The following is a 280319-nucleotide window of genomic DNA, read 5'->3' as shown; positions in this document are numbered from 1 at the left end:
ATAGACAGTATCGTGATCACGTCAAGGTCAGACAACATACAATACGAATACGATTTACATGCCCTCTCTCTTTTGTTACAATTGCATGCTCTTTTAAGGTACATGGAATGGGAGAAAAACAAAAACTAAACGAAATAGCTGTGAGTCTGACATGCTAGTTATTTCTCAGGAAATCCAATAATAGCAGTAATCATAAAATAACATTGGCATAGAATGTAACAGTGATGTCATGTACAGCAAACACACAGTACCCACGTAAATCCACATGGATTAACTACAAAAGGAGGAAAATATGGTTGGGGACATCAAGCATGAAGATAATAATGTGATATACTCGGTGTCTACAGAAAAAAAGAAAAGAAAAGAAACATCAGTTACTTTGCATGTAGAATTCGTGGGATTGTTACCATTTTGTTATGTGGGGAGTTGTTGTCCAGCAACCTGAAAAAGACTCACACAGTTGCATGTCAATAATGTGAAGCTCCATAGATATATATTTCAAAAATTAAGAGCAAACGGAAGCAAGTAACCTGTGGCCCCTATATTTTCATTAACATCAAATATCATGTTTCAACACATACACCCAAAAATAAAAGAAGAAAAGATATGATAAAAGGAAAGAAAATCCCCAGAGGCCAAGAAACAAAATAATAATAAAAAAAAATGCTCCATAAACAATAAACAATCAATACAAAAATGGTGATAGCAAAATGTAACTATTGAACTTACTTGGGTCAACTTCATCACCTCCCAGGTGAACAAACTTGAATTTAAAGATCTTACTGAAATCTGAACGTGAAAAAAGTAATCGTGTTAACCATTCATCCTTTCATTTTTGTTTTTCACCCAAATTAAGCTAACTTGCAAATTTATATATATTTTCTTAGTCTTCTGACATGACAACTTATTGATATCAAACCACACTGTTCCAAATTGAAAGTACAGGCATTACCTGAAAGAATCCCATCTATCACTTTGAATGTAAACTCATTGCTGACATCAAGTGGCTGCTGACAGTCTTTTGATGGCCATAGAGAAGGATAGCCATGCCCCCTAATTACAGGGGAAAAATATCCATTGAAGTCATTCGGAGATCATAGTTTGTGATACCATTCTATCATAATGGCCATATTGCAAAGAAATGGAAAACGTCAAATATTTTTATTGTTTTTGTGAGTTTGCATCTTTTGGCAACAAGGGAAACCTACAGAACCCGCCTTGCCATAGGTTTTTAAAATACAAAGTCACAAATTCATGACAATCTAAACTATGCACCGAAGTCTGAGTTAGCCATAAAGGCTTGCCCATTTGTGGTCCCATAGAAGTACAATCCTAGGAAAGGAACTCTGAAAATGGTTCCGCGCTGCAGCATTTTGCATCAAATGGCTACCCCCAGGCCTCGTATCTACAATGCCTTGGTCACCAACCTAGACTTTCACCAGATATCACTAAACAATAGCCCTTAATCCTTCTCATGTTTGGCCCTGAAAACCATTAGCATTCATCACTTCTGCAGAAAGTTCACTGAGGCTAACTGCAATAGATCCATGAGCTACAAACAACCTTTTGGTTTGCCAGCATTAATCATAAAATAACATCTTTATAACCTCAAAACTTTTGAAAACAAGCAGTTTTATTGGATACAAGTTGGCAGGGTGTTATAAGTACCCAACTCTATTGTTTGAGAGGAAGAACATCTAATAGGGAAATCATACAGGTCAACAGAAAGACACATCATCATCAAGTCAAGTGACCAGAAAGATACATCATCATCAAGTCAAGTGACCAATGGCAGCTTCTCATATTCACTTTTTGGGGTTAAAAGTTTGCATCCTGATCTCATAGATACATGCACAGTAATTTTTGAAAGGAATATAACTGAGACAACAGAGAAAACCACCATACGAGAATGTTACTATTACCATGAGAGAGCATGTCCAGGAACATCAAGTTCAGCTAATACATTAATTCCTCTCCTTTGAGCATAACTGCAAATTTTTTTCTTGACATATTAGAGATGATAAAACTACATAGACAATAAGTTTGTAGAAGGTGAAGACAGCAGAATCACTTGCCTCACAATTTCAGCAGCATCAGAAAATGTGTACCGCTCTGAAACTGAATAAGCCCCATCCCACAGATGTGGATATGAAGGTATCTCCAAAGGGAAAGATTGGGTATCTACAATGTGCCAGTGCAACACATTCTGCATATGCAACAGAATAAAATCATAAAAGGCCAATGACGGGTTTTGTTTTTCAATTGTTTTATTGACCTGCTAACACCTTCTGCAAGGAAAATCCACTTCTCGCCGACTAATTCTGTTAATACAACAGCTATCTGAGTCTTACAACAGGCTAGATGATTAATACCACAGCTATCTGAGTTCTTACAACAGGCTAGATGATAAAAATCAACGTAAGGTCAGTGTGAAACAACATTACATCTTGTTACAAAGTAAACCGTATCAGCAAACTGCTAATTACAGTAAATTGTTGTGTTAACAACATTTTCTGTTCAAAAAGGATTTAAGCGACAGTTGCCAAATTTCTGTCTCATTTCATGTTGGATAGGTTTCCTGGTGCAAGTTCCAAGGATTAAACACTGACGCACAAATTACTATTTCCTATCCTTTTTATGGATGCAAGATTTCCCAAACTTCATTGCTGTCCCTCTAGAGGAAGAAGCTAATTCAGGCAAACTAAATCCTAGCAAATGGTTATGAACAGAAATAGGGATGATACTCCTCAACAAATGCGATCATGAAAACCTCTTATACCTTTAATGCTAAAAGCAAAATACAACTGATTATTTTCCAGCAAACATTAGAACAAATATGTATTTATTTCACCTAATATTCTAAAAGATTCTCAACTATAGATTAGTTAACTATGCATCACATACCAATTTTGCATAGGCCATGGAATCAATTACTTTCTTAATCATTGGCACTGGCTGATAGTGTCTTGATGTATCTGCACAAATTCCACTTGTAAGTCAGACAAGCACATTATAATTTGAAAATACAGAGTGGATTTGAGATATAAAAACAGAATCGACCAAACAATTGGACATCAAGCTTTTCAAGTGGCCCAATGTCAGCTTGGGATAGCCCTCCAGACCCATTTCACAAGAAGTAAACTTTCTTCCCATTAAAACCTTCAGTCGTAATTGCCAACCTTATCAAACCAGAAGCTAGTGCATGGAATAAAGCCCTCAGCAGGGGCTTTGAAATACATATACATCAAAAGTAAACTAAACATATTACAGAAAAGGACTGCAGAAAACAACTCACCAATCAAGAGCCCTCGATAAGAGAATCTTGGTTGATCAATGATAGTCCACGGGACCATGTGAACTTCAATCAGTCTACTTGTAAAATTAAAATGACACAATTGGCTGAATGTCTACAAAATTTAATGTCATGTAAACTTAGACAATTTTGAACTTGGTAGGAATATCAAAAGAGATACAATTTCATGTCTTAAGGATTAGTATAAAACCTGAAGCCCATGTAACGCCCCATAAACAGTCTGCGCCTGTAATGTTGCCAAACAGAATTTGAATTGATCAAACAATTTACATGAATCAAAGCTTACTGATGTAGACCACATTCAGCATTGACCATTAAATGTATCAATTTGGTGCCTCGACAGAACATGAGTTCATAAATTATGAAAAAAACAACCATGCTTCAGCAAGGTCCCACTCCATCATTGATTATAATCATGATAGTGGAAGATTTTATAAAACATGATTTAATGTTATTGGTTCTCTACAATGCATGATTGACCCGTCTCGTAAGCAAATACTAGGTTTCAGTTCACTAATCTAGATAGGACATCGAATAATTCCTTTGAGACTCCTTCCCCTCGTCCAAAAGATTGAGACTGGAAACATTTGTCAATGCGATGGCTATATGGCACATCCAAATATGTCAAAGCTAAATTTCAACATAAATATATGAAAACTATTTTAGGAAATGTCAGACAAAATCCAGCAGCATTTTCTTTCAAGTCTTACTATTTGAACATCTTCCTTGAGAAAGATACTTATTACAATTGAGTTGGACAGGTGTAAGTTGTTAAACAAAATTGCTAAAAAGATAAAAGGTAGTGGTTGCGCACCCACCTCAAGATGGACGTAATCCGGCATCTCTGGTGAAGGAACCAGCAGTTTGTATGACTCGGCAACACCATATTGTAACTGTAAAAGCACACCACAATACAGGAAGAAGGAGCATTTGTTTAATCTAAATTAAAGGAAGGAGCTATCCAGATTTCATCTAAAATGCCAAAAAAAAAAAAAGAGCCATGATTGTTGTTTAAATAAAACTTAATGATAGCTGCTGCTCATACTTGATTACTTCCTAATAATTGCTGTATTTAGTGAAAAATAAGTTAAAACAAAAGGATTATCAAATTGCACATCACTTTGTATTTCAAGATCGGGAAAAAAAAAACAACTTTTTAAAAAAAGTTGTCAGCGGTGATAATGAAACTTTTTATACAAGTGGAAAGAAAAAGGGGAAAATGACTTCTTCTTAGCCTAGCTCAGAAGAATCACATTCCCAGACTTTTAAACATTAATCTTTAGGCCCGTGTGAATGAACTGATCAGCTAATAATCAGAAAAGAAAAGAAAAGGCTCTGACTGGAAAGATAATTGATAACCAATGACTCCATACCTGGTCATCTGGTGAGAAAATAAGAACATGAATTCCTTTAATGATGAGAGACTTGTCTACGCTGGAAAGATCACCATCAACAACATGAGCAACTTTCACTACATCAAGCATTCTTGTAAAGCCATCCTTCAAAATCTCAGAGCCATCACTGTACTTGCTCCCATCAGTAACTAGCTGAAAATCTTGACTCATGTAAACCCTCCTGTGCCCTCTACTCACCCACTTCGGCATTGGCCATACATTCAACCCACTCACATTCTTTGCCACAGTAACCCCAAGAAACAAAAACACCACCACTAACCAAGCACTTCTCAACCCCATCTCTATCTTTCCAACAAAATAGAAAAGGAAAGGAAAGAGACCCAAGAAACAGAATCAAGATTGAAGTTCAGATATATAGACACACACTACATGCATTTGTATCAGTGTATGGTCTATATTCAACTCCTGGCGCTATAGAAAGACAAGAAAAAACAGAGAATCTTGGGAGGTGAAGAGAAGGGGACAAGAGGGTTGTGGTGGGCTATAAAATTCAAGATAATGGGATTGACAGAGAAGTTGTTTTATGTTTCCTTTTTGTTACATTCTCAGTCTGAAGTTAGTGATTGTTTTGGCGTGAGAAGCACTGAGGTGGGCTTTCCTTCTTTCTTTATTCTCTCTCCCACCCTATCCTGTTGTTGTCTTAAGAAGATTATAATAGCAAATCCAAAATCTAATCTGAATCTACTTTTGTTTTCAAAGTCGAATCAAATCTGCCGGTCCAAGCAGTAACGGAAGGTATCCATTGTTTGGTAACTTTGGTTAATAATGAATGCCTGTGAATGTACATTGACATATTCATAGGTTTAACCGTTTAGTCTTTAGCATGTGTTTTGAACTCTAAAAAGAGGTGGGTTTTGAACTCAATTCCTCCTTCCTTCTCATACTTACCGCTACTTTTTACACGTGGGTGCAAAAAAAAAAAATACAGCGTCTTGAATTTTATAGTAGCTATATGATTTTAAAATTTCAATCTGGTCGACCAGCAAACTTAAAAATTGATTAGTAATGTAGTAGGTGGTTATTTTTTTATAATATTATTTATTTTAAAATATATTAAATAATTTTTTTTATTTTTAATATTAGTGTATCGATATAATATGAAAATATTAAGATATATTAATTTAAAATAAAAAAAACATTTTCAAAAATATTTTTAAAAATACAAAAACAAATACACTCTTTGAAAAATCATCTTCTTTCTAACCTTTTCTACTTCTACCTTGTTTGTTTTTGTTGCAAAAATATTATTTTTTTAAAAAATAAATTTTATTTACCTGGTTTTTTTATCATTTTAATATGCTAATGTTAAAAATAAATTTAAAAAAATATTTTGATGTATTTTTAAATTTAAAATACTTCAAAAAAATAATTATCATTGCGATATTAAATGTGTTTTTCATCTATAGAACAGTGGTGATTAGATAATAATTTTTAAAAAAATAAAGCTTAAGATGTTACTATTTGCAGTTTTACCATTATTTATTGCAAAATAACATGCTAGTTTATTTTTTAAAAAAATCATTTTATTAGATAATTATAGCTATAACATTAAATGTGCTGAGATTCACATGACACCATTTGAAGAAAAAAATCTTTGCAATAAATATCGTGTCATTTAGTAGGCAAAATCCTAATATAAATTGTAGATTTCCCTGCTATTCTTATTCTTGAAGTTCAAAATTCAATCTTCTCCGTTAATATTAGTGAGCGTTTGAAAACATAATTATACATATATTTATAAAAACAATTTAATTTTAAACACGACTCTTAGAGCCCGTTTGGCATTGCTGCCATATTTTGTAAAAATTCAAAAAATTTTTTTTTTTTTTTTTTGTTAAAATTGAGTGATGGTTGTACTTTCTGGATCGTTTTGATGTGCTGATGTCAAAAATGATTTTTAAAAAATAAAAAAACATCATTTGCATGCTTTTCGGCACGAAAAGCTATTTGAAAAGCAACCGCTACCAAACACGCTCTTAATATATATGTGTGTGTATATATATATATGTTAACTTTAGTTAAAAAAATAAAAATATCTTTTTTTATGATATTTTTAATGTGTGCAAGTACAACCCTACATAGTATTGTTTTTCTTTTATTTTATTAGATAAATTTTATGAGATTATCAATTTCTATTACAAATTGATTTTAATAAATATAAAAATAGCAAGGTAAATGACCTGTGTTGTGCTTTAAAATGCCTTAATCCATATTCATCTCTCTATTTTTTTTAGTTTTGTTTTTATTTACCATTAATTTTTTATCGAGTTATCCCGGTCTTATTATTTGGGACGTATGTTAACTCAGCTTTGCCTAGGAAAATATTTCTTTTCATTTATTTTTTTATTGTTAAATTAATCAAAATTTAATTAAGTTTCTCTAAATTTCTTAAAACATAACCATCTCTTAATTATTATTTTTTTAGAATAAAATAAATTATTTCAGCGTGTGGATTCTAGTGTTTCACTGGTCTAAAACATGTCTGGTATTGTGATGATGATTGTTTTTTTAAATATTTTTTACTTGAAAATATATATAAATAATTTTTTTATTTTATAAAAATATTTTTAACATTAGCACATCAAAATAATCTAAAAAATAATTCTTTTTAAAAAAATATTTTTAAAATAAAAAAATAAACAGACTTATATTCTCCGTATCTCTCAAGTGGTGGCAACGAGATAATATCGCAGTGCATTTTAATATTCTCCGTACCTGTCAAGTGGCAATAAGATAAAACCTCCCGCCATTTTTCGTGCGCCACTTAGTTTTGGACCCATCTTTAATGCGGACCCTCCGGTTCGTTAGATGTCAAGATTTCAACACGAATGTCACCGGATGCCGGCTAAGCAAGCACCAATGCACCACCTACTCTTTTCCTTTTTTTATTTTGTTTTTTCCCTAGCGAATCATTATATTACTCCGGAAAAGATTGTACCCGAGTAATTATGATTTCAACTACGAGACGCGTAGACGTAAAATTATACGAGGTTCTTGTATTTGATTTATAATTTTTAAACGAACTAACTCTACAGTGAAATGTTTTAATTATTTTCTGCTCATGATCCTTGTTGTTAGATTTAATAGCTAAAACATAATAATTTTTTTTAAAAAAACCAATAAGGATATCTGCCCAGCCTCCTTAGAGTCTGTTTGGGGCTGCGTTTCTACCTGTGTTTAGTAAAATTTTGAATTTTTTTTTTGTTAAAATTGAGTGCGGTTTGTATTTTTTGGATCGTTTTGATGTGCTGATATCAAAAATAATTTTTAAAAAATAAAAAAATATCATTGGCATGTATTTCAACACGAAAAGCTATTGGAAAAGCAACCGATACCACATTGCCAAACACGCTTTTAATCTACAGAGAAAATTTGAACCCTACTCCCTACTTTGGTACGTTTTTCGGTGTATTTATAGTTTATATGAATCTAATAATTGTTTGAAGACGTAACTATCCATTGCCATATTAATTTAATCATTTTTTTTATTTAATTTGAAAATATAGCATCCGCTAGGAATGGTTTTGCAACTCCAACCAGTATTCTTTTTCGTTCACACTTTATAACCCATATTGAATGGGACAGAACAGGTAGTATTTGATAGAAAAAATCAAAATTAATATAATAAGATATATATTATTAAAAATTTTATTCATTTAAAATAAAAATTTTATTTTATTTTATATTTAAATACTAAATAAAAAATAAAATTTTTTTCACAGGGTCCACACCTTTGTTTGCCTCCTCCTAGTTCCACCTCTGATGTTGATGTTTTTGTACGATAAATTGTGGTGTTATTCCAAAAAAAATCATGAGATTTGGTTGAAGTAATAACATTCACTTTATATTTTTTTAACTAAGAGGGTGTTTGAGAATGTGATAGCGATTGCTTTTCAAATAGTTTTTCGTGCCGAAAAGCATACCAATAATGTTTTTTTATTTTTTAAAAATCATTTTTGATATCAGCACATCAAAACGATTCAAAACGTACAAACCACACTTAATTTTTTAAAAAACAGATTTGACCGCAATGACAAACGGGCACTAAATTATCAAAGCAACTAGAAAATTAGGATTCGTTTAACTGTATATGTAAATCGTGAACAAGATTAATATACTTGTTTAGTTATTTTATAAAATCTTGTGTCGTGGTTGAATTGGTTCACGTGGGGTGCTGATTATAAGAAGTTAAGTTTGGGTTATGTGAAACACATATTATTATATTTTATTCGACAATCCACCTTTCCCTTGTTAATTTTTTTTTAAAAAGAAGTTACAGATGTCCGCCCCTTATGTTAAAAATTGGGATAGGCACGAAAGCCTATCTTAGACCACACACCTGGCTATTTGTGATAGATCTAGCCTACCCACCTGACTTTTTTTGCTGGCTTTTATATATATATATATTGGTTTTTTTATTTTTTTATCTAATATTATTTTTTTATTTAGTAAATTAATTTTTATACTTTATATTATATAATTAAATAAAAATTAATCTAACCTAATGCAGTTTAAGTGCGTGTTAGGGAGTATGATTGCTGTTATTTTTTCAGAGTGCTTTTCATTCAAAAAAAGCATGTCAATATTTTATTTTTATTTTTTAAAAATTATTTTTAAAATTAGTATATCAAAATGATTTGGAAACATCAAAAAACATACTAATTCAAAGTAAAAAAAATTAAAATTTGTGAAAAATATTTTTCTACCACAATACCAAACGGGGTCTAAATATAGAATTGTAGATTTGATAGATTGACAACAATAAACATAAAAAAAAAAAAAATTATCCTCTGAGTTTTTTCATTAAATTTGGCTAATGAAAAAGATAATGCAGAAACAATTCTCAATTATTTAATTTAAAATGCAGGTTAAATAAAGAATAGTGGGTTTAACTATTCTACCAGTATAATGAAAACGCTGAAAAGTCTTCCACAATCACCAAGTGGGCTGCCTGCACTTATCTCAGCTTTTCACCAAGTGGGCTGGGCTGGGCTTCCGGTTTGATTAGCGAAGGAAGGATCATAGTATGAAGTTACACACTTATCTCAGCTTTTCAACAAGTGGGCTGGGCTTCCGGTTTGATTAGCCAAGGAAGGTTCATGGTATTAGGTTACAAGGGTAATATAGATTAGAAATACAGGGCCTCTGCAGGGCCTTGTGTGATCGCGGCATTGGGTTTTTCCAGAGACGTGGAAATATTTAACATGTGTACACTCACACCTAACTTTGCCTACAAATTGGATGATCGTTGACCAATCACACGTATGGAAATTTATTATCAATAACAAGGCATATCGTTTTCAGATTTTCTCAGCCTGCATAGTCGTCGTCCTTGCATCGTATTATTGGTTCTCCCTGTCCTATCCCTGACACCACCCACGCCGTCCCATTGGCCGGCCCCACCACCATTATTGTCTCCCAGAATGATTTTGGGGATCCACTTCTTATTTTCCCATTTTCAAGTTCAATCCGTTTTTCTTGTTTCCTTTCTCGATATTCTTGTTTGTTTGGCGAAGAGACGGGTCCAATCTATGTCTGGACAATTTAGTCTCGATGCACGGAGAAAATATGGACTGATTGAGATACTTCGATGAATTATTAGTTAGTATCTTGTTTTTAAAAGTATTTTTTATTTAAAAATATATTAAAATAATTTTTTTAAAAAAAACTAATATAAATACATAAATAAAAAAAACTAATCTAAAGTAATAAAAAATCAAATTTTGCTAAAAATTCCACAAAAAGCACATTTGTTTTAGCTTTTAAAATCACATGTACTAGATCAACAATTGTTTCCATATAGCAGACGTTTCGTTTAAAAAATAGATAAAAAGCTGATTATGTAAAAACCTGTTGAGGAAGTTTAAACTGAAGTTCTTCTATTTAATTCAAGCTATAGTTAGTTACTGCTATATTCACCTGCGTTTAGTAATGGGTTAATATCAGTTTTTAAAAAATATATAGAATGTTTTAAACACTTTGGTGGTCAACCCATGAGCACTGAATCTTGCTGCTATACTAGATCCAGAAAAATAATAAATAAATAAAAAGTAATTATATATTTTAGTTGTCACGAAAAGAAAAAAAAAACAAAAATAATTAATTATAAACAGCAATCCAACCATGATATATCTACATATGTCATATCATATTATAAAAAAAAATATGCACATCTATCTAGATGGTGGATGACCAGAATTAAACCATCCAAAGATACCTCGTGCATCTCATTTTTTAAATAGTGATGTGGAATACATGCTGGAATGTATGGAGTACGTGCCAACAATTTTTTTTAAAAAAAACAACATCCCTACAGTTCTCTTAATTACATGCTTTATTTATATAAATTTCAGAGTATAATCTTTAATGAATCTGTGTCTAAAACAACAATAAAAATCCTACACCATTTAATTTTCTTTTTAATTGCTATAGGGTCTTTGCATTCATAGAGTTTTGAAAATGTTCAACTTGATCATTCAAGTCACATTTTCAAGGCAGTAAAGCAGGAAATTAGCATTGACAGTGACAAGAAAGAAAGAAAGAAAGAGATGTTGTTTTTTTGGGGCGTCCTCTCACAAAACACCATTTATTATAAAGTGCTGTTTTTTTTGTTTCCTGCGTTTGTTTTTCTAATGAAATTTATGTTTATTTATTTATTTTATTTTACTTGTTAGCATCTAGTTTATTATAGATTGAGTTTTGTGGTTTTTTATTTTTATTATAAGTTAACCTGATTGGCTTTGTAATTTTTTTTAATTAATATTTTTTATAATTTTATCATTCAATACATGATTAATTATGAATTATGCCTCCTGATTTGATTTGATTTTTTTATTAGATTATCATGTTTCATGATCTTAAGTCACAAGTCATCAGGTTTAATCGAATTGCTTTATTGTGTCACCCTTTTTTTATATTGATTTATTTTTAATTTCATTGTCCAACAATAGTTTGATTAAGAATTGTGTTTTGTAAATTTATTTTGATTTACTTTATATGAAAATATCTCGGTCTCGTAACCCAAGTCGCGATTTTAACAGGATAACCTGGGTTGTTTTTTTAGTTTGATTTCTACGAGGTCATCATGATCTCATGCCCCGAGTTATAAGTTTAGCAGATTAACTAAAATTATTTTTTATGTTTTTTCTAAATGATTTTTCATAACTTTATTGTTCAATATTAAGTTGACTGGGAACTAATCTTAGTAAATTATCTTGATTTATTTTTTATCAGGTTATTCTAATATTATGATTTAGATTGTGTATTCAAAATGTTACGCTAGGTTGACTCGTGTCATTTTTTCCAATTGAATTTTTTTAAAACTTTTACTATTCAACACTAGGTTGAATGAAACTTAAATTTTATAATTTATTTTAATTTGCTATCATAATCTTATAATTCAGGCTCTAAATTTAACATATCAACCCAAGTTGACATGAATTAATTGTTATTTTTTTAATATATATTTTTTAAAGTGTTTTCTTGAATTTTGTCTCGAGCAAAATTATCTATTATTGGTCTTTCAAATTGTGTTTTAACTCATTAAATTAACCGAGTCATGTTTTTCAACACCTTTATAATTATTTTTTAACTAAAAAACATTAATACTAATTGCATATTTAGAAAGCATTTGAAAACGCGAGCCAACCCGGGTTTTTAAAAAAATCAATTTTTATGTATTTTGAATTATTTTGATGTGATGATCTCAAAAATAATTTTTTAAAAAATAAAAATTATTATTTTAATAATTTTTAAAATAAAAAATACTTTAAAAAATAATTATAATTACAATTCTAAATAGACTTTATTCTCATGTAAAAAAAAAAAAAATCAGACCCAAAACATTGCGCTACCCAACTCTCCAATACCACATTACTCTCTTTGATTCTTTTGAATTTTAACTCATATGAAATTTGCTAGCTGGTTTTCATCGTTTGTTTAAAATTTTCATGTAAAATATTTTTTATTTAAAATTATATTAATTTTTTTAGATATTTTTATTTTTATTTTTGATATCATAAAATCAAAGCCCTATAAAATACTAAAAAAATATAAAATTAATACTTTCTTAAACAAAAATATTTTTTAAAAGTACTAAAAAGAGAAAAGAAAAATAAGATCTCCCCCCCTGTTTTTAAACAGATTCAGAATCAACCTGACCTCAGCCGAATTGACCGGCGAAGAACACCTCACCGTTAAGGGGAAAAAACCAAAAAACAAGGAAAACATAACCGCTACACCACTCGACTACTGGCTCTTCCCAAAAACTGTTTGCAAATGTGCTAGGAACAGTGTTTTTTTTTAAAATTATTTCTTCAAAAAACAGTATAAAAAACAATAACTACAACAGTTGCCGAACACCATCTCACAGCGTCGTGCCACAGTCCGCATCACAACGCTTGATCGTGAATTTGTGACCACCTCACGGTCCGTTCTTCGCGTCCCCTATCTCTTTTTTCGGTGTCTTAAAATCTTAAAATCCCAACAGCATCCTCACCTCGATTCCTCTCCCTATATTCTCTCTTCTCTCGTTTCAGTTATAACTTACAAGCAACCAACAGCAGCACCAGTATCACTTTAAAAAATAAAAATGGACGACGGTTTTTTCTCCCTTCACTCTGCATCTCCTCGAACCAACAGCGATGATGCTTCTTCGTCCTCACCTCCGCTCCGAACACCAAAGATCTTCGACCGTTACTTCTCCTCCTCCTCACCATCCTCCTCCTCCTCCGACGATGATCTACAGCCATCCAATCCCAATCCCTCCCTGGAAGCCTCCACTAAACGCCTGGATTACATGATCCAGTTCCTCGACCGAAAACTCTCCAATAACAACAGTAATAATAGCTCTAACAACAACGAAAGTGTTTCCCACAGACACAAAACTCCGGCTTTACCAGAATTCATTGGCAAAGGAGGGGGAACCGGAATTTTCCGTATCCCAGTTCGATCCGCGGTTCACCCAGACCGTCCACCCAGTCTTGAAATTCGGCCACATCCGTTGAGAGAATCTCAAACCGGTCGGTTTTTGAGAACGATTGTAACTACCGAGACGCAACTATGGGGTGGGAGAGAAAACGGCGCCGTTCAGGTCTGGGAATTGAAGGAGATGTACGGCGGGAGTGATGAAACGGCGCCGTTCAAGGAGTCTGTGGCGTTGAATTCGGGTTCGGGCGTTACGTGTTTGGTTGGTGATGAAGGGAGTCGAGTTGTTTGGAGTGGACATAGAGATGGTAGAATTCGGTGTTGGAAAATGGATACGGGTCCAGGGTTGGATCGAAGTCGTGTCAAGGAGGTCTTGTCTTGGATGGCACATCGCGGGCCAGTCATGACCATGATCTTGACTTGTTATGGTCGGTCAGTTCTCACTGGTTTAAAACGATGGATTAATGTTTTAGTTATTGTTGTATTTTGATTGAATTTTGTTTTGTGTTTTGATTCCAGGGGATTTATGGTCGGGATCAGAAGGGGGGGTTATTAAGATGTGGCCCTGGGAAGATCTGGAAAAGGCCTTTTCATTTACCGCAGAAGAGAGGCATATGGCTGCACTGTCAGTGGAGAGGTCATATATTGATATAAGGAACCAAGTGACCATGAATGGATTCAGCAATGTATTGAATTCCGACGTTAGATACTTGCTTTCTGATAATTCCAGGGCTAAAGTCTGGAGTGCTGGGTTCCAGTCGTTCGCATTGTGGTATGTGTTTATTTGACTTTATTTTTGCTTGATAAGTAGCTAGAAGTATCTAATTATGATTTTTTTTTAAAGTTTGCTCTCTTATTGGTCTTACGGTAGTTTAGAAACTTCACTACAATGGTATGGTTTTTAAAATGTAGAATATGATTTGAAACTGGTTTTAGAAGTTCTAGTCAAATACATAATGTCTTAAAAATAACATGGTTTGACACTTGTATACTCGAAAAATATTAACATTTGATCCGTAGAAAAAAACAAAGAGTGAAAAATAAAAATATTCTGGTACGCATCATATTTTGACCAATGTTTATCTTGATATGGTCCCTTTTTTCCAATATTAGAACTATAGCTAGAAAATTTCCGTCTGTGTTTATTAACAAGAAACTTGCGGATCCTAGGGCTTGTGCATTATCTCATGGCATAGTATTGGTGTCACACCCCTCTCCTAATTACTTTGGCAATGCATCTTAGTTAGTATCTTTAATTGTATTCACTTTAGAATTGTGCTTCTAGTTAGCGAAGTAAACCAACCTCTCTAATTGCTTCTTATTGTTACCTAAACAATTAAATTTCCCAAACAAACATGTATTTATAAGCATGCACACCCTGATGTCCAGTAAACAAACTTAAATGAAATCTTGTTGTCTTGCTGTCCAGTAAATAAACTAATATGACATCTTGTTGTCCTGTCTTGATCTTTCACTTATATTTTACATCTTCATATGTAGCATATAGGTGGCCACAATTTCATGTAAAGAAAGCTTTACTCTTTTCACATATCATGTGCAGTTATATCAACACAATATTTGGGCTAAAACATAGCTTTTACTTTAAAAGATCACATCATACTTCGATCTTTCACAATCATACTCTTATTTAGCAACTGTCATATGAAGTTTCCATTGAAAACTAAGGTTATACATTTATATTCTGAAAATCCAGCAAACATTTAAACAAATTCTTCATGCATAAAAGCATCTCAAAACAATAGGATTTATACGTACTTGTCAATTTAATCACTCACCTTAAGCCTTAGCCCATTTCCCCTTACTTTCTTTCCTTTCCTTTTATAACCTCACAATCTATCTTTGGTTTGTTTCCTAACAATTCTATCGAATCTAAGCCCTAATACTTCACAATTTGTTCTTGGAATTTATGGTTTGGTAGTGTTAGTTTGTAGGATAGTGTTTAGCTCTCTCTTAGGTTCAAGAAATGGAAGAAAAAGATGTAGTTAGTTCTGAAAATTTTGAAGGAAAGCACATCTCTACCTTCCTTTCGACACCTCATAAGCATGGCATGCCAAAACTTGTCCTCTTTCACCTACTTAATCATGCAAAACTTATTCTACTTCACCTAGTTAAGTTAGTAATTGCATTTTGAACCTTCTTTTCTTTAGTTCTTTGACTTTTGTCCCCTAATTTTCTCTAATCTTACATTATTCTAAAGAAACCATCAATTACAGTCACATGCAAATTTTGGGGTGTTACAATTGGAACGTCGTCAGCCCATTTGGCATCTTGTTCTCTATGTTCATGTTGGCTGTATGCAGTGTGAATGAAGAATGGCCTTGAGAGTAGCCAAATAGAATACAAATCTGAGGTGTTTCTACCAATGATAGAATTCAGAGAGTAAGCTGAAATGATGTCGACTTTCTCAGTTCTCTGTGGAGACAGAGCTAGTATGAAGGGTTTCTTTTTGCTGTATAGCCAGGACCTTGTTCAGCTACCAAACTGAAACCCTACAGCAATCCTGAAATAATACATTCTCCTCGAATCCTTCTTCCTATCTGGAGTGGGATTTTGCATTTAGCTATTTTGTCGTAAAACTTCAAATTGCATGGTTATCTGTTGACAAACTAGAATTGCTACATATACTTCCAGAGGTGGGCATTGCTTGTCTTCTTTAAGTTCCAACTAATGATTCTTCAATCTTATTTTTGAATGTAACTTTGTCATTTCCATGGTGTTTGCATTCCTATGCGAATAGAAGTGACAAATCAGTTTACTTTAACAACTTAACGAAACTTCAATACCAAATAAGTGACTAGTTTCAGTGGTTGCTAGGTGTTGAGAATAGGATACCATGCAAGGGAGGCATGGTGTCTTCTCAGTAAAGGCAGCTAAAAGGCAGACAGAGAAGAGGCACACCAAATGTATTATTTTGACTCTTTTCTCATGATTCTGTTTCCTGATTTAGTAGGAACTGATGGTTTCACCCAGTCTTCATTGTGTTTTGGGGATCTTTTCTTTTTAGTTACTTTGGGTAGCACCGATTTAGTTGGATATGGGGACCTATGTCAGTTTCTTCCTTTGTTTATTTATTGTTGGGTTGGAGAGGAGTTGGATATTTTATTTTTCATTAAGATTTCTTATATTTTACTAATTACGATTGAATTATGGGGAGACATCTATTTTGCAGGGATGCACACACTAGGGAGTTGCTGAAAATGTTCAATATAGATGGTCAGATTGAAAGACTGGACATGTTGTCAGGACAAGACTTAACCTTTGAAGATGATACCAAGATGAAAATTGTTGCTGGTTCAAAGAAAGAGAAAATGCAAACTTCATTCGGTTTCTTTCAGCGTTCACGTAATGCTATAATGGGAGCAGCTGATGCTGTTCGTCGAGTTGCTGTAAAAGGTGGATTTGGAGATGATAATAGGAGAACGGAAGCTTTAATTATAACAACAGATGGAATGATTTGGACTGGGTGTGCAAATGGCTCGCTTGTGCAATGGGATGGAAATGGCAATCGTTTGCAACATTTCCAATATCAACCTGTTGCTGTTCAGTGCTTGTGTACATTTGGTTTGCAAATATGGGTTGGTTATGCAAGTGGCATTGTTCAGGTGTTAGACCTTGAGGGTAATCTGCTTGGAGGATGGGTGGCTCACAGCAGTCAAGTAATAAAAATGGCTGTTGGGGGTGGCTGTGTTTTCACCCTGGCTAATCATGGCAGTATACGTGGATGGAATGTCATGTCTCCAGGACCCCTTGACGGCATACTGCGTTCAGAGTTAGCTGGAAAAGAATTTTTGTATACAAGGATAGAGAATTTAAAAATATTGGCTGGTACATGGAATGTAGCACAAGGAAGAGCTTCGCAAGACTCACTTGTGTCCTGGTTAGGTTCTGCTGCTGGGGATGTTGGCATTGTTGTTGTTGGGTTGCAAGAAGTTGAGATGGGTGCTGGTGTTCTTGCAATGTCTGCAGCTAAGGAAACTGTAAGACATCTCCATTATTAAACTTGGCTAGTATGTTATTAAAGAGTTTTTGTTTGCATGGCCCTCAAAAGTTTTTTTCTGTGCGCCACTGAAGGGACTTTGTCTCTCCTAATCAATTTACAGAAATGACATTGAGAACTCTACTAGCTTGGTCAAGTTTTTTTGCTTTTTTGTTTTGTTTCAAGATATAATAAAACAGCTGTTGCAGGTGATATAATGATGGTGTTAAGTTGTTTTTATGGGTTGACTTTGAAAAAGTTAATAATTTTAGTCTCAGCTTTAACAATAGGTGGAAACTTTGGAAAAGTACATGATGGAATGAATAAAATGCATTAATATGCTGGTTGGGCAATGAATACAATGCATGACAGATGTTCACTGTGAACACGCTTTAGGATAGGGCAATGTGGGGTGATTTGCTAGGCAGCCATCACAATGAAAGTTGTCTATGATGTTTTTGATAAGCTGGTTGTAAATGACCTTTCCTCAAATAAATGAAAGCAAGGATAATTGGAATGAAACAATGCTGTTAAACTTCTTGTCTCAACATTCTCTTTTATGATTATGCTTATATTATAATTACCCTTGCTTTTCTTCTCTCACCAATTTTGCTGTCTCATGCTATTTGTTTTTTCCTTTCAACTGCAGGTTGGACTGGAGGGCAGTTCTGCTGGGCAGTGGTGGCTGGATATGATTGGCAAAACATTGGATGAAGGGTCAACATTTGAACGTGCTGGTTCTAGGCAGCTAGCAGGCTTGCTGATTGCCATGTGGTCAGTATCTATGGATTATGATAAAAATATGAAATTAGGCCTTTAGTGTTTATCATCAATGGATGTTTGTATGGCTGGATAAAATTGATAATTTCATTGTTATAAATCATATTTCAAGTGAGTTCATCATGTTAGATCGGCATATCTGCATGTATAAAAGAAATGTGCTCACTAGAAGGCCAGCATTATAAAATTGGAATATGAGCCCTTTACATTTTTCCTTTTTATGTTTACCCTTTTATTTCTTTGGTTGTGGTGAAGGGTGTATGCAGTGAGGCTGCTTAATTTGGTCCTGAAATGGAATCCACATAATAACTTGATTCAATTTAATTGTGATGTCAGCCCTCTGTAACTTTATGTTCAGTTCTAGCTTAGGCATGTGCAACTTTTCTATTAAATCTCATTCGTCTGAGCCCTTGATGGCTATCTTGGTTCTGATAATTGAATAATTGTATGGCAGGGTTAGAAATAATCTTAAAGGTCATGTTGGGGATGTTGATGCTGCTGCAGTTCCATGTGGCTTTGGGCGTGCAATTGGTAATAAGGTATGCCTTTCCATGTTTTGTTTTCTACCAACTCTGCCCGTGCATTATTTTTAGGAACTGTGTTTGTCTTTGCCTGATTAAAGTTATCTGTTTAAATCTTAATAATTAAATTAAATACAACTTAATGTATAATTAGAAGTTTTAGTGGATCAACCTCCACTTACATTATTTTATTTTATCTCTTATCATTTTCAAAAAGAAATTGTTTGTAAGAATCACAAAACATCTACATTGTAAAAAAGAATTCATGAATACAAAGAAAAATGTAACCTCCTTTCTTATAATAATGTAAATGCACCCCACTTAATTTAAAAAATATAAGTACTCGTTAGTATAAGAAAATAAATGTGTCAAAGAAACAAATCCCATGTGACAAAATAGAAGTAATAAATAGAAGTTAGATCTTTCTCTAATCAACGTGATTATAAACCATTGGAATACTCCAGAAAAAGCTTGTTTTCTTCGATGACCACGGGACCTGCGAAACTGCAATGGATGACTATTAACATTGACAAGGAACGTTATCTGTGAATGAGCTGGACATGTAGAGATAAACCATCACATTATTCAAGGAAGAAATTTCGATATATATAGCTACTAGCACTGCTGCTGAGGTTTTATAGTTTATAGGTTCTCTGTTAATACGGAATTAATGGCAGCATAACAGGCAACAACTACACAATAGTGGAAATTACTCTGCTTCCCGTTCTCCGTGTGTTCTATTACCATATCCCATGCCCAAATGATTGTTTATTCTTTCTGTGGAGCAATTACAGTTTTGCCTGTTCTGCCCGTGCATTATTTTCAGGAACTGTGTTTGTCTTTGCCTGATTAAAGTTACCTGTTTAAAGGGAAAAAAAAATTATTTTTTCACTTATCAATTGAATATCTTGGATTCAAGTTGTAACTACCTCACAAATCTTTTCTTTACACTGCTTTGCTTTTTATTACATGCCTTCTCGAACTATTCTTTTTATTGGTGTGGCTAATTGTTGACTGTGCAGGGTGCTGTTGGTTTGAGGATTAGGGTATATGATCGGGTAATGTGCTTCATTAATTGTCACTTTGCAGCACATTTAGAAGCGGTCAATCGTCGCAATGCTGATTTTGACCATGTATATCGAACAATGACCTTTGTCCGACCATCTAACTTCTTCAATGCTGCAACCGGTATGGTGTCATACCTGTTCTTGTCTTGCTCGATTGTCTGCTATTTGTTTATAGAACTGGCTTGCCATTGCTCCTTTCTTTTGCAGCTGGCACTTCATCTGCAGTCCAAATTCTTGGTGGTGCAAACGTATGTATATGCATCTAATGAGGAGCAGCTATGTTGACTTTATGTTGCGTTCTATATATGTTTTCATTTACTTGGCATGCACGTTTAGGTTATGGGTGGTCACTCTCCAGAAGGAATACCCGAGTTATCAGAGGCAGACATGGTCATATTTCTTGGTGATTTTAATTATCGGCTTGATGGTATATCTTATGATGAAGCAAGGGATTTTGTGTCTCAGAGAAGCTTTGATTGGCTTAGAGAAAAGGACCAACTCCGAACAGAAATGGGAGTTGGAAAAGTGTTCCAAGGAATGCGTGAAGCAGTTATTAGATTTCCTCCCACATACAAGTTTGAAAAGCACCAACCTGGTTTAGCAGGTATGCTTACTGTACATTACGGAGATTTCTGCCTCACTTGGATTATTGAGGCAGGAATTGGTTGCTAATTGATCCCTTTTGGATGTTTTGTTAAGTATATGATATGTGTAGGTAACCATGAGTAATAAATCAGATTGAGAACCCCCTGGGAGAGAGGGGGAGTATCAATAGGCTACAGTATCTTTTTCCAGCTTTTATGTTATGGATAGTCAGAAGTTTTATTACTTTTAACTGCTGCAACTACCTGCAGGGTATGATTCAGGTGAAAAGAAGCGCATCCCTGCTTGGTGTGACAGGGTACTATATCGTGATAGCCGGTCAGCTCATGTATCTGAATGCTGCTTAGACTGTCCTGTTGTTTCTTTGATATCTCAGTAAGTTTTCTTAGTAAGGTTTTCTGATGTGTACAGGGAATAAAGATATACCTGCTAAAAGATAAATTTGTGTTGATTAACTAAGACTCATCCTTTGCCTAGACAATGTCTGCATTTACCTGAGCATTAGCTAGTTTGTCCACTTGCATCATAGGGAATAATATCACTTTAGGGATAAGTTCATGCCCGGCCGCGTGCGCCCACACACACATGTCTATAACTTGCTATCTATTGTATAGGTACGATGCTTGCATGGATGTAACCGACAGTGATCACAAGCCTGTTCGTTGCATATTCAGTGTTGATATTGCACGAGTTGATGAGTCAGTGAGGAGACAAGAGTTTGGAGACATTATGAAATCAAATGAGGAAATTAGATACATAATTGATGAACTAAGCAAGATTCCAGAAACTATTGTCAGCACAAACAACATAATCCTTCCAAACCAGGATACAACAATTTTGCGTATCACAAATAAATGTGGGGAAAATGATGCTTTGTTCGAAATTATTTGTGAAGGCCAGTCTATAATTGATGAGAATGGACAAGCATCAGATCATCATCCAAGAGGTTCCTATGGCTTTCCGCAATGGCTTGAGGTAAGTTCCCTGCATCACAGAAAAATATACTCTGATAACCTTAATTGTTCCTTTGACCCATTATTTGGGCCATTTTGCTGGATACCAGATCATATTGATCTTGATCTTTCAAAAAAAATATGGGAGACTGTAAAAATGTCCGACTCATTTATGAACAACAGAGCCTTGACCCCAAAGTAATTGGGATCGGCTGAATGGATTCCTTTGTACCATTCCGTGCTATCATGAACCAAACCTGCGAATGAGTCTCTAAATGAGGAGCTTGTCCTCCTCAACATTGAATTTGAGTCTAACTTGTTTATAATGGACTGGTTATTGAACAGTGCCAGTGAAAATAAGGGGTGGTGCGGTAAAGATAAATCCAATTGCTTGTACACACAGAACTAATGACCATTCGATTTCACTTGATAAACACGCCCTTATATACCTATTATAGGTGATCAAGAGTACCGCTTTGAGCATTTCAAAATTTGTGCAATTTGAATCAGGTCACTCCAGCAGCTGGTATAATTAAACCAGGCCATATTGCCGAGGTGTCAATTCATCTTGAAGATTTCCCCACTTTAGAAGTTTTTCTTGATGGTGTCCCTCAAAATTCATGGTGTGAAGACACCAGAGACAAGGAAGCTATATTGGTGGTGAAAGTTCGTGGAACTTGCAACACAAATGAGACAAGAAACCACCGGATACGTGTGCGCCACTGCTGTTCATCACAAACAGCACAACTTGACCCAAGACCCAATGGTTCGGAGCAAGTCCAAGGAAATCTTCTTCACCGGGCTGATTACCAACGTCTTAGCAGTTCCTATGATGTGGTCAGACACCTGCGTAACTTGCAGAGTCCATAAATGGAAATCATTTACAGTTGTTGAATGGCAAAGCACCGACGAGTTGTTCTCCCTTCTCCATTCTTTACAATCATCTTCGTGTAAATAACACAAGCCTTCTTGCTTTCATTGCTTTTAGAAGTTGAGTGCTTGTGAATAGTTTTTCTTTCAGGTTGATCCAATGCTGATTTTTTGTATGTCTTCAGTTTTTGAGGCGAGTCTGAATATATGCATTTTTCTTCGTTTTAATTTAGTTCTCAATTGAAAAAGATCAATATGAGGCATCGTTCTTGAATAAATGATGCGTGGATCAATTTCAATGGGCCTGTAGTTTTACTTCTTGCAAAGGTAAAAGGGCTGGAGCTCCATATAATAATAAAACACCCATCTTGCTATTGGATTGATCTTTGATCACATGCAGGGAGAACCATCTCTTCTAAAAACCACATAGAAAATAAGTTTTATTTATTTATTTTTCCCCAGTTGACGCCACGGCAAGCCACACATCGCATGCACAGCGGCACAACCTTGCTTAATTACATTTTAAAGCTCTAAGTAACCTTGTACCCAAGACGATAAGCATATTTGATGAGTTCATCGAGCTCATCCTTGTCTACAACCCCATCGTGGTTGGCATCGGCATGGTGCAGCCCACGGTAGGCTCTAAAGGCAGGGATCAAGGCACCCAGACGACCGAAGGCTTGCTTTAGCTCTTTCTTGCTGAGAAGACCGTCCTTATTGATATCGCACTCCATGAAAATTGCCCTCAACTGCTCTTCAGTTAGCCGAGAAACAGGTAGCCCGTGTGGTGTCTTGTTCATGACTTGAACACCCATGGTCCCGATGGAATAATAAGAGATTCGCTTAATTTGAACGTAAGAGATGTTTTCACGCTACGATTGTTGCAAGTTAGTTTGAAAGCAAGGCATATATATATATATATATATATATATATGGCTCGAGTAATCAATCAATCAGTTCAATAGTGCAGTCCATATACACACCGACTTATCTCCATGCAATATTCCATATAAAAAATGCTCTGCTTTACGGATATGTTCTGATCTTTGCTTATCTTTGATCCTTTTATTTTGGACCACAGATACACTTCTATATATTTCCCTATTCCTGTTCATGTCTAAACCTATGGGAGAGATGCAAGCTTAAGACCTACAATTAGTTAATTAGAGGAGATTAGTGAAGACGAGTCCGAAGCTTTGAACTCAGCTAATGAGGACGTTAAGGTTATTGAAAGCAAAGGTCCCGGCGTAAGAAAATTGTAATGAGTTTCAAAATAAATAAAAAAAAAACCATAGAGATCATACATAATTCTTAAAGATATAAAAAACATACTTTATAAGAAATAAGTCTTAAAGAAGTTAAGGTTATTGAAAGCCTTTCCATCACCTCAGGCCTGCCACCAGAAACACAAGCTTCTATGAGAGAAATGGAGAGGAGAGGGGAGAAAGACGCACGTTTCCATTCAGGAAATGTTATTGCAGGTTATTGACCTTGTTTAAAACCCGCTCGACAACCCACCCCCCTTCTTTTCCACGAGTTGTCGTCAAAGCATCCACCTCCATAAAACAAAATGAATCACTAGCAAAGTACAACAAACTTAATGGATCTCAGATTACCCAGAAGAGCACATGCAATGTTCAGAACGCCTCATCAGCCAGAAAACCCACTGTGAGTACTTTAAAGGTCATTAAATTTGAATCTCACAAATTAAAGTCAAATAGATCAAAGAGGAAAGAACAATACAAACATGGAGTACTTTGGAATTTCCAATGCACACAAAATTCAGAGTTCACTAGAGTAAGGAAAATGCCAAATATTTCAGTCTTCTATCTTTCCAGTACAGATATCCATCATATCAAATTAATTAACTGGAAACTAATGAATACAAAGACAGGGGAGCCACAAACCTCATCAAAGAAGATTGTGCATGGCAAGCATATAATAAAGGATTTAGTAGTAAAAGTTTGGAGCTAAAAGATTTATTTTTTATGTGGTTTCAGATTTGAACCCTATAATTGCTAATATGATAGTTACTGAAAGTTTACATGGTCGTTAACTTTAAGATTTATTGGATTAGTTAAGACGCGCGCAAGCTGACCGAATATCTATTTTAATAAAAAAAAAAATGCATGACAAGCATGTTCTTGCACGACAGAACAATGTCCAAACTGCCAGTTCAGTTTCTCCAACATGCTTATTCAGAAGTTCAGGACCCTAACAAATCATGGCACTGGTCATTGTTAATGCTTCCATTGCTTTTACAAGCTGAGCGCTTGTAAATAATTTTTTCTTTCAGTTTGATCCAATGCCAATTCTTGTATGTCTTCAGTTCTTAGGCGAGTCTGAATGCTGAATAGAACTTACAATTTCTAGGGACTGATTTGTCAATTTATAAATGTACGGAAAAATGAATTTTCAATTTATTCATTTTCCCCCCTAAGATATATGGTCTTTTTTGGCTCAACAGTAATGGTGGGCATTATCCATTGGAAGAACACTCTGAATGTTCTTATAACCTTCTTAGTTTAGATGTGGAAACATCTTTGAATGGATCGGAAGAATGGAGTATTTTCAGTGTGCAAAAAAACTAGTTTAAAAATACAATTGGTTGTAATTAGAAAAACAAGGGCCGAAGAACACTTTTATTGCTTTTAATTCATCTAGCATGTTTTTTTTCCCCAAATGATGCCACGGCAAACCACACACTTATATGCAATCACATGCACAGCGGCACATCCTTAATTACATTTTAAAGCTCTAAGCAACCTTATACCCAAGTTGATAAGCATATTTGATGAGATCATCCAACTCATCCTTGTCTACAACCCCATCTTGGGTGACATCTGCTTGTGTGATTTATGTTTCTTGACGTCAAACCCCATGGTCCCGATGGAATAATAACAGATTAGCTTAATTTGAACGTAAGAGATGTTTTCACGCTACAATTCTTGGAACACACACACACACACACACACACACGAGTAATCAATCAATTCAATACCCTTTGCGTTATTTTTGACCGAATTTTCTCTCTTTTTTCTTGAACTTACATTTGCCACAGATTTGCCACCGAATCTTGCAAGTGCTGCGGTCACTTTAAATTGAAAAGAGGGAATAGAATTTGCTTGAATGAATTGTATTCTTGATCACATCACATATTTATATAAAAGCACTTATAGTTATTTAGATAGATAAGGAATCAATTATTCATCCTATAGAATTAGTTTTACAGTAGAAAACAAGTTATCTATTTCTAATAGGATTCTTATTCTTAACACTTCCCTTCAAGTTGGAGAGTGGATATCCTGCACTCCCAACTTGTAAACCATAGGAGCAAAAATTTCTTTCCCCAAGGACTTGATAAAGATACCTGACAATTGATGCTCAGAGTTTACATGTCTTGTTATTACAAAACCGTCTTGGAGCTTAAATATAGTGGCAATCGATCTCGATATGTTTAGTGCGCTCATGAAAGACTGGGTTGGCTGCAATATGCAGTGAGGAGACAAGAGTTTGGAGACATGATGAAATCAAATGAGGAAATTAGATACATAATTGATGAACTAAGCAAGATTCCAGAAACTATTGTCAGCACAAACAACATAATCCTTCCAAACCAGGATACAACAATTTTGCGTATCCCAAATAAATGTGGGGAAAATGATGCTTTGTTCGAAATTATTTGTGAAGGCCAGTCTATAATTGATGAGAATGGACAAGCATCAGATCATCATCCAAGAGGTTCCTATGGCTTTCCGCAATGGCTTGAGGTAAGTTCCCTGCATCACAGAAAAATATACTCTGATAACCTTAATTGTTCCTTTGACCCATTATTTGGGCCATTTTGCTGGATACCAGATCATATTGATCTTGATCTTTCAAAAAAAATATGGGAGACTGTAAAAATGTCCGACTCATTTATGAACAACAGAGCCTTGACCCCAAAGTAATTGGGATCGGCTGAATGGATTCCTTTGTACCATTCCGTGCTATCATGAACCAAACCTGCGAATGAGTCTCAAATGAGGAGCTTGTCCTCCTCAACATTGAATTTGAGTCTAACTTGTTTATAATGGACTGGTTATTGAACAGTGCCAGTGAAAATAAGGGGTGGTGCGGTAAAGATAAATCCAATTGCTTGCACACACAGCACTAATGACCATTTGATTTCACTTGATAAGCACGCCCTTATACACACCTATTATAGTTGATCAAGAGTACCGCTTTGTGCAATTCAAAATTTGTGCAATTTGAATCAGGTCACTCCAGCAGCTGGTATAATTAAACCAGGCCATATTGCCGAGGTGTCAATTCATCTTGAAGATTTCCCCACTTTAGAAGTTTTTCTTGATGGTGCCCCTCAAAATTCATGGTGTGAAGACACCAGAGACAAGGAAGCTATATTGGTGGTGAAAGTTCGTGGAACTTGCAACACAAATGAGACAAGAAACCACCGGATACGTGTGCGCCACTGCTGTTCATCGCAAACAGCACAACTTGACCCAGGACCGAATGGCTCGGACCAAGTCCAAGGAAATCTTCTTCACCGGGCTGATTACCAACATCTTAGCAGTTCCTATGATGTGGTCAGCCACCTGCGTAACTTGCGGAGTCCATAAATGGAAATCATTTACAGTTGTTGAATGGCAAAGCACCGACGAGTTGTTCTCCCTTCTCCATTCTTTACAATCATCTTCGTGTAAATAACACAAGCCTTCTTGCTTTCATTGCTTTTACAAGTTGAGCGCTTGTAAATAGTTTTTCTTTCAGGTTGATCCAATGCTGATTTTTTGTATGTCTTCAGTTTTTGAGGCGAGTCTGAATATATGCATTTTTCTTCGTTTTAATTTAGTTCTCAATTGAAAAAGATCAATATGAGGCATCGTTCTTGAATAAATGATGCGTGGATCAATTTCAATGGGCCTGTAGTTTTACTTCTTGCAAAGGTAAAAGGGCTGGAGCTCCATATAATAATAAAACACCCATCTTGCTATTGGATTGATCTTTGATCACATGCAGGGAGAACCATCTCTTCTAAAAACCACATAGAAAATAAGTTTTATTTATTTATTTTTCCCCAGTTGACGCCACGGCAAGCCACACATCGCATGCACAGCGGCACAACCTTGCTTAATTACATTTTAAAGCTCTAAGTAACCTTGTACCCAAGACGATAAGCATATTTGATGAGTTCATCGAGCTCATCCTTGTCTACAACCCCATCGTGGTTGGCATCGGCATGGTGCAGCCCACGGTAGGCTCTAAAGGCAGGGATCAAGGCACCCAGACGACCGAAGGCTTGCTTTAGCTCTTTCTTGCTGAGAAGACCGTCCTTATTGATATCGGACTCCATGAAAATTGCCCTCAACTGCTCTTCAGTTAGCCGAGAAACAGGTAGCCCGTGTGGTGTCTTGTTCATGACTTGAACACCCATGGTCCCGATGGAATAATAAGAGATTAGCTTAATTTGAACGTAAGAGATGTTTTCACGCTACGATTGTTGCAAGTTAGTTTGAAAGCAAGGCATATATATATATATGGCTCGAGTAATCAATCAATCAGTTCAATAGTGCAGTCCATATACACACCGACTTATCTCCATGCAATATTCCATATAAAAAATGCTCTGCTTTACGGATATGTTCTGATCTTTGCTTATCTTTGATCCTTTTATTTTGGACCAGAGATACACTTCTATATATTTCCCTATTCCTGTTCATGTCTAAACCTATGGGAGAGATGCAAGCTTAAGACCTACAATTAGTTAATTAGAGGACATAAGTGAAGACGAGTCCGAAGCTTTGAACTCAGGCAATGAGGAGGTTAAGGTTATTGAAAGCAAAGGTCCCGGCGTAAGAAAATTGTAATGAGTTTCAAAATAAAAAAAATCAAATAAAAACCATAGAGATCATACATAATTCTTAAAGATATAAAAAAACATACTTTATAAGAAATAAGTCTTAAAGAAGTTAAGGTTATTGAAGCCTTTCCATCACCTCAGGCCTGCCACCAGAAAACACAAGCTTCAATGAGAGAAATGGAGAGGAGAGGGAGAAAGACGCATGTTTCCATTCAGGAAATGTTATTGCAGGTTATTGACCTTGTTTAAAAAGCCGCTCGACAACCCACCCCCCTTCTTTTCCACGAGTTGTCGTCAAAGCATCCACCTCCATAAAACAAAATGAATCACTTGCAAAGTACAACAAACTTAATGGATCTCAGATTACCCAGAAGAACACATGCAATGTTCAGAACGCCTTATCAGCCAGAAAACCCACTGTGAGTACTTTAGAGGTCATTAAATTTGAATCTCACAAATTAAAGTCAAATAGATCAAAGAGGAAAGAACAATACAAACATGGAGTACTTTGGAATTTCCAATGTACACAAAATTCAGGGTTCACTAGAGTAAGGAAAATGCCAAATATTTCAGTCTTCTATCTTTCCAGTATAGATATCCATCATATCAAATTAAATAACTGGAAACTAATGAATACAAAGACAGGGGAGCCACAAACCTCATCAAAGAAGATTGTGCATGGCAAGCATATAATAAATGATTCTGTAGTAAGAGTTTGGAGTCAAAAGATTTATTTTTCATGTGGTTTCAAGTTCGAACTCTGTAATTGCTAATATAATAGTCACTGAAGATTTACATGGTCGTTAACTTTAAAATCTATGGGATTAGTCAAGATGCACGCGAGCTGACCCGAACATCTATATTAATAAAAAATAAAAATACATGACAAGCATGTTCTTGCACGACAGAGCAATGTCCGAACTGCCAGTTCACTTTCTCCAACATGCTTAATCAGAAGTTCAGGACCCTAACAAATCATGGCACTGGTCATTGTTAATGCTTCCATTGCTTTTACAAGCTGAGCGCTTGTAAATAATTTTTTCTTTCAGTTTGATCCAATGCCAATTCTTGTATGTCTTCAGTTCTTAGGCGAGTCTGAATGCTGAATAGAACTTACAATTTCTAGGGACTGATTTGTCAATTTATAAATGTACGGGAAAAATGAATTTTCAATTTATTCATTTCCCCCCCTAAGATATATGGTCTTTTTTGGCTCAACAGTAATGGTGGGCATTATCCATTGGAAGAACACTCTGAATGTTCTTATAACCTTCTTAGTTTAGATGTGGAAACATCTTTGAATGGATTGGAAGAATGGAGTATTTTCAGTGTGCAAAAAAACTAGTTTAAAAATACAATTGGTTGTAATTAGAAAAACAAGGGCCGAAGAACACTTTTATTGCTTTTAATTCATCTAGCATGTTTTGAATATTTGAGAGAAATAATTACTTAATTAACAAAAACACTTTTTTTTAAAAGTCAAATATTCTTGTACATTTCATAATTTTATATAAGCAAAGAGATATTTATCTGTTAAATTGCATGGAGAGGAAACGAATCGATGAATATTTGCATTTTTCTTCTTCTTAATTTAGTTCTTAATTGAAAAAATCAATACGAGGCATCATTTTTTAAAATAATTTAACTTTATTACAATTCCAAACAATGAAAACCATTTTTTCTAACGAAAACTATCTCTTTAAATAATTTAAAATATTATTTTAATGTATCTTTAAGCAACAAGTAATTTAAACTATATCTGCTATTACAATCTTCAATAACTTCATCACATGCAGGGAAAACCATCTCTTCTAAGAAAAAGACAAGAAAATAAGTTTTTATTTTCCTAAATGATGCCACGGCAAACCACACACTAATAAGCAATCACATGCACAGCGGCACATCCTTAATTACATTTTAAAGCTCTAAGCAGCCTTGTACCCAAATTGATAAGCATATTTGATGAGATCATCCAACTCATCCTTGTCTACAACCCCATCTTGGGTGACATCTGCTTGTGTGATTTATGTTTCTTGACGTCAAACCCCATGGTCCCGATGGAATAATAACAGATTAGCTTAATTTGAACGTAAGAGATGTTTTCACGCTACAATTCTTGGAACACACACACACACACACACACACACACACACACACACACGAGTAATCAATCAATTCAATACCCTTTGCGTTATTTTTGACCGAATTTTCTCTCTTTTTTCTTGAACTTACATTTGCCACAGATTTGCCACCGAATCTTGCAAGTGCTGCGGTCACTTTAAATTGAAAAGAGGGAATAGAATTTGCTGGCATGAATTGTATTCTTGATCACATCACATATTTATACAAAAGCACTTATAGTTATTCAGATAGATAAGGAATCAATTACTGTCCTGCAGTTTATCATCCTAAAGAATTAGTTTTACAGTAGAAAACCTAAAGTATATAAGTTATCTATTTCTAATAGGATTCTTATTCTTAACACTTCCCTTCAAGTTGGAGAGTGGATATCCTGCACTCCCAACTTGTAGATCATAGGAACAAAAGTTTCTTTCCCCAAGGGCTTGGTAAAGATGTCTGCCAATTGATGCTCAGAGTTTACATGTCTTGTTATTACAGAACCGTCTTGGACCTTAAATATAGTGGCAATCCATCTCGATATGTCTAGTGCGCTCATGAAAGACTGGGTTGGTTGCAATATGCAGTGCAACCTTATTATCACAATATAATAAAGCTGGTTCATGATGCAAAAGTCCTAAACCCTCAAAAGGCATCGGGGCCATGTCAACACACAACATGCTCCTGTCATCGCACGATAATTTGCTTTTGCAGAGGAGAGTGAAACAGTTTTATGTCATTTTGATCTCCAAGATGTTAATGAAGGGACAAGGAACACGCAGTACCCTGTTGTAGATCTCTTAGTTAATGGGCAACCTGCCTAATCTGAGTCAGAATAGGCCCTTAGTTTGAAATCAGAGCACGCTCAGAAATTGCTCAGGTCTCCTTGTTCCTGCACTAAAATTGCCAGTTTTCTACTGTTGCTGTGTCGAACTGCCATAGCAGCGCTGCTACCAAAACAATCACCAGTAAGCGTTGAGCTTAGGAGACGTTGTTTCTCTTGTTGTGAGATTGAGGAGTATGCTTAATGAATTGAAGGGAGGGGATTCATCAGCAAGATCTGTCCGCGAGTGGCAATGTAAGAATCATTCAATCCCATTAAAAATTGCATCAATTTTTGTTGTTCTTGATGTGTTTCCTGTATTGTGTCATTATAGGAAGATAGTTCATCCCACATCCCTTTCAATTTCGTGTAAAATGTAGAGACTGAGAGTTGTTCTTGCCAGAGGCAAGCAATGTCTCGCTGAATTTCAAAGATATGTGAGGTGCATTGCTTTAGGAGAATCGTTCATGAAGATTTTCCCATACTTCATGGGCGGTTGAGTAATAGATGACACTGTCTGAGATTTCTGGGCTAAGAGTGTTGATAATCCAGGAATGAATCATATTGTTGCACAGAGACCATGTTGCATATTCTTCATGATTAATTTTTTCGGAGGGAGCTTTGATTGAGCCATTGACAAACCCTAATTTATTCTTGGAATTTAAGGCCAGAGTCATAGCTCTTTTCCAAGTAGAATAATTGTCTCAATTTAATGGTTTTGAAATCATGATTAATCCTGGATGATCGGAATGATGAGTGAAATAGGGACTTGAGATATTTGTTTTTAAAGAATCCATAAAAGACAATGGAAAGGAAAGTGCGAAAAAATAGATGCCAAGGTTTGTGGATTTAGGATCTCAGCCTTAGCGTTGATAGCATGTAAATTGAAAAGAGAGAATAGAATTTGCTGGAAGGAATTGTATTATTAATCACATCACATACTTATACAAAAGCACTTACAGTTATTCCAATAGATTAGTAATCAATTACTGCCCTGCAGTTTATCATCCTATAGAATCAGTTTTACAGCAGGAAACCTAAAGTATTCATGTTATCTATTTCTAATAGGAATCTTATTCTTAACAGTCTCAAGTCAAGATCTAAAGCTCGGTACTCTTTCTCCCCGTCCATCACGCGCGCTGCCACCAAACATTCACCATAGCCAATTAACGTCGTCACCGCCACTTCCTCCATGAATATTTTGATAGTTTGTTCATTTCCCTTTATCCCGTCTTTATTTGTTATTGAAAATTGATGTATCTCTAAGTCTCTACGGAAAGAGATCAATTGGCACTGTTCTTGAATAAATGATGCATAACCGATGGGGCTGTAGTGCGCCCAGGTTCAAGTTAATTATTCTATTCGAAGAAAGAAGAGGAAGTCCCCTTTCTTCTTCTAAAAAACACTAGAAAACAAGATTTCTTCTTCTTCTTTTTACTTTTGATAATCCCATTTTATATTTTTATGGATTGAGAAAAATAATCTTATTCCATATCTTTTGCTGAACAACAAGGTTTCCTCCGGCCCCTTCCGAGTCAGGAGACTAATTCTCGGCGTGGCTTGTTGACGCGATATATATCTTGATTTAATAACAAGTAGAATTATGTAGAATTATTTTTCATGCTAGAAAACAATAACAATTAGCTTACAAAAACTATATAGAACAACGTTTGTCATAGACACATCTCTTAGAGAAGTTCGATTGCTTCCACAGATATGCTGGTGACGATTGGGTGATCCGAAAAATCCTTTTGTCCAGTGAGGAGTTCGAGAAGTTCTGAGGAGGGCATACTAAATCAGTTAAACCACATACCCATGTATGCTGAGAACGTCCTAGATAGGGTTATGATAAATTGAATGCGGATGGCAGCTGCCTTGGAAATCCTGGTAACGTTAATGGCTCTTGGCTGGTGGGGTTTTCGGGCTTCTCTGGTGGTGGTTCAAATCTCTCAGGGGAGCTGCAAGCTATTAGACATGGGTTGCAACCCGCTTGGGATAGAGGCTGCAGAAACAGACTTGGTAAATCTGTAGCTTTAAACGTGTTAGCGGTGTCTCAATTGTTGGCGGCGCTCTTGATGCTAAAGGATCATCCTTGCGGGGTTGCAAAGCCAAAGGCAACAATTGTCCTGCTGGAGCTACGGTGTTATCTAATTGTTGCTTAATTTATTATCCAGTGATGTAGTTACTTAGGATCTGCTCCATGTTACTTAGGATCTGCAAGAATTCGAGACCTTGTTTTTCAAAATTCTTAAATCCATCCTTGTGTCCGTAGCCAGCTATGCTTCCACGTAATAGCTTTGTTAAGTTGTCAATGATTTGATTTCCAGACTATATGGCTTCACAACATCTTGATTTGTTGAAATATTAAGAATCTGTTTTTGTTTTTTTTTTCCCTTGTTGTTTATGATATTCAAGTTGTGGGTTCATTGAACTACTTTCTTGGAATGAAATATATCAATGCAGTTCGGGTATCTTCATTTTACATAAAAAATATATAATTGATATTTTCAATAAATTCAAGCTAGAATAATACCAAAAAATAAAAAAGTAGCAACTTTGCTGGCACAAGATGAGAATATTTCAAAAAAGAATGGTGAGAAACTTGAGGAACCCTCTGCATAGAAGCTTGGTAGGTAGCTTGCTATACTTGACATTAACCAGACCTGACTTGATGTTTCCAGCTGATTTGCTTTTAAAATTCACGAGTTCTCTTAGCAATGTTCATATAGAAGTTAAACTAGACCTAACTTAATGTTTCTAGCTGATTTGCTTTCAAGATTCAAAGGTTCTCTTAACAATGTTCATATAGAAGTTGCTAACAGGGTGCTGAAGTATGTCAAAGATACAATAAATTTTGGCATTTAGTATTTAAAGACAAAAAGAGTTAAACTGGATGACTATGCTGATATTGATTGGGCATGAAGTGTTGATGATATAAACAACACTTCAAGTTATATATTTACAATTGGTTCAAACACCAATTGCTGGAATGCAAGAAGTTGTGGCACAATCTACTGTAGATGCTAAGTATATCTCCTTAGCAGCTACTGCAAATCAAACAATATGGTTAAATAAATTGCTTGTTGATTTAAGCTAATAACAAAGCTTACCAACTAGGCTTTACTGTGACAACAAGTTAGCCATTGCCATTGCTCAAAATCTAGCTCAACATGGTAGGAACCAAGCACATCAATGTAAAATTTCACTCCATAAGAGAAGCTGAAAAGAATTTACTTGTCAAGTTGCATTACTGTTCAACCGTTGTACAACTTCTTGATATAATGATTAAGGCACTTCCTAAATTGACATTGTAATTTCTAAGGATGAAACTTGGTTTGTCCAAAAAAACCAAAAAATTGCTTTAAAAACCAAACTCAACCCGAAACAAAAAAAAAAACAATCTAAGCTCAGATTTATTTTTTCATGAACTTTTAAGGTATAAAAATATCTAATATGAAGTATGAACTACTTGCATCAAATGAAATAATTTGATACAAAAATCATTTTATTGGTGGCCTAAATCGGTGCCAATGATAAGTTTCTCTCTCTACTGCTAGAATCCATCAACCCCTCTATTTCTCCTCTCTCAATCAGGGAAAAAAAAAATAAATCTATGTACTAAAATGAAATTGGAACAATTTCGAGCTACCACAATTGTATAATTTGCATGATTGTTTAAGTTGGAGGATCAAAGTGAATATTTTTAAAACTTATGGCATGTCATCTATGTTTGCCTTGTTTTTTCATTTCGGTACCCCCTCTACCACTCCCACCTTTTTATAAAAATTTGAAATCAATTACTTCTTAAATAGCTCCTTGTCTAAAAACAAAATTTGAGGATCAAACTAGAAACAAAAAAACAAAATTTTACATAGTAACAAATATACCGTTAAAATCCCACGCGTTTTGATATACGAGTAATATAATAAATGATGCGTGGATCAATTTCAATGGGCCTGTAGTTTACTTCTTGCAAAGGTAAAAGGGCTGGAGCTCCATGTGAAGCTAGTTGGCAGCTTCTAGCTAGAAGAAACTAGAAGCTAGCTGGCACCAATTGGTGCCAACTAAGTCAAAGATTGTAGGCACCGAATTGGTGCCAGCCAATTAAATCAATATTGTAGGCACCAATTCGGTGCTACAAGATGACTAAGGCAAGGAAGCTTGCCTATAAATAGGCAGTGCATCCTTGCCTTATGCACAACATCACAAGAGAGAATTAAGAGAGAGCAAGAGGAGAGTGAGAGAGGGAAAATAATCCCACAAAATTGTGAGGTATTTGTGAGAGAGTAAGTGAGGTGTTTCTCCTAATAATAGAGAGATTCTTAGTTGTTCTCCTATTATTTGAGAGAGGTTGTAATTCCCACATTACTTAGTAAAATCCTTCTATACTTGCCCGTGGACGTAGCCTAATTGGGTGAACCACGTAAATTCTTGTGTGTCTCATTTTTCATTTTTGCCTTTTGTCTTGTCGGGTTTGCATGTCAGTATCCTAACAGTGGTATCAGAGCCTTCTTGGTTGGTGTTGTTAACACACAAAAGTTAGTCGTGTATACGGTTACTATTCACGTCTACGGCATTATTCACCTATACGGCACTATTCATCCATACGGTACTGTTCACTTACGTTACTGTTGGCGTATATAGAAAGTCAGTGCGGTGATTAAATACAGTCTAGGAAGTTCTGTCTAAGGAGATTGGGTTTTAAGCGGGACCGTTTGTGACCCCTCCAATCTTTCCTGGGAACTTACTTAGTGAAGTATTATTCACACGATACTATTTCTATATACGTTACAGATCTGTGAAACGGTGATAGCTGAATAGATCTCGGTGAATACAATGGCAGCAAAGTACGAGATTGAGAGGTTCAAGGGGAGTAATTTCTCACTGTGGAAAATGAGAATCAAGGCAATCTTGAGGAAAGACAATTGCTTGGCAGCAATTGGGGATCGGCCCGCGGAGATCACTGATAATGCAAAATGGAATGAGATGGATGGCAATGCTATTGCTAACATACATTTAGCATTAGCTGATGAAGTATTATCAAGTGTGGCGGAGAAGAAAACAGCTAAGGAGATATGGGAGACTCTAACAAAGTTATACGAGTCCAAGTCTTTGCACACTAAGATTTTCTTAAAGCGGAGACTTTATACCCTTCGAATGGCAGAAACCACGCGGTGACTGACCACATCAACACAATAAGAACTCTATTTTCACAACTCACTACGTTGGGTCAGCAAATAGAGGAAAATGAACGTGCAGAGCTTCTACTTCAAAGTTTTCCTGATTCGTATGATCAGCTCATTATCAACTTGACCAATAATATCCTCTCAGACTATTTAGTCTTCGATGATGTTGCAGCCGCTATCTTGGAAGAAGAAAATAGGCGCAAAAACAAAGGAGACAGAAACAGTTCAAACCAAGCAGAGGCATTATTGGTGTCAAGAGGAAGATCAACGGAGCGTGGCTCCAGTGGGAGTCAAAGGCAGGGGAGGTCTAAATCAAGAAGTAAGAAGGCTATGAAATGCTACAACTGTGGCAGAAAAGGGCACTTCAAAAAGGATTGTTGGTTTAAAAAGGGTATAGAGAATACTGCAGAGTCATCAAGACCTCAAGGATGTGTTGCAAGCACCTCAGAAGATGGAGAGATTTTATATAGTGAAGCAGCAACAAGCTCTACAGATAGAGAAGAGCTCACTGAGGTCTGGCTTATGGATTCAGGAGCAACATGGCATATGACCCCTAGACGAGATTGGTTCCATACATATGAACCTATCTCTGGAGGTACAGTGTTCATGGGTGATAATCATGCTGTAGAGATTTCTGGCATTGGCCATCAAATTGAAGATGTATGATGGCTTAATTCGTACTATTTCAGGAGTGCGACATGTGAAAGACTTGAAGAAGAATCTTTTGTCTGTAGGACAATTTGATAGTCTTGGCTGTAAGATCCGAACAGACAATGGAATCATGAAAATTGTCAAAGGCGCGCTGGTGGTTTTAAAGGCAAGAAAGACAGTTGCTAACATGTTTGTATTAATGGGAGAAACGCATCATGGGGCAGAAGCATCAATCGCATCAGCTAGTCCTGCAGAAGAGAAGACGATGATGTGGCATCAAAAACTAGGCCACATGTCAGAGAAAGGTTTAAAGGTTCTCTCTGATAAGAAGTTACTCCCTGGGCTTACAAAGGTTACTTTACCCTTTTGTGAGCACTGTGTTACAAGCAAACAACATAGGTTGAAGTTTGGCACGTCAACAACTAAGAGCAAATGCATCTTAGACCTGATTCACTCTGATGTTTGGCAAGCACCGGTTGTATCCTTGGGAGGAGCAAGATACTTTGTATCATTCATAGATGACTTCTCCAAGAGATGTTGGGTGTATCCGATTAGAAGGAAGGCAGATGTGTTCGCAGTTTTTAAAACCTTCAAAGCGCGGGTAGAACTTGAATCTGAAAAGAAGATCAAGTGTTTGAGGACTGACAATGGAGGAGAATATACCAGTGATGAATTTGATAACTTCTGTCAACATGAAGGTATCAAAAGGCAGTTCACAACGGCATACACTCCACAACAAAATGGAGTGGCAGAGCGGATGAACATAACTCTATTGGAAAGAACAAGAGCAATGTTGAAGGCTGCAGGTCTAGAAAAGTCATTCTGGGCAGAAGCAGTCAATACCGCCTGTTATGTAATAAATCGATCTCTGTCTACTGCAATTGAGTTGAAGACACCGATGGAGATGTGGACTGGAAAGCCAGCTGATTATTCTCGATTGCATATATTTGGAAGTCCTGTGTACGTGATGTACAATACTCAAGAGGGTCAGCAAGCTGGATTCAAAATCCAGAAAAATGTGTATTCTTGGGGGTATGCTGATGGAGTGAAGGGGTATCGCTGTGGGATCCCACTGCCCACAAGGTAGTCATCAGCAGAGATGTCATATTTGCAGAAGATAAAATGCAAATGGAAGAAAATAATAGCATTTTAAAGGAGACTACAGAAGTCCAGATGGAAAATACTCAGAATCATACTTCTTCTGAAGCTGTACCAGAGCATGAAGAACAAGAACAAATAGAGTCTGAAACTCTTGAAGTTCGACGGTCAACTCGTGAAAGAAGACCACCGGCTTGGCACTCAGAATATGTTACTGAGAGCAACATTGCATACTGTTTTCTAACAGAGGATGGAGAGCCATCAACTTTTCATGAGGCTATCAAAAGCACAGATGTATCTATGTGGATGACAGCAATGCAAGAGGAGATTGAAGCTCTGCACAAGAATAACACGTGGGATCTTGTTCCGCTACCACAAGGAAGAAAGGCCATTGGCAACAAATGGGTTTACAAGATCAAGCGTGATGGCAATGATCAAGTGGAGCGGTATCGTGCAAGATTGGTGGTGAAAGGATATGCTCAGAAAGAAGGAATAGACTTTAATGAGATATTTTCTCCGGTGGTACGACTTACTACAATCAGAGTAGTCTTGGCAATGTGTGCTATATTTGATCTTCACTTAGAGCAGTTAGATGTGAAAACTGCATTTCTTCATGGAGAACTTGAAGAAGAAATTTATATGCTCCAACCAGAGGGTTTTGCTGAAACAGGCAAGGAGAACTTGGTTTGCAGGTTGAACAAATCTCTATATGGTCTCAAACAGGCGCCGAGGTGTTGGTACAAGAGATTTGATTCCTTCATAATTAGCCTTGGGTACAACAGACTCAGTTCAGACCATTGTACGTATTACAAGAGGTTTGAAGAAAATGATGTTTTCATCATTCTGTTGTTGTACGTGGATGACATGTTGGTAATAGGCCCCAACAAAGATCGAGTCCAAGAATTGAAGGCACAGTTGGCTAGGGAGTTTGATATGAAGGACTTGGGACCAGCAAACAAGATTCTAGGGATGCAAATTCACCGAGACAGAAGTAAGAGGAAGATTTGGCTTTCTCAGAAGAATTATTTAAAGAAGATCTTGCGACGCTTCAACATGCAAGATTGTAAGCCAATTTCCACTCCACTTCCTGTTAACTTCAAATTATCCTCAAGTATGTCTCCTAGCAATGAAGCAGAGAGGATGGAGATGTCTCGAGTACCGTATGCATCAGCAGTGGGAAGTTTAATGTTTGCCATGATATGTACAAGACCAGACATTGCACAAGCAGTGGGAGCAGCTAGTCGATACATGGCAAATCCTGGTAAAGAGCATTGGAATACTATTAAGAGGATCTTGAGATACATCAAGGGTACCTCAGATGCCGCATTATGTTATGGAGGATCAGAATTTACTGTCAGAGGTTATGTTGATTCAGATTTTGCTGGTGACCTTGAGAAAAGAAAATCCACTACAGGCTATGTGTTCATAATTGCAGGAGGAGCTGTGAGCTGGGTCTCTAAACTTCAGACTGTTGTAGCATTATCCACAACAGAAGCTGAGTATATGGCAGCTACACAGGCTTGTAAAGAAGCAATATGGCTGAAGAAACTTATGGAGGAGCTTGGGCACAAACAAGAGAGGATTCTTTTGTATTGTGATAGTCAGAGTGCCTTGCATATTGCAAGGAATCCAGCGTTTCATTCAAGAACAAAACATATAGATGTTCAGTATCACTTTGTTCGCGAAGTGGTGGAAGATGGAAGCGTGGATTTTCAGAAGGTTCACACAAAGGAAAACCCAGCAGATGCTTTGACCAAACCAGTCAACACTGATAAGTATATATGGTGCAGATCCTCTTGTGGCCTAGCAGACACGTAAGCAGCATGACGATGGCAAGTATTGACAGGATAGAAGAGTCACAGATGATCATGTGTGAAGACTTGATTAAATCATCAAAGTCTTCAAGTGGGAGAATGTGAAGCTAGTTGGCAGCTTCTAGCTAGAAGAAACTAGAAGCTAGCTGGCACCAATTGGTGCCAACTAAGTCAAAGATTGTAGGCACCGAATTGGTGCCAGCCAATTAAATCAATATTGTAGGCACCAATTCGGTGCTACAAGATGACTAAGGCAAGGAAGCTTGCCTATAAATAGGCAGTGCATCCTTGCCTTATGCACAACATCACAAGAGAGAATTAAGAGAGAGCAAGAGGAGAGTGAGAGAGGGAAAATAATCCCACAAAATTGTGAGGTATTTGTGAGAGAGTAAGTGAGGTGTTTCTCCTAATAATAGAGAGATTCTTAGTTGTTCTCCTATTATTTGAGAGAGGTTGTAATTCCCACATTACTTAGTAAAATCCTTCTATACTTGCCCGTGGACGTAGCCTAATTGGGTGAACCACGTAAATTCTTGTGTGTCTCATTTTTTATTTTTGCCTTTTGTCTTGTCGGGTTTGCATGCCAGTATCCTAACACTCCATACAGTAATAAAAACCCATCCTGCTATTGGATTGATCTTTGATCACATACAGGGAGAACCATCTCTTCGAAAAAAGACAAGAAAATAAGTTTTACTTACTTATTTTTTCCCAATTGACGCCACGGCAAACCACACATCGCATGCACAGCGGCACAACCTTGCTTAATTACATTTTAAAGCTCTAAGTAACCTTGTACCCAAGACGATTAGCATATTTGATGAGTTCATCGAGCTCGTCCTTGTCTACAACCCCATCGTGGTTGGCATCGGCATGGTGCAGCCCACGGTAGGCTCTAAAGGCAGGGATCAAGGCAACCAGACGACCGAAGGCTTGCTTTAGCTCTTTCTTGCTGAGAAGACCGTCCTTGTTGATATCGGACTCCATGAAAATTGCCCTCAACTGCTCTTCAGTTACAGGTAGCCCGTGTGGTGTCTTGTTCATGACATCAAACCCCATGGTCCCGATAGAATAATAAGAGATTAGCTTAATTTGAACTCCTTGCATCATAGGGAAATAATATCACTTTAGGGAAAAGTACATGCCTGGCCGCGTTCGCCCACGCACTCGTATCTATAACTTGCTATCTATTGTATAGGTACGATGCTTGCATGGATGTAGCTGACAGTGATCACAAGCCTGTTCGTTGCATATTCAGTGTTGATATTGCACGAGTTGATGAGTCAGTGAGGAGACAAGAGTTTGGAGACATTATGAAATCAAATGAGGAAATTAGATACATAATTGATGAACTAAGCAAGATTCCAGAAACTATTGTCAGCACAAACAACATAATCCTTCCAAACCAGGATACAACAATTTTGCGTATCACAAATAAACGTGGGGAAAATGATGCTTTGTTCGAAATTATTTGAGAAGGTCAGTCTATAATTGATGAGAATGGACAAGCATCAGATCATCATCCAAGAGGTTCCTATGGCTTTCCGCAATGGCTTGAGGTAAGTTCCCTGCTTCACAGAAAAATATACTCTAATAACCTTAATTGTTCCTTTGACCCATTATTTGGGCCATTTTGCTGGATACCAGATCATATTGATCTTGATCTTAAAAAAAAAAATATGGGACTGTAAAAATGTCCGACCCTTTTATGAACAACAGAGCCTTGACCCCAAACTAATTGGGATCGGCTGGATGGATTCCTTTGTACCATTCCGTGCTATCATAAACCAAACCTGCCTATGAGGCTCAAAAGAGGAGCTTGTCCTCCTCAACATTGAATTTGAGTCTAACTTGTTTATAATGGACTGGTATTGAACAGTGCCAGTAAAAATAAGGGGTGGTGCGGTAAAGATAAATCCAATTGCTTGCACACACAGCAGTAATGACCATTTGATTTCACTTGATAAGCACGCCCTTATACACACCTATTATAGTTGATCAAGAGTACCGCTTTGTGCATTTCAAAATTTGTGCAATTTGAATCAGGTCACTCCAGCAGCTGGTATAATTAAACCAGGCCATATTGCCGAGGTGTCAATTCATCTTGAAGATTTCCCCACTTTAGAAGTTTTTCTTGATGGTGTCCCTCAAAATTCATGGTGTGAAGACACCAGAGACAAGGAAGCTATATTGGTGGTGAAAGTGCGTGGAACTTGCAACACAAATGAGACAAGAAACCACCGGATACGTGTGCGCCACTGCTGTTCATCGCAAACAGCACAACTTGACCCAGGACCGAATGGCTCGGACCAAGTCCAAGGAAATCTTCTTCACCGGGCTGATTACCAACATCTTAGCAGCTCCTATGATGTGGTCAGCCACCTGCGTAACTTGCGGAGTCCATAAATGGAAATCATTTACAGTTGTTGAATGGCAAAGCACCGACGAGTTGTTCTCCCTTCTCCATTCTTTACAATCATCTTCGTGTAAATAACACAAGCCTTCTTGCTTTCATTGCTTTTACAAGTTGAGCGCTTGTAAATAGTTTTTTCTTTCAGCTTGATCCAATGCTTATTTTTTGTATGTCTTCAGTTTTTGAGGCGAGTCTGTATATATGCATTTTTCTTCGTTTTAATTTAGTTCTGAACTAATTACATGCCCCGCGCGATGCTGCGGGTCAATTATTTTTTGTATTTAAAAAAAGTCAATATCTGAAAGTATTAGATTTTTTTGCAAAGTTTATACTTAAGAGTCTCAGGTTTGGTTGCAACACCTGATTCAAGAGTAATATTTATAATATTAATAATAACATTAAACTTGGGTTAACCTTAGCATAAAAGTGTTTGGACTGCAATACCATACCTAATAGCATTGGACATGGGTATGGCTGCAAGGTCGTGTCACAAAAGTGTGATAATTAAATAGATTAGTTAAAAAAAAACAAAGAAAAAAAACCAACAGGAAAAAAAGAACTAATAAAAAAAAGAAAAAAAATATGAATTAATTGGGTTAACCCTTCAAACCAGGTTAACCCGTCATACCTTGAATTCGCATCGTGAAAGTTTGATAATTAAAAAGAAAAAAAAACAAATTAATGGGTTAGCCCAGAATTAACTGGGCTAACTCGTCAAAATCAGGTTAACCTGTCAAACCCATAATTCGTGTCATTAAAGTTTGATAACTAAATAGAAAAAAATTTAACATTAATAATTTAAATTAAACAAAAAAATTAATTAAAAAAAAAAGCATCAACCTTTGCATTGTGGACTGCACTGTGCAATCCACTGTCAAAGGCATAAAAACAAAAAGAAAAACTAAAGGTATTAGCCGAGAACTACTTAGAAAAAAAATTTAATAGTAATAAACTAAATTAATTAAGAAAAAAAATAAAAGAAAAAAAACTCTAAGAAGAAGAAAAAAACTAAATAAAAAGAAATTTAACATTAACAAAATAAACTAAACAAAAAAAGTAATAAAAAAGAAAAAAAAAAAGTAATAAAAAATTTCAGGTTAACTCGTCAAACCAAGTTAACTCGTTAAACCTGGGATCCGTGTCATGAATGTCTGGTAACTAAATAACAAAAAAAGTGAACATTAATAAACTGAACTAAACAAAAAAAAAATTAATTAAAAACAAAAAATCAAAAAACAATTCCGGGTTAATTCGTCAAACCATGTTAATCCGTTAAACACAGGATCTGTGTCATGAAAATCTGATAATTAAATAAAAAAAATTAACATTAACAAACTAAATTAAACAAAAAATTTATGAAAAAAAAAAATTAACGGGTCAACCCAGAATTAACTGGGTTCACCCGTGAAATTAGGTTAACCCGTGAAATTCGGGATATGTGTCATGAAAGTCTAATAAATAAATAGAAAGAAATTTAGCATTAACAAATTAAACTAAACAAAAAATTAATTAAAAAGAATAAAAGATAAAAAAAAAAATATTATAGGTTAACTTGTCAAATCAGGTTAACCCATTAAATTCGAAAAACATGTCATGAAAATCTGATAACTAAATAAGAAAATTTAACATTAATAAACTAAATTAAACAAAAAAATTTTGTTAAAAGAAAAAAAAAAAACAAAGAAAGAAGCAAAAAAAATCCAAAAGACATAAAAAAAAAATAATACAACTTAAAAAAAAAAAACCCACCTAAAAATTTTGTTAAAAGGAAAAAAAAAAACAAAGAAAGAAGTAAAAAAAATTCCTAAATAAAAATAAAAAAAAAAAAAAAAAAAAAAAAAAACTTAAAGCATCAGTGTTAAAGGAGTCAGTGTTTACTGTGGATTGCACGTTACAATCCACAGTAAAACAAAATTTTAGCGATTGTAAAAGATTGAAAAAACTCCTTTTAGCTATTGTTATAATTGAAAAAGATCAATATGAGGCACCGTTCTTGAATAAATGATGCGTGGATCAATTTCAATGGGCCTGTAGTTTTACTTCTTGCAAAGGTAAAAGGGCTGGAGCTCCATATAATAATAAAACACCCATCCTGCTATTGGATTGATCTTTGATCACATACAGGGAGAACCATCTCTTCTAAAAAACACAGAAAATAAGTTTTATTTATTTATTTTTCCCCAGTTGACGCCACGGCAAGCCACACATCGCATGCACAGCGGCACAGCTTTGCTTAATTACATTTTAAAGCTCTAAGTAACCTTGTACCCAAGACGATAAGCATATTTGATGAGTTCATCGAGCTCGTCCTTGTCTACAACCCCATCGTGGTTGGCATCGGCATGGTGCAGCCCACGGTGGGCTCTAAAGGCAGGGATAAAGGCACCCAGACGACCGAAGGCTTGCTTTAGCTCTTTCTTGCTGAGAAGACCGTCCTTATTGACATCGGACTCCATGAAAATTGCCCTCAACCGCTCTTCAGTTACAGGTAGCTCGCGTGGTGTGATGTTCTTGACTTGAAACCCCATGGTCCCGATGGAATAATAAGAGATTAGCTTAATTTGAACGTAAGAGATGTTTTCACGCTACGATTGTTGCAAGTTAGTTTGAAAGCAAGGCATGTATATATATATATATATATGGCTCGAGTAATCAATCAATCAGTTCAATAGTGCAGTCCATATACACACCGACTTATCTCCATGCAATATTCCATATACAAAATGCTCTGCTTTATGGATATGTTCTGATCTTTGCTTATCTTTGATCGTTTTATTTTGGACCACAGATACACTTCTATATATTTCCCTATTCCTGTTCATGTCTAAACCTATGAGAGAGATGCAAGCTTAAGACCTACAATTAGTTAATTAGAGGACATAAGTGAAGACGAGTCCGAAGCTTTGAACTCAGCTAATGAGGAAGGTAAGGTTATTGAAAGCAAAGGTCCCGGCGTAAGAAAATTGTAATGAGTTTCAAAATAAAAAAAAATCAAATAAAAACCATAGAGATCATACATGATTCTTAAAGATATAAAAAACATACTTTATAAGAAATAAGTCTTAAAGAAGTTAAGGTTATTGAAAGCCTTTCCATCACCTCAGGCCTGCCACCAGAAACACAAGCTTCTATGAGAGAAATGGAGAGGAGAGGGGAGAAAGACGCATGTTTCCATTCAGGAAATGTTATTGCAGGTTATTGACCTTGTTTAAAACCCGCTCGACAACCCACCCCCCTTCTTTTCCACGAGTTGTCGTCAAAGCATCCACCTCCATAAAACAAAATGAATCACTTGCAAAGTACAACAAACTTAATGGATCTCAGATTACCCAGAAGAGCACATGCAATGTTCAGAACGCCTCATCAGCCAGAAAACCCACTGTGAGTACTTTAAAGGTCATTAAATTTGAATCTCACAAATTAAAGTCAAATAGATCAAAGAGGAAAGAACAATACAAACATGGAGTACTTTGGAATTTCCAATGTACACAAAATTCAGTTTTCTATCTTTCCAGTACAGATATCCATCATATCAAATTAAATAACTGGAAACTAATGAATACAAAGACAGGGGAGCCACAAACCTCATCAAAGAAGATTGTGCATGGCAAGCATATAATAAATCATTCAGTAATAAGAGTTTGGAGCCAAAAAATTTATTTTCCATATAGTTTCAGATTTGAACTCTGTAATTGCTAATATGATAGATACTAGAGGTTTACATGGTCGTTAACTTCAAGATCCATGGGATTAAATTAATAAAAATAAAAAAAATACATTTGCACGACAGAACAATGTCCGAACTGCCAGTTCAGTTTCTCCAACATGCTTATTCAGAAGTTCAGGACCTAACAAATCATGGCACTGGTCATTGTTAATGCTTCCATTGCTTTTACAAGCTGAGCGCTTGTAAATAATTTTTTCTTTCAGTTTGATCCAATGCCAATTTTGTATGTCTTCAGTTCTTAGGCGAGTCTGAATGCTGAATAGAACTTACAATTTCTAGGGACTGATTTGTCAATTTATAAATGTACGGAAAAATGAATTTTCAATTTATTCATTTCCCCCCCTAAGATATATGGTCTTTTTTGGCTCAACAGTAATGGTGGGCATTATCCATTGGAAGAACACTTTGAATGTTCTTATAACCTTCTTAGTTTAGATGTGGAAACATCTTTGAATGGATCGGAAGAATGGAGTATTTTCAGTGTGCAAAAAAACTAGTTTAAAAATACAATTGGTTGTAATTAGAAAAACAAGGGCCGAAGAACACTTTTATTGCTTTTAATTCATCTAGCATGTTTTTTTTCCCCAAATGATGCCACGGCAAACCACACATTTATATGCAATCACATGCACAGCGGCACATCCTTAATTACATTTTAAAGCTCTAAGCAACCTTGTACCCAAGTTGATAAGCATATTTGATGAGATCATCCAACTCATCCTTGTCTACAACCCCATCTTGGGTGACATCTGCTTGTGTGATTTATGTTTCTTGACGTCAAACCCCATGGCCCCGATGGAATAACAACAGATTAGCTTAATTTGAACGTAAGAGATGTTTTCACGCTACAATTCTTGGAACACACACACACACACACACGAGTAATCAATCAATTCAATACCCTTTGCGTTATTTTTGACCGAATTTTCTCTCTTTTTTCTTGAACTTACATTTGCCACAGATTTGCCACCGAATCTTGCAAGTGCTGCGGTCACTGTAAATTGAAAAGAGAGAATCGAATTTGCTGGAATGAATTGTATTCTTGATCACATCACATATTTGTACAAAAGCACTTACAGTCATTCCAATAGATAAGGAATCAATAAATATCTTGCAGTTTATCATCCTATAGAATCAGTTTTACAATAGAAAACCAAAAGTATACAAGTTATCTATTTCTAATAGGATTCTTATTCTTAACACTTCGCTTCAAGTTGGAAAGTGGATATCCTGCACCTCCCAACTTGTAGACCATAGGAACAAAAGTTTCTTTTCCCAAGGGCTTGGTAAAGATGTCTGTCAATTGATGCTCAGAGTTTACATGTCTTGTTATTACAAAACCGTCTTGGACCTTAAATATAGTAGCAATCCATCTCGATATGTCTAGTGCGCTCATGAAAGACTGGGTTGGCTGCAATATGCAATGCACCCTTATTATCACAATATAATAAAGCTGGTTCATGATGCAAAAGTCCTAAATCCCTCAAAAGTCATCAGAGCCATGTCAACTCACAACATGCTCCTGTCATCGCACGATACTTTGCTTCTGCTGAGGAGAGTGAAACAGTTTTATGTCGTTTTGATCTTCAAGATATCATTGAAGGGACAAGAAACACGCAGTACCCTGTGGTAGATCTCTTAGTTAATGGGCAGCCTGCCAATCTGAGTCAGAATGGGCCCTCAGTTTGAAATCAGAGTGAGCTCAGAAATCACTCAGGTCTCCCTGTTCTTGCACTAAAATTGCCAATTTTTCTACTGTTGCTATGTCGAACTGCCATGGTGGTGCTACTACCAGAACAATCACTAGTAAGCGTTGAGCTTAGGAGACGTTGTTTCTCTTCTTGTGAGATTGAGGAGTATGCTTGACTAATTGAAGGGAGGGGATTCATCAGCAAGATCTGTCCGCGAATGGCACTGTAAGAATCATTCAATCCCATTAAAAATTGCATCAATTTTTGTTGTTTTTGTTGTGTTCCTTGTATTGTGTCGTTATAGGAAGATAGTTCATCCCATAGCCCTTTCAATTTTGTGTAATATGTAGAGACTGAGAGTTGTTCTTGTCGAAGGCAAGTAATGTCTCGCTGAATTTCAAAATATGTGAGGTGCATTGCTTTAGGAGAATTGTTCATTAAGATCTTTCCATACTTCATGGGCGGTTGAATAGTAGATGACACTGCTTGAGATTTATGGGGTAAGAGTGTTGATAATCCAGGAATGAATCATATCGTTGCACCAAGACCATGCTGCATATTCTTCATGATTAATTGCTTCTGAGGGAGCTTTGATTGAGCCATTGACAAACCCTAATTTATTCTTGAAATTTAAGGCCAGAGTCATGGCTCTTTTCCAAGTAGAATAATTGTCTTCATTTAATGGTTTTGAAATCAGGTTTAATCCTAGATGATCGGAATGATGAGTGAAATAGGAACTCGAGATATTTGTTTTTGAAGAATCCATAAAAGACAATGGAAAGGAAAGTGTGAAAGAAAAGATGCCAAGGTTTGTGGATTTGGGATCTCAGCCTTAGCTTTGATACCATGTAAATTGAAAAAAGAGAATAGAATTTGCCGGAAGGAATTGTATTATTAATCACATCACATACTTATACAAAAGCACTTATAGTTATTCTAATAGATTAGGAATCAATTACTGTGCTGCAGTTTATCATCTTATAGAATCAGTTTTACAGCAGGAAACCTAAAGTATACATCTTATCTATTTCTAATAGGAATCTTATTCTTAACAGTCTCAAGTCAAGATCTAAAGCTCAGTACTCTTCCTCCCTGTCCACCGCGCGCGCTGCCACCAAACATTCACCATAGGCAGGGGCGGAGCCAGGGGGTGGCAAGCAGGGGCCCGGGCCCCTACAAAACATTTTAAAATTTCCTATTATTTAATACTTTTAATTTAAATAAATAAAATTTTTAATAATATATATTATTATATTAATTTTGGCCTTCCATGTAAAATACACCTCGCTCCACCCGTGACCATAGCCAATTAACGTCGTCACCGCCACTTCCTCCATGAATATTTTGATAGTTTGTTCATTTCCCTCTATCCCGTCTTTATTTGTTAGTGAAAATTGATGTATCTCTAAGTCTCTACGGAAAGAGATCAATTGGCACTGTTCTTGAATAAATGATGCATAACCGATGGGGCTGTAGTGCGCCCAGGTTCAAGTTAATTATTCTATTCGAAGAAAGAAGAGAAAGTCCCCTTTCTTCTTCTCAAAAACACTAGAAAACAAGATTTCTTCTTCTTCTTTTTACTTTTGATAATCCCATTTTATATTTTTATGGATTGAGAAAAATAATCTTATTCCATATCTTTTTCTGAACAACAAGGTTTCCTCCGGCCCCTTCCGAGTCAGGAGACTAATTTCTGGCATGGCTTGTTGGCGCAACGTATATATTGATTTAATAACAAGTAAAGTTATGTAGAATTATTTTTCATGCTATAAAACAATAACAATTAGCTTACAAAAACTATATAGAACAACGTATATATCGATTGCTTCCACAGATATGCTGGTGACGATTGCGTGATCCGAAAAATCATTTTGTCCAGTGAGGAGTTCGAGAAGTTCTGAGGAGGGCAAACTAAATCAGTTAAACCACATACCCATGTATGCTTAGAAAGTCCTAGATAGGGTTATGATAAATTGAATGTGGATGGCAGCTGCCTTGGAAATCCTGGTAACGTTAATGGCTCTTGGCTGGTGGGGTTTTCGGGCTTCTCTGGTGGTGGTTCAAATCTCTCAGGGGAGCTGCAAGCTATTAGACATGGGTTGCAACCCGCTTGGGATATAGGCTGCAGAAACAGACTCGGTAACTCTGTAGCTTTAAACGTGTCAGCGGTGTCTCAATTGTTGGCGGCGCTCTTGATGCTAAAGGATCATCCTTGCGGGGTTGCAAAGCCAAAGGCAACAATTGTCCTGCTGGAGCTACGGTGCTATGTAATTGTTGCTTAATTTAATATCCAGTGATGTAGTGACTTAGGATCTGCTCCCTGAACAGGTCAATCTTAATCCGGATTTGATAGCTGCTCGAAATGAACCAGGAAATTGGGTTAGACAAGTCCAAACGCCATAGATCCCAAAAGATGAAGGAAATTCTGAATCATCACAGGCCATAGGGTCCACTTAGCACCATCAGATGGTCCAAATTTCGGGCGGACTATCCATCTCCAGTGATCAACCCACATAAATATCCATTAGCAACATGCTTATTAATAATTAATTTCTTCTTCTTGCAAGCGTGGAAAAGATTTGTATAATAAAACACTTTACTTGTTTATTGCAAGAATTCGAGACTTTGTTTTTCAAAATTCTTAAATCCATCCTTGTGTCCGTAGCCAGCTATGCTTCCACGTAATAGCTTTGTTAAGTTGTCAATGATTTGATTTCCAGACTATATGGCTTCACAACATCTTGATTTGTTGAAATATTAAGAATCTGTTTTTGTTTTTTTTTTTTCCTTGTTGTTTATGATATTCAAGTTGGGGGTTCAAGGAACTACTTTCTTGGGATGGAAATATATTAATGTAGTTCGGGTATCTTCATTTCATATAAAATATATAATTGATATTTTCAATAAATTCAGGCTAGAATCATGCAAAAAAAAAATAGCAACTTTGCTTGCACAAGATGAGAAGATTTTAAAAAAAAAATGATGAGAAACTTAAGGAACCCTATGCATAGAAGCTTGGTAGATAGCCTATTATACTTATATTAACCAGACCTGACTTGATGTTTCCGGCTGATTTGCTTTCAAGATTCACAAGTTCTCTTAGCAATGTTCATATAGAAGTTGCTAACATGATGCTCAAGTATATCAGAGGTACAATAAATCTTGGCAACTAGTATTTAAAGACAAAAGAAGTTAAACTAGACAGCTATACTGATAGTGACTGGGCAAGAAGTGTTGATGATATGAACAACACTTCAGGTTATATATTTACAATTGGTTTAGACTCCTTTTGCCGGAATGCAATAAAGCAAGAAGTTGTGGCACAATATATTGTAGATGCTAAGTATATCTTCTTAGCAGCTGCTGCAAATCAAGCAATATGGTTAAATAAATTGCTTGCTAATTTAGGCTAATAACAAAGCTTGCCAACTAGGCTTTACTGTGACAACAAATCAACCATTGCCATTGCTCAAAATCTTGCTCAACATGGTAGGACCAAGCACATCAATGCAAAATTTCACTCCATAAGAAAAGCTGAAAAGAATTTACTTGTCTAGTTGCATTACAGTTCAACCGTTGTACAACTTTTTGATATAATGATTAAGGCACTTCCTAAATCAACGTTGTAATTTCTAAGGATGAAACTTGGTTTGTACAAAAAAACCTAAAAAACTGCTTTAAAAACCGAACTTAACCCAAAACAAAAAACCAATCTAAGCTCAAATTTATTTTTTCATTAACTTTTAAGGTATAAAAATATCTAATATGAACTACTTGCATCAAATGAAATAATTTGATACAAAAATTCTTCTTTTGGTGGCTTAAATCGGTGCCACTGATAAGTTTCTCTCTTTACTGTTGGAATTCAGCAACACCTCTCTTTCTCCTCTCTCAATAAGGGAAAAAAAACAAAAATAAACCTTTGTACTAAAATGGAATTGGAACAATTTTGAGGGACCACAATTGTATGATTTGCATGATTGTTTAAGTTGGAGGACCAAAGTAAATATTTTTGAAACTTATGGCACGTCATCTATGTTTGTCGTGTTTTTTCATTTCAGCCCTCCTTTACCAGTCCCACCTTTTCATAAGAATTTGAAATCAATTGCTTCTTAAATAGGTCTTGATTGTCTACAAACAAAATTTGAGGATCAAACTAGAAAATAAAAACAATTTTACATAATAGCAAATATACCGTTAAAATCCCACATGTTTTGATATATAAGTAATAAATGATGCGCCGATCAATTTCAATGGGCCTGTAGTTTACTTCTTGCAAAGGTAAAAAGGCTGGAGCTCCAGATAACAATAAAATACCCATCCTGGTATTGGATTGATCTTTGATCACATACAGGGAGAACCATCTCTTCGAAAAAAGACACAGAATAAGTTTTATTTATTTATATTTTTCCCAGTTGACGCCACGGCAAGCCACATATCGCATGCACAGCGGCACAACCTTGTTTAATTACATTTTAAAGCTCTAAGTAACCTTGTACCCAAGACGATAAGCATATTTGATGAGTTCATCGAGCTCGTCCTTGTCTACAACCCCATCGTGGTTGGCATCGGCATGGTGCAGCACACAGTAGGCTCTAAAGGCAGGGATCAAGGCACCCAGACGACCGAAGGCTTGCTTTAGCTCTTTCTTGCTGAGAACACCGTCCTTGTTGATATCGGACTCCATGAAAATTGACCTCAACTGCTCGTCAGTTAGCCGAGAAACAGGTAGTTTAGGGCCTTGTAGCTCGCGTGGTGTCTTGTCCTTGGCTTGAAACCCCATGGTCCCGATGGAATAATAAGAGATTAGCGTAATTTGAACGTAAGAGATGTTTTCACGCTACGATTGTTGCAAGTTAGTTTGAAAGCAAGGCTTATATATATATATAGCTCGAGTAATCAATCAATCAGTTCAATAGTGCAGTCCATATACACACCGACTTATCTCCATGCAATATTCCATATACAAAATGCTCTGTTTTACGGATATGTTCTGATCTTTGCTTATCTTTGATCCTTTTATTTTGGACCACAGATACACTTCTATATATTTCCCTATTCCTGTTCATGTCTAAACCTATGGGAGAGATGCAAGCTTAAGACCTACAATTAGTTAATTAGAGGACATAAGTGAAGACGAGTCCGAAGCTTTGAACTCAGCTAATGAGGAAGCTAAGGTTATTGAAAGCAAAGGTCCCGGCGTAAGAAAATTGTAATGAGTTTCAAAATAAAAAAAAATCAAATAAAAACCATAGAGATCATACATAATTCTTAAAGATATAAAAAACATACTTTATAAGAAATAAGTCTTAAAGAAGTTAAGGTTATTGAAAGCCTTTCCATCACCTCAGGCCTGCCACCAGAAACACAAGCTTCCATGAGAGAAATGGAGAGCAGAGGGGAGAAAGACGCATGTTTCCATTCAGGAAATGTTATTGCAGGCTGTTGACCTTGTTTAAAACCCGCTCGACAACCCACCCCCCTTCTTTTCCACGAGTTGTCGTCAAAGCATCCACCTCCATAAAACAAAATGAATCATTTGCGAAGTACAACAAACTTAATGGATCTCAGATTACCCAGAAGAACACATGCAATGTTCAGAACGCCTCATCAGCCAGAAAACCCACTGTGAGTACTTTAGAGTCATTAAATTTGAATCTCACAAATTAAAGTCAAATAGATCAATGAGGAAAGAACAATACAAACATGGAGTACTTTGGAATTTCCAATGTACACAAAATTCAGAGTTCACTAGAAGGAAAATGCCAAATATTTCAGTCTTCTATCTTTCCAGTATAGATATCAAATTAAATAACTGGAAACTGATGAATACAAAGACAGGAGAGCCAAAAACCTCATCTAAGAAGATTGTGCATGCGAAACATGTAATAAGTGATCCAGTGATAAGAATTTAAAATTAAAAAATTTGTTTTCCATGTGATTTCAGGTTCGAGTCATATAGTTGCAAATATGATAGTCATTAAAGGTTTACATGGTTGTTAACTTTAGAACATGTAAGATTAATTAAGATACACGCAAGTTAGCCCTAACATCTATATAAATAAATAAAAAATTTACATGACAAGCATGTTGCACGACAGAACAATGTCTGAACTGCCGGTTGACTTTCTCCAACATGCTTATTCAGAAGTTCAGGACCCTAACAAATCATGGCACTGGTCATCGTTAATGCTTCCATTGCTTTTACAAGCTGAGCTCTTGTAAATAATTTTTTCTTTCAGTTTGATCCAATGCCAATTTTGTATGTCTTCAGTTCTTAGGCGAGTCTGAATGCTGAATAGAACTTACAATTTCTAGGGACTGATTTGTCAATTTATAAATGTACAGAAAAATGATTTTGCAATTTATTCGTTTTTTTCTAAGATATATGGTCTTTTTTGGCTCAACAGTAATGGTGGGCATTATCCATTGGAAGAACACTCTGAATGTTCTTATAACATTCTTAGTTTAGATGTGGAAACATCTTTGAATGGATTGGAAGAATGGAGTATTTTCAGTGTGCAAAAAAACTAGTTTAAAATACAATTGGTTGTAATTAGAAAAACAAGGGCCGAAGAACACTTTTATTGCTTTTAATTCATCTAGCATGTTTTGAATATTTGAGAGCAATAATTACTTAATTAACAAAAACACTTTTTTTTTTAAGTCAAATATTCTTGTACATTTCATAATTTTATACAAGCATAGAGATATTTATCTGTTAAATTGCATGGAGAGGAAACGAATCTATGAATCCAACTCATCCTTGTCTACAACCCCATCTTGGGTGACATCTGCTTGTGTGATTTATGTTTCTTGACATCAAACCCCATGGTCCCGATGGAATAATAACAGATTAGCTCAATTTGAACGTAAGAGATGTTTTCACGCCACAATTCTTGGAATACACACACACTCACGAGTAATCAATCAATTCAATACCCTTTGCGTTATTTTTGACCGAATTTTCTCTCTTTTTTCTTGAACTTACATTTGCCACAGATTTGCCACCGAATCTTGCAAGTGCTGTGGTCATTGTAAATTGAAAAGAGAGAATAGAATTTGCTGGAATGAATTGTATTCTTGATCACATCACATATTTATACAAAAGCACTTACAATCATTCCAATAGATAAGGAATCAATTACTGTCTTGCAGTTTATCATCCTATAGAAACAATTTTACAGTAGAAAACCAAAAGTATACAGGTTATCTATTTCTAATAGGATTCTTATTCTTAACACTTCCCTTCAAGTTGGAGAGTGAATTTCCTGCACTCCCAACTTGTAGACCATAGGAACAAAAGTTTCTTTCCCCAAGGGATTGGTAAAGATGTCTGTCAATTAATGCTTAGAGTTTACATGTTTTGTTATTACAAAACCGTCTAGGACCTTATCTCTAATATAGTGGCAATCCATCTTAATATGTCTAGTGCGCTTATGAAAGACTAGGTTGGCTGCAATATGCAGTGTAGCCTTATTATCAAAATATAATAAAGCTGGTTCGTGATGCAAAAGTCTTAAATCCTTCAAAAGGCATCGAAGCCATGTCAACTCACAACATGCTCCTGTTATCGCATGATACTCTGCTTTTGCAGAGGAGAGTGAAACAATTTTATGTCATTTTGATCTCCACGATATCAATGAAGGGACAAGGAACACACAGTACCCTGTGGTAGATCTCCTAGTTAATGGGCAGCTTGCCCAATCTGAGTTAGAATAAGCCCTCAGTTTGAAATCAGAGTGCGCTAAAAAATCGCTCAGGTCTCCCTGTTCCTGCAACTAAAATTGCCAGTTTTTCTATTGTTACTGTGTCGAACTGCCATGACGGCGCTACTACCAGAACAATCACCAGTAAGCGTTGAGCTTAGAAGACATTGTTTCTCTTCTTGTGAGATTGAGGAGAATGCTTGATGAATTGAAGGGAGGGGATTCATCAACAAGATATGTCCGCGAATGGCACTATAAGAATCATTCAATCCCATTAAAAATTGCATCAATTTTTGTTGTTCTTGTTGTGTTCCCTGTATTGTGTTATTATAGGAAGATAGTTCATCCCACAACCCTTTTAATTTCGTGTAATATGTAGAGACTGAGAGTTGTTCTTGCCGGAGGCAAGCAATGTCTCGCTGAATTTCAGAGATGTGAGGTGCATTGCTTTGGGATCGAGAATCGTTCATGAAGATCTTCCCATACTTTATGGGCGGTTGAGTAGTAGATGACATTGTCTGAGATTTTTAGGCTAAGAGTGTTGATAATCCAAGAATGAATCATATCGTTGCACCGAGACCATGCTGCATATTTTTCATGATTAATTTTTTCCGAGGGAGCTTTGATTGAGCCATTGACAAACCCTAATTTATTCTTGGAATTTAAGGCCAAAGTCATGGCTCTTTTCCAAGTAGAATAATTATCTTTATTTAATGGTTTTGAAATCAGGATTAATCCTGGATGATCGGAATGATGAGTGAAATAGGAACTTGAGATATTTGTCTTTGAAGAATCCATAAAAGACAATGGAAAGGAAAGAGCGATCCATGTAAATTGAAAAGAGAGAATAGAATTTGCTGAATGAATTGTATTATTAATCACATCACATACTTGTACAAAAGCACTTACAGTTATTCCAATAGATTAGGAATCAATTACTGTCCTGCAATTTATCATCCTATAGAATCAGTTTTACAGTGGAAACTAAAGTATACATGTTATCTATTTCTAATAGGAATCTTATTCTTAACAGTCTCAAGTCAAGATCTAAAGCTCAGTACTCTTTCTCCCCGTCCACCGCGCGCGCTGCCCCCAAACATTCACCATAGCCAATTAACGTCGTCACCGCCACTTCCTCCATGAATATTTTGATAGTTTGTTCATTTCCCTCTATCCCGTCTTTATTTGTTAGTGAAAATTGAGGTATCTCTAAGTCTCTACGGAAAGAGATCAATTGGCACTGTTCTTGAATAAATGATGCATAACCGATGGGGCTGTAGTGCGCCCAGGTTCAAGTTATTTATTCTATTCGAAGAAAGAAGAGGAAGTCCAATTTCTTCTTCTAAAAAACACTAGAAAACAAGATTTCTTCTTCTTCTTTTTACTTTTGATAATCCCATTTTATATTTTTATGGATTGAGAAAAATAATCTTATTCCATATCTTTTGCTGAACAACAAGGTTTCCTCCGGCCCCTTCCGAGTCAGGAGACTAATTCTTGGCGTGGCTTGTTGGCGCAACGTACATATTGATTTAATAACAAGTAAAATTATGTAGAATTATTTTTCATGCTATAAAACAATAACAATTAGCTTACAAAAACTATATAGAACAACGTTTGTCATAGACACATCTCTTAGAGAAGTTTGATTGCTTCCACAGATATGCTGGTGACGATTGGGTGATCCGAAAAATCATTTTGTCCAGTGAGGAGTTCGAGAAGTTCTGAGGAGGGCAAACTAAATCAGTTAAACCACATACCCATGTATGCTGAGAACGTCCTAGATAGGGTTATGATAAATTGAATGTGGATGGCAGCTGCCTTGGAAATCCTGGTAACGTTAATGGCTCTTGGCTGGTGTGGTTTTCGGGGTTCTCTGGTGTTGGTTCAAATCTCTCAGGGGAGCTGCAAGCTATTAGACATGGGTTGCAACCCGCTTTGGATAGAGGCTGCAGAAACAGACTCTGTAACTCTGTAGCTTTAAACGTGTTAGCGGTGTCTCAAATTTCGGGCGGACTATCCATCTCCAGTGATCGACCCACATAAATATCCATTAGCAACATACTTATTAATAATTAATTTCTTCTTTTTGCAAGCGTGGAAAAGATTTGTATAATAAAACACTTTACTTGTTTATTGCAAGAATTCGAGACCTTGTTTTTCAAAATTCTTAAATCCATCCTTGTGTCCGTAGCCAGCTATGCTTCCACGTAATAGCTTTGTTAAGTTGTCAATGATTTGATTTCCAGACTATATATGGCTTCACAACATCTTGATTTGTTGAACTATTAAGAATCTGTTTTTTTTTTTTTTTCCTTGTTGTTTATGATATTCAGGTTGTGGGTTCAATGAACTACTTTCTTGGGATGGAAATATCTCAATGCGGTTCGGGTATCTTCATTTCACATAGAAAATATATAATTAATATTTTCAATAAATTCAAGCTAGAATCATACAAAAAAAAAAGTAGCAACTTTGCTGGCATAAAATAAGAAGATTTCAAAAAAGAATGATGAGAAGCTTGGTAAGTAACCTACTATACTTGATATTAATCAGGCCTGACTTGATGTTTCTAGCTAATTTGCTTTCAAGATTCACGAGTTCTCTTAGCAATGTTCATATAGAAGTTAAACTAGACAGCTATGCTAATAGTGATTGGGCAAAAAGTATTAATGATATGAACAACACTTCAGGTTATATATTTACAATTGGTTCAGACATCATTTGCTAGAATACAAGAAAGCAAGAAGTTGTGGCACAATCTACCATAAATGCTAAATATATCTCCTTAGCAGCTGTTGCAAATCAAGCAATATGGTTAAATAAATTGCTTGTTGATTTAGGCTAATAGCAAAGCTCACCAATTACGTTTTACTGTGACAACGAATCAAGCATTGTCATTGCTCAAAATCTGGCTCAACGTAGTAGGACCAAGCACATCAATGCAAAATTTCACTCCATAAGAGAAGCTGAAAAGAATTTACTTGTCAAGTTGCATTACTGTTCAATTGTTTTACAACTTCTTGATATAATTATTAAGGCACTTCCTAAATCAACGTTGTAATTTCTAAGGATGAAACTTGGTTTGTCAAAAAAAAACCTAAAAATACTGCTTTAAAAAACCGAACTCAACCCGAAATAAAAAATCAATCTAAGCTCAGATTTATTTTTTCACGAACTTTTAAGGTATAAAAATATCTAATATGAACTACTTGCATCAAATGAAATAATTTGATACAAAAATTCTTTTTTTGGTGGCCTAAATTGGTGTCAATGATAAGTTTCTCTCTCTACTGCTGAAATCTAGCAACCCCTCTCTTTCTCCTCTCTCAATTAGGGGAAAAAAAAACAAAAAAAAAAACTCTGTACTAAAATGGAATTGGAACAATTTCGAGGGATCACAATTTTATAATTTGCATGATTGTTTAAGTTGGAGAACCAAAGTGAATGTTTTTAAAACTTATGGCATGTCATCTATGTTTGTCATGTTTTTTCATTTTATCCCCCCTCTACCAATCCCATCTTTTCATAAGAATTTGAAATCAATTGTTTCTTAAATAGGTCTTAATTGTCTAAAAACAAAATTTGAGGATTAAACTAGAAAAAAAAAAAATTACATAGTAATAAATATACCGTTAAAATCCCACGCGTTTTGATATATAAGTGATAAATGATGCGTGGATCAATCTCAATGGGCCTGTAGTTTACTTCTTGCAAAGGTAAAAGGGCTGGAGCTCCATATAATAATAAAATACCCATCCTGCTATTGGATTGATCTTTGATCACATCACATACAGGGAGAACCGTCTCTTCGAAAAAAGACACAGAAAATAAGTTTTATTTATTTATATTTTCCCCAGTTGACGCCACGGCAAGCCACATATCGCATGCACAGCGGCACAACCTTGCGTAATTACATTTTAAAGCTCTAAGTAACCTTGTACCCAAGACGATAAGCATATTTGATGAGATCATCGAGCTCGTCCTTGTCTACAACCCCATCGTGGTTGGCATCGGCATGGTGCAGCCCACGGTAGGCTCTAAAGGCAGGGATCAAGGCACCCAGACGACCGAAAGCTTGCTTTAGCTCTTTCTTGCTGAGAACACCGTCCTTGTTGATATCGGACTCCATGAAAATTGCCCTCAACTGCTCTTCAGTTTGCCGAGAAACAGGTAGTTTAGGCTGGTGTGGTTTATAGTCCTTGACATTAACCCCCATGGTCCCGATGGAATAATAAGAGGTTAGCTTAATTTGAACGTAAGAGATGTTTTCACGCTACGATTGTTGCTAGTTTGAAAGCAAGTCTTATATATATATATATATGGCTCGAGCCTCGAGTAATCAATCAATCAGTTCAATAGTGCAGTCCATACACACACCGACTTATCTCCATGCAATATTCCATATAAAAAATGCTCTGCTTTACGGATATGTTCTGATCTTTGCTTATCTTTGATCCTTTTTTTTTGGACCAAATATACACTTCTGTATTACTTTAAGGATTGTTGGCACCAGATTGCTCAAGAGGATTATCGAATACTAAGGAAGCACTTGTAACTTGGGATTTGATTCCTTGACCAGGTTAATCTGAAGCTGGGTTTGATAACTGTGGTGATAGATAGTTGCTGCTGATACCCCAAATATAGATGGAATCCATATCCAAAAATCTACATGTTTTGTGATTGTGAATTCTTCGATTAAGACGGCGGATGATTGTATCTGAACTTGTGGATTGAACGGGTTGTATGTGGTCTGTGGGTATGTTGTGTTTTAGTATTCAAAGCTTAGGGAAGGGAGCTGGAAGAGCCATGAGTGCAGAATGTGACAGTTACGGTGGATAATTCTTGTCAATACTCCGGGAAATTGGGTTGGACAAGTCCAAACGCCATAGAGCCTAGGAAAATGGGTTAGACAAGTCCGAATCATTAGTTGATCCAAATATCGAGTGGACTATATATCCATCTCCGGTGAGTAACCCACATAAATATTCATTAGCAGCATGCTCATTGATAATTAATTTCTTCGATTTGTACAATAAAACATGCTTCGACATAATAGCTTTGTTACATTGTCAATTATTTGATTTACATACTATCTGGATTCGCAACATCTTGATCAGTTTTGTTGAAATGTTGAGAATATGTTTTTGTTTTTTTTCCTTATATATTCAGCCTGCGGGCCGGTTCAATTGATGGAGATGTTGAGAGAAGAAGATCACTTTGCTTGTTTTTGACAAAGCACTATGAACTGGATTGGTTATAGATTTTTTCATCAAATATCACATTGGGAGATATGATTCACCGACTGCATCTCACAACGTTAGTTTATGTTTCCTCAGACTATCAGATGACGTTACGAGAAGATTTAGGGTTAAACAAAAGATATAGAATTAATTCATTGTTTAGGTGTTCTTGAGCATCTCGTGGCTGTAGTTTAGTGGTAAGAATTCCACGTTGTGGCCGTGGAGACCTGGGCTCGAATCCCAGCAGCCACATTCGGCTCAATATCGAGCTTTTCAAGGCTGTTGTTAATTTGGACCGTGTGAATTAATTTTTATATAATTAGTGGAGTAACGAAAATTAATTTTTTCAAAAGAAAGAAAATTAAATAGAATAGATAAAAAAATTTAAGTGGATGAAATTAAAAAATACATTTTATAATTTATTTTATATAAAATAGATAATAATCAAAATAATAAACATTCTATATAAAAATGTTAAAAGATAATAAAATTTAAAAAAATTATAATTTTCACGTAAGCGGTAATTACTTCTGATATGGTCATTTCCCTCAATGCTCGATCGAAAGTCTAAAACCCCTCGACGAACGTCATGGGATGGCCTTAATTGCTTGCTTAATTGGCAATCATTCACGCCTTCATGATGTGCCTTTTTCAGTTAATAACGGTCCGTCTCTGTTCGCGCTATAAAAAATGACCCTTCGTCTTTTACAGCAATACTCCATTATACTTTGGTTGCTGAAACAAACTAGACCCTTTTCAGCAAAATGCCAATTGAATATGGCTATTAATTAATTAGCAGACTCCTCCAAATTAATTTCATCCATGCTTTTTAATTCTTTTATATATATATATATATATATATATAGATACGTCTATTAAGTTTCTGAATACCAATACACCAAAAATTATAAAAAAAAAAATATATTTGAGAGTTTCTGATACCTCATTAGACAAATCTAGAGTTGGTTAGGAATTTATTATCTAAAAATCTGATTTTTTTTTATATTAAATAATTGTTTAAAATCTAAGTTATTGTAAATAAGATTATTAAACTTTTTAGAAAAAGAGTGGTTCACATAGAATTAACAGCAAAAGTAAAAAAAAATAAATTTCCGAGGCAAATCATAGTTATTCCAAATAAGATTTTAAAAAATGTAAATTACCGATGTGATTAAGGGTAGTAATTGATCTGTATTTTAATCACATGATTGTTTTTTTTAAAAAAAAAAAAAGTTATCTGCATAGCAAACAACAGTTAAAAAAAATATAGCTAGGCAAGTCATAGTTATAATATATGATTAAAATACAAACCAATTAAGATATTTATGATAAAATCAAATATGTTGATTATACTATTAAAATTGAATATTTATATTTTTTAAAACTTGTATTGGATATTTGTCAATTGACTTTCATGTTAAAAAACCACTTAGATCCATTGGATTTTATATTTTTAGGTGGACCAATCAAGTTGCAAACTTGGTTAGTGCATGAAGTCCATAGTTTTAAGTCAATATTTTAAATAAATATCATACATTACAAGTAATTGACATATTTATTAATTATGAACAACATGTCATTCATATTTTTCATTATAAATTTTTATCTCATTGATAAATAACATGTCTTAACAAATTTTTATCTTTGAAATATCTAGTTAAATATTAACTACCTAATTGAATCCAGTCTAAATTTCATTTTTTTTTTCTTTTCTTTTCTTTTCTTTTCTTTACATAATGTATTAGTTGATATATTCGTTAATTGTATTTTAAAAAACTAAAAAAAATCATTGGCTTATTAAGTTATCCACGGAGCCATGAAAAAAATCAATAAAAAATATAAACAAATCCATTATTTATTTTGTATCTTAAGTAACTCCCAATATAACAATAAAAGTAAGACTTGTAGGCATATCAACTCATCAATTTTTCATTAAAATAGTATTAGAAAAAACACTTGTTATTTGTTGATTATTAGAAGTTGGTAAGTGATACTCTCCAATTATATATTTCATAAATAATCTTGATATTCATACCACTATTTAATGAATATATTATTATTTTTTAGTAAATATACATTTATATACTTAATAATGATATTATCGATAAATAAACAATTCAATTGATTAAAAAATAATTTAATACATTTAATTTTGAAAATTGAAAAATAAAGAGGCAGGCCGCCAACCATTGACGAGGGAAAAAATAGATTACACAAAAGGAAAGAGAAAAGGATTTGTAGTTTATTTATAAAAACAATTGACCCGCAACAAACAGCTGAAGTGTAGTCAACGCCACATCTCCAATACCAGAACGTACAGGACCAAGTAATAAAAATTCTTGTGGACTAATAGTTGTTTAATAATCAATATCATAATCAAGTGATAAAATAAAATAAAATAATTAACTTTATTAGAAAAATGTCAAGTTCCTGTCCTAGTCAGATAATGTTGGTTGATGGTGTCTAATTAAAAATATTTTTACCTGTTCTTGTGTTTTAAAATTAAATTTTTTAAAAAATTAATATATTTTTTAATATTTTCAAATCATTTTAATATATTAATGTAAAAAATAATATTATAAAAATTAAAAAATATTATTTTAATGTATTTTTGAGTGAAAAACATTTTAAAAAGCAACCGCAACCACACTTCTAAACAGACAATTACTATTATTTATTTTTTAATAAAAATTGTGTTTTATAATTTCTTGAGATTTTATTTTTTATTTGAAATTAGTTTTTTTTATTTTTTAAATTATTCTAATATACTGGTATTAAAAATAATTTTTAAAAAATAAAAAATATTATTTTTATATATTTTCAAATAAAAAACATTTTTAACAAAATTATTACCATACCCTCAAACACTACTCAACCATCTTAACAAATTTCCATTTCCATGAAATAAAAGGGCTCCTCCAGTTTAATCTGTACTTGTGTTAATTTTATTTTCCTTAATTTGTCTTCTCACGTATGGAGATTATCCTTTATTTTTATTTATACTAACAAAAATATTTTCATAAAACTCAAACCAAGCATAATTTATTTTAAAAATAAATAAATACGAACAAAAAATGAATTTAAACACAATATGATAATTCTTTTTTGTAACAAATTAGATAAAGCTTAAATTAATCAACGTAAAAATATGTGTTAGAAGCAAGGGTGAGCAAAAAAAACTAAAAAATCCAATTAAATTGAAAAAATTGAAAACAAATAACAAAAAATCGATTAAATTTTTTTAAAAAAATAACCGGTTTGTTTCGGTTTTATAAGTCTTAAAATCGAACCAAATCCAAACCGAAAAAAATTGAGCCAAATCAAAAAAACCAAGCCAAACAAATTTTTATCTTAAAAAACCAAATCAAACTAAAATTGGTTAGTTTGAAATCGTTTCAGTTTTTTTTAAAAAAAAAATAGTTTGGTTAATTTTTTTTATAAAAAAAATTGAATTGAAAATAATCATCTTTATCTCTAGTATGAAGGTTAAATTGAAAAATCAACTTAAAATAAAAATGATAAATTGAGAGCAAGTAAGAAGAGATTGGATCTAAAATATAAGAATAAATAAGGCTAATCTTATTATATTTGTGTATAAAAAACCTTGGCAAATTAAAGCTTTACGATTCCCTTGCAAAAATATAGATCCCGTGGTAAAAATAATTTATGAATCTCATCTCCGTGTCTTACAATTCAAACACACTAAGTAATTAAATTAATATTTTTATTTTTAATATAAAGTATCAAAAATAATAAAAAAATTAAATTATTTTAAAAAACGCGGCAATTAAATGCCATCGGGTTCTTATTGGTATGACTATGAAAAGGTTGGCCCAAGAGTCAACCTGTGCTCAGCGTGAACCCAGCAACGAAAATTGTAGTGAGATTAATGAATGTGAAAATGAAACGAATGGCTTAACTGAAGGAGAAAAACTCAGGGAACACAAAAATTGCCTGATCAGAGGGAGTTCACAGCTTCTCATTAACACAGGCCATTGTTTTTGCGTGACTTAGAGGAGAGATCATATGACCAACCCATCATGCAAGCAAGCAATCAACAAAAGAAACTGTGGTTGTGTTATGTTATTTATATTTTATGTTCTCTTTCCAAGTCAAACAGTCAATTCATTACCAGTAGTTTCCACAGACCACACTTTTTTTTCTTTTCTTTTCCTTTTTTTTTTCTTTAATTCTTAAACGACAGTTGCTGAGTGTCATTGGGTTGCTGAGAAAAGTTGGAAAGCAAGAAAGACTTGCGCACAAGAGAAAGTCTTCCATGAAGGAAAAACAGGGTGTTTCCTGCCACTTTCTTTTGTTCAAATCAACTCAGTCCAACCCCTTCTCTACGTTTTAAGTGCAATAATAGTGCCCCTTCTCTTCATTTATATTCTCATTTTTCTTGCATTTCTGTTGCAGTATGGTGACTACTTGTATGCTTCACACTTCCATTTCGTTGTCGTCGTCGTCGTCGTCATCTGGGTATGTCTCAAATCTTGTTTTCCTTCAGTGCGTCGCTGGGATAAATGAATTTGGGGTTTTAGTTGGGTTTGTTTAAGATTTGAGGTTGTTTATTTATGACTTGTTTTTTTTTTTTTTTTTTGAAGTTCCATATTGTTCTGGTGGATTACGAGTTGAACTGGATTATTTATTTATTTATTTATTTTGATTTAAGAATTTGACTCTCTTTCTTGGGTTTATGCAGATAAGGTTTAACTCTTGTGGATCGAGTGTTTTCTTTGGTGGTCCAATATAGTGAAAACCCTTCTCTTTGTAGATTTTCTTTTTGGATTTTAGATAGAAAGTTTGCGGATTTGTTCTTGTTGTTCTTTTCCTTGCTAATGGCATTGAGTGAGAAAAATCCTATGGTTGCTGCCCATATTTTGGTTTGGATGGTTTTGGTGTTGCTGAGCAGTAGAATAACTTTGATTGATGCTACTGCTACTGATATAGAGTGCTTGAAATCCATCAAAGACTCTCTTGTGGACCCTTATAACTACTTGAACACTACATGGGATTTCAACAACAATACTGAAGGCTTCTTATGTAGATTTATGGGTGTTGAATGCTGGCACCCAGATGAGAACAGAGTTCTAAACATCCGCCTTTCAGACTTGAGTCTTAAAGGCCAGTTCCCCCTCGGAATCCAGAAGTGCACAAGCTTGACTGGCTTGGATCTTTCGCGCAACAAGCTATTTGGATCTATCCCTGCGAATATATCAAAGTTGCTTCCGTATGTTACAAACCTTGATCTCTCATTCAACAATTTTTCGGGTGGAATTCCACTTAATCTTGCAAATTGTAGTTTCTTGAACGATCTCAAACTTGACAACAACCGGCTAACAGGCAACATCGCACCGGAATTTGGTCTGCTTGATCGGATCAAGATATTTAGTGTTACGAACAATCTTCTATCAGGGCCGATACCCACATTTTTCCATGGTAACATCTCTGTTGATAGCTATGCAAATAATCTGGACCTCTGTGGAAAGCTATTGAAACTCTGTCCAGGTGTCCAGAGGAAATCCCATGTTGGAGTAATTGCTGCAGCAGCCGCTGGTGGGATAACATTTACATCAATTATCTGTGGTATCTTTCTGTACTATTTGTCTCGGGGAGTAGCTAAGAGGAAGGCAGATGATCCTGAAGGTAACAGATGGGCAAAGAGCATTAAGGGAACCAAAGGCATCAAGGCAAGTTATCTAACTCATCTTGTTTATTGGGTACAATGTATTTTGGCTGGCATAGGAATTGAATTTCTGTTCTTTTTTCTGGTTATGTTAACTTATCGATGATATCATTTTTTATTTGACACAACAAAATATCTAACAGCAAGCTTTCTGTTATCAATAGGTTTCAATGTTTGAGAAGTCGGTTTCAAAAATGAGATTGTGTGATCTCATGAAGGCAACTAACGACTTCAGCAATAACAACATCATTGGAGCAGGAAGAACAGGACCATTGTACAAGGCAGTGTTGTCAGAAGGTTGCTTCCTTATGGTGAAGAGATTGCAAGACTCTCAGCGTTTGGAGAAAGAGTTTGTATCTGAGATGAATACACTGGGGAATGTAAAACACCGTAATTTAGTCCCACTGCTGGGTTTTTGTGTGGCAAAGAAGGAGAGATTTTTGGTGTATAAATTCATGGAAAATGGGACCCTTTATGATAAACTGCATCCACTGGAGCCGGAGATCAGGAACATGGATTGGCCCCTAAGGCTCAAAATTGCAATTGGAACAGCTAGAGGTTTGGCATGGCTTCATCATAACTGCAATCCACGAATTCTCCACAGGAACATAAGCTCCAAGTGCATACTCTTGGATGGCGATTTTGATCCGAAGTTATCTGATTTTGGCCTTGCTAGACTCATGAACCCAATCGACACACATTTGAGCACTTTTGTCAATGGGGAGTTTGGGGACTTGGGTTATGTTGCTCCTGAATATCTACGGACCCTTGTTGCAACACCAAAGGGGGATGTTTATAGCTTTGGTGTGGTTCTCCTGGAGTTAATTACTGGTGAAAAACCCACTCATGTTGCTAATGCCCCTGAAAGCTTCAAGGGAAGTTTAGTGGAGTGGATCAAACAACTGTCAGATGGTCCTCTTCTTCATACTGCCATTGACAAACATTTGCCTGGAAATGGTTACGATCATGAACTCAACCAATTTCTTAAAGTTGCTTGCAACTGTGTAGTTGAGAATGCAAAGGAGAGACCAACAATGTTTGAGGTTCATCAGCTCCTCAGGGCTATTGGGGAGAGATATCATTTCACAACTGACGATGATATTATGTTGCCATCTGATACAGGTGACACTGCTTTCCCAGATGAACTAATCGTTGCCACCGAAGTAACAAAGGGAGTTGAATGAAGAACAGAGGTGTTGAGCTTGACAGATAAGAGTTTGAGGCCATAGATTCGCACCCGCCCAAATATATTTTATGTTGTAGCTTTAATTATATAGCATAGTGTGAGTTTTGTTTCTATATTTATAGCATTTGAAGCATCTGCAATGGCTGAAACGCCAGCTGTATGTATTCTGCTCTCCTATTATCATAAATGTGGGGAGTTTGTCTGTAAGCCTTCCGGTTTCCCTTTTTTCTCTCCTTAAAAGTGACGTGACAGAAGCGCAACTACATTGCAACGGTAATTTCAAGAAACCACGTATCGTTGCCTGGCACGGACCAAAAAATGCAGAATAAGTAGATCCTTGTCGCCGTGAAGAAGAGTAATATCATCCTCTGCATCTGTATCGAGCTTGCAAAGATAATTTATCTTGACTTTGACTCAAACTGAAATATGAGATTTGAAAAACAATGAGATGACAACTGAATTTATAAGCAGTATGATAGCCTGATAATAGGAGATCAGACTGATTACAGAAAATCATTTCAACACAGAAATTATTGAAAGGGTCAAAGCAAGGGTGAAAGGGGAACGAAGACAAAATTGAAAGCAATGTCCTAAACTGTCATCGTCACATTTTCTACGGAGCCTCATCATGGAGGCAAAACTTCAAACCTCCTTGAAAGTATCTTATCGGCGGGACAAATTGACCATGTCTCATCCAACTGGGGCTTCTTCTTAAGCAAACCTTTCGATAAGAGAATTGAATATCAGAGGACCTGGAATCATTCTCTTCTTCAAATTCATCCCATGGACACTTGGATGACTGGCAATATTAGACGACTCCCAACCCGTTTCGTTGACCAAAAAAAATCCATAGATTTTATTTTTCAGATAAACTCATTAACGAGGGGGTCTGTCTTTGAAAGCTGCAAGAATCTCACTTGTAGCGCACCCCGACCTCTTATACAGTTTCAGCTTCCTTTCTCATGTAGATTGGATCAACATAATCCTAATCAACAGTGCTGTGACAAAACGAGTCTTCAAAGGAACAAAACCCTTTTCTTTTACTTCTGCAGGACCACCCGTCTGTTTTAACGTATACGGTTTGAGGCATGAGCACCAAAATAATATTTGATTCAGGCAGTCCGTAATCTAGCAAATCCTTGATGTTAGGTTCCGCAGTATATTGAAGATTCCTGTATAAAAAATGGGACCCCGCTTAAGAGCAGCGATGGTTGCAAATCTCTAATGAAGTTGTCATTAGGAATTATATGCTTCTGTAAGCTTCTGATTAACATATGAGGATTCTTATAAACACAGCGGCAAGATCGCACCTTTAGAGTAGAAAAACTGGAACTTGGGCACAAGATTCGCATCAGGAGTGCACGAAAGTATTCCTGGCCGTCTTCTGACGTTTTTTAGTATCTGGGTTTGACAAAACCCACGGGACTCGAACAAATTGAAGAAAAAGTCAGGTTTAAGGTCATCAAAATGGAGATATTTAGAAGCTGATTTTAAGATTTTAAGATGGTGTGCTCCATCCTTGGTCACTTGAGTTCAAAACTCAAACCAGGTGATGACGTCTCTTCAACACCCTAATCCCAAGAGCGGGAAACCTGTTTTTCACCGAAACACAGAGATGAATCAATTAATCACGCTGCTTGTGATATATAATTACAGCACTTGAGGTTGAGGGATCTGCATTCATCCTTGATCAGTGCGCGCGTTAACGGCCCCTTTTATCGCCCTTTTTAGACTTCTTTATATTAAACACAATTATACATGAAAGGTTCCCCTCAAGGAGGGAGGGGATTGGGGGTGGATTACTTCTCTTGGAATTTACAGTTGCCTCTTGGACATATAGCTTAACGTCGTATAGATAAAAAGTGACATGAAGATGAATAGCATTCTCCAGCTGTTATGGTTTTGTATTTAGCACGCACAACTATGCATTTGCCCTCTGTATACGCCTATTCCCTATTTGTCCCCTTTTTTTAGTATGTCATCATTTTTCTATCTGTAATTGTTAATCGAATCGTGGCAAGAAAATGCGGAGGCACTAAATAGTAATTACTAATTCAAGTGTTGACAGGACACTCCTCTTAACTCACTGGTACAAAGGGTCCACAGTATGATTGGACGATGAACAAGAACACTGATGTTGCCCGTTCCTCTAGCTAAAGCACCATCTCTACCTGAACCCGACATGCTGTTGATCCGCAATTCAACAGCCCCAGAGTGTGGGAAACTTCGGTTTCCTGTCTGGAAAAAGGGCATTGGAAAAGGAAACCACATAGCAGAGCGGGAAAAGAACCGTAGTTGAGATAATCTAGAGTTGATAAGAAGATATTAACTATTAAAGAGTCTTGACTCTTAAAAGTTACAATGGAAGAGGAAATCCACGTAGGTACGTGGAATCCACGCCTGACTCTCGCACCAATGCTACTCTCCCGGTCCGTGCCACCTTCAAGAAAGATGGAAACAAGATAAGAAAACTGTTATGGCCAATAGTTTTATGAACGAAACTGAATTCTGGCAAGCAGTTAAATTCTATTACTAATGTCTTCAAATCCGAAACAATTGCAGAGTAAACCACCATCAATGATAGAAGTCATCTTTGCTCAAAACATTCCTTAGACACCTTAGTTGCTACCAGGTTGAATTAATGGTAACTTACACAGATCGAAAACATTTAGTGTAAACAATTATGAAGAGGCCATATGGAACTACCATATTGATCATGAAAAAGTCTATGAGTTTCAGTTACTTGAGAAATTAACCAAGTCCTGCACCGTTCAGGCAAAAACATTTAAAGCTAAGAATCAGAAGACAGACCTCACAAATCCCATATGGCTCCAATATTCTCTGCAGTGCAACCATCTTATTAAAATCACCTGTAAGCTGCAATAGATTCAAATGGCTAGAGCATTAGTAACAAGAAGGACAAATAACATGAAATGGAGAAAACCCATTAAGAGAGGGTAACACTGTCATAGAAATAAATGTGGAGCTCCTGAATAGCGTGCAATTACCAGCATCCTAATGCAACACTCTAACTTGATTTTAATGCAAAAAGAAATGATCTCACAGTTTCTAGATTATTTTTTTGCAAAGTGCAAGTAACCATAGTAATGTGGCATATCAAGTTGGTAGTTGATTGATTTTAGCAGATTGTGCAAAGTGCAAGCAACCAGAGTAATGTGGCATATCAAGTTGATAGTTGGTTCATTTTAGCAGATTGTTCAAGTAATCTTGGCATCCCCAGTTCACACTCCTTCAGATCTCTTTAGCTATAACTACAAAAGGTTGAAACGAATAGCCAGCCAAGTAAAACTCTAAATAAACAGCATTGAAGATTTGATTTAGGGGATTGCAGTGCTGCAGGGAGACTCAGTAACAATATTGTGCAAAAACTTCCCAAATACTCAAATCCAGGAAGCCAAGAACGACAATCTTTTTCAATGTTCCAGAGATCTTACATTTTTTTTATGGCAAGGAACCCTGACCCAGCAATTCAGACAAGAAGCAGGTAAACCCTACATAACTATTTAGCCAGCTCAGCCTCTGTACCCCAAACCACAAGGTAGTCTAAGTCTCCATGGAAATAAGTAGATTTTCAAAAAGAAAATAAAAATTCTCATGCAAAGGTACCTCAATTTGCTAAAATACTAGAATGAAGTAAAATGGTATGCGAGGGTGCTATACCCTGACACTTGCAAGTTAAGACAATTACATAAACCCCAAACACGAGTCCAGTTAAATTTCTGCTGTGCCATCTTTATCCTTTCAGGTGCCACACATCCACCAATTCCACTACCTTCATCAAAAGACCTTAAGTGACCAACCAACTGATATTTCAGTTTGCCCACCAAACCTTGTCTAAAATATGTTTGTCAAACATTCCACACAAAAACCAAAAGTACAAATAAGTTGAGATGCTCCGAAGGTACTTGTGATCTACATCAACCTAGATTGATGCAGACTCTACTTGTGTATATAATTTTTTAAAACTAGACAACAGGTAGGAGCTGCCAAATCCTATCCTGATATGGCTAATGATCGTTACAGTAAGTTCAAAATTTTTCTTGAAGAAAGACAGCACTCTTGCAATACCTCAATGGGAAGAAATTACCTCGAGAGTAATTGTGTGATCAGAGACATCAACAGCTTTGGCCCGAAATATTCTAGCAATATCAAGGACATCCCTCCTAGCAGCACTATTTGCAGCTATCTTAATCAGCATTAATTCTCGTTCTGCAAATGGTGAGTGAGTGATATCCCGAACCTGAACAAAACATCACCTTCTTTGTCATCCATTTCGTAATTTAGACAGAATTCATTCAAAAGATAACAAAAAGTATTGCAAGAACAGATCATTACTTCAAAGTTTGACAATCAGAAAAGGTCATTGTTCAACAATGTAAGGACTTTTTTACTGAATCTGGAAAAGATAAGAAAAAACAGATTTTCTACTGGGCTCCTAATTTTTTACTAAATTTAGCAAATGTCTCTATGGAGGTGAGAGGGAAATTATATTATTGCGAAATAATTACACTAACAGTAGGTGTTAACAGCGTAAAAACTTTGTTCTTCAAGATTATGAAATTCTTTAAAAAAAGATTTATTGAAGTGAACTAATTTTTTGAACAAAAAAAAGATTCTTCCTGACACCATCGCGTCCTTTTAAATATATGATACAGCTACTTTAGACACTAAATCTAGTTATTTAAGTCCTCAACATGTATAACCTAATACTATTTCATATATAAGAGTGAAATGCATATGGCTCCCATGTTAACAAACACGTTCTGCAGAAATACTTGTTGCCAAGTAACACAATAGCACTTCCAACTTCCACGTGATTTCAAGGCCACTCAGTGTTCATTTTCATTTCTTTACCATTTTACGGAGACCATGTAGTTGCTGAATGAGAAGCCTGAGAGTAGGATTTTTTATCACATGTAAAGTTGACCACCCCTTACCTCATGTAGATCTATTAACTTGTGAAGTTGCTGAACCAACTTGCCAATTGACTCGTCTGTTCCAGGGATAACAGTAGTAATGCGAGAAAGTCCCTCTTCTTCAGCAGGCCCCACAGCAAGACTCTGAGAGGTTGAAGTTGAAACAAATAGGAAACGCATCATAAATAATCAAAATTAGGATGACCAGACTGATAAATGCTGACCATACTTACCTGAATGTTATAGCCTCTTCGAGATATAACCCCAGTGACAATGTTGAGTACTCCGGGACAGTTATTCACAAGCATAGATAAAGTGTGTGACCTAAGTCCATTTGACTGAAACATTGAATCAGATAAACTAACAAAATTCAGCAAATATGAGATGAAAGGTCTACTAGAATGTAGTTATCATAAGCCATCTTCACCAATTATCATGCATAAATTATACCACTGTTCTGAAAACAAGTTACCAATCAAGAAGGGCAATAAATTTCTCATTTTAAATGTCAAATCAAGTTGACATCAGCACCTTTATCCAGCGATGCAGAAAATGGATCAACCAGAAGAAAAGCACTTTAACTGTTTACTATGATAAGAAATTGAAAATAAAGGTATAAGGTAAAAAAAATCCGAATCCAAATTATGTTCAGTGTCAAGATGACCTTTTTAAAATTTTGCATCAAGTGTGAACTAATATGTTGGACTTCATCATCATCGCTTAAGTTATCCATATACGTCACAATTCTTAGTGACAAATTTCAGTTTAACAATTAAGAAAAAAACTTCATTTTGAGAGGCAAATAAGTGTGTAGTCTTACATCTTCATCGTAAAGAACACCCCAATGAGCATCAAGAACTGGATTCATCAAGAAGTCATCATAAGGCTCCACAGGATAGACATCACCCTTCAATTAAAGAGAAAAAAAATAGACTAATAAACAGATATTCAGTCTGGCATACTAATGATCCAATAAGAAAATCGCAACATACAGAAACCAATGGAGGAATGCAGGAAAAATGTCATGCAGATATTCTCTCCATTTAAATAGAAAGTATTGGTTTGGAAACTCTATATGCATAACATTTCATTGCAAAGACAAAAGTGTGTCAGTTATGGTGCCAAAAGAAGGGCCGGCACTACCTCGTTTGCTTTGAAAGTATGAGAAAGCCAAAAACAATAAAACCACTTAAAATCTTGCTCATCAGAAAGCTCACAAACTTAAAAATAACTTACTATATCATTTATCCAAACAGTGGCCACCAAACATACATGTGAGCATCATCATAGTCATTTAAAAAGCAATCCAAAGAACCTTCTCAGAACACAAGTAGGTGCAGTCTGAACAGAGTAGATTAAAAGTTCACGCTGTCTTCAAGCAATATGTAATCATGAACAAGTTCAGTGGGATCTAGTGATATCAGTTATCACTTGTTTGAAAGTTAGGAAACCATTAAATAAATAATTGTCTTCAGATTAACAACATACTTACCATCCTGAGCCTAGCATGCTCTAACATGAAATATTGTCTGATAACAACTTCCACGTTCTTACATCAAAAAAAATTGTTTTGGGTCCAGTAACATATTATTAACAGCCCAAAAACAGCAGTAATGGCTTATTGTTGGACAAACAAAATTTCGCTCTGCACTATATGTCAAAGACGATAATAGAAAGGTAAAGCACCATATGAATATCTATCCTGGTTGCTGGAATTAAGAAGTTACACCTTTGAGGATGAAGAGTTGCTGCCATTAAGTGATAGGTTTGCATTCCCTGCAACAGTTTTAGTAGAATTCCTGGCAAGAGCTACCCCAGATGGAACCCTCTCAAGATCAGGATACGAAGCTGCAGAAAAATTCCAAAATGGAGCAGTCTCACCCATTCTTTCCCGTCTCAAAGCAATCTGGAAATAGAATGAAATTCAAACTTCAGTGCACACAACATCATACACAACAAAAGCATCTGAGATAATTGATGTGAAACTTAAATCTTTATTTTGTGAACGCGTGAAAAAACCTTGCACACAATTACACGGGGTAAATATATTTTTTAGAACAGAACTCTGAAGATTGAAGATGCTTAGAGACAATTTCGGATTTGAATTTATGCAGGAAAGAGAGAAAGAGACCATGCATGTGCTCAGTCAAACACACAAAGATAAGAGACATTCAACCTTTCCAGTTCTTGCAAGTTCTTTAATTCCAAACTTGCTTAGGTTCCTTTGAATAGCAGCCATCTTCCCAGGGTCACCGGTGACCTAAGACAAGAAGATAATATAACAATCAGAGTCCTAAAAACATAAACTAGAGTACATTTCACGTAAAAATTAGCTTTCCCTCAGAGAAGCCACATAAAGGAATTGTTATGTGATTTGCATTCCATTTATTTGACAGCAACCAGTCAAACCACAATCTTCTCTGGCTAAGAACAGGTTGCAAAATTACATGGAACAGCACTACAAGCTACATAGGTTTGGACTCCGGAGTAGCTATAGAGCAGCACAACGTTTTTCTTAGCTGTGAATTGTTTCTATCCATGATCTTTAAAATTCTGTGCACAGAATGCATGTCACACGAAGTTTTCATAACAGTGAATTGTTTCTAACCATGATCTTCTAAATTTCTTTATCTGTTACAGAGAGTTTTTGAAAAATTTACCAGTGCCCGTCCAAAGTGCTAGAATTTTATATCAGACAGATTTTTCAAATTAGATATGATGGGATTGAAATCCCCATCAACGCCTTAACAAATTTACCTTGTGTGGATGCCTAAACATCTAGGTATATAGCATGACCAGCACCAACTCTAATCACTAGTTTAAGTCAACATTAAGCATCATAGCTGTGGGATATAAAACAAAGAAAAAAGTTGCAGAAAGAATAACAAGCATCTGATCAAGATCACCTCAATAGTAAGTGAATTCTCTGAGATATCAACAATTTTTGCTCTGAAAATGTCCACTAACCACATGACCTGAAGTTTGAAGCAAATAAAAAGAGATCAGCAACTTGAATGTACAATGACTGATAATATGTGAACTGTAACACAATGGAGGACTAGATGCTTCAGAGAGTACTCGTTAGTTCAATAACTTAGCTTGCTTACATTGGAGTGATCATCAAAGAAATAATACATCAAACAGAGTTTGCATAATCTACAATTTTTAGTCTAAAACTAAATACCACATTATTACCTCGGCACGAGTACTTGGATCTGCATTGAATTTTATGAGCATCAATTCACGTTCTACTTGTGGTTCCCTGGAGATATCATCCACCTGATGAATCCAAATGAATTACCATGCGAGTTAAGGGGGGAAAGGTAGAAAATGTCTGTAAGGGCAGACTGAATGCAGGGGCTTAAGCACGCAATTCTTTGGGTTTCTGTTCATGTATTCCTTGTAAAGAAAAGATATTTAGAATCAAGTACGATGGGTCTGTACCTTAATGACATTCACGAGCTTGTTAAGCTGTTCTACAACTTGCCGCAAAACTTTTTCAGTTCCACAGACAACTATGGTAAAGAGAGCCTTATCCTTGTTCAAACCAACAGCAAGGGATTCAATGTTGTAACCTCTTCTAGCAAAGACCCCAGCAATCCGGTTTATTATTCCACTTTCATCACCTACAAACACTGAAATCGTGTGCCGTCGCAACCTGAAAAGTCAAAAGAAAGCAATAGACTTATTAAATTCATGATTAAGATTCCATTTTGAGTTATCTAACCAAGATTGTTATAATAGCTGCCAAGCCATTAAGCTCCAATTTTTTTCGATTGAAAAGAATGAGGAACTGAATTGGACTGCTGTGGAGGTATTTCTGACCAGCCAAAACACGCAAATCAAATTCCAATAAAAAAAATACAATAGCAGCCAAGCAATAATGAACAACATAAAGCACTAAAAACAATAAGAAGATTAATATTGATTACATTCCCATTTTCAACCATACGGACAACATGAACCCATTAGATCCAACAAATGAAGCGACAAAACAAGGGGAAAACAACAACCTTTTCAATACTAAATGAAACCCAACTTAAAACATCTTTATATAACCACCGTAACACGTACATAGACCCCCCCCAAAAAAAAAAAAAATTATCTTGACATTAATGAGCGAAACAAGGGCAAAACAAAAGAGAAAGGCAAAAATTGAAAGAGCAAAAAAATGGAGCTTGATAAAAGAGAGAGACTGACTTGGAGCGAGTCACAGTAGGCACAGAATCAGCAACAGACACTGCACTTCCATTGTCTTTGCTAATGGAACAGGAGACCTTAACAGCATTGTTACTCTTCCAAACAGAGGGCCTTAAAAAATGTACAAAACCAGAGCTTTTCCTTGAAAACCCACCAACAAAATCCAGTTTGGAACAAGGGGTTCGAGTTGTAATGCGAGTAGAGCACTGTGGGACAGAAGCCGCCATGACTGGTTGCACTCACTGTAGGCGGCTAGTTTCAGGACAGAAAGATATGTTAATAAAGGAAGATGGCTAGAGTGCACTAGTGTTCAAGAGCTACTGCAGTAGAGAGAGAATGGTCATAGCACGCGGTCCCTTTTCTTTGTACTCATCCGTGAATGATAAAACAGCCTTGGGTAAGGAGCCGCTACTTCTTTATTAAATTATTAGATATTCAAGTGTGATACGGAATGTATTAATTATTATGTTTAACAAAAAATCATTCTTCAAACAATTAGTGTTTAAGAAAATGCAGAGTTAATTATAATATAGTTCTTGTAGTTTATAAAATTAATTAATCTGATAGCACAGTGCTGTTGGTCAAGAACATCGTCAGAGATTATCAAAGTCTATTTAATTTTCAACAAAAAAGTCTTTTTTAAATTTAAATCAAGATTTATCCAAAAATATAATTTTATTCTCAATTAAAAAAACAAAAAATTATAGCAACTCTTGCAAGATAACAAAAAAAAAAAAATTACAGAGACTGTGTTGGAGTTTGTAGACATTTTTAAAAACCTGTTTTATATTCACAATGTCATTAAATACTTTTACCATATTTTTTTATTGTATAAATATTATAAAATAAAAAAGGATTTTTGTAATATTAATACATCTATCAAACCTTAAAATTTCAGAATGTCGGTAACAATTTCGTGAGAAAGTTATTGTGATTTTTTTCGTAATTTTTTTTTTTTTAAATAAAAAAAAGACAACGTCAAATGTAAAATGGACCTTTTTTTATTATTAATTAAATAAATTACATATTTTTTGGAAATTATTACTCCCAAGTCCCACATCATACATAATCCCCCTTTAATTAATTAAATCATCGCCAAGATCTTGGACCCCTCTGAATCCCTAATCCAACGGTTCAGTCCAGTCTAGAACATCCCATCAGACACTAATCGAACGAATAGACAACAAATGGGCTCTCACACGGTAATATACCCGAATATCTTTCCATTGGTCAAAGAAAGACAAGCGCCCCCGAGCCCAAGCAGCATTCACTGCTCCTTCCTTCCTTCTTGCTCGCTCGCGAACTGACTCGGCCTCCACTTTCTCTTGCCACTCCATTTTCTCAGATTTTCAGGGTAATTGTCAAACCATCTCCTCCTCTTTCTAACTCTATTATGATTATTAATCAAATCCTCATGATCAATTGCCTGATCATCGTCAAATTCTGTTGTCATTAATCACTTATGAGCTTGTTTAAGTGCGTGCCTTGCTCGTATGAATTGAAACATTGAGTTGTTGCTAGGTTTCTTTAATCTCAACTGTTTTTCTTGCTTAATTTCATGCTTTATAAACCAAATAATTGTTATGATTTATTTATTTATTTTTATTGTTTCCTGAGCTAATTTGTTGGAGAAAGTAAGTGATATGTGATTAGGTTTTAATTATTTTTTTATTTTTTATTTTTAACTAGTATTAATATTAATATTGTGAACTACAGGCTGTCTAAGTCAGGTGGTGTATCAGATATGTTACTGTTTGTTTATGCTTAGAGACTGAAATTTGTTTTAATAACAATGGCTTCGAGAGCAATCTTGCGGAGAAAGGGATCCCTCTTTGATTCATTGAGCGAACCGAATTACTTGATTCGGGTTTTTTCGAGTTTCAAGTATGGGCGAGGACTGCCTCAATTAAATGACTCGCAAGAATCGAGATGGGTTACTAGTCATCCTTTTGCAAATACTGATAGTAGAATTGAAGGTGGTTTGTCATCAGCAGCAGGGTTTCTTAGGCGTAATTCTTTTGGTTTAGGTCATGGAATTAGAAATGGAGATTTTGTTTCTTCCTTGGGGATTGGGTGTTATTCACAGTCTTTACGTTATGCTTCAATAGCAACTGCTGGTAAACCTGAATATGGGCATGGTAACGATAGAAATGAACAGCAGGCTACCAAACAGGTGAAGGAAGCTTCGCCGGAGGAGTGTGATGAAGCTGTTGAAGATTTGACTGAGGTTAAAGCCAAGGCTAAGGCTAAGCAGGTGCGAGAGTCCCAAAAGAGTGCTAAAACAGCAATGCAGAAAATATGGGCTAAGCTTTTGGGTATTGGCCCTGCTTTGAGAGCCATTGCTTCTATGAGCAGGTTAAAAGTTATGCTTCTCGTTTCTTTTTACACTAAGTTGTCGATTGCTTATTGACACCCTATTCTTTATTTAGGGAAGACTGGGCTAAGAAGCTCCATCATTGGAAGGATGAATTTAAGTCTACATTGCAGCACTATTGGTTGGGTACAAAACTACTTTGGGCTGATGTTAGGATTGGTTCGAGGTTACTGGTGAAACTCGCCAATGGGAAGGGTCTTTCAAGAAGGGAAAGACAACAACTAACACGCACTACTGCCGACATATTTAGGCTGGTCCCTTTCGCTGTGTTCATCATAGTTCCATTCATGGAGTTTTTGCTGCCAGTATTCTTAAAACTATTTCCAAACATGTTGCCATCAACCTTCCAGGACAGGATGAAGGAACAGGTAGAGATACGCTTTTTGAGCTTTTTGGTTCCATTGGTCACTGTATCAAATGGTTTTGTAGGGAAAGAGTCGGTGGTCCTACCTTAATACTTGTTCAAATAAATTAACTGTCCACCTTTAGTTTTTAAACCATTTAAGTACAATGTTTGACTTGTAGGAGGCATTAAAAAGAAAACTAAATGCAAGAATTGAATACGCAAAGTTTCTTCAAGACACGGTGAAAGAAATGGCAAAAGAAGTCCAGAACTCTCGAAGTGGAGAAGCAAAGCAGACAGCAGAAGATCTTGATGAGTTTATGAACAAGGTTTTTTTTTTCTCTGTCCTCCTCCAAGCAAGAGAAAGACATCTACTTTATGTGCTACTCTTGCATGGCAAACTAATGTCTGTTGTCATTCTGCCATCCAAACAGGTTAGAACAGGTTCCCGTGTTTCCAATGAAGAAATTTTAGGCTTTGCCAAGTTATTCAATGATGAGCTTACTTTGGATAACATTAGCAGGTCCTCATCTCTGTTGTCACAGAACTATTTCTGAAAGTATCCTGTCCTTTCTTTTTTAAAGACTTCCTTGATTTAACAATGTACTGCTTTGGTTGTTATATGCAGGCCTCGGTTAGTAAACATGTGTAAGTATATGGGTATCAGCCCATATGGAACAGATGCGTATCTACGTTATATGCTTCGGAGAAGACTGCAAGAGTAGGATATCTCTTGTTATTTTATTTTTATTGGTATTTTTAGGAAAGCTGTTCTTTTTCACAATTATTGTGTGAAGACTTATGGTGTGACCTGCGAAGAATGTTGGGTTTTTCCTGATTAGCCAGTTCATAGCTTAATGGGTTTGTTATTTCCTAATTGATTTAGAAATTCACTGATTATATATAATGATTTGAAAAAACTGTTGAAGCATGTCCATCAGATCTGACTTTCAATGCCTATGAAATGGATACATACATGTTAAAATCTTTAAAATATTTTGCAGACAAGTTGGTGCCCATTTGAGCACTCGAAACTTCCCAAAATGAGGGGACAAGAACTTTCATGAAACTCTGAATCATTGATTAAATTCTTGCTTCATAAAACTTTTTAAGTTGTTGAATCTGGCAGGATCAAGAGTGATGATAAGATGATTCAAGCTGAGGGTGTGGAGTCCCTTTCTGAAGCTGAACTCCGTCAAGCATGTAGAGAGCGAGGCTTGCTTGGATTGCTTTCTGTGGAGGAAATGCGGCAACAGGTTTGTCAAAAATTGATATTTTGTAGCTTTTACGTATGTGGAAGAAGAACTTCTGTGATGATGGTGTACACTTGAGAAAAGAAAAATGTCAAAATTCATAATTACATGCACCCTGGACCATGCTTATGCTTTCAGTGTCAGTTGTATATAACTAAGTAAAAGATTTGAGCCTAGCTAGTTTCCGTGCAATTAATGTGCCACAGTACTGTTGTAAACAAGGAAAAGATTTCATCATACCTATTTCTTTAAGGTTTTCAATAAGAACTGAAGCATTTGGTATTTATTTAAGTATTAATTGGCATCACCTTTCTTCTTTGTTTAATTCACCCACCTGGCTATGAAAACTCAGATGTCATCCAATGACCTGAAGTTAAGTTCCTGGTATACATGATAAATAAAAACTGTTACGATTTTTTCCCCTGAATATGCTTTTCACCACTTTCTAAAGTAGATAATTATCTCTCTCTGCAGTTGCATGATTGGCTGGATTTGTCTCTCAATCGCTCTGTCCCGTCCTCTCTGTTGATATTGTCTAGGTAACTTAATGCTTTATATTTTTTCATACTTATCTCAAGAAGCATGGTTGCAATCTAAAATTTTATCATCCTTACTCTCTACAGAGCCTTCTCTATTTCTGGAAAAGTTAGGCCTGAGGAAGCTGTCCAGGCTACACTCTCATCTCTTCCTGACGAGGTTGTGGATACTGTTGGAGTTACAGCCCTGCCATCTGAAGATTCAGTTTCAGAAAGGAGAAGAAAGTTGGAGTACCTGGAAATGCAAGAAGAACTGATCAAGGTTGATTATTTGTTCTGCACTTGCTCTCACATTTACTGTTGGAGTTACAGCCCTTTCCGAATGATTTTTCTGCAGTCCGATAAAATTCTACACATACATGCATCATATGTGTGCTTCATATATGTGTGCACATGAGAGCTATGCTGATAGATTTCATTTCCTATTAGTTTTATTTTGTTGTATTCTTTAATGCTTCTTTGTCATGATTTCCACTCTGTTTCTTTTTTCTTTTCACCCCTAAAGCTTCTGTTGTGCCCTCTATACCTTTTTTTCTATGTTTAGCTTAGATTTATAAGATACAGTGTTTGAATATCATATCTCACTACACGTTCTAAAGGGAAGGGATTTCTGAGACAGCTCCACCCATCAGTAATGTTGCATGTAATGTCTGCTTTCAAATAAAAAATTGCGTACCTTAGCTGCCAGATCAAGGCTATTACTGTTGCACTAGGCGATGACCCTGTTCACTGTATTCTTTGGAACACATTGATCTTAATTTGATTGTCTTGAGCATCTATTCTGGCTGTGCAGGTCATATAGTAGCCTTATGTTACTAGATTTATTGTGCTTTGTTTATATGCTTTGCTTTTTTCTAGTTGTTCTAAATAAACTAATTATACAGGAGGAGGAGGAGGAGGAGGAGGAGGAGCAGGCCAAGATGAAGGAATCTGTTGGTAGTCAAAAGGATGTGGCTTTGGAAGAGATGAGTATTCCAACAGCTAGAGATGCACGAGAACAGGCGAAAGCAAAAACATTGGAGAAACATGAGCAGCTTTGTGAACTCAGCCGTGCATTGGCTGTATTAGCTTCTGCATCTGTAAGGACCAGGATTGTTTGTTTTCTGTTATACATTTTTATGTCATATAATTTACTGTCTACTTTCTTCACTGATTCTTTTTCCAGTCTGTGAGCAGGGAGCGTGAAGAGTTCCTGCGCCTTGTCAAAAAGGAGGTAGGAACAACTAACTTATTCCTTATTTGTGATCCTATACATCTGATTTTGAGGGCCTAAAAGAGAATGACAACACTTTTCTCTATTCCTTTTGACAATCTGGATGTTACATGACTCACTAATATGGTGGAATCTCCCTGTTCTTGTTTTTTTCCTTTTTAACCTCGTCATCACATGAGCTTTTTGGTGATTTTTTCCTGTTTATCTGCTGTATGATGTCAGTGTTCTTCTATATGACATTCACCTTTATGTTCCTGGCATCATCTGCACATTTAATTTATGTGTTCTGAACCTTGCAACAATATGTTGTATACGACATTCATATTTATGTTCCTGGCATTATCTGCATATTTAATTTATTTGTTTTGAACCTTGTGAGAATTTGTAGGGGTATGGTTCAAACCTCCTAGATTGCCCAGGCAGTGCAACCTCTATCCATTTTAGACAGGCTGGAAATATACTGCATTAGTTCCTTTTCAGGATAAGATTCTTGTTCCTGGGAGATTAAACCGGCAACGCTGTTAAAAAAGTGCTCTTTTTTTCTGTTTGTTTTTTTTTCTTCTGTTGATTGATGGTCTTAGTGGAAGCTGTTTGCCAAGGGTAAATTTCTTTGTATGCATTCTCGCCAGAGGTAAATATTGGTTTGGATTTGATAGAATAGAGCTCTCATCAGTTTATACGAGACTTCGTATATGTTAAGCGAGTATCTGACCCTTTTAGTAAACTTTGATAAATCAATTATTTGGGGATCTCCATCTAGGGCATTCTCATGATGAAGAGCTACACTGTTGGAGTTTGTAGATTTGGGCTTTGGTAAGCTGCGTTTCCTCTACCTCACTCATCTGTTATGTCCATTTCCAGATAGACTTGTATAACAATATGGTGGATAAAGAAGGCACCGAAGGTGAGGAAGAAGCTAAGAAGGCATACAAAGCTGCCAGAGAGCAGAGTGATCATGCTGCTGAGACAGCTATCTCTGACAAAATTTCTTCAGCCCTGATCAATAGAGTAAGCTAATTTGAAGAATGTTCTGTTCTGTTAGCATCTTTCTCCTTTTTTATTTACTTTTGAAGTCTTCTTCTTGTAGAATACTAATGCATACTCTTTGAGGTTCTGGACTGGAATGTAACTCGGATGTTGTAACTTAGATGTTGCTTTGATGTGCACACATTTCAGGTAGATGCCATGCTCCAAAAGCTTGAAAAGGAAATTGATGATGTTGATGCCAAAATTGGAGATCGATGGCGCCTGCTTGATAGGTTTGTTTTTTTGTTAACTTGGAAACTATGGGGGTTGTGGTGGTTTTTACGTTGTCACTCTGGAAATTGCATAGTATTATCTATTGCACATGGAAATTTCTTCAGATGTAGCCTAAAGAACTTGTTTCCTGAATATCAGCTAGATATCTGCAATTGCAGATGTCCAGAAACATCAAGGCTAGTGATGTACATTTCACTAAACGACTAAAAGTCCACTGAATATTGTGAATCTGTCAAAAGCTCATTATGAAGTCTTAATGCCCCCAAAAGAAAAGAGGCATATTTGTCATTTTGATATCCTGGGTGGTAAACAAAACAACAATCAAAATATTTTGCTATTGTAAACGACTAAATATGTGACACTGCTTACTTGTTCACTCAATATGTGAAGATTGTCTCAGTGACTTAAACTGAGCAAGATGATAAGGGAGCAAACAGCATTTGTGATAGTTTGGAATTAATCTGGCAATTTTGTGGCTCAATTTGAAAACCTCAGGTTTTTCAGTTGAAGTAGTCAAAAAATAATTCTTGGAACGTTATTACTGGTTTGTAGCAATAGATTTTATTTGATGTTCATGTTTCTATAAGCTTGATATATATTATCTGAATTTTCTGGTATCCCAGCCACTGTTAGGAAATGATGCTGCTTCTACTGTCCCTGCAAGATAATTAACATTTACATGCTTCACTGAATTATTCGGCAAACCTTGTTCTTTTAGCTCATTTTGTCTTCTTGCATCCAGAGTTTGCTTGCAGTAAAACTGCAATTCTCCATCGCAAGCTTAAAAGAAAAAAAAAAAAGTGCCTTAGCTCAGTAACTTTGGTCTGAACTCTGTAGTGGCTTTTAAGGATTACAATGCGTCTATTTATCCAACAAATCTTTCGTTTTGATGTCAGGGATTATGATGGGAAAGTGACTCCTGAGGAGGTTGCATCTGCTGCTATGTACCTCAAGGATCACCTGGGAAAGGAGGGGATCCAAGAGCTCATAAGCAATCTTTCCAAAGACAGAGGTTAGCGATGAATTCCATCATTTCTCATTGAATCTCTTGCTATCATCTTCGCTGGATGAATAGTGTTTAGATGATTCGATTGCAGTGTTATGTACTGATCACGTGAATATGCAATTTTGGTTTGGTTATCGCATGTTATTTGTTGGGGGTTGTTTTTTATGCAGCATCCAACATGTAGATGGAAAATCAATCCCTTCACCCCCCCCCCAAAAAAAAAAAAATATATATATATATATATATATATATATTCGTCATACCTTTTAACTCCGAGTATGATTTACTATTTTCTGTATTTTCCTTGCAACAGAAGGAAAGATTCTTGTGGAAGATATCGTCAGATTAGGCAGTGAAATGAAAGATGCTGATGCAGCAGCGGAGGAAGGAAAATCATAGAAAACATGAACCAAAATGCCCCCACCCCCTGTTTCTTTTTTTGTTTCCCTGCTGAACTTCATCTTCTGGTTGCGTAGCTGTCCTATTTGTCATCGGGAATGTATTCCGTTTTGTCTAGACACTGAGGACGACACCGGCCTCAGTATCCATGACACGTTGAGAGTAATTAAACTGAAGGAAAGGGAAGGAAAATGAAAGATCCTTTGTGGGTTATTAAAATGCATATACCAATCAGATCTTCAGAATGGCATCCGTGAAAGAAAACCAAATATGTATACACATCTCATAGTAATAATACAATTACCATTTTGTTTCGCTCCGTAGTCGAACAATGGTAGCAGCAGCGGACATGACATGTATAATATATCGCGGATAGCCATCCTCATCTCCTTGACATGTGCTTTTTTAATTGTTAGAATTTTATTTAATCTTCTTGCACGGCTGCCTGCTGTAGAGGAGAGCCCATAGATTAAAACAACCAAACGGCAGTACCACGGGCCGCTGATCTACCTAAATATTATCTTGCTTTCTTGTGTTTACTGGGGACGCGGTTTACCTTGTGTCCTAAAAATTTTTAAAATAAATTATTTAAAATTAATATATTTTAAGTGTTTTTAAATTGTTTTTATGTATTGATATTACAAATAATTTTTTAAAAAAATAAAAAAATATATTATTTTAATGTATTTGTAAATAAAAATTATTTTAAACTGCTTATTATAATTTTAAATATACCCTTATTTCAAGTAATGCTGACAGTTGAGAACCGGTGACCTGTTCCAGGGTTTTCATGTACAGATCCCATCGATCTCTGTTTCGCTTTTGTTTTCCAAGGGACCAAGAATTGCCTTCTGCAGCTCCGGTCGCCGGTCTCCGGTTGGGACTCGAAATATGTTATGAGTCTGACTAGCACTAAATATTGCACCTGTCTACTGAAAAAAGTACACTCCGATCCGATCCGCCCCTGAGTCTGACTAGCAGCACCTGTCTACTGAAAAAACCAACTACACCGGAATCCATTTAACAGAAGTCCAATGCGGGATTTTTAAAAAAACAACTAGTCCTTTACTATGATAAAGTTCTCCAGCGGCATGCGGGCCGGGAGAATTTTTATCAACATCAAGAACCATATTAATGTAATATTAATATTTAAAAAAAAAAAAAAAAATGATAATGGAAAGAGACTGCACAATGTTGTGGAGCAGTGACCCAGAAATCAATTAAAAACACAAAACATCATAAATTAAGTATTTCATGCTTTCTCTGATTAATTTAACTCAATTAAAAAATAAATTTTATTTTAAAAAGCAAGATTCAACGAAGTCCAGGAGAAAAAACTGTGTTAACCTTATTACTTTCAAAATCATAAAAAATATTAAAAAATAATAATAAAATATTGATGGATGAAACAATAAAAAGAAAAATAAAAAAAGAGGCGATGATTGTTATTTTTTAAAAAATATATATAAATATCATGGGAAGCAAATAAAAAAAATATTGGTAGATGAAATCACAAAAAAAAAAAAGCTTTTGAAAAATTATGGGGAAAAGCAAGTTTGGGTGAACTTTATAAACCCATATTAAACTTTTAAACTTGAAATTCGTTAAATTATCAATCTGGATTCAATCTAGAAGCTCGGTATCTTAAGAATTAATTGTTGGGAAATGAAATCAGCTAATTTAATTTAAAAACAAAAATCCTTTAGAAAAGCTAAATTTGACATTAAAAAAAAAAAAGCAACCCATGTTATTTTCAAAACGATTAAAAAAAACACATTAAAAGTGAATAAAAAAATAAAAAAAGTTGGAGAATGAAAAAAATCTTTAAAATAGAAAAAAAAAAACAAGGAAACCCGTGTCATTTTTGTAAATAAGAATTATTTTCTTAAATCCACAACCTATTAAATTCTAGATCAAACTAAACTATGAAGCTAAACACTATGACAGTTAAGTATTGAAGGGTAAAATAAAAAAAGATCTTGCAAGGTAAAAAAATAGCAATGATAGAAGAAAATAACTAGATTTGATGGGGGGGCCTAAAGAAGGTTGAAATGTAAAAAATAAAAATTCAAAAACCATATGAATAAAATAAAAATAGTAATTAAAAGAATGAAAACCGAACTTGACAAATAAAAAAAATCTATCATGGATGAAAAAAAAATCATTAATTTCATAAATTATTTTCGATAAAAATAGGAACATTGATTAAATTTCAAGGACAGCAAACTTGGGGATTTTATATTTTAAAGGTCAACATGAAAATTGAGTAGATGGAAAGGGGGAAAAAAACACACGTGTCAATGCGATAACAATCAAGCAACATGCATTGCTTAAATGTAAAGGGGGTACCAAGACGCTTTGATTGCCGCCCTATAAACAAGGTTTTGACTATGAAGCAACGCCGCATATACTTTTTGAACCCGACAAACACTATCCACTTGCTATCAAAACCCAACAAACTTGCCAAACTTAAATTTCAAGAGCAACTTCCAACTGGTTCTTTCAGAGAACTTAGGAGGCATCGTCGTGCACTTCGGAAACTCCACCCACATCTTGTATTGCCTTTTGAATGTTGATCACCGTAAACAATCGACTATGAAGAGCCAGCTAAATAAACAGCCGGGTTCAAGCTCTCGCCGTCACCTTGATAAGCTTACTGATGGAGTCAGGCTCAAGACAGTAGAACTATAGCCCTTCTACACAAATTATTGTACAAGTATTGGTGTAATATATTAAGAATTTTTTTAGCATTATTTTTCAATAAAATCTAGCATTTGTCTTGTATTTCTTTCATTGGAAAATTGGTATATTACCATATTTAAAAATATAAAATTTTTAAAAACCATATAAAATAAAAGAAATAGTAATCAAAAGAATGAGAATCAAACATAATAAATAAATAAAAAATTATCATGGATGAAATTGAAAAAATCATCAATTTCATAAATTATTCTAGATAAAAAAAATTACAATAAAAAGAACATTGATTAAATTTCAAGGACAATAAACCTTAAGGGTTGATTTTATATTTTTAAAGGTTAACATAAAAATCGGGCAAGAGGGGGAAGGGGGGGGCCACATGTGCCAAATTGACAACAATCAAGCTATATGTGTTGCTTGCATGTAAAGGGTATGCGAAGATGCTTCAATTGTCGCTCTATAAGCGATGTTTTGACAACCGGAGAATACCACACAATACACGTGCTCTTTAAGCCCGACAAATACTATTTACTTGCTTTCAATTTACTATCAGAACCTAAGAAACTTTCAACTGGATATGTCTTTCCTCGGGCCGGGCGGCTGGGTTCTACTTCCATGCATCTTCATCTCGTTAAGGGTAACGATGGAGTTCCTTTAACGATGCATCCTCGCTTCTACCCTCATCTTTGCAAGCATTTATTTTTGTAATTTTTAAACTTACAAAAATATTAAAATTTAATATATTGTTACTCTAAAATGTTATTAGTTCATGTGATAGTAATAATTTACAGCTATACACCTTTATTCGGATACGAGATAACAATGATGCAACACTTTCTGCGCTTATTGATTGCTTATGTGATTTTTTTGGGTAAAAACAAAATCTATAATTTATCTATAGAACAAATGCAATTAAAAAATATACATGTGTGGAATTAGACCTGTTGCGATGTAATCTTTTTTTTTTATTAAAAAAATTAAAATAATAATTAAAATTATTTTTTTAGTATTTTTTATTGTTTTAATGTATTGTTATCAAAAATAAATTTTAAAAAATAAAAAATATTATTTAAAAAAAAAACAATATTCACAGCATTTATGAATATGAGAAAAATCAAAACATCCCATGTTTATTAAAATCATGATAAAAATAGAAATTGGTGAAAATAAAAAATCAGACACGTTAATGTATACGTGCATAGACTCTCATTATCAGCGGAGCGTGAAGTTGCTAACAGCAACCAATATTTAACCGGTGTAATCACTTTCACCAGCGCCGCCATGTTGCCACCAACTAAAATCTACCGTTCATCGCCATCTTCATCACCATTCATGGCTTCACCATCACACAATCTTAACGAGGGTTTTGGAGTTTATAGCTTCTAATATAAGTTTTATAAATGTGTTTCACTTTAAAAAAAATTATCAAATTATGTTAGTTTTAATTTTCAAATTAATATCAATAATAAAAATAAAAATCTAAAAAAAATCATTGTAGTATATTTATTAAATAAAAAAATTATTTTTAAAATGTATCATTCATTGCATTATGAAATATTTTTATTGTAATTAGTATGATGATCACCGTCTTATAATTGTTGTCGTGATTATCAATTTAATATTTATTAATACTATTGTCATTGCAATAATCATCATTACACGGTGATTAGATAAAATGACAATAAATCTTTAATGTTTAAATGATTTTAAGTTTGAATTTTATCATTTTATTTTTTAATTAATTTTTAAAAAATAAAAAAAAAAAAGGTAATATAAGTTATTACAAGTTTAAACTTTTATTCAACCAAACATGTTGGTAAAATTTTAATTGAATGATTATTTCAGTCAGGGATAATTAAAACTTGGAAAGATCAATATAAAACAAAATAAAAATTGTTTTAATAAAAACAAATAATTTGAATTAACTTAGTGACTCATGAGTCGGACATAATAACTCGATAATCTGTGACTTTCTAGACAAGCACAGAGAAAGAGATGCAGCCCCCAAACACACATTGGTTCTTCATGGTGGTTGCTTGCTTGCTCACACGAATGCATAGCCTAATCAGTAGCCAATCGTGCACACATTATCTTATTAAACTCATATAAATTAATGATTCGAATCTTAGATTTTTTTTAACTTGTTTAAAAATGACGTGTTACTTGAATATTATTTTTTATATTATAAAAAATATAACCAGGTCTGGCTTGTTTACACCGTAAGCTACTTATCCAGTACTTTATAATTAAAACAATATTTTTTTTTAATGTTTGACATCCAAGCAAGATAAATAAATCAATCTTGAGAAACACTACACACTCAAGAAAAACACTTTCAATATATATACATATATAAATAATATTTTAATGTAATTAAATAGTAAATCTTTTCACGCAATGAAAGTCACGAACAATGCCGTTATTTGTTGGAGCCAGATGACGTTTGTTTTTAGTTATAAAAAATGTGATTAATATGTTTAGTGTACGTGTATATAATTTATCCAGGGATGAAGATGTGGTCATTGCATTGAGTTGAGTGTTGGTGTAGTTTATAAATAAATAAAATAAAGTATTTATTCTATATTGAAAAAAAAATGTTTTTTTTTAGATGTTTATAAATATATGTTTTTTATTGTATAATAAGTTAAGTGAAAGCCACGGTAAATAGACTTCTTAATGAGATTTCTGATACTATTATATGAATATTTATAATATTAAAAGATGATATTCAACACTTTAATTCTTGTAATTAATTTTGATATTTTATGATTATTGGAATAAAAGTGAATAGTAATAATTAATTTTGATTTTTTTAATTCGTTTTTTTGAATTAATATTTTTAATTCTCATAATTAATTTCAACATTTGTTACTGTTATAATAAAATTAAATAACAATTATTTGGTTTAGTTTAAAATATAGTTATTTACTTAACAATCATATACTTCCATTAACACTTCATGATATTAAAATACATGATGTTTTAGTGAAATGTTTTTCAAGACTAGTAAAAACTAATTAATACATATAGAACATTTATACAGAAAAAAAAATATTTTTCTTTCATTTATCTTATATTCTTATTTTTTTAGAAGGATTCTGAAGTGTTATTTTTACGTGAAACAAATAAATACCTTAAAGATAATATTTTTAAGCTTATAAATGAACTCTTTATTTTTTTTATTTTAAACAATTTCTCTAACATTAAGTGTACCTGAATGCAACTTCGTAAATAACCAAAGAATAAACTTTTAAATTGATATGTTATTTACATGTGAAAAAAGGTTTTTAAGTAAGTAAACATGTGTTCAAGGTTTTCACTACTAGAAAACTGGACAACGCCATCTAATATTAATGCAGTATTAAGAGAATTTTTTTTATTTAATTAACGTGAATGTTCCAAATTAGCTTGTATATGTCTTGACTTAATCTTACAAATTTTAAAATTAATAACTATATAAAGCTTTAGTGTTAAAAGAGGAAATCTTGTTAGTATTAGAAGGTGCCAATGAATTACTGTTGTCAAAACTTTCTCATCATAGTTTTTATCTCGTCTGCAATTTTTTATATTGACATAATATTCTATTAGATTTTTTTTTAATCCATGATTTATGAGCCGGCAATTGCTCACAATAAACCCATAAACATGACAAACAAAATCTCATGAATTTGAAAAACCAGCAAAGATCCAAGACTTATTATTAACCTTTCATCTAAACAATGCTAAATAAATCATGTAGATGTGCGAGTTTTCATAGTTTGAATATTTAAATACTGGTATATTTTCTCTTATGGCTGGATGATCCAATTACTAAAAAAAAACAATAAACATAATTTAAAAATGTGTTTAGTATTGTAGTAGCTTTTGTGGTTGTGATTTGAAAAAAATTGTTTTATAAAAAATACTTTTAGTTGAGTTTGGTTTGATATTTATACATGTTTTGTTAAAACTGTGGTTGAAATTAAAATTGAACAAAAAATAGTTTATAGTGTGTTCGGTTAAGAATGCTTTTTAAATTGAGGTTATAAAATAATTAAAAATATATATATGTATATTAATATTGATGATTTTTAATTTAAATATTGTAAATTTAACTATTGTTATTACATCATGAGATAAATAATACTTTATATAAAATATTTTTTATTATTTCATTAAACTATTTACAATTCCATCACGTATGAAATCATCTGAGAATGATTACAGTTTTTTTGGTTTCTTAAACGCGCAACAACATCATGTAAAATATCATTAGAAATAAAATTGAGATTGCGATCAAATTCTGCAAATGCTGCGTCATCAAGCGATCTCCTTCTAATTTTTGTAGTGTGTATTGAATAATATTAAACATTAGTTTTTCAAATAAAACACAATTAAAAATAAAAATAATGATTTTTATTTTTATTTTATTAGGTCAGATCCGGTTTAGTGCATTTAGCCTTGGACCAGACTCAATTTAGCCAGAACAATGGAGATTGTCCATGACAGAGGAGAGGAAAACGAGGTTGTTGTTGCTTGGCGGCAACCTTTTCCAACTTTTGTTAAACCACAAGTTTGGCCACAAGCATTGATGGATCTTGCCAAAATAAAAGTGGGTTTGAAACATAACCATACATAAAAAAAACTGCAGCTTGCTTTAACCTCGGGTGCAGCAGCATTACTAAACGACACCCAAAACTTAACATCAAACACAAGTTTGGTTATTTGATTAAAAAATAATTATAGTTAACCTGCCAACTTTCAAAACATCATCCATTAACCACTTTAACTATCACCAATACACCAATATTATAACCACAATGATAACCATTGCCACTTCACCACTACCATAATCATCACACCACCACCATTATTATTTTTATCAGTATAATCTTCATTTTATCAATATACCATTATAGCTCTCATACACCTCTATCATCAAAATAATAATCCTCATCCCATTGCCGCAACCATTAGTTATTGTCACCGTCCAACCACTTTCGTCACCAATAAACATATTATAGTCACTATCAATATCACCATTGCCATGACAACTATCATTTAAACTATTGATACTATTACTTATCATAATCACTGCTACAAATATTATCATCATAATAACCATTATTATTTTTTCTATCATAAACACCATGAATTTTAATATCTTGATATTGTCAATAAACAACGACATCGATTGATACTTTAATTGTTATAATTTATTTATCAATTCTTAAACTCAAGCCATTTAATTTGAGTTGTCACTTTAATTATTATTAATCCCGCCATTAATTTTTCTTGAATTTCCATCTTGACCATAAAATATCTCGTATCCATTAAATTATCTATTATTTTTTAATTTTTAATACATATGAATTACATGATCACATTTAAATTCATGAACTGACAAATTAAATACACTCCTCAATTCACAAACAAATTCTAAAATACAAATCATACACTAACACAACAAAACCATCACTTTAAAAAACAAAACACTTAAACATACAAGAAAAATACAAAAACCATAAACAGAATTCAATAAACTAACTCTAAACACAAATGAGTGAATTTACTTATTTGGAGGGGTGAAGCTCGATATGAAATGGAACCAAGCTTGCACCGACGGTGGCGAGCTGAGTTCTCGGATTTTAGAGGTTTAAATTGAAATGAGCTGTCAAAATCTCAAATAAATAGGGTTAGGGCTTGAATTGAAATCAAGTAAGAAGAATAAATGTGGTTGAAGAGAGGAGTTTCGAGTTTTAAAACCACCGATCAAGTTTTCCTTGAAAATTTAACATGTTATCAATGCCAGCATTCCTTTTTATTCCTTTGCTGTTTTCAACAGAAATTACTGATGAGAACTTTCCATCCTAATTTCCACGGGTAAACAACAACAAAATATTTCTTGTTTGAACTTTTATTGGTTTTTTTTTTAAAAAAAAATTATAGCATTGTTTTGTTATTATAATAAATGCAAGGTTGATTTTGATGAAGAAAAAATTGGAATATTAATCATGTAATTAAATGAGTGAATGCACGTGGAAGATTTTCTAACTGACTTTTAAAATTATAGTGGACGCAAGCATGATTTCCTTGAAAAAGAAATGCTGTCAAGGTAGATAAACCAAACAAATAGCAATAAATAGAAGCTTGCATTATAATATAGAACTGAAATCCAACCAAGCGTGAAGGGTTTATTGATTTGAAAGTAACAATAAATAAACTCTAATTAGTAAAGCAAGTTAAATGACACAAGCAAATATTGTCTACCGCGAACAGGATGCTGAAATCTTTCAAATATCACATGCAGTGACAGTTTTTTTTCATGTTAAATATTTATTAAAATACCCAAATTAACTTGACATCAACATAAAAAATCACGATGAAAAAAATAAAATACCTCTAAAAAATAGCTTTGTTAATTTAGAAACGAGGTAATTAAACAATTTAACTTTAATAAAAAAACAAGAAAGATATGAAAGACCCTGCCTGGGCTTAAACCGCCCTTTTTTGTTTCGGGATATATTTAAGTAGTTTAATTGTTATAGAAAATTGAAAAAACCAATCTACTCCAAAACAATTTGAAAATAACATTGATTCATGGTAAAAAAATCATCATGCCTTTAAATCCTATCTCGATGTCTGTTTTTTTAGCCAAGGGAATTTTGTCAGAATACTACTCTAGTGAATAATATTTATTAACCAGTAATGTATCAGAGGTCGGATAAAAAAAAAATTAACATAAAAAATTATTCAAGCATTGCAAGTGTTTTTTCTAGTAAAAAAAAACAATGTGAGGAGTACTGATTGATCTAAAAGGTTCAAAAACAATTTAGATAATTGATAAAAACATAATTTGATTAAAAATAAATATTTAAGATAATGTTTTTTTATATAAATATTAAAATAATAACATATTGAATTGATTAAAGTTAACCCGAACTAACCTGTTAACGCGCATGCTGAGTCATGAGACAATGATAACTCTACTAAAAATAAATCATAACAAATTACAAAAACCAATTCACAGTAAACCAGATGCTGCATTATGAAACTGAAAAAAAATATCCATTATAAAAAATGAAAAAAAATAATGACTCGAGTAAACTTGAGTTAATTTGTCAAACTAGTATCCCGGGTCAAAAGACTAAGACAATAAAAAAAAACAAGTTAAAATAAATTACGAAGATCATTTCCTAATAAATCTAATGCTAAAAGATAAAACAAAAAAAAAAAAAACAAGTAAAAAAGGGTACAAAAAACAACTTGAGTCAACTCGAACTAATTTGCCAAACTTTTAACCCGAATCATGAGATAAAGATAATCTCATAAAAAGTAAAAAAAAAAAAAAATCACGAGCCTAATTTATAATTAATTAATTTTTTTTTAAAATTAACTAGAAAAATATAATAAAAACTCGAGTAAATCGGACTAAACTGTTAAACTTACAATTCAAGTTATAAGATTAAGATAATTTTATAAACAATAAATTAAAAAATATGAAGTGTAATTCATAATAAATTTTACATGGAATAATAAAATTAATATTGATTATAAAAACCTATGTCAAGGTAAAAAAAGAAAATATTACTATAATGAATAATATTTTATAAAAAGATTTACAACAAAACACTCCTTCTTGGTTTTTTTTTAATGTTAATTTGTTAATTGTTAATGTAGGTAGATAGTTTTCTTAAAAATAATGTCTGGTAAATATTTTCAAGGGGTATTTTAGAGTGAGTTTTAACATGTTTTTTTTTTGTTAAAAATTTATATTTTTTTCTTTAAATTTATTTTTTTAGTGTTTATAAATTATGATGATATTAAAAAAAAATAAAAAAATAAAAAAATATTATTTTAATATTTTTTCTATAAAAAACCATTTTAAAAAATAAGTTTTATAACCTTTTCAAATACTCTGCATTGGAAGGAAGGCGCCATGAAAGCAAAAAAGAAGAGCGGTAACAATTAGATCTGGAGCCCCCTGATCAAACATTCAAAAACCACTTTGCAAATCGGACGGCTGAAAACGCTCGATCAAAGCCTAACCACAGCTGGGAGCACCCAATCAACAAGGAGCGCAAGAAAAGTAAACAAACACACGAGCCACTCAACAACGTTAACAAATTAAAATAAATGATAAATAATAATAATAATAGTAATCTAAAAATCTAAAAAATACAAGAGTAAAGAGTAAGAGCCCTTTATTTTACTTTACTCCTCTCAAAAAGATTTTATTTTCCTACATCTCTCCCTCTCAGTTTTTTAGATTTTCTCTCTTCTCGATCCTTGACTCGACGTTTCTCAACTCGCTTAAACTCAGTCTCTCTTCACGTCAACTTCCCCTCCAAACCAATTACACCTCGAAGACGTTGTCGATTCGGCGAAGCTAGGGTTTCGGGTTCTTTTGCAATTTTTTGAAGCTTCTGATTGGTGAATCGTTCGAATTTCGTGGACATGGAGCTGTTTTGTTGTGTTTGGGAGTTTCTGAGATCGTGTGGTAGCTAGAAAGTCGAATTAGGGTTTCTGTTTTTGGATGCAAAATTGGGGGTTTTGTTTTGCTAACCGTGTTCAATTTCATGGCGCAAGTATAAATTTAGGGTTTTAGGGGTCATTCTGGTATTGAAGTTAGGGTTCTGGTCGTTTATTATACTAAGTTTCTAAATCCGAAGTGTTCTTATTCACTTTGATTGCTGGGGCGTATAATCGATAATTGAAAGTTCAGAGCTTTCTGTGAAGAATTTAGAGGGAACGAAGTGCTGTATTGAAAATTAGGGTTTCTGTTGTAAATTAAGCAAATTCGTGGGCTTTGAAATGCTTTGGTTTGGTTTAGAAGTTAAATTGGGCAGTGGATAAGATAGTATTGAAGATTTAGGGTGTAGACTGTTGTATGAGAACTGAAGTGGGTGGAGTTTAATAACTCGGAGGTAAGAAATGTTTTATTCACAGTTTATTTTGGCCAAGAAAGGGCCTTTGGGTACAATTTGGATAGCTGCTCATCTGGAGAGGAAGCTTCGGAAGAATCAGGTCGCTGATACTGATATTGGTGTCTCTGTAGGTTAGTTTTTATCCTCCTTTGTACAATATTTACTTTGAATTTGTTTGATTTCTTTTCGAGAAAGAAATGATACCACGACGCTCTAATGACTGATGAAGTGGAACACCACTGTTCCATGGGGCTCGTTGTTTTGCTATATTTAATTTCCTTCTGGGATGTATCTGCTTTTTTTTGGGGACAGTTGGAGCATATGGTGATATTTTGAGTTACCTGTATCTACGAGTAAAATGAAAATGACGTTATCTCTCATTTACCAAAGTTTTCTTTAGTTGTTGTAGCAGTAATAATTTTATTTATTCAGATTATTCGTGATCTGGTCATCTGTCTTATTAGGTTATTAGTCGATCTCCTGCCGTCTTTATATTTCTATCGCTTTGTGACCATTGACATTAAATTGCAATTATTGCTAGAGCTGGCTTTGCCTTTTGTTTTTTGTTTTACTAACTAGTTAAGCAAGATGTTTTTTGGCACACCACCTCTTGAACACTTGTAATATGCTTTAAGGAAACCAAAACCTTCCAATCTACTTGCTATCTAAAAGCAGAAATTAATGAAGGAAAATGTAGTATTATTTCTGTCCTAGTTCCATTGCACTGCTTAAAAATTCTTCTGACTGAGAAAGGGACCATACTCCACTTCAATTACTATTATTGCTCTTCATTCAAATCAATCAAAATAGAGTACGAGGAAGAAAACTCCAAAGCTAGCTCTTTTTTCATGGATACAACTTTGTGTTGCCAGCTTTCCAAAAGAAACCAAACCAAAACCACCATGAACAAAAGCAGAAATTTTAGCCTGAAGCCTCATTGCCACATTTCCAATGAATCAACAATAACATGTTCCTCTTCTTGAAAATAGTACATAATTGATTTGATTTATCATCGTTGATATACATGGAAACGTAAACATTACTAAAACGATCTCCCCCGTGGTAATTATGATCCATGGGAAGTAAAATAGGGGTGCTAGAAATGAAACGGATTTGCTAACAAGCTGTTATGAGCCAATGGGATCCTTCTTTATCTTCGTTATCAGTGAAAATTGTCTTTTTTGTTCAATTCCTATTACATTGAGCATAATTTGGATAGGGTAACTCATTTGGAAAATAAGAATGGTGTTTGATGTACAGGAACCAGCATGGTTAGTTCTTTCTTTGATCTGGGATGATTGTTAATTGTTGGGCCTTTTGTATTCAAATAGAAAGTGCTGCAGTAATTTATGCCGATTGAATAAATGTATCAATTCTATAGTATTAGAGAATTATATGAACCTGCAAGCATTGAGTATATTTTAATCCTAGGCTAGTGGTAGATGCGTGTCCAAAGTTAAGTTATGCCCATCTGTTACAAGTAAACATTGAAATTCAGAGCAGTTATATGAGTTGGAGCATTTGTGTAGTCTTTGATGCAGTTTGTATTTATTGTCCGTTGATTGTCTCATATATGGCACATTGATGCTTAGTTGTTCATTATCTTCAAAGAATTATCATCTTTGGTTCCTCTGGCCTTAGTTTAAATATAAACTTTGATATTTCCTGCTTTCTATCTTCCTTCATTCCATGTTCATGCTTATCTTCTGGTAGCATCATAGTCGGAGATTCATTTCAGTGGATTTGATAAATTTCAATTTGGCTGCTCACTGCTTCCTGTTTTTTTGATTATTCACTCTTTCTTGGCTCATGTATCTTCTGTTTTTGAGCAGATTCAATTCTTTTTCCTGACGTACCAATTGCACTGAGATTGTCTAGTCATCTTCTGCTTGGTGTGGTGAGGATATATTCTAGAAAGGTGAGTTACCTTTTTGATGATTGCAGTGAGGCTTTGCTCAAGGTAAAGCAAGCTTTCCGCTCCACTGCTGTTGATTTACCACCAGAAGAATCAACTGCCCCATATCACTCCATCACCTTGCCAGAGACTTTTGATCTTGATGATTTTGAGCTTCCAGACAATGATATTTTTCAAGGGTTAGTTCCAAAACATCCGAATAATGTTGATTACTGAAGCTAATCTGTTGTAGATCATGGTTTACTTTTGTAGTTCAAAAGAGCTCCAGATACATGCTGCTCTGGCGAAGATCTGGAGTTGATTTTTTTGCTTGTGGGTTCATTCTTAAAAGGGTCCAACCATTATATGCACTGGTCTTTATCCATTAATTGTTAGATGCCTGACAATCTAAGTTTTTCAAGTTACTGCATGGCCTGTTCTGCTGGATTAATTATATGGCTTGATTTTTTTTTTTGGTACTTGTATGGTAATGTATCGCTGCAAACTTCTGATGATTGTAGAATATTCAGGAGAATTTCAAAGTGTTCATTTTACCTGTCTATTGATTGAATATAGGTCTGAATCATAATATGTTAATTTCCTGCTAGGAACCTATGATGCCTTTTTATCTGGATATTGACACAGCACTTTCTTGCAGCAACTATGTTGATCATCACATTAGTACAAGGGAGCAGATTACCCTCCAAGACACAATGGATGGTGTTGTCTACTCCACATCACAATTTGGATTGGATGGTTAGTGTATGCCTTTGCAAGTCATGGGAATATTGCATTTAATTTTATAGAGATGGCTACGCACTTAATGGATTTCTGATATATTTTGGGGTTGCTTTCAGAGCGGTTTGGTGATGGTGACACATCTCATGTTGATTTGGACCTTGAAGAGGTGATTTTCTTCTGCTTGCGTCTATATATCTTTGCAAGATGGGTTGGAATCTACATTGAATTGCAATTTGGTCAATATGGTTTTATAGTTTTACTGGTATTTAGTGATAGTAGATATGTTCAACCTTATTTTTAAAGTAGGAACCCTCATATGTGCCACATGCATGGATGCGCCACTCTGCATCTATGCATGAGATTTTCTCAATACCTCCTACCATCCATTTTTTTTTTATGGTGTTGGATAAATCTGTTTCATACTCCACTAGCTCGCTTTATTGTATTATGTGATTTCTAAATTTTCTTTCATGGGTTGCTTATAAACAGGACCTGTTCCTAGACAAGGTTGCAGCTCCAAGGTCTGATGAAGTTTCAGAGTATGGATTTCTACAACTTTGCTATCTGATTCCTTTTCAAACCTTTCATGTGATTTTGTGTTCATTTGTTCACATACTTTCAAACTCCAATTTGTTTTATTCATTTTTTGGATGGCGGGGAGATACTATTTGAAAGACAGCCTTGTGCTTGTCCCATAGATAGATGTTTTTTCAGATTGCACAGTTACCAAATGCTAATATTTTGAGTGTTATATTAATAAATGCAAATTAGAATTCATTTTCAAGTATGTGATTGAGCATAGTTCCTATTCATATTATTTATACATGGACTATGTTCTGTTATCTTTGGTCAAGTCTTTTTGCCCAATAGTAATATGTCATTATAGCTGCAGTTAATTTGGTGAGAGCACAATGCATATAAATGGAGATACTAATAAATTGCTCTGTTGCAGGATGAGTGTATCATTTGTGTGCTTTAGTTTGCATAGACACCCCTCAAGGCAAACTGTCACAGATAGGATACTAACCTTTTATCTAAGCATATTGCTGAATTTAGTGTTTGTAGTCTAGAGTATAAGCATATGATGTTGTGGTTTTGATGAGGTTTTCATGGTTGCATTTGGTTAAGATAGAGGAAATAGATAGCTTGCATGTAATGTATGCCTCCATAATAAATAGTCCATCACAAGGCTATTATTATTATTGTGGTTAATTAGTGATTGTTGATTCATGGAATCATTTACAATATGCAAAGTTTGAAAATTCAAGTTCATAGAATATGTGTGGATAGTTAACCTGGTGATTGATTCATAATGTCAACCCCCTTTTTGCAGGCTGAGTCTTCAGATGTCTGCTGAGCCATTGGAACCAAAAGTAGAGGAAGATCATGACATGATTGGAACTGCAGAAGCCATGCCAGTGAATGGTACTAGAAACAAGGTTGATATGGAAATCCGAAATATGTTCTCTTACCTCTAGTAGTCACTTATTCCCTTCACCCAATACTTTTTTTCCTCTTAATTTGGTCCATTGATTTTTGATAATGTAATTTGTTGAATTTATCATTTTTCTTGGAAGTGGGAGGATAATTTTAGCTGATGAAAATGGGTTACCCTTGTGAGCAGATGGGAAGTCAAGCTTCAAATTCTGAATCTCTGGACTATGCTCAGGCTCCTTCCACTCCTGGGTTAGTAGAAGAGCCAAACTTGTCCAGTGTTCAGGATGGTCTAGCCTGTGATGATCATTTAAAATCAGAAGATAACAATTTGACCGATGGCATAGAGAGCACTGGAAATGCTTCCAGTAAGCCAAATCATCACAGGGATGACACAATGAATTTGTCTTTGGGCAATCATTTAAACTGTGATACTGTTGTGTGCATACCTGCTGAGGAGAATGGCTGCCTTTCTGGTGATTTGGAAATCAATCAGGCAGAGGCACCAGGAGTGTTACTATCTACCACAGTGAATATAGATTGTTTAGCAGCAGATGGGACGGTTTGTGCATTAGATGGATCAGACAATGTAGAAGTGATAAATAACGTTGTCTGTAATGGTGAGGTAACTGTGCCCTCTGTCAATAAAATCAATGGGGAGTGCAGAGAATCCACAGGAGTCAGGTTACATGAACCAGATAATCTTGAAATTGCTAATGCTGTGGAAGACTTGAGCTCACTTGGAAAAGCTGTAGATGCGAATACTGGTTGTCCATTGGAATTGGCTGGTGCCCCAGAGGGTGATGCTCAGGCTCACCAAGGGCCAGAGGATCCTGATTCTTTGAGCAAAGATGTTGATGGAGAAAAGACACGCAATTGCATGGGCGTGCTCCGTGCATGCAATTCCTACACGAGTGGACCTGAAACACATGGTCTTGCACCATGTTCATTGGAGATGTCCATCGGGGAGGAAGCATGCCATGCTTCTGGAATTTCCACTAAGGTGCAAGGTTTGTTCTACAAGCTATATGAATGAACTTTGAGTAAATTGTTGTGCAAGGTGTTGTTTGAATCTTCTGCACTTGTTACAAGCTATACTTTTTAATGTTTAATGGATCTCTTACCCTTGCAGGTGAAAAATGCCATGTGACTGATGTTATACAATCAGTGGAAAATCAGATATCTGAACTCAATTTACCTGGAGAAATTCAAGCAGATGGTGGGAAGCAAGACGAGCAACCAGACATTACGTTCCCTAGTGATAATCAGTTGGAGAACTTGAATAGTTCCTTGACTTCTGAATTGCCTACACCTGAAAAGTTGCTTTCTGTACCTCAAGGGCTTCTTGATAAGCCAAATGATTTGCTGGTTGAGTCAACTCCAGTTGAAGAAATTGTAGATGGGGGTGACAGAAGCAGTGCTGGAACCAACATTACTGGAAAAAAGCGTAGTTTTACAGAAAGTTCACTAACTGTGCAGAGTTTAAATTCAGTTGACTCTTTTGGTGTCTCTAGATCAAAGAGAACCGTGGATTCCATTCCTGATGATGATGACTTGCTATCTTCTATATTAGGTATATGGTTCTTGATGCCTCTTAGAATGCCATGCTGTGACATGACTCATGAGTTTTATATATATAACAAGAAAAAAGGTTAATTGGACTTGCTTTGAGAAAAGGTGACTTTTATAAATGTGGGTATGTTTGACCTTGCATATTGTTGTTTCAGTTGGAAGAAGATCTTCAGTTCTGAAAGTGAAAACTACTCCACCTGCACCTGAAGTAGCATCCATGAAACGTGCCCGGTCTGCATCTCGTCCTAGTGCCATGAAGAGGAAGGTGCTTATGGATGATTCAATGGTCTTGCTTGGCGAGTATGACTTTTTTTTTCATCGTATTCTTGTTTTCATAAGTTACCTGTTGTCAACAGCTATTTGTAGTAGTAAATATCTATACTTGGTTTAAGAGTCTGGCAGTTAAGCAAGCCTCTCTTGCATGTTAAACTATTGAACTGATAAAATAGGAAAATTCTGCTAGCTATTGTCCTTTACAAGCCCTTTCCCCCATCCTTGTTGACCCATAAAATTTATACACTTAAATTAAGTATGTTGCTGCTGCTGTTTCTTGAAAGAGTCTCTTCTATCTACATGTTGCATAAGCTCATTGTCTTTGCAGTTCAATGATCCCTTTAGCTTTGTTGAACAACTCTGACTCCCTTTGATATAGTTGCATGAAGATAGGTTACCCAGTAGGTTTAATATAGCTTTGTGCTTTTTGTCTACTGGGCTTCAGTGACAGTATATGCTATAATTTGTTTTGAGAAATGGTGCTTGGTGGTTCAGTCTTTCAGCACCCAAGTATTTTTCTGACCCTCACTTGCATAATCAATCAGTTTAAGAATATAAATTTCAATCATGCACTAAATATATGGGTGTCCTAGAATTCTTATCATCTGTTAAATACTGCTGATGGTTTTCCATTTCCCCCCTGTCAAGTACCATACGCCAACAGTTAACTAATACTGAAGACATACGTCGCATACGAAAGAAAGCTCCATGCACACGCACTGAGATTTTAATGATTCAGAGACAATCCTTAGATGAAGACATTTTCAGTGAACCAGTATTGACTGGTGAGTGCATTTTGCAAAATCTTCAGCATGCTTGGTTGCTGTAATTTATTTATTTGTTTAAATTGTAATGATTTGTTCTGTCTGATTATGTCCTGGCTTTAGTTATAACAATAAATGTGACTCTCTCATTAATTTTGAGAGCTCTTATAGTCCCACAGTACACAATTTAGGAACATCTTTTCAAGTTGTACCAATCAAAGTTGAATAACCATGACATCCCCTCTATATATTTTCAACAGAAGAATGTTACAACAGATCTAGTTGTATTTCATGAGTGGTATGATTGCCCCCCCCCTTTTTTTTGTCTTTCAGCTTGTGCCATGAGTTTCACTTGATTCACTCCCAGATTGTGAATATGCAGGCTAAATTTCGGTTGGCATGAATTTTTTTAATAACCTTTGGTTTTCTTGCCTGTCTTTAAATCATGCATACTTCATTTGATTTTATTGTTATTCATGCAACCAAATTTCACTTGCTTATGAAGATACAAGCTGATTAAATTTTGGTCTTTCAGGTATGTCGGCAGAGCTGACATGTTTGCACAGTGAAACATTTGATTTGAGCAGAATAGAGATAGATGACAATGATGATAACAATGCTTCTGTAGTGGCAAAGGATTCTAGTAGACCAGCTGTTGCTCAAGTTAATGAATTGGAAGCAAGCACTGAACCTGTTATTTGCAGAAAAGATGTTGATGGACAACCTGCTGAGAATCTCATTTGGACCGAGACACAAGGGCAAATGAGTGCTATTGTCGATGTTTCTGATTACAGATCTTCAGAACATGGAATATTGGGGGAAATAACTGAAATGGAAGTTGATCAAGGGAATGTGGAAGTTACAGATGCTGAAAACCACTCTGCTATTCTGCATTTTGATGGATCACACACTGAACTGATTTCTGGAGATGCTGGTGACATGGTGGATGGGTTGGCTCTCATGGATGGCTTTACTGGCACAGATGGTTCTCTGCAGATGGATACTTCAATTCTGCCATCGGATATGATGGATGCTCAAGTATTTGGGGAGGTTGATTTAAGGGATGTGAGTGATGGAAAAACACTCGATGACATTGAAGTTTTAAAACATCATAAACAAAATATTGTTGCAGTTGAAACTGAATCAAGGGAATGGGAACTTTTGTTGGAAGAAAGCAAAGCTGGCGCACCAGCAGAAATCAGAGTAGATTTTCAGGCTGATGGTTCTGCACTTGCTGATGATGCAGACACATTGCTTGCAAATATATCTTCAGAGATTGGTGGATGCATTAACCTCACTTCTGTAAATGTTGACCGAACTCAGGATGATGTTGAAAATGACAAGCTAGGGGATGGTAATGAAGATGGGGGCCTAGCCATGAGCTCAGGGCATGTTGACAAGGACCGAGATTCCAATCATCTATGTAATGAAGAATTAATGATGAACCCTACATTTCCTGTAGGATCTGATACGGACTACAAAAATGCTTCTCTAAATGGTGGAGATTATTTTGTTTCTCGAGAAGCTGATCCACAGAGAATTGTGGATGCTGAAATAACTTATGCTGACCACCCTGCTGTAAGTTAAACTCCTGATATCATTTTTGTTCTGATTTTCTCTTGTAAGGCATCTTTATTAGAAATCATTTCTGTCATCTAGGTGCTTTTTACGTTTTTCTTTTTTCATATCTTTTTTTTTCCTTTTTTTCTTGTGCCTGCTTTTGTAACTGTAAAACATGATTTGGCATCTAGGTGTGTCTAAATTTGTACCTTTTTTTGCACACTTAGTTTTTCCCTTTCTGAACAATATTAGGGAACACAGTCTATTCTGTTGTCAATGAACTTGATATGTTTTTTATCTGGTGGAAATTTGTCTAGCTGTTTCTGATTCTTTTTTTTTTTTTTTTTAATTTTTCAATAAGAGATGTTTAGCAGTTAGCAAACAGAGAAGTCACAAAGTATGGCGCACAAGTAAGAAGCCATGTGTAATAGCCTGGCATGCTTTAATTTTTTGCCTTCCTTTAAATGTGTCGCAATTTGCTTCAAAAGCCAATTTGTATTTGGCATCACTTTGTCCTAGCATGGAATTATTATATGGTTATGGAGTCTCATATTATTATTGGATGAGTAGAATCTCTTGTAAATAATTCCAGCATTGGCTAAATAGATTGTCTGATGGTGCAGGATCTTCAAGATGTTGCATTTGCAAATGATACAGGTGAGCTTCTCTTTCATATTTTAATGAAGTATTTGCAAACCTAGATAATTGCGTTTCTTTCTTATAATGTTTCTTTCATCATGAACAGTCATATATATAGTAAACACTTGAACATGTTTGGTGCTAGACATTCTTTTGTAGTGTAAAATATCTAAAGCTTAATGTTGAAGAAATCTCTGCCTCATTTTTTAGTTTGGTAAATTATCAGCAAACATCATTTATGTAGGGATATTAAATTTCAAATTTAGTTGCAAAGAGCCATTCTCGACAGTGATGCAGGCATGGAGAAAATGCAAAAAAAAAAAAAAAAAAAAAAAAAAAAAAAATCAAAATGGGAATTCAGAATTATGATTTAGATTTGATATGGAGCTTATTTGGTTCATTACAGTGTTTTAGGTCCTAACAGAATAATAGTTTTATTTTTATCCAAGCCAATTAACTGCTGATTCTTTGTTTCTATAGTTTCATAATTCGTTGATATTTTCTGCATCCATCAACTTTGCTTGAAATAGGCTATAGCAGGTGTTTAGGTATCTTTTTTGGGTTTTGCGATTCAATAGTCTCTTTGGCCTTCCTGTGTTAGTCAATGGCATGGATATTTTTTGGCTTAGGACAGTGAACTGATTTTCTTTGTGAAGAATTCTCTTCTGCTTGTATGTGCTATTTGGTGGAGTTTCTGTTTTTAATGGTGGTTTGCCCATTTTCTTTTCAGAATTTTTGAATGTAGATGATGATGAGGTGGGTGGAAATGATGATGATGGCATACCAGGTCCTGAAGATGCTCGCCTTCTTGACAATAGTGGATGGTCTTCCCGCACCAGGTGTGTGGATCATGTGGGCTGGGTTTATGCTGGATGATATGGAAACAGAGTTTTGTCTGTGTGTGCATGTGTGTGTATCTGTTTGTTGGTGTGCATTCATATAGGATCTAGGACAAGGATTTCCATTGGCATGCTGGGCGTGCATACTTTCCTGTTGTGCATGGTATTTGAGATCATGCCTAGATATTATGCGGTCAAAATGAGGTATATGATATCTGCCTGATTAATGTGTTGAAATTTTGCCCTCCCCTTTCGTTTTTGGCACTTCATCTGTGGGCCTGTAGGGTAGTGTAAAGCAGTATACTGTAGCTGAGATTGCCTTATCTTTCAATCTCTATCCAAAGCGGTTCTTTTTACCCCAAAGCTTCTCTGGGTTGCTTTACAGAGTGGTGTTGGTTTTTAGCAAGTTTTGGTATATGAGTGGCATATTTGAGGAAACACGATGGCATTGCAAACTTGGGATGTTAGTTGAAAGCTTTGAATTATTTGCATTGTCATCTCTGCTATGATAATTATCACTTAATAGTGTACAATTTAATACTATCTTCACTTCCCTCCACTATAAAGAGTGAACAAACTATTTATTGGTTGTAGAGTTGTCAAGATATCGCAAGATGTTCCCTGGTTATGATGATCAGGATCATTATGAGCTTTAGACAATGTTCTCCCTTTTAATCCTTGTAATTTTACATTAAAAATACTGGCTGTGGAGATTCTTTGTTTTCATCTTCAATGCATTTTTAAATATGTTTGGTGCATTTCTAATTAAAAATTAGGTTGAATGATTACTGATAAATTGTGGATATACTCTCTTTTGCAGAGCTGTTGCCAAGTACCTTCAGACTATATTTGATAATGAAGGTGGAAATGGAAGGAAGGTCATTTCAGTGGACAACCTTCTGGCTGGTAAAACTCGGAAGGAGGCATCAAGAATGTTCTTTGAAACTTTGGTATGTGTTGCACACTTGGGTTGTGGTGAACACCATATTGTGTTTTGAAGATCTGTTAAGGACATAAATATTTCTTTCAAGTTGAAAAATAGGTGTTGAATGGGTTTGAAGGGGATTTGCATAATTTTGATGTGGCAAGGACTTGTTAGTATAGACAGGGGGCAAGCAGTTCGTTTTAAATTTTGACAGTGGCAACATAATATGGAGATCAGAGCTGTGCAAGGACCAAGACATTTTAATACAGGGTGCTTGTTTGAATATTGGAAAGATTTATTGAGAAATAAAACAGTGATGAAGAATATGCTAAAATGTATTGGATGATATTCTAGTTATCCATCTATTGTTTGCAACTTGTTTGTGTGGCGGTGGACCCTCCCTCTTCACTTCGATGATTATTGATGATGTTAATCTTTTCCCTTTTGCAGGTTCTTAAAACAAGGGATTTCATCCATGTAGACCAGTTAAAGCCCTTTGACAGCATCAATGTAAAGCCACGAGCAAAGCTCATGAAATCAGACTTCTGATCTCGGGTAGGAAAGGCAGAAACAGTTGATAAAATCAATTTAGGTCTAGTTCAGCTCGTGCTGAATGAGCTGGGGATTTTCTTTTTTCTTTTTCCCTTTTCGTCATATTTATTCCTTACTCTAAATTATTTCCTCCGATATTTAGTTGGTGTAACTGATAGTTTAACGACGCAGTAGAGTTGCATATGTTACAGTATCAGGTGTAACATTCGTAATGTGGATCATGTGTGTAAATATGTGTAACATATTAACATTTGCAATTGAAGATGCTAATTTATTTGTTTGCCTGTACAATAACTGTGCTATTTGCATTGGTCTCAGGTAGACTCGAGTGTCAGTTACTAAAGATGTCACTGCCATTTTAATTTAGTAGAAGCAATAATGGCAAGTTAATCTTTTGGTTGTGATCGGCCATAGTCGTTAGTGCTTGAAGAATTCTTCGTTGCCGCCATTGGGAATCATTAGATTGTGTTTTCCTTGATTCATTCGTGGCCCATGCAAATAACTCTGCGACCGCTTCTTCCATGGATCTTCAGTTGAATCAGTCCGTTTTCATCAAGTAAAGGACCAAGTTACTTCCATTCATTTTTCATGTAAAATAATTACCACTTCGTGGATCATCAATTTTTGGTCAAACGAACATCAAAATCATACACTACGCAGAAAATAGGACGATAGTAGTGTGAGTTTAATGGGGGCTCTTTGCCGGAAGGCTATATAGAAAAATTGTTTGGAGTGAAGCTTGGCGGAAGGAGGGATGGCGTGAATTTGAAAGGTAAGAAGGGCAAAGGAAAGATGAATCATCATCCATCTAATTGTTTGGCTAACAAGGGAAGAGAAGAACGACAATTACCTCCAATCCTTTCGAGTCCATGCTCTTACTGCCACACAAAAGATATGTCCAATCCCTTCTCGTCCATCTTTCCCAGTCCCTTCTGACAAATAGACTAACATTGTACAACTGGATGAACATTCGAGGTGTAAACTAAAGCGGGTACATATTAATGGAGATACCCAGGAGGTGCTTATAAATAAATAAAGTTCAACTTCGCCTCACATGATACAAGGAAATTTAAACCGACACTCTTTTAATTTCTGATCCAAAGCCAGTAACTAGAATCACTACATTGCACTGCACCACCAAACCACCAACATATGGAGCTGCTGCTCTCACGATTGTTTTGATTATGCACCATCTGCAAGAGTCCTCTTGGATGTGCTGATGTACAGAACTGCATCAAAGGAGTTCAAATATGGTCATCATCGAGCAGCCCTTCTAGACAGGCAAGAAATTACAATGTAAAGATATTTTAAGTTGGTACCATTATTTCCTCGTATGAAAGCATCACCATATTTGTTTTTCAGTTGGCCATTTACATATTCTTCTGTTTGTTCCATTGCTATGTTCATGTACCCATCAAGACAAGCTAAAATACCTGCACAAATAAAATGCTGGTGACAATAAGCATAACATTGGATAAAAAGAGAGAGATCAGAGCGTGCTCCATAAAGTGGGGGAGATCAAGCTGAAGCTCCAGTAATATCATAGCACTTTGACATCTGATTATTTGACTTATCATACCATGAATGTCATGGAAATTCTGGACAGCCTTGAAAAGGTTTATAGGCTAACGAGTCATTGTGTTTTCTCATACTCTTCCCATTTCTGGACAGCCTTGACGAGTAACAAGGAAATTTCACTGGTCTTACCCATGCGCACTAAGCAGGAAGTATTTATTTATACAAAAAAGCTCCTTGTAATTAATCCTTCCCTCATCAAGGCTGTGACATGACTTTAAAGAAAAACTGTTTGTCTGCTAGTAGACATTTTTGGTTCACAGATACGTTGCAGTGATGGGCAACGCCCACTGGTTCATTCTGCATTCAGATGTATATCTATTGCGCGACATTAAGCATATTAGAACCCGGACAGCATAACCCATGTCCCTAGAACGGGTTAAATTTCAATATTAAAAACACCTTGATTTCCAGTGCACAACCTTCATTAAAATGTGAAAGAAAAAACCCATTTATAGGAAAGTAAGAAGGTTATACTTTAGCTATATTTAGATAAATCCATCATCTCACCATGTTGTGGATGAAACCAGCAGAAAGGCATAAGAAAGAAAAATTTACAGATCAGGTTTATATAGAACACAACTAGAATATGCTACATAGAAAGAGAAAGTGACCTCTATAATCAACTCCAGAATTGAGCTTAACCACAACAGGCCGCCCACGAATTGATTTGAGAAAATCAGCAGGTGTTTTTGTGGTTGCCGAACCCTTCTCTCCTCCAGTTGACATTTTCTTTTTCCTGCATTTACACATCATGGGCAATAACGAAAGAATCATACATTTGACTTTAAAATCTTAAAAAAAACAAAAAAAAAATCTGAAGAATAATATCCTCAACACAATCCCAATTTGCCAAAAACATGGGAAACATAGAAGAAGACGACGACTTGAAATCCCTTTTGCGCTTGTAAAAGCAGGTAGTTACAGTTCCAAGTAGTCAGATTTGAAAAAAATGGACATGAATCGTAACTACAAACTACCTCCTGTAAGTTCTATAGTCGAATACTAAAATTAAAAAAATATAATAAAATGTTAGCATGTTAGTGTTTTTGAAGTAACAAGGAATTACCCGCAAAATAAAACTAAAAGACAACCCTAATTTGATAGCTGAAAAAGATTGAAGAATTAATAATTGGAGCTTTTTTATTTTTTATTTTACCTGAGTTGCCAAACAAAGACGATCTTCTGTTTTGGGATTAGGGTTTTAGGTAGGGGAGGAGGGACGTGAACCTGGGCTTCGAAAGAGCATATACAAATAATGGAGAAATAATGACGTGGCTACTTCACTTCGGCTTATGGCTTGCGCGTGTCTGTCACGTGAAAGCTCCTCGTCTGGTTATTTATGGAGTCCTTCTTTTCCAATAATTTCCAGACAAATACAATATTAATGAATTCTTCGACTACAAAATACAAATGAACCGAGCTCGTCCTAACTCCTAATGTTGAAATAAAATGAATTTTTATAAGTCTACGGTTAAAGCTTGTTATATGAATCATGAGCTAGTTTAATTAAGCTCGTAAATTAGGTTTTAAGCAAAACTTATTTAAAAACTTTAGGGGTGATTATTTTTTATTCGGTTTAGTTTTTATAAAAAACAATAATTAAATCAATTTTTTTTTTTTAAACTGAACCTTGTTCAAACTGACCGGTTTCAGTTCGGTTCGTTTTTTTAGAAAAAAACTAGTTTGACTCAGTTTTTTTCTGTTTTTTTTGTTTGGGTTCAGTTCGGTTTGATTTTTTCGGTTTCAAGCTTATAAAACCGAACCGAACTGGTTTTTTTTTTTTAAATTTCAATCGGTTTAAATGGTTATTTTTATGATTCGGTTTTTTCGTTATTTTTTTTTCTAATTTTCTCTGTTTAATCGATTTTTCAGTTTTTTTACTCACCTTTAAAAAGCTTGCAAACAAACTAGTTTATAAAGCTTAAAAAAATTTGGAAGAGTGAATAATTTGTATAAGATTTCATTAATTATATAAACTAATTTAACATGCAATAAAAAAATTTCTTATGAAATAAAATTTAATTAATAGGAAATTTATGTGTGTGATAGATAAAAGTTCAAAGATGTAATATATTTTGTTTAAAAATCCGTGAGATACATTGTATTTATAGAACTTTTTATTATATTGCAATTGTATAAGATTTTTATAAATATATTAAATTGAAGCCTAATTCATATATATATATATATATATTTTTGTTATATTTTGTTAACCTGAACAAATAGTTATAATCTCAGTGCTTGTTTTTGTATTTAAAATTATTTTTAAATATATTTTATTTAAAATTATTAAATTAATATATTTTTAGTGTTTTTCAATTATTTTATTTTAATGTACTAATATCAAAAAATAAAAAAAATAATTTTAAAAAATATTTTACATCACAATACTTAATATAAAAATCACGAAACATTGCTACCTGTTAACTAACTGCAGGAAAGAGCAAAGAGACCTAACCACGACCATTTAACCATAATACAAGTGATGCATTTTCAGACATAAAACAAGCACATATATAAGAAGTCCCTTCTTCGTGGAGACAATGCTCGACTAACCAGAATTATATCTGGCTAGCTAGCCAATAATTAAATAATCATGTTTAGCAGCTCAGCTCAGGCTGGCTTAAGCATGAGGAGTTTATTTTTGCCTAGCGGTATAACACTCAATAATCACGCGTTAATTATTAGTGTGTGTGTGTGTATTAGCTTGAGTGTGAAAGAGAAAATAGTACCGTTAACCGAGCCGGTTTTTGACCTAAGAAATTGCAAGGAGAACTACCATCCAAGCTGAAACTCGAGGCGTCTAGCTGCTGCTTTCTCATCTTCTATTTTGTTCGAACTAGCTAGGTTCTGCCACTGCTCGCAGGCGACCACCAACCCTATCTGCCTCACTTGCTTCTCCTGAATAAGGATATCATCAGCAGCAGCAATATGTTAAGCTTTGCATGATTTAAGAAACATAAAAGTGATGACATATAAATTGTAATTGATCCTTTCCTCTTAACAAGTTCGTCTTCTCACCTGCTGAGGCAGTTCAATTTCCTATGATGAGCAAGAACTTTGCTTCACGATATTAAATAAGAGTAAAAGTAGCCAGTGTCCAGCAACTTTAATGCAATAATTAAGCAGTTTCACCTTCTACTATTTCCTTGAAAGACAAAAAAAAAAAAAAAAATTCTCGTTTGAATAGCTAGCAACCCTTTCAAAGCTTAGTGGGGAAAGAAGTGATTACAGGTAAGAAAAGTTCATCCTAATACTTTGGAAATTAATTGGGCTTGCAAAACTTCTAATGAAACCTAATGGCGACAAATTTAGTACTTGAGTGGTACAGACTGACACACTAGCTTCATTTATGTAAACTAACACTGTTTTGAATACCATGCACAGCCAGTTCGAGAACACTTTGGATAATACAAAAGAACGCAATACCCTATATATACAGATGAAAAGACGATGAATGAATAGTGTAAATAAAAAGTTACTTATCTAGAAGATAAAACGCTTGGTTCAAGCAGAAAACAATTTGCATCGAACCTTGTACTTGCTTCGGTATATGGAAACAGCTGCTGCATGGGCCAAGTTCTGGGGGTGCGAAGCCGAATAAGGTTCCGTCGATGAGGTGTTCATGTCTTCCAGGTGCAAAAATCCCAGTGTCACGACCATGATTGCTGTTTGGAGTCTTTAAGTGTAATTCAATGCTTAACTCTATCACTAAAACTTGCAAAGCAAGTGTCTGCATAGAATGCAAAATATTTTCTGCGTGTTTTGTGAAGAAAAGGGACACTTGTGGATCAATAGTGAAAATTCCAAGTAAACTCTTCCAAAATTGACACATTAATCCACACTCGCAACAAAAAAGAATTTAACACTGAAGTCACATAAATAATGCAAACACAATTCACATAACAGGTACTGCACAAACATAATTCACATCTAAACAGGCAGCTGCTATTTGCCAGATTTCCTGATCAACGAGGAGCAACAATCTCTTAAAGGCACAATCTCAGAGATATATACCATGTAGAAAATGAATAGGTTCCAAGCTTAAGTTCCAAGGAGTTAAAATGGCCTCTTTTACAAAGCGTCACTCTTCAAAATCTCAATTCCTTGGAAAGGGATATCTCACTGTTGGATCACAAGGTAATGGAATAATCTCATCTTTTTAGTAGTTTGGGTACCTCAGGATATTCAAAAGATTTGTTTTTCTCATGTCCGGGGTAGCCTAGAGAATTTCTTCCTTCTGTTCTTTTGTTTCTTCCTATACATCTTTTGTTATTTGGGCCATGTTTGTTTTTTAAAAAGTAGTTTTCGAGAAATTATTTTTCAAACTTTTCTGTATTTATTTGTCATTAGAAAAGTTGGTCAACGGAAAACACTTTCTAGTCAACGAAAAACACTTTCCGGTTTACAAAAAACACTTTCTAGTCAAAGAAAAATTTGACTTGGTTTTCAGGAAAGTGTTTTCTTTTTAGTTGTGTTTGTTTTCCGGAAAGTGGTTTCCGAAAAATCACTTTCCAAACTTTCTTGTGTTTGTTTGCCAGTACGAAAGTTGGTAAATGGAAAACACTTTCCAGTAAAAGGAAAATTTGGCTTGGTTTTCAGGAAAGTGTTTTCCTGAAAAATTTTAGGGGAAAACACTTTTCGGAAATTGTGAAAAATTTAGAAATGTCATTATTTGTTGATTATATCAAATTTGATCCTCAAACTTTTGATTGCTATATATATTTTGTTTTGAATATTTTATTTTTCAATTTTATCTCTTAAAATTTTATTTTTATATTAACTTTGGTCCTTATTTTTATAATTGTTATTTGCTTGTTCCTTATTATATTTTTATTGAAATTTTTTTTTCTATCAAATTTGATCCTCATTCTTTTGATTGTTACTTATTTTATTTGAAATAATTTATGAAATGTTGATTATTATTATTTTAATTTCTTCATCTTTCATTTTATTTTTAATTTTTTAGATTTGATCTCTATTATTTTAATTATTAATTATTTTATTTGAGATAATTCATGAAATTATATTTTTTTTCAATTTCATTCTCATTCAACTTTTTAATTTATAAGATTTGTTTCTTATTATTTTAATAAACTTGAGAAAAAATAAAATATTAATAAATTATTTTCCAACTCATTTTCCATTACACTACCAAACATCAAAAAATACTTTATCAGAATTTATTTTTCCTGAAATTCACTTTCCAAAACAAAACTATTTTCCAGCGAATAAATGGAGCCTTGGTAACCTTCTCATTTCATGTTATTTTTTACTAACTTCTCCATTACATGTACTGTTCTCTTCTTCTCCCTCTCTCTGCCCCCGCCGTTTTCCCAGCGAGAAACGACAATCATTGATCTGAATATTGCTCATGCTTAAATCACATAAAGCCTTGAAAAATGCAATTTGTATAGCCTCCTCTTAGGTTCAGCATATGGGATACTTTTGTTCAAAGCAAAAATTAAGTGTGGAGACCCAAAAAGAACAATGCATGAAACTAAGTTAAGCAACTTTTGAAAAATGATTTTAATGTTGAGCAAGTAGTAGACTTGTATCCTTCACAAGCAGGGAATTCCTATACTCCCTTCTCAGAGACAAGCTATAATGAGGATTAATCAAGCTTCTATGGCTCTGTAATCATTTACAAATCCTCAAAACCAAGAATTACAACCTGAATTCACATCGCGCTTTTCTGCCACTCTTTTTGCCTCTCTTTCCAAGATAATCAGCCATCTGTATCCTAGATATCAACTTCTATTTCGAAAAAAAATTAACATCAGGAACACATGATTAGTGTAACCGTAGCATCAGAGGTAAGTCAGCCAGCTTCAAGTTCAGCACCAAACTGCTCTAAGCGAGCAGCATCCTCATCAGGATCCCGGACCGAAGCATGATTAATTAGCCCATCATCCTCACTAGCATCTATCTGTCTTCCGCCAAACCTAAATGGCAAAAAGAAGAATCATAACAGAAAGAAAATTATAAAATTTAAATGACTTCGGAAGGACTGGTGAGGAATGCCGAAGAACTAATCCAAAAAAGATTTCAACTGATGCTACATTTTTGGGTTGATTGATCTGCACCTTATTTCTGAGAGAATCTCTCATGGGTCTCTTTTCAATTCACAATGTGACAATCATTGGTACTGTATAATATTTGGAGATACGGCAATTTGCACTTCCCAGCCATATTTCCAAGCAAACAAAAAGCACTGAACTCTAGTATCCAACACGGCGTAGCACAATGGTTGTACAACATGCAATTAATATAAATTCTAAAGATATCCACTATGCATGTTTAAGCATGAACAAACTAGCATGATTTAAGTAAGAGATCCACAATCTCCATTTCTCCCTAACCAACCATCAGATGTAGTCCTCTATTCATTTTAGATCATGCAAATCAAATTTCAAAAAGTTTGACATTGAATGTGTTCGGCTCCATATCGTGACAAATTGTTCATAATTGTGTTGCATGAATTTTCAATATCAAAAACTTGTACACAAAGCACCTGAAATTTATCATTTATGATACATTTATTTATCACATCAGATCTGACAGTTTATTGAAAATCACATCATAGTAGATATCTTCACATGTATGTATAAATTTAATTATCTACTATTTTGCTGCTGATATTTTTAGTCTGCTACTGCTTATCCAAAAGTAAAAATGAGTAATCATCATGCCTCAGCTTGTTACTGTGCCAGTCAATTTCTATAAAGTAAAGTGATTCTCACTCATGTCCAACTGAGTCAAACGAGGTCACTACTAATTAACACATCAGAACTCACCATCGTCCATTCATCAATTCTATGCACCTTCGAGCATCATTTCTGTCCTTAAATCTCACTAAAACAACACCGTGTGGATTATTCTCACAGACCTGCAAGCAGCGACATAAAAGAGTGTGAGAAGGTGGGGAGAAATTAAAATGAGCTGAAAGTAGATTAAAATCTAGTCCACAGCAGCTTGGCAATGGAACTCAAAAGTGGCTATCAGTGCATGAATAAAGAAATACAACAAGAATGAAGAGAATTTTCAACCTTTGTCCTTAGAATTGCATGGAGGCAGTAGGAAACCAAAAAAATCAAACAAAAGAAATATAATGACTTCTGAACTTCTTGTTTTCCATGATACCTAAGTATTTCTTTGAGAATGAACGGATGAAAACAGTTTTCAGTTCATGTTTGAAAATTCAGGCTGGTCCACTTAGTGAAGACAAGTACAATTTTCAATGCCCAGGAGTTCTTAAAAGGTCGGAAAAATAAGTGTTGGAGAATAAAGGACTACCAAGAACAAATGCAATTAGATGAAATGAACTAAATCTGTACCATTACATGTAAAATGCAAAATTTACCAGCTAGCACTAAACACAAACCAGTGCAAAGTTTCTATTGCATGAATAGTTTGTTTAGTATGATTTGTAACAGGTTATGTAGTAGAAATACACAAGCTTGGCTGAAAAAATTTCAGATACCTTGATGGAATCTATTGGACCAAGCTTCACACATTCCTCTCTAACATCTACCTCGAGTTCTGAACCTAAGCTTTCATCAGCCTGTAATAAGAAATTCAAATATGGCATGGTACAAAAATCAGTAACTCCATATTCAAAAACAGAATGTAGCAATCCTACCTAAGGATATTAGCCATTAAAAACAAAAAAAATGAGATGGCATATTTTATTTTGAGAAAAAAGTAACATTTATAAATATTCTAATGATGATAAACATTTGCAATAAGAAGCTGAAAAGCAGATGCTGAAAACAAGAGCCTGTGCTTTTCCTCAATGAGTATGAAAATTTTGGTTACTGCATTTCAATGCCCCATGATAGTACATTCTCTTTAAAATTTCAACCCTTGCACTATTGCATAGTCATCATACTGACCAAATCAAAATGGTAACCTCTACAGATAACCAAAAGTGGGAGAATTACATTAAGCGCCCAGATAAAAACACCCTTAACAAAATAAACTACTAAAATAGAGAAAAGAAATGCAACATAAACAGATCAACAATGGTGGATATGGAAACAGGTCAAATTGTTTACCATATCTCTGCAAAATCTCAAAGAAACACATTTGCTCTCTTAACAACTTTTTGTGCACACAGAAAAACTTAAATACAACAAATGGATAAGAGAGTAAAAGTTCAACACGGAGTAGTAGGGGAAAGGATAACTTGCTTTTTCTTGTGCCCTATTTTCTCAACAAATGATAGCAGTTTGTCTGTCAAATGTTGGACAGATGCTGATAAAAGTCATTTAAACCAACAGCACTTCCAGAGGAAGTCCCATCCAACCATAGATGGTTCCAAACTCACCCTCATTTCAGAAAGAGTGAACAAGTGGCGAAGAACTACAGTAGCTGGAATTGACACCTTGGCATCATCACGGCCACCTGTGGGATACAAGCACATGAAGTCAGCCATATGCAAGGCATCACTTGTAAAAGCAACTGCAAAGGAACTCGAAATAAATACGTCAAGAAAAAACTAGTTACATCTCATGGAACAAAATTGAAACATTGAAAATAAAAGTACGGCATGTAATTTTCAACCCTTCAACTGCATTGTATCCCCACTCAAACCTGGTTCAAGATTTACCCTACTAGTTTTTTTCAACTGTAACTCTAAAAAATGGAAAATTTTGTATTCACGTGTAAAAGGGATAAACCACATAATTCCTCATCAATTTTAACAAGCCAGAGAAAGATTGCTGGAGTTGACCTTCTCACAATCAAAGTAGTTAGTTAAAGGAATGGTTTAAATCATGGATATTGTGGCGATGTCATAAAATGTAGGAGTATATATATTTTATTTCAGAAAAGACAGGGATAGATAAAAGTAAGTTCACTTGGAACCTTTAAATGCATATTTACTGAACTAAATTCAATGCCTCAGATTGAAGAACCTACCCCAACCAAGGATCCTGTCCTCAACCTTTTTCAGCTTCCTTTTCTTCTTGCTGTCAATTTGTTTGGATATAAATCTGTCCCCTGCATTTATCATGAATAAGACTCAGTTATCCTTAAGACATAGAGATATCATTCATATACTGATTTATATGCAAACAACAATAAAAGAAATCCTCAGTATTGCAATCTGAAAATTTGAAACATCATGATTCACACTTGTTACCTCTCTGTTCAAATTTGGCTTGGCTGACTGACATAGGAATTGTGCCCCCAGGACGCAATGGTGTCCCATCCAAAATTTGCACAGCCAAATCTACAGAGGGTTCCTACCATGCAAAATTTGCATATACTCAGAGATAAGAATCTTAACTGTTTCACATTTCAAGTACAGCAACACAGTAAAGCAATTACCTTCAAATATGTAACTAAAGCATCTCCCTTTACTCTTCTTGTCTCCTTGTCAACATAAATCTTCACTCGGGGCTTTTTTGTTTCAGGATCCTACAAAATTCATAACTTGGTTTCTTAGATGTGCAGTTCAAAATGACAAATTGCCTAGGATTAAATATATGTTCCACACATCATGAGACTGGGAAGCAAATGCATGCACACAAAGACATCCATAAAAAAATTCCTGTTTCACCTTCTGATATAATGCATGAAGAATGAAATTGAAAAACTAACAGAGCGAGGTCCATTAAACAGTAATGTAGCCTAGCCTAGAAGATTAATTTTGAGATCATATTGGAACATAAATGTCAACAAACAAGTGCGACTTTAGGACACAACGAGACATAAAACCTCAACTAAGTCCAGAATAATGCATGGGATATGGACCCTCCAAGAAGACCTGAAAATTTATACGCAACCATGCATGCACAGCATCAGCTCCTCAGTCAGCAAAACAGAGTAGTTCTGCAACAAAAACAGTATTCTCCACCCTCTTAATGTGAAAACTTTACATGTACCATATGCACAAATCTTCTTTAATTTTATCATAGCACAACAATAACAAAGGCAAAGCTTTTACTTTATCATAAGATTGTAAAATAAATGGCCATATATAGTCTAACTTTGTGGAGATGACTTCACCTTACACTTTAAAAGTCCTTTAAGAATATACCAAATGAGTTAATCTTCTGTTGAATTCTCTTCTTTATACTTTTTTCCATCTCAAGTACATGCATGTAGCACATGATTACTGAATTATTAAATTCAATCATACAGGATGATAGCTGAATTGCTAAACATACTCTGTTACATTAACCAACAAGTTCGTAAGCATTTTTTTAACTGCACAACATCTAATGAGTATTTGACAATATTCTTTTCTGGTGCTACGCCTGGCCTAGGTCACAAAAAGTATCATAGGAAAAAGGCGACTTGAAACCTCAACCATGAGTAGATTAAGAAAACATGTACAGTAAATCAATGCAAATTATACCTCCTTAATTATCCCACATTTGGAAAATACCTCTACCACCTGCAATGTTTTTATAAAATTAGCTTCTAGCTAAGATAAAACAATAACCAAGATAAGACAGCATCTGACTTACTTCTTCAGCAGTGACATCATCAGGCAACCCAGTTACATAAACGTGTGTATTGACTTTCAATTCAAACCAACTATCAGGAGCCTTATTGGGTTCCTGCAAAATACATAAAAATCAAGGAGTTAAGCACGGCCAAAAAACACAATCCAAACTAAAAGAAAAACAACAAATACCCCAATACCCCATCATGCAAGTGGTACCTTAATTCTTATACATTTAATTTATAGTACAATCTATTTTTATGGTCTAAAAATCCATGAAACTGTTTGATAATGATGACGACGACAGTCATCAGGCTACAATGGTACTGTTAGTTGTGCTTAAAACCCAACTTGCATGAACAAAGTAACTAGAAAAGAGGCAAGACTCCATCTTCAATGGTTGTACTAGGAAGATACCTTTTTATCAGTTTGCTCATCCTTCTTGTCCACTTGCTTGTCATGCAATTTCCTCTTGTTATTATGCTGTGATCCTACCACTTCATCAGTAACATTGAATTCTTTCTTCAAAGTGGCATCAGAAGCGTTTGCATTTAGAAACACCTCCTCTTGTTCATGGAAAGTCATCTCTTCTACTCCAAACTGCCCACTTACACTTGAAGGATTATCCTAGAAAATCAGTTGATTATGAACAAAAGGTTGTAATCATCATTTTCAATCACATCAGTAAGAAGATTATAGTTGGCCAGATAAAACAATGGTCAAAAGCTGGAGAAACGAGAAGCAGCATCAACTTTTCAATGCATCAATATGAAAAAAAAAATTCGGCTATTTTGGTGTCACAGGAGAGGCAAGAAAACCATAAGAAAATATCCTCAAAATAAAGAAGCATGATAGCACTAAGCAATCAAGCAAATTAGCAATCGAAATTTCAGAAGATATCTGACTCGGAATGATCACAGAAATGATCATTGGAGATTGCCTTTTCCAAGTCCAGGAAGCACTGTTCACATGATACAACATTAACTTTCTTATGATGCAGAAATTCAGGATGGCAATGAGTGATAATTTTTGTGACGTTCATGAAAATCTATTGAAAAGATTATCCTGGCTTCATATAATGGGCCACTGAACGGTATGCTTTCTTCCTAGGAATCCTCTGTGTCCAATTGCTTGCACAGCCCTAATAATCATCACTAGAACCTAAAATCTGTCTCTCTTCAGATACAGAAACCCAATTTGTCCTACAATTGCCCTGCACGGGAAATCCAATACAGTTTTAGGCCACTCATCAAGCCCAGAACCCAAGAATTCACCAATGCTGCACTTGATTAGTATCCCAATATCAACAATCAGAATATAAACCATCTCAAGGAGCTTCAGATAGAGTATGAGATAACTCCCTCCATAAACACTAACAATGAGAAATCATCAATGCAAATGGCACAACCCAAAATTATCCCTCTCCGATTCATAACCCTCCTCGATCTTAATCAAAATTGACCAGACGTACAAATATACATGTGGAGGTATATATGTTTAGACATGCATGGATATGAATTTTTTTTAAAAAAAAATAACAAGGTTGAGATAAAAAATGAAGATAAACCCTCCAAAAGCCACAAAATGACAACCAACCTGAGGAACCCAGGCTCTTAGGCTTCCATCCCACTTGTATGTAGTCCCATCATCATCTGTGAATTCATCCTCGCCATCTGGTGGTGATAGAACCCTGTCAGGATCGTCTATGCCAAGATCATCTCCAGTGTTGCCAGAAAGAGATCCATTTTTCAGCCTTTCTGCCTCAGCCTCAGCCTCTTCTACCTCCCTTTTCCATTTCTCAAACTCATCCTCATCAGTGTTGGGTGACACTGCAAACAGATCATAGCATAAGACAGCTTCCACGAGCAAGATGATAAAAGAAGGGGGAAGAAGATCTTCACCTAAAGTAGAATGCTTGGCTTTCCGTTCATTGCTAGAATGAGATTCATTTCTCAGTCCAACAAATTCCAATTCAGCCTCTCTGGCCTCCTGCAACTTCTCCACCTCCTTATCATTGCAAGCAAGTGCTGCATGAAACATCAGAGGTTACAAGCCCTCATTCAGAAGATGGAAATGATAAATATACTTATGAACACACATGCAAGGGCATATGAAGTGTGCAATGATACATAGACAGTACAGAAAAGAAAAGAAAAGGAGATTCTTCACCTGCTGTGGAAGAATCAGATCCCTGTTGAGATATTCCTGACGTGAACTCAGGGAATGAGGACAGTGGCTGCCATTCACTTCTTCCTTCAGACCATACCAGTGTACTTTCTACAAGATACCCATTCAGGAAGTGCTCTGTCCAGGCGAAGCAAATAAGCAAAGGATATGGTTCAATACCTCATTAGACCAATTGAACATGTTACAGATGGAACGATTGTCCTGAAACCTTGCTATTGATTACTGATGTTACTGGAATTCCAGAAAGCAGAGAAAGAAAATTCTCCAGTAAATGAAAGCTCCCATAAAAGAAACATCGACACATAAGAAACCAAAAAACTAACAACACAATAAAAGCAAGCACCCTTTTTTCTCTTTATAGTCCTTTTCACTCACCAAAACAATTCAAACATGCACTTTTTTTTTTTAAAGTAAAGGCACAAGGTTTCAAGACAATCATTCCGTATTTTGAAACCTAAATAACTTAAAAACAGCATCCGATCAAACTCACCACTTAGCTCAGAAAACGTATAAGGTCCAACCTGTTGTTGATCTTCTCCTAGAATAAACCATCCAACTTCCGCAACCCTGTTGTAGCTGCCATCATGGCCGTTTCCTGCACCTGCGCGATAAAAAGAACATTGCAAATTATAATAGAACCCATCATCGTCAACACTCTTCAAAACCATAAAACAATCAAAATCATAGCCTACGAATTAAAACCCATTATAAATAAACACAATTGCACACACAAAAATAAATAAAGTTGCAAAATTTTTGTTTCTGAACTATCCTAAAAAAAAGAAAAGAAAAAGGGCAGCCCATGGAAAGGAACGACCAGTAGATATTTACAAGAAGTAAAAAAACCACAACAGATATTTACAAATAGTTCAAATTCGTATCATGTAATTAAAAGTAAAAAAGAAAATTGTTTCTCTCAATAAATATGATAACATTAAAAAACAAAATTGCAAGAGATGTTATTATATTTAAATAGCCAGTGTCGGTACTGACCAGAGTATGGCTGCTGCTGCTGGGTTTGGTGATCCATGGCAAAATCCTTCATAGACGACACCGTTTTCTTTTTACAGTGCGCTGCTGGTATATTGGAGACGACGGAGAAACTACTAGACGGGACAGGGCATCAGATGGAAGAAGGTGAAAAAGAACCGATTGTTTGGATGTGACTGTTGTTCTGTCTGACTTTAAGGATAAGGGTGGCCCTTGGATTGAAATACACTGAGTTGGTGTTTGGGAATGTAATAATGGTGGTTTTAAAAAATTATTTTTAATATAAATACATAAAAATATTTAAAATAACAAAATACGGTTTTAATAGCGCAGAGCGAAATTAATAGATTCGGGGTTAGTTATTTGCAGCCTATTTGCAAATTGCACCCGCTAGTTGTACCGTCTTACTAAAGTAGTCCTAGAATTCATATTATTAATAGATTCGGGGTTACTTATTTGCAGCCTATTTGCAAACTGCACCCCGCTAGTTGTACTGTGTTACTAAAGTAGTCCTACAATTCATATTATTAATAGATTCGGGGTTAGTTATTTGTAGCCTATTTGCAAACTGCACCCCGCTAGTTGTACAGTGTTACTAAAGTAGTCCTGCAACTCATACTATTTCCTTATTTGACAATCCATATTCCTTTAGAAAGTATCTAGTGTTTTCCCACGCGATGCCGGCTGGTAGCTTTAATGTTTTTTAATTATTTTTTTAATTAGTTGTGTTTCGCTCGCTGGAAAAACAATTCTTGAAATTCCTGTCATCTAAAATATAAACAATTCTTCAAAAATTCATTTTTCTTATTCTTGCCCTATAAACATCTAAAATATATCCTATAACACTTATTGTATCCATTTTAACTTAAAAACACCCTTCCACTATTCTAAAAGTCTAAAATTAAATTTCTGATGCCCAGTTTTTTTTCTAGCAGGATGAAAAACTAAAGCCATTTTCATGTAACCCTTCTATTTAGAAGAACCTTATTGATATCAAGATATGCATTTTTCATAATCAAAACGCTTCATCGATCTTTGCTCAAATTTGGCAGTGAGGTTGTATCTGCGTTTTGCCTAAATTTAAAATTTTTTTTTTTTTGCTAAAATTGAGTTTGGTTTGTACTTTTTGAATCGTTTTTATGTGCTGATGTCAAAAATGATTTTTAAAAAATAAAAAAACATCATTGGTATATATTTTGGCACGAAAAGCTATTTGAAAAGCAACCGCTATCACACTACTAAACACGCTCTAAAACATTAAATTTTAAAACTTCAAAGATGAGATAATGCAAAGGTTGAAACTTTAGAGAGCAAATTGAAGTTTTAAGAATGGAATTTATTTTTTTTGTTTTGGTCTTTTTTAAAAATATAATTGAAATTTGATATTTAACTGGATGCTAGGATTTTCTCTTGCACTCCACTCCGTATGCACAAGAGTATACTTTTGTCTCGAGATTGGGAGGCCAAGGTAGAAAGACCAACTCTGCAAGACTGGTTAGCAAACTTTTGTTTATCTCAAAACCCTCTTAAAGAAGATTGGATTGTCAATAATCATCATGTGGGTTTATATACTATTTTGTATTATTATCTGAATCAGGTTTGTTATACCTTCTTTAATTAATTTATTTATTTTAGTATTTATGCAGATTCCTTACTTTTCAACACTTATCATTAAATTAAAATTAAAAGAAAAATTAAATCATTAAATTGATCAATATATCAAAACAATAAAAAACACATATAAAATTAAAATAAAACAATTCATTTTTTAAAATACAATATCACTAAAAAAACAAAAAAACTATAAATATAATAAACTCCATCACCAGACAAGATGCTTATTGGTGCCATTAGATTGATGGATCCCGAATTCCCGATATGTAAACCCACAATCTAATTATTGCAAGTTTTGGCATATCATCACAAATCAAATTAATCATTAACAATATTGCAACCAAAAAAAAAAAAGAAAAATTAACAATATTTAATTGACTGTATGATCTATGAAAATCAAATTCATCGCGCGCGAAAAAACAGAGTCCATTGGAAGGTAAACTCAGGCTTCATGCCAGATTTCCCTTTCCCTTAATATTTTTACTTATTAAAACAAACGTTTTGTACTCTAAAATAAAATAAAAAATTTTAATTGGATCAATTCAGAATTCATAATTTTGACCCGATGAACCTTCAAGTTGGTTTTGATTCATAGTATTTTTTTAAAAAACTACATAGGATCTCATGATGAAGAATTATTTGGGAACATGCTACAAATTATATTTTTAAAAATTTTAAATTTTTTTATTTAAAATAAATATTTATTATATTTTCAAATCATTTTAATATATTAATATTAAAAATATATTTTTTAAAAAATAATAATATATATATTTTTAATATAATTCTAAACAAAAAAAATATATTTTAAACCACCTCGCTTATCCTATTATGAAACACGGTCTTCATGCATTACAGCTGCTGAAAGCAAAACAACCCGCTACTAGGTGGGGTCCTTCGGTTCCCATGTAACGGTCACATTTCCAAATATGACCGTTACACACATAAACCCCTCCCTATATTAATCAACTCTCTCCCTCAATCATACCCAAACAGATCTTCATTATCTCCCACTCTTTTCCCTCTCAGATCAATAGATCTCTCAGAATTTCCTGCAAAAAACCACCTGAAAATAATCAAACATCAAAAGGGGATCGCCAATTCCGATAACAGAATCATCAAATGGGTGCCAGCATCACTCTAGGCAGCGCCAATTCTTCAGTGTCTCAATCCCATTACCATACTCACAAGGTTTTCTTGTTCTGCAACTACATCCTACTAGGTGCAGCCTCCAGTTGCATCTTCTTAACCCTTTCGCTTCGCTTAGTCCCCTCAGTGTGTGGCTTCTTTCTCATTCTCCTTCATGTCTTAACCATTGTTGGTGCAGTTTCAGGCTGTGCTGCAGCCTCATCAGGGACTAATAAGTGGTACGCTGCACATATGGTGGCCACAGTGCTGACAGCCATATTTCAAGGGTCAGTGTCGGTTTTGATTTTTACAAGAACTGGGGGTTTCCTAGGGAACCTGAAGTCATATGTGAGGGAAGAAGATGGCGAGGTGATATTGAAGCTTGCTGGTGGGTTGTGTGTGGTGATCTTTTGCCTGGAGTGGGTTGTGCTTACTCTTGCATTTTTCTTGAAGTATTATGCTTACGTGGAAGGTGATGCTAATGATGGTGGCAATATTGCTATGAGGAGGAGTGCTAAGGTGCAGCAAGACGAGGACCTGAAGGATTGGCCATGGCCTTTCCAAGTATAATCAATCTGGGTTTGCTGGATTGTTTTCATGGTCATGTTTATGTCCTTGTGGTGCTTCTGCCACAATTCTTTATTTGAATTCAATTATAAGTATCAACTTTTTTGATATAGTGTGATTGTTTTTTGTATGGAATCATGGATTGATATATAAAATGGATTGTGCTTAAATTCATGTATTTTGTACTAATGATTTACTAATAAAAAATCATTTGATTTCATCCAATCTCCATGTCCCCGGGAGTTCTCTTTCTTTCAAGTTCTGTTGTTATTTTTAAGAGAATATCTCTCATTTTCTAAATTCTCATATAGTCGGATCATTCAAGGAGTTGGCTATCTTGATGAGCAAGAGTGAAAAAAACAAAAAGCTTACTCGATCCAGAATCCATCTTTACAAGGTCTCGTCCTGCTAATAATAACACACTATTAAGGAATTAGAAAAACTCATGTAAGCTCGTGCACTCAAGAAGAATTCTACGGATTAAAAAACAAAGCGGTTCACCTCATACACAAAAGATTTTTAAAACTAAAGAAATGTCAACAGTTTCTCGAGCTTACACTCGATATTCCAGGTTGAAAATGGCAAAAAAAAAAAAAAAGTAGGAAACTAGGTCTTTCCGTTGAACCAGTGCAACCAGTGCAAGAAAACATGTATCTACACCGCACAGCAAAACCAACATATCTCCTCACACAGAGAGGATCCATCAAAACATGTATTGCTTGTCTTAATCAATGAGATGACAGGGTGGTAGCAGAGACTAGTTCTGTGATGAACTCAGAGCTTCAATTCTCTACCAAAAACCCAGCTGAACGGTGCAGTGGATGATGCATCCTTGACCCTACCCTGAGCTCGCTCCTCCAGCCTTCTAATCCTTGGAGGCAACCCGCATACAAAATCCTGTGCTCTACGTCCCTCACCAGAAAGACGTGTCAACTTCTCTACTTTCCATCGTCCTACAAGAAATTCCAGAATATCGGCATAATCCTTGGCAGTGTAGACCCCAATCCGCTGGGCAACAGCCGAGTAGTTTTCAAAAAGGTTATCATCCTGACCATCAAACATCAAGTGAGCCGGCATTGAGATTTTTTTCCTCATCATGTCAGCAAATGCCAAGATGGTGGCATCTGGATCAATCTCAAAGAGCTTCTCCACAATCTTGGTGTATGCAGTTTCATGGCGTTTCTCATCTGCAGCAATGATGCCACATATCTGTGCCAGTTTCATATCCCCATGCTCCTTAGCTAGTCTAGCCGTGTTCCCATGTGAGATGAATGTAGCACGCTCTTGAAATGAAGTGTATATGAAACCAAGGTAGGGGTTATTTTCTGTTTTAGGATCCTGCAAAGCACAAATATCCATTCTCTTAATAAAAAATAGGCGCTGGTAGACAAAATAACATAGATGAGAAGGTCAACAATAACGCAATATAATAGCGATGCAGACAATCATGTCCTTCAAGAAATTGGTATTGACAAAAGCTGGTGAAGCCTAGCAAGAGATTTAACCAATCTAATTACTGTCATTCCACAAAAGTACCTATTGCGCATATGGCTAACTATCCTAGCTGAGACATGCAAGCAAACAACAGTATTTATCATCCAACTGTTGCAAGATCTAACCTAAATGCCATTTAATTTGATATCCATATCAGCTAAAACAATAAATCCAAAGATGTTGAGTAATCCAGGCATCCACACCCCTACAAATAGTAACCAAACTCAATTTACAGAGTCTGGACAACCAAACAAATTCTTGATATCATCAAGATTACAGTGGTGTATGGATTGTTTCCAGTGACTGGGCAAGTATGGAAAACTACAATACGGTCCAGTTGCAATATAAAAATTCTTGGTTATTTGAGAGAGAAACTTGAAAGAAAATGAAACACAAACTATTAAGATTTTATGATCCCCTCCCCATCCTCCTTTCAAAAGAAAAGGATGCAGGGGGGAATTTGGGTTCACAAGGTAAGTGGATTTGTCAAAATAAAATCTACGTGGTGATTTATTATAGAAATTCAGATTCTAGTAGAAATTTGAGGTAGTCCACTCTCTCTCTGGTGCTGGTGTGGCTGTGGGGATGGGGGGTTGTGCAAACTGTATCAGAATTCACAGTGCCAGATAAACAAGGAAGAAATCTCACCATTCCTGACCCGATAAGATACTGAATTGTTTTCTCAATAGGCTTCATGTCTACTCTTCCAGAGAGGTAAAGATACTTGTTGAGAAGGTCACCGTGTCTATTTTCTTCAGCTGTCCATGCCCTTGTCCAAATTGCCCAAGGAGTAAGGCTTGCACCAGTCTCGTCCCTAATACCACCATCAAGGGTGTTAATCATTGTCTGGTAAGTTGGGAGGGCTTCTTCAGTAATCATATCTCCAACCAGCACAACAAAATAATCATCAGGAAGTTCCCTTGCTCTTTCCCTCAATTCCTTAACTTGCTCATAAAATCCTTCTGACTCAGGTTCTGGAAGAAAATCTTGTGGCTGCCAACATTTCTCAACAGGTTTTAGGAGCGTCAAGAGGTTATCCTCTGCCCAGTTTTCCATGGATTTGAAAATCTCCTTCTTTTGTGGAGGCATGGAATGGGTTACTTGAACAGGTACCTCTTGTGGAGGAAAATAGGGCTTCTTTAGGTTCTGAACCTCTCTACAATCAGTAAAAGTAAAGTTACAAATAAAGCGAAAACTAACACGGTGGATAATATTAACCATCCTCTGTAATGATACGCAGACAACGTGAGATCACTCCAACTGTTTCTTTAGATGACATGAAAAAATTTGACATAGGTACAAGTATCCAACTTTTACATCCTGAGGTAACCCCACACTTAGTTGCATAAGAATTGGGTAGCGGTGTAAATTCTGGCACTGTGCATATATATGGAAAGATGCAAATTCTAAGTGACTAACATCAATTTTTCATTCTCTTATTATTTCTATTATTAATGATGCATGAGGCCAACTGACAAATCATGCTTTAAAGAGCAGTGCTGCAAATGGTTATTCATGTTCAACAGCAGGATCGAGGATTAAATAATTGCGAGTGTATCTCTCACTCATTTATAACTATTTCCACATTTTTATGGCATACTTTCACATGCTATCTTCATGATATTCAAAAAAAAAAAAAAAAAAGGAGCTGAGAATGTCTACATCTATATCTATCACTTTTGAAAGAAAACCAGGCTAATTGAGAAGCATACCAGTTACATTCAACATCTTAGGCTCTGTTTTTCACGTAAAATGACTTGTTTCTCCTAGAAAACATGTTCTTTTCAATGTTTGGCCATGTCAAAATTATTTGAAAATAAATGTTTGATATTTTTTTTTTATGAGAAAAGGTGCTAAATAGGAAAAGACAAGAATTAATAACTTGTGGGGTCCATGATTTAGAGAAAAAGATAGTCTCATAAAATATTTTCATCTCTTGAGAACCATAAGTTGTTTTCCATTGTCTTAGGTCGTGCTCCTTTAGCTGTGAAATATTTCCATTGACCGTGTTTTCTTAGGTGAGCCAAACATGGAAAAAAGAGGGAAATGTTTTACAAGAGCATATTTTACATGGAAAAAAGAGAGACTGAATTGCACATTGCAATACAGGGCATTCTTCAAAATTTATGATGTCCGGTGAACCCCTTTAAATTATAGGTGTACGCAAGCAACAATATCTATGACATTGGCAAGTGACAAATCTTCTCTTCAAGGCTGGGAAAGAAATTCAAATAATTTTTAAAGGAATAGCCTCCAGAGGAAAACGATGAAAGCATCTCACGCGCGCGTGTGTGTTGTGTGTGGTGGTGCATTTTATTGGTAAGGTTTTAAGGAAAAAGGACCAAACTTAACCAACCACCGCAATATAGAGAGACAATTGAAGTCAACAATCCAACCAAATCTGTGGAAGTGTAACACAAACAACAACCTAAACACATAATGCATGATAACCATATTCAATCGAAGAAACAGGGGGAACAAATATTAAACGAGAGAAGTTCAAATTCCATGTCAGGAACCCTAACAGTCTTCATATATAATCCTTTGCACAAAATAAACCAACACAGAAAATGAAGGATTTAAACATGCATCCATGCAAATTATATTACGAGCTTATGCAGAATATGGTGGAAACTGAAAGGTCAAATCCGATAGAAGCATTTATTTTTATTTGATTCAGTTATTCCTTTCTATTTGATTCGAGGGTGTACTTCAACAATTTTTTTTTTTTTTTTAAAAAATTTTTGACCTGATAAACGAAAAGTTTGGCCAAAATAACCAAATTATGCTTTTAATGTTTTCTTATCAATACAGACCACACGAGTACCAGATAAACTAGAAAACCGAAGCATTATATTTTCATACTATTTAATGCAGCTAAACCAAAGCGTCCACTATGAAAATTGCAGCACTTTATCTGACCCAGCTTCAATGGTTTCTAGCATTCAATAGCATGGAACAGCTTGAGACAGGGATACAGTCATTCGTTTCCCATCGAGAAGGAAAAGAGAATTATAAAAATCAAAATGGCATGATTCTTCATGAACAGTAATTGAATCAATCTCAACACTTATAAACTATGTATGAAAACACAATTACAAAACACAAATGTAGTACTGAGGAGAAAGAAACAGCAAGCCAGTACCACCAACGAGGAGAAAAATCGGACAGACATTGAAACCAGTCAACCAACTGACCTAGTTCCAAAGGAACAAGTTAAACCCTCAAAATCAGACCTAACTCTCAACAAAGGGACACCATGAAATTAAATAATGTACGTATAATCAAAACTATTAAGGACAAACAGAAAGCCCCACATGCAGCTAGCACGGCACATAGAAGACCCTTTAGAATATTATCATATGCTATATTAAATAATAGTGAAAATGATATTAACTATACATAATGTCAGATTTTTTTTTAAAAAAAAATCCCAGATATAAACCAATATTTTTCTTCTTACATGTCTAACTGAGCTTGAATACTTGAGAAACTGTTTTACAAAATGAGAGAATCACAGCATGCACTTAAAATAAAGGCAAGGAGGAAGTGTATAATAAAATCAACAAAGATTCGTACCCACCTCAAAAAAGCATTAACTATTAACAAAAGCTAAAATACAACGTGAATTTACAATGCACATCTCTAGTGTGTTCTTTTCCTTTTCTTTTTCTAATATTTTAACATTTTGTTTATTATAAATATAACTTCATAATAATTTATTATTACGTAGTTATCAGAAAAAGTATATATAATAAAATCAACAAAGATTCGTACCCGCCTCAAAAAAGCATTAATTATTAACAAAAGCTAAAATACAACGTGAATTTACAATGCACATCTCTAATGTGTTCTTTTCCTTTTCTTTTTCTAATATTTTAACATTTTGTTTGTTATAAATTTAACTTCATAATAATTTATTATTACGTAGTTATCAGAAAGAAGTATATAATAAAATCTGATTTTATTATATTGAATTGAGTTTTTTTAATTTTATTATTAAATTTATTAAAAATTATATTTTATAATTTATTTATATAAAGTTAAATTCTAATTTCATGATTTTATTTGCAAGTTTAACCGGAGTTAAATTAAATTTTTTTATTTATATTTTGAAATTATTTTATTCTCCCTATCTAGATAAATAATGTATAAAATTATTATTTTATTTTATTTATTTTTACGTTTTAAAAATATTTTAAAAAATTTTATTTTTTTTTATTTACTTTAAATTAATATCTTTAAAATTTTAATATGCTGCTATTAAAAGTAATTTTAAATATTAAAAAAATATTATTTAATATATTTTTAAATAAAAAATATTTTTAAAAATAATTATAATTATACTCTCAAACATACTCATGTTTAATTTTTTTTTACACGACTTTTTTACGTTAAAAAAAAATTTCCGCACCGCAGGCTAACTTTATAGACTTATATTAAAAATAAAAGCCCCACACTGATGCGTGTATTCAATAATAAACCAACCTCTTAAAATGAAAGGCTATAAATTTTTAGGAGAAATTTGACAAATAAATTCCAAGAACCATGTTTTGATGAAACATACATGCAAAATCTTGAGTTACAGCAGCATGATTTATAAAATTATTTTTTTTAAAAAATGAAAGAATCCACCGATTTTGAATACGTCAAAGAGAGATAAACATAAATTAACTGCAAAGACAAAACCAAACTCAAACAACTTTACACAAAAGGACAGAAAGAGCACATTTTCCAACACTAGGATCCAAAAACCGATGAAAATTACAGGAATCAAAATTCGAGATTAAAACAATATCAAGCTCATTTCTAATAATAATAATAATAAAAAAGAAATCTATCTTTGATTAACCAACGCAGCGCGAACTAAAGAGAGCCCAGATCAAACCAATAAAAAAACGGCCATTTCCGATCACACCATTGGCAAAGAAAGAGAACCCAGGATTCATTTAACAAATGCAATGACAATGGAAAGAAGAAGAAGAGGAAGACGAAGCAGAGAGAGAAGATAGAGAGGCTCACTTGGTGGAAATGGAATTCAAAGTAGAGGCCATGAGAACTCTATGAGATCTAACGGAGCGAGGCTGAGAAGGAAGGTTGTGGATTGATGGGAACGTTATTTGGTTCAGCTTCAAAGCCATTTTCTTTCGCTTTTCCCTTTCAAAACACACACACACGAGAAAAAAAAAACACAGTATAACGAGAGAGAGTTGTCGTGCAGTCGTGGTTGTAGTTTCTGTTACGATTTCCACTTTCCAGTGTCATTTTATGGAACAAGATTGATCTCTTTTAACACGAAACTCAATATGATAATGGGCCTATTTTCATACTCTTTGAGATGCTCCAGTAGAACACCTGGCTCCGTGTGCTGGACACGTTCGGCATCTTTTTGCGGGCTAGGGCGGGTTCTTGTACGCACCATTCAAGCCCGACTTTAAGAGTTGTGTTTTGTTAGGTCTTAATTTCGTTCTATTTTTTTTTTCCTCATTGATATCTATTGATATTTGTAATAAATTATCTGATAGGTGATTAAGAGTGTATTTGGCATTGCGGTAGCTGTTGTGGTTGTGTTTTGAAAAAAGTTGTTTTATAAAAAATACTTTTAATTGAGGTTGATTTGAAAAAATAGGTGTTTGGTTAAAACTGTGGTTAAAATTGAGGTTGAATAAAAAGTAGTTTAATGTGTTTGGTTAAGAATGTTTTTAAAAATTGAGGTTATAAAATAATTTTAAGAAATATATATTAATATTGATGGTTTTAAATTTAAATATTGTAAATTTAATTACTCCTATTACATCATGGAATAAATAATATTTTATATAAAATATTTTTTATTATTCCATTAAACTATATATAATTTCATTACGTACAAAATTCATCCGATAAGAACTACAGTTTTCATAATTTTTTGAGCGTGTAATAAAATTAGATAAAATATTATCAGATATAAAATTGATATTATAGTGCGAGTGAATTTAATTCACTCTATACTACTTTTTTGAGAAAAAAAATATTGTTCACATCACAGTGCGAATGAATTTAATTCACTCTAAACTAGTTTTTTTTTAAAAAAAATTTAATAAAATTAATACACTGCAAAAATAAAAAATAAAAAATAAAAAATAAAAATAAAATGGACGAACAGTTCAAGTGAATTGCACTGTTCACGTGAACAGTGCAATTCACTTGCACTGCATTATATTTTAATGTGAACAGTGTACCGTGTACACTGTTTACGCTAATTGCACTGTTCAATGAACAGTGCAATTAGCTGCACAGTGCATGAAAAGCATGAAATTTTAGCTTTTCATTTCCTGCGTTTTTGACGCAAAATTTGTGTGGACTCCATACACAGTAAATCACGCTTTTTTGTTACCAAACGGCTGCTGACTGCGTTTTCAATAAAACGCAGCCGCAGCCGCAGAGCCAAACGGGCTCTAAGTGATAAAAATTTGAGATTAAATTTTTTTTTTATTTCAGGTTCAACCGTTTAAGCTCTGTGATTACTAATATTAATGGTCACTAGAAGTTTATCTGGTCATTAATTTTAAAACTTGTGAAAATTAATCGAGGTATAAACAAGCTGACTCGAACACCTTACGTTAATCTAATAAAAAAAAAAAGTAAATATAATAATGTGGTATAATATATTATTTTTTACCAAACTTTTGACTCACTTAATTATAGAAATAATTAAAAATCATACAGTTTGAAATAATGTGGTATAATATATTATTTTTTACCAAACTTTTGACTCACTTATTTATATTATTTGTAATATTTGAACTACAGTTTGAAATTAAAAATCATACAAAACCAAACCCTATGGTTTATGCAAATTGATTTAAGTTTTTTTATTACCTTTTTACTCAGAAAAATCATAAATTTATCTCATTACAAATTAATATTCTTAAATTAAAAAATATTATAAAATTGAATCAATATTTTGCCAAAAGCTGAACATTTTTATTTTAACTAATCTTTGTTTATATATATAAAAAAACCTTTTGAATTAAAAAAAAAAATTCTCGTAATCGGTGACCTTTTGTATGATTGGAACCGATGCAACAGTAGATAGCAATGATAAATGCTTTTATGTTATGTTAATAAAACTTGTAGTGTCTGGTATTATATTCACGATTGTTTAAGTTAAAATACATTGAAAAAAACTAAAAAATTAAAAAATCAATAATTTATAAAAATCAATTTTTAAGAAAAATATTACCACGCCACAGTAACAACCACTCTTTAGAGATAACCGAGGATCCCAAATATAAACTTGGCTTTCAAAGAACTTTTAGAACTTCGGAAAAATCTTATCACTTTCTCTACTGACACGCAGAGAAAGAAAGCCCGGGAACATCTTTCAAGGTTCAAAGTTTCAAACACCAGCCTACTAACGGTCCTCTGCAAACCCTTTCATAGCACTCGCTACTCAGTCTTGTCTGGTTTCCAGAGAACGATTGTTTCACGTCAGTATTTTAACCTAATTAAAAATTCATCAAGGTATTGGTTTGCTGAAAGTTTATATCGCCTTCGATTCAACCTTATGATTTAAAACAGAAACTTCACTAATGTTGAGTTTCTTAAGATAATTTATAATTACATGCCTCAGAATATGGCCAAAAAGATGGGAAATTTTAGATAAGGAAAAACTGAGAGGCTAAAGATGATCCGGAAGAGAATGTTATGGATGGCTGTATGTGCAAAGATGTTGGCTCTCAGCAACAGAACCATGTTTCGGCATAGGCGGTGAGGACTCGTTAGGATTCGTGCTTTTACCAGCAGGAGGCAGGCACCTCTTGGAGAAAAATGTAGAAATGTTATGCTTCATTCCTCTGCTCTTTTCTGCTCATTTCAAAGGAGGAGGTGGGGGTGGTTTAGCAATACATTGTTCTAGAACATGATTAACTAGTTGATGATGTGAACGAATACATACCTGGCGAGCTTCTAATGCCAAAACCATCCAAAACTTCTTTCTTGACCTGCATTATAAAAGCAGTAATTAGAACCTCGACTCAACTTTCTAGGGAGGCTGGATGCATAGGTTCTTTCCTCAGTTAATTACTACTACTTTTATTGGATGATCTATTAAATCCAACCTTGCCCAGTAGTTATAACCTTGTAAATCTTGCACATGAAAGTTCTATAATTTCTAGGAATTTCAAACCCTTGACTTGTTCTCCCATTACCGTAAAAACAAGAGCTATTCTAAATGCACAAGCTTTCAGCAGTTTTGACTTGAAACCTAAATTTAAGGGCATCATGAACCCACCAAACTAAAAGGAACCAACTAAAGCCAAAACAGGTATGAATTTATTGATCAGATGAACCAAAATGAATTGGGTTTATGCTGAACTAAGGTCATCTTAAACAAGCAAGGATTTATCCACCAAAAAAATAAACATACTAAAATATTTATGTAAATAATTTCATTAATCAAACAGCTTTTATCAATCATCAAAACTTCATTGGTTAGACTTGAATATTTCCTTAACATGTAAATCCTCAATATGGGAATGATAAAATTTCAGAAAGCCACTAACCTGCCAACGATTATCCACAAAATCTGATATCTCACGAACTTTGTTTCTTAATTGCAACTTTGAGACAGTGGGGAATTTCTGTTGCAGTGATTCAACCACTTTATTCATACTTTGCGAGCATGACTGAATAACAGACACCTGAAAATTCATCGAGATTACAGCGAGCAACAAATCATGGGCTGCAGTCGTAACATAATCTACGGCAAACTATAAACATGCCAGGATTCTCATTAGTGCATGCTGCCAGTAAAACATGTCAAATGCACAACTTACAACTATAGGCATATCCGAGTCTTGTAAAGTTATCACAGTTGGGATGCGTGTAGCACTGGCCTTTGCATTTAACAAGCAAGCATCTTGATTTTCAGATGATACATCCAAGAACATCTCCATTTGTGGTCCTCCAGGGAATGCTCGCATGCTAAGTGCTTGCAAACACATTTTTTCCACTTTAGAAATGTCACCCAGGTCATCAGCCACTAACATCGCATCCTTCTCATGCATTATATTCAATACAATCATGGGATGATTTTTCCGAAGGGCATTATCAGTTAAACTGTTCAGACATTTCTGCTGTTTCAGCAACATACAGAACTCCTCGCTCTCCAAGTCTTGCTTGCAACTAGGCGAGCTTCTGGAATCCTCGACTGAAGGATCAGCATCCATTCTGTGAGGTTGTACTCCCTGCATTTACAGGGCAATTAAAGTTTTTAAAATAAACATTTTGATTGGTTATAATGAAAGTTTATTGTTTTTGGTTCTCCAAGCAGCTTCTAGATGTGTTGAGACATGTTTTACTTGCTTTGAAAACCTCAAAACTACATAGCAAGGACACAGATAGTTATGCACGGGTCAGTGCCATAAATGCAAAGTAGCATTAAATGCACTTAAGGAGAGGGAAGGAATTGTTAATATTGACCATTAAACATCCAGTATAATGGGTCATTTACGCATTTATGGATTTGTGGGCCATCAATCCCAGATCTGATGGGAGCACCAGAGGCAGTCCAGAGAAAGGAATGCATATCTCAGTTATTTTCTTTGTTGTCACCAACTCAGACTTACAAATGCATCCGACAACTATAAGACAAGTACAGCAAGGTCTAACTCCAGAATTGCCCCGGGAACTCATCTATTACCTCATTTTCTGAGAGATACCCATCAGGTACAAAAAAACCATCTTCACTCTCTTCTTCATCATCAACTTTTGAATATTCTTCCTCTAAACTTTCTTCTCCATCATCCTTATCACAATCCGAGAGGCTTTCACCAGGATCCTCCTATAGAACAACAACAACATCAGAACATCATAGTTTCAGTTCCAGTTTTTATTTGAGAATAGAAAACTTAGTACCTCTTCCCATTCTTCATCACTGTCAACATCATAATCTAAGTCTGGATCCCTCCTTAATGGATGGCGTGGTCCAACAGCATGACTGAAGAGGTGAAATTACAGCCAATTAACATACAACCAAATGCAGCCCAAGTCACCCAGAAATACATCAAGGGTGAGGATTGACAAGAAAATGACACTAAACCTACAATTTTACATTAACTAGTGAATTAGCACGAGTTCATGATTGGTATGGACCTAAACCTTGCAGACAAGACTAAGAAGCCAGAAAAAACACAAACATAGCATTGAATTCCCAACTCTCACACTAAGCACACTTAAATATCAGTCTTAATAGCGCAGATGCACTTAAGCAGAAAGGTAGAGCCTAGGCACAAATAGCAAAGCATGAATATACCCAAACAAGGTAAACAAGCAGTTTAAAATGCAAGATCTAACTTCAAGAACTCTACAAGATGCGGACAAGAAGACCTGAAGAAAAAATAAAATAGCTATTGCTTTAGGCAATTAGCTCAAAGGTTAGAGCAGTTGCTAATGACAAGGCACCAGATATAGGGTATGTGGTTTTTACTGGAAAATGGGAGGGGTGGGGGGCAGAGCCTTTAGCATCTGGAGCTTCCAAAAACATCATGCTTTACACCCTTAAACTTCAATTCATCAAACAAGATTCCTTTTTCTTTAAAAGATAAACCATTTTTCCCTTGAATCTTTAAACTTAAGCACATTAAGGCATTTTGTACAGCAATGAGCAGTGCTATAATAAACATATCAAACATTAGGAGCGGAAATTAATGTGTTTATTCCACTCACAAACACTGGAATTGCTGAATTAACCGATGATGAACTACATCTTGACAAGTAAAAATGAATAATTACAAAGAAAAACTTTCTAGAAAACTAAGCATAATGGCCTAAACATAAATGCCAGAGAAGACACATTAAATAATGCAATTATGTCAGCATTTCCAGTTGAAATTACTACTCTCCCTAAACCCATCTGCCTCTTTATTGAGGCCTAACATGAATGCCAGAGAAGACACGTTAAATAATGTAATTATGTCAGCATTTCCAGTAGAAATTACTACACTCCCTAAACCCATCTGCCTCTTTATTAAGTAGCATTATACAATCCTAGGAAAGAGAGGTTACCTTGTCTTAGGCCAGATACCATAAAAAGCAGGTCTATGGCTCTTATCAAACTGCAACAATTGCTTCCTCCGATTACATTTTCTAACAATTATGCACGATATGTCATCAGAAGTTTGATCTCCCCATCCACTATCGAGCTTCTCTACAGTTGAATCATCATCATGAGTTGGGTCCCTGATAGCAGTTAGCTTAAGCTCCTTAAACAGTCCAGTCTTAGGCTTCCTACGGATACTCCAATGCTGTTCTCCATTGGAACGGATAGAGCAACCCAAATGATACCAGGAAGACAAGTGTGACCTGCAAAATGAATAAGTGAGACCAGTCATCACATAATCATCTGGCCAGGAAGGTTAAGTCACTGTAGGCAAAAAGACAAGGAGGTGAAGGGGACAGACTGGGGAATGCAAAACCTACTTGAGAATGTCATCACTTGTAATGTTATCATTTAACAAAGGAGCACAGTCCATTAACTGAGTAACTGCTTCATCCATCCTTTTACTCTTTTTGCTTGAGGAATCAGAAGTGGTTGCTATAGTTAAATTCTGGTCATTCTGACATGGGGAACTACTTTTGCTTCTTTTTAGAAAGCGTTCCATCATTGAAGCTTGCTTCTGTACAGCAACTCGCCTTTTCAACTCAGCTTCTTCCTTCTCCTTGCGCCGCTGTTCCTTCTCAACTTCCTCTTGCTGCCTTTTCAGTTGTCTCTTCATTTCAAACTCTTCCCTTTCACGACGCCGTTCATCTTTTTCTGCCTCCTCCTGCAGTCGTTTTTGCTCTTTTTCCTGAAACAAATTAAATGAATAATATAAATACAACAAACTGCAAAAATGTTTCAAAGCTTAGCAAAAAAAAATGCTCAAGCATAACTTAATGACCCAAGCAACATTGTTCCTGTTGCTCCAGAGGCAGAGAAAGCATACAGTAGCAGTTTGTACAGGGAAAAAAAAAAGAGAGGAGAGAGAGAGGCTTGAACATACAGTTTGTCTCTTTTCCTTTTGAAATTCAAGGTCCATCCTTTTTTTCTCCTTTTCCTCTTCTCGTTTATTTTTCTCCAATTGCTTGATGATCAATTTTTCTTCTCTTTTTACTTGCTTTTCAGCCCTGCAATGACATTTCAATATTTAATAAAAAGAAAAATATTATTTAAAGTGCAGACAAAATAGAGTCTGTTACTATACATACATCTCTGTTCCATTCTTCTGTAACATGCCATCTACTAACAAACGAATGTCTGCCTCTCTTAAAACTTTGCCAAGCTTCCCTGATGATTTTTTTAAATCACTTTTGTAATTTTCATCAGTCTCTGACTTCTGTAATGCAGTTATCATCGCTGAAAAATGAGCCAAGAGTCAGTAATGACATTATAACCTCAAGAAAGTACATAGCTTTATATCATCACTGAAATGAACCATCCAGTACAGTTGATAGGCAGCATGTCCAACAGCAATTTTCACTTATCATTCAATTCTGCATGCTTATTTTTTAACTCTGGTAACAAAGACAATAGATGAGAAAAGCAATATCTGTTCAGACTCCAGGAGCACTAAAGCACATTTGTTTCATCCAGCTAGACCTTATCTACACTAAAGATAATCGCAGATTCATAAAACTCAAAGTATGGCAGCAGTCCAAGCATTTTTAGTCACAGCTATTGCACAGAGAAATGGAAGCATTATCCATTGACCCAGCTCTAAATAGGTCATTCTGTTAGACATGTACAGTTAAACCAACAAAAAGTTCAATTATCAATCAAGTGATGGAAAAGAATAAACCGGATGCCTCTCATGCTTTTACAGTTAATTACAAACAAACTCAAAGCAGCTACAAAAACTTAATTATACATATATTACCAAAAACAGCAGTAATCCTCTCATGGATCTTTGCTCGGCACGTGCGCCTGATTTTCAATGCACCACGGACAGATTTCGGCATTAGCTTTAAATCTCGTGTCTACAAACAACATGCACACGAATCAAATGGCTAAGCACGAGTAACGAGATAAAGCACAAGCAATAAACACATGAATTGCTAAAATGGACACAAAATAATCAAGATCTTTTTTAGAAAATTAAACGCGCCCATAGACGAAAAACAAAAGGAAAATAAAACGAAAAAAAATACCTCCCAGCACCAAAGACAACTTTGGGTCTCATCCTCCAAAACATCAGCATCTACATTAGGCACACCATATGTTATTCTTTGACCAACAAACAACACAGCACTTTTCACCACTGCAACAGTCAAATTCCCACTCTTTTTCACTAACTTCCCATGTATTTCCTCTACCAGTTTCGAAAACGACATGTCACTCTCTTCCATTAACAGACCCACCATCCCATTCACATTGATACACTCACTTCCACCCAAATCTACACCAAACCCAAAACCCATTTTCTGATTCATCGTTTCTTTGTAATACCCAAATAGCCCTTCCATTTCTCTCTTCAATTCCTCAATCTGGACTTCTTTCTGCTCACCTGTTAAGTTCACGAGTTGCTGTTGTTGTGTTGGTGTTAAAGTTGCTCGCTTCCTCTTCAGGGTCTTCTTTGGTTGATCTTGGCCGCTCGGTTTTGACTCATCTTCACAGTCGATTGCCATCTTGACCACTTCCGCCATTGCCTTCACTCAAATCGAAACCCTAATTTAACAGAAAAGGGGTTTTTTTTTACTCGGAAGAAAGGAAAATACAGCGGTGCTTGCTTGTGATCTGTGGTTTTCTTCTTTGATGTGCTTCTCGGACAACGAGCCTCGATTAGATATCTCTCTCTTTTTATCTCTTTTGGCTATTTTGTTTCTCTCTCTTGTTTTTTTTTCTCTCGGATTTTGATTTTTTTATTCATTTATGTTAAAGTAAATGGAGATCCATGAGTGAAAAATCATGTTTTTTCCCGCCAATGGAAACAGCAGTTTGTATTTTTGGCTCCAAAAAAAGGCCAAGCAGAAAGTAAGGCTCCATTTGGCGCCTCTCTTTTCGGATTTGCCGGGTGGCTTTGTAAGAAAAGGCCCAGTCAGGTCTATGAGCCCAGATCTTTAAAATACTTGTCCTGTGAGGCTTGAGCCCAAATCAAATCTGCAGCTCACCTTAATTTAATTCTTTATTTTTGGACAGCCTCGGGCCTCATTTTAAACCTTTCTATAAAGTGAATTGAAGAGAAAAGCTAAAACATAAATATTATAAAGTTTCTTTTATTGGTGATTGTTTTAAAATTTTTTTTTATTTAAAAATATATTAAAATAATTTTTTTATTTTTTTAATTATTTTTTATATCAGCACATCAAAATAATATAAAAATATATTTTTAGTAAAAACAAAATTTAAAATTTAAAGGAACGACCGTATTCACAAACATCTTTTAAATATATACATGTTTACCGTGGTTTATAAAGTAAATTGATAGTTTTATTTTTAAAAACAATAACTATAAACTGTTTTTTAAGAGATAAAATATTTTTTTATTCATGTGTATCATTTTAGAGTTATTGTGGGGCAATTCAATCTTTTTACCAAATTTTTTTTTTTACAGTAAAATAATTCTCTTTTAAAATAAATAATCATTATGTCGTTGTCTAGGTTCTTTTTCAGCTCTTCGTATATAATTTTGTTTTGATATGGTATAGTGACTATATGACTCTTTATTCAATTTTATCAAAAGATTGGGTTGAGAGATTAAATCATTGTTTTTAAAAGGGTTTTTTTTTTTTAATGATTTTTGTGTCACACGGGCAACATGGTGTTTTTTTTTAAAGAAAAAAAAAATTGCTAATAAGTGTATCGAACTACGGTGGTAAATAATATTTACCCCACCACGCCATTCGATTTATCTCGATCTTCAATGCATTGTTGATATCTTTTCTCTCACCCTCTCTCTCTTTCTTTATTGAGATCAATGTTCTTTATTGAGATAGATTTGCAGACAAAAACTTAATTTAAACACCTTTAGGATGGCCATAGATTCGTTAATAGAAAAGGATGGAAATACATGGTCTCAATTAAGATAATAAAACTGCATGTAACCTCTCTTTCCCTCTTGTTCTAATAATTATTAGTGAATTCGTATAAAACTCGCTCGCCCTGAAGATCATCCGCACGGAAATCGCTTTTTTCGTAATCCCAGAAGAAATTCTTGAAGACATGATGGCAACGGCGTTTGGATCGATATCATTATGGTCAAGAACATGTCCTCTTTCATGCACAGCGATAGATTCCGGGTCCACCTGATTAGGTCCTGAATCCTCACTCCAGTTTTCATCTGCATCGAAAGGAGCCCTGCATTCCTAGTTGGCGGGGTAGCATGAGCAAAGGTCCGTCGAGGACCATCAAGGGGGTTATGTATACATCATCGTTATGGTCTCCACGACGGAATCCAATTACAATATCTGCCGGAGAGCTGCCCGTTACTACCTGGATCAAGAAAATTTGGTGGGAAGCTAAAATTAACAACAAATAAGGAACACAGAAAAAATTATGTTGGGCATTGAGAACACGTTAACAGATCCAACCCAATGATATACTTGTAGACCCAAAAGCTATTAAGCTGAACACCAACCTTTACTCATGACTCGGGGCATGATATGTGAAGTTCATGAATGTTTTGATGTCTCTGAACAATTTTTCCATCGCGCTTATAAACTATAACCAGAGGACTTGCCTCGCCACTCATAGTCTTTTAGAAGCTCGTCTGTTAAGGTGCTGTTATTTGATGAGGTGGGCTTAGTATCTTAATTAGGAAGCAGCCGAGGTTCGAACAATTTTCTACCACACAGAATGTGTTTGATGTGTTTTTCTTGTCGAAAGCAAGGCTTTTTATAGCTGGGGTGTTTGATGAAATGGGACCAAGTTGAACTGAAAGATCTCCATCTTGCATGGGAGCTGAAATTGATATCCTGCTTGAAAATTCTTCTCAATCAATTGGGTTGTGCTGCGATCAGAGGCAACGCTACACTTATTTCTCTATTATCGACTTTTCTGGACTCTATCAAGGACATTCTTTTGATCACTGCTACCGGAAAACTGGTTCATTTAGGTCTGGAGTTTAATTTCTTCCAAGAATATATAGACGTTCACTGCAAAGTCTTTAGTTTACTCTATGCGGTTCACTCCGTTTCTTAACAAATTTGCCATCGTATTTTGGCCCTCTCGGAGTCTTGACAGGATTAATTGATCTTCTTGTCACTATGTATAATTTTGTATCTGAAAAATCAAAATGTCCAAAGGTTTCCTTTCCTCCTAATCTGATGAATGATTATAGACCAAGATGTAAAAGAAATTAACAGCGGGTACTGTAAATAGCCAATAAGTGTTGAAGCAAGTATTGAAGTCAAATGTATCGAAATTCCATTTTTTTTTGGAAAAGAAGAGGAAATAGTGGATGTACAAGGGAAAAAGAAAACAGATAGTGAAGTAGGGAATCAAGCCGCATGCAGCAACAATTCGTAGTTTCATACATGTAAGGATGAGATGGCAATTTAAGGACAGGGGGGGCTATCTTCCGAATGCAGTCGATATCTTAGGTCTCATTTTGAAAGTTAAAAAAAAAAAAAAGAATCACTTACAACAACAATAATATCATATTTTATTGATACCTTGAGGTGATTAGGTGTTTTTTGCTACAAGTAGGCAGGAATATAATAGGGGAAGCTAGATGATAGGACTGTATCCGCAGCAATACCATATTTATGGACTTGTTTTCAGTGCTTTTCCAAGGTGGGAATATTTAAAGGGATATCTTCCTGTTATCGCCTCCTACCACCGGAGCCACTCTCCCTCTGGCAGTTGAAATAAACAGCAGCCACCGGCGATCCAAGATTGTAGACCTCAGCAAAGTCTCTGGTGTTGAAGTTCTGGCGCCACCCAGGGGCATACACAGTTTGCCTGCCCAGTTGCCGAAACAAGACGAAAACAAACCGATGAATCCCCATCGTCGGCCTCGGGCTCTCATAGCACACAGTTTCATGGCCTTCGCAAAATGTCGATATAATTGTTAGTTCTGATGCAAACAAGCAAGAACATGTCTAAAAAATCAAGATTTCTCTGTCATGCATGAGGTGTTTCAGGACCAGCGTATGCATGTGTGGAGGTTTTATCATTTTCCTAATTCACAAAGACAGTTCACCAATCAGAACACATAATTGATATGGCCACGTTAAAACAACAAAAAGCAAGCAAATTATTTTATTCCCTCAAACGTCATATCTCGTAGAGTAGTAGTGGGAATATATTACCTTTCGAGATTGAGAGCACTCTCATCATTTGAGTCTTTAAAAAAATCATAAAAAATATTTTTCATTAATATATCACTTTATATATATATATATATATATATATTATATATATATATATATAAATGGCATGCTTAATTCTTGTTTAACCCGTTAGTACATAAAAGTTAAACTAAAAAGCACCCCGTTGATTAAAAAAAAAACATCTCATGGGATGGTGTTGATAAGATAAAAGAGACCGGAGAAAAGGAATATCTTTTCAATTCCCCTCCTTGATTGCCTATTATCGAATCCCAAGTTTCTTAAATTGGATTTTTCAATTCCAAGTTGCTAAAAAAACAACCAATAAACCCCACAACAAAAATTAATTATTATTGGAAATTTCTTGCACTATAGAAATCTAGCGGCTGTCTAAGACTTTTTTTATACTGTTAATGGAAATTATTTGAGATTTGATTACTCAAAAACTATATTACAGAAATGATTTTTTTTCCTTTCAAATGCTGTTTTTTTATTATTATTATTTAAACGCTATTTAGAAATTAATTTTTTTGCACGTATAGCTAAAAACAACGACATAAAACGGCTTTGGTGGAGAAGAACCCCTGGACAGCTAAATTTCGATCCAATCATATGCCAGCAAAACAGCCATGATTGATTTTTTCCTATAATCAGAATATCCACTGAAATAGAATCATGACGAGAAATCATATTTCGAAGGATAACGCTGTCCCGGCAACCAATATATATATATGCTTTATAAATAAAACCAGAGCATCACATAAATATATGTAACCCAGAGGTTGTATACTAGATAGCTTCTTTGAATAAAAGAGGTTCGAGTCTCAATAACTCAATTTCACTCTACTTATTATTATATCATAGGAATTCAAGGGTTATATGACGGGAAAAAAACAAACAAACAAACTAGCATAATTCCTAGACTAAGTAGGAATGTAGACAAGTATACAAGTAACATTACAAGGTTCCTAAATCCTAATGGAATTCTTGAGTCTTTTAAGAAAATATTAATGTAAATATACTCACCAAAGCTTGCCCCCGTTGTTGCTGGAATATCAGTCACCAACCTGCGAGTTCATGTGACAGGAAATTCATATCAGCTGAAGCTCAAATAAACAGAGCATATTCGACTTGTGGTATCATGCATTGGATATATATGCAAGACAAGGTTTTGTTTCTACTTTCTATTATATTTGTTTTCTACACACGACAATATATAACTAACTAAACTGGGCTGATCATCAGTTTGGACAATTAGAATTTCGTTCAATATCGATCACACTACTTGCATATTATATTATATGGAGTAGAAAATTGTGTGGACCCCTCATTGTTTATGATGTTTAATTTGTTTTGTCATGATATTTCTAATAATGTGATGATGTTGTTATTGAAGTTTTGATTTGATTTTAATTTTTTATTTTTTTAACTAAATATTTGATAGAGTGATTTTATGATTTAAAAGAGTCATAATAACACTTACAACTCTTGAATTATAGACGTAGTATGTAACTCATTAAACTACAAATTATCTTATTTTACTAACTATTATTTTATATAAAAGAAATTTACTATGCTAGAATCTCAAAAAGAAAGTCTGGATATGGGTACCCAATATCATCGTACGTGACTAAATGTACGATCTGCTCCCTGTTTGGTTGACCCACTGAGCAATAAAGGAATGAAAAAAACAAAGAAATGATAGAGAGAGAGAACAACGAAAGGAACATGCTGCCAATCAGACGAGAAAACAGAAACAGAGAGGATCATAGAAACTCTTCCCTTGCTTTCACAGTACGTACTGTACTTAGTGACCAATCCAGACCAACAATTCTACCAGCTGTGATTAATGTAGATAGATTGTAGATAATTAATTAATTATATATATATATAGAGAGAGAGAGAGCCACGTAAATCTACGTACATATGCAGTTATTAGTTTTTATAGAGCACTCAACTCAGTAGTTTAACTCATAATTAAAAAGTAAGTATAGCAATAATTAAAGCCTATTATTGATCTTTTAACCCTGCATATATCACATATTTACGCTAGATCCATCATAACTCCAAGATTGAAATAGAGTGTTGAGAGAGAGAGGAGGCATTTTGCCAATATTAATTTACCAATGCAAATATTCTCTGAGGCTGGGGTCACTTGGGCTGGGTGCATCGGGGTCCACCATAACCTGCGATGGAAGTGACATTCACTTTGTAAGATTGTCAACTAATCTAGAGAATAAAAACATGCACGTTTGGCTGCAGTAAATACTGCACTCAATGAAGTCACCGGAAAACATAAGAAATAGATAAACGGAAGAGTGCTACTCAGAGGAGGAGGAGGAGGAGGAGGCTGCAGAGACGTACCAGAGTGTAGAAGGTCCTTAGATCTTCCCCGCCAATATCAACCCTAGGCTGGTTGGCAACCTGAGAGGGTTTGAGCTCGCAACCATTGTTGACCTCTCTGGAGTTGTAGGTGACCCTGAGGGGGATAGACTTTGTGAAGGGGTCCAGCACGTCCCCTATAACACGGCCAACGCTCAGAGGATCTCTATCCCTCGACATTTTTTCACAGTAAATCCACTCGTAAGCAGGTAGTCTCTGAGTCGTGCAAATGAATGTAGATTAATTAATTTCTTATGGAAGAAGATACGTCGGGTATTTATAGCATCAATTTTTCACTGCTCTGCTATGAACAGAATATACCTTGCTTTATTTTTTTCTTTTATTTTGTCGATTCCTAAATCATGTTTTGGTGATATATCTTCGTCCCGTATTAGCTCAAACACCATTGCATTCGGATAGTCCGAATGGAATAAAATAAGTGGCGCGCGGCAAACCTTTTTATTTTTTTTTTAAATTAAAAAAACCCATTTAATTTCTTCTTTCACTTTGTTTTGAAAGGGCCAGATTCATTTATCCTCTTACCCTCCTCTTGGTTCCTAGGACGGTTAAAGCAAGATTGGAATTCCAAGATGACCATTATACATACAGTTGTAAACATATCCAACATCTATACAATATAACCAGTCAGATCATGGAATATATCATTGTCTCGGAATATTTACGAAAAAAAAGTTTTTTTTGATAAATTATAATAAGAGTAAGATTAAATATTTTTACACTTGATAATATCCTAACACCGTAAATTAATAGTACTACACTAATGCCCGTTTTATATATACACACACACACACACATGTTAAGTGAATAAAAATTATATCTTCATTTTTTTAAAAAAAAAAAACATCATTGAGAGTCTTTAATAGCTCAATAAATATATTTTAAAAAGGTGGGAGTTTTGAGCTCACTCAGTTGAAGTCAAACTACTATATATCTTAGAGGAAACAAGTCATTAATTGAGGTTTGGTATGATTATATATAATTTATATGAACTTGAATCTTGCAGATTCATAAGCATGATTAATAAAGTGCTGTTTGGTACGATTATATATAATTTTTGTGTTATATGAGCAGAGAAGAAAGAAATGAAAAGTGTTTAATTTGCCCAGCTGTGCATGTGTTATATATATACATAAAAACTATTATAAATTTATATATAAAATTAAGAAAAAATGGTTTTCAATTTTCAGTTTTTTATTTCTATTTGCAAGATATTACATTTCTATTTTATTATATTGCTGGGGTTGCGAAATATAACTAAAATTATATAATTCAAAGTTTTAGGACTTAGAACGTGAAATTTCTCAAACTTTAACCTTATGGCGGAACCACATACGAACCAGTCACAAACCATGTCTTGTCGTGGTCACTTTGGTCTTTGTTTATTTGATAATGCAATTCTATTTTATTATATTTTTTTAATAAAAAAAATAAGATTTAGTTATATATACACACGAAACCTCACTCGTCTGATTACACTTTCTTTTTCATACAAGAACCCAATCTCACCTAAAAAATTATAGACCGTTCAAAATAACACAGAAAATTATATGAAATACCTCAGTTTTTCAGTGACAGAGAAACATTTTCGTTTGCCTTTTGAAATTTCTCTTGACATCGATCTAAGTTAGCAATTCGCCTAAATCAATGCCCTCCAAATCCATCCTCATTGTAAAAAATATCATCCAGACTTGAAAGTTTAAATTATTGTCTGATTAAAGTTCAAAAAATAGGTTTATATAAACTCTAATAAGTACTAATCAGATTATTTAAACTTAAAATTTGTATAAATTCATCATTATTATGCCAACAAAATCTAATTTAACTAGAAGAACGAGAGTGGTAACATCTTAACTCATAATTCAACGTTAAATAATTATTTTAATTTAAAAATTTAAATTATTGGGTGATGCTCTAAAAACTGTTTTGTATTTATTTTTAAAATTGCCATCAATTGCTTCCTAAATAACACGCATGATATCGTCACAGCACCTCGCAGCACGAACAAAAATCACAATCCACAAGTGGTTACACCAAAATAGAAACCTTCCAATTGATCATGAATTATTGGGTCAAATTGCTAAAGTTTTATTGGCCAAGAGGGATATTCCAGAAACAAGGACTAATTGAATATATAATTAATGACATCACCACAAATGAGCTCGCTTGTTTGGGAATCGGTAAATCTCGCATGGCCGATACCGGCCACTGGTCATCATAGTGGTGCGGTGGCCAGTATGATTCCCAACCGTTATACTATTTTATTTAATGGTATTTTTCTCTGTTAAGAAAAAAAAACTAGTTGAGGAGCATCTGGATAGTTTATTTTTCTATTAAATATATATTCGGTATTGTGATGTAAATTTTTTGTTTATATTTATCGACAAAACCAGTCAATCTTTGTTAAGCGAGAGATTTGTTATATTTATCGACATATCCATAGTAGTAATTAAACAGTAAACGGTAAAGCGATGATGTGATGTCTAATTTTGGAATCAGATCGGGTTCTGATTCTAGATGAACAGATAAAAAGAGTTTAGTCTTTCTTTGCTTTTCAAAAAAGAAAAAAACCTTTCTTTGCTTTCACCAAGTGATGATACGCTAGCTCCTTCTTCAGGCACGACTACATCAGAAACAGAGCAGAGGCGGTGAAGTAGCTGTCAAGTCTTCTCGAGGATTGCATCATACACAGGAACCTGTACGATGCCGGCACCTCCCCCAAAAACGTATTGTATCTGTTCAAATCTCGCATGAAAGAGATTCTCCGCAATCCATATCGTTCCAAATAATTTGAGAGTCCTTTTCTCTGTTCAGCAGCAGAAAGAGGAAAAGAAAGAGAGAGTTCCCATCGTCACGATCCGGGATCGGGATTTTTCTTTCGAGGAGTGTCGAGTTCAAACTATACAGAAGGACGGGAACGGGAACCTAGAGCTTGAATGATGTAACTTTTCTTTCTTAATCTGCCGAGCTGTTGATATCAGTCCTCTGTCAATGTTGACTGGATGGTTTTCCATATCCCCATTCTTTGAATTTGGGTGTTCCGCAATCGCCATCCTTCTAATCCAAGAAGACGAATTGTTTTCGCTTATTTAAAATCTTTTTCTTTTTTCCGGACAAATTCAATTCAATCAGAAAATGTTTGTCTCTTGAGCGAGCAGAGACGCAGGATTCAATTTGGCTGCAAGGGTCCAGAATGATTTGTTTTCTTTCTTTTTGTTTTTTTTTAAACCTGCATGATTTGTTTGCATCAGAAGACCTAATTTATGAGAGCTCGAAAGAAACAAGATGCTGGCGCTCGCGATAAAGAGAGACGTGACTCGCTCGCTCGAAAATGAAACAGCCGAGGACAGTTGACTCGACCTCCCTCGGATGTTTCAGGCCACAGCACCCAGGGCGGAGGGACCCAGTCATAAAGCATGGGCCCAGTCTTCGGAAATCAATAGGTGAATTTGATTGGCTGCTTTTTCTTTGTCAACTTTCACTCGGTTTTTCCTCCTTGATGGGAAACAAGGATACGATTATGATGCGGACTGGCAAAGAACTATCCTAAAATGGAAATAAATTTGTTTGGCCGGCGATTCATGCAGGTCACTACTTCCCATCTCACTAAAGTAGCCACGAACTTTCTCTACCATCTTCTTCCCCACCTTTCGCCAAACACGTTAGCTCCACGCAATCATGAAAATTCTAAATGGTTAGATCAGCCTCATCAGCTATCTTTTTCCATGGCTACCTTTCATAATAATTAAGCTAAAATTCATTTCTTAGAACATCTTAAAATGGCGGAAACAAGCAGCAGCTGGAAACTTCCCGTTACTAGCTTTTAAAGTGTGTTGGGAAATGTAATTGTAATCGTATTTTTAAAAAAATTAATTTTTTTTAAATATTTTAAATCGTTTTAATAAACTGATCTCAAAAATAATTTTTTAAAAATAAAAAAATATCATTTTAATTTATTTCAACATGAAAAACACTTTAAAAAATAACTACATTCCCAATCAGACTCTAATAGCCAGGTGTAAAAAGGTCTTTTCCTTTCTTATTATTTTTTTTTTATAAATGAAAAGCAGGTATAAGAAAGTCTTTTCATCCTTTCTTTTCTTACAATCTTCCTTTTCTCACAAATGTAAATGAAAGGATGAAAAGACTTTTTTACACCCGGTTTAGGAGGGAAAATGCCCGTGGAAAAGACTTCTTGGAGTTTCTATGGGATATTGTAACAATGTGCAAATTTAGAAGAAAAGTTTGTGACAATATAAAAAGAAAAATTAAAGGAGAACGATGGAGAAAATTTGTCTACTCGTTATCTTAGTTAGCAATATAATTTAGGGATGCTATACTACTAGTTATTTTTGAAAATATTATATATATATATATATATATATATATATATTAAAACAATATATTTTTTAATTATTTTTAAAATATATTTTTAATATTGTAACATCAAAACGATCAAAATACGTAAAATAAATTATTTTTAAACAAAAAAATTCAAATTTTATTGAGACTTGCACCGCAACCCAGACACTCTTAATTAGAGGAGTATTTTGTAATTTTTCAAAAACAAAAAAGAAATCCTGATCTATATTTGGTAGAGGACTCGAGCAAGATTGTCAAAAACATATTTTTGACACGCTGCAAAAAATACAATGTAAACTAGGATTGTAAAATCGTTAAATTATAAAATCGTAAGTAATTTTTTTTTTCATTTATAATTCAAACACATTAGAATACATAGTTTAATTAAAAATTTATGCATAGTTTAAGTAACTTAAAAACACAATATAATTATTCATGTACATAGATTTTCATCCCATGAAAAGAATATGGGGATGCAGAGACCTTAATGGTCAAAGACTCAAAATGAAAGAAATTTAAGAATGGCATGTTATAATGTATACAACTGTACATTTTCATCATACAAAAACAGACTAACAGAGTAGCCAAATTGTTGACTTAGCACAGTTTCTCTCTATCCCACATTTTCGTCCAGCTAGCACAACAATTAACACAATTATCCAAGTATTTTACAATTAAAAAGTCTTGTACAATGAAACTAAAATTGATAGTAAAAAGAAGGTAGATTTTGCTATTTTTCCCACTTTTTGTCATCAACCAAACGGAGAAATAAAACTAAGAAAAACAATATTTTCTTAACCCTTGTGTACATTTTCCATAATTTATCAGCGACCAGATAAAGAAATAACATGGAAATAATCCAGACTTTATAAGCCCATCTACAAAAATTTCAGTTCCAAGAAATACAACATTAAAGAAACCATTTTGAAACCAGAGTTGAATACCCGAAAAAAAAACAAAATGATAACAACAAAACGAAGCAAAAAAGAATAATATTTGCATGTAATTGAGGTCCATGAATCAGATTAGAATTAAGAAAAGCACCTGTAAGCGAAGTGGGCAGATCTCAAAGACTTTGTTTGTTGAAATCACAGATGGGTCTCCCTCTATCTTCCTTTTTCTTTCTACAGAGGACTTCATAACAAAAGGGATTAAGATGGGGGAATTGTAAGATGAGGAAATTGAAAAGCATAGATGTTTTCTTGAATGAAAAGGAGAAGTTAAAGGAGAGAAAAAGAGTTGATGAAATCACAGATGGGTCTCCCTCTATCTTCTTTTTTCTTTCTACAGAATACTACAAAACAAAAGGGATTAAGATGGGGAAATTGTAAGATGAGGAAATTGAAAAGCATAGATGTTTTCTTGAATGAAAAAGAGAAGTTAAAGGAGAGAATACGAGTGAAGAAGACAGCTAGTAAATCACCAGAATGAAATTAGTCATAGAAACAAGACAAGGAAATCACACTTAATGATTTCACTTTCACATCCAAGAAAATGTAAACTCGGTATTACAATCGCGAATTTACCGATTTTCAACTCATGATTTCATTCAGTTTTATCAGTTTTGGAGTTTTAAAGCGATTTCCACGATAACACGATAAGTATATGTTAATTTTACAAATTAACTCGTAATTTTAACGACCATGGCCTGGCCTGGAGAGGGGATGGGGGAGTAAGTGAAGAGTTGATTAAATTCTTAACCCCATTTCTTATTGTTTGGTGCCAAAAGAGAAAGCGTATTGATTATTATGGAGAATAATATATAACTGTAAAAGGTGGGGTAAAACATTGCCACTTGAAATTAGAGTAAACCCCCCTTAAAATTTTGGATGCTGCTCCCACCCTAACAGCGTGACGCCATACTCCACTTTTACCAAAATTTATTATTTACACTTTAATATTAAACTTATACAATGTTTTTATCTCTTTTTTCTAGCAACTGATCATAATTTAGTTCATCTTAGATGATATTATGATTATAATATATTAGGATCTACTGTTGGCTATAATTTTTTTTTTTCGAATTCCACCAAGCATGCTTGATATTTTATCTTTCAATATTTGTTGCAGTAATCTTAATACTTCATTTTCAAATCCTATTTTCATAACGTATTCCTTTCAAACTTTTTTCTTATATCAAAGGTAGAAACACGCTGGTAATCCCCAAAAATTACAAAATTAACAATCCAACACACAATCTGAATCTTTTCAAAACATCCCCTAAAATCTTGTAACAACTACTAAGAAAATTAGCAATTCGAAGCTCATACCCTTTTTTTCGTCTGAACAGAGAAGAAATAAATTCAGACCCTCTTTTTATCGATTATCTTTTTAACTACAACCCGATTTTGTAATTCAAACTCAACTCTCCCTCCTCATGTTTCTCTTTGATTTTAAATCATATGAAAATGAAAAATACTTACTATTAATAGTTAAGTTAGGTGTACAGAAATACTTGGGTACTCAGATTACTGTTGATAAAAAAATACCTGGTCCGGAGACCGCAACTTGAAGCTTGGACGGAGACCGCGACTTGAAGCTTTGATGGTGGTGGCTGAAGGGCGTTGGGCGGTGCTTGGGGGTGCTTGGTAGCTGATGGGCGTCGGGCGGTGCCTGGGGGTGCTTGGTGGCTGATGACGAGGATTGTGGAGCGGGAGGTGAATTAGAAGAAGGACGGGAGGAGGCGGTGTGTTTTGCTTTTGTACTGGGCAAGTTAATTAGTTTGAAGTGTTGTAATATCTATATTTTATAAATATCTGTAGTTTAGTCCCTATACTTAGTCATAGGTCAAACTAAATCCCTGTAAATTCGTTCTTCATTGAGAATTGAATAATGATTTTTTATAAGCGTACAGAAAACCGAATAGCCGAATTTTTAATTTGGCTTGATGAAGAAAATAGAAATTTAATTCAAAAAAAGAAGTAATAATTCAATTTCAACTTGGCTTGTTTTTTCTATCAGTCATGAGTACGGTCCACTCCTATCCTAAATTAATGTGTCCATTGATATCCACAATAAAAACAGGGCGATGAAGAAATGAGAACGGATATCTATATATTAAAGAACTCTAAAACGTGTGGGGAAAGTACTGTAGTTTCCTCATGTCTTTTAATTATACTTGTATATATAATAATAATTATTATTATAATTATATTATTATATTATAATATATATTATTTTTTGTTCTCATTTTTTTTTCCTGTATTTGTTTTGGTTTTTTATGCCTTTGTGGGTTTTTTTTGGCTTCTTTCTTAAATTTTTTTCCTTTTATTTTTTTTGTTTAATTTAGTTTGTTAATTGATCCCGAGTTTGACGGGTTAACCTGGTTTGACGGGCTAACTGGATATTTTTTTTTTTTTTTGTTTTTTCCTTTTTAATTATTTTTTTTCATTTAGTTTAGTTTGTTAATGTTAAATTTCTTTCTATTTAATTATCAGACTTTCATGACACGTATTCCAAGCTTGACAAGTTAACCCAGTTAATTATGGGTTAACCCGTCAATTTTTTTTTCTATTTAGTTATTAAACTTTTATGACGCGAATCTAATGTTTGACGGGTTATCCTGGTTTGAAAGGTTAATAAGAACTCTAAAACGTGTAGCTTTTTCACTGTAGCTAAAGCTTCTTTTTTTTTTTTTTTTTCTATGACATTTTTTTTTTGGTTTTTTTTATAGCAGTTTTTCCTTTTTTTTTTCTTTTTCTTTTTTTTTTAATGTTTTTTTCACTATAGCAGCTTTTTTTTCTTTTTTTTTTATATATTTTTTTTAACACGTGGGTTTTTCACTGTAGCAGCTTTTTTTTTCCTCGCTTTTGTTTCTTCTGTTTTTTACATATAATGTATAACTATGCACATAGTAAAACACTTGACTTTTTTTTTCCATTTTGCCCATGGTTTTTTGTTTTGCTTTTTTCTTTGTGTTTTTTTTTCTTTTCATGAATTTTTTTTGTTTAATTTAGTTTGTTAATGTGAAAAAAAAATTTAAATTTAGTTATCATACTTTTATTACACGAATCTCGATTATTTTTATATATTAAGCTGGTTGAGAACTTAGCTTTGTAGTTTTTTTTTTTAAAAAAAAAAAAAACACTATGGATTACTATAGTGTTTCCCTTATATGATTTTTGTTTGGCTGCAGTGTTTTCCCCACATGTTTATTTTTTAAATTATCTTTGTTAAATTTATTTTTTTAATATTGAGTTGGTTGAGAATTTAGCTTTAGCTTTAGCTTTCCCCACGTTTTTTCATTATAATTATTATTATATTGTATTATATTATATGACTTTTTTTTCTTTTTTTTTTCTTTTTAATTTTTTTAATGAATTTTTTTTGTTTGATTTAATTTGTTAATGTTAATTTTTTTTATTTAGTTATCATATTTTCATGATACGAATCTCGGGTTTGATGGATGAACCTGATTTGACGAGTTATTTTTTTCATTTGGTTTAGTTTGTTAAAGTTAATTTTCTTTCTGTTTAATTATCAGAATTTCATGACACGTATCCTGGACTTGATGGGTTAACTTGGTTTGATGGGTTAACTCGGTTAATTCTAGGTAAACCCGTCATTTTTTTTTCCTATTTAGTTATCAAACTTTCATAACGCAAGTCCTAGGTTTTACGAGGTAACCTGGTTTAAAGGGTTAACCCAATTAATTCAATTTTTTTTTCTTTTTCTTCATTAGTTTTTTCCTTTCTGTTGATTTTTTTTCTTTGTTTTTTTAATTAATCTATTTAATTATCATACTTTATGACACGACCTTATAGCCAGATCCACATCCAATATTTTTGGGTCCGGTGTTACAGTCAGGCTCACCTTAAACTTGGGTCATGCAAGTTTAATTTTATTATTAATATTATAAATATCACTCTTAGGTCAGGCGTTGCAGCCAAGCCCAAAATTCTTGGGTACGTATAACTTTGCAGAAAAACCCAAGATTTTTTAAATTTTTATTTTTTTAAATATTTTTTATATAAAAAAAATTACCTGGGCATCGCGCGGGTATCAAAGCTAGTAGCCGATGAAAACGCGTGAATTAAAAGGCTAAAAAGCTTCAAATGTAAGCTTCACAGTGATGCAAATCAAGGGAAAAAGATATTTTTTTAATAATTTATATTATCTAGTCCATCATAATTAAAGATGATACAAAAATAATTATATTATTTTATATATTATTATCAAACACAACTATATATATATTTTTTACAATTTTAAAATATCTAAGTTTGTTTTTATTTTTAAATAAAATAAGCAACTTTCATTTCAATAAACATCACTTTTTCATAATTCTTGAAGTGAAAACTAATATACTTTTGACATGGTCTTATAAATTCGTTGTAAAACAGTTAGCGGCTGAATTTTAAAATATTCCTTTGATATTTTAAGATATTTTATTTTAAAACGAGATTATAAAAGTTGGAAAAATACAGGGGCCAAGACCCTTCTTAAAAACAAAGACATGGCAAGCTTGTCGTGTCCTCTTTTTTTTTGCCCAACAACTCCTCTCATGCGGTCCTCAACTAGACTACCCGTTAGTAAAACATAAATAAAACGGTGCGTATAACAGAAAACACATCTGCATTTTACAATTGGGTCACAACAGGGGAAAAACAAGCAACATCGCTGAGGAGCAAGTTATTTTTAAAAAAAATTTAAATTTAAATTTTATTTATTTTATTATTTTAAATTAATAATTTTTCAATACATTAATTTCAAAAATAATTTTAAAAACAATAAAAAAATATTATTTTAATACATTTATAAATAAAAAATATTTTATAAAATAATCACAACTAAAAAATTAAAATTTTATAATATTAATAAAAACATCACAAATAATATTTTTATATCATTTATATCCGCGCGGCATTGCTCTGTCAGCTCTTCTTCTCGAATTGAGACCTAGATAGTTTCAGGAAAAACTAACGAGCTCACTTCGGCTATGGTGGGTTCCCTTAACCAAGCCACCGTCTATGAGTCTCTTGCTCCTCGAGACTGGTGCCTTATCCCATGAGGACACAAGAGACACCCTTGAGCAGAAACTGGATGTTTCTTGCTCATTATCAGGCTTTCCCCAGCTGAAATAAAATTGGATTGACGCTCCGCGAGAAGGGCCTCCCATTCTCTAGCCTGAAAGATGAAATCATCAAGCACAGATGAAGCTTGCAAGTTTTGAAAACTGCGAAGCAGCTAGTGAGATACATCCAGAACAAGAAAAAGTTATGAAGTCTTCGAGAAAAAGCAGACATCCGCTTGACCTCAATACACCTCCGTGGCAACCTCTCCCTTTCCTGGTAGTTTCGCACATACCTGCAAGACAATCTTAGAAATGGGAAAAAGCAAGCATCCAGTCCCACTGTCAAAAACCATGTGCTTCAGTTCAGCAACGTGTCTCTGCTTCTTCTAACATCAGAGCACAGCTACTTGATCGGTTGCTTGGGCCATTTAAAGAAAAAAATTATACAGCAACAATGAGGCGTTTAACTGATTCGTCTGATAATATCGTCAAGACATTGCAAGGGACATGCATGTTCCAAAGCTGACTGGCCCAATAGAGCTTCAAAACTGACATGATTTCCTCTATGGAGCCTAGATGGGAAAACCCAAATCAAGATTTATCTGCTCTGGGACTTGCTACTTTCTTACCAGAAAAAAAGATTCCTTGTCTACAATCATTTACAGTTCATCATTAGAAATGTATTGCTCAATTCTGGAACACGAAAGTTATCGTGCATTCCGTGTTATCAAAATAGAAAGAGGACTAAAACAACGTAGCAGAAAGTTTATTGCAGCAATTTCGTCACATGACATTGCTGGGCAGCACTGTGTTTCAGGAGCACAAAACCTCTGTTTTTTTTTTTATTATATCTGGAGGGAATTTTTTTTATTGCACTCTGCCAAACATCAACAAAAGAGCACACTTGCATACAACAGGGGAAGGGAGGGATGGGGCAGAGGACAATACTCGACCATTTCTCTTTTTTTAAAAAATAATCACATTAATAGCTCATTGGACAAGGTCAACAGTACGAATGAAGTGTTTGGAAACACGGTTCAACCTACATTCCTATAAAGTTTGAAAGTTTTTTTATTAAAATTAAGTGCGGTTTATATTTTTTAAATCGTTTTGATATTCTGATGTCAAAAATAATTTTTAAAAAATGAAAAAATATCATTGATATATATTTTGACACAAAAAATTATTTAAAAAGCAACCACTACTAAACTGACACGCAAGAGACAGCATCATCACCCGTCTGCATCCGCCGCTTCTTTTTTCACCTACAATTTCATTAAAAAAGACAATACACGCAACTTGAGCATAGCAATCTTTTCAATTGTCTTATAAAAAGGTACGAAAAGGGATCTTATTGTGCCTGAAGATTGAAAAGATTAAAATACAGAACTATCCATTTAAGCATGCTGATTAACTTCAAGACAACCTAAAGCAACGGTTGTTAACCACTGTTTCCAATAGCTTAACAGCAAAATCTTTTAAAGTTTGGGACTTTTTAACAGGGAACATAAACTAGAAATGACAGGACAGGACATTATCTTAACGTAGGACCATTATTTGTGCATCCCTGAAATCTGCACATGATGTCGAATATGCAGTGGCATCATTTTATGGGGCTACCAGTAGCAGAAGCACAGTTCCAGGTGCTATAAGCAAGTTTCAAATTCTATTATTGCTTCTGGTGCTAATATTTTCACACTTGGAATGCATGCAACAGCTAGTTATTTCATTGCTAGAAAAAAAAACATATATCCCCAAACCCGTAGAGTAATGCCATTAATTACACCTTCAGTTCAGAGAGCTTAACTTTTTATACAAAGATTCCTAATCTTCAGACTGTCTTCTTTGTCTAAGCTCTCTCTCTTTCATACGCCCTCCTCTTATGCATAGAGTCAAGAGGAATCCCTAATGGATCCATACAAATTTCGGGGTTCTTCACAGAGAAATCGAAACCTAACCTGAGATAATTGAAATTAGACCCTAATCGAACGGAAGAAGTCGTGAAAATGACCATCAGTGCGTCTCTAAACACACTTTCTTTTATGTTGTCGTAACTCTGATGGCCATAATGTGGAAGGCAAGGCAACATTAATCTTCAAAGCCCTGCTTACTGTATACCGATCATGATCACCAAACTAGATATCCTTTACTGTTCTTATAATCTGACAAGAAGATGGATTTTCTTTCAGTTTCTTGGTTTGGAAAAACCAAAGAAGAATTCTGGATCGTGACCTTGAGGTCTTGGAGGAGAGGAGGGGTTTCTTGGCGTTGGTTTTCCATTATCAATTTGGTTTGGTTTTTGTTAGAGATTGTGCCATGTATATACAGCATACAGGGGTGGTATGAAGTACTGCTGATATTGAGCAGGGATTGCTCCCCATGATCAACCAATGGGACATTACCGGCTATTAAATATATACGAGGAAGTTGTTGGTGCTCAAATCAGATATACTCGAAATTATCTTATATTTAACACCTTAGTTTGGATTAGGAATGAATCGATCAAGTCTCGAGTCATTTTTGTCGATAAGAATGGGTTTAATAAAAATCAAGCATATTATTCGAGACAGAGACAGAGACAGAGACAGAGACAGAGACACGCTAGCTTAAAGTATACTTTTCATCAATGCTTAACAGCTAGAAATGCGGCTTTGATTCAAACAGTTAACCCATCAATTTCCTCAAAATAGACATGCCAGGCCAGTTGGGTTTCTATATCATTAACTTAAATGTCTTCTTCTTCTTCTTCTACGAGTGATGAATGGATTTTCCATTTTAGTGATCAAAAGGAACTAAAGCAGGAGGCAAAGAGTAGTTGCCACGAATATTTACTATAACCCTTAATAGCTATACAATTCGTGGCCAAGTAAATTACATAGACACAGAAAGATATCAAGAGCTTTGAAAGAAAAAGTTATATTATGATGAAAGAGATGGTGATATTTTGTTAGTTAATCACAGCAATTTCTCTGAATAAACTTTCCTGAAACTATGCCATCAATTGTCTTACTGCTTGAGGTTTAGGCTTTCTGGGGATATTCTAGAGATGAAAGGGTTACGTAAATAATTATATAGGTAGCCTCAAATTTACCATTAAATAAATCTTTGTATCAATTTTATGTCTAAGCTTTCAGAAATTCTCAGTTAAGGATCTTAATCCTCATTTCCATCCAAATCATACTTTTTTTTTGGCTTAGAAATGACATCATCTTGTAGAAAGATTAAAATTTTATGCTAAGTGACTATTAACAAAAGTGCTTGTTGAAAAATCAATTTGTTGTAGTAAAATTGATACAAAAATAGTTTGTATGCAAATTCAAGATTATGTTTTTACATGAATTCTCTAGCACACTCTTCTTCAAGTAAGTTTTCGTGCATGTACGCTGTGACCCATTCTTGATTGTGTTCATAAACTACATAAACCATCATCATATTCATAATAAATAAAATGATCTCAACAACTGTTGAGATTTGCAAATGATCACGTTTTCTATCTAACAAGTGTTCGTAATCTTTGTTTGTCGTCTCTGCCCCTGAATCTCCCCTACAGAGAATTTTATGCTTGTCATATCATCAGGTAATTGAGTAGAGAACATAAATGAACAGCGAATTTTAGCTCAGCAATTCATACAAATCTATGGATCATATTATTGATATGAATGATGCAACATCAACAACTCAATTAGAGGAAATACAAATTTGTTGCTCCTCAAAACTTCTTCAAATCTCAATCAGATATACTAATGACATCTCCAATCACATCACCAGCATTTCTTGAATTGCAAAGATTGCTAAACCTAAATTTTGACGCATCAAACAGAATTTATCATCGCAGAAGAACATGTATTATGTACATCCAACACCTGCAAACAGAAATGATAAAATGTCAAGAAAAGAAACCAAGAATCATTTGTCTATGAGAAAATCCATTCACAGCTTCATATTTTGAGGACTTGTTCTGGTTATTAAATGGGTCTCAACTGTCAACAAGTTTTTGCATGCAAATGACAGGCAGCAGCATGTTGAAAACTGGAAGACAACAAGTTGACCACCTTGTCTATCACTTGATCTGCCTATGTCGCTCAGTGTTTGCAAAGGCGGCTTTGTTTAAAACTCAAAATCCATGCAACCATTTCAACTGGAAGTCAATTGATGTCAACTGATATTTGGTCAACGGACAGTTCATTATCACTGTCCATCGACCAATCGTTGGTTCACACAAAGTGATGCAAATGAACCTGAAAAGAAAATGCATTTTAACCAAAAATATTGTAGAAAATGCCCTTTGCAGATGAGCTTAAAGGACTCCAAGAAGGCAAATTTAAACTGTTAATTGAAATAGAAACTAAACCTTGCGATTAAATATGTCTTAGGGATCCTGAACAAACACCAACTCGGTTTTATTTAAGTAAATTGGATTGACGTGTAGCAACTACCTATTTCCTGTCTAGTTCCGAAGTTTTACTAAAGCCGGCTCGAAGTGTATGATTACAAACACACTAGCACTTGAAAGCAATGTGTCCGCTGGGGCACGTGCTTTTGGAAAATGCCAAGTAAACGAGTGGAGGTTAGCAAATAGTACATTAAATCATGACCTTTTCATAAGGTGAAAAGCTGTTTGATAATGAGAAATGGTGCGCGCGGTTCCAGGTTTCAGAGGGGCTTACAAGTATAGCGACACGAAGCTTGAGACAATTTTTAAGCTTCCAGGACCAAATTCCACAAGAATATCAATGATCACACAAAACTCAATTATCCAGCTGCTAGAGTCATCACTCAAAGCAAACTTGCTCACTAAAAGGACAGAAGAGTGACAAATCATTTTCCTCAAACAGGTGTGATATGTAGGAGATCTATGATTCTTGAACCAATATATTGATTTTGGTATTGAAAAAAATACAAATTAAACAGGGATATTTATAGAACTGCAAAGAACTCTAGTATAAATGCGTACCTTTAGTATGCACGAGGAATTCTCTTCCAAGGCATATGTCCAGTGATCCAAGCTCCTCCCAGTTAGTGATATCACCAGCTTTTCTCTCATCAATAACTTTAAAGCATACACATCGAGATTCTGGATAGAAATCAAGAGCCTTGGAAAATTTTATACTCAGTGTGATCTTCAGATACATTTTCCTTTAGTGCAGCTCTTCTTTTGGTTTGGATTTGGCGGACAAACTCTGTCACTACCACATGCAATTTAGAAGCAAGCTTACTTGGTGAAGAGAAACTGAGACCTTCCTTTTTCAAGGCTCTTGCTACCTGTCTTTCAGCCTTTTGAAAATGCATTGAGCAGAGGGAGGAGACAGTTGATATCAGAACTGGTTTCTGGCAAAGGACAGGCCTTCCTTGTGCACTGAACATCCAGGAGTACAGGAAGGACAATAAAATAGTCAAGCATGCTATAGAAAAAGCACTATTCGCAATGAAGAAAAATTAGCAGTAAGCCACAGGTAATGACAACATCATACGTTCATGCTCACTTTCATGGTATATGAATTTAAATGACAGCAAAAGCAGAAATTATGGTTTTCACTAGCTTATATAGATTCCCATGCTCATGAAATAAAGTCTAAACTGCTGTGCCCGCAGGAGATCACAAAAGGATCCTGTACGACAAAAAGTTTCAATTTTCAATCAAGAGCTCAAAACTAATGAGATTAAAAAAAAGCAACTCAAACATTTTTCTCGTGGCTTAACCAATAGCATATACATTTAGATAGAGTTTAGTGTGTATATATATATATATATATATATATATATATTTTTTTTTTTTGGTAACCCGGGGTGTCCAGGCCAGCTTACGCGCACCACGACTATTCCTCGGGCCCACTGAACATCCTGCAAGCCCAGTAGGCAGGTAAGGCACCGCGGGGGTGACATGCTGGTACTCTTGAGGATCGAACCCAGGACCTTCGCAAATACAAGCTTTGCTGTTGACCAATGGGCTAGACCCTCAAGTGTGAGTTTAGTATATATTGATTGTACTGGACATTACTAGACTGAACAGTACTAGACAAATAACTACTGCATTTGGTGTGTTTTGAATTGTACTATATAATTTATCTTATATTATATTTGATAGATACAAGACAAAACTCGACTAAAATGAGGTTTGGACCAGTTTAAGCTTTTCAAAAAAGAGAGAGAAAGGAATAATACGATTTGACTCAATAAAAAAACTCAAGTTAAACTGTAACCCGATCAACCCAAAACAAAACATAAATAAAAAATCCATTGATATCCCCGCCCCGAGTTTTAACATTGTATTATAAATTATTTTTATCCTTGCGTTGAATCGAGTTAATGGTTAACCGACCCATGACCTGAGCCTGGTTGATCAGGCCTAGCCTTGAGTCGGATTTTAAAATAGCAATAATCATTTTTATTCTAATGTTAAATCGGGTTAATGATCAACTCGAGTCTGGTTTCAGGGCGACCATCGAGTCAAGTTTCAAAACTACAATATTAATCATTTTTATCCTTATATTGACTTGAAACAATGATCAACGTGAACCAGGCTTGGTCCCAGGTCAACTCTCCAGTTAGATTTTAAAATTATGATAATAATTATTTTTATCTTTACATTAACTCGGATCAACTATATACAGCAAAATATAGTTTATTTCAAATAACCACCAAAAACCCTAGAAGATGAGCAAGACACCAAGTGGTTCGGTCTCACTGAAATTCCTCTTAAACACTGAGAAACAAGGAAAAGTACAAAAGCCATTGGATCAGAAATCAAATAAAAAAAAGTTCTTTCTCTCCGCTTCCAGCGTACTTCATTGAACAAAGGTAACACAGACGAACACAATGGATAGCGATGCAAAACATGCAGGCTACGCAAAAAAACATTCCAAGATAACACACACACACAATCATAGAACTATTTTTCTTGTCGTTCTTATTTCTCCACAAAGCTTGCATTCTTTTCTCATCCTTAACATTCCAAGTAACCAAGCATAAGGCTCAAAACATAATATGAAGCAAACAACATGTGTGCAGGTGTTGAAAAAAACAAGCATCCAAAGAAAAAGGAAATTGAAACTGATCAAACCCTTGAAGCTAAACTTGATATCTTATTCTCTAAAGCCAAAATCCTATTCAAACTAACACATTATCAACCAGTACAAATTCCACAATCTTTCCGGAAAATCTTAATACACAACCTAGTAAACAACTTAAATTAACCCAAATACAACAAATCATCACACAACAACAATCCGGAAGAAATTCAAAAAAAAAAAAAACATACCTTTTAATATCAAAGGTACAACCTTTATAAAGCTTTTGTCTAGAATTCAACAAAATATGTGTATTAAAAAACCTCGTTAAAGCCATTGCTTTCGCGTTAAACCCAGCAGCCAAGCACTTCCTTAACCCTCCCTCCCCTCTCTCCTCGTCCTCTGCTTCACCGCCGCCATCTCTGATCCCTAATTTCGCATTCAATTCAAAAATCTCTTTATCATTGTTAAAATCTCTCTTTCTTTTCTTATTTTTCTCATCTTCTTTATATGGGCTTTTCCCATACTTCCAGCAATACTCTTTGTGTTTGACTTTGAGCTCTTCCATTAAGGTCCAGTAATGGGTTCTGTAGATCTGGGCCAGTTGTTTGTAGCGGCGAGATCGCCAAGTTACGAGTTCTAGGTGAGTCAGATATGTGGAGGATGAGAGAGCCGAGTCTTCGGCTGCGCCGTCGATTGTTATGGGATCGGGAGGTTGTGGCGGGGGTGGTGAAGGAGGGTTGGCCATGGGAGAGTTGGAGAGAGCGAGCGAGTTGGATTTGAGGGGGGTTTTGGGTCTGCACTTCAGACGACTAGTAGTGTGCGGGTGTTGGTTACCTTTTCATTTTTCTATGCTTTACTGTTTATGATCTAACTGTTAAAGCAATGACCAATAATGTTCTTGCTCATGGCATTGCTCTGGGAGATGCATTAGCGTCTTTAAATTAGGATGCCGTTTCATTTACATGGGGAGACCAAGTCCTGTGCGTTCATGGTGTTATCTGGTGCAAGTTTGCTTTGCTTGCGATTGGGGATGGAATAAGAAATCCCTTCTCCTTTCCTTGTTTAAGACTATTTTTTGGATTGCTGGTTGCAGGTTCTCACAGATTGAGGTGCTGCACTTTAAGTGATATTTATATTTCTGCCTTTTTGGGTTGTATCAGGAATTTATTATCAGTAAATCCATTTTCAAAAATGATTGTTATGTGAATTCCATTCCACATTCTCTGAGAATCGAATGGAGCCATTGGATCTAAATATACTTAAAAAAAAATTAATTTGAAAAGTTGAATAAAACTCTCATTAAAAAAAAAAGAAAAGAAAAGAAAAGGAGAGACACCTTTCGCCGCAAATTAGATGATGAACAAAGTCCATTCACCCAAACTCTCAGGTCATCCTGACCCCAAACGCACATGCTGACACACGCAACCATCCAAAACGTTAACGGCCACAAACTAAACACCCTTCACTCGAACATTTTAATAAATTTTTTTCCAAAACAAAAGGGGAAAATAAAAGAATAAAAAGTGACAAAGATGCTAAGCAGGACAGTTGTTTCAGTGTCTGCTGTTTCTTCAACATCTCCGTCCCGATTTCTGTGCAAAGTGAACCCAACAATCCCAAGATTCTTGGGTCTGAAAAAACTCCCCCACAACTTCACAAACTGTACCACATGGAACAAAGACTTGAACTTGAATAGAAAGTGTAGTACAAGAATGGACAATTTCACGACCAAAGCATCAGCAGCAGCCCAGCCTTTAATAAACGCAGATGAGCTCATTGGGTCTGTTGAGACTTTCATCTTTGATTGTGACGGTCTGTGTTTCTCGCTCGCTTTTAAGTTTCTTGTCAATTCATTTCTCAGAATAAAAAAAGAGAAAAAGAGTTTTTTTTTCTTTTCATGTAATAATGAAGGGGTGAGTAATTTGCAGGAGTTATATGGAAAGGAGATAAATTGATTGATGGAGTCCCTCAAACTCTTGATATGCTCCGCTCAAGAGTTTGTATTTAATTTGTGTTATAGTGCCTCTTTTTTTCCTTTTACTGTGATGTCAGTGTTTACTTTCTTATGTAAAATTGTGGGTTTTTCTTTGTTGGATTTCAGGGGAAGAGACTAGTTTTTGTTACAAACAACTCAACAAAGTCTAGGAAACAATATGGTAAAAAGTTCGAGTCACTTGGTCTTGATGTCAGTGAGGTTAGTAAGTCACAACCCCTTCTTTTCCATTCTTTTGTTTTGATTCACTAACAACTGCTTTGAATCTATCCAATTGTTTCAGGAAGAGATTTTTGCATCTTCTTTTGCCGCTGCAGCCTATTTGAAGTCAATTGATTTCCCAAAAGATAAAAAGGCAAGTAACAACCTTTTCTATTTCTTGCAATGGGGTTTTGTTATTTTTGTGTGGTTATGGTTGTGGAGATTATGAGATGTGGTAGCTGATAATGAATTGATATCCGTGCATGACTTTTAGGTTTATGTGGTTGGTGAGGATGGCATCTTGAAGGAGCTTGAGCTTGCTGGATTTCAGTATCTTGGTGGGCCAGTATGTATGAGTTCCAATTTGCATTATATTTCATTTCATCTTCTATATATGCTTTGAAATCTTCAGCTTTTAGTAATGCTAGAAATTTCCACGAGTTATTCAATACTGTGCAACGTGCAATGACCTTTACTTGCAATAATTTCTGTTCCTGCTAATGCCATTTTCTAGCTTGTTGGTTGGTTAGCAGTAGCATTTGTGATGAATATGTTATTTCTATTTTGTATTGTTCACTTATACAGGAAGATGGTGGAAAAAAGATAGAGCTGAAGCCTGGGTTTCTGATGGAGCACGATAAAGATGTAAACTTCTATTCCTTTTTCTTTCCCTTTCGATAGGGTATATCCTGACAGGCAACTTGAGTAGACATCTTTAGGTTGTGCTTTGTTTTATAGTTGCAATTGAGGAGCAAAAGGTAGCATGCTTTTCCCAAAATTTAGGCATAGTAAAGATGTTTCTTCATTGCTTCTTAGGTTGGGGCAGTTGTTGTTGGATTTGATCGCTATTTCAACTACTACAAAGTCCAGTATGGAACACTCTGTATAAGGGAAAATCCTGGATGTCTCTTCATTGCTACAAATCGTGATGCAGTCACCCATCTTACAGATGCTCAGGAATGGGCAGGTTCTCATCTCCCCTTCGTCACAAATTTATGCTCCATTACATTGATTTCTACTCATATTCAGGTTATGTAGGTTGTGATGCATGATGTGTAGAAAACAAGATATGCAATGATCTCCAATATTCAGATTGATACCAATCTCAAATGAGAAATGTGGCATTAGAATACTTGTACGCCCTTGGCCTTTTGAAGAGCTGAATATCAATAAAATGAGTAAACTAGCAGAGTTGTCTGCAATCCTTCCAAGCATTAAATTGCATGTTCTGAAAATATGAAATTCAAACCAGTTCCATCTATGTGATTTTGGCGTCAATAAGTGATAATAACATGCCAGTCCATGACTTTGAGTTCGTGAACTAAAAAATAGGCCAAGGCTGTACTTTTGTATTGTTAGCTAGAAGGTTCAAATGTACTTAAATGTGGTTAATAAGCAAGTGTTATGTGATATCGTCCCTATTGTAAGAAACGTAAAAATATGAGCTGGTAAAAGAATAGAAAATGGTTGGGATTGGATTTCCAGTATACTTGTTCCCGCTCTGGGATTGTGGTTTGAACTACACATGCAATGCACTGGCCCAAGCAATAATTATTGCACTAATCTATTTGGAGATTTACATTATGAGAATTCCTTGCATCCTTCTTTTGGGTAAGACTGACTTGTTCATATAAAAGCAACCATCGAGATATTTTTATTTCTGTTCCTCACAATTTCTTCCAGAATATATTATAATCTGTGCTTAATATATAATTTCAGGCGGTGGTTCTATGGTCGGTGCTTTTGTTGGTTCAACTCAGCGCGAGCCACTGGTTGTAGGAAAGCCCTCAACTTTTATGATGGATTACTTAGCAAACAAGTAGGGCTTACAATGCTTTGTTCCTTCTTTTATTCTCCGTTTTCTTTGAATTGAGCAAATTCAGGAGAAGTCATGCATGATTTGCTTACAGCTCAAACAATGCATAATCATTATCCACATCTATTTGTCAAATTATCTGATTCCTTGTCCACCAACCACCATATATTTGCGTTCATATTATGCATGGATAAGCAAGTATTTGTTGGTCTGTAAGTTTGTAATCTAGGGTCTATCGCAAACCCACCCGATCATGCATAAGTGGGGACTGGGGACTGGAGAGCCTTCATGTGCATGCTAAGAAACAGGCACTGCAACTTTAGATTACAAGGCAAATTACTGATGTATTGCCATTAAGGTTTGTCTTGCACAAGTATAGGAAATTGCAAAAAAGCTCATATTTTTTCACAATCAAGTATACAATATAGTCTTGACTCATGACTACATTATTAGCTGCAACACAACATAATCCCATTAAGCAGTGGTTGCTTTTCTTTATCAGTTGCATGATAATAAAAATGAGTTTGGACTTCCATCTAAACGCTCTATTGTGTTCTAGTTTTCCTCACCTTTGCATTTTATTTTCATGTATCTGATCAACAACAGATTCGGGATTCTCAAGTCACAAATATGCATGGTTGGGGACAGATTGGATACTGATATTCTGTTCGGACAAAACGGTGGTTGCAAAACTCTTCTTGTACTCTCCGGTAACTATAAATTAATATGAAATTCCCCTCCTACCTTCAGCATGTATGTTGTATGTGCTCTAATTAAGTTTTTTCTTCCAAAAAGGTGTGACCTCGTTGTCGATGCTTCAAAGTCCAAGCAACTCCATCAAACCAGATTTCTACACCAACAAAATTTCTGATTTTCTTTCCCTCAAAGCTTCAGCTGTCTGAGCATGCCTGGACATTGTGCGCTGTATTTAGGTCCATGCATTATTTTTTCAATTATAATTTTTAACATTACCACATGGAATTCTGCTAAAATCCGCAGCTGTAGTAACCAGATATATTTGCCGACAGATGTTAAATTTGTTCGTGTAGGACGAACAGACAGTGAAGGCTGTGCCCTATGCCCTATCATTTTCGACGTTTACATAAATTTGCCACCTGACAAAGGAGCGTTTTTATTTCATTGAACATCAAGTGTCTTTACCTTTGTGTCTGCTTCTGCAGTTTTGGGGTGCCTATTTTCATCGTTGCCATGTTCTTCAACAACTCTTCGGAGATACCAAGGCATATCACAATTTTTTCTAGTTAAATGCTCTTCTGGAAAAGAGTCTCCTTTTTCTCATCCTCTCTTCGTCTTTTTAACTAAATAATGCCATTCATTGAGTAACATCATGCATCACATGACATGACATGATATCACATCACATCATCATCTCTATGGGTGCCGTGGTAATTAGTTTTAGAAAAAACCACAATCACGGACAACTGTGTTTGTGTGTATATAAATCTTATGCTTTTGGTAAGCTTTAAGAATTTCTTTTTTTTATAAAACTGGGTAATTATTTTTTGGTTGATTCAGTTTTTATTTAAAAAAAAATTAAATTGAATTTTAAAAAAAAAACAAAACTGGTTCAAACTGATTATTTTCAGTTCAATTTAGTTTTTTAGGACAAAAATCAGTTCAAACTGTTTAACTTGGTTTTTTTTGGTTTAGCTCAATTTTTTCCAATTTGGCTTGGTTTAGGTTTGATTTGGTTTTTTCGGTTTCAAGCTTATAAAACCGAAACAAACCGGTTGATTTTTTTAAAATTTTAATCAGTTTTTTTTTTCACAATTTGATTTTTTTGTTATTTTTTTCTAGTTTTTTAGATTTAATTAATTTTTTGGTTTTTTTTTCTCACCTCTACGGTGGTGCCGCAAAAAAGCATCATTTATCATTTTCTTAATTATATTTTAAATTAACTCCAATACTATCTAAAGTCCTTATTTTATTTATTATGCCAAATACAAGCACCCCAGTGCCAATTTCATGAAAATACACTGGAGTAATAAATTTAGTTTCAACTTTGTTTAAATATAATGGGATTAGGAGGCAATTAGAACCCTATACCAGCGTCATTAATGCAAATTCTTTTGCATGTTTAGAGCCGCACCCCTCCCTCCCATTTATACAAGAATAAAGTTGATAAATACTTTTTTTTTTTTTATGAAGGATCCTATAATTTTCACCGAGAGGATAAATGATTCAAATAATATATAATAATTGCTTCAAAAGGGACAATAGAAATCATCAAGCATTAATAAAATAAAATAAAAAAAGAAAGATTTTTCCAAAGGAGAGTATATGGATCTGACTTTTATGAGACTATCAGAGAATTATATTGCTAATATCTCAGGGGCGTATTGATGATATTAACTTCTTTAAGAGGGGGTTAAAAATTAAAATTTCCTAATTTTAAAGTTAAAATTTAGAATTATTCAATAGGAAAAAAATTTTTCCCAGGGGCCAGCGTGCATATGATATTAAAAAAATATATATCTCATCTATTTCCACCACTTTTATAAAAACTATTAATAAAAAAAAAAAAAAACAAGTTTTCATAGAGTTTCAGAAAACAACGTTATAAAATAAATACAACAATTAAAGAGAGAGAAAGAACCGGAAGCCGTAGAGAAGCAGCGAGTGACTATTACATTTCACCGCTCTCCTTTTCACTAATATTATATACTCTATATAAAACAAAATTAATAAACAGATCCCCCCTCCCCCTCCTCTCCCTCCGAACTCCTGCGATCTCCGACGTATTCACTTCTGCAAGATCCAATTCACTCAAGGTATGCTTCAGAAACAGCTGTAAAGTGGCCTTTTTTCTGGAGTGGAAATGTGATTTTTTTAATTTTATTTGGTGATGGAAGGAGCAGACATGATAGAATGCAGCGTTTGCCACTCGAAAATATCAGCAAATAATAACAACAGCAAAGCAGTGGTCAGAGCATACGATAGACATAGAAGCGATGTGTCGTCTAAAACACGCTTTCTTAATCTTCTTTTGGTAGTTGGCGATTGCGTCTTAGTCGGTCTCCAGGTGATTTTCTTTCTTTCCTTTTCTTTTGTGTGAAATACCGGTAAAATAGTGTTACCTAATTTTTGTTACTGTTATGCTGTAGCCAATATTGGTGTATATGTCAAAGGAGGATGGGAAATTCAAGTTTAGCCCTATAAGTGTTAATTTCTTGACCGAGACTGCAAAAGTTTTTTTTGCAATTTTTATGCTCTTGATCCAGGTAGGTATATACCTGTTCATTATCAATTTTTTCATTCATTGCTTCTGTTCTGTCAATGCAAATGAATGCTATCTTTGTTGGGTTTTGGCTTAAATGACATACAAGTTCTGGCTCCATCGAAAAAGAGAAAAAGGAAAGAAAAGAGAGTTTTTTTGTAATAATATAGAAGTAGCGGTGATTTACAACTAACGGTGCAAATGAAAAAAAAACGGTGATGAAATTACTGTTGCAGATATATCTTAGACTGGGGAGGAATAATAATTTTACATCTTGCTCAATTGTTACCTTTTAATTGCTCTTACATACTTCAATCCAATTAATCCCTCGTGATTTGTGTATCATACATTAGAATGGAACTTAGTTTTATATCATACATTAGAATGGAACTTAGTTTTATATCATACATTAGAATGGAACTTAGTTGTGTATCATACATAAGCCATAGACAAAGAATGGAACTTGAAGCGGCACTAGACCTTATAAGGATAAGAAAAATACGATGGGGCACAGACTTTTGTAAGGATGGACAGATCTATGTTGTTTAGCCATATGATATCATACATTAGAATGATATTTTTTCCATAATTAACTGAATCCCACAGAAAATCAGGATCCTTTGGAAGTTATTGTTTCCATTTTGCAATTAGAGTTTTAGTGCATGAAACTTGGATAGAGAGCTGACACATTGGAGGAACGGGAAGAGCCACATTATCAATGCTTTCTTTTGGTAAAACGGTAATTGTGGAAGGGACTGACATAGGAAAAGGTACCTTGACAATAATGCTAGAAAAGCGTTTATTCAAAAGCTTGGAACCAGCATTGGCGTGAGAAACATGTCAATGGATGTGTCCTAGACTTTCTTGTGAATCATGGTTGTAGATTCGTCCTTTATGTTATTTTTTTTTTGTAAATGTTTGATATCTCCTCACTTTATTTTTATTTTTCTTGATCTTTGTTTCTCAGGCTCGACAAAAAAAAGTTGGGGAGAAATCTCTTCTCTCTCTCTCTACCTTTGTCCAGGTAAAATACTTTGGTATTTATCAGGATTGCAGTTTTGATTGGTGAATACCATGAGAGATATTTATAAGTTTTCCTTGTCTAGTTTACTTTTTATATGGAATTAGCTACACTTTTCCATTGTTTTTCTTTTACGTATAAAATAAATCATGTTATTAGCTTTTGGAGACTCGTTAAAGCTGTTACATATTTTTTTCAACATTGAAAAGATTTCTTGTGGCTTATGGATGCTCTGGATCACAAATCAGTTTCAAAAGTGGTGCATTGCATGTCGCCCCTTCTATTGATTTTTATTCATTCTCAAACAGTGTATTTTAGGCTTACTGAAGGGCCAAAAAATTGTGCTTTTTGTGATCAATATGGTTGGTTCTGATGTCAAGGCATATGGTTTTTGCTGATTTGTAAAACTAATTTTACCTTTTTTTCTATGGCTTTGAAGGAAAAGAGAAGTGTCAACTTTCATTACTTGTGCTATAAAAATCTTTGTCTGTGGAGCTAAAGGCAGTGGGATGAAACTGAATGTAATATTGCATTTTCTGATGGGAAACCTTGTCTGTTCTGGGGTTATGCGTTTCTTTTTCTTTTTGAAAGAAAATTCTGGATCATTTGTGAGTTCACAGAGGGTGTCTTTTAGTTGCATTTCTCCATATCTTTTTGGACTGTTTAAGATTCTTCAACATGGTGAATCTGAATGCATTACTGTGGTTCAACTACTATTTTCTTGTTTTGGCCTTTTTACTTGTGCCCTCAAGTGATCCGCTTTTCATAATAGATTGTTAAGTCTCTTCTATTGCTATTTGTATTCTCGCGCACCTTTTTTCTTGTCTGGTCATTTTCTTGCAATTTTGCTTAAATCATTATTGTTTTTGTACTTAAAGCCCCTCGAGTTTTTATTGGTTCATTTGTCTCTTTTGCATGCACAGTTTTCATAATTACATTTTCCATTTGTGACTTTCTGAGTGCTATATTGCTTGAGCAGGATTGGATTTTCTTAACTTTAAGATGTTGGCTGTAATTCTTTTCTTCTGCAGGCTGCTCGAAACAATGTGCTTCTTGCTGTTCCAGCTTTCCTATACGCAATTAGCAATTATTTAAAGTTTATTATGCAGGTATAATTTTTCTTGTTGAACGAACCAATTTGCAAAATATTCTTTGCATAACATGTAGTGATTAACTTCCTCTTGACTCTCGGAAGATACTAGTGCTTCTTTTTTTCTTTCAGTAGAATTACAAATTTTTTTAAGCTATAATTTGTTGGTGTTATTTCTTTTTGGATCATATTGTTGTGGCAGTTCTCATTTCTAATTTCCCCACTTATTATTGTGCAGCTTTACTTTAATCCTGCGACGGTGAAGATGCTGGGCAACCTGAAGGTAGCTCACTGCATGACGTGCATAAAGGACATTCAAAATCATGATATTTTTATAAAATATGTATAGTGTATGCTTTATTGAAGCACATACATAATGAATAGTGTGCTTTCAACTATCTTTCGGATTTATGGTAAATTATTTTCCTGCTCAATATAGTGTAGAATTCCGGATTGGTCGTTTAAGACTCTATCTACACCTCTTTAATCTTCCAATAAGTGTCTAGACTTATTCAGTGTGAGTTCATTTGATAAATTTGTCTGTAAAATGGGATTTGAAAGTTGAAGATGTAGGAAAAAAACTGTCATTGTCAGGCTGACTGTGTCCCTTCTTCTTTTCATGGAAAGATAGAATGGTCTAATCATTTTGTCTGTTTTTGTTGCTTTTTTACTTGAGCATTATTTGATGTTAAATCTTCCATTGTGGATTATAAACTTGTCAGGTTTTGGTGATTGCTGTGTTGTTGAAGATGATCATGAAACGGAGATTCTCGATCATTCAGGTGAATATGTTGTTTCTCATCAATACATATCAAATTTAACTATGAATTTGAGGAAGAATAGTTGGTCTGATAGTTGGATGCCCAAAAAGGGTGCGTGCCTGAAATGTTATGTGCTTTTTTTTTTAACCCAAACCTGTGATATTTTCGTTCATCGTTTTTTTGGCAGTGGGAAGCTCTTGCGCTATTGCTCATTGGAATTAGTGTGAATCAGTTACGAAGTCTGCCCGAGGGCTCCTCTGCAATGGGTCTTCCAGTTGCAACAGGAGCATACTTGTACACACTAATTTTTGTGAGTATCCTGTAAACTTATCCTGTGTTGATATGGTTATATTTGGTTCCCGTGCAGTTATTAGGCTTTTTAATGATATGAAATTATCTTCTTTCTTGATGGTTTTCACCTTTACTAAATGTCCATATGCAACAACATTTCTCTGGATAGGTTAAAACTGTCGTCAAAATTGTTTTCATCCGTGGAATTGCTGGAATGTCTAGCCACAATGTAATTGATGCACAACATGCATTTGCCTGGATGCAAGTTTGCATCGGATATACATTCTTTCATTTTTAACAGGAAAAGGAAATTCATTTGAATAGAACAAAAACAAAATAGAGTTATAACAAACAATACGCACCAGATGCTCTTGTGCACGCATATATACAGGGCAATGGCAGGAAATCTACGTTATTGATAAAAATATGTATCATGTAGTCTCACATATGCTGGAAAAACTTTTTCTTGGTGAACATGTATGGAATCTGTGCTTTAAAATATAGGATTAAGATAAAATTATTTAGCAGGACTGAAAATATGTCAAGAAATGATATGGCTTTCAGAAATATAGCTTTTTAAAATTTGCTCAATTACAGAAGCTGAGGGTTGACCCTCTTCTCTTGCCTTGGTTCCTTAACCAATCAGGTTCCTAGAAACATATTGGCTTGACCCTCCATTGGCTGATGAGTATGGTAGCCCCAACAAGGCCATAAAAGCCAATAACTGCAGGATAATTACCCAAATACACATTTCCATGCACTGCCTTCAAAAGGCCATTGCTTTCCCTGGTAACATGTTGGACGTACTGGAGAGTTACATTTTTAAGCTGGAGGCATAGCTAAAAATTTTCACAAGTGATGTCAATCAGTGAGTTTGCATGTTCTTTGTTCACCTTTTTCCTGCACCAGTAGCTTTGCCAGTTCCCGTTGCAGTTTGGTTTATGGCGTCAAGAATATTGGTTTTGACAATAACATACCTAGTTGTTCTAGAAAATGTAATATCATAGGAGCTAACTTTTGGATTAATGCAGGTTAGTGTTCCATCATTCGCATCAGTCTACAATGAGTATGCTTTGAAGAGTCAATTTGAGACTAGTATTTACCTTCAGGTGTTTTCCAGTGCTATATCATATGATGTTTATTGCTTTTTGGCTATGTTTTATGTTGACCTTTAACTTTAATTTAGTATACAGTTTTCTCCTCATGGATTGCTTCCTTTATCTCAGCCAAACCTGAGAGTGAATTGTGGGGGTCCTTTGCAGGGCCTTTTGGTTACTTCCACCACCAGATGCTCCTATAAAGAAAATTTCCATGATAGAAACTTAATGTTTATTCTTTCTTTCTTTTTGAAAGCTTTAGTGACCATTTCATTCATTCCCTTACAAGAAAGTCTGTGTTCCATGGTTTTCAGAACCTTTTCCTGTATGGATATGGTGCCATATTCAACTTCCTAGCCATTCTTGTGACTGCCATATTTAAAGGTATGCATTTGCTGCCTGTTGCTCACGAGTGCTTGTTCTAACAAGGCATTCCATTTGCATGAAGTTCTGTTTATTTTGTTTGGTGGAGAACAAACTTTCAATTATTACCTAGATTTAGTTGGTTCTGCATATCTCACATGTTTGCCTTTCCTCTCTGTGGATTTTGATGTACTGCCTGATTGTTGGATTTGGGAAGTTAGTAATATAACATAAGCACTGAGTATTAATGAATCAGAAATGCTACTTCTTGGTTGTACAAGTTTATGTAAATTTAAGTTTTTGCTTAAATTTCCATCTCTATATTTTAGGTCCTAGTAGCTTGGACATACTACATGGGCATTCAAGAGCTACTATGCTGTTGATATGTAACAATGCAGCACAAGGGATTTTATCATCTTTCTTTTTCAAATATGCAGGTGATTTTCCATTCTGTTCTTTGATATTCTTCATTCATAAGTATAACTGTCTTTCATCTGTTTTATGCATGTCTAAGATGTTTCATCTGTTGAATTGATGTAAACAAACAACCAGAGAACCGGTTTGCTAAAAGAGAAAAGCTTACTGGATAATTATCTAGTTGATTCATTGAAATTAGATAATCTTTGGATAGGTTTAAGAACAGAGCTAACAGCATTATACTGTTCTTTTCCTTTTGTCTTTTTAAAATCTAAGGTGGCTGTTTTCTGAGGAGTAAAGGATGAGGCCTCACACTTAACACTTAATTTTCTTTCCAAAACACCCAAGCATTTAAAACATCAACAAGTGTGCTGTTGTCAAAAGTTTTCATTGACAAAAATACTTGGAGGTAAATAACAATTCAACTATGTCTTAACATTTAGAAGATTGTGAAGAATCAATAACTAAGAATTTACTCAGAATTTAGACAAGTGATAGTACTTGGAAAAATCACACAATTTAATGCTCATACTGGAATATGTCAGTTTCTGTCACTAATCAAACACAAAGATGACGTTTGAGTATTCATACATGAATAGGCCCTCATTGTATTTAAACATATCTTGTTCACAATTAGTGGAAATTGGAACAAGAGACCAGAAGAATTTATGAACATGACTAAGAGGGTACTTTCTAGACTTGAATCATTTATCTCAAGTGCTTGTGTTAATGAGATCAATCTTATTTGTGCTGTTTTTTTTTTAATCAAAATTTCCTCTGATTCATGCAGATACAATTTTGAAAAAGTACTCGTCAACAGTAGCAACAATTTTTACAGGAATAGCATCTGCTGTACTTTTTGGTCATGCCCTGACTCTGAATTTTATCTTAGGAATCTCTATTGTGTTTATCTCCATGCACCAGGTAAATATCAGACCTTGCATTTATTTCATTTATTTTGTTCACTGGAGAAGGGGCTCGGAGGAGCAGGAAGGAGGGTAAGAAGATAGGGTGAGGGAGAAGGATTATTTACTTGTCTAGAAACTTGGCTTCCAGAATGCTGTGTATCATATCCTTTTCAGTTCATTTCACAACTTGTCTGGAAACTTGGCTTACGGAATGCTGTGTATCATATCCTTTTCAGTTCTTTTCACCACTTTCAAAGGTTAAGGATGAACCACGGGATGATAGTCTGGAAATGGTTGATGGTCAGAACAGCCAGAGGTTGGTTCTTGCTCTTTTTGCACTTGCTCATTTACCATTCGTGAATTGTTCCATAATCATTAGGGATAACACTTAACTGAACTCAGAGTATTAATGTTTTTTCTTAAAAACAAAATTTTGTTCCTACACGATGGCAGCACCACTAGTCTTTTTATGAATTCAGCCATTTTCATTCCTGTTTTTTTTATTTATTTAATTTATTGCTTTAGCTAGTCAAGAAATGTACAGGCCTTGGTCTTCTGTTCTGGAATGGAGTAGAATTCCAGGATGGCCTACAGACACGGGGCATTTTTGTAAAGGCTCTCCATCTCATGTCTTTCGAACTCATTATTTGTGACCTTGCCTCCCTAGGATCAGAATAATGTTAAGGAGACAGGATGCCTAAATTTAGACATAGTATTTTGATTCCGTTGAAGTTGACTTTATAAAAAGCCCATCCTGCCTTCAGGTCAGGTTATCATGTTCTACCCAGTCAAAACTATCTCATCTGTTTGAACACAAGCACGTGGACTGTTTGAATAACAATGAAGGAAATGCTTGAGACCATGCACAATGGATGTTTGAAACTCAATTCCCAATTTATAAGGCATAAAGGTGTTGTGGCTTGCCTGGGTTAAAGAAAGTTTTCCATCAGTTTCCATTACCATCGAACCATGTCTTTTCTCTTAGTCAACCCAATTCTTATTCATTTTCTTGAAATCTTGTTTGTGGATCCCACACCACACCTTTTGTCAGTAGGTCACCTTGCATGTTTTCAATGAGAATGGCACTAGCGTTCATATCATGTGTTACCCCGTTTCCATGTGATAAGTTTGCTTTTATGTCCTTAAAAAATAATCTTTTGTGCTACTTTTGACTCGTCCTGATATTTTAGTTGATATTTTCCCTGAAATTCCATTTGATATGCCAGGTCTAAGGATTCATCCTTCATAAATATGACAGCTGGAGCCAATGATGATGTAAGAAGCTTCATTTTCAATTCTGTTCAAATGGTCTTTCAGAGATTTCGATAGATGAAACATGATTTATAACACCTTCTTTTGCTATTTCCCATCCAGGCTAGTCATCATGTTGGACATGATGAGAAGGCACCTCTGCTTCCCATATAGAGTTTTCAGTGGGTAGGATCCACACTATTGTTTTCTGATGCTTAAGCTATAACAGCTAGTAGACTTGCTTTTTCCCCACAAAGACAAGGACCCCGCGACTACTAATATTGCTTGGATGCACAGATCATCTACCTATGAGTGAAATTCCCCGAGTCTGTTCTGTTGGTCTAGTTGGCAACTACAAGAGTTAGGACCTTAGATATGCACACAAAAATATTTAGAGGCGTGCTGCCTTGCACTGATCGAAGAAGAGAAGATATTCATGAAGACCTTCTATTAGGCTTGTCTACCTGAGCTTATTTATTTACTGTCTAAAGTTTTGCCTGTCACACATGGAACAATAGGACATCCGAATGTGAAGGATCTCATGAAAATTATTGGCAAAAGCTGAGAAACACAACATCACAAATGAAAGCACAGAATCAGTGACAAAAGCCCGAATTAGTAGCTTGAGAAGAAAAACCCTGAAAGCTCCCCGCTGACCACTGCCTTTTCATGGACTCCGTTTTGCCAAGCCAAATGATTGATTTCTTTTTTATGTCCCCATGTTATTTACCACACTTTTTTTTTTTTGGATATCTCAGTGCAGTGATGCTCTTGGTCTGTACATTCATAGAGGGTGGTGGATGTATAAATATAGCTGAGAAGATTACCAGCTTTAGCAACACGATAGTATATATGCTGTGTAAAAGAAATTCTTTATTTCATATCAGGATTCCCTACATCATTGCCCGTTAAGCATTCACTGAGAGAGTGTCCGCTAAGCATCTTTCAAGCACCGGGGGCATTGATATCTTTGAGTTTCTGAAACAGACAGGAAAAGAACAATTTTGTTGTGAGCTGTAGCCAATTTTGCACGCGCCCCCTTGTACAATGCAGAAATCTATTATTTTCCTCTCCCCGCCTGTTAATAATGTTGTTTTCTGTAAATTTCGTGTAAATGTCTTGGATCGATGCTGTGAAAAACAGCGCAGGCTCGGAAGCATAGAATTCTCGGGACTCCTTTTGTGTTGATTTGAAATCCCAGTTTTTGAGCACCATAAACTCTTTCAGTTCTTATGATCTTTTGGTCATTGCTATGATAGAAAAGTCAAAGCCACTTCTTCTCAATACCACCAGGGGTTGGGGACCAGCCGCTCGTAGGTGGTGACCATGGCGGTTTGTTGTGAACTGTGGTGGCCGCCCCCTGCATCGATGATACTTGATGTGTTGATTTCATTGGAAAGGTAAGCTCCATTGTGGATGACTAGGCAATGCTTCCACAAAGCTTTGTTATGCCTTTTACAGTTCCACTCCAAAGTGCAATAACATGGCATTGGGGCCACTGGTCTTGATTCGTTCTGATAGACCATTATGAAGCCTGTCTTGTATGGGACAAATCTGCTGTGCCTGAAGCCAGGGCTGGCTTAACCAGCCACAGCCTGGATACAGACTAGGACGAGGTGAAGGAAATGTCCCACCCTTGAATTAAAGCCCTTCTTATTCTTAGATCTTATTACATGTTCCCTCGACCTCACATGTTGTTGCTGTCTCCACATCCATGGCTCCCTTAGTTGTTTTTTTTTTTTTTTTACCTGTCTACTGTTTCCAATTGTTTTCTTTTTCTAGCTAAGCAAAATGAGTATTGTTGGGACAATCACTATCAAGTGGCGCAACAGTCGTCTGTTTCGATTGACCTTTGTGAAGTTGATGATCGATCAACTTGCACCCTTAACAATCTTTTATTATAGAATTAAAATGGTTTTTTTGTGTTTTAAAAATATTTTAAAAAATATAATTTTTTTTATTTTTTTGTTTAAAATTAATTATTTTTTTTGTATTTTTAAATTATTTTGATGTGTTTATATTAAAAATAATTTTTAAAAAATAAAAAAATATATTATTTTGATATATAAATTTAATTGTGGTTGTAAAAGTAAATTGATATTCGTTTAAATTTGAGATTTTTAATCAACAGTTCGTGGATTTTACAGCTCTTTAACTATACTTTGTCTAGTAAAATTAGATTTCAGAATATTTTTCAAATTGTCGTGAAACAGCCTATCATTTTACAATTTCATTGGGTTTTTATTACTTTCTTATTGTTACCAAATAAATGTTTTGATCTTTTTTATTATTATTATCAACTTGAGGGCCTGCATTTTATCACTATCAATTGACTAGTTGGTGTAAGAATTTGTTCGTAAATTATTATTTTATTGAATGAAAAAATCACTCTAAATCATGACTCGAATCAATTTTTTCAAAAAAGAGAAAAATACACAGTTGTTTTAATTTGAAATTTAGCAATAAAAAAGGTAGTCAACATAGCTAGCTATAAGATCCAGTTCGGATTGATATTGTCAACTTAACTTTGATTTTTTTCTATAAAACCCTATAAAAATCAATTTTTTCTATTAATGTAGCTCAGATTATTCTTGATTGACCCATTAAGTGAGATTAATGCCAGGAATGCACTCATTTTTAAACAGTAAAATTAACTAAGAGAATATTATGAATAGATTAACAATTATAATTCAAAATATTTTTTATTTAAAAAAATACATCAAAAACAATCTAAAAATATTAAAAACTAATTTTAAATAAAAAAATTAAATTTTTAAAAAATATAATTTCAAATCTGAACTATCATGGTCGAGACACAAAAAATGTCTCCTTAATCGTCGTGATTTCAAACACAAACCACCTAAATGCATCATTAGCCCGCGAGGATCCACGCAAACGTTTGCGTGAAAAAATAAATGTCCATGTCCTGGACTTCCCTTAGGAACGCTTCCATCTCAAGCAAAGCATGAACATATAATAAATATTTTTTAAAGTATTTTTATATTAAAATATATTAAAATAATATTTTTTTTATATTTTTTTAAAAATATTTTTTAATTAGTGCATCAAAATAATCTAAAACACACACAAAAATTAATTTTTAACAAAAAAAAAATGAATTTTTTAGGAATATAATTTGCATTGTGTTTTCAAACAACTTTTAATTTTAAAATTATATACAAACATCATTCCTACTAGTACTAAAAAAAAAATGTTTTTTAAATATAAAATACTTAAAGGAGGAGATAATATATTTTTTAATATGAGATAAAATAATATTTTAAATTTAATTATTTATATTATATATAAGTATTTGTATATTAAAACCTCAAATATATATATATTTTAATTTTTTTAAGTTAATTTAAGTTAACTTGTGTGGCTCAAAACCTAATTTTTTAGTTGAATTAATTTTTCAGTTGAGTTTAATAACTATGATAAATAGTATTTTTTAAAATATTTTTAACTTGCTAATATATTAAAATATAAAAACATAAAAAAAAAAGAGTTTAAAATCATAGTATAATGCCAAACAGTTACTTAAGGTACAGGACAACCACTGTCTGCCTATGGGGTTTAACCTATTTTATTACGGTTCATCCTCCAATAAATTATTATTATTATTTAAAACAAAAGCAAAAGCTGTCTCATTCATAGATTCCCTCCCTCCTTTTCTCAATCCTCTAAAACCCATCTCCTTTTTTATTCAGCATCACCTCTCTCTCTCTCTCTCTAAAATCAAATTCTCTCTCTAAAATCAAATTCCATCTTTACCATATACTCCCTTATTTTTATTTTCTTTATCATAGGAACCATTTAATAATAGTAATACATTGAGTTTTATTAATAAAATTAAACTGAATTAAACCAAAACAATCAAAGATAATAATAATAATAATAATACTGTATTAAAAAATCATTAATTTCTCTCTCTTCCCTTCGTTTCCGTTCCTTCCCCTCCCTTCCCTTCTACATCAGAAAGAAAGAGGGAAAAAAAAAAGATAAAAAAAAAAAAAAGCAAACCTAACCAAAACCATAAAGCTTTTCTTCCTGTCTATCACTCACTTTCCTCTCTTCTCTCCCTTCGCCAAATCTCCATTTCATCCCTCCGTCTTCCTCTAATTTACATTCTCTACACTCCAACCTCTCCTTCTCTCTCTCTAATTATCTATTTCTAATTACATATAGATTGTATCAATCTGTTAGGGTTCAATATAGATTGTATCAATCTGTTAGGGTTCAAAATCAAACAAAGCTCAAAATCAATGGTGTCGGAGGATGAGTTCGATATGCAAGACGCGGCGGCGGAATCGGCGGAGGATGATTTCTACAGCGGCGGAGAAGAAGATGGATTCGACAGCGACGATGCTGACGTCGCCGATTACGAGTTCATCGATAACGACTCTGATGATTCCGATGACCTCATCTCTCATCGCTACCAGGTACTTCTCACTCCTAATGGAAACTCTGTAATTTTCATCCCAATTTGATGCCATCTGTTTTCTGTACTTTTTTAAGCTGTGATTTATGTAGTTATCAGTAAAGTTCGATTCTGTTTTGTCAAATCTTTACATTTTTGGCATGAATTTGTGATGAAGCTACTTTCTTTGTTTTGTTTAATGTGATAGCAAAACTATACAATTTTGAGTGAAGGGGATATACGACAGCGACAAGATGATGATATTATGAGGATAGCTACTGTGCTTTCCATTTCAAAGGTTGCCGCCAGTATACTTCTCCGGTACTATAACTGGTAAGGCAATGATTGGCATAGTTTCGGATCGATATTATGGTGTTTTTTTGTTTGAATGAGTAATATGAGCTTTTGGGTTTGTGGGTTTTCATCTTAGTGAAAAATATTTGTATTTTCTGTGGATTTGCAGGAGTGTGAGTAAAGTGCACGATGAATGGTTTGCGGATGAGGAAAAAGTTCGAAGGGCTGTTGGTTTATTGGAGGAACCGGTTGTTCCATTTCCGGATGGTAGAGATGTAAGCATTTCATGTCTTATTGCTTGCTTTCTTCGATTATGTTTTATTTGCGAATTTGTTGTGATTAATGTTCCTGTTCTTCCAGATGACTTGTGGGATTTGTTTTGAAACTTATCCTTCTGATAGATTACGTGCTGCTGTTTGTGGTCATCCATTTTGCAATTCATGCTGGGCAGGTGTGTTATATCCCAAGAACATAGAAGCCTCATCTTTGCTAGTTTCATTGTAAGGTTATTCTAGACATTGCAATGGAATTTTTTTTATTCCCATGTTTCTGCCTCAATTGACATGTTTGTGAAACTATGGTTGTTTTGCATAAAAGATGTGATTTATTTCCATAAACATCCAAAATCATATTACCTTTTAAGCATCTTTTGCCTTGTTGACTACAATGTTTGTTATGTTCTGAGCATTATAGCAAGACAAAAGTATCTCCTTGCTAAAATTTATTATGCAAAATTAAACATACTTGGTTTCGGGCTTTGTATCTGTTTTGTGATAGCAATTGAAAAAGATTCCAAAAGTTCATATGTAATTGTTGTGTAGGAAAAATGGAAATTGCTCCTTTGTGTATATGCTCACGAAACTGTTAAGCTAATGGCAGGGAAGATTGCTTTTCTAGCTTATGTTGTTGAAATGCAGTGATGACAGTTTTAGCTCACTGCGCATGCTAGAACTCATATCAACATTTTACATTTTGCTGGTTTAATTTAACCTTTATACTTTTTTTTCAATGTTATCTTCAATTTTTCCTTTCTAGGTTACATCAGCACAGCCATTAATGATGGTCCTGGATGTTTGGTGTTGCGATGTCCTGATCCATCTTGTAATGCTGCAGTTGGTCAAGATATGATTAATGTATTGACTTCTAATGAAGACAGTGATAGATATTCTCGTTATTTCATAAGATCTTATATTGAGGACAATAGAAAGGTAATTCTGCATTCTGAAATTTGCATGCATGTACAGTAACATTTTTTCTTTTATACCATATTGTTTTTTTGACCTAAGATTTAGCTTTGATGATGCTAGGTGCAAAAGAGTAAACATTTGCTGTGATCATAAACCAAAACATGAGCCTTTTTTTAGTTGTTTTGGAAATGATCAATAAACATCAAGATAATAAATTGTCTACTTGTATAACTAAAATGACAAAAAATAACTTTTATTTCTTTACCAGTATTTGGTTGTGCATGCTATTTTTCCACACTATGTAGCCATTACAATTGTGACTTTGCTTTGGGACTAGCGAGTAAGGCTGTTTTGTTTTTTTGAGAGCTTTCTGATAATTTTAATCTGTGACCTAGGATCAGGGATTGGAAAATTTGTACTTTTAGGATTCAGTTTAGTGGGGAGCTGAAGTCAGGCAGTTTGATTTGTCAGGCTCTGCATCAAATTTGGATTCTAATTCTATATTTGCTATTCTTTAACTGCTTATCTTTGAGTTTAGTGTTGTCTGAATCATTCCCACAATAAAATGATATTTTGACAGTCATCTTTTTATGCATTGTATGACTGCACATGAAACCAGGAAAACTTGGCCTGTTTAGTGTAATGAATATTATTTGGGTTATTTTGTAGACCAAATGGTGCCCTGCTCCTGGCTGTGATTATGCTGTGGATTTTATTGTTGGCAGTGGGAGCTATGATGTTATCTGCCGCTGCGCATACAGCTTTTGCTGGAATGTGAGTCTCCTTGAGTTTTTTGGATCTCTGTTTTTCTTGCAGTTTTCTGAGAAACATTATTTTTCTTAATCGTTGTGCATTTGTGAACATCTGATTGTTCCTTTTCTTGGCATTGTATCTCATAGGGAATTAATTTTGCAGTGTACTGAGGAAGCTCACCGTCCTGTTGATTGTGCTACTGTGGCCAAGTGGATACTGAAGAACAGCGCCGAGTCTGAAAATATGAACTGGTATGGAACATGAGTACTGCACATAGAGCTGTTCTTTTTTAATCTTTCATTATTTTGGTGGCTGGATATCAGTGAAGGACTATATGGTGTTTCTTGGATAAATAGGAATGTAACTTAGGGCATGGGATGTGGGACTGGATAGCTATCACATTTCTGAAGAGTATGGCCATAACTGCACATATTTTACCCAGTTCTTTCTTCAACTGCTTCAAGAACTAGCACTCGTGATAGGAAGTTGATATTGTGATAGAATTTTATTGATGTGGCAAAAGTTAGTACTATCCATTTGTAGTCAACTGGGCTTTATACAAAAAAATAATCAGTGTTGTGATTCATGCTGCATGTGATGTTTTGCTTTTTAAGGTTGCAGGCAGAAGGTTTTCATGTCCCCAGTTAATGGCTTTAGGTCAAGGTAAAGATAACCAAAAGCAGAAACCCTGAAAAGTGGAAACTCATTGTGATTTGTATTGTTTCCCAAAATGATCAGTTCCTAACTGCAGATAAGTTTGTTGATAGATAATATGACGAGAGATGGAATTGCAATTTAATTTTTCATATAAGTCTATGCCGTAGATTAACCTAGCAACTATCGGTTTGAGTGCAATGCAAGCACACATGATGCACTTGCATATCAGCATATGTGAATTGTGTGAAGTTCAGCTTAGCTTCATACAAGATAATAATTAGGTCTTCAGGATGTCTCCTTATATGTTTTCAAAAGTTTTATATCCCTTAATGGTAAATTATTTGTTCATTGAATTTCAGGATATTGGCTAATTCCAAGCCTTGCCCGAAGTGCAAGAGACCGATTGAGAAAAACCAAGGCTGCATGCATATTACATGCACACCACCTTGCAAATTTGAGTTTTGTTGGTAAGATAGCACAAAAGCTGTGCTCTCTCCCTCTCCCTCAACCAGGCAATCTTATTCTCTACGCCTTGGCAACATCAAAATTCCTTTGTTACAGAATTGCACTATCACAACCTCATTTTCTACTTAAATCTGGCATCATTTCTCTCCAGGAACAGATTTGATTATTTAGTGCATCTTTTTAATCTTAATAATAACACCATGAACTCAGTAAGAGCTCAGCTTATATGATTTAAATGACCATATCTGTATCTGTGTTTGTTTTAAACTTCCTGTCTGCTTTCTTCTCCTTAAAATAAATAAATGAAAGAAAGAAAGCTATTTGCCTGTGCATTTCTAAGCACCCCCATTTTGTTACATGTGATTGCAGGCTTTGCCTTGGTGCATGGTCAGATCATGGAGAGAGGACTGGTGGTTTTTATGCTTGTAACCGTTACGAGACTGCAAAGCAAGAGGGAGTGGTATGCTGATTTTTTTTCATCAGAAATTTTGCATGTCTTCTGATAACTCTTGTATAGACTTGTATAGTCATCTGATGTTGCATCAATTGGTTCTTCCGGTTGCAGTATGATGAGGCTGAGAAGCGAAGAGAAATGGCTAAAAACTCTCTGGAGAGATACACTCATTATTATGAAAGATGGGCAACCAACCAAACAGTAAGTACAAGCAGCTGACCTTTTTGCATGTAAACTTATTCCTCATGATATTGTCTTATCTCTCTGTTATAAGGTGACCTCCAGATCATTTGTTTGTTGACATATTGAACAGAAAACTTTCTAGGAAGCACTGTATAAACATTATGTGATATGCTTAGAAATATCTTTGGTGGAGATGGCCCTAAAGCTTTAGGATGAACTTTGGTCATTAAAACTGGAGTCATTTTGAGGAAACATGAACTTTGGGAGAAATATGAAACTGAGGAATGGATATAGAGGCTTAGAGTTTGGAGCGTTCTTGTTTTGAGATTTTTGTTTGAGAGCTCTAACTAGCCTCCTTTGCTTGATGGAAAAGTCAATTCATGTTGTGTACCATTTTTGGTAATTCTCCCAAATTTTGTCGAAATGTGTGTTGCTCTGATTGATAATATTTGTAACCTGCTGTCTGCTTATTCTATTGCATGAACATCACGTGATGGCCTGGAGACCTGTCAGTTGATTAGAGGAAGTCCGAAACACATGAGCTTCATCGCATAAGAAAATAATCCCAGTAAATTTCATTTAAACTGTTTCTAAGGACATAAACATAAAATCAAAATGAAAAAAAAAAAAAATCCTAAAACCCATATTAATCCAAAGATTAACTTCAAAAAACCAAGTCACCAAAATCATTGCTCCAATGACTCCAAGAATGACAGCTCAAACAGGGAAGAGATTGAAGATCTAGAAGCTGCACAAACTTGTATTGATTAAATGTATTGAATGGGTCAAGTGGCTACTGTTTTCTACTCAGTAATGCTAGGATTTCTTAGTATTTCTTTTGAATGATATGATTACTTCTGGCTCTAATATTTTGTGTGATATTGAATTCCTAATCTCACTAGACACATTACAAATCTGAATCCATGGCATTTCCAAATTTAATTCCTAATTTTTCTGTTCTCCCTGCAGTCTCGGCAGAAGGCACTGGCAGACCTACAGCAAATGCAAAATGTACATGTAAGCACTACTTACTGTTGTTGGTCAGCAATCCTAGCAGTGTTGATTCTTTGAGAGTAATTTTTACTGGAAGGCATATCTTGTTGATCAGTGGATCGTTTTCCTTAAGTTGCTTTGGGCAATGTCAACCTAGATATTGTCGTAGCAACCTAGAAACTTGAAGCAATAAAATTATCATTCTCTCTTTGGAAATATCTCCGGGTTGCTAGATACCATGCTTGTGGAATCGTTACATTCTAGAATCAATTTTAATCATGGATGATTGCACCCTCTTGAGCAATTTGAAGTTGATCATATTCGCTTTGGGAACCCGTGATATACATGGGTACATACAAGCATGTTGATTTTGTGTTTTTGTAGCTTGAGAAGCTGAGTGACATACAATGCCAACCTGAGTCACAGCTGAAGTTCATAATAGAGGCCTGGCTACAGGTAAGCAGTCCTGTATGAGTACAGATATGTCTATTTCTTGTTGAGTAATGCTAAGCATATTTGAAGTTTTTACTAAAATATACTTGACAACACTACGTTTATAATATAGGATAGTTTTTCAAAAAATGGGATGCAGATCTTTTCACTTTTAATGATGCAACTATAATTGTGGAATGGAATGTTTGATGTACCAGTCACAAAATGACGTGTCATTTAGTGAAAAAATAGTAGTAAAGTTTAAGTTCTGTAGAATGATTCTTTTTTGTTTGTTTTTGTGTGATATTATTTGTTGTCTGTATGCAGATAGTTGAATGTAGGAGAGTTCTAAAATGGACCTATGCCTATGGATACTATTTGCCCGAGCATGAACATGCCAAGAGACTGTTCTTTGAGTATTTGCAAGGTAGGTCATTTTTTTTTATTCAATGCAGACAGTTCAACCCTTCTGTGTTTTGATTAATGCCATTTACACAGGTGAGGCCGAGTCTGGATTGGAACGACTACATCAATGTGCAGAGAAGGAGCTTCAGATTTACCTAAATGCAGAGGGCCCGTCGAAAGATTTTAATGAGTTCCGCACTAAACTTGCCGGGTTAACCAGGTATTTTTTTATATTTAGATTGAAACATTACTAGAAAAATAGTTTTTTTATCTGAATAATTTAGCCCAAATCAGAACCTGTAGGAATCAGACACGGTATTCTTGGCAAAGAGGGGACTGAAAATTACTTATTTGTCTTTCTCCTGTCCTTGCTTATTGAATTTTGAGTTGATGGATTTTTTTGTTATTTTTTTTCTGTGAAGTGTAACTAGGAACTACTTTGAGAATTTAGTCCGGGCTTTAGAGAATGGTCTTTCAGATGTGGATTCCCATGGTGCATGCAGCAGAATGGCAAGCTCGAAGAGCTTGGGAGGTGGTAGCAGTAGGGCAAGAGCAGGTAGAGGCAAGGGCTCAACATCTAGGTCAAGTGGCCCTAGTAGAAACATTGATGAGCCAGGCCACTGGTCCTGTGAATATTGCACCTTTGCAAATATCAAGCCGGCCACCATTTGTGCAATGTGCCAACATCGTCGGTAAATCTCATTTCCTACTAAGATTGGCCACCCGGATGAGTCATCAGCTTGGCCTCTTTGCCTGTTCAGTTGTAGCAAGGAAGACCCTTAAGAACATTGCTGGGGAAAGTGCAAAATGGGCTCTTTTGATCTCTCGGTCTGCAAAACCTGAACTGCAAAAATAAAGGAGAACAGAAATAGGAGGAAAGGGTGGCAAGGGAAAGAAAACACATCTCGTTGTCTGTCTTGTTTCTGGAATCAGCTGTATATAGTTTCTGTGATCGTTTCCACGTTAAGTTATAAGGGTATGATGAATCAGGATCCATGCAAAGTGCATTCATCTGTAATCTTATGATCATTTATTGATGTTACTAGTAGCTGTTTTTAGTGCTTTCAAGTGTATTGTACAAGTAAAAATCAACCTGGGGACAATAGGCTTGCATTGCCCCAGGTAGAATGAAATAAATATATGTTGCACCATTTATCTTGACTTGGATCTGCCAGATAAACAGCCTTGTAATATTTATATGCTTGTAATATATTTATAACTCTTAATTTCTCCCTATACCTTTTCCCCTTTTCTTTTTCAATAATCCGATGCAGCGTGGTTTCTTCCATTTGTGGCACGACTCCATTTAGTCTGTCGGTATACTATTTAGGATGTTTTCATCAATATTCGTCATGAACAAGAAGCATGCTTTGTCTAGTAGATCAGGTTTTGCTCACAGATAATCCATCCAGGGTGGATGTTTTGTTGGTACAACGAATAGTAAGCCTTTGCAGCGGAGTAATACGAGCAGCAAAATGAAGACAGAGCAAACCAGCCAGAGAGATCATTAGTTTTGTCACAACTTCGCAAATTCAGATATTTTAAAGGCAAGTTTCGACCCCATTGAAGGAGAGGGATTTCCTGGCTTGTTGCAGTCTTGGGCAAAGTTTCATGGAAGGGGATGCTTTTTGCAACAAATGGACATGAGTAGATAAGCAATCAAATGTCCTCGCCAAATGCGCAAAAGCATCTTCCCCTTTATAGATGCCCCAAAAAAGATTGGACAACACAGGATTTGGTCTCTCAAAACTGAAGTGCAATTACTCTTTTTCTTAAAACGCTACGAAAAAGCATGGTCCACGACAACGTCATGATCCACCTGTTATCTTTACGCTAGTTATTATGCAACAATAATGTGCATTCCCTTTCTTTCTTTCTTTTCTTTCTTTTAGAAACCAAGTAATGTTGAGGACAGAATAATCATCTGAATAAAAAGAGAAATGAGATGATGAGATGATCAAATCTAATAAACTGCCCTCGAGCATTTTTTTATGGTTCCATGAAGTAAGACTAAAGAAAGAGAAATTCAAGGCGGGTTGCTTGCATGATTCAAAGTACAAAGTCCTTTTCCTCTGTACTCAAGCATATCATATATCCGATGGATTTTGAATAAGTATGATTTCCAAATTGGTTACCGGAATAAGAGGTATAATCCTTATAAAGCAATGAAAAATTGGCTTGGTCACTAATAAAAAATTTCCTAACTCCATAAGCCAATACTTACATTATGTAATAACAATCGCTGACTAAGCAATTAGTGGTTTACTGGTTTGGTAATCCATCACTTTCAACTTTCTAGTAAAATAATGGCAGTGGCTACTACTATGTGATGAGATGCAATGCATACATTTTTTGCAGACACGATGTGCACATATAATAGAACAGAGTTGATACTCACCATAAAATGTTTCCAACAAATCGCCAAGCAAACCACCAAGAGAATTTTCCGAAACAACCTCTCCACAAAAAGAAACTTGTTTATTCTACGTCCTTGGTTATCATACTTTACTGATCTCTTATTCTTCTGACTAGAATCATCTTCTTTCTTGTCTGAAGGTGATAGAAAATGCTCTTTGCAGATACCTCTTTCAGCAGCCAATGCTCCAGCAACCAATATAGAAGGTATAACCACAAAGAAGAAATGGGAAAGCACAACCACCATAATATCTGGAGATCCAATATACTCGTGTTTTTCACTGTTGTTGAAATTTTTCACAACCCATCCCATGTAGGTCATGTACCCCCTGTTCTCACCATCAGTGAAAACTTGCCCAATAAGCCAGGGACATGAAATAAGGTAGATCAAGTATCCTAAAATACCAAACCACACCACAGGAATCCTGCAGAGGTCCTGCAGAACCCATGCTATACAATTTATTAAACCTTTTTCACAAATGAAAGTCTTGTAAGAGTACTGCTCCTTAGAGAAAATGAGGCAAATTTTTGGAATGAGAAGAATGGAGAGCATTAAATATATAGCAGACCAGAATATTGGGTAGTACAAGGCAGCCCATTGTCAACCCATGACAAAAAATTCCTTCCATGTCCATGAGATCTTAGCACTTGGACCATTTACAGAAAATGGCCTTAGTTCAGACAAAGTTGATCTTCCCATTGCATCAGTTACTTCTATTTGCAGCCAAAATCTATCAGGAGATGGATCCTCAAAGGCTTTATAATTCCATGCTGCTGCATAAATGTCTCCCCTTGATACATCCCTCACAAACTTGGTCATGGTTGTCTCCATGATCAAATGGGGACTTCCTGGTCTTGTGTCATAGATCCGAGCCACAACTGACATAATTGGAGAAATGGAAAACACTATACATCTGATTGTTTCAAAAGAAAAAGGGACCATATGTTGACATTCATACATCTGATGGAATGAAGATGTTAACATGAAGCGGGAGTCTAGTGGAAATGTGGGCAACACAAATGTTTTTTTGGTTCCTGATTTGAAGTCAATGCCCAGGTATGAAACATGACCTCTGTCAACAGCCATAATTCGCATGGCTCTACTTTTCCTCCAATCACCCATCTCCCACTCCCAGAACTCCTTAAGTGGTGGTGCTTGAGATGAACAGTTTCTAGCGCTCTCAGAAGGTTTTTGGTGCATGTTTAACTGAAAAAACTCATGCGAGGACAGAAAGTTTTCATTTGACTGGTGATGCCGTTTTAAATTCTTACCAAACCTTGTGTGGAGATGCCCACATAAATAAGCTGATATTGAATGCTTCAGAAAAACATTTTTCAAGCTTTTCTGAGAATGTGACAATGCTGAGAATGAAAGTGGAAAATGCCCAAATGATATCTTAGTTATAGGTTTTCCTTTTTCAGAATCCCATTGTGATAGCTGTGAATCTATTTGAGCCAGTAGTTGGTCAGTTGGATGCCCAAAAAGATTAGTTGGCCCTCGTACACCGGCAGACATTGTGCTGTCCAACCCAATGAATAGATGTTTGCGGTCACCAGTCTTGAAGACAGAACAAAATGAAATACATAGAAGAAGAGTCAAGTAAAGCTTTGACATTGTTACTGGCTGAAACAAGAGATATGTATTCATGCCTACAGCTAGAGAATTCACAAAGGAAGTTCAGCTTCATATGAGATATGAATCTTAAAACAGAAAATGAAGGAGAATCATATATTTTCATAGGGTTTCAAAACTCTGAAATTGGTAGCAAGAATCTAAATATAAGTAATGGAGGGATACTGAAATCACCAACAAAAAAAAAAAACGATAGTCATAGTTTTGACGTTTGGGAACAAATGCTGCAAAAATGACGAGAAAGAAAAAGGAAAGACATTTTGAGCCACCCATTTGTCCTTGAAAACAACAGTTTATGACTAGAAACATATTCTGAAGGTAGAGACCAACCTCAACCGTGACACTGTTGAGATTTCCTTTTCTTCCGAACTAACCATTAATACTATAATTTGAAAAGAAATCAGACGAACCACCAATCTCTGGAACACCAAAATTATCATGATTTCTCTGGAACACCAAAATTATCGTGATTTCCTCTGAGATCATAGAAAATCCTCTTGTCTAGTCCACTTCTTCTAGCAACATCTTCCATTACATTCCTGTATTCTATCCACTCGACTTCATTTTGTTTCATTGTTAACAGGTCCTTGCTTTTCCCATCTGGTAAAAAAAGCAACAAAAAAGTTTCCAGTGTATCAGCGGAGCCATCATCGTGATTCGCAAAGTTCATTAAAAAAATCAGAACATTATGTACTTGGCTTATTCATATGTTTTATAAAAATCATGTCTTTGCATGTTTAAAAGAACACAGGCAAAAAAGTGACGCGCATGAAAAGGATAAATCTTTGCAGTATGCCGGCAGCTATCTAAAGCTGATCGACTAAGCTATCAAAAAGGGACAATTTGATTAGCATTAAGATCCCAAGGCATCAAAACTCTTCCACTCAATTTTCTAATTTGGGAATGGAGTTCGGTGCTTTATAAATGTATATACATTTTACATAATTTAGCCCCCAAGATTCAACAAAAAGAGTCAAGCTTGAAATTAACAAACACTCATAAGCCCAAACTCGCAAAAGAAAAAAACCAACAAATAATTATACCTGTGAGATCACCAGTGATGAGAACGAGAGATGGATTAATCATCTTAAGAGCAGGGCCTACAATTCTCTTGAAGTCAAGGGCTCTTTCAGGATGGTGGACACTGAAGTGAAGATCAGAGAGCTGCACTATCCATATAATTGACTCTGGCCCTCCTTTCACTTCTATAACCCTGTCTTCCATTTTCTGGGCGATGAAGAAATCAATTCCTCTGCTCCTCCTTCTTCTTGTTGTATAGAAACTGAAGTGGATATGGTGGTAAGGATGCATAACAGCATCAAAACCCTCCCTGAACTCTGGATATTGTTTTTTTTCCATTGCTTCTTGTGAAACCATGGAATGAGCTTTAATATATGTGTGGTGTGTATATATAGATTACGGGGGGGGGGGGGGGGGGGGGGGGGGGTTGTTCTCTACAGTTTGGAAAATAGTTAAAAATTTATTCGATTAGAGTTTATTTAATATAATTAAATATAAAAATAAGTTAAATTAATGATAAATTTAATTATGTATTGTATTTAATTTAAATTAAATTATCAAATTAGAAATTTTATATATATTGTTGAAATGCAATATAGCATGAATGTTATTGAATTATGATGAATTACGTGTTTCATTGAATTATTGATAAATTAACGAATTTAGTATTTTTTTGGAATTAAATTAAATTGTTATGAATATTTGTTTCATTTAATGCAATTCAACATGAAAAATATTAATTGATAATGTATCATGAATTATATTTAATTTTTTTGTTAAGTTTGCTTCAATATTAAATTTTGAGAATTTAATTGAATTTATTATGAATTTTTCTAATTAGAGTTGAGGTAATGCAATTTACTTAAAATTAATTTTAAATTGACTAGAATCTATTTTTTTTTTACAAAATGTCTAATAATATATTTATGTTAAATTATTATGGTGACAATATCATTCCTAAACGAACAGTAGTGTCATATACAATGACGAGAGCTGCTTGTTGTTAACTGGTAATTTAGACACGTCATATATAGAAATAAAATAAATCATTTGTCATGGACGTGGGTAAAATTATAATGATGTTGATGTTTAAATAATTAACTTGAATGAATGAAATATTTATAGAGATGCATCATGTGATTACTGATGAGGAGTATATGATTTGGTATATGAATATTGCACAACAGATCATTACTTCGGATCTTTAGCAAGTTTCTCCATTTGGATAATATGCAAAATGGACAACATACCCAATAAATTCAACATCATGCAAGTAATAAACTCTTTTTACGACTAATAATATGTTAACCATTAAGTTTTGTATATTTATATTTTAATTTAATATTAATGTTTTATTAATACCTGGTTTGCTTATTGAGAGAGGGTCGAGGAGTCACATCTTATTTTTTGTAGTTTTGATGAAAAAAACAAAGTTCACATCGTAGCATTTAGGTGTTTGGTTAAATATTTGGCACACTGGACTTAAAATATTTGAAGAAAAGCTAACTCTTGATAGTGTTGTGGTAGAGAATAAAACCACTCTGGCAAGAGCAGAAGTTGAATCCGATTGTGCTACTGACGGGTTCAGATCATCTAGTAAATGACGTAAACGTAGATAGATAGATGAATTATATTTATATATTTTAGGTTTACTTGAATATTGTGTTATTGAATTATTTTATATTCATATTTTTTTTAGGCTTAAAACATAAAAATGACCCAAAACCTTATAGTAACCAAAACAGCCTAACTGTTTTGATTATAGTCTAATCATTTTATTAAATATGTAGTTGTTTTTCAAAATGATTTCATTAAAAATATAACGGTTCATAAATGCCACATTTTATTAATGTTATAATTCTGAAATAAGTCATTTATTAAATGTCACGTTTCTAAACCATTACATTTTTTAAATTGTGTTATCTCATTATTATTTTTTTATTTTGTGCTATTTTAAAATATTTTGTGCTATTTTAAAATTTAATTATATCTGGGTGCTAATTGCCTAATTTATCCCTTTCTTTTAAGATTATACTTGAGTAAATTATAAATTAAATCCTCATATTTGGAAATAAAACAAAATACTCTGTTTATTAACCAATATTCATAGCTCAATTTGGTTGTATTTTATTCAAAAAACACATATTATTTTATAATGAATATTTTAATATTATGAATTTATTTTCTATCCTTTTTTATTTATTAAAATGAAAAATAAAATAGAAAATATCATAAAATAGACTAAATTATAAATTGATTTAAAAACATAAAGATTAAATATATAGTTTCAAAACAACGAGAGCTAATTGATTATATTTATAAACTATAAGGACTAAGCTATAATTTGCTCCGTTTCATTTTCTTATTTTTCGGGCGCTTTTCCTCTAGAACCAGACACGCAAATAGCATTGCAGAGAAGCAAGAAATTTGGAGAGAAACTCCAAAGCTTGAAACTTTCTCCTCAAAATTATCACCCAAAGGTTAGGGTTTTACTTACTTCTTAAATTCATCATTTTATTTATTGATTCAATCTTTCCAATTGATTAAAAACCTTAATGGGTCTTTTCGTAGATTTGTGGTATAGTTTTTTACTTCATATTATCTGAATGCTGCAATGGAGGTATTAGCATCGAAAGTTTGAGAAGTTTCTAACTTTCTTAGAAGGGCCTAAATTTGATAGTTGTAAATTTGAGGAGCACTTAATTGAATTGAAGATTTTAGCAATCACAATGATTGTACATTGGGTATGAATGTTATATGGAAATGGATGGTTTAACTGCTTCTAAATTATGATTCTTAGTTCTTGATGGCTTGTCAAGTGGGAGCAAGAATGCTGCAGTCAGGTTTATCAGTAATGGTGAATGAAGTCTCTGAAAGAACTTGTATAACCATTGCAACTTGTGCAATGCAGAACAGGAACGGTGAACCCAGTTTTAGCGGACAGGCATCAAAGATTGGCATAAAGTCTGTGCCTTTTCATAAGACGAGGTACATTTTAAAGTTTGTAGACATATTTGTTGTCGAAGAGCTATTTTCTTGTGAATCCAGGAACATGGAATAGTCTAATCATAATATCTGGAATCAATCTCATTTTTGTTGGCATTGTTTACGTTTCATCATAGTGCTGTTGTTTTGTAGCCATTGAACCCTCACTCCAGAGTATCAATACGAAGAACAGTTGACATAAATGGTGATTAGTGGTGTTCGATAATTACATCTCCCAACAAAAGGGTCTACATGAAAGCAGAGTTATTTTGTCACTTACACAATCAATTAATCAGTTTTGGAAAATTCTTTTGGCCTTGGAAGTCTGGTTAATATGAACTAGTCCATTCCTCAGTTTATCGTGCATCCAATTGATTTTGGAACAATTTAGAAACTTACTAAATATGGTTTCCCACGATGCTCGTACAGTAAGGCTTGTGTTTTTACTTCTTGTTGCTGCTGCTGCTGTTTATCTCGCAAAATTGGTCCTATGATTATATAGTTGAGTTGTAGACCTCATGATTCTACTCAACTGCCTCATTACAGTTCTGCTGTGGCAAGTCAGATATTGCTTTCATTCTTATGAGCTTGTTATAAGAAGTTCAATTTTACATCCCTTGTAATTTAAATCTCTAACAATCTTGTATCTGGCTTTGGTTTCCGATTTGCTCAGCCACATCTCATTAATATCATGGCTTTGGCCTTCACTGTACCAAAACAGGTTTCAGCTAAGAAGACAAGGTTGGAGAATAGCCTTTGCCTTGGACACTGGTGGGCTGCCTGGAAATGGGGGACAAGAGAACGTCAATGGTGATAGTCCTCCTGGTCTTGGTGGAACTCGGTTAGGCAGGATAGTAAGTGCAGGTGGCAGACAGCTACTAGAAAAACTGAATTCAGCAAGAAAAAACCTCCCCATGAAAATATTTCTCGTCCTATTAGGTTTTTATACAGCAAATGCGCTGGCTACAATACTTGGACAGACAGGTGACTGGGATGTATTGGTTGCAGGCATTGTGGTTGCTGCCATTGAGGGGATTGGTATGCTTATGTATAAAAAAACCCTCTTCCCTGTCTACTAGGAGGCTGCAATCTTTTGTAGCGATGATGAACTATTGGAAAGCCGGTGTTTGCTTAGGCCTCTTTGTGGATGCCTTTAAACTAGGTAGCTAAATGCCTTCCAACCAATCCTTTGTTAACCTTCTTAGGTTCTTTCTATATCCACATTGAGTGAGAATCTTTATTCTTGTTGTTTATTGTAGATAGAAATCAATTTGATATAATTTGTTGGAATCGATTAGATTCAATCCAATGTGAGAGGTGTTAGCCAACTTAGGTTGATGAAAGGGATAGGATCCTGTGACTTGTTTATCCTGATGAGGTGGTAATCATCAAAAGGACAAATAGTTAAGTAAGGAGCCAGGTAGGAAAATGATACTGTATTTAATTTTAATCCGGGAGCGGTGGCAAATGTTTTTTTTTTTTTTTTTTTTGACATTGTGAATTCCTATACAGATTTTGGGTAAAACTTCAAAGAAAATGCGGCTTTAGCTTCTTTTTGGGTGCTTTGTTCTTGTTCGTTGTCCATATTATTCTGAAAATGATTCTCTTGTTTCACTGTATCGCTGCACCCTAAAGAGGGGAGCAAAACAATTATCTTTCCTGATATGGCAAATAATTTCTAAAAAAAAAGGTATGAAATAAAATCTTGCTCTGATTTCCATACAGGTCGTGATATATCTAGATCTCTATTTAAACTATATTTGATCTATGTTATTTCTCGGATCAGTAAGATTCGCAATAATTAATTAGTCTTATGGAAGACATTTACATGCAGATGCCCGTATTTGATGGTATATATACTGCTGAGTGCTGAGGTCTTCAAGACTTCTACATACCACTCTAATCACTAAGGTCAACTTAAACTGGTGTGGGAATGCACGCGCATGATAATTATAAATCCCCCGTTAAAAAGTTTATAATCTTGAGATTTTAAGCCGGGGCGATCTAAATCCTACTAATGCTTGAAATCTTATGAAAAAGGCTGTGAAATAAATAAAATTATTGAAAAAGCAGGATTTTACGAAGATATCAACTTGTTTAGGATATTCGAACAAGTTGGCAGTCCACTCGATGGAGGTCTGTCTACCTCAAGCAAATGAATGGAACCATCTTTTCACTCAAGGAGGCCTACTGATTATTATATCTTTTTTAAAAAAACTTTTTGTGAGTCTTGTTTACATTCATTTAGGATAATTTTCTCCTACAGACAATTTTAATCCACTAGCATCACATCAGATAATTGTATTGTTATATATATATATAACAATACAATTATATGTTGGGATTATGGGTGATATAATTTATAACCCATATAAAATTTTTTTGGAATTTTTGTTTTATAAATGAAGTTGTTGAAATTCATATGGTCGTACATTGTTGTTGCAATTCTTGTTATTTTCTTTATTTATTTATTTATTAAAAATCAATCTAAGCTATATTCTATTTTTTGTTTGATTATTTATTTATTTTTTAAAAAAATTATCTTTCGAACTCTAAGTTTGATTTTAGTTATTTTATGGTTATAAACACAATTAGAACGCCTTTTCCTAGTTCACTACGTCAAATTTCTTGTTATAAATCCCTATTTGAATAACTCTGCACACATGGAATGGAACCATTATACTTCTGTGTATGTTTATATTTTATATAACAGCAAAATAATATTTATTTCGGATTTCATTAAAAACGGTGGGACACAATGAGCACTCATTCATTCAAGTCTGCAGAGTTAAATTAAATTGCAAGACAAAAACAACTCAGGACTGCATGCTGTCGGCTGCTGCATTACAATGACATGACTATCTCAGATCCTGACTTTTTTCCTTCGGACTCCATCTTGTTCACCTTTTCTACTATGCACTGGATCTTTTCTGACAAGCCTTGCGTGTGCTCCTCGATGTGATTGAATAAAAGGTGTATAAATTCTGTGAGGGAAGCATTCCTTTTTTTCTCCACCATCAGCTCTCGCATCAGTTCATGCACTCTCCTGTCATCAGCCTAAGGGAAAACAGGAACATGCAATCATCAGAAAAAGAAAAGGTTATGAGAACTAACTAGTCAGAAATGAGTCTCAGGCCAAAGCTATTAATCTCGCAGATAGTTTTTGTTTATAAACAACCGCCCACTTAAAGTGGATTTACCAGTCTCTGGAAGCTACCAGGAACATAATTGCTACAATGACCTGAACTAGACAGATTTTAAACGCAACATACAATAACTTCCAAATTGGCAACAAGTGCTAAAGTTTATAAATCAAATACTCGTTGCATGTGATCCCAAATGGCTGGTCAAGTTCATCACAGTTTTGCTAGAGAATCAATTGAGTGGCTGAAGGGAATAAGTGAAGTAATAGCACATCAACAAAACTAAAAGTCATCATGTATCATGCTACAGAACAAGTTTAGGGGCGAGATCTGACCGGAACTTGATAGATCTTGGGATTTCCCCTAGCCTTTGGAGATTGGTTCTCAGGCAATGCCAATGGATGAGTGTGCTCCTTTACTAAACTTCTAATAACCCAAGCCCCATTACTCTGCTTTCTAAATGAAACCCTTGCTCTGCAACCCACCCTAGTGACAGCACGAGGCTTTCTTGACCATGGCATTCTAGGCTTCTCAGCGGACTTTCGAAAACCCTCTCTGTTACAAACTAGTGTTCTTGAAATGATAGATCCATCACGCTGAGAGCAATTGTGATCTCTCATTCGAGTAACAAAACCTGTACGCGTGGCATAAGAACAATAGAACTCAAGTGCAGCTGCTTCCGATTCAAACTCTTGACCCACATATGGTTCGACCACAGTTAACTCAAAACCCCCAGTGGAATTTGGAGTCATTTTATCACTTTGTTCAGGTTGAGATGTTGCTTCTATAGAACTTCCACCGATTGTGCCATCACTACCATGCTGAGGATTGCCATCTGTAGAATTATTTAGATCCTCGATTGGAACATCAGGAATATGTTCCAAATCCACTGCAGAACAGAAGTTTCCAGTGCACAATGAGGTAATTTGCAGCCATCATAGATAACAAAAGAGCACCACACTCAAAATTTAGCATTTTTTTGCAGTTCATGAAGAAAAGAAGCTAAAAGAATTCAGGTAACAGCAATATTAAAACATAATTAAGCTAAAAATATAAAATATAAAAAATAGAATAGGTCTACATTTGAGCTAAAACTCAGCAGTAAGTGGCAGTGAATGAATTCTGCATTAAAACTAAAATGAATGATTAAACAAATCAAAACCCATAACTTCTCTTTCACCACCTAGTTACAGTCTATTTTTATTAGATCAGAAAACAAATAAGAACTACATTCTTTTTTGTATGTTGACATAATCTTATTCTCATTTTATTTTAGTCAAAACAAAATTCACTGTTATTGAACCTACATTCACACATATGCATGCATAGATATAACTATTTAACGTAATTCCTTGTTACTTTCTAAACAATTACCAAAACCCAAAAGACAAAGTTGATTCCTTTCATCTTCGTTAACTGTCTACACGAAACCCGTTTAGGAATTGAACAATTCTACAAAGGGTAATTTATTTTACGAAAAACAGAAACACTTACTGAATTTTGGATTCAAAATGAGGATCCAGGTGGGTCAGACAGTCGATTATGGAAGATGAATTTTCTGTTTGGTTGATGAGAAAACCCAGAGTTTGGGGGTTTCTCTCTCTCTCTCAAGACCAAGTTACGGTACCATGTTTCTCTGCGAGAAAATGTGGACCGTAGGTTGTCGAGAGTTTAAACGGTCCAGATCATTTATTACAGTACCTCCAGATTCTCGAACTTAGAGCCAACGGGCTCATAATGGGCCGGGTTCAACGCTATGTCTTTTGCGTGTCATGCTCCATGGGTTCTGACCGCTTTTCTTTTGGACTTTTTTTTTTTTAATTCAAAATTTGATTTTAAACTCCTTGCCTTATATTTAATTTGATCCATGTCTCCTTCAAAGTGTAAAATTTCTCCGCTTGATTATTTCCTGTTTATTTTGAAATCAAGAAATAAAATTATAAATATAAAGTACGATGAGTAATCATTATTATTTGTACAAATCTATAAATATACAGTGTGATAATGGATAGATTTTAAATTTATGAGTTGATCAAATTTATATTTGTTTTATAAAATTATTTAAAAAATGTGTAAAAATTAGAAAACATTTAAAAGTGTTAAAATAATTAATATTTTTGAAATTTCTAAGAAATAGAAAATTGAAAAATAATTAAGAAATAATAAATTGAAAAATCAAACTACATTTGATTTTCTTTAATTTTATTTCTTTAACTATGTATTGAATACACTAGTCTTTGAAATTTGTTAGGGGTTAAATTTCACTTTATAGAGATTTGGAAAAACAAAAACAATTATAAATGGATAAAAAATATCCCTCAGATTAAATTAATCAAATAATATGATTTAAAATTTTGATAAAATTTAATAAAAATTCTAGCATTTCATCGTTGTCTTTTTTGACCTATTTTAACTATTTTTAGAAGTTTGACATTCAAAATACGGTGTCATTTGTTTGGGGCTATTTAAAAATTTTATTTATAGTTCTATGTGATATATAATTAAATAGTCATGTGTTGGAAAACAGGATTGACCTTTTTTTTAGGAATTATATTAATGTTTCAGTTGAAGATAAATTTATATTTATTGACATAAATTTTATACTACAGTATAAAATTTTATTTTATTTTTAAATGTAATCGCGCGAGTCTTTTTAATTTTGGCATGTAAAATCTTTTTAGACAAGAAGTAACATGTTTGGTAATTACCAATAAAGTACATTCAACACATTCGATAATCATGAAAACTTAGGGATATTTTTGTTGAACAAAATATTTTAATATAAAATTCATAATTTTATATATAATTATGGATTTGTATAAATTGGTTACGTAGTCAACAAAGGACAAGTCACCGGCACTGTCAGATGATCCATATCCTGGTTAGCTATCATGCAAATCTTGAAAAGCTATTTTTATTTTTATTCTGTCTTGGCTTCTCTGTCAATCACTGTCTTCGAGTTGTTTCCTCTGAAAGTTTCTAGCTAATTGAGTAGTAACGGTACAGATACTCGTTATATTTGCTTATTATAAATAGATCAGGACAGAAAGCCGGTGGAGTAATTAGCAGCAGTTGAGTTCTTTCCCGTCAATAATGGCAAGCATCAAGATTTATGCTGTAGCAGCTTACGTTTGCGTGATCATTTTCCATGCCTGTAAAGCTGCCGGACAGGGATCTTTGCCGAAATTTCCCGCCATTCTCATCTTCGGCGACTCAACAGTAGATACAGGCAATAACAATTATATCAATACACTTCTTAAGGCGAACTTTTCCCCATATGGTCAGAACTATCCAGGTCAGAAAGCCACGGGGAGGTTCTCCGATGGAGAATTAGTTCCTGATATGCTAGCCTCTGCTCTGAAGATCAAAGAGGCTGTTCCTCCATTCCTGGATCCGAATTTGTCCGACGCAGAAGTCATTACCGGTGTAAGCTTTGCATCTGCAGGAGCGGGATACGATTACCAGACAAATACCCTTCTAAATGCTATCCCAGTTCCAAAGCAGATTGATATGTTCAGGGATTATATTGCAAGGCTAGAGGGTATTGTAGGCGAAGAAAAGGCCAAACAGATAATTGGTGGTGCTTTTGTTCTTATTAGTGCAGGAAGCAATGATATCCTTACGAGGCCTTTCAACTTGCACTATAGTTTCCAGGATACTATGCTGGATATCGTTCAAAATTTTACTAAAGTAAGCAACCATATCTCTCTGTGATTGCACAGATGATTTTGTAAGAATTGCAGAATTGACATCATGTTTTCAATCATCTATCCATGAACTTACAGGAGCTGCATGGTCTTGGATGCCGCTCCATGGCTGTAGCTGGCCTTCCTCCAGTTGGCTACGCTCCCATCGAGAAAACTATTCAGCTGGCCACTAAACTTCTACTTCCTGTAGATCTAAAATGGGTGGATAACATAAATTCATACGCTCAATCTTATAACAAAGAGCTCGTCAAGGTTTTGGCCCAAGCACAGGCAACGTTTTCAGGGAGCAAGATCGTATACGCAGACGTATATGAGCCACTGGATGACATGGTCAAGAATCCAGAACGATATGGTAAGCTAATGCACCACATAAACTTTTACAAAACTGAAATGCTTAGATCTCATCACAATTAGTAAATAAAACTGCATCAAGCAAGGAAGATTAAAAGAAAAAAGCTGAACGTCACGGGTTGTGTTTCACAACAGGATTTGTGGAAACAAAGAGAGGATGCTGTGGGACTGGACTTTTCGAACTGGGACCCTTGTGCGGACCAACGATCCCAACATGTGGAAAATCATTGGCTTCCAAGTTCTTATTTTGGGATGCTGTTCATCCCAGCACGTCAACCTACCGGGTCATTGCTAAGCTTATAGAGAAGGAGGTTTTCCCCAAGTTCCTGTAAAATTAACAACGCATTGCTTTCATCTTCACAAGATCCTAGCTTCTATGCAGCAGAATAAACGATCGAGTCAAGAATTTTGTAAGAAATATGAGATAGATTCTGCATCTATTAAGCTCGGGTCGTGGCAATTATATTTCCTCATATTTTATTTGTATTTTTTTATTATATTTGTGTAATCATTAATAATAATTTTAATTTAAGTGATTTTATTAATAAGATAAAACTCCATTTATTACTAAATAATTTGATATGATCAGTGAATTAGACGTGAGAGAAGAAACCGATTAAATCGAGAAAATTAAAAAAAAATATAACTGAAAAAACCGAACTGTAAAAAAAAAAATAAACATATTATAATTAAAAAAAAAAAACCAATTGGTTTGGTTTTAGACTAAAACCAAAAAAACAAACCGAACCCAAATCAAAACAAATCGAGTCAAATCGAAAAAAAAACTGAGGCAAACAAAAAAATCAAGCCAAACTGGAAAAAGACCGATTCAAATCGAAAAAAATCAAGCCGAACTAGTTTAAACCAGTTTTTATTCTAAAATAACCAAACCGAAACCAGTTGATTTGAACCAGTTCCGGTTTAATTTCAGTTTTTTATTTAAAAAATACTAGTTTGGTTAATGTTTTTATATATAAAATCCGAATCGAACTGAAAATAATCATCCTTATATTTAATCTTATAACAGACACACAACACAACATATTAGAGGACATTTAAGCTCTGAATCTTAAATGACAAGGCCAGCAATGCTATAAAATTTATTATCAGGAGATGACAAACTCTGAAATTTAATTACAGCATCATAAATTTATAGAAATGAAGTCAAAATCATGCAATGCATACAGTAAATTTTATTTTCAGCAAACTTGGATCCTCTCATGCTTGAATTAATGATAAACCACTAATGGAAAAACAATCAACGACCTTCATACTTACTAGGTAATCTAGTTGAATTTTGCCTAATTTTTTACCTTTTACTTGAAATCAATAAAATGTAGAGTTTCAAGTTAAAATTAAAAAAATATTTTGTAAACAGATTTAATTTTCTGTTAAATACAGATCAGTAATGGGCAATTCTATAGAAATGGAGTGTAAATCACGGTAGGTATACCAGCAATTTTGTTTTTCAAAGAAAACGATCAACAAGATTCATATTGAGTAATTTAGTTCAATTTTACGCAAAATTAGACATTTTAATTGGAAGCAATCAAATTTAGTGTCTTAAGCCAAAATTTAAAAAATATTATATAAAAAAAACAAAATTTTAGACAAAGGTCGACGGAAGCATGGGCAAATTTATAGAAATGAAGTGTAAATTAGGAGATATATACCAAAAGTTTTGCTTTTCCAGTCAGAGGGACCATTTTCCTGAAGTTCATTAAAATGCTTGAATTGATGTCAGGGTTGAGCTGGCTATATCAATACACTGCTTAAGGCAATATTTTACCCAGAGATCGATAGGTCAAAAACTTGCATCACACTGCGATACGTACGAGGAGCCCTCGGAAAACTAATCCCTGGTATTCTTAACCTACGCACTGTTTTAGGGATCAAAGAGGCTGGCTGTGCCTTCGTTCTTCAATCCCAATTTATCTAATCAAGAACTCGTTTCTGGTGTCAGCTCCGCAGCAGCATCAGCAGGAGCAGGATTTGATCCACAATAATATCCTTACTGTATGCTAATTATTAGCAAAGTCATATTTATCTATTATCTTCTTCCTCCTCCTCACTAATCATGCTTAAGAAAATATGCTAATTAGCAAAGTCCTATTTGAAAACAACAGCTTGTTACATTAATTAATTATGAAGGAATTTTCTTAGCAATATAAACTAAACACTACCACATTCACCTCGATTTCCACTGAAATAGAAAATTTAATCTCTTAGTGTTAATTGTGTGTTCTATTCATGTTTTTATTGTTTTGTATTATAAAAATAATATCCAAGTCATATAACGTAATCCCGAGACTAAAAATAGTAATTCAGGATAACGTGTCCTCCATGACCAATTATTTTCCGATACTATTTAAAATGATGATTTTTTTCTGTACTGTAGGACAAATATTTTATCGTGTGCAAAAGTGCAAAATTCCTTGCTTGAATTCCCGGCTTCTTTATTCATACTAATACACGGCGCCACTGAACTCTCGAGCTAATTGGATATTGTTAGCAAAGTTATAAGCTCACAATCATTGCAGATAAATACCTGAAGAACATGCAGCAGAGTTTGTTTGCTTACTGCGATTGTGGAAGGGGCTTGGATGAAAACAATAATTGCAGAGAAGAAGCAGCCATGCGGCCTCAAGGCCCTCAGCCATTCGCTTATCAATGGAAAACACAAAGCTCTATGTTGTACCAGTTTACATTCTGGCTATCTTTTTCAATACAGATAATGCTGCCATTCTCGTCTTCGGCGATTCAACTGTAGATGCTGGCAATAACAATTATATTGATACGCCCCTCAAGGCCAATTTTTTCCCATATGGCCAGAACTGTCCAGGTCAGAAAGCCACGGCGAGGTTCTCTGATGGAGAATTAGTTCCTGATATGTTAGCCTCTGCTCTGAAGATCAAGGAGGCTGTTCCTCCATTCCTGGATACGAATTTGTCTGACGCAGAAGTCATTACCGGTGTAAGCTTTGCATCAGCAGGAGCAAAATCGCATACATTGATGTATATGATCCACTGGCTGACATGATCAAGGATCCAAATAAAAATGGAAGTTAATGCACCGCATCAACATTTTACAAAACTGAACTGCGTTAGATTTCATCATGAACTAAAACTTCTCCAAGCAAGAAATTGATTTTTGGAAACAAAGAGAGGAATGCTGTGGGACTGTACGTTTTCGAAATGGGACCATTATGTGCACAGATGACTCCAACATGTGGAAAAATCCCAAGTTCATATTTTGGGATGCTGTTCATCCCAGCTCATCAACCTAGCTGATCCTTTTTGAACACTTTGAGAAGTTTGTTCTTCCCAAGTTCCTGTAAATCAACGTGGAGCTTTTATCTGTATAACACACACACACATCTATATCAGGGTTTACGTGCAAAAAAATGAAAATAATATAAGCTCTTTTGCTGTTTATATAACACTTGATCGATCCCTTCACGTCCCATCCATTTACCTCTCGTTTATCTATCTCCAGTGTTTTGGATTCTGTGTGCGATCAAGATCCATGTGCTCTAAACTTGTAAAGTTCAAGATTACTTTGCAATATATATATATATATATATATATATATATATATATATATATATATATATATATCATGAGATACTCATCAAACCCATTCGCAAACTCTAACCAATCCATTCCAAAATCCAAAACTTCACCGGGAGTTTGGAAAACTGACTCCAACGAGCGGGTCTTTCTTCAGTTGTTTTTCTTACGCCCATCATGGGCCATTCTATCTCAAGAGTTTGTTGGTTGTGGATTGTAATTATGAGGGCCCAATAATCATAACAGCAAATATTTGTATTTGTGTTTTCAAACCGATTTTATTTTGTGTATATGTGTAACAGTGTAAGTTTTCTTTCTTTTTTCTTTCTTTAAAAAGAAAAAAAGCTACGAATTGCTTAATTTTACAACAGATTATACGCATCAAAGTTAGGGAGGGGATCTTGAATAAGCTTTCTGTAAAACAACTTGTTTTTAAAAAATATTTTACATGAAATATATTTTATTTTTTAGTTATGTAAATTAAAACTACATGAAAGTAATGGTTTGGTGTTTGGTATGTATGAAAAATACATGTTAAGAGAATAAATGAAAATAAGTAATGATGGTGGAGCCCATGATTTTGTAGTAGTCTGATAGCAAGGTCAAGGTAAAAAAAGATTTTTGGGGCCTTGAAAGGAAGAGAAAGTGATGTAGACTAGAATACTTTAAAGAAAAGAGATAAGGTGAGCACATGTAGGGTCAGGATGGGATAAAACAGCTTATGTGGAAGTCTGGAGAGAAGAGTCCTCATTGGCTGACAACTGGCAAGGAGATTTAATTTCAAAACAACGACATCGTTTAATTAAGGGCCAACATGCAAATTAGATTAGAATCTCAACAGGCGAACCTCATCTTAAATTCAAAATTTAAACTCCCAGATGGTGATAATAAAAAGGAGAGAAAGGGCTGCAAAGAGGATGAAAATTGTTTTGCAGCAAATCACATTCATTTAAGGAAGCCCAGGTTATTTCGAAGTTGTCTAGAGATTTAGTTGGGGTTTATCCATTCACATTATTTATTTTCATAATTTTTATCTGTAAGCCCAGGATTAAGGGAAAGACACATCAAAATTCATTAAGTAAAATAAATTTTATTTTCTTTCTTTTAATAATAATTCAGACTCATTCCAGATTTATTTATAAAACTCATTTATTTTTAACTAAAAAATTATTTTTTATTGATCATAATTTTCTAAAAAGACCAAATACGAAAATGCGGAAAATATTTTACAGATTCCTATTTACGTGGAACAAAATGTATATTGTTTCTCAATTTCCTTTGACACCTTTTTCATTTTAAATTTTTTTTTTCAATCCTTTTTTTTTTATCAGATTAGTGCTACCATGTCTGTAATTTTATGTTGCTGCCGTGAGGTGGACGGAGAGAAGAAATTTTGGGGAGAAAATTAATTTATTAAATCAAGGGTAAAATAAAGGACAAGGCTAATGATGAAGGCTATTCCGGTCAAATAAAATTGATGGCCGTTTGAGAGTGTTGTTATTTATGTTTTTTTGGTTGTTTGTAAGAGGTGTTTTTTTTATAAAAAATATATTTAAATATTTTTTTTTAACTGCATTAAAATTATATTTTTAAACAATTTATGCCAAACAGTCGCTCACACACATGATTGACTTCCCATAATATTTGCATCCACGTCGCCCTTGGGTGAGATATTTCGGTAAACGTATTTCTCACGCAATATTAGCAAAATAAAAATAAAAATAAAAATAAAAAAAGGCACTTCATTAATGAATCTATCTGTAAATTTATTGGTACTGATCCCTCCAACTAACCCCCATCTGTCCATATGACTGGAAAGCAATATCTCCAGTCTTCCCACGGCAAATTAATGAATTAAATGCCGACCAACCTTATCGGAAAAATTAATGGCCGACAAATTATAACAATAAAATCATTTTCCTGCAGGTAGTTTTTATAGTTTTATACATAAATACGTCGACCGATGGATCATTTATAGTTCTGCCTGTTTTTCCGGACTCATTTACATTGCCAGGGTGGGCAAAAAAGCAAGAAAATAAAAAAAAATTAATCAAAAAAATCGAATTATAAAAAAAAACTAATTAGAATATTTTAAAAAATATCTGGTTCGATTTAGTTTGATTTTTAATTTTATATTACTTGAACCAAATAAACCGAACCAAACTAATTCAGAAATAATAATAATAAAAATACTAAAATGCTTTATAGCTTCTACTTTCTACAACTGATTATTCTATTTTATAACAATTCATTAGCGATTCAGTATTACTTCGAAGTTTTCCCTGTGAAAACAAAAGGCATTATGATTCAATGGATCTAAAACCCTCTCCCTATATGTGTATGCTTGTGCATACTCATATGCTCTTTTAGTTTTCCCCGTAATTGAGATTGGGAAAAAATCAAACCGAAATAGCAGGAGTTTTTTTGGTTTTTGACATCAAAAATTAAATCGAAATCGATCGGTTTAAATTAATTTTAATTTTAATTTTTTATTTTAATTTGGTTATTTTTTATAAATAAAATCCGAATCAAATAAAAAATGATTATCTCAATACACTGTCTTAAAAGTTGGTTTCTCAAGTCAAAACCGAAGTTGTTTTTATTTTGGAAGGCTGATCTGACTTTGCTTCTCTTATCATCCATCATTTACTAATTTATAATTGATGCAGAATATTTTGTTCTCACGTGTATCTAACAATATAATTTTTTTATACTTTTAAATTGGATTGAAATTTTATTAATAGATTTTCAATGCTCTATAAAGTTAAAATTTCACAGTAATAAAAAATTATTATACTTCAATCAAAAATTGAAAAGTATTTAAATAATTTTCAAAAGTTATCGTTGAAGATTTATTATATTTTCTAGTTAATTTATATTTTTTTCATATTTAGTTTTAAATTTTTTTTTGAGCTTTGTTTAGGGTTTTTTTTTCCCTCTATTTTTAGGTTTTTTAATTTGTTTATATTAGGTTTTTTTTAGTAAATCTTAAATAAAAAAATCCACTAATAAAATTTTAAATATTTTTTCTTGTGTTCTATAACTCACACTGTGTGTGTGTCCCCTGAATTCTCGAACTTACAGGAGGACATCCGCAGAATTAAAGCCAATTTTAGCTCGCTTGCAGAAAATGTAGAACGGGCTTGGATAGAAACAAGTGCAGAGAAGAAGCATCCATCTGCGCTCATTCCATTCGCTCGCGAATGGCAAACATGAAGCCCTCTGTTATCCTAGTTTACATTCTGACAATCTTTTTCAATACAGGGAACGCTACAAGGTCGAGATCTTTTTCCAAATTTCCTGCCATTCTCGTCTTCGGCGATTCAACTGTAGATAGCGGCAACAACAATGAAATCGATACATTGTTCAAAGCCAATTTTCTTCCATATGGTAGACGCTACCCAGGTCACACTCCTACTGGGAGATTCTCCGATGGAAGACTGATTACTGATTTTCTAGCCTCTATTCTGAAGATCAAAAACGCTGTCCCTCCATTCTTGAAACCAGATTTGTCGGATCATGAAATTGCTACGGGTGTTAGCTTTGCATCATCGGGATCAGGATATGATGATGCAACAAATGATGTGTTTCAGGTGATCTCATTTCCCAAGCAAATCGACATGTTTAGGGATTACACTGCAAGGCTAGGGAGGATTGTGGGAGAACAAAAGGCTAAGAAGATAATCGGTGCTGCATTGGTTGTTATCAGTACTGGAACTAATGATATATCAACGTTGAGGATGGACAATAATGATACTAGGTACCAAGATTTTTTGCTGAACAGGGTCCAGTTTTTTACCAAAGTAAGCACACCTCTCTCTCTCTCTCTCTCTCTCTGTCTCCCTATCTGATTGAAAAATTTGTTAAGAATTGTTATCACTGAGATCAAGTTATCAAACTATATATCCATGGACTTGCAGCAACTGTATGATCTTGGTTGCCGATCCATGATTGTAGCCGGCCTTCCTCCAATCGGTTGCCTTCCCATTCAAATGACCACCAAACAGCAGCCTCCTTCTCACCGAAGATGTTTGCACAATCAAAATTTATACTCTCGATCTTATAACCAAAAGCTTGCCAGTATGCTGCCCCTAGTTCAGGCAAAGCTTTCAGGAAGCAAAATAGCATACGCGGACATATACGAGCCACTGATGGACATGATCCACCATCCAGAAAAATATGGTAAGCAAATAGATTTGTGGAGATCTTAGAGCACCATTATTAATGAATTTTTTCGAGGCATTGTTAACAGAGCTAGGGTCTTCTTTGCATAACAGGATTTGAGGAAACAAATAAAGGCTGCTGTGGCACTGGATTTGTGGAGATGGGACCCCTTTGCAATCCAACGACTCCGACATGTCGACATCCTTCTCGCTACTTGTTTTGGGATGCTGTTCATCCCGGCCAATCAACCTACCAGTATCTTTCTAAATACGTAGTGAAGAACGTTCTGCCCAAATTCGTGTAATTCATGCTGGGGAGTTTTGGAAATTGTTTGAGACTTTATAATGTGGAAAGATAATATTATTTGGGAGAAATGATTTATTTTTTTGTATATATAATAGGATGATTTTCTAAAATATTGTTATTAATTTAATTAACTCGTTAAAATTTCCTCAAGTGAATTTTCTAAATTAATTAAAAAAAATCCAAGTGAATTACAAATGATCTTCATATATTTTTTAATATATATATATAAACTACCTTTCCTCAATATCTTAACGAAGAATTAAGGACATGATAAATACAATTAGGAACAATCTTAAAATATCTTTAATGTATTAATATAAAATATCTCTAATTTATTAGAATAATCATGAACTAAGATTATTTGAAGCTAAAATCAACATAGATTCAATGCCTGTCTAATCTCGGCAGCTCACCATGACTAATTGCCAAGGTCTTTCGGGTCCTAATTTTCTTTGACTAAACATAGTAGTGCTGTGATTTCAAAGTCGAATGCTAAGAACATGAATTCCAATTGCCATCGGAGGATGACTAAATTAATCAAGACAACCGATTTTATATATTAAAGCAAGAAGTAAAACAACATAGCCCGTGTTCTAGAAGACGATTTTATTATTTTAGCTGAATTTCAATTCAGTGTGGGACAGTTTTGTCAAGAGAATCATGCTGCAGTGGGTCTGAAAGCCACAGTTTAGCCAAATGCTGATGAGAAGAGCATTGCCTGTGGAATTCTTCCATGCCCCAAACTGTAGCTACAGCTTTAATGGGATCGATAATATTGTCCAGTGGCTTACTTTCATCCTTTGTTCCAATTCTTAATTGATCCCACTGTTTCAAAAGCTTGTTCGTGAGGTAATGCAATGGCTGACCATACACTTGCTTAATAGTTCTTGCTAGTTCTTGCCAGGTCATGTAGGAAACTGGCAACCCACAAATTGATGATGGAACAGGGATCTGTTTCATGTATTCCTGGTATATCTCTGCCTTTCTCATCATTATATCTGCATTATAAAATAACAGTACTTGCTGTTATGTCACTCTCCAAGTAATTAGAAATGTCTTGTCAGAAAAAGCTAAATCACACGCATCCTGTGTAAAATAGTTAACAGCAGACGTGGTGTGAATAAAAATCCGCACACAAAAAAAGAAGAAGATTAGGAGTATTGGTATTGAAATTGTTCAATAATGTTAAGGGTGAAAAAAGTTTCAGTGTTCATGCTGCTCGGCTAAAAAAGAGATTTATGATCTAATTAAGGAGAAGAAAAGGTCTAATCTACTAAAAAAAGAGAGACCTTGAACATGAATATGTTTGATGATGCGGCGATTTGCCACTGGATCGATGCAACAATTAAGATATCGTACTAATTAACAAATATATATCTGAAATTAACCTGAATCTTACACCTATTGAATTTATAACTTACAGAATCCAAGATAAGATACGATGCAAGTTAAGAAAGTGTTTTGAACAGAGAGGAAAGACAAAAAGGTGAATTAATTGAATTTAGCATGTTTTTACCTGATTCATCCATGAGCGATTTCATATGATCTTCATTAACAGTGTCTATCTTCTTATTTTTCTTGTACATGCAGTTTTCCTTTCCATCGTAAACTCCCGTGCTGTTCTTTTTCCTATCCTGGACCTTGAGAATATGCTCGTCCAGATCATCAGATTCTGTTTCGGAATCTGATAAACACAGGTGATTGCTTCGCAGAGGAGCATGTGGACGCAACATCATGGTATTTAGTAAGAAGATTGCTGGAAATGAAGAGCTCTATAATAGAGAAGAAAGGGCACTCTGAAATCTGCGTTCTTCTTCTATACGTCAAGTTATGATGATTTCAACTTTTTCAATCGGTACACAGGTGAGTGTGGTCCACACATCTTGTGCATGCACTACAGATGTTAATTAACGTCGTGCTTTTCGTGAAAAAGGAAGATTCTTGACCTGCTCCACCAGCTCGATCGTTCCTTACTGTTACTTTCCAAAGATTAGCGTATCTGCTATTGAGTTCGGTCTGTTCAAATGTAAAAATTCAAAATTTTTCATCTCACTGAAACAATGTTATTTTAAATATTTTTTTATAAAAAACCAAAACTAGATTCGTTACTCGTGACCATCCCAGAGATTGCTATCTGGCCATCCGGCCAAATCATAGTTAAATCTTGTCAAATATAGCAGCATCCATGGTGCCTGCTGCTCAATAAGTAAACCAAGAACATGTGAAGCAAACTGACAAGAGATACTTTCTTAAAATGTGATGATGTGTAAACCTACTTACCATATGATGATCAAATAAAAGATTCAAGGATTTTCCTAAGACCAAAAAAAAAAAAAACCTGATCCTCGTTAAGAATACATGAAATGAAAAAAAGGCGCCCCAATATCGTTATTCTGAATCCTTGATAGTTGATATCACAAAAAGTCCTTACAAGCCCCCTTCAAGAATAAAGTTAGCCTGATCCAAGGCATGAGCTTGGACCAATCAAATAAATGGACTAACTTAGTTAGCCCAACACGAAGCCCAAAGGTAAGCAGCCGCCGTCAACAACGAAACCCAAGACAAATAACAGCTCCAAGATGGAATTGCCACCATGTTCAAGTAGTTTTTGGGATTTCAGTCACGGACTTCTAAAACTTAATTACAAACCAGCATGACTAATATATATATATATATTTTTTTATTAAATTTCCAGGGATTTCTAAAAATCTTAGTCTCGTGGATGTTTAGACTTTAAAGTTGTCTGATGCACTTCCAATGCTTACAGGATAACAGTATAGTCATATTTTTGCCTGAATAAACGAAGAGAATTTGAGTTCAATTTGGTTAAAATTTTAGGGAAGTTTGTAACTTTTCCATTCAATATCTGTAACTATTCCATTCAATTTGGTTAAAATTTGACCACCATTGAACAGGGAGAAAAAATCAAAAAGGTCTTAGGTTCAAATCTTGGGATGGGTGGACAAAGCATATATAATACTCGTAAGCTCTGAGAAAGAACACAGGAAAATGCCATTCTCTGTATAATAAACTAAGTTATTGAAAATTACAAAGTCTGGTACTGTTAGGAAATAAAAATCTATCCGAGGATCTACACTAACCTGAAGTTCCCCAAAATTCATAGCAAGTGAGAATTCGAGCTCTTACGTGCTATTGCTGAACTTCGGTTGTTAGACCCTTTAATTATAAAATTTGCAGGCTTCGAAGTTAGGAGGGAAAACAAGGTGCCATTAATCTTCCTTGCTTCAATTAGTGGATAAAGAAGGAAGAAAGGATCCTGAAAAATAAAAATCACTACTAAATCAGTAAATGTATACGTGCTTTGACTCTCCCATACCAACCTATATATTCTTCATCCATCGGTCAATCCCACAATCATTATGTACTCTCGTTCCATACTGTGAAAGATGGAGCCCCATGGCAAACAGCCATATTGTTAGACCTCGCTGAAATAGTAGGAACAGCTGTTGGCAACCAATTGTTACATGTTGAACCCTGATCATATGCACTAACCTTGATCACGCCGGCAGATGATTGCTGCGAGAGATAGTACAAATTTCTAGCATGATAAGGATCCGACGAGGAAAACATATTTTCATAGCCAAGAGCCTTCACCTCTCCATCTCCATAACCATTTCCTTGATCTTGGGTGCTTCCATCGTTAGCTATAACTGTAGCCATCGGGACGGCATACCCAGTGTTGCTTCCATAACCAATTCCGTGATAGCTTCCGTTGGTTCCAGGACCGGTACCATCGTGGCCTCCACTGCTATACATAACAGAATCAGAGCCGGAGCTGTGTTCCATTGAAGACGAGTCCATGCTCATGACGTTATGTAGAACCGAAGGCTGAAGGAAATTTTGGGTGTTTCCCAATTGTAATTGATGAAGCTCTTGAAAGCTATGATTGTCAGAGTCCTGTTCTTGCTTGCACCAAAGCCTCTGGCCATAGGGATAGTGCATGGTAAAAGCCTGAGCTTGTTGAAATGCAATAGTAGGCCAGCCATGGTGTGCACCGGTACCATAGTTGCTGATCCCATCAGTGAGTTGGGAACTCGTGCTGTCATGATCATCTGTTCCTTGCACATGCGTTGTAATTTCAGCATGCTCCGCCTCTTTCAACCGCTTCGCCGCACCCCCAATTGGCAATGTGCTGCTCTCCATTATGCTGTTAACATCATATCTGTTCATGTCGAAGTTGGTCACCGCATTCAGTCCACGGAATTTTATGGCTGCAATGTCATAGGCCTCTGCTGCTTCTTCCTGGGTGCCTATGAATGAAACGCATAATAAATTGCAGGAATCAGGAGATGAGATTAATTGGCTAATAGATACATTTAATTATGAATGGAAGAAAGTCCACAAGACCCACGGCTTTAGAACACAGGTAGATTTGTAGGATAGCTAGAGGGCAAATATCTAATAAAACTCACAGTATTGTATAAAGTGAAATCGAACGAAAATGAACTTACTGAAAGTTCCCAAGTAAAGGTCTTTGTTCCCTGCAACTCTTCCAATCCTTGCTTGCCATCTTCCATGTTGATGATGTCTGGTATGACAAATAAAATTACCGAGTTCATCAAGAAAGCAAGTTCATTAACATCCCTCACGCAACTTATTATCTCTTAAACTAAAGATTTAGGAGAATGAGGAAAATGGACTAAATAATAAACTAAAGAAATCCATACCTAGTTACACCTCGATAAATGGAAGCCCCCCGAGAAAACCCACTACTTTTCCTGCAACGAGCAAATATATATATGTACTCCATTATGGGAATTTCATGAAAATAATTGTATCATCAGGAAAAAAAGAATAAAAAAAAAGAAGAAGAAGCTGCATTTGTGAAATACCTTCGAAGAGACGCAACATGCTCCTGCCTAGTCATGTGCTTCATTTCTTCTATCTCTTTTTCGTAGTTGCTAATCTGTAGTTTTATTTACAAGATAAATTTTCTTAGCAATGGTGACACAAGCCATAAAAATTGGCAAAATACATTGAAAAGTACCCTGCATGTTCAATAATAGGACACACATCCTTGTTATTAGGATACTTTTAGGGAGGAAAATAACGTTAACGATCGTGGAGCTTAATTAACTAATACGATAATCCAAACTTGCAGTGCACTTCCACTAGTGTTTCCCAAGGAAACAAAATACTGCATTTCATTGCGAATGACAGTATTGGTAAATTTTTACTCAGTTCATCCTTGTTTATTTTCTGTACAAATAACTAAGAAAAGAGCAACTAAAATACACCCAGTAGTAGTTTATTGGTTGTTTGGAATTAATAATTTTTTATTATAATTGAATTCAATTATAATATTTGATTTGAATTTAATTAATAAATAAATAGAAATTACATGTTTGAAAAAATTAAAATTCAATTCATTTTGTTTTCCACATTACTCTCGTATACTTTCATTTTATTTCTTCAAAAGTCTATAAAAATAAATGGAAAATAAGTATTTTATAAAAGTTAATTTAAACATTAAATTTTTTCTTTTTGAAATCATGAATAGAGGAGTTGACATTCATTTATTTTTATAGAATTTCTAGATATTGAATTTCATTTAAAATTCAATTATTAACATTCGAAAGCTTCTAAACTTAAACTTTATTGAAAACTTTGAATTGAATTCACAACATGTTATTCTCATTTCCTTAGAAATCTTTTTGGCACAACACTCTCTTAGACTTTAAATGAAGGAAAGTAGAAACTCACTGGAAAAAAAGTAGAAACTCGCTAGAATATTTTTGGGACAACACTCCCTTAGAATTTAAATGAAGGAAAGTAGAAACTCACTGGAAAATTTGTCGTGGTGGTAGTGCCCCAGTATTTCAATGCTGCTAAATCATAAGCTCTAGCTGCCTTGTCTTCTTTGTCATAGCCACCTATTAAAAATAAGAGATGAAAATAATTAGAATCGTCAAGAAAAAAAAATGCTGTTCTTCAAAAAACCAAAGAACAAATTAAAAATGTCGTTCTTACCCAAATAAACTGAAATAAGATTCGGCAAGCCCCACACATAAAGATATGTAAACATCCCAAAAAAAGGCAACATAAGTTAGTGCAAGATAAACCCATGAATCGATCAATATTCATCAAAATGAAAAGAAAGAAAGAAATCATTTTTGAATTCCATAGAATCTACAAATTAAAGTAGATTAATGAATGAAGGACCGCGTACCTTGCCTTCCCTTGCGAGTTTGTCCTTCTCTTCTACAACTATTGTCCCATAGATGAGCTTCATATCTACCAGTCCATCTATGTCTGCAAAACACAAACCCTTAAGTAATTATTACCAATGTTCATCTCCTAGAAAAGAGTAATAAAAATGACCAGTAAGAGTAGTACTCGTATAAATGAGCATTTAATGGTTTGTGTAAAGATACCTTGTTACACCACGGTATATAGAAGTTCTTTGGCCAAAAGTATCAATAGATTTCCTTGGCACCGCTTCGATGGCACCGGTCTGGCTATCAAGACTCGGCGTGGTTTGTTGTTTGTTATTATCAGAAGAACTCTGCTCTCCTCTAGTTCTATGTCCCCCTCCATTTACTTCTAGAAGTGGCAAATCAGAACCTGATTGGGACCCAGTACGCATCGAAAGGGACAAGCTTTGTGCACCGCCATTGCTCTTATTATTGGTGTCTTGTTGTGTCGGTGCCGGCTGGTTCTTTAGCCAAGTCTTGATCATAGATAAACCAATCGAACTATTGGTCTTATTATTGTTGATGCTAGAATCAGCTCCTCCATTACTGCTTGTTCTTTCACTTGATGCATCCTCAGATGGGAGTTGTAAGGAACAGTTGTGGAACATATAGTGTCCAGTGGAATCATACATGGTGCTGCAGACATTAAGTTTGTGTTCATGATTGCCAAAAGAATGGCCACCAAGGAAGTTCTCAAGTTTAGGTTCTTGATTTTGATCAATGTTCTGGTTATTGCATGAAGAACCCATGAATATCGGGATGTCTGAGGTGGTATTGTAGTTGGTGTCTTCATTAATGCCTGAACGCTTCATATTAATCCAATCTGCAAACAAATACATAGTGGTAAAAAAAAAAAAAAGAGGAAAAAAATACATAAGAACGTGATCAATATTGCTGTTGCTCCTGCTTTAAGTTCTTAGAAAGTATATACAAGGAGAGAAAAGGAAAAATGAGAGCTTTAAACCATTCTAAGATGCTTGAGAAACCGATTTATTTCAAATCATCTACTTTTCTTCTTTTGATTTTTAAGAGGGTTAGGGTTTTAGAACTTCAGGTGTGAAATGAAAGAAAAATTAAAGAAACGAAGTTTTGTGCTGCTAACCTTGAGATTGATTGTTTCTAAAGGCTTCAAGTATACCAAAAGAGGCAGGGAGGTTGAGAGAAGGTGCGGTGGAGTCAGAAGTAAGATCAAAGCTCTCCCCAGAGACATCGGTACCAGAGATTTCATCTGAGTGGAAACGAAGGCGAGAGTCTGTGTTTTGAGCGTGATCAGACTGTGATGATGGAAGTTCTTGAGCGGATAGAGAGAAACCTAACCAGTTATTCGTGGAGGCCATGTATTTGGTGGACTATAAAATGGCTTTTAGAACCTGGGGATTTTATGTTGTAGCGGTAGCAGAAGGAAGATAAGGAATCAGTTCATGCATGGAGGTGGGAAGGAAGCTAGAGATAACCATGATATAGAAGAGAAGAGGAAAGGAAAGGTCAAAAGATGAAAGTGGAATCATCGCTTCCAAAACAAGTGAAGATACATATAAACCCCCACTCTCTCCCTCTCTCTCTCGTACAATAAATGGAGCACCCTTCCTGGTCAAGGGCACTTGAATCTGTAACACGGTATATTAACTCTTCGAGTGAAAAATGAATGCAGCAGAAAGTGGGCTGATGGGCAGGACTGTACTTTTGCACGTAGAAGGTGCCCCAATAATGTTAATGATTTTACAAGGAGGGTTTATATATATATATATATATATATATATATACATATAATTCCTCACTTTTCCGTTCTGATATTTGGGAAAAATCTGCTAATTAGACTAATTGTTAGCGTAAAATTAATCTACTCTCCCCAGCTTGTAATAATCAAAAGGTTTACAAGAGTGGTGGCACTCCCTGTTGCAAGTATTTTAAGCTAGTTAATTTGGGTTCCAATGCTAGGGGAGTACGTACTTGAGCTTATCTTCTTGTCTTAAGATTAATATTTTAAGCAGAGGTCATGAGACTTACACATGGTCATGCCTATAAACATGTGGTTAATTTCGTAAACTTAAAACAAACCCTTTGAGCTTCAAAAAGATATACATATATATATCCTTTGATTTCTTTTCCTATACCACCCTTATTTACTTCATGTTATCGCTAATTAATTACACCACCTTCAACTTTCTTAATTTATCGTCCCAGTTCACTACATTTATGACCTAGTTCTGCAGTAAAACAGATTCTAAAGGCAATAATTAATCCAGGAAACTGATGATGATCCATCTCTCTCTTTATTTTCTGAAGAACACCCACCTGTGGTGGATGATTCTCCAGTATCTGACAAGGTTATGACAAAAAACCCCACACGCACCCCTCTCCACACCGATTCATTCATGCCCGGTTGGACATGAGTCATTTCATTGTCAGTGCAAGCTGCTCTTACCACTCCTCTAACCAGCCCCCTTTCGTCTCCTCTCTCTCTCTCTCTCTCTCTCTCTCTCTCTCTCTCTTGCCATGTATGTCATGATCAGACCCCTTCAGTCTCTGCCTACAGATACCCATCCATGGATGCCATTTTTTTACTATTATCTCCTAGTCCTAATCATCAAACTGCTCCCCCGCTACAAACGGGAGTCCCTTTCTCTCTGTCTACTGTGCAAAATAACAATAATTCATGCATGGCTGGCTGGCGTTTTTTGTTTTCTTTTTCAATGCAAGGGGGGATCGATCATGTATGCATGTATAGTTCTGCATATACTTATCTTGGAGTGTAGATATATAGTAGTGAAGAGAAGGATGGAAAATAAAAATATGGAGATGGGTAGTGTGCTTCTTGCGACCGATAATTAAGAAGACATTAACCCCTGTCTTCCGGGTCTTTTGAGGTTATTTTATCCTCCATTTTTTTTTCATTTTCTTTTTTTTCAACCTCTCCTCTCTAGAAGGACGGATTGAAATTGAATGGAAATCTAATTTACAAGGATCCAAATGAGATTCCAGATACTTTTCTCCCTTCTCGATGCGTTTGTCAACTGCTATATATTAGTCTCTCGTATAAAATCTTTCCCTTTTCCTTTCTATTTTGGGTATACCAACAAGCTATGTATAGATACATATATAATTACTCATGGAAAATATGTACAAACATATGTTTTATTCATACAAATTAGTATGCATAAACTTGGTTGCTCCTTAATTTGAACTTCATGATTAAATCTTTTAGACAGCCTGAGTAGATCGATAATAAACACATACAGAATATATACACCAAATTAATAGACTTTACTTGGTGAGACACCGCATGCATAAAGCCCTAGCTAGTACCCCTTTTTTTTTTTTTTAACGAAACCAACACGCACGGGTGTACCCACACTAGTTCATGGCCTCTATTATCTCCCGGGTTAAATAAAAAAAAATCTTGAACGTAACAAAATACTATATATATATATATATATATATATAAGCTGTCAATTAATGAAAATTAATTAATATTATTATTATATTCAGCCCATATTAAACTTGAAAACTACTGCCCAAATTTAAAATTAACCGCATGTAAGTTGCTAATCCAAGGATGAATTAATTGATATCAAAGCAAGAATAATTAATCATTGAAAAATATCACCTAAATCGCCATGCATGGATCATTTAATCCTCTCTCCATATATATATCCATCTCTCCCACGTACATTTATGATGAAATCGGAGTTGTTTTTTTTAAAAGAGCATTCAAAAATCTTAATTTAAATTCTTGAATTTTTCCTTTATATAAGTTCTATATATATATATATATATTGAGATGAGATTTTATAGAAACAAAGAGCTATATTTCATCACCAAGGCCTGATAGATTAAGTGGTGAGCAAAAAAGAAGAAGAAAAAAAAAGAGTATTGACCATGCAATGTATAGGTAAACGAATACAGCCGTAGATATATACGTATGAATTTACATGCATTTTGTTTTTTATGGCAGATAGAGTGGTAGTGGTGATGAATAGTTTAAAGAGGGAGATTACGCAGAAAGTATGAGAGAGAGATAATCTCGAAGGGGGCAATAAGCACACTGTAAGTTTGACCGTCAAAAAAGGAATCAAAGACAGTAAAACGTCCACATGGTCTCAAGATCCATTTATTATATTTAAAAGCCTGCCTGCCGGCCACTGTAAAAATAAATAAATGCTCTCGGTAATCTAATCATAATCATGCCCAACCTTAACCCTCCCCTATCCTACACACAGAGACGAGGAGAGCAAAAGTTTACCTGTGAGAGAGAAACAGTGAGCGTGTAACGACTTTTGACCAAGGAACCCTCTTTTACGTGTTTTTTTTTATATATTTTAAAAATAAATTGAAAATTTTTTATTTTTTTATTTTCAAATTAATATTTTTAAATTATTTTAACGTGTTGATTTTAAAAAAATAAAAAATATATATATTTTGATATATTTATAAGTGAAAAAATTTGAAAAACAACCGTAATCACACTCCCAAACTGAGGGCTTAAAAAAAAAAAAATAGTGCTTGATAATATAGTTGAGATTATGTTTTTTAAAAATATTAATTTTTTATTTTTTATTTAAAATTTATTTTTTTATAATTTTTCATATTGTTTTAATGTTATTTGTAAAAAAACATAAAAAACAACACTATTTTTATAAAAAATAAAAAATATTATTTTAATATATTTTTAAATAAAAAAACATTTAAATTCCACAACTGCTATTACACTCTTGAATACCTTCTAACTAGGAACCCTAGTATTCACATAATAATTAATTAATTATAGCCTCATTATTGTTTTGGTATATTATTTTTTAAAGTTAGTTTTTATTTAAAATATATTGAAAAAATATTTTATTATTTTTAAAATTTTAGTCTTAACATCATTATATTAAAAGGATATAAAACACAAAAAAAAATTATTTAAAAATACATTGAGATAGTATTTTATTATTTTTAATTTTTTTAATATTATTACATTAAAAAGATATGAAAACATATAAAAAATTTAAATTGAAAAAAAAAATAAAAAATTAAATTCAAATTTTTTCAAAAAAAAAAAAATGTAAAAAGAAATAGTCTCCTAAAAGACTATATGAATTGGGTTTTGAGATTTTTTACTGTTACGTGTTTTTAATCTACTGTGGTTGAGATCTCATGTGCTGTTTTATAGTGGCATATATATATATATATACCCTTTTGGACTGTATGCACAACGCACCTCAATCATGGGAAAAAGGGATTATTTTGATAAATTCACAAAAATATCCAGTTGAAAAAAGAGTAAAAAGAGGTAGGTAGTGAATGAATGCCACGTGTTTATATTCGAATCTTGCCACCCAAAAATAGAAGGCCACGTGTTTCTCATGCCCTTGTTTATTATACCAGATTTCCCTGCCATAGCCATTCTTCTCGTTATTATTGGATTCACAATGACGTCTAGCTATGGGCCCAGAGACACGGCTTTAAGTAGAAATCTGACGTGTAGCCTGGTCCAGTTATACATGGAGCCCATACAGCCCATGCCTTCTTTCCAGACAGAAATGCCGGTCTCATGATTTTGTGGGATCCACCCCACCACGTGACAATGGCAGAAAAGCCACAATTAAGATTTTCAGGCATAAAACAAAGGAAGGTGCTTAATTTTGCCGAGGGAGAAAAAATAAAAAATACTTGGTGATAAATAACTCAACCATTTAGTAACGCCTTGCATGATTGGACTGCCATGTAGGGCATGTATATAACTTTTTTTTATCAAGACTTAAACTTGAGATAATATATATGTGTGTGTGTGTGTAATTTAATGAAAAACTAGCATAACTTTTAACTTGAACATTTAATCTTGTTTAAATTTTGACATAATATTCTACATGCATTGTTCTATAAAGGTATCAATGCATAATAACCAGGGAAGAACAGACATAGAAAACACTTTTTTTTTGGTTTTCTTCTTTTTTTTTCCCTAGATATTTATTATCTCTGGATTTCTAGAATTTGATATATATGTGTGTCTTTCTAAGTTTTTTAGGATTTTTTTTCCTCTTCAGCTTATGTCAGTTTGAACAAAAAATCTTCAGTATTATCTTAAGATTTTGAAAAAAAAAAAATGCATTTGACGAATAAACAATTAGAAACACATAGATAGCAAGGATAATAGATGTTCGAAGACTGAACAAATTCAGAGGACATGATCCCTCGATCGAGACGGTTGTTTTTGCCTTTCCTTGTTCTTGTTCTAATCTCAAAGAAAAGATGTGCCCTCTGGTTCCTACAAATAGGTGACTAATCCCACCCATAAACACCCGAAATTTTCTCCAATTATACGCACACATGATCCTAAGACTCCTTGATTCTAAAGTTGAACTTCCGAGAACCGTATCCAGCTGATGATCAGGCCAAAAATGATGCGACTAGGCCTTTCATTGAAGCTGAAGACATTTAGGTAGGCAAAAGTTACGGTCAAAAACTAGGGTTTTAATGGTACGGTGGCTAGGGGGCGGTGACATTCAGACACAGAACCGGATTACAAGCAATGAGGAAATTTAGAGGTGGTAGTGGCCAACCATAGATCCGCAAGTAAAACAACGTTGCCTCCTGGGAGAGAAAAAAGCTAAAGCAGATCTAAAAATAAATCAATAACCTAAAATTACTCTGAAAAAAATAAGGATGTCTATATATATCCTATTGGATTCATTCAAGAAGATACCCTGAACTTTAATGATGGTAAAATCTAGAGCTTCGAAAACCAACAAAACTATACATTGAAAAATAAAATCTAGTCTATTTAATATTTTGATTCTCCAAAAACAGGACTTTTAATATTTAATATTTATTCGGACTGTAAGCTGAAAGCCATCTATATATTTCATACCGAAACTCTTAACAAACACTTTGAAAAAAATAATCTATAGTAAAATATTTTTCACGAAACAAATGGGTTCTAGGTCATGTTTGGTTGTGACAAAGCCCGTTTGCTAAAGCAGGAGTAAGAGGTCCCTCTTTTCTTATCATGTTAATTAGTGAAATCCAAACAATTACCCTTCTTTTCTCGAGAGATTTTAAATTCGAACACATGTTCTATAATAACAACAAGTGTCCAATATTGACATATTATTTTCCTTCACGATCATGCTATATTTTAGACTATTTTTCATGCATTAAAATTAATTCTTCTCAGTACTGTATTTATTTATATATAAAAAAATCCCTCATGACTTCCTATTGGGTCTCTCTGATCATCAAAGCAACGCCTCCGGAGGTTTTGATATATTCTAACACACTGCGTGCAACTCATGGGCATTTCAGATTTATTTATTTATCTTCTTCGAGCCTGAACCAAGGCAGATACAGGAAGAAATCATGATGATCGTCATCACGCATGGTTCGATCTGGTGATCCCACGGGCTGATTCGATTATTTTTCAATATTTACGGCGTGCTGCTCAGTATAGAGCAGAGAAGTTGAGAAATCAACCGTGATTTCCTATTCCCTTTCGCTCGGATTAAATTTGAAAATGACATTCAACCCTAGTATTCCCTGACACTGCACAAAATCCAAAGTAAAAGTTTTATCTCCAATGGTTTAGTGGTTTAAATATCCCACTTGGCCCTTGAATAATATATACGATCATCGCTTTTCATCTTCACCGACTGAGGGAGGAAGAGAAATGAATTAAATGACTGAAATCTCCACCGACTTTTGAGCTGTGATTAGTAAATTAAGGTAAACGGTCTCTGATACATAGATGAACGCCCTTGTAAATTTCCATTGCTTAGAGTCAAATCTATACGCCCTTGTGAAATTTGGCTGTGTTCATATTTCAACCATAAAAAAAGACCTCATTTTTAATAATATATTATTGAATGTAGAAACTTGACAGGTGCATAGCATGGATAAAAATTAGGTTTTCAGGCTTTGATCTTGCAGCTCAAAACGGTGAAGAATATAGAAGAAATTCTAATATTTTTATGAAAAGTCTAAAAATCGATAATATTTAATAAAAGATAAGCTTGACATCCTTACCTGTTTAGTTCTAAATCTAAAATCTTTATAATAAAATAATTATTGTTAAAAGTCACATGTGTATATAGTAGAATCTTATTAGCATTAGAGTTTCTAATAATCAAATCCTTGTAAATAAAAATTAAATAATTATTATAATAAAAATAAGTACTGTAACATAAAAAAGAAGAAGCATCGCCTGTCAAAATTACCACGCCGTTCTTACAGCTAGCACCGATCAGGATCATATTCGTTTTCAAGTCCCTCGAAGGTGCACGTCATTTGCATATTAGATAAATCATGTAGAAAAAATGAACAGACATTTGCCATATTTGTCTGGCGATAATCACTTATTAATTTCGACGTACTATTCTCTAGTTTTCACAAGACTAGAGAGGTGAATCTAGTCTAGATACATGAAAATTAGTCCAAGTTCAAGATCCCAGAAAAAAAAAATAATGTTAGGATGATCTACACTAAGGAGCATGCAAGATCCTTAATTAGCGAACTTGATACGTGGGATCAATATTACCTTCAATTCAAAAACCTAGATTAGAATATTATAAGTCAATTATTATTGTTATTATTGTTGTTGTTGTATAAATCACTTGTTCTTGCTTTCTTAATTACTGAGAACACTCTAAGTTGCACTTCTCTCTCTAATTAATATAACAGTGGGATCCATAAATAATTAATGTACAAGGTAGATCTTATATTTATCCGAGAAAAAGAAAATACAACTCACAATGTGTAGAATAACTTATAGAACTGACCAATACAGGATAATATAAATAATTTTATATTATTTTCTAACATGTATTTAATTTCTTGATTTTGGAATTTACACTAACAAACAAAAACTAATTCAACTAAAGATTTTAAATAGAATAGTTTTATACGATTCTGAAACAAGCATTGCGGCAGAATTCCAAAAATCAAGCATATAGGTGCTGCGTTATAGCTTGAAATTGATATTTTTCAACCTCAAGAGTAATTTTAAAAGCCCTTCACACTAACCGCAGTGTGATCTGCCCTCTGCATTCAACGGAAGAGGCTTCAAATTGTCTGGATATATTCTTTTGTATCCATGAATAGCTGGTGCAATATATATATATATTTAGAATAAAGTATGGAATTCTTGAAAGAGATATATATAATAAAAGATGATATCTTCGCTCATTTAAAATCAATATAATTTGTCTACACTGGGAAGATAGTTGCAGGCTATACGCACAACAGTACAAGAGATTATAGTCTATACAATTATAAGGTCATATGGAGCACAGAAGCCAAGGAAAGAGAGAGTAGTTATACATATTCAAAGCCAAGAGCCAGCGGGAACTGGGATTGCATTGGAGAAATCAGCGGAGCACCCGTGCCCCCTTGGAAAGAATTCCTCTACGTGAATATTGCCAAGAAAAACTCTCTTCTCTCGCTCGAAAGAAAGTATAGCAGGAGTAAGAGAGTTCCAAGAAAAGCAAACTTTATTAAAGATAGCAAGGGTCCAACCATGCCTTGCTCTGTTTCCATCCCTTCTCCTCTATATTCGTTAGGGTTTTCTTTTCTACGTTTTCTTTTCCCTCATTTTGCATAGGTTTTATTTTAATGTTCTTGCACTTTACTACTATATTGATTGAATTTGCCACCAACTTCATCAAGTTAATTTTATGACATTGCATCACTGGATTAACCTGTGATGCTTTCTAAACAAGAATGTTAATTAAGTTTTAGATTTGACGAGAGTGCTCATGACGCAAAGCATATAAAAAAAAAAAAATTCACTGCTCATCTTGTGATTGTTAGAGCAAAAGGAATATGTAAATGTTAATCCATATTTAAGTAACCAATTAATTCAAAATCTTAAGTTGTTAATTACTTAAAATCTTGATTAAAAATCGTTCTTGTTCTACTCTTCAATCGAGGCATGATGCACAATCTAAGTTCTTCAGTAAATACATTTATATTATCAACTGGTGAGGTTCTGTAGTAGTACTTTTTACGCCAAAAAAAATGAGATGCAAACATTACGCACAGCTTATAGTGTCAGATTATATATTGAGAATAAAATATTAAGTTTATGTTAAAGATTAATATAAAAAATTTTAATTTTTTTTTGTCTGTTGGTTTAAGTTTTTAAGCTAAAGATATTTTTTTTATATATGATAGAGTATTTCACGTTAAAAGTTTAAATTTTACCATTGTTATTCTTTTAAATTAAATTAATAAATTTAAATATAAGATAATGATGAGTTTATGTAATTTATATTTAAATATTTTTATTTGAAGAGATATTAAAGAATACTAGTATTAAATTAGATTGTTTTAAAATTTGTATCAAACAATTTAAATAGAGAATATTTTTTAATATGTTAATTATTTAAATAAAAATACATGGTTAAAAATTTGAAATCTAAGAAATGATTAAGAAATCACTCACCGTGTAAAAAGACTTGAACTTTCGGGCTTATGAAGTGGCAGTACGTGTTTGTGGTACACTTAGATACATGCTATTAAGACCCAGAGTCAAGTCAAATTACAGAAACAGTGCTGTTAATTTGGCGACATGAGTGTAATACGAGGTAGAATTAAAATAGTGAATGCCTGCCTCATGCGTGTCTGTGACTGTCTGAAATAGAATCCTGATAAGCTAACAAGCCCTAGGAATGCTCGTTCTCGTCTCTTTCTCGGGATTTTTATTCATCGATCTTTGATTTGCCTCAGAACCCCATGTAGGGTTAGAAAATCTGTTTGGGATTCAAACCCTTTTGACCTTGGACCTTGCCATCCCTAATTCTTGACCTCTACTTGCTTTAAAGAGCCTAGCCGTCCAGCTCTAGTTGAAAAACTAAAAGAGTTTCAAGTACTGCTAGTATTGTTTAAAATTAAGAGATATCAAAACTGTTTCTTGAAGTAATGTCTTAGATTCAAGTGTTTATATATTATTGGTACCCTGTGGCCTAAGTTGATCTTCCCCTAGCATGTGTACAAGTGCCCCTCTTTTCTTTCTAGTCTGTGCTAAATATTCATGAACATGTACACTTAATTACGGGTGCACATTGCTGCGCGTGGTTTGAGGTGATCTTCTCCCCCTTGTGTGTGTGTGTGTGTGCGTGTGTACACCCTGCTCTCCTTGCATCATTAATTTCTACTCATTAAGCAACTGTCCAATGTCCTTCCTTTACTGTAATCCAATTTGAAGCAGCAGCTGCTAAGGCCTGAGATATAATATTTTGTGTGTTTTTGTTTCCCAGGTGACTTCGAGTCCCATGGAGTATTTGCTACTGCAACATGTTCACATATAATTTTCACCACCCAGCATGCCCCACACACACCCTATGTATTGAATAATGTACATTATTCAAGAACCATATGATATCGATCCGGAGGTGATGAATTTATTACCGAGTTTGATTGAAGCAAAAACCTTCCAAAATTGGATAAAATAACTAAATTATGGTATATAAATTCTCTTCATGTTTGCCGTTGTTCCTACTAATTCAAAAACATACCGTACGTAAAACTAGAAACATTTTCCTCTCACACTTTGTCGAACGTTGCCATGTAAAGGGCTAAATCTTGGTAGTCAAAGATTGTTGTTGGGCCAATGACAGGAACATAAACAACTCTTGGCAGACTACGCCGGGCTGAGTAATTAACCATGGATGGAGTACTGGTCTTGCTTTGGCCCGTATTCTTGAATCAAGCCTTCTGGTGAGTTAGGTCGGCTTTCAAACAACGATGTTTATGTTACATCTTGAAGATCGAAGTAGACGAGGACACGTATTTGCAAATCCTGAAACAACCAGGACTATCTGTCCCCTTGTATATCACTCGCATAACATGGATTATCAGCCCAGCCAAAACTATCTGTCCCCTATTGCAATGTGTCACAAAACGACGTTGCTGACAAAATCCTGATGCTATGCTTGAGATTGCTTATCCTATGTTATTCGAGTTGTGCCCTATAACTGGACATGTTTCCCATTGCGGAGTTTTAGAGTTTACGGCAGAGGAGGGTTTCATTACAACAGTGGATGGTGGAGAACTTGAAACTAGAGAAAGGAAGTGTTGCACTGATAAAGAGTGCTGATCCTGTGAGGGGAACGTACATGAAGAAGTAACAGCCACACACCACAAGGTTTGGGGGACTCTCGAGTCCTATATCTGTTTTAGGAAATACCCACGTGAGCTTTACTTGTCTAACTGTTGGTGATACTATCATGATAATGCACAACAACAACAAATATTACATTGATGTTGTTGAAGCAAAGCCATCATCTTTGCACCTCCTCTGGATTGTCAAGAACGTGAAAGATTGGTTGAAAGACTACGCATTGAAGATGACAAAGAACAGCCCCTTTCCCTTTCGCAGCATCCAACAAAATTGAAAGAAGAGCAAGAACAGCCAGGATGCGCACCTCAATTCCAATTGGATGGGAAAGCTGTGGCAAAAAGAGCAGTAACCGGCTGGTGCTACAACAGATGCTGGATCAAGTGATAAGCACTCCAGTAAACATGGGAAGCTCGTCTTTGATTCAAGTGTGGCGGAGGCTCGTAATGCATCAGGAAAACTAATATAAGGGGATGACAAGAGGGAAACCTTGGAGAAGGAATTAGAAGAGAATTTCAAACCCTTTACTGGAAGAAGTTTCAAACTCACAGATAAATAATCCTTTAATTTCACTAATTTTCCGTCAGTTTATTAGTTTAGGGTAGATGAAAGTCAGTATCCAATTGCGTACCATTTTTCGTGATAGAAGAATCTCTATGTAAATGATTTATTCTGTCCAGTTGATTATTATAGTTCTTAATTACAATTAGCAGCGCCCCCAATTTGATACTGATATAAGCTTAGAGCGATAAGCGAATAACTCCCAAGTAATCAAGTAAATAATTATTTAGACCCTGATCATAAACATTCCTCCCACTTTTATGCGAGTGGAAGAACAATACAGAGGAAGTATAGAATAAACCAAACCCAGCTCAAGCACTGATAACACTCAACCACCGGCCTTCAGATGTGGTTTGAACGGAATATTTAAAAAATACTTTAAGAATTGTCATATTCCACGAATGAATTTGAGAAAATTATTATTACTACTATTATTTGGTGTTAAAGAAAATTATTAATGTCCATCATATTTACACCACCGTGAAAAATAACAATTCTGACCTGCTTTTTTTTTTTTCCTAGCTTTCATGCCAGCCCAGTTTTTACATGCACAAATGAGGTACATGTCAAGCAGAAATAAAGATTTCTTGGATAGAAACAGCATTTAGGTTATGGAGAAGCATCCGCCACTTGGGATGTCTTTGAATGCTTACTGACCTTCTGCTCAACTCCCAACCATTTCTGGATAAGTTGAAATGTTGTTTTGTCACACAGCAGTCCACGGTGATTAGCAGTAACTCCTACTCTTTCCACTGCCACAAAACCGTCTGCCTGTGTACCAGAAAGATTATTCAGAATTCAGTGCACATTTTAAACTTTTTGGAGAAAAAGCTGAAGCTTGAATATTGAACAGTAGCAGTGAAAACTCAAGAAGATTACACAAACAAGATAGGTATGCTTAGTAGCAAAATTGATTTTTCTAAAATACAGCAAAAATATTCACTGTGTAATCTACTCGATCCCGCTTCTACTTCTTGTTCCCCTATTTTTTCTAGCTAAATATTCAAAGATTCGGGGAAGAGGAGAGGATGAACTAACGTTACATATTTTGACATCATGTGAACATGATTGCGGCATTAAGCTATTGAACCTTATGCTTTTTATATGGCACCTCTCCCTTCACTGCATCTACAAACATAAAATTCTGCAAAATGATGCATGAACGCTCTTTTATTCAGGACTACCCACTGTTTCATCTTTGGTCACACTCCAACAGAGAACTTCAGTTGCTATAATGTTCTGGCAATTGACTGCAGAATTTCACCCCCAAGATCATGAAATCACCATCCTTGTATAATTTTTTAAGTACATAATAGAAATTAAACGAAAGGTTAGAAGAAGCACCTTTGCTGATTCAGCGGGAACAGTTCCATCTCCATCCACATAAGAATACTGGGGCTGAAACAACCAAATTTTAATACAGTAAGATGAAATTAGCACAAACATTATGATTTATAGCAGCAATTCTTGAGAGGTATAAGAGGAACAACCATCAAAAACAGGAAAATCGCTAATAAATCCTCAAATGTATGGCACAAAATTATGATCTGAGGTTTAAATGATATCAGTGCCTGGTCCTAATATAACCCATCAGATCTAGGTAAATGGAATAGGATCAAAAATTCATTCCTACTTAAGATGACAGACATCTTAATCACTTACCATTGAATGGCACACTTCAGACAGGTCCTCTACTGGGGATGTCTCTGTACCATAGCTGCATTGAAGATGGATATATCACATCAGCTTTAAAGTAAGCAATATTTTCAAAGGAATCAAATTAAATCTCATCTCACACTTTGCAAAATCTAGACTCTGAACATGTCAACATGATCACAGCGTATCTGATTTGCTACCATTCATTGGAAAAGTTGATTTGTTTTAACAAAGGATTTCAGATTCACTTTTCAACTGAATTTTAGTTTGTTCAGAAATCACAGCTACAGAGAGTGTGCCTTGGTGAAATTAAGGTGTTATATTTAGCTAAGTTTAGCAAATTTTGGTGATGCATGCTTACAAAACGTGAAACCACTCTACATTCCACTTAAGAAAAACAAGAGCTGTCTTCAAGGAATTAGACCACTTATGTCATGGTTTCATTCCAAAGATATTTTACAAAGAACATGCTTTGATGCAGGAACCATTTTAGTGTCTGTATAAAATGCACAGCATGGTGCCAGCCTCTTCCAAATGATTAACCTCCCAGACCAGAAATCTCCACAAATCATTTTTTTTTACATACCAGACATCAAAAGGTGTGTCAAATGATGCCCCATAAATGTTATAGAAGGAGACCCCTTCTGGCAATTGAACATTATTGAGAATCTGACGAGTACCAGCAGCCCTTTTGAGGATAGAGAAGTTGAATGGTAGTGCTATGGTGTTTCCATTATAATTTAACTGCAAAAACAGATGAAGAATAATGAGTTTGGATGGTGATTTAATAAGAAATGCACATTAAAGTATAATGAGTTTGGATAGTGATTAAATAAGAAATGCACATTACATATCAAATACCCGGACCTTTTGATAGCACATTCTACCTAGCAAGAAGTCATTATATGTCTCAAGTAAAAGCACCAACTAAACATAAACCCAAGTCAACTGAAGGAAAATGTCAAATCATTGCTAATAACATAGTTTATGAACCTTTTAGTAGCATGACCTAACATAAGCATGTTGATGGCCGAAACAGACAAAAATACCAGATGAAAAGTTCAAGGGAGACAACAAATCCAGAGAGGTATTTTCCAGCTACAAGAATCTTGACACTGAAACTTCAGATCAGATGGCGGTACCTCGTTATTCTTCAACGCTTCTTCAAAGAGAGTGATACAAGGAAAATGTCAAATCATTGCTAATAACATAGTTTATGAACCTTTTAGTAGCATGACCTAACATAAGCATGTTGATGGCCGAAACAGACAAAAATACCAGATGAAAAGTTCAAGGGAGACAACAAATCCAGAGAGGTATTTTCCAGCTACAAGAATCTTGACACTGAAACTTCAGATCAGATGGCGGTACCTCGTTATTCTTCAACGCTTCTTCAAAGAGAGTGATACATTCAACAGCACCAAAGGACTCCAATTTGGCAGGAGTTTCCCCGTCATTTGATTGCTTTCGCCAAACATGAATTTGTGGTTCTGCTTTCCAATTAAAATCTGGATTTGGCAACATTTCATAGATCGACGGGCACTCAACCAACTATGTGCAAAAATAAAAACATGTGCATATAGATCACCATGGAGTTTTCACAAAAAATATTGTATATCAGTGACAATGCTATCTGTTTACTTTTTGCTGGGGAAAAGAAAATGTTGAATATGCCAAAGCACACAGCTTCAATAGAATATACAGAGACAGCATAGTCAGATCTCTAACTTCCCTAGGCACTACATGCATAGGAATGAGAGTTTTGTGCTTTTTCAGATATTTTCTGAATTGATAGTTGATACAAACAATGGTTATGCATCAGGATAAGTGTTAAAGAAAATGAAATTACCAGTTGGTGCATTGTCCACCTAGAAACAAAAAAGTAACTCTCGAAACCATCAACAAACTGCAATCCAGTTAAGAGCGAGTCATTGATGCATCCCGGTGCACCTGTTAAGCAAAAAAGTTCATTAGCCGTGTTTTCTTTAACAACATTAAATGAATGGGAAAGGAGGGGCATTTAGGTGAAAAATACATCATTTGTTAAATGCTGAGAAATTCATGGGATAAAATTCAATAAGATCTACTAGAATTTGATGAAATTGCAAGGACTTCCTTGTTAGTTTAAAATATAAGACAAACCATCAGTACAAATAGACTGAGCCGGGTGGCACATGAAGAGAGCATATGCAAGGCTATCGATTAAACTTCAAATCAGAGGCCTCTGCAACTACCTTTCTAGAGGCCATCAATTGATGATATTCCTTTCAAAATTGTTCTAATAATAATGACAACATCATTGGGATTTTTTCCCATCCATTTTTATAGCGTGAATAGGTTAGGGAATTATTTTGGAATATTTTATAGAAGCACAAGATGTTTCTATTGACCAAGTGCAGCTCCACACCTACCTCATTTAAATAGCATGACATGTCTAAGCAATCATGGTGGGATGCTTGAATATAGAAAGAGCATGTTCTTCCAAACATTTTTCAACATTTCTAGAATTCCAATAGCTCTCATAAGGTTGACAGATTCTCTCATAGTGAAGGCATGTTTGCTAAACATAGAGACATGACATAGAGTACCTTGGAAAGGACAGGCAATGCAGATCCACTTATTCACAAGCTTGGAAAACAACTGCCAATGAATGACTAAAAGTAATCAGTCATGCCTCATCTAAGAAATAAAGAGATCATTTTTGTCAGCATTCTTCTGAAAAATTTAATAATATGCAGCTTGTGGCCCAAAGAAAATATACACACATCTTTGTGAAGTGAAATGAAACAAGAAACCAGCAGTCCACCCATGGAATGTGAAATTATATTAACTTTTCTACCCCCGGAAGCTTTATAGGCAGCTTCCAACTTTGCTTTAAGACCTTCCATTGATTTTTCAATTCTGTCAACAATAAAATATATAACACTCAGATTTTACTACATAATAAGTAGGAAGCAAAAATAGTTTCAGACACTATCACTTTTGGATATAGATGAAATTACATGGAAGTCGTGTGGCCAAGAAAACAGCTTTACTCACCAAAAATATAACAAGTTGAAAAAACACTCACCTGTTGCTTTGCCGAAAATCATAACCATATCCAAACAATGTGGTTCCCTTCTTATATCCACATTTAACAAGCATATCAATCATGTCATGAAAATGATATACCCCCGACAAATGAATAAGTTTCACAAACTGGAAAATGACAATGGGTATCAGATATATAACAGAAATTGTATTTTGTTTCATAAATGGATTACAATGAAAATATTGATAAATTAGAAGAAAAAATGACAAAATAAAATAGACACTCCAACCCACAATACCATGATTCGTTATTTGTATTACTAGACATCAAATGTAGTATTTGAATAAGGAAATAAATTACAGCAAGTCACAAGCTAATCCATGGAGATAATAACCAAGAAGAATCAAATAGATAAATAACAGAAAATCAAATAGATATTGTTTGTATTGGCAAGTCCAGGTTCTCGAGGATTGCTATGTATCACAACAGAACAAACTAAAAGCACATTATTGTAATAATGGCTCAACATCCAGCCTCAATTCGAGGAGTCCAACATATTGTATGTATGAGCAGGCAAATCCCAGAATGTAACACATCAACAATTCATATAGGCAGACTTAACAGTACTGCCAGTTCAGTAGCAGTTTAATGTTAAGATGGCACCAGTAGGGGAAAAGAAGACAAGTCTCATCAGTCACACCAAAATATAGTATCAAGAAACAATAAGTAACTTTTAATTTTTTATTGGAATCATTATATAGAAAAACTAATCCGCAGAAATGCTAAACAAGAAGGAAAAAATAACTAATTTGCTAGGAGAAGGGGTAATTAGTAACCCTATCTTTTTCTCCACCAAATTGATTGTTGGAGGGTACAGAACTAAAAGAAGCCTTCTTTTTTGTGGGATATGTATATGAATGATGATAATTGCAGACTTATTCTACTATGCAGAGCTAAAACAAGCCTTTTTTGTGGGATATCACGTATATGTATGATGAAAGTTGTATATGCTTATTCTACTGAAATGGAATTGTCATTCGAGTGAAAAGAGATTAATCATAGCCATTATCCTTCCATTATTTGGGTGCAAAAAACAAACAAGGAAGAAATCTATCCCACACATATATTTTTATTTTATTTTTATTTTTATTTTTTTGCCTTTAAACAAAAGGAAAGGGTTATTTCTCACCCTTCCCCATAACTTTCCTTTCTTCTTACCCATCCCTTCCTCTCTATATATCTTGCAAGCCAAGGTACAGTAAGTTTTAAGATAATAGAGTAAGGCAAGATTGCAACACAAGTTCTGGACAACAAGAATTCATGGAGAAAATTATTAATCTTACCCATGATGGATCTAAAATGTCAATTGCATATAGCCCAGAATCATCATCAGGGACTACAATCTCAGTGTCACTGTCCAATACTTCTGTATAACCTGAAAGATACAAATACAGGAACTTCAGGAAATATAGGGGGGGGAATGATCAAACCAAATTACTGCGCACATGATGGGACAAAAATGCAATGTGTCATAGCCAAGTAGCTTAATAGTCAAAAACCAAGCGATTGAATAATCTAACAGTGCCACAGCACTCAAAATGCACATTTTTATTACAGTAATCAACCAAGGAAAAGTACTTCTGAAAGTCAATAAGATTTCATAAATGATCCAAATTTGAATATGAACATCCAGGGATTCCGCTGGGTCCTGAAAACATAAAATAACTTTCATGTTTAGTCTTTAAACTCTTATTAAATTCTCGAGTCTCCAACAAAAATCTTTATTAAATTCTCCATGTTTAATCTCCAGAAAAAGTCTTCATGTCTCCAAATGTGTCTGTCCTATGATCATAGGTCTCTAGGTCAACACGACCGCTTGTCTCCAGTCCTTGCAAACACTCGTCTCCAAGTCTCGTGAGAGTACATATTCAGGCCCCATGATTGCTTGGCTCAAAAAAATTAGGAGTCCTCCAGAAACGTTGACAAAAATTACAAGAAGTCTTTCACAATTCATCAAGGCAACGTTTTCATGCACTATGTAGCCATGACAACTAATGTTTATACTAAGTATTTTCCCCTGCTTTTGCTCGTTAAGTCTTTCAAACACATTGTTTAAAAAACATGGGAGGACGAATGATGGTACAAAAAATGTATATTTAAGTTTATTAAAAAAAATTAATTAATTTGTTGTTTTATGGGCCAAGGGGCCCAAATGGCTAAAAAATCCATTTTTTGATTTATTTCATCTATTCCATGATTGTAACCCCGGGGGTACACGTTACACCACGATTTTGAATCAGAAGAGAGATTTCAAGAAATGGCGAATCTATTCACTCTATCAATAACCGAGCTGGATCTGGTGGAGGGATACGGGGGCGTAAAAAAGGGGATCCTATCAGCTTGCACCTAGTAAATTTCTACAAACAACAATCTTCACACAAAAATTAGGCTTCCACGGTTTGCAAAACTAGGTTTGGGCTCGAAATGGGGGCTTGTTTTTTCAGACAAACCTCCACCACTTTCCAAGCCCAACTACTAGGCTCGTCTACGTTTCAAGGCTAGACCTAATTTCACAGACCATGAAAGCCCAATTCTTGTGTGAATATTTTTCACGACTTCATCAAGTAGCATGAACATGACGCAGCGAATAGCGTGGATAGAAGCTAAGTGTTCTCAAGCCCTAAGATTACAAACCTAAACTATAAAAAAATTTAGAGACAACTCTCTCAAGTTTTATGAAATATAAAAAGTTTGAATCTAAATATCAAAGTAAACCAGACATCCTTATTTATACTATTTCCAAACCTAAAATCCTTTATAGAAAAGTATTATGGTTAAAACTTCCCCATCAAATAGAATCTATCTATCATTAGAATTTATAAGAAGTAAAATACTAATCAACTAAAACTACTAATCTAATTAGAAAAAAAAATCTTAAATCAACTAGAAAAATAAAGATAATTTTGCACGGTAACTTCCGTTCTTTATTTGGAGGCCTTCACAACTTTTTGTCGAAATTACAGCTAGATCCAACAATCAGATATGTTTGATTTACTTCGACATTTTTAAAACTTAAAAAAACCTAAAATCTGTAATCATTAATAAAATAATTCAATAACCATTATTATTATTATTATTATTATTATAACAAGAGTAATGAAGGAATTTCCCCTCGTTAAGAGAACCCAATTCAACTTTTAAAAAGATACAGTTATATACTTTCACTTTGGCACTGAGAAGATTTTTGTTTCTTCTAGTGAGAAGGAAGTAAAGTAAAAGAACACTTTAAAGAAAATATAATTTGTTTTCTGCCGTTTTTTGCCACTTCCTGTCCTCTTCCCACGACCAAACAAGTATTGAAATATATTTATATATATATATAGATGAATGAATATAAATGATACGTCACACAGAATTCTTGTCTTTTCTACATTTTCTTGATGACCAAACTCTATTAGATAAAACCCAATTCATGTTTCTCTTTGTCTCTTTCTTTTCTCAGCAACCAAACAAACAAAGAAGTACAGAACTCTCTAAGCATAAACACAAGAACTACATCCATGCATGAGTACAGAACACAATACATGTGTAAGTATTTAGTCGTAAAGAGTAGGGAGGAGACCTGTTTTTGGATTATAAACAGACCATATTTTCTTCTTGAACTCCAAATCAGCCAAGAGAAGCCTGACCCAAACCCGAGTCTCAAACCCGTTCTTCTTCTTTGAATGGAGAATGGACCCTGCGATTCCGGAAACCAATAGGACCGGGTCACGATCGGGTTCGGTGTCGTCGAAGCTTCGGTCTCCGAAACATGGGCAGAAACTGAAGTCTTGTAGCATGATTGGGTTGAAACAGGAATGTATTCGGGTTCGGGTTTGAGAATGGCAGAGACTAGAGAGTGCCAGTCAGGATGGTTGGCGGTGGCCATGGGTCCATTTTCCTTTAATATTTATTGCAGTCTTTAATTCTTCTTTTTTTATTTTATTTTTTGGCTTGATTCGTGTGCAAATCGATAAGAATGCGGTACAGGTCAATATTTAAATTAAAAAGAAATAAAAATTATTTTTATATAATTTTTAAAATAATATCAAAATTCAAATTTTAAAAAATATATTATTTTAATATATTTTTTAACTAAAACATTTTAAAAAGTAATGAAGTTTTTTAAAATATAATAAAGATTAATTTTTAAAATATATTTTTTTAAAATAATATTTTTTTATTTTTAAAAAACAAATTTAATATCAACACTTAAAAATATCTAAAAATATTAAAAAATAAAATTTAAATAAAATAAAATTTAAAATTTTAATAAAATACTTGTTTGACCTGGTCATCATGAAACATCAAACGAATATTTAAATTAAAAAATATGTTTGATATTGTATTTTAGAAGTGTTTTTTATAAAAAGTTAAATTTAATTTAATTTTAAATTAATATTTTTTATATATTTTTAAATTATTTTAATATGTTGAGATCAAAAATAATTTTTAAAAAATAAAAAAATATTATTTAATATATTTTAAAATAAAAATCATTTAAAAAAATAATTGTATATATATATATATATAGTCACATTTTGCTTTGTCATCCTTGTACTTTTCACTTCCTACTTGTAATTATTTGAGTACCAATAATTACTCAAATAATGTGCTGTGTTGTTTTAATTCTTGAGAATAAATCAATTTTATGGTGTCCCAAAATCACTCGTTTGATTTGAATAGTAAAGGTGCTTTGTGTGTGTGTGTGTGTGTGTGTATTTAAGCTTGGTTTCATCTGTTAAGATTATGGCGTCTCTATGTAAAAATCTCATGAAACTTTTTTAAAATCAAAATGGTTAATGTAAATGTATATTGACTCAGAATATAGTTCGATATCCCGCTGTAACTAGAAATATTGGCTGTAATAAATAAATAAACCTCACCTTCAATCAAATATCACATTTTATTGAAGCCGATTACATTTTACATTTTTTTATTTAATATCAATAAACAAATAAATAAATGCCGGGAAATAACAAGCGGCCCTCGTTTTCGGTGGCTGTAGTTGAACCACAACCACCAACCTGTTGTGTCTTTGACTAGTTGTTGGGAAAATGTACAGAAGGGAACCCAGCAAGCATGAAGAATATGCTGCGGAATCGTGCCTGTCTAGGGTTTTGAAGTAATTTTCTTTTTCCCTGTACAACTTCACTTTTCTTGATTTTTTTTTATTTATACAGGAAAGGTGATTGACGAGTCACGACTCGGACTTTACTGTCACTTTGCTTGAATAAATTGCTCTGATCATTCTCTTTATAATCTCGTCAATCATGGGCTATGAAGTATGCACATGGATATGGGAGTTGATCACAGCAGTTTATTAATTTTATTTCTATTCAGGGAGAGTATGGAATCACGGCAGGATGTGTTTTTAAAAAAATTTATTTATTTATATATATTTTAAATCCTTTTAATATATTGATTTTAAAAATAATTTTTTTAAAAATATTATTTTAATATATTTTAGTATAAAAAATAACTACAATTATATTTTTAAACAGAATCTTAATAGATCTCTTTTATTTGAATTAATTATAAGCATAGTCGACAAATTCATATCCTAACAATCTTTACATCACATTTTTACCGTTGGATCTTCTACCTTTAAGAGTATCCATCTTCAAGTTCCCTACATCCTGCTAATTTAAGAAAGAAAACCTGATATGCCATATCCATATCCAGCTTGTGAAATTATTTAATTTTATAAAATTTATCCATGGTTTTGCCCTTCCAAATTCTACTCACACCACAACTTTACTTCTCTGGTTTAGTTTTTCTTTTTCCTACCTTTTAGCATGGACTTTTTTTTTTAATTTTAAACTGTAGCAATTCTCACAAAAAAATAAAATCTTATTTTATGTATCGTATATCATTTATTGAAGGGCAGACTTTGAATGAGAGTTTTCCTCTCGGGAAAAGATGTACATGAAACAAGTGTTGTTTTGTGTCGGTTGTTTTTATTGAGAATCTTGATAGTAAAATCTATGATGGGATAATTAACATAAAAGTATTAAGTTAGAGAATTGCAAAAGTATTGTGTTGAAAATTTATGATAAAATAATCTGTAAAAAAATATTTGAGACTCGTGATTGCTTGAATTACATATAAAAACATATTTATGGTGAATGATGGTTTTGACTAAAGTCTTAACTTGAGGATGATTTTATTTAATATTGATATTAAAGTATTTTTTTAATAAAACAGATATTTTTTAATTAATTTATATTGTATATTTTTTATTTTGTGTTATTATGTTTTACTATTTTTTTTTTAATGAAAGGAATAGTTTTTCTAGTTTTTTTTTCTTATTTTCTATTTTTTATATATAAAAATGCTTTAATAGTTTTTTAACAAGTAGAAACATGAATAAATAAAAATCAGATATTTTAAGTATCTTTTCATAACTGTGGTGTTTCTAATCTTAAAAGTTTCAATTTGCAACCAACCTCATTTATCTCAAAGACATATATGAATTTAATTGAGTATAATATTTAGACTTTTACTGGAGAATAAAAGGAGACATAAACATTACACCAAAAAACATCAAATAAGCTCATCGTATAGATTGAAAACGTAGCCACAATAACTACTTTAAGTATTTTGAAATTATATATCATTTAAAAGTTCAAAACTTCACATAAACCTCCTTTTAAAAAATAACTAAATAAATTATTTAGTAGGCTGTTCAATGATAAAAACTTAGGATCAAGAAATTTGTTCTTTTTATGATTTCAAGTTTCGAGTCCCATAATTGTCAATATTAATGGCTACTGGAAGACTTATATAGTTGTTAACTTTAGGATTCGTATGGATTAGACAATGAGCACACAAACTGGTCTGGATATCCCATATGAATTAAAAAAATAATTAAATAATATATATATATATATATATATATATATAACTCAAAATAAATTTGCCAAATTTAATGCATTGAAATTGATAGCATCTATGTACTAAAAAAAATGATGTGCTTTTTTCTATATTCTTTCTTTAATTTTACAAGTTTTTAATTTAACTATCCTTTTCAAAATCTCAATTAGTTAGGGGCATTTTTGGGTGTAGAAGATGGCTTCAGCAATATTTTCTTAGACATGGAAAAGGTTTTTATCAAATATCCAATTTTTTGAGAGATTTTTGTAATTTTATAATATCTCATGCAGACTATCGCAATTTACCTAAAAACAAATTACCAATATTGATAGACTAAAACTATTGCATCAAAATAAGAGAAGAAAAGAAAAAACCATGACTTTTGGATGAAATAACGAAGAAATCAATTTCAAAATCCAACATCTTGTTGAAGCCTCAACCGGATGGTAGTTCTTTTTTGTTTCCTTAACACAGCTTCTTGAAGCCTCAGGGAGTTGTTCCAAAACACAAGTTTGAAAAGAGACATTTTCAACCCTCAGTTTCTTACACTTCGGTCCTCAAATTCTCAGGTTCTTTTCTCTTTGATCCCTAACTTTTAGAACTACAATCTAACACTTGAATTCAATTTTCCTCACACCTTGAATTCAGCAGAAAAAGGCATTGAATATCACAGTTCTTATTTTTTTTCCGGAATAAATTCGAAAGAAGTAGGCAAAAGCAGTTGAAAAAAAGAAATAAACATGTGCAATAAGTTCAAAGCCCACATGCTAAAAAAAAACTGAAGTCAAAGAACAAAGAGTTCCTTTAATCCACTGTACGATGTTAATTCAGGGTAAAAGAACAGCTTTAACGATTGATTGTCGAAGGAAAATTTTGTGAAAGTGGAAAATGAAGCAAAGAGAAGGTACCTATCCTGCAAATGCCATCCAGAGAGATTGGCCACTTCTGTCAATTGCAGTTCTCCATCCATGCACCTTCTCCGAATTCTGCCTAAAAACTTCTTCGTGCTCAGCGAAGGCTTTTCGGAATCTCCCTGTTTGTTTCAGGACTTAAGAAGGATCTACTCTGTAGAAAACTGGTACTACAGTTTGTGTCTGACCCGTCAAGCATTCAGAAATCTGAACGAGCTCATCCAAACACCAAGTTGAAGAGGCATGATTACTTGAGAAGACGACAGCTAAAACTCTCGAGTCTTGTATTGCGTGAAGGATTTGCGTTGAGATAGTGTTTTCCTCTCTTGAGTTTTCGGTCATCTTTGAAGTCTGTGATCCCTCTTCTCAGCAAAGCAGCATAAAGATGATCAGTGAAATTCTTACGGGTGTCTTTACCTCTGAATTTAAGGAAGACATCATATTTCCATTCATGGGAAGAAAAAGAAGACGAGGAGGAGGAGGAGGCGGCTTGTTCAATGTCCCTGGTGGCCATGAAAAAAAGTTTACAGGCTTAGTTGTAACCAGATTTCTTCGGTAGTATAAAAATTTAAAACGTAGTAGCAAAGCATGCATTTCCCTTGTAATTGAAAAAAGATTTCAACTGCTAAAAACAAACTCATTTCCTCCAGACATGGATATTCACTTCCATCTAAATCCTTTGCTGAATTTAAGTCTGAAATTTCTTTTTCACAATTCGCTCCGTATCTCTTCACAAAGTAAACCCAAATGACATTGATGCGTATTAATAATTGGTGATCTTCTGTGTAAAAATAATCAGGTGATTGAAGATATCAAGAACTTCAAAGAAACAGCTCCGGTGCATTTAGGCTAACGCTTGCACCAAAAACTTAGTTTACGGGCACCTAATATTAGATTTTGAATCCAAAACTCTGACCTTGGACGTTGTTACTCTGTCAACTTACACGAGCTTTGGTAGCATGGGTAGACCCTCGATAGAGAGAAGTTAATTTGATAAATCTATGTAGTTAATGATGCATGCCAAAGCAGAATTCTAGATTTCAAAGGATTTAGTGACCTTTCTATGACCATTTTTCGTTCATTATCTGTGAATTTTCAAAAAAAAAAAGTTTGTTTTTCACCGTAATTCATTTGTTTGGAAGGGAACCATGTTCGGCATGGTTTTTAATATTATCATATGATGTTCGTCCTTGCTAAAAAGTAAAACCAGTTTCTTGTTCAAAGACCTGTTAGAATGTTGTAAAATATCTTGCCGAAAACCTAAATAGGGACGACAGATTCAACCGAAATTGTAGCAGCGAGAGTCAGGCGGCCTACAGAATAATTTATTTGGATCACCCGTGCTCAGATAATAGATGAATAGATGAAAAAATTGAAGATGACTATAGTGCAAAACTTTCTCCAAGAAGCGGTTCTACCAATCCACCACTTTGTATTATAAGAAGGCCTCTCCACGAATAAGATAAGATCTCAGTGTAAGTTACTAAATCAAGACAAAATTACTCAAAAATCACAATAAAAAATAAGATAAACAAGGCTAAATACTAGATCCTTGACTTCAGTGATGAACCAGAAACACTTCGATTGTTTCTTCACAGTTCCTGAACACTCAAACCTACAAACAGACCGTATGAACCAAGTAGTGAGCGGTCACTTAAAATAAATCACACGGACTACACAATCAATCCTTTTCAAGGATTTAATAATTTAAATAGAAAGGGGAAAGGGAGTAACGAAATTGTTGGGTTCTTAATTTTATCTCAAAAATCTTGAGCATGAGCAAGAGAGATATTATTAATTAAAATAAAAAAGGAATCAAATTGATATCTAGTGAACAGTACATGTTTGTAGTTTAGATCATTAGAGGTGCAAAACGCATGTAAAAGATTATTGGTTATTGACATGGAGGGCCTTCGATCAAAACAAAGTGGAGTAATTCTAAAATAACACAACATATATACATCAATTAAAGACAGAGTGTCCCTGTACCTGGAGGAAGAGATTGCTTCAACTTGTCAGCCTTCTCAGGATCAAACACACACAGTGTGTAAAGATACTTGGAGCATCGAACCTTGAACTTCACCACATCTCTTCTCCTCTTGATTTTAACAGAACGAGCATCCTTCCTTCTTGCTGTGAGAAGAAAATCCTTGATTTCATGTATCTGCTTTGGCTGTTAATGACAAAGGAAGACTGAAAACTATTAGAGCGTTCATAAAATTCAGGGAGCACACCAATTTCATGCCATGGGAAAATAAACAAACCAAATGTACCGAATCAGCAGTTATAAAAGAAACAAGAAAAGCATTTTCCCCGCAAGAGAGCAGGAAACATAATAAGATCTTAGATAGTTCCACACAAATCAATTTTTCCAAAACTTATTCCACATCAAATCAGAATGCTGCCCGATTTCCACTATAACAGCACATCTAGCAATCAGCTTGTGTAACTTGTTGTCAATTAAGTTGCATATAATTTCAAAAATTCATCACTAAAAAAAAACAGAAACATCAAGGTTAAATGCATCTATCTGGCTGTGTGAATAGCTAAAAAACCCCAGCTTTTATAACACTACGCAAACAACAAAGAATCTCTAGTTGAACCAATAAAAAACCCAGGCGCTGCAAGGCATCCTAGACCACAGTTGCTAGAATAGGAACACAGTCGATTCCATTCTCCATCAATTACAACAATTGAGAAAGATGGTTACATCCATTTAAGTCAGCGAAATTTGAAACTTATTTCCTTGGTTAACCATCAAAACTAGAGTCCCTGACATGTGGATTAAGCTCTATTTTTTTTTTCCAATGTCTAAATGATACAACATAATCACCACAAAACCAAACAACATCGTATTACGAGCAACAGCAAAGTAAAAACATTAGTATTGCACTTCTAATCTGCTTGTAGGAAGAAAATTATACATATAGAGCCCGGATGGAGGAGATGCTAACATAGAAGCTACTGAAAACAGCAAGAGTCTACACACATCTGTAACGATGGACAGGGACTGTTTTCCAGACAGTTCTTATTATATGCAAAGAAACAAACATGAAGAAATAAGAGATCACAACAAATTTACCATTTTTTGCGTTTTATCGTCCGCTTCCTCTCACTTCTCCTGGAGACGCCTCAGAGAGCGGCGGCAGTAGATACGTGTGTGCTCGTGTGAAATGCTTCTAAACCCTGTTTTTATCTTTTTTTCATTTCCATACGTACCCCCCGCAGTAGATATGGGCCTACATCACTTTATCTATCTCTTGTGCTCACTAGGCCCATGAATACGCGGGTGTTGGATCGAGGCCCGTGATGTTAAATACAATGAAACCGATATTAGTTGATGCATTTTAGGGGAAACAATCCATCAAAATTGATTTCGCGCTAAATATAATTAATATTTTATTTTATAATCTTGTTTTTTTAAAAGAAATTAGTTGAGGTCATCTTCTTGATACCTTTAACACGAAACACAACGTCAAGTCGCTTTTTAAAGATGTGAAGGTTTGAATCAAGGAGATTCGAGGAAAAGAAGTTTTTGGTCCCTGTACATGTCGGGCATGGAGAGTATGTTTAGAGTATCTTTTTCGTTATTTAAAAAAAAAAAATTAAAAAAAAAAAATATTTTTTTTGAACATCAACTCATTAAATTGATCGAAAAACATAATTTTTTTTTTTAAATAACGATTATGAAAGATAAAAACAAATACTTAAAAAATTTGATTTAAGGTCATTCTGGCTTAGAGATTTGACGTCGTTATAATTATAGCTAAAAGAAAAAATAATTTTTTGTTGAAACAACGTTAGATCAGTGATTGTAAATTATAAAAAAACGAGATGGAAAAAAATAAATAAAAAAGGTGATGGAACTTCTCCAAAAAGAAAATAAAAAATCAAGCTTTTGGTTTAACAACTTGCTTGTAATTGTCTTCTTGTGCTATTATGATAACTTTTATGGTTGTGATTTAAAAAAAATATTTTATAAAAAATACATTTGATTGAGATTAGTTTGGTATTTATATAGGTTTGGTCAAAATTATAGTTCAAGTTGAAGTCGAATAAAAAGTAATTTAACGTGTTTGATTATAAATGCTTTTCAAATTAAGGTTATGGAAATAACTAAAAAATATAAATATTAATATTGATAGATTTTTAATTTAAATATTGTTATTACATCATTAAATAAATAATATTATATAAAAAATATTTTCATTGTTCCATTAAACTATTTACAATTCCATCACGTACGAAATCCAACCCGACAATGACTGCAATTTATATAGTTTTTTAAGCGTGCAACAATATCATGTAAAATATCACTAGGAACATAATTAAGTTGTGATCAAATTCTGCAAATATTACATCACCACACGATCTCCTTCTAATTCATGTAATTCAATTAAATAATATTAAATATTATTTTTTTGAATAACACGCAATTAAAAATAAAAAAAAATTGATTTTTTTTTATTGGGTTGGACCCGATTCATTTTTTACTATTCACGTGAAACAGTAGATAATAAATTAATTTACTCTCAATTGTCAAGACCACAAGAGAAGGGGAGAAGTAACTTTGAGCATAGTTTTTGAAACTGGGACCGGTCCGGGTGGAGGCCAAAACCCGCTAATTGGCCCGGCCAGACCTCAACACGCGCCCCAAACCCGTTGACTTTTTTTTTTTTTTCTAAAACGACGTCGTTTTGATTTTTTAAAAAAAATTAAAAAATAAATTTTGACCCGGCCACCCGGCGACCCGGTTTGGACCACCGGGCCGGGTCCTAAAACTATGTCTTTGAGCTACTTTCGGCAAACATTTGGTTTCAATGTAATTTTTCATGGGTCTCATGAATAATAAATTAAGTTTTAATACTAATTAAATATATTTGTTTGCGCGGTTTGTTTTAAAAGTAAAAGTTGTCGCATAAAACAAATACCAAGAAGATGGAGTTTCTATGATGAAATTATATATATACAAATAATAGAACACTAGGCTTATAGTGCATTTGACATTGAAATAACTTTTTTTTTTAAGGAATTTTTATTTAAAAATATATTAAAATAATAAATATATTTATTTTTAAAAATTTACTTTTGACACTAATATATAAAAATAATTTAAAAATATTTAAAAAATAAATTTTTAAAAACGACAAGCAAGGTTCTAATCACTTGTTTTCACGATCTGATCTTCCATATCTGATTGAAATCCTTTCAAAATCATAAAAAAATGATTTTTTTTGCTCGCTCGAGGTTTCGGGCATTGAACTTTTATGATGGGGTTTGCATTCCCTGTAGTTGATCGCAATTACATGGTGCTGGTGATACAGTACTTTTACGAACGAGAGTGAATTCTGTCACAAATATGTCAGCGGAAGTGGTGGCGTTTGCGTGTCTCGATCGGGTGATGCGTGTATTCCCTTTTTTTTTTTTTTGTTTTATAAATACATATATAATCTATAAAAAATGGATCTTCATTCATGAACTGTGAACATTTTTTGCTCTGCTATCACGACAAAACACAGCATTTATTGCCACATGAAAATTATAAAAAGGATAATGATTAAAATTATTTATTTATGTAACAATGGCCAGTTCAAGTTATTTTATAATTAACTGGATTTCATTTTAGTTTACAGAGCTATGTAAAATATTATGTATATATTTATGGACTCATAACATCATCCAGTGCTGTTTTAACCGCCGCCGTACCGTCACCACCACCGTTCCAGCAACCTCCCCCCCTTCATCTCCGTACCCTCATCTTATTATTCACACCAACATTTACTAGATGCTGTGAAATACTAAACTTATACGTGGAATGTTTTACTGTAAAATATTTCACATTCATGCCAAACAAACATCCTCCTGTGTATATTTTTACATCTATCAATTCACAACTATATTAAAAACAGCGACAGGTGATAATTGGATTTCTATTCCAGAGATGGTAAGTGCAAAAATCAATCAATGCTGATGGATTGCGGTGATGAGTTCCAAGTTTCAGAAAATTAACAATGTCTGAATAAGAAAGGAATCAAGTATCTTCATGATCACAGGTTTCAATTTTACATCTCACCGCGGGAATGTTCATCATCTGGAGATTGGGATGAATTCGTTTCACGATCATAGAAAGGGTGGCGACATTCGAGCACAGAAAAAGGCAAGTAAAATGTAAGATCTCTGATTTCCCTATAAGCAAAGGCAAATTCATTGCACATAATACAAACCTAAAACCCCCCATGCTTGATTCTCACCAGAACCCTTTCCGTCATCATCATGGCCACCACGAGGAAGACTTTCTATTACAATTCTCTTTGCCCGCCAAAGCTGAAGAAGATACGGTGGCTGCTCTCAACACACTAACCCCAAAAATCCATGGCCGATCAGGAAGTCCATCACGAGCAACGACGTTGCGTCTACAGAGCTTGCCCTTCCTCGTGACGAAATGCTCGAACATGTTTTCAGGTATAGGACCGTGGACATGGACAATCATGTAGTCATACAGATGACATGCCCAGAAAGGAATGCCACTAGTTGACGTGATTTTGTTTTCTTTCCTTTTTCTTCTTACAATTTAATTTTGAAATAGACTTGCCGCGTATCATCATCCTGGTTAATGTTCGTGTATTCAAAGCCCCATGACAGTTTAAGAAGTAAAACTAATAGAAATCCATTAGTTTAGAAGTAGATCATCTGTGACTGACGGAATCGTAGATGTGATATTCAACATAAATGCTGTGCATTAAATTGTAAGATTGTAAAATCCCAAGCAGTGATTACGAGGGGGAGCATAATAATGGGAAAAATACAACCGGATTAACCTAAAGAGACGTGTACATGCATATCCAAAACACCAAAACGTCGCAAAAGAACGAATTCCGGGCGGCAGCAGACGGTAGAGAGGAGGGAGAGACAGAGACACGTAATGTATGAGCCACGAGGTCCATGACCGAACTACTACCACTACTTAACTTGGTAACCAAAACAAGACACGCGAAGCCAGCCACTCGCTTTCATGGCTCCATGTACGGGTCTGCTTGAAAAATTTTCCACAAATAAGCAAAAATTCAATTTTCATTGAAGTAACCCCATTTTATTTTTATTTTTAATTTCTTGCACTCCTTTTTTTAAAATTTTTTTTGGGGGTCTGCTGTCCTCTGCAGTACACTGATTGGCTGGCACCTTCTTTGAGAAGTTACCTCCTCACATAGGCAACCAAACCAGAAAAGCATCACTCCTCACTCACTCACTCACTGCCGCAACCCTTTCTCTTAAGTTTTCTCTATATAACACCCACTTGGAGAATTGCAATCGCAATGCATTGCATTGCTAACTCACAGTTTCTCTGTCTCTATAGTCTCTCTATTTAGTATTTACTTGAAGCGATCATCTTGCTCTTCCTTCTTAATCAGTTGGTGATTGAGCCAGAGAGTTGAGTTTTATGTTCTTTTTATATAATTATTATTGTTGATTGGGTTTTGGTCCTCCTTACTTCTTGTTTAGTCATTTTGTTAGGATTTTCATTTCGATCATGCTTTTTTTTAAGAGACAGGTTCTCTTTTAAATCAATTCTGGTTGCCTTCTGAGTTGCGTTGAGCAGTGATGGAGCCTGTTAGCATGGATATAGATACCACCCAACAACTCCCTGCGGATCCTCTCCCATTTGCTAGAAGGTGATTCCTGGGACAGAGAGAGAGAGCTGTTTTGGTGTTTTGGTTTTGTTTTCTTCAAACAATGAATGGGTCACTGATTATTCTTTTATTTATGTAGTTTGTGATTTCTATACAGAGATTCTGTTTTTTTTTTTTCCCATGATTTTCTGTGTTGGGTTACATTTTCTTTTAACAGTTATCAATTGGAGGCTTTGGAGAAGGCGCAAAAGCATAACACAATTGTGTTTTTGGAGACTGGTTCCGGAAAGACTTTGATTGCCATCATGCTACTCCGCAGTTACGCTTATCTTCTTCGCAAGCCTTCACGTTTTATAGCTGTTTTCCTGGTTCCTAAAGTCGTTCTGGTTAGCCAAGTATGCCACTTTACACTCCGTTCTCTTCTGCATATGCGTGTCTATGTTTTGGGAATTTGTGTTAATCTATTTACTCAGCAACAGCATAACAATTCAAATTACAGGTTTCGTTTCCCTGCTGCTGAAATTTATAATAATTGGACTAAATATTGGAGATGTTAGGGGTTGCTGGTGAAGATGGGATGTGTCTGTAACTTACGGGCAAATAAAACTTACCTTATGTATCTACTTGTTTTTTACATATGGGAGATGTGTTTGGAAATGATACTGTTGCAAAATCTAAATTTGAAAAAATATTCTATTTCGCAGTCAAACTTTCGTAATGTAATGAAACTTGCGGGGTTTTCAAGTAAAAACTTCGTGTGCAGTCTCAATTATTTTTTTAAGTTACAAAATGCAATTATAGAAACTTAGCAAATTGGTATTAAAGCCAGAGTTCCATCAAATGTTTTAAAACATTTGATGTGTTGGATACCAGAGTAAACATTTTGTGTGTTGTACTTTCTTTTTGAATTACAGAATGAAATTTTAGAAAGTTAGTGAATTGAGATTGAATCCAGAGTTTCACCAAATATTTAAAAAAGAAGACAGTGAATGGGGTTTCCTGCACAAGTTTAATGTTAATTCTAAATTTTGAGGTGGTTAGATGCGAATACTGAAGGTGAAATTCAGAAATGTGACTTTATTTTTCTTTTATATTGCTGCTGTTCTCCATAATTACTAGCAAGCTGGAGCTGTGGAAATGCATACTGATTTGAAAGTGGGCATGTACTGGGGAGAAATGGGAGTTGACTTCTGGAATGCTGCTACATGGAAGAACGAAATAGACAAACATGAGGTAAGTGGGCGGGAAGCTGCTTCATTGACTATTCGTGTCTTTTTCTTTATTCCTGTTGTTATCTGTAATCATTTACATCTGATAGTCTCATGTCTGTTATTTTCAAGTTTTGAGTTTCACCTTTAGTCTTCAACAATCAAACCAACCTCGAAGGGCACAAAAACAAAATCTGTTTACAGTGGTTATTGACTTGCATGCTAGTGGTGCTGGTGGTTGATGTGGTTTGTCCTTTCTTTAATCATAGCAGACAATTATTTCGATGTAATTTTGTTTCCTGGTTTTTGCAAGCTTTTATTTTTCATTTCTTGTTTTAGTGACCTTTTTTTTCCCCCCTTTTTCCAGTGTTGTTACTTCTAAACCTGAGATATTTTGATGAAGTGTGCCCGCAACTGGCTTTTTTAATTTTTGGAATCATATCTTGCATTCTGGTTCTACTTTGATAAAATCAAGCAGAAGCGTTCCCTTTGAGGAACTGCATAACATGTTGATATTTGCTGACATAAAATTAATTAACCTTTGAGAACTTCATTTTCAGCTGTTTGTCAGTTTGCTGCTTACCCATTTCTTTAATTTTCTTCACAATGATTCTCTTCCTTTTGGTTGCAAATTTATGCAGTTTGCCAATGCTACCAGCTTATTTTCTTACACAATGGACATTGATTATTTGATTGATATGTAAAGGTGCTTGTTATGACACCTCAAATTTTGCTTAATGGCTTGAGGCATAGCTATATCAAGCTAGAATGGATCAAGGTGATGATTTTTGATGAATGTCATCATACCAGTGGCAAGCACCCTTATGCATGCATCATGACAGTGAGCTATCTCTCTCTCTCCTTTGTTTTCCACCTCTCATCATTTTTTTATTCTTTTGCCTTTAATGATTTGCTTTTGATTTATGGAAACAACAGTTGATGTGATTTCTCAGGGAGAAGATTCTTTTCTTTCTTTCTTTCTTTTTTGTTTTGTTATGAGAAATCAACCCTGCTTAAGTAGACTTTCAAGCAGCGTTTGCTTGTCCATATTATGAAATAAGATATTTTTTCATGTAAATTTTTAACTCAATTTTCTTAATTAACTAATTGAATTGTTTTGAAACTCTCAAAATAAGGGTACTCATGGTGAAGATATTTTTGGATTTGATAGCAGAAATGTGCAATATTGTCAGATTTGATAAATTAGATACATACACAAATTCTTAAGCATCTGTATAAATTCTACTGGTTGCTTCAAGAACCAAAAATTTTTCTTTCTTAGCTATTGTTAAGAAAGTTCTATGTTCAAATCAATACGAATAGATTTAAGGAAAACTCACCTGCTTACTGATATGTTGGGTGCCTGTCCCAAGGGCAGTTTTGTTGGACAAAAAATGTTGTTTATCTTGCAAGTGTCATACTTTATTTATAAAACAATTATGTATGAAGTTACCATTATATGTTCACTTAGAGCCATGAATGATTCTGCATGGAGTCCATGTTGTATGGTGAATTTTCTGATAACTTTGAATGATCTGCAGGAGTTCTTTCATTGTGAGTTAAAGTCTGGTCACCATGATCTTCCTAGGATTTTTGGGATGACCGCTTCTCCCATAAAGTCAAAGGGTATGCTTTGGCAGTAGATCATAATGTTTGCTTGATACTCACATTTTACACTATCTTCCTAAATTTATATAAGATTGAACCCTTTTTTTTTGCATTGTGATAAAGGTGCAAACTCAGAATTAGACTACTGGCATCAGATTCGTGAACTTGAGGATATTATGAATTCAAAGGTTGCTTCTCACTTCTGGTTAGAAATATTTACCTAGGTTTCTTTCTATTTGCTTTTTAGCCATAATAATTGATGGATTATTAGATCTGAAATCCAAATTCATTTTTAATGAGTCATTTTTCATGCCTGTTCAAAACTTGTATCGTCATATAGCTATTGAAAATATTCATTATAAACAAGTTTTGCATCAGATAATGGTTAACGATTAACTGGTCATGGCCACTGACACATTTTTCAGTGTAAAGGATTGATGCTTTAATAACCTTTATAACGGGTAACTTGATGCTTTTGTGCATTTGTTGTGGTGTTTTCTCTTGGTACACTTTGTTCACTGGGGCGAAACATCCAAATGATGCATCATATTATCAATTCTCTGGCATCCTCCTTCATTGGATAATCATTTATTATTTTATTTTATTTTTTCCTGTACAAATTTTATTATCAGCACTGATAATCTTTTATTTGGATAATGAATTGATTGTTCATATTCCTATTTCGATTTTTTCATGTAGCTTTTATCTCCTTTTGCTTTTGGGTCCCTTCTGCAAGATTAAGATGACCCACATGGCACATTTCAAATGCACTCAACTAATATCCATGTTATTTCCCATTCCTTGCTCAAAAGTTTTTGAAAATTGTGTCCCGGGCACACGCCATATGGTTCGTTACATGTTGCTGGGTCTGAAAGAGCAGGAGGGGACCCCATAACCTACCATTTGATATAGAATACCCATGGACTTCGCCTTTTTTTTTGGGTATGTATTTGGGCTCATAGTAAATTTAAGAGCACTTATGTAGCTTTAGATTCAGCTTCTTAGCATGGGTGATGTAGAGCTGCATTCCTACAAGTTCTGCACATAAACTTCAAGTCATTACTGGATTTAATTGTTCTTTCATTTGATTGCTATGTTCCATATCACTCCGTTCATGTGTTTTTTCTATTCTTCAATAATTTGCTTATGATACCACCTTTGAAATATATGAACACTTATGTATCTTTGGCTTCTTAGCATCGGTGATGGAGAACTGCATCCATACATGTTCTGCACATAAACTTCAAGTCATTACTAGATTTGGTTGTTCTTTCATTTGATTTCTATGTTCCATACCACTCCGTTCATGCCTGTTTTCTATTCTTCAATAATTTGTTTATGATACCACCTTTGAAATATAAGAACACAAAAGTAGCTTTAGCTTCTTAGCATGGGTGATATAGAACTGCAGTCATACGTGCTCTGCTCATAGATGTAGTCGTTACTAGATTTGGTTGTTCATTTATTTAATTGTTATGTTCCATATATGAATACTTCTGCAGCCTTAGCTTCTTAGCATGGGTGATATAGAACTGCATTCATATGTGTTCTGCACATTGACTTAGTCGTTACTAGATTTGGTTGTTCTTTTATTTGATTGTTATGTTCCATACATGAATACTTACGCAGCTTTAGCTTCTTAGCATGGGTGATATAGAACTGCATTCATATGTGTTCTGCACATACACTTAGTCGTTACAAAGATTTGGTTGTTCTTTTATTTGATTATTATGTTCAATTTTGCCCTGCTAGATTTGGTTGTTCTTTTATTTGACTGTTATGTTCCATATCACTCTGTTCATGGATTTTTATTTTTATTATTATTCTTCAATAATTTGTTTATGAAACCACTTTCTTGTATTGAAGATATATACATGTGGTAGTGAGTCTGCGCTTGCTGAATTTATACCATTCTCAACCCCAAAGTTCATATTTTATGAGCACATGAAGATCCCTGATGGTATATTTGCTTATTTACTTAAAGAATTGGGGAATTTAAGAGCAAAGGTGTGTACTTTCTTTATTTCAAGTTTGGAATGGATGCCAATGGCTTCTATGATTTTATTGGTAGTTCATTTACTGCTTTTCAGCATGAACACATGCTCGAGCAATTGGATCTCAATGAGTCCGCAACAGTATCTATACGCAATAAAATATCAAAAGTACATTCAGCTTTGATGTTTTGTTTGGAGGAACTTGGTGTTTGGTTGGCTTTTCAGGTATTTGTTTAGTCTGGATTCTTTCACGTGCTCTGCTTGTCATTGCAATTGTATCTGTATAGTTGACATGGTTTTAATGTATGTTGATGAAACAGGCTGCACAGTTCTTCTCACACTGTGATACTGATGGTGACTTTATTTCAGGGGGTAAATTAGATGTGTCTGGTGAGACCATTGTTAAAAACTTTTGCCAGGATGCCTCGTTGGCAATTTCTAATTGCTTTTCAGCTGGTACCTTTTCTATCTTGGTGAAAGAATTTGTGGAGACATGAACTTGTGATTCTGTTCTTAGTTTTCTATCATTTTCTTTTTCTCTATTGTATTGAACATTTAGGTCAGGAATGCTCCAATGGGGATAACATTAAGGCCCATTTGGGTGCCGGGCTTTTAACTTCGAAGATTCTCTGCCTTGTTGAGTCACTTCTTCAGTACAGGTTGGCGCATAACTATATATACATCCTCATTTACTATCATCAGATATATTTGGGCAGCTGAATCCATTGTAATTATGTCTATAGTTCTGACAGAAGATTGATAATGATTTTATTCTCCGAAGTCTACTGGAAATGCTCTAATATGCATATAAAAGATTGAAACAAATGCAAAGTTGCACTTCGTGGTTTGAGTCTTTACCAAGTTTATACAAGAGCTTTTTCTGTTCTGTTGATCTGCTGCTCTTTAATAGTTAAAACTAAATGCCCATGAGATAATTTGACTGCACAAGTTGACTATTTTATTAAACTGTCATATGTTTACAACATGTTGTGAATAAATAAAGTTTTATGTTACTATTTTGGTCATTTTTACATCAGCTTGTGGTGATGTGTTTTTTTTCTCCATGTATTTAATTACAGGGATTTAAAGGAAATAAGATGCATAGTTTTTGTGGAAAGGGTCATTACTGCCGTTGTCCTTGAATCTCTATTGAGTAAGTTGCTTCCTAAACATAGCAGCTGGAAGACTAAATACATAGCAGGAAATAATTCACGGTTGCAATCCCAGACACGCAAAATTCAAAACGAAATTGTGGAGGAATTTCGTAAAGGCATGGTATATAATTTTCCTGGTTGGATCCACAATATTATATTCATTATATTGTCTGAAAATGAGCAAATGGCATACTTCTAGGTGAACATCATCATTGCAACATCAATTCTTGAGGAAGGATTAGACGTGCAAAGTTGCAACTTGGTGATTAGATTTGACCCTTCTGCCACTGTCAGCAGCTATATACAGTCCCGAGGTCGTGCTAGGAAGCAAAATTCTGACTACTTATTAATGGTGAAAAGGTAGTGTCCCAGTAACTCTTATTACACCTATTACCAATGAGGACTACTTGTAAACAGATTCTTTTGTACATTTTACTGTGAGTTTATGTGATCATTAATGTTTGATCACTTTCACTTATTTTTTGATAACCATAGAGGGGATTTTTCTACACAAGCTCGACTAGAGAACTATCTGGCTAGTGGTGACATAATGCGAAGGGAGTCTCTACGCCATGCATACATTCCTTGTTCACCTTTGCTGGGTGAGTTGGATGATGAGTTTTATCGTGTTGAGGGCACCGGGGCAGTTGTCACTCTTTCTTCAAGTGTTAGTTTGATATACTTTTATTGCTCACGTCTTCCTTCTGATAGGTTAGTCATCTGTACTCTTAATTGTGAAAATACAGCTAAGCTCTTAATAATTTATTTCAGATGAGCTGGTCACAAGCTTGTATTGAACCATGGCTTATTCTCTCTCCCTTTCGTTTTTGGGGTGGGGTGGGAGTGGGGTGTTGTGATTTCTGTAGGTATTTTAAACCAGCTCCCAGGTGTATTATAGACAAGGAGACAATGACTTGTACACTACATCTTCCAAAAAGCTCTCCTGTACAAACTATTTGTGTGCAGGGAAATATTAAAACTTTGAAGCAGAAGGCATGCCTTGAAGCATGCAAGAAACTCCATGTTTCTGGTGCTTTAACAGACAATCTTGTTCCTGATATTGTTATGAAAGAAGCTGTTGCTGAAGACGTTGGTAATTTCTATTTGCAACCTTTCCATTATTGGTTTGGGCGTTTTACACTTTCAGAGTACTATATATACTGTTTAGCAAACCATCTTTTCAGTTCCCTTTCAATATTTTAATCATTTTAATTGTTTATTGAATAGGGAATGAGAGGTATGATGATGAACAACCCATTTATTTGCCACCTGAGCTGGTCAGTCAAGGTCCCCAAAATTTGAAGACAAAGTACTACTGCTACTTAATTGAGTTGAACCAGAACTTTGCTTATGATATTCCTGTCCATGACGTGGTGCTTGTCGTGAGGACTGAACTTGAATCTGATGTCATAAGGAGCATGGGTTTTGATTTAGAAGCTGAGAGGGGCCTATTGACAGTGAACTTGAGGTATATTGGAGATATTGATCTTGAACAAGTGCTGGTATGTCTTCTAGTTTTCTTATTTTATTGTTACAGGTGTAATATGTGATGGAAAAATTATATAACGTATTGTATTTTCCACTGTTCTGTTTTTTGTTTGGTTGTCAGGTCCTCTTTTGTAGGAGGTTTCAGATTACTCTTTTCAAAGTTCTTTTGGATCATAGTGTAAATAAATTGAAAGAGGTCTTAGAAGGATTAGACTTAGGGTCAGGTGTCGAGATAGACTATTTTCTACTTCCTGCTTTCAGTTCACGCTCACAACCTTCCATCAACTGGACACCTATTAGTTCTGTGTTGTTCTCATATAAAAATGAGGAGCACTTCAACTGTTCTCGGAATGGCAATGCTCATGTTGTCCAAACCAAATGTGGTCCAGTTTGCGCATGTGTGCTTCAGAATTCTTTGGTCTGCACCCCCCACAATGGTAACATCTATTGCATCACGGGTGTTTTTGAGGATTTGAATGGAAACTCGCTTTTAAAGATGGGAGATGGAGGAGCTATCACTTACAAAGAGTACTTTGCAAAGCGGTATTGCTCTTTTATTACCCACTTATATCATGCTATTTTAATTTTGCTGTTATTTTTATGTCACATATATTGTATTTTTGTACCCCAATGAGTGACCTGAAGCTTACACATAATTGCAGGCATGGCATCCAATTGCTTTTCAATCGAGAACCATTACTTAAAGGGAAACATATTTTTCCAGTGCACAATCTTCTTAACAGATGCAGAAAACAAAAGGAGAAAGGTCTTGATTTTTTTTCTTATCTTGTTATGGGCAAAGTGCATGTGATTAATTTGTGGTATGGGATGGGGTATTCATTCAGATTGATTTGTGGTACGTAGGCTTGGTCCATTTATTTGGATTGTGTATGTTTCGACTACTTGCCTGCTTCCTTTATCACATGAATACTATGGTATCACAATAAGAAATTGCCAGCCTTTGCTTTTTTTCCTGAAGAATGTAAAATTAATAGAAACAACACTCACTTAAAATATTTTTTAGCTAAAGAATATTCTGTCAATTTAACACAGAAGTAGGCTAGTGTAATGAATTAATAAAACCGGGACAACTGATAACCAGCATCTAGTCATGCATTCTTGGGTAATCTAGAAATTTCCAAAATCTAGTGCTATCTATCTTTTGTCTTTCATTCTACCAAATAAATCAAGAGGAAGTTGGTTCACCAGTTTAGGCCATCTGGATTATGGTATCAGGACCTCTTTTTTTTTTTTTTTTTCCCAGTTTTTTACATAATGTTCAATAATTATTCTGTAGTTACATAATTGATGATATTTGTTTTTTGGGCAACAGAATCGAAGAATACACATGTAGAGTTGCCTCCTGAACTTTGTGAAATAATTTTATCTCCAATATCAATCAGTACTCTTTATTCTTATACATTTATCCCATCAATAATGCATCGACTTGAGTCTCTGCTCATTGCTGTCAACTTAAAGAAGATGCATTCAGATCATTATCTGCAAAATGTTAATATTCCATCCATGAAGGTAATTTATTTTGCCAAACCTTGACTCGGCTGATGCAAAATGTTTTTTTGGACTTGTATTAACCAAACTTTAAACTTTATTATATGGCAGGTATTGGAAGCAATTACTACAAATAAATGCCAAGAGAAATTTAATTTGGAATCATTAGAAACTCTGGGAGATTCTTTTCTTAAATATGCTGCAAGCCAGCAGCTATTTAAAATTTATCAAAATCATCACGAGGGCCTTCTTAGTTTTAAGAAGGACAAAATTATTTCTAACGCTGCACTTTGCAGAAGAGGATGTAACCACAAACTTCAGGTAGTCATTCCTTTGGAAAAAAAAAGTTCATCGTGTTTAACTTTGCTTTACCAATATAAAATATTTAGTGCTGAGAAAAAATATCACATGTTTCATTTGATTGAACTGTAGGGATTTATCCGCAATGAATCTTTCGATCCAAAACTCTGGATAATTCCTGGTGGCAAGTTGGGTAGTGACTTTTTAAGCGAGGAGCCACTTTCTGAGGGCAGGAAAATTTACATTAGAGGAAGAAGAAAGGTAAAAAGTAAAACAATTGCTGATGTTGTCGAGGCACTCATTGGTGCATACCTCAGTACAGGCGGTGAAGTGACAGCCTTATTATTTATGGATTGGATTGGTATAAAGGTGGATTTCATGAATACACCATATGAGAGGCACATCCAATTGCAGGCAGAGAAGTTTGTTAATGTCCGCTACTTAGAATCACTGTTAAACTATTCATTCAATGACCCTTCTCTCTTAGTAGAAGCATTGACCCATGGTTCTTACATGCTTCCTGAGATCCCAAGATGCTATCAGGTAAATTTATCCACAACTTGATAACATTAATGCTGTTTATGAAAATATCGGTGATGTAACACTACAAAACACACACATACACAGGCATTTTCTCTTTCCAAAGATGGCTTTAGTTTCTGTAATCCTTTTTGTAAATGCTGGTTTGTGGTGATCTTAACTTCAACATGATCAACTGCTGTTCAGAGACTGGAATTTCTTGGAGACTCAGTGCTGGATTATCTCATCACTTTGCATATGTACAAGGAATATCCTGGGATGTCACCAGGACTGTTAACTGACTTGAGGTCTGCTTCTGTAAACAATGACTGTTATGCGCAATCTGCTGTTAAGGTAGGCTTGGACAGACACATTCTTCATGCCTCTCATGACCTTCACAAGCATATCGTCGCCACTGTAAAAAACTTTCAGGAATGTTCTTTAGAATCAACTTTTGGATGGGAATCTGAGACAGTTTTTCCCAAGGTTAGTGCTAAACACATTTAAGTGAAATACGTTTCCTGCAAAATTCTTTGGTTTTGTTTTTTTCTCTATATATTGTTGATTATGTTATTTGAGCACAAGTGTGGAGAGTGGACAAGTGAGGTTCCTCGACGAAGCCTAAATGTAGTTCACTTGTGCCCATGATTTACTGATTAGTTTATGCTTGCATCATCTTGACTTGTTAAAATGAAATCGAGGAAGATGCCTGGCATGGAAGAACCCCCACCTGCCTATGTTTGGAAACTTTGTCTGATTATGTAACTGCTAGTTAGTTATTTTTTTACATTCAGAATTCAGCATTATTACTCTATTCAGAAATGAAAAAAAATAAACGATCAGCTAAAAAAATTAAAGCTTTGGTTTCACCTTTTCACCTAAATCCTTACAGGTACTTGGAGATGTTATAGAGTCGTTAGCTGGGGCTATTCTTGTAGATTCAGGATACAAGAAGGAGGCAGTCTTTGAAAGTATAAGGCCACTTCTGGAGCCTTTAATTACTCCCGAGACATTAAGATTGCAACCTGTTAGGGAATTGATTGAATTATGTCAGAGGCAACACTTTGATTACAAGAAACCCATTGTTTCTCGGAACGGCAGGAATGCTTCTGTTACAATAGAGGTTGAAGCTAATGGTCGGATATTTAAACATACAGCTACAGTTGCAGATAAAAAGACAGCCAAAAAACTAGCTTCAAAAGAAGTCTTGAAGGCCCTGAAGGAAAGTAATTTTGCGACTAGTACCGCAAGCAAAGCTGAGTAAATCTTGTCTACTTTGGAAATTTTGAAGTTCGCATCAAGTTCGATATCTGCTTTGGTATAGCTGTAGGATTTTGTATATTTTATGCTTGCAGAAGTTAATTCATGTAGAAATTAAAGTAAAAAACTTTACTAGGAGATTTTCGAGTGATGCATGGTGCCTTCTCTCGTCATGAAAGTAACTTTCAAGAAACATTGCATTAATGCTATTTCTATTTCAAAGTATTTTGGTATTTGTATAGCCCTTACTCTGTGTTCATGTTTATAATGTATACTGTTATCCATAGTGAATAGTTGTGCTGGAAGCTGTTTGCTTGTTTTTTGTATTTATTTTCCGTAAACTCGCATCAATCTTTCGTATGATTTCATGGATGATAATGAAAGGAAAAAAAGTTTTTCTTTTTTTGTAAATCTTCATATGTTCCATCTGTATTTCTCCGAATCAGCATGCAGGTTGAGCTCTTGTGGATCCAGTGCTCTCTTTTTTTCCCTCTTTTTTAGGTGCAACTGAGTGGGGAAAAAAGAAAAGGAGAACACAAAAATAGACCCGACCGAGTCTCCCTGGAGGTGAAGACTCGAACTAGGAGGATGATGCAATGCTTGAGTCGACAGAGCGAAGGTGCGCAGTCTGAAAGCCACCTTCTATTCTTGTTTTTCAACAATGTACTCTTGCTTTTACCCATTGCAGAAGGCCAGTTAGTCTTGACTTCACGTTTTCATAGCTAGCCCAGTTAGTCTTGACTTCACGTTTTCATAGCTAGCCTAGACAATCAAAATCTCCCTTTCATCTTCTTGCTGAATCAAAATCATATGTTGCTAGTTTATTAGCCATATATCGTGACCGTGGCTGACTACAAAATGAAAAGGAAAGAAAGAAATCCATGTGCCAAGATCATGGCTATGTTTTTTTAAAAAAAAAAAAAAGAAAAGAAAAGAAAAAACGTTCAGCTAGTCATCGTGGTGAGCGCAGCGTGCCATTTCTTCTTATCAATGGGCTTTTGGTTGCCTCCAAGGACCAGGCTGCATTTTTCACGCGTTGCCCGAGTATTTTGGACTGGGGCAGTTTCTGTATTTTGATGCATTTTATTTTTTTAAAAATATTAAATTAATATTTTTTTAATAATTTTAATATGTGTGAATATTAAAAATTAAAAAAAATATTCAAGCCTATTGTTTCAGGTTGTTGATTTTAAATGCATTGAGATTGTTCATTTTTTTAGATAGTTTCATGGATTGCTTGCTTGTTCCTCATTTTCACAATACTTTAAAATATTTCAATTTATAAATAATTTCAGAGACAACAAGCAAAGAAAGATGTATGAAGATAATTTATAAATGATTTTAATTTAATTTGATTATAAAAGCTATTACTCATTCATGTCTGGTAGGTGATTCCAATAATAAGAGTTTAATTAAAAATTTGCTTTCATATTTTTCAGATTTGAGTTATGTAGGTTGCTAATATATAGTCATTAGGAGACTTATATGAATTGTTAATTTTAGGGCTCGTGAGATTAGTTAAGGTACGAGCAAGTTAATCCGAACACTTACATTAATAATAAAAAAAAAAAAAACACAGATCCATAGAACTTCTCAATAAAAAAGATTATCAGGAGACACCATCTCCCTGACCCCCAATACAGTCCAATTGTTTTGTTTTTTTCTTTACGAGCCTGTTTCTTGGCTGGGCTTTTAGCATTTTTTTATGGTTCCTGTTAGCTGGGCTTATGGCTCTCCTATTCTTGTTATTGGGCTTCTATTACTTGGGCTTTAACTCACTCGGCGCAGCCCAATATTTTATGATTTCGACAGAAGAAAAAACTAAAGTCCTTAACGTTTAAAACTAAACAGTATTATCCTGAAACTATTAGATTTAATGAATGTTACCCTGATCAAATCAATGAAAAATAAATAAATACTTAATAAACAAAATTTTTATTTATTTTCAGGATGTTAGATTATAATTTTTTACTGAAAAAACCCAAATTAAATTTATTACAATATTAATAAAAAAATGGCACGTCTTGCTATTAGGGTGAGATTGCTTAATTGTGAATAAAGAGATTTAATTGAAAGGCAAACTTGTCTTATCCTCTTGAAACTGAAACAGAAGTAAGAAAACAGGATTGAGCCACAAGCATCGAGAGAAAGAAAGAAAGAGCCATTCGGTTCTCAACGGACTGTTGATAGTTATAAAAGTTGGTCTGAATTGAGGTGGCATGGAGGGCATTCTAGTTCGCAATTTATGCAGTAGCTCCAGTGCTACTGTGCTTTTAGCACCACCATCAAGACCTTCATTTTTGTTTCAACACAAGGCCTCCTTTTCTCCTTCTAACTCTACCATGTTTCCATTGCTCTCTTCACTATTCTCTGCCCCTTCTCGCTCCTTTTCTTCTGGTACGTTAATTTCAATACAGTTTTCACTCTGTGCGTTTCTTATTCTTAGTGGTCTTCATTTCTCTATTTAAGTTCTGGTTTTGTGGGGTTGTTTGATTTGCTCTGAATTTTAATGGGTTTTTATTTACTATCATGTTTGTATTGTGTAGTGCGATACAGTGTGATGGTTTTTAAATCACTGATTCTGGTAATGTTTAGTGCTTTTTTTAATTGATATTTGTATGGTTTGGATGTAGTTATATATGCCACACCAGACAGCCAGTTGAGTGTTGGAACTGATACGGATACGGATACCAGAGAATGGGCAATGCAAGGTTTTTAATGATCATTTCAAGCCAGTTTTTTTTGCTTTTAAGTTTAGAATATAGGATAAAATGCATAATATGTTCTTATGGTATGGTTGTTCTATTATAGGGCATTGAAATTGATAACTTTTCTTCAATATTTTCCCTGCGTGTCTTTGTTGATTCTTTATCCATTGGTTTTACAATTAGCGAGGACAAACATGGTGATGCATTTGGTAAAATTATTATACTTGAGCATATACTAGCAGTTGTCTTGTGACCTTGTCACTTGCAATATCCAATTTCCAATGATTCTTAGCCACCGTTTCTGAGAAAATCTAGAGTAAAGTGGCACTTGGAAGGGACAGAGCTTCAAACTAAAGTGGCTACTGCCATTTTAACATAAATCATGAAATAACAATAGGACTTTATCTTGTGTGATTTATTAAGAGGCCCATCAAAATGTCTGTTTAAAATGTTAATATTTCTAACAGATTTCTATAGCTTAAGGAAGGATGTCGAAACTGCCTCACAGCGTGTTGAAGAGATGAGAGCTTCTTCTGGTCTGCATCTATTAGAACAAGAACTTGCAGATTTGGAATCTAAAGCAGCTGATAGCTCCCTCTGGGATGACCGTGCTAAAGCTCAAGAAACCCTGCTGGCCCTTACCGATGTGAAAGATAAGATCAAGTTGCTTACAGAATTCAAAACCAAGGTCCAAATCTTTTCTTTTGGATAGCATCACAGTTGCTTTTCAATTATTGCCACTCAGTTCAGAATAGAGATCGGTCATTAATTAAGTAAACATTAGTGAGATATGAACTATGAAGTACATTTTCCCACAAGAATAACAAGTAATGCATCTTTTCACATAATTGACTTTTGCTATTTGTGTTGGGGAAAATCAAATGTGTTGAAAAGTTGTTCTCTAAGCACTGAGTTGTTCAATAGTAGCTGTCCCCTAAATGTGTATCTCACTAGCAGTCCCTTTTGAGGGGAAAAAACATTACAAGAATGTGTAGATTGTAGATATATTGTGATTTAATATTTGATCTAATGAATACATGTTTCAATAATTTTATTAAAAAGGTCTGGTGCTGATAATTTTGACGAGTAAATATAAGACATGCATGTATAATTTGTGAGTAAATAAATACTTTCCTAGACTTGTTATGTCGTTGTTTTGTCACCAACAGAATGAGCCTTGTTGGGGTTTACGTGTTTTTTTGTAATCTATGTAGTTGATGCAGGCCAATAAACTGGAGTTTAGATTGTGTGAAGAACTACCTAAATGAGGGAATACTAGCTATTTAAAAATAGATTGTGTTTGTGATGGGAATTAGTAAGAAGAATAGTTTGCTACAAACTTTTTTCTGAAAAATAACGTTTCAACTAGTTGGTTCAGTTGAGTGTCTTTGATATGCCTGTATGTATATTATATGATGTTATAGAGTGTAGCATTATATTTGTTGGAAAAATGGGGGTTCTAATTGTTGTATCTGGATTCTAAGATGAGATGCTTTTTTTATATATAGATATAGTTGAAATTTAATAAAAAGTGACATGCCAATGACTGAAAAGTTGATTTGGCCTTAAATGTTTCTGGATATGGTGTTATGTGCACATCTCATTGGTGCAGGTTGAAGAGGCTGAAACTATAGTTAAATTAACAGAGGAGATGGACTCCACAGATGCTGGATTTCTAGAAGAGGCAACTGGGATCATTAAAGAATTAAATAAGGCATTGGATAAGTATGAATTGACTCAACTTCTTTCTGGTCCTTATGATAAAGAAGGTGCTGTTCTATCCATCACAGCTGGTGCTGGCGGTACAGATGCACAGGTAACGAGTCATTGCATGTAAAAGGCAATGGTAAAACATGGAGTTTTCTCTCTTCAGATCAGTCAGATTGAAATGTTGTTGTTTTCTTTATGCTGGATTGAATGGTGTCCAAATTCATCTACTTCTTCAAAATTGCTATTATCTGTGACAGCTCCAATATCCGAAGAGGTGTGTCCCAGGTTTGAAACTGGCATGTGCCAGGAAGGTGCCGGGTTCTAAAGATTATTGAACATTAATGCATATTATTGCTTTTTCTTGTGTAAAATTCTCTCATCATTTCCAGTGTAGGACTGGGCTGACATGCTTCTCAGGATGTATGTGAGATGGGGAGAGAAACAACGATACAAGACAAAGGTGGTTGAAAGTTCACCAGGAGAGGAAGCTGGGATTAAATCAGCCACAGTTGAAGTTGAAGGCCGTTATGCTTATGGCTACCTGTCTGGGGAGAAGGGAACACACAGAATTGTGCGGCAATCTCCTTTTAATTCCAAAGGTCTTCGTCAGGTAACTTCAAAATTTTTTTTCTTCAAGAGAATGATGAACTTGGGGGCATGGAAAATATTTTCCTCCATTTTTTAGTGGGAAATAGAACAGAAAATACTTTCCATTGAACTATTGAATAGTGCCAATCAAAGGAAAATATTTTAACCTTCTCAAGGAGGGGAAAATATTTTTCTTTGCACCATCAACTCAAGATATTTGCCTGCCACCGAACCCTGCAACCACCATCCTATTACTACTGTAAACACCATTTTGTAATCATCCCACCACAACCCTTTATCACCACCACCACCACACAACAACAACCGCCACAACCACACCGCCACTAGCCATCATCTTATTATAAATGTAATCATTATTTCATCACCATCTCACCATAACCTTCTAACAACAATACAATAACAACCACCTCTTTGTTTTGTTATTAAAGTAACCGTCATTTCACCATTATTGCTTTTATCATCACTCCTATAACATCCATCATTCTATGACACCCGCCATTATCACCAATAATATTACTATCACAAATATTATAATTGCAACCGTCATTAATTTTACCATAACTATCATTACCACCACCACCATCTTTATCACAAATATTGCAAGTTCAAGTTTTCTAGTCTTATCACCATCATTCAAAAACCAAAAATGAAAAATAATTCATTTTGTTAGAAAATATTTTTCTTGATTCATTTGAATAATGGAAAATAACTCATTTTGCATGAAAATATTTCCCTTAGGAAAATGTTTTCCTTTCTGCAAAACAAACGTACCCTATAAGTTCATGACTTAGATGCGGTGATGGCTATTTTCTGATTGCATCTCAACTCTACCTTCAATTAGTTACATTGCTTAGTTTTAAAGGGAAAAACTCATTAAATGGCATGTAGATGAAAATTGAATTTGAATCACCACACCTTTTTCCCACTTATACTTGTCATGTTTCTCATGGCATAGGTTATCTAGTTATCAGTTTAACATAAGTGTGACGTCATGCCGTGTAGACATGGCATTGACCTAAAAAAACAAGTTTCTCTCATATTCTGGAGTTCCGCTAATGTATAGTAGAAAGCGTTATCAATATACCCTAGCGATGTGATTAACAAGCAGTTTCATGTACTCGTGGTTTTCAAAACACGATCAAAATTTTCTATTAGTTTCTCTTGCAGTCATGGTATTGTGCTTTTTGCATGCTTTCCATGATTTATACCAAATCTTGAATAGTTTTGTTGGTAACTCCAGACATCATTGGAAGCAGATGAAAGATTAGCAATTGAAATTTCAGGATCTGTACAAGGAGATAAAATGAAATTTGGGATGACATATTGATTGAGAAAAGTCAGTGATATAAGAAGATTCCTAATGGAATTTGGTTCTTCCTCTCTTTCAATGATCCACGTGTATGTTCTAACATGCAGTTTTAAGTGCAGACCAGTTTTTCTGGTGTTGAAGTCATGCCTCTACTTCCTGAAGAGTCGATGAACGTGGAACTACCTGAGGAGGACCTGGAAATTAGTACTTCAAGGGCAGGTGGGAAAGGAGGGCAGAATGTAAACAAGGTTGAATCTGCTGTCAGGATAACTCACATTCCCACTGGTGTAACCGTTCGCTGCACAGGTATGGTTGTGCCCCTAAATTCTTTTGTTGGTTCTCTCATAAAAAGTTGTAACCTTGAAGGGAAATAGTGGAATTGGTTTATTAAGAAAAAAGAAAAGCCTCAAAAACTCCAAAGTTGTGAATATAAATATTCAGCCGTGATGCAGTGTACACCTCATCACCTCCCACTAGCTTAAGGTGCTAAATCAGTTGGGAAGACAGGATACTTGGTTGGGGAAGGGGGAGCGGGAGCACACGGAGAAGCATCCCAGTAGCGTGTAAAGTAAAGGTTTGAGAGGGAGAGTCAATAGACCTCGTTACTGATTGAGAAGAGAAGTTTTCACTGGTTAGAGTTAGACTGCTGATCTGTATGCCACTCTAACAATGCAATTTCTCTTTCATTTGGGTATCAAATTTTCCATTTGAACTTGCAGTGCTAACAGGCTTCTTTGTCAAGTAGAATTTCTTGTTTCTGTAGTGCGTGCAATTCCAAAACTGATGGCATTTCCTTGCTGCGTTGCAGAAGAGAGATCCCAGCTATCAAACAAGATCAAGGCTCTAAGCCGGTTAAAAGCGAAACTATTGGTCATAGCTGAAGAACAACGAGCATCTGAAATCAAGCAAATAAGGGGAGATGCAGTGAAGGCAGAATGGGGCCAACAGATAAGAAACTATGTATTCCATCCATACAAACTCGTCAAAGACGTCCGGACAGGACATGAGACATCAGATATTGCTTCTGTAATGGATGGCGAATTGGATCCCTTCATCAGAGCTTACCTCAAGCTCAAATACAGCATGACACTATCTGCAAGCGAGCCTAATTGACACTTGAGCAACTTCATGGAAGCTACTGATCAGTTAGCCATGCAGCAGTCTCTATCTTCTGAAGTAATACAATTTTTTGTATAAAGAACATGTTTTTATAACCGGGTTGAATACTTGCAGCTGGGATCGAGGACCCAGCTATATATGTCATAATATCATCGTCATTCATCAGAAAGTCCTGATTTCTGGGGGCTCTACTTTGTTGTTTGTATGGGCCTTTAGGAAGGCTTTAATTTTTAGTGTTTTAGGCCCTTCTCTGCAACATTTGGTATTTGGGCCTTGTCTACGAGAGGTTCCTTAGGTAGTAGGAGTATTCAGAATTGCAACATTCTGTTCTTAAGCGAGCCGGAATTAGGGATTTAACTAACATATGAAAATTATTGAGTAAATATAGGGTAAACGTGATTATTTTTGGTTTGGTTTGGTTTTTATAAAAAAATAATTAAATCAAAATTGATTTAAATTGATTGGTATTGGTTTGAATCGGTTTGGTCTTTTGGTTTCAAGCTTATAAAACTGAACTAAACCGGTCGGTTTTTTTTTAAATTTTAGTTGGTTTTTTTCATAGTTCGGTTTTTTTGACTATTTGTTTCCGGTTTAATCGGGTTTTTGGTTTTTCTACTCACCTCTAAGTAAATAATGTGATTTTTTTTAATATATAAATGCATTAATTTTTATACAAATCTAACTGAAAAATATTTTAGTTTGAGCATGTAAAATTAATTTGAAAATATTTTTATTATTAAGATAAAAAGAACGAGATATTGCTGTGGTAATTAATGACTTATACTCTTTTCTAGCTTGACAACATTAATTTTCAATTCAGTTTTGATAGATTTTTTTTTGTTTTTTGTAAATGTGTTATATTGGTAAATCATATGGTTAACTTATTTAGGTGTGGATCACCTGCTGTAAGATTTAACCAGTTGATAACAAATTAAATTAAAATTTTAATTTGAAGGTTGAAAACCAAAGTAAGAATAGATTAACCCTAAAAACAAAAATAAATTAGATAAAAATCAAAAGGAATAATAAAAAAAGAGTTAATTAGGAAAAAGAAGGGGTTGGATTAGCATTCTTCCAGGAAAAAAAGCACGCATAAGACGTCGTCGTTCTGTCCACTTAGAAACGACGTCGTTTCAAGCAGGTTAGGTATATAAACGGCACTGTCCATATTTCGCAAATCCGCCTCCCTTTCATCTGCCCAAGCAAAGACGGGTGGAAGCCAAAGCACAAACACAAGCACGGCCACACACAGAGAGTGTTAGGGACTAGAGAGAGATGGGGAAGAAAGCAAAAACCTCAAGAAAAGGAAAGAAAGCATGGAGAGCGAACATTAGCACAGAAGACATCGATAATTTCTTCGAGAAATCAACAAAAGACGCTCTTACTGGCGGCTCTCTTGCCCATGTCGAAACCGACTCCCTCTTCTTCGTCGACAAATCCAAAGGTTCGCTTTTTATCCTTCTCCGTGATCTGATATGCTCAACGGTTTCCAATTTTGGTTGTTGAATTTCACCACTAAATCCCAACTCGTGCTGTTATGCTTTAGTTTAAGCTAGTCTAAGATTTCATGTCTGTATTTTTGTTCGTCAATCTCTTCGCTCCTTTTTAATTAAAGGGCGTTTTCCTATCCTGTTATTGTTCTGTTTAATTATTGATTGCTAGTTTTGTCCCTAATCTCTGCCTTTTGTCGTTCACAGATCTTTCTGTGAAGCGGAAAATTGAGAAACACAGGGAGAAAGTGCTTCGTTGCGACAGTGTGCTGCAGAAAAACCCTTTTGTTCAAGCGGTGCCATCATCTTCGCTGAAGAGATGCAAGAAAAATAACAAGATTAAGAAAGATTCTGAAGCAAAAGATGCGACTCAAGATGGTTCCAAGGTGAGCAATTGCGCGAGGATAGAGTTATGATTTTATGCTCTTATGGATAGTGTGGGATTGATTGTGTTTGTATTTTTTTTGTTCTAGGATGGTACTGTTTCGGGTTCAGAGATGGCTGATATATGGGAAAAAGAAGGTGATTTGTAATGACCTGATTTGGCTTTTTTTTTTTTTCCCTGTTTTTCTGTCAGTTTGGCATTTGGAAATAATGAGTTTTGTGTTTGGTTCTTTCCGACACTCTTGCAGGCGAATGCGATGCCATAGCTAGAAAGGTACCTAATGCTTTTTATGATTTAACTTCCTGTGTGATTGGCTTTTATGCATGCCTGTTGATTTGCCACTGCCACGTATTTCCTGTGACATATGATTTGAGAAGGAAGGAATGTACTGCGCTGCTTCACTGTGTACAAGGGCATCTTTCTATGAATTTGATGCTAGTGGATCCCATTTTGCTCCTTAGAAATGTAGAAACACATAAGCAGTACTCGATTTGATATTGGCACTGTCTGGATTTTTCCTTTTTATGAGGCCTTACTGTTATCTGATTGATGACAGATATCCAAACCTTCAGTTATTCCAGCTGTGGAAGTTGAGCCTCCAGGATGCTCATTCAATCCTTCATTTGAAGCTCATCAGGTAATTTGATCTGCATTAGTGATCACATGTATTTCCTATGTTGAACCTTCCAAATTCAAATGCTGTATTTCTTTGAATTCAATCCAGGATTCTTTGGCTCAAGCTGTTGCAACAGAAATGCAGAAAGTTTATCAAAATGAGCTGGGACCTCAGCCTGTCCCTTTAACTGTTCCTGGACAAGTAATTGATGAAGAAGATGTAAGAATCTCGTGTTCTATTTGCTTTTATTGTTCACTGTGAACATTGTGCATGAACATGTTGCACTTTTGCATTTTGTGTGCCTTCTCTTAAAATATACACAATTTGTCAGATGTACTTTCTTGATGCGGATAATGGGAATGATGGTGATGGTGATGACACTGATGAAGAGATCTTGAATGAGAATGAGGATTCTGCACAAGAGCAAAGGTCAGCTTAATTTAACTTTATATGACCATGGCAGGAATGATATATGTACATATCACATCTTGCTCACACAGATTATGCGGGCATGGATCTATATTATTGGGGTGCCTAGGATTATGTTCAATTATTATTAAATAATTGTAAATAAAAAATTATTTCTTTAATAGAACTATCATTCTAGATGTAATTGAATTTATTTTGATTTCTTTTGCTCTAATTGTTCTTACGTGGATGATCGAGCTGAATGGTGGGAAAGGATCCATATAGCTGACCCAACTAGTTTTGATTGAGGCTCCTGTTGTTGCTTTTGTTTTCTAAATTTCCTTAGGCTAAGAAATTGGTTGGGTTTTACTAATATCCTCAATATTCAATCACATGACTTCTTTCTGTCTTAATGACCGTTGTGCAGGCCCACTCAAAAAAAGAGGGTGACACGAGTTGAGTTGAATAAGAGAGCAAGGCGTAAAGAGCAAGAGAAAAAAGAAACAGAAGTCAAGAAGAAACAGAAACTTTCCAAAGGAATTGACAGGTAGGAAAGCAGTTTTTTTTTTTTTTTTAATGTTGAGAAAGGTGCTTTTCAAGTGAGATAGATTCCCATAAGGATATACTCTTACTGTTGTTTGGCTTCTTGATTTCAGTTTGCCAGATATCATTCAGGAAATAGCAAAAGAGGATGAGGAGAAGCATAAGAGAAACATCCGGAGAATAGTAGCTAAGCAAGAAAGACTAAAGGCGCGTCCACCTCGCTTGGGACGGCACAAGTATGTATTGCTTCATGTTAAAATTTTTATATTCTAGTGCTGGTTGGGAGAGCAAATAGATCAGCTTTATTTTGTTTTTTCGGGACTCACTCAAGTTGAAGATGTTAAGACGTTAAAGAAACGTTTTATTTAGTTGGGAATCAAGAAAATTCGAAAGTTTAAGGTGTCTTATTAAATTGCTTTGTGTCTCTATTTCCACTTTTATCTGAGAATATTAATCTCAACCATTGCAAAACTAATTGCAACCGGTATTTCAGGTTTGAGCCTGCCCCTATTCAAGTACCGTTATCTGAAGAGATTACTGGATCCCTCCGTAAAATAAAGGTCATATCATTTTTCTCGTGTTGTTCTCTGTTTATTTATCAGTTTTTTCATTTGCTTTAAGGTTGGATGGAAACTGAAGGAAATTATCTTTCCTCCTTTTGTTTTTTATTATAAAGGGTTGCTGCACTTTAGTAAAGGATCGATTTAAAAGCCTGGAGAAAAGAGGACTGGTTGTTCCAACAGCCAAAACCAAAACCAAAACCAAAAGGTTAGTTTATGAGTTGCAGATTGCATTTTGAGGAGCTTATGATTACGAAACTTAATAGTATACCACTTCTACGAATAGCTCTTAATGCCGCATCTCTTCCTAGACCAGGACCCTTTATCATGACTTCTGCTCGTTGCATACCAATGCATCTTTTATATATCTTACTCGGACTGGTCTTTCCCTGTTTCCCGGCAGGCTCCATACTGTCCATTACTCTTCAAAAGAGTACAGATCATATGGCTTGTCTTGCTTGACAGATTATGGAGTTTGCCACTTCTTTTATTTGCAAAATTTTTAAGCTCTTTGTTCCAACGTTTTTATGCTTCCTATATTAATTGTCGGTGTCTTATTGAAGCGATCTGTTTCGTATTCCTGGGCAGGAAGTAGAAAGCGGTGGTTTCATCGATTGGGATTCCTTGGTTGCTTTTACCGAGGCTCAGGTGTACCTCATGGCATTAAAGTACGAGAAGAAAGTGACCATTTGAAGATGAAGGGATAGCTTCACATCCTGATACTGAAGATTTTGGCCTATGTTATTGAGTTTATTACTACTTTCAAGCAAATTTTGGCTTACTTTCAGACGGAGTCATGTACCAAGTTAAATTGTTCGGCGCTTGCCTGTTATTGAAGAAATAGATTATTTATAATCGAAGCAAGAGAATGCAGTTTAGTTTGTTATTTATTTATTTTTTTCTTTTCACATTGCAATACCCTCCAAGCGCGATTGAACTGTTGGATGATAATTCCCCACGGTTGCTCATCATCATTGCTATTGGAACTAGGGTTTTTTCTCCTTTTCACTATCCTTCAATCGTGAAGATGGAACCCCCCCCCCCCCCTCTTTATTCTTCTGAAAAAAAATAATTACTATAACTTTTTTTAGGGAAAAAGAAGTGGATTTAAAGAGCATTTTAGAAATTACAAGAGATTGAAATATCTTTGAACTTCTCCTCAAAGGGCACCGAGATTTATGACATCCTGAACATTACCTGCTGCTGCTTTGCGGTTATTACTTTTGATTTGATTCAAAAGTGAAAAAATAACTTCAGGTATAGAACAAATAATCTTTCGAGAAAAAAATTATTTATTTTAAAAAGAAGTATCTGAAGTTCTGCAGACGACGCCGTAGGATGATGATCGCTAGATTGAGGCCATTTCATATATATACATATATTTTTTATTTTTATTTCACTTAACCAGGTGAGACGCTGTCGCAGTGGGCAGCAAAAAAGAAAAAAACACAGAGAGGACCTGCCTGTGCCTGGGTTTTGATTGAGAGAAGTGGAGAGGTCTCTCACACCCACTAGCAGCAGCAGCATCATGCGCGTGCTTAAGAACGTAATGCTTTACCTTCTTAAAAAATCAAATCTCATGTCGTTCAGTCAATCAAACTATTTATTTCGTTATTTTCTAATACTGTGGTGCAGTATTTGTTTCGTTTTAATCCTCGAAATGTTCCATCTCGCCACTTCTCATCATCCCCATCACCATTCAGTAAAAGAGGTCTTCTTTCTCTCCCTTATTTTTGTTATGGTTAATTATTATTATTATTTAGTTAGTTAGTTACAAGTATTAATGGGTAATTCTAAATTTGCAGATGAGCTATCCATTGAAGAAGATGCTGAGAGGAAAATTGGATGGTTGCTGAAATCAATCTTTGTCGGGACCGCAGCCTTTGTTGGTTATCAGTTCTTTCCCTACATGGGTATGCCAAACACAGTGCTGGTTTGGCCTTTTGTTTTCAATATTCATAGATTTGACATTGTTTGCTTGCTTCCTCTTTACAGGAGATAATATGTTGCGACAGTCGGTTTCGCTTTTGCACGTTAAAGATCCCTTCTTTAAAAGAAGTGGAGCTTCTAGACTAGCCCGTTTCGCCATTGATGGTAACCACCTCTATCAATTATTACTCTGAAAGAGTTCTTGTCTATAAATTACTAGCTGCTTTTTTTAAGTTGATGTGGGTTGTGATTGGGGACCTTTGTTCATCTCTTGTAAATTAAAGTTCAAGCATTTGGTGATGTATTGGTTTGTACCTGTAAATCCACTGATTGCATCTTCTGAAATCTGTATCGAATATTCCTTTTAGACCCTTCTTTTCTCATGACTGTTGTAATTGAGTGTTTTTGCTGGGTTTAAACGAAGGACATTTTATGATTTTTAGAAGTGGTGACCCATAGTGAAGTAGCGAACTACCGGATGTCTGGTTTAGATTGAATTAGCTTGGCATGAGGGATGTGGTTTGAAGATATTTCCTTTTTATTTACAAATTCTCACGTGTATGCCCGGCTTATTCTTCTTCTTGATTCTAGATGAAAGAAGGATGAAAATAGTGGAGATAGGTGGGGATCAAGAGTTGTTGATCATGCTGGAAGCTGCAAAAGATGACCGCACCAGGAAAGCAGCTTTGAAAGCTCTTGCTGCCCTCTCACAGTCAGGTTACATCAAAATATTTGCGTTCATTGGATTGTACTTTATATTTTCCTTTTCTTATGGATCTCAGATATCAATATCAAATCATAAATGAGGGATACCTTTTTTCTTGCAACATAAAAATTTGATTTACCAATTAAAGGAAACGACTGTGGTTGATGAACAAAAGCAGGTTAAGAACACAAATTGGAGTTCATGCTTCCAATATAAGACATGTTTAAAACAATAAAGAATATTGCACTCTTAAATCCATTAGATTTTTCTAATCTCGGCTCCTTGTTCTGAGGATTTTAAAATTCCTTAGGTGTGATTTGTTTTGGGCTCAATTTACACAGTTGAGTGTTCAAGCACGTTGCAACGTCCATAAATGTAAATGACAGCACAATTGCTGCCAAGAGTTACTGGAACTTAGCACTTATGTTTTGGAACTGCAGATGAAGCTCTAGGAGCTTTACACCTTGCTGGGGCAATATCGGTGATTAAGTCTATCCCAGATTCCTCTGAGGAAGCAGAAATTGAGAAATTCAAGGCTAGCTTGCTGAAGAGGTTCCAGGATCTGAAATATGAGAACTCATCTTAAGTAATTTGTTCAAGGTATTAAACCTTCCCATTGTAGGCTTGAAGTGCGGCCAGGTCAAACAGTCATTTTGATATCTTGGAGAGATTAGAATTTACAAGGAATGAAAACACAGTGCATCCATTTTTAATGTAATACCAACTTAAGTTTTTTCTCACGCCAACCTTTTCCCCTTTGATAACCATGTTTTTAATGCTATGAATCATAGGGTTCACGTATCTTGAACTCATGGAGTCGCTAGCAAATAGTTGTTCTGCGCAGTTGTAATTGCATTCACAAGGCTGTGTTTTACATTGAGTAGCTTTAGTTTGGTTTGCCAGGCAAGTAGTACTTAGCACAGTTGTAATTATTTTGTGTGAACTGTTCGATGTGCTCGCTAGAAATGGGTGTGTTCATTGGTGCTGGAGTTATGGATGGGAGTGGACAGCTTCTCTGTTGGACCTTTTCTCTATGGAGAGTTTATGAAAATACCTTAAACAAATTCAGCTGTCGTCTTCAACCCAGCGATTCGGATTGTAAAATGGAAGTATTATTCTAATCTTGTTCTTTTATCAATTAACACTGTATGGTTCAGGACTCTTTGCAAGTTCACACATTATCAAATGCAATTCGGCATTTGTTCCCATATGTTGGAATTTGGAAAGCTGTGATTCAGCCCTCTTCCTTTGTGTCTATAAAATTTTCTTCCAACTTCATTTTGTCATATGAAATCTTTCTTTCTTTCTTTCTTTCACAATGATGTATGGACCTGATTCAAGAATGTTTGGATTATCATCTTACCCACCCCTGTTTTTAAATCCTGGGTCAATGCTCTCTCGCATTACAAGCCAGGAGTTGTAATGAATCAAATTACGCAATCTCGTATATTATTTTTCAACGCAAACTTGATCTTCTGTTCGATTATCTGATCTTGATCTTGTGTCGTCTGCTTGAATTCAGAAGTTTCAAAGAGCAAAAATAAAAACTCTTAATTTTATATGCAACTTCACATTTCTACATGTCCTCCGCTAGAATTCCATGAAATAGTCCATTGCCTTGAACTGTGGATCACCGCCCAAAAACATATTCATGAACGAATTTTCCCCATCTTTTAGATCCAGAAGCCGCATCCTATTTAACTCGAACAAGCCATCATCCAATTTTTCTCAACAGGTTCAACGAACTCCAATTTCAAATATTCATTTTCTCAACATTCTAGTCACTCTCCTTAACCGAAGAATCTGTGTGTGATCCCTCATTGAATTCCATATTTTCTGGGAACTTGAGCATTGCCACATTGATCTCACCATGATCCTCTAATAAACTACTAGTTCTTTTGCCGGATGAAATTAAAACTTAGACCGTGTAGATTTCAATATAATTTACCTTCAAAAAGATCTCACCATGATCCTACTCTCCCAAAAGCCGCCCTCATGATACCAGCATATGTTATTGTATCCTCGGAATGTGTATATATCAACAAGAAATCCACAGAAATATCAACCAGCCAAGCAATGATCGTAATCAACACAAAAACAAAAGCGATAAATTCATGCTTTTGCTATTATGCTTTTTTTCTGAAAGATGAGAATAAAAATGAGAAAAACTATTTTCTTTCAATGTAAAATTTATCTTTTTATATGCATTATATCTCTATATATATAAATAGAAAAAACAATTATTTTTTTAATAATTCCTTTAAATATTTAGACCAAACTTTTTCTTCGTTGACGGATTATTTTCTAAAATAATAACCAATAGTTTTTGTTTTTGTGTTTGTTGTAGGTAAAAAGTTCCACGACAAAAAACACAAAAATAACAATTACAAATTCATATTTTTACTCTTGTAGTTTTTAAATTTAGTAATGGCTACACCTATAGAAGCAAATGCTAAGTATATATTACTAAAAAGAATGAATTTATTAGTTTTATTCTTGTGTTATTACTGAAAAGAAATTGTCCTCCACAGCAAACACGGAATAAAAACAGACACACCCTGAGTACGGCTTGTACCTATTTTGTTACGTTAATTTTTTTGTTTTTATGAAATCTAGAAACAACCCAGTTTGAAGCCCAATCAAACAGCCTGCCCGCTCAAATAATGAAGCAGAACCAGCCTGACCCAGATCAAGAAAACAGGTACAGGTAGAGCAGCCATTTTACTTGTGAAAAAACAAGCGATTTTTTTGTCTGGTTAAAATATAATTTAGTCCCTATAGATGCAATCATGTTCGACTTTAGTGCTTATAATCTTAAAGATTCTAATGTCAGTCATGAAACAAAGACTTATTAGTAGTTAGTGCCCGTTTAAGTAAAAAGTGTTGAGATAAATGCACTGAAAGTTAACTATAGAATATAAATTCTTGGTTATATGCAAGTCCCAATCTTAAGTCTTAACATCTTTACTTTTAATGGTTTTTTAGATTCATTTTCCCATGTTATTAGAATAATTTTTTTTTATTAACCACTATTGTAATTACATTCACGTTAAGCTATAGTACATGATACAGAGACTGTTAATTTTTAATTTTAGAAATATTTTTAGCACCATGATATATGTACATAATCCTTACA

At 34.7% G+C, this 280319-nt stretch overlaps 28 protein-coding genes, 1 long non-coding RNA gene, 1 other non-coding gene and 1 pseudogene across 50 annotated transcripts in view; 18 read left to right on the top strand and 13 right to left on the bottom strand.

Annotated features, from left to right (window-relative positions):
- The window catches only part of LOC118055785 (beta-hexosaminidase 3), a 7703-nt gene extending 2284 nt beyond the window's left edge, over window positions 1-5419 (bottom strand). Inside the window, exons 1-10 of the mRNA XM_035067779.2 lie at window positions 4687-5419; window positions 4132-4206; window positions 3504-3539; window positions 3296-3407; window positions 2905-2975; window positions 2076-2206; window positions 1923-1988; window positions 953-1053; window positions 730-789; window positions 408-441 (exon numbers count right to left, since the gene is read on the bottom strand). Coding sequence (XP_034923670.1) covers window positions 408-441; window positions 730-789; window positions 953-1053; window positions 1923-1988; window positions 2076-2206; window positions 2905-2975; window positions 3296-3407; window positions 3504-3539; window positions 4132-4206; window positions 4687-5007 — 1007 coding nt within the window. The 5' untranslated portion in view covers window positions 5008-5419. The remainder of the gene's footprint in view (window positions 1-407; window positions 442-729; window positions 790-952; window positions 1054-1922; window positions 1989-2075; window positions 2207-2904; window positions 2976-3295; window positions 3408-3503; window positions 3540-4131; window positions 4207-4686) is intronic.
- A 7606-nt stretch (window positions 5420-13025) lies between these two features.
- LOC118055786 (type II inositol polyphosphate 5-phosphatase 15) lies at window positions 13026-22672 on the top strand. Of its 2 annotated transcripts, none has more exons than XM_035067780.2 (11): window positions 13026-14081; window positions 14173-14425; window positions 16844-17651; window positions 18300-18424; window positions 18885-18969; window positions 19974-20139; window positions 20226-20266; window positions 20355-20622; window positions 20873-20996; window positions 21236-21596; window positions 22085-22672. In XM_035067780.2, exons 1-11 carry the CDS (start codon window positions 13319-13321, stop codon window positions 22442-22444), a joined length of 3354 nt encoding a protein of 1117 aa, XP_034923671.1. In that variant the 5' UTR covers window positions 13026-13318; the 3' UTR covers window positions 22445-22672. The 2 variants fall into 2 exon arrangements, with proteins under 2 accessions (XP_034923671.1, XP_034923673.1); XM_035067782.2 differs by having other exon boundaries at window positions 13946-14085.
- Window positions 22673-25945: 3273 nt separating this feature from the next.
- On the top strand, window positions 25946-27291 carry LOC140955904 (type II inositol polyphosphate 5-phosphatase 15-like). The gene is made up of 2 exons (XM_073411182.1): window positions 25946-26214; window positions 26704-27291. The coding sequence occupies exons 1-2, from the start codon at window positions 25966-25968 to the stop codon at window positions 27061-27063; spliced, it is 609 nt and encodes a 202-aa protein (XP_073267283.1). The 5' UTR covers window positions 25946-25965; the 3' UTR covers window positions 27064-27291.
- A 13905-nt stretch (window positions 27292-41196) lies between these two features.
- LOC118055789 (uncharacterized) lies at window positions 41197-42629 on the top strand. The gene is made up of 2 exons (XR_004688705.2): window positions 41197-41553; window positions 42041-42629. It is a non-coding gene; the product is annotated as an uncharacterized lncRNA (long non-coding RNA).
- An 18328-nt stretch (window positions 42630-60957) lies between these two features.
- On the top strand, window positions 60958-61029 carry TRNAH-GUG (transfer RNA histidin (anticodon GUG)). The gene has a single exon. It is a non-coding gene; the product is annotated as a tRNA-His (tRNA).
- Window positions 61030-64704: 3675 nt separating this feature from the next.
- On the top strand, window positions 64705-67856 carry LOC118055795 (probably inactive leucine-rich repeat receptor-like protein kinase At5g48380). Of its 3 annotated transcripts, XM_073410874.1 has the most exons (4): window positions 64705-65256; window positions 65480-66216; window positions 66286-66467; window positions 66628-67856. In XM_073410874.1, exons 2-4 carry the CDS (start codon window positions 65616-65618, stop codon window positions 67645-67647), a joined length of 1803 nt encoding a protein of 600 aa, XP_073266975.1. In that variant the 5' UTR covers window positions 64705-65256; window positions 65480-65615; the 3' UTR covers window positions 67648-67856. The 3 variants fall into 3 exon arrangements, with proteins under 3 accessions (XP_073266975.1, XP_034923683.1, XP_073266976.1); XM_035067792.2 differs by having other exon boundaries at window positions 64707-65256; window positions 65480-66467; XM_073410875.1 differs by lacking the exon at window positions 64705-65256 and having other exon boundaries at window positions 65968-66007; window positions 66121-66467.
- Window positions 67857-69663: 1807 nt separating this feature from the next.
- On the bottom strand, window positions 69664-77174 carry LOC118055798 (acetolactate synthase small subunit 2, chloroplastic). Its single transcript, XM_035067797.2, has 12 exons — window positions 76787-77174; window positions 76031-76244; window positions 75782-75865; window positions 75493-75561; window positions 74763-74846; window positions 74316-74492; window positions 73407-73493; window positions 72820-72924; window positions 72608-72730; window positions 71758-71910; window positions 70461-70526; window positions 69664-70089 (listed from the first exon to the last, which is right to left on the bottom strand). Exons 1-12 carry the CDS (start codon window positions 77011-77013, stop codon window positions 70006-70008), a joined length of 1473 nt encoding a protein of 490 aa, XP_034923688.1. The 5' UTR covers window positions 77014-77174; the 3' UTR covers window positions 69664-70005.
- Window positions 77175-77984: 810 nt separating this feature from the next.
- Window positions 77985-85485, top strand: LOC118055793 (uncharacterized). 2 transcript variants are annotated; one of them, XM_035067790.2, is made up of 15 exons: window positions 77985-78140; window positions 78503-79141; window positions 79216-79528; window positions 79686-79832; window positions 79938-80026; window positions 80132-80224; window positions 80633-80759; window positions 81231-81295; window positions 81380-81554; window positions 82180-82371; window positions 82458-82505; window positions 83367-83513; window positions 83682-83764; window positions 84662-84777; window positions 85085-85485. In XM_035067790.2, the coding sequence occupies exons 2-15, from the start codon at window positions 78579-78581 to the stop codon at window positions 85168-85170; spliced, it is 2244 nt and encodes a 747-aa protein (XP_034923681.1). In that variant the 5' UTR covers window positions 77985-78140; window positions 78503-78578; the 3' UTR covers window positions 85171-85485. The 2 variants fall into 2 exon arrangements, with proteins under 2 accessions (XP_034923681.1, XP_034923680.1); XM_035067789.2 differs by having other exon boundaries at window positions 77986-78140; window positions 82177-82371.
- A 10541-nt stretch (window positions 85486-96026) lies between these two features.
- On the top strand, window positions 96027-108246 carry LOC118055791 (sister chromatid cohesion 1 protein 4). Of its 2 annotated transcripts, XM_073411054.1 has the most exons (16): window positions 96027-96907; window positions 98609-98870; window positions 99329-99426; window positions 99528-99577; window positions 99901-99950; window positions 100745-100850; window positions 101036-101855; window positions 101978-102418; window positions 102573-102717; window positions 103339-103475; window positions 103990-105032; window positions 105386-105424; window positions 105638-105671; window positions 106384-106492; window positions 107313-107442; window positions 107868-108246. In XM_073411054.1, exons 1-16 carry the CDS (start codon window positions 96784-96786, stop codon window positions 107964-107966), a joined length of 3687 nt encoding a protein of 1228 aa, XP_073267155.1. In that variant the 5' UTR covers window positions 96027-96783; the 3' UTR covers window positions 107967-108246. The 2 variants fall into 2 exon arrangements, with proteins under 2 accessions (XP_073267155.1, XP_034923677.1); XM_035067786.2 differs by lacking the exon at window positions 105386-105424.
- A 701-nt stretch (window positions 108247-108947) lies between these two features.
- LOC118055812 (sm-like protein LSM36B) lies at window positions 108948-110858 on the bottom strand. The gene is made up of 4 exons (XM_035067816.2): window positions 110704-110858; window positions 110159-110283; window positions 109289-109402; window positions 108948-109198 (listed from the first exon to the last, which is right to left on the bottom strand). Exons 2-4 carry the CDS (start codon window positions 110271-110273, stop codon window positions 109152-109154), a joined length of 276 nt encoding a protein of 91 aa, XP_034923707.1. The 5' UTR covers window positions 110274-110283; window positions 110704-110858; the 3' UTR covers window positions 108948-109151.
- A 4180-nt stretch (window positions 110859-115038) lies between these two features.
- On the bottom strand, window positions 115039-123420 carry LOC118055797 (uncharacterized). Its single transcript, XM_035067796.2, has 15 exons — window positions 123184-123420; window positions 122681-122791; window positions 122173-122307; window positions 121905-122030; window positions 121600-121832; window positions 120421-120630; window positions 120026-120118; window positions 119914-119952; window positions 118881-118970; window positions 118693-118795; window positions 118470-118550; window positions 117877-117953; window positions 117031-117111; window positions 116345-116436; window positions 115039-115492 (listed from the first exon to the last, which is right to left on the bottom strand). Exons 1-15 carry the CDS (start codon window positions 123233-123235, stop codon window positions 115369-115371), a joined length of 1647 nt encoding a protein of 548 aa, XP_034923687.1. The 5' UTR covers window positions 123236-123420; the 3' UTR covers window positions 115039-115368.
- A 2370-nt stretch (window positions 123421-125790) lies between these two features.
- LOC118055811 (uncharacterized) lies at window positions 125791-126714 on the top strand. Its single transcript, XM_035067815.2, has one exon. It carries the CDS (start codon window positions 125917-125919, stop codon window positions 126490-126492), a length of 576 nt encoding a protein of 191 aa, XP_034923706.1. The 5' UTR covers window positions 125791-125916; the 3' UTR covers window positions 126493-126714.
- A 129-nt stretch (window positions 126715-126843) lies between these two features.
- LOC118055803 (stearoyl-[acyl-carrier-protein] 9-desaturase, chloroplastic) lies at window positions 126844-133235 on the bottom strand. Its single transcript, XM_035067804.2, has 3 exons — window positions 133006-133235; window positions 128632-129139; window positions 126844-127827 (listed from the first exon to the last, which is right to left on the bottom strand). Exons 1-3 carry the CDS (start codon window positions 133122-133124, stop codon window positions 127264-127266), a joined length of 1191 nt encoding a protein of 396 aa, XP_034923695.1. The 5' UTR covers window positions 133125-133235; the 3' UTR covers window positions 126844-127263.
- Window positions 133236-135488: 2253 nt separating this feature from the next.
- On the bottom strand, window positions 135489-141878 carry LOC118055792 (chromatin assembly factor 1 subunit FAS1). The gene is made up of 12 exons (XM_035067788.2): window positions 141154-141878; window positions 140883-140982; window positions 140215-140362; window positions 140010-140133; window positions 139447-139814; window positions 139033-139329; window positions 137884-137965; window positions 137669-137809; window positions 136803-137213; window positions 136530-136667; window positions 135923-135968; window positions 135489-135831 (listed from the first exon to the last, which is right to left on the bottom strand). Exons 1-12 carry the CDS (start codon window positions 141646-141648, stop codon window positions 135671-135673), a joined length of 2511 nt encoding a protein of 836 aa, XP_034923679.1. The 5' UTR covers window positions 141649-141878; the 3' UTR covers window positions 135489-135670.
- A 2703-nt stretch (window positions 141879-144581) lies between these two features.
- Window positions 144582-154808, bottom strand: LOC118055815 (protein VERNALIZATION 3). Of its 3 annotated transcripts, none has more exons than XM_073411166.1 (6): window positions 154524-154807; window positions 153079-153168; window positions 147637-147870; window positions 147397-147458; window positions 146299-146339; window positions 144582-144989 (listed from the first exon to the last, which is right to left on the bottom strand). In XM_073411166.1, the coding sequence occupies exons 3-6, from the start codon at window positions 147832-147834 to the stop codon at window positions 144766-144768; spliced, it is 525 nt and encodes a 174-aa protein (XP_073267267.1). In that variant the 5' UTR covers window positions 147835-147870; window positions 153079-153168; window positions 154524-154807; the 3' UTR covers window positions 144582-144765. The 3 variants fall into 3 exon arrangements, with proteins under 3 accessions (XP_073267267.1, XP_073267266.1, XP_034923709.1); XM_073411165.1 differs by having other exon boundaries at window positions 153079-153328; window positions 154524-154797; XM_035067818.2 differs by lacking the exon at window positions 153079-153168 and having other exon boundaries at window positions 154524-154808.
- A 6827-nt stretch (window positions 154809-161635) lies between these two features.
- Window positions 161636-166159, bottom strand: LOC118055807 (uncharacterized). Of its 6 annotated transcripts, none has more exons than XM_073411001.1 (4): window positions 165306-166158; window positions 163002-163403; window positions 162029-162285; window positions 161636-161910 (listed from the first exon to the last, which is right to left on the bottom strand). In XM_073411001.1, exons 1-2 carry the CDS (start codon window positions 165800-165802, stop codon window positions 163133-163135), a joined length of 768 nt encoding a protein of 255 aa, XP_073267102.1. In that variant the 5' UTR covers window positions 165803-166158; the 3' UTR covers window positions 161636-161910; window positions 162029-162285; window positions 163002-163132. The 6 variants fall into 6 exon arrangements, with proteins under 6 accessions (XP_073267102.1, XP_034923701.1, XP_034923700.1 ...); XM_035067810.2 differs by having other exon boundaries at window positions 162100-162285; XM_073411003.1 differs by lacking the exons at window positions 161636-161910; window positions 162029-162285 and adding exons at window positions 162297-162583; window positions 162715-162841 and having other exon boundaries at window positions 165306-166159.
- Window positions 166160-166436: 277 nt separating this feature from the next.
- LOC118055804 (phosphoglycolate phosphatase 1A, chloroplastic) lies at window positions 166437-170366 on the top strand. Of its 2 annotated transcripts, none has more exons than XM_035067806.2 (11): window positions 166437-166869; window positions 166986-167053; window positions 167159-167251; window positions 167334-167405; window positions 167526-167597; window positions 167837-167896; window positions 168068-168218; window positions 168971-169070; window positions 169674-169777; window positions 169863-169999; window positions 170117-170366. In XM_035067806.2, the coding sequence occupies exons 1-10, from the start codon at window positions 166590-166592 to the stop codon at window positions 169967-169969; spliced, it is 1107 nt and encodes a 368-aa protein (XP_034923697.1). In that variant the 5' UTR covers window positions 166437-166589; the 3' UTR covers window positions 169970-169999; window positions 170117-170366. The 2 variants fall into 2 exon arrangements, with proteins under 2 accessions (XP_034923697.1, XP_034923696.1); XM_035067805.2 differs by having other exon boundaries at window positions 166439-166869; window positions 170096-170366.
- A 1280-nt stretch (window positions 170367-171646) lies between these two features.
- LOC118055802 (CMP-sialic acid transporter 4) lies at window positions 171647-180576 on the top strand. Of its 4 annotated transcripts, none has more exons than XM_035067803.2 (15): window positions 171647-171859; window positions 171941-172110; window positions 172193-172309; window positions 173273-173329; window positions 174358-174435; window positions 174655-174699; window positions 175139-175198; window positions 175365-175487; window positions 176500-176577; window positions 176880-176949; window positions 177258-177365; window positions 178136-178269; window positions 178490-178569; window positions 179480-179528; window positions 179628-180220. In XM_035067803.2, the coding sequence occupies exons 2-15, from the start codon at window positions 171949-171951 to the stop codon at window positions 179676-179678; spliced, it is 1212 nt and encodes a 403-aa protein (XP_034923694.1). In that variant the 5' UTR covers window positions 171647-171859; window positions 171941-171948; the 3' UTR covers window positions 179679-180220. The 4 variants fall into 4 exon arrangements, with proteins under 4 accessions (XP_034923694.1, XP_034923692.1, XP_073267101.1 ...); XM_035067801.2 differs by having other exon boundaries at window positions 171649-171859; window positions 171947-172110; XM_073411000.1 differs by lacking the exon at window positions 171647-171859 and adding an exon at window positions 180263-180576 and having other exon boundaries at window positions 171934-172110; window positions 179628-179690.
- Window positions 180577-183436: 2860 nt separating this feature from the next.
- On the top strand, window positions 183437-190898 carry LOC118055796 (probable E3 ubiquitin-protein ligase ARI8). 2 transcript variants are annotated; one of them, XM_073410934.1, is made up of 17 exons: window positions 183437-183946; window positions 184133-184257; window positions 184388-184493; window positions 184579-184669; window positions 185254-185426; window positions 186075-186179; window positions 186321-186409; window positions 186780-186821; window positions 187175-187282; window positions 187650-187740; window positions 187846-187935; window positions 188887-188934; window positions 189295-189366; window positions 189670-189769; window positions 189841-189967; window positions 190170-190439; window positions 190509-190898. In XM_073410934.1, exons 1-17 carry the CDS (start codon window positions 183770-183772, stop codon window positions 190528-190530), a joined length of 1836 nt encoding a protein of 611 aa, XP_073267035.1. In that variant the 5' UTR covers window positions 183437-183769; the 3' UTR covers window positions 190531-190898. The 2 variants fall into 2 exon arrangements, with proteins under 2 accessions (XP_073267035.1, XP_073267036.1); XM_073410935.1 differs by lacking the exon at window positions 186780-186821 and having other exon boundaries at window positions 183440-183946.
- Window positions 190899-191334: 436 nt separating this feature from the next.
- On the bottom strand, window positions 191335-195146 carry LOC118055814 (putative metallophosphoesterase At3g03305; annotated as a pseudogene).
- Window positions 195147-197182: 2036 nt separating this feature from the next.
- On the top strand, window positions 197183-199356 carry LOC118055809 (ycf20-like protein). The gene is given in 4 exon segments (XM_035067812.2): window positions 197183-197295; window positions 197616-197803; window positions 198522-198857; window positions 198859-199356. Coding segments are annotated over 3 exon segments (630 nt in total). The 5' UTR covers window positions 197183-197295; window positions 197616-197621; the 3' UTR covers window positions 198971-199356.
- Window positions 199357-200552: 1196 nt separating this feature from the next.
- Window positions 200553-202598, bottom strand: LOC118055806 (protein FAR1-RELATED SEQUENCE 4). The gene is made up of 3 exons (XM_035067808.2): window positions 202438-202598; window positions 201279-201832; window positions 200553-200857 (listed from the first exon to the last, which is right to left on the bottom strand). Coding segments are annotated over exons 1-3 (768 nt in total). The 5' UTR covers window positions 202439-202598; the 3' UTR covers window positions 200553-200644.
- A 1488-nt stretch (window positions 202599-204086) lies between these two features.
- On the top strand, window positions 204087-208040 carry LOC118055878 (GDSL esterase/lipase At2g30220). Its single transcript, XM_035067904.2, has 4 exons — window positions 204087-204633; window positions 204729-205002; window positions 205137-205312; window positions 207624-208040. Exons 1-4 carry the CDS (start codon window positions 204286-204288, stop codon window positions 208038-208040), a joined length of 1215 nt encoding a protein of 404 aa, XP_034923795.2. The 5' UTR covers window positions 204087-204285.
- Window positions 208041-211473: 3433 nt separating this feature from the next.
- Window positions 211474-213150, top strand: LOC118055805 (GDSL esterase/lipase At1g06990). Its single transcript, XM_035067807.2, has 3 exons — window positions 211474-212373; window positions 212491-212752; window positions 212848-213150. The coding sequence occupies exons 1-3, from the start codon at window positions 211774-211776 to the stop codon at window positions 213036-213038; spliced, it is 1053 nt and encodes a 350-aa protein (XP_034923698.1). The 5' UTR covers window positions 211474-211773; the 3' UTR covers window positions 213039-213150.
- Window positions 213151-213327: 177 nt separating this feature from the next.
- Window positions 213328-214872, bottom strand: LOC118055810 (protein RDM1). Its single transcript, XM_035067813.2, has 2 exons — window positions 214557-214872; window positions 213328-214038 (listed from the first exon to the last, which is right to left on the bottom strand). Exons 1-2 carry the CDS (start codon window positions 214774-214776, stop codon window positions 213671-213673), a joined length of 588 nt encoding a protein of 195 aa, XP_034923704.1. The 5' UTR covers window positions 214777-214872; the 3' UTR covers window positions 213328-213670.
- Window positions 214873-216018: 1146 nt separating this feature from the next.
- LOC118055794 (AP2-like ethylene-responsive transcription factor BBM2) lies at window positions 216019-220806 on the bottom strand. Its single transcript, XM_035067791.2, has 9 exons — window positions 220358-220806; window positions 219436-220078; window positions 219231-219313; window positions 219032-219040; window positions 218846-218934; window positions 217894-217967; window positions 217729-217779; window positions 217513-217589; window positions 216019-217311 (listed from the first exon to the last, which is right to left on the bottom strand). The coding sequence occupies exons 1-9, from the start codon at window positions 220590-220592 to the stop codon at window positions 216419-216421; spliced, it is 2154 nt and encodes a 717-aa protein (XP_034923682.1). The 5' UTR covers window positions 220593-220806; the 3' UTR covers window positions 216019-216418.
- An 11467-nt stretch (window positions 220807-232273) lies between these two features.
- On the bottom strand, window positions 232274-240574 carry LOC118055801 (phospholipase A(1) LCAT3). 2 transcript variants are annotated; one of them, XR_004688709.2, is made up of 12 exons: window positions 240220-240574; window positions 237941-238032; window positions 236637-236764; window positions 236332-236467; window positions 236155-236206; window positions 235416-235516; window positions 234938-235117; window positions 234153-234310; window positions 233573-233627; window positions 233255-233308; window positions 232949-233160; window positions 232506-232681 (listed from the first exon to the last, which is right to left on the bottom strand). XR_004688709.2 is itself a non-coding variant. In XM_035067799.2 (11 exons), the coding sequence occupies exons 1-11, from the start codon at window positions 240434-240436 to the stop codon at window positions 232520-232522; spliced, it is 1335 nt and encodes a 444-aa protein (XP_034923690.1). In that variant the 5' UTR covers window positions 240437-240571; the 3' UTR covers window positions 232274-232519. The 2 variants fall into 2 exon arrangements, 1 of the variants encoding a protein (XP_034923690.1); XM_035067799.2 differs by lacking the exon at window positions 232949-233160 and having other exon boundaries at window positions 232274-232681; window positions 240220-240571.
- A 10926-nt stretch (window positions 240575-251500) lies between these two features.
- On the top strand, window positions 251501-263276 carry LOC118055790 (endoribonuclease Dicer homolog 2). Its single transcript, XM_035067785.2, has 23 exons — window positions 251501-251851; window positions 251973-252093; window positions 252269-252446; window positions 253171-253284; window positions 253966-254100; window positions 254801-254885; window positions 254991-255055; window positions 256734-256874; window positions 256958-257086; window positions 257182-257317; window positions 257421-257520; window positions 257941-258136; window positions 258215-258375; window positions 258511-258726; window positions 258882-259108; window positions 259243-259517; window positions 259625-260046; window positions 260166-260269; window positions 260837-261033; window positions 261124-261333; window positions 261445-261855; window positions 262039-262317; window positions 262724-263276. The coding sequence occupies exons 2-23, from the start codon at window positions 252023-252025 to the stop codon at window positions 263093-263095; spliced, it is 4224 nt and encodes a 1407-aa protein (XP_034923676.1). The 5' UTR covers window positions 251501-251851; window positions 251973-252022; the 3' UTR covers window positions 263096-263276.
- Window positions 263277-265145: 1869 nt separating this feature from the next.
- Window positions 265146-270773, top strand: LOC118055799 (peptide chain release factor PrfB1, chloroplastic). 2 transcript variants are annotated; one of them, XR_004688708.2, is made up of 8 exons: window positions 265146-265488; window positions 265725-265802; window positions 266267-266487; window positions 267412-267615; window positions 267904-268119; window positions 269547-269733; window positions 269880-270118; window positions 270236-270371. XR_004688708.2 is itself a non-coding variant. In XM_035067798.2 (7 exons), the coding sequence occupies exons 1-7, from the start codon at window positions 265311-265313 to the stop codon at window positions 270538-270540; spliced, it is 1389 nt and encodes a 462-aa protein (XP_034923689.1). In that variant the 5' UTR covers window positions 265155-265310; the 3' UTR covers window positions 270541-270773. The 2 variants fall into 2 exon arrangements, 1 of the variants encoding a protein (XP_034923689.1); XM_035067798.2 differs by lacking the exon at window positions 269880-270118 and having other exon boundaries at window positions 265155-265488; window positions 270236-270773.
- A 942-nt stretch (window positions 270774-271715) lies between these two features.
- On the top strand, window positions 271716-275438 carry LOC118055892 (ribosome biogenesis protein NOP53). Of its 2 annotated transcripts, none has more exons than XM_073411108.1 (12): window positions 271716-271990; window positions 272244-272422; window positions 272510-272558; window positions 272669-272694; window positions 272978-273058; window positions 273146-273256; window positions 273369-273466; window positions 273873-273992; window positions 274102-274224; window positions 274482-274548; window positions 274665-274749; window positions 275136-275438. In XM_073411108.1, the coding sequence occupies exons 1-12, from the start codon at window positions 271822-271824 to the stop codon at window positions 275141-275143; spliced, it is 1116 nt and encodes a 371-aa protein (XP_073267209.1). In that variant the 5' UTR covers window positions 271716-271821; the 3' UTR covers window positions 275144-275438. The 2 variants fall into 2 exon arrangements, with proteins under 2 accessions (XP_073267209.1, XP_034923808.1); XM_035067917.2 differs by having other exon boundaries at window positions 274665-274756; window positions 275137-275438.
- Window positions 275439-275933: 495 nt separating this feature from the next.
- LOC118055893 (uncharacterized) lies at window positions 275934-277923 on the top strand. Its single transcript, XM_035067919.2, has 6 exons — window positions 275934-276094; window positions 276184-276259; window positions 276354-276461; window positions 276544-276642; window positions 277069-277194; window positions 277624-277923. Exons 1-6 carry the CDS (start codon window positions 276077-276079, stop codon window positions 277767-277769), a joined length of 573 nt encoding a protein of 190 aa, XP_034923810.1. The 5' UTR covers window positions 275934-276076; the 3' UTR covers window positions 277770-277923.
- Window positions 277924-280319: the final 2396 nt, after the last annotated feature.

The sequence above is a fragment of the Populus alba genome, chromosome 8 (genome assembly GCF_005239225.2).
Source record: "Populus alba chromosome 8, ASM523922v2, whole genome shotgun sequence".
Lineage (NCBI taxonomy): Eukaryota > Viridiplantae > Streptophyta > Magnoliopsida > Malpighiales > Salicaceae > Populus > Populus alba.
The sequence above is the reverse complement of the archived record's forward strand: the minus strand, read 5'-3'. Positions and strand labels throughout refer to the sequence as shown.

What these genes read in the sequence shown, in the direction of transcription:
- LOC118055811 (XM_035067815.2), top strand. Translation starts at nt 125,917, where the DNA reads ATGGGTGCCAGCATCACTCTAGGCAGCGCCAATTCTTCAGTGTCTCAA.
- LOC118055801 (XM_035067799.2), bottom strand. Translation starts at nt 240,436, where the DNA reads ATGCTACAAGACTTCAGTTTCTGCCCATGTTTCGGAGACCGAAGCTTC. An exon ending in ACATTTTAGATCCATCATGG is followed by an intron (nt 236,765 to 237,940) that starts GTAAGATTAATA and finishes GTCATTTTCCAG; the next exon opens with TTTGTGAAACTTATTCATTT. An exon ending in CATTGCCTGTCCTTTCCAAG is followed by an intron (nt 235,517 to 236,154) that starts GTACTCTATGTC and finishes TTTGCTTAACAG; the next exon opens with GTGCACCGGGATGCATCAAT.
- LOC140955904 (XM_073411182.1), top strand. Translation starts at nt 25,966, where the DNA reads ATGATGAAATCAAATGAGGAAATTAGATACATAATTGATGAACTAAGC. An exon ending in GCTTTCCGCAATGGCTTGAG is followed by an intron (nt 26,215 to 26,703) that starts GTAAGTTCCCTG and finishes AATTTGAATCAG; the next exon opens with GTCACTCCAGCAGCTGGTAT.
- LOC118055799 (XM_035067798.2), top strand. Translation starts at nt 265,311, where the DNA reads ATGGAGGGCATTCTAGTTCGCAATTTATGCAGTAGCTCCAGTGCTACT. An exon ending in CTGGCGGTACAGATGCACAG is followed by an intron (nt 267,616 to 267,903) that starts GTAACGAGTCAT and finishes TTTCCAGTGTAG; the next exon opens with GACTGGGCTGACATGCTTCT. An exon ending in ATTCCAAAGGTCTTCGTCAG is followed by an intron (nt 268,120 to 269,546) that starts GTAACTTCAAAA and finishes TTTTAAGTGCAG; the next exon opens with ACCAGTTTTTCTGGTGTTGA.
- LOC118055791 (XM_073411054.1), top strand. Translation starts at nt 96,784, where the DNA reads ATGTTTTATTCACAGTTTATTTTGGCCAAGAAAGGGCCTTTGGGTACA. An exon ending in TCACAAAGTATGGCGCACAA is followed by an intron (nt 105,425 to 105,637) that starts GTAAGAAGCCAT and finishes CTGATGGTGCAG; the next exon opens with GATCTTCAAGATGTTGCATT. An exon ending in GAATGTTCTTTGAAACTTTG is followed by an intron (nt 107,443 to 107,867) that starts GTATGTGTTGCA and finishes TCCCTTTTGCAG; the next exon opens with GTTCTTAAAACAAGGGATTT.
- LOC118055798 (XM_035067797.2), bottom strand. Translation starts at nt 77,013, where the DNA reads ATGGCGGCTTCTGTCCCACAGTGCTCTACTCGCATTACAACTCGAACC. An exon ending in AGTTAATAGATCTACATGAG is followed by an intron (nt 71,911 to 72,607) that starts GTAAGGGGTGGT and finishes TGTTTTGTTCAG; the next exon opens with GTTCGGGATATCACTCACTC. An exon ending in ATCACACAATTACTCTCGAG is followed by an intron (nt 70,527 to 71,757) that starts GTAATTTCTTCC and finishes AATCTATTGCAG; the next exon opens with CTTACAGGTGATTTTAATAA.
- LOC118055878 (XM_035067904.2), top strand. Translation starts at nt 204,286, where the DNA reads ATGCTAGCCTCTGCTCTGAAGATCAAAGAGGCTGTTCCTCCATTCCTG. An exon ending in TCGTTCAAAATTTTACTAAA is followed by an intron (nt 204,634 to 204,728) that starts GTAAGCAACCAT and finishes ATGAACTTACAG; the next exon opens with GAGCTGCATGGTCTTGGATG. An exon ending in CAAGAATCCAGAACGATATG is followed by an intron (nt 205,003 to 205,136) that starts GTAAGCTAATGC and finishes GTTTCACAACAG; the next exon opens with GATTTGTGGAAACAAAGAGA.
- LOC118055812 (XM_035067816.2), bottom strand. Translation starts at nt 110,273, where the DNA reads ATGTCAACTGGAGGAGAGAAGGGTTCGGCAACCACAAAAACACCTGCT. An exon ending in TTCTGGAGTTGATTATAGAG is followed by an intron (nt 109,403 to 110,158) that starts GTCACTTTCTCT and finishes TTATTTGTGCAG; the next exon opens with GTATTTTAGCTTGTCTTGAT. An exon ending in TTTCATACGAGGAAATAATG is followed by an intron (nt 109,199 to 109,288) that starts GTACCAACTTAA and finishes CCTTTGATGCAG; the next exon opens with TTCTGTACATCAGCACATCC.
- LOC118055792 (XM_035067788.2), bottom strand. Translation starts at nt 141,648, where the DNA reads ATGGCGGAAGTGGTCAAGATGGCAATCGACTGTGAAGATGAGTCAAAA. An exon ending in AAAAGGAAAAGAGACAAACT is followed by an intron (nt 139,815 to 140,009) that starts GTATGTTCAAGC and finishes AATTTGTTTCAG; the next exon opens with GAAAAAGAGCAAAAACGACT. An exon ending in TGGCATTAGAAGCTCGCCAG is followed by an intron (nt 135,832 to 135,922) that starts GTATGTATTCGT and finishes TGAAATGAGCAG; the next exon opens with AAAAGAGCAGAGGAATGAAG.
- LOC118055892 (XM_035067917.2), top strand. Translation starts at nt 271,822, where the DNA reads ATGGGGAAGAAAGCAAAAACCTCAAGAAAAGGAAAGAAAGCATGGAGA. An exon ending in TGATATATGGGAAAAAGAAG is followed by an intron (nt 272,559 to 272,668) that starts GTGATTTGTAAT and finishes ACACTCTTGCAG; the next exon opens with GCGAATGCGATGCCATAGCT. An exon ending in CCTCGCTTGGGACGGCACAA is followed by an intron (nt 274,225 to 274,481) that starts GTATGTATTGCT and finishes CCGGTATTTCAG; the next exon opens with GTTTGAGCCTGCCCCTATTC.
- LOC118055815 (XM_073411165.1), bottom strand. Translation starts at nt 153,174, where the DNA reads ATGAAGTCCTCTGTAGAAAGAAAAAGGAAGATAGAGGGAGACCCATCT. An exon ending in TCTGCCCACTTCGCTTACAG is followed by an intron (nt 147,871 to 153,078) that starts GTGCTTTTCTTA and finishes TGCACGACTCAG; the next exon opens with AGACTACCTGCTTACGAGTG. An exon ending in AACAACGGGGGCAAGCTTTG is followed by an intron (nt 144,990 to 146,298) that starts GTGAGTATATTT and finishes CATTTTGCGAAG; the next exon opens with GCCATGAAACTGTGTGCTAT.
- LOC118055794 (XM_035067791.2), bottom strand. Translation starts at nt 220,592, where the DNA reads ATGGCCTCCACGAATAACTGGTTAGGTTTCTCTCTATCCGCTCAAGAA. An exon ending in CCACCACGACAAATTTTCCA is followed by an intron (nt 217,968 to 218,845) that starts GTGAGTTTCTAC and finishes ATAAAACTACAG; the next exon opens with ATTAGCAACTACGAAAAAGA. An exon ending in CCTTTACTTGGGAACTTTCA is followed by an intron (nt 217,312 to 217,512) that starts GTAAGTTCATTT and finishes TTTCATTCATAG; the next exon opens with GCACCCAGGAAGAAGCAGCA.
- LOC118055797 (XM_035067796.2), bottom strand. Translation starts at nt 123,235, where the DNA reads ATGAAGGATTTTGCCATGGATCACCAAACCCAGCAGCAGCAGCCATAC. An exon ending in ATCTGATTCTTCCACAGCAG is followed by an intron (nt 122,031 to 122,172) that starts GTGAAGAATCTC and finishes TGTTTCATGCAG; the next exon opens with CACTTGCTTGCAATGATAAG. An exon ending in AGCCAAGCATTCTACTTTAG is followed by an intron (nt 121,833 to 121,904) that starts GTGAAGATCTTC and finishes ATCTGTTTGCAG; the next exon opens with TGTCACCCAACACTGATGAG.
- LOC118055796 (XM_073410934.1), top strand. Translation starts at nt 183,770, where the DNA reads ATGGTGTCGGAGGATGAGTTCGATATGCAAGACGCGGCGGCGGAATCG. An exon ending in ATATTGAGGACAATAGAAAG is followed by an intron (nt 185,427 to 186,074) that starts GTAATTCTGCAT and finishes GTTATTTTGTAG; the next exon opens with ACCAAATGGTGCCCTGCTCC. An exon ending in GCAATGTGCCAACATCGTCG is followed by an intron (nt 190,440 to 190,508) that starts GTAAATCTCATT and finishes TTGCCTGTTCAG; the next exon opens with TTGTAGCAAGGAAGACCCTT.
- LOC118055793 (XM_035067789.2), top strand. Translation starts at nt 78,579, where the DNA reads ATGGCTTCGAGAGCAATCTTGCGGAGAAAGGGATCCCTCTTTGATTCA. An exon ending in AGGACAGGATGAAGGAACAG is followed by an intron (nt 79,529 to 79,685) that starts GTAGAGATACGC and finishes TTTGACTTGTAG; the next exon opens with GAGGCATTAAAAAGAAAACT. An exon ending in TTGATGAGTTTATGAACAAG is followed by an intron (nt 79,833 to 79,937) that starts GTTTTTTTTTTC and finishes CCATCCAAACAG; the next exon opens with GTTAGAACAGGTTCCCGTGT.
- LOC118055805 (XM_035067807.2), top strand. Translation starts at nt 211,774, where the DNA reads ATGGCAAACATGAAGCCCTCTGTTATCCTAGTTTACATTCTGACAATC. An exon ending in GGGTCCAGTTTTTTACCAAA is followed by an intron (nt 212,374 to 212,490) that starts GTAAGCACACCT and finishes ATGGACTTGCAG; the next exon opens with CAACTGTATGATCTTGGTTG. An exon ending in CCACCATCCAGAAAAATATG is followed by an intron (nt 212,753 to 212,847) that starts GTAAGCAAATAG and finishes TTTGCATAACAG; the next exon opens with GATTTGAGGAAACAAATAAA.
- LOC118055803 (XM_035067804.2), bottom strand. Translation starts at nt 133,124, where the DNA reads ATGGCTTTGAAGCTGAACCAAATAACGTTCCCATCAATCCACAACCTT. An exon ending in TTGAATTCCATTTCCACCAA is followed by an intron (nt 129,140 to 133,005) that starts GTGAGCCTCTCT and finishes TACTGATTGTAG; the next exon opens with AGAGGTTCAGAACCTAAAGA. An exon ending in ATCTTATCGGGTCAGGAATG is followed by an intron (nt 127,828 to 128,631) that starts GTGAGATTTCTT and finishes TGTGCTTTGCAG; the next exon opens with GATCCTAAAACAGAAAATAA.
- LOC118055790 (XM_035067785.2), top strand. Translation starts at nt 252,023, where the DNA reads ATGGAGCCTGTTAGCATGGATATAGATACCACCCAACAACTCCCTGCG. An exon ending in AGGAATTTCGTAAAGGCATG is followed by an intron (nt 258,137 to 258,214) that starts GTATATAATTTT and finishes GCATACTTCTAG; the next exon opens with GTGAACATCATCATTGCAAC. An exon ending in TTAATATTCCATCCATGAAG is followed by an intron (nt 261,034 to 261,123) that starts GTAATTTATTTT and finishes ATTATATGGCAG; the next exon opens with GTATTGGAAGCAATTACTAC.
- LOC118055810 (XM_035067813.2), bottom strand. Translation starts at nt 214,776, where the DNA reads ATGATGTTGCGTCCACATGCTCCTCTGCGAAGCAATCACCTGTGTTTA. An exon ending in ATCGCTCATGGATGAATCAG is followed by an intron (nt 214,039 to 214,556) that starts GTAAAAACATGC and finishes TTTATAATGCAG; the next exon opens with ATATAATGATGAGAAAGGCA.
- LOC118055795 (XM_035067792.2), top strand. Translation starts at nt 65,616, where the DNA reads ATGGCATTGAGTGAGAAAAATCCTATGGTTGCTGCCCATATTTTGGTT. An exon ending in AGGGAACCAAAGGCATCAAG is followed by an intron (nt 66,468 to 66,627) that starts GCAAGTTATCTA and finishes TGTTATCAATAG; the next exon opens with GTTTCAATGTTTGAGAAGTC.
- LOC118055786 (XM_035067780.2), top strand. Translation starts at nt 13,319, where the DNA reads ATGGACGACGGTTTTTTCTCCCTTCACTCTGCATCTCCTCGAACCAAC. An exon ending in TTCCAGTCGTTCGCATTGTG is followed by an intron (nt 14,426 to 16,843) that starts GTATGTGTTTAT and finishes TCTATTTTGCAG; the next exon opens with GGATGCACACACTAGGGAGT. An exon ending in GCTTTCCGCAATGGCTTGAG is followed by an intron (nt 21,597 to 22,084) that starts GTAAGTTCCCTG and finishes AATTTGAATCAG; the next exon opens with GTCACTCCAGCAGCTGGTAT.
- LOC118055804 (XM_035067806.2), top strand. Translation starts at nt 166,590, where the DNA reads ATGCTAAGCAGGACAGTTGTTTCAGTGTCTGCTGTTTCTTCAACATCT. An exon ending in TGATGGAGCACGATAAAGAT is followed by an intron (nt 167,897 to 168,067) that starts GTAAACTTCTAT and finishes ATTGCTTCTTAG; the next exon opens with GTTGGGGCAGTTGTTGTTGG. An exon ending in AACTCTTCTTGTACTCTCCG is followed by an intron (nt 169,778 to 169,862) that starts GTAACTATAAAT and finishes TCTTCCAAAAAG; the next exon opens with GTGTGACCTCGTTGTCGATG.
- LOC118055802 (XM_073411000.1), top strand. Translation starts at nt 171,934, where the DNA reads ATGGAAGGAGCAGACATGATAGAATGCAGCGTTTGCCACTCGAAAATA. An exon ending in CTCTCTCTACCTTTGTCCAG is followed by an intron (nt 173,330 to 174,357) that starts GTAAAATACTTT and finishes TTTCTTCTGCAG; the next exon opens with GCTGCTCGAAACAATGTGCT. An exon ending in AGATGCTGGGCAACCTGAAG is followed by an intron (nt 174,700 to 175,138) that starts GTAGCTCACTGC and finishes TAAACTTGTCAG; the next exon opens with GTTTTGGTGATTGCTGTGTT.
- LOC118055893 (XM_035067919.2), top strand. An exon ending in ATCACCATTCAGTAAAAGAG is followed by an intron (nt 276,260 to 276,353) that starts GTCTTCTTTCTC and finishes CTAAATTTGCAG; the next exon opens with ATGAGCTATCCATTGAAGAA. An exon ending in AGCCCGTTTCGCCATTGATG is followed by an intron (nt 276,643 to 277,068) that starts GTAACCACCTCT and finishes TCTTGATTCTAG; the next exon opens with ATGAAAGAAGGATGAAAATA.
- LOC118055806 (XM_035067808.2), bottom strand. An exon ending in CCAAGATCTATCAAGTTCCG is followed by an intron (nt 200,858 to 201,278) that starts GTCAGATCTCGC and finishes GTTTTCCCTTAG; the next exon opens with GCTGATGACAGGAGAGTGCA.
- LOC118055807 (XM_073411002.1), bottom strand. Translation starts at nt 165,802, where the DNA reads ATGGCCAACCCTCCTTCACCACCCCCGCCACAACCTCCCGATCCCATA. An exon ending in TGTACCTTTGATATTAAAAG is followed by an intron (nt 163,404 to 165,305) that starts GTATGTTTTTTT and finishes CTGGATGTTCAG; the next exon opens with TGCACAAGGAAGGCCTGTCC.